This window comes from Sparus aurata, chromosome 23 (genome assembly GCF_900880675.1).
Source record: "Sparus aurata chromosome 23, fSpaAur1.1, whole genome shotgun sequence".
In the NCBI taxonomy this organism is placed as follows: domain Eukaryota; kingdom Metazoa; phylum Chordata; class Actinopteri; order Spariformes; family Sparidae; genus Sparus; species Sparus aurata.
The window spans coordinates 2607894-2896251 of NC_044209.1; the positions used below are offsets into that span (position 1 = coordinate 2607894).

The 288358-nt window shown below is 41.7% G+C and overlaps 9 protein-coding genes and 2 long non-coding RNA genes across 28 annotated transcripts; 10 read left to right on the forward strand and 1 right to left on the reverse strand.

The window, feature by feature from the left end:
• Positions 1-17302: 17302 nt before the first annotated feature.
• On the forward strand, positions 17303-31304 carry hoxb9a (homeobox B9a). The gene is made up of 2 exons (XM_030406487.1): positions 17303-18191; positions 28041-31304. The coding sequence occupies exons 1-2, from the start codon at positions 17579-17581 to the stop codon at positions 28274-28276; spliced, it is 849 nt and encodes a 282-aa protein (XP_030262347.1). The 5' UTR covers positions 17303-17578; the 3' UTR covers positions 28277-31304.
• A 9618-nt stretch (positions 31305-40922) lies between these two features.
• On the forward strand, positions 40923-48872 carry hoxb8a (homeobox B8a). Of its 3 annotated transcripts, XM_030406679.1 has the most exons (4): positions 40929-41920; positions 47545-47814; positions 48013-48027; positions 48248-48872. In XM_030406679.1, the coding sequence occupies exons 1-4, from the start codon at positions 41488-41490 to the stop codon at positions 48292-48294; spliced, it is 765 nt and encodes a 254-aa protein (XP_030262539.1). In that variant the 5' UTR covers positions 40929-41487; the 3' UTR covers positions 48295-48872. The 3 variants fall into 3 exon arrangements, with proteins under 3 accessions (XP_030262537.1, XP_030262538.1, XP_030262539.1); XM_030406677.1 differs by lacking the exons at positions 48013-48027; positions 48248-48872 and having other exon boundaries at positions 40923-41920; positions 47542-47962; XM_030406678.1 differs by lacking the exons at positions 48013-48027; positions 48248-48872 and having other exon boundaries at positions 40928-41920; positions 47545-47962.
• Positions 48873-51701: 2829 nt separating this feature from the next.
• Positions 51702-59117, forward strand: LOC115574965 (homeobox protein Hox-B7-B-like). Its single transcript, XM_030406680.1, has 2 exons — positions 51702-52324; positions 58586-59117. The coding sequence occupies exons 1-2, from the start codon at positions 51769-51771 to the stop codon at positions 58843-58845; spliced, it is 816 nt and encodes a 271-aa protein (XP_030262540.1). The 5' UTR covers positions 51702-51768; the 3' UTR covers positions 58846-59117.
• A 5647-nt stretch (positions 59118-64764) lies between these two features.
• On the forward strand, positions 64765-154731 carry hoxb3a (homeobox B3a). 15 transcript variants are annotated; one of them, XM_030406662.1, is made up of 6 exons: positions 64765-65438; positions 98850-99124; positions 112455-112894; positions 138199-138265; positions 145513-146225; positions 150830-154731. In XM_030406662.1, the coding sequence occupies exons 5-6, from the start codon at positions 145634-145636 to the stop codon at positions 151684-151686; spliced, it is 1449 nt and encodes a 482-aa protein (XP_030262522.1). In that variant the 5' UTR covers positions 64765-65438; positions 98850-99124; positions 112455-112894; positions 138199-138265; positions 145513-145633; the 3' UTR covers positions 151687-154731. The 15 variants fall into 15 exon arrangements, with proteins under 15 accessions (XP_030262522.1, XP_030262524.1, XP_030262525.1 ...); XM_030406660.1 differs by lacking the exon at positions 64765-65438 and adding an exon at positions 88995-89103; XM_030406661.1 differs by lacking the exon at positions 64765-65438 and adding an exon at positions 93082-93236.
• On the reverse strand, positions 69958-88639 carry LOC115574967 (uncharacterized). Of its 2 annotated transcripts, XR_003982600.1 has the most exons (3): positions 88496-88639; positions 73035-73170; positions 69958-71753 (listed from the first exon to the last, which is right to left on the reverse strand). It is a non-coding gene; the product is annotated as an uncharacterized LOC115574967 (long non-coding RNA). The 2 variants fall into 2 exon arrangements; XR_003982599.1 differs by lacking the exon at positions 88496-88639 and having other exon boundaries at positions 73035-73455.
• Positions 74957-79981, forward strand: hoxb6a (homeobox B6a). Its single transcript, XM_030406676.1, has 2 exons — positions 74957-76535; positions 78600-79981. Exons 1-2 carry the CDS (start codon positions 75977-75979, stop codon positions 78884-78886), a joined length of 846 nt encoding a protein of 281 aa, XP_030262536.1. The 5' UTR covers positions 74957-75976; the 3' UTR covers positions 78887-79981.
• Positions 84064-87704, forward strand: hoxb5a (homeobox B5a). The gene is made up of 2 exons (XM_030406675.1): positions 84064-84924; positions 86337-87704. Exons 1-2 carry the CDS (start codon positions 84228-84230, stop codon positions 86582-86584), a joined length of 945 nt encoding a protein of 314 aa, XP_030262535.1. The 5' UTR covers positions 84064-84227; the 3' UTR covers positions 86585-87704.
• Positions 104587-110430, forward strand: hoxb4a (homeobox B4a). The gene is made up of 2 exons (XM_030406681.1): positions 104587-106717; positions 108377-110430. Exons 1-2 carry the CDS (start codon positions 106258-106260, stop codon positions 108670-108672), a joined length of 756 nt encoding a protein of 251 aa, XP_030262541.1. The 5' UTR covers positions 104587-106257; the 3' UTR covers positions 108673-110430.
• A 4417-nt stretch (positions 154732-159148) lies between the features above and the next one.
• hoxb2a (homeobox B2a) lies at positions 159149-163718 on the forward strand. The gene is made up of 2 exons (XM_030406480.1): positions 159149-160625; positions 162145-163718. Exons 1-2 carry the CDS (start codon positions 160142-160144, stop codon positions 162984-162986), a joined length of 1326 nt encoding a protein of 441 aa, XP_030262340.1. The 5' UTR covers positions 159149-160141; the 3' UTR covers positions 162987-163718.
• A 20761-nt stretch (positions 163719-184479) lies between these two features.
• Positions 184480-189093, forward strand: hoxb1a (homeobox B1a). The gene is made up of 2 exons (XM_030408440.1): positions 184480-185364; positions 187138-189093. The coding sequence occupies exons 1-2, from the start codon at positions 184500-184502 to the stop codon at positions 187509-187511; spliced, it is 1239 nt and encodes a 412-aa protein (XP_030264300.1). The 5' UTR covers positions 184480-184499; the 3' UTR covers positions 187512-189093.
• Positions 189094-228893: 39800 nt separating this feature from the next.
• On the forward strand, positions 228894-231632 carry LOC115576189 (uncharacterized). Its single transcript, XR_003982788.1, has 3 exons — positions 228894-229553; positions 230691-230852; positions 231300-231632. It is a non-coding gene; the product is annotated as an uncharacterized LOC115576189 (long non-coding RNA).
• The last annotated feature ends 56726 nt before the right edge of the window (positions 231633-288358 follow it).

A 288358-nucleotide genomic window follows, 5' to 3' on the forward strand; every position in this document is an offset into this window, starting at 1 on the left:
GAGTGCCTTGGATTAAATGTTTATCTATCCCCGGAGATGCACCTCCGCATTCTAGTCCTATATAACCCGCCCACATTTGATAGTGGATTCTACGAAAAGTTAGAGAAACTGCTTAAAGCGATCTCTCACAAAGCAGAGCTGATGATATTCGGTGATTTCAACATTAACTGGGCAGATAAAAAAGCCAGAAGTAAACTGAAAAGTGCTATGTCTAAACATGATTTCAATCAAGTAATTAAAGGGCCAACGAGAATTACTAGATCAACTCAGTCCCAGATAGATCTAATATTCACAAACAGGACTGAACGCATAATAAAAACGTTTAACCTCATAACGGGCTTATCAGATCATAATATGATCTTGGCAGCTAGGAAATTAACCAAGAAATGCTTTGTCAATTATAGACTAGGCCTACCGAACGCAGATAAACTCATAATACCGAAGCAAGATCTACCAATTTTGGAACGCGAACTAAGCGAGGTAACATGGAACGATGTTCTGCAAAGTACTGACCCGAACACATGCTGCAGTGAACTAATGAATGCCATTAATAAAATTATCTTAAAGTTCCTCAAAACGGCAAAAAAATCTAAAAGGAAAAATTCCCCTCCGTGGGTTAATTCATCTATTAGACAACTAATGAAACAACGGGATTTTGCGCTCAAGGCTTGTCTAAAGAATCGTACAAACACAGCCCAAGCCCTATACAAGGGGCTCCGTAACAGAGTCACTAAAGAACTACGTGCAGCTAAAGCAACTTATTACATTACACTTTTAACGGAGGCTAAGGGCAACAGCTCATTTATTTGGAAACAAATTAAAAGCTTAATAAAACCGCAGAAAGCTCAAAGCATGGTGCAGGAACTCAAAACTGGAGATCAAACTCTCAAAGACAGTGGAACAATGGCGCAGACACTTAATGACTATTTTATTGGGTCAGTTGAGGACATAGCCAGAACTTTTAAGACAAGTGTCTGGTCAGGCCCAACCATAGCTGAAAAGAAAGGCCAAATGTTAGAGCTCAAACAAATATCCAAGAACCAAGTAGTAGAGATAATAAAAAAACTTAAAACCAATCATTCTAGAGATCTTTTCAATTTAGATATAGCCTTTGTAAAAACACATGCCAATGCACTGGCCGAACCGCTAACCCACTTGATAAACTTCTCTATGGTAAGTGGGACGTTTCCGGAAGCCTGGAAACAAGCAAGGGTTACTCCTATATTTAAATCTGGAGCGACGGACCCATTGAACAATTACCGGCCAATCAGTATCCTGCCTGCCGTATCTAAGATTTTGGAGAAGGCGGTTGCAACACAATTAATGGAACATCTAGAAAGCAACACACATTTCCATCCATTGCAATTTGGATTCAGGGCAAAATACTCAACAGAGAGCGCAAATTGTTTCCTCTTGAAACAAATTAAATCTTATATAGATAAAGGTAACTTGGTGGGGGCAGTGTTTTTAGATCTTAAAAAAGCATTCGACACTGTGAACCACAGCATACTAATATCGAAACTTGACAATTATAATTTTGCAGAAAAAACAGTGGCTTGGTTTAAATCATACCTTTCAAACCGTGAACAATGTGTTGCCATTAACAATGCAAAATCATAATTTTTAAAAACAAAAACTGGAATTCCACAGGGGTCGGTGTTAGGACCGATACTCTTCAGTATGTTTATCAATGACCTCCCTGATTCATGCCAAGGGGCTGATTTTCAAATGTATGCGGACGATGCTGTTATTTATGCCCATGGTAAAACAGCTGCTGCAGTCTCCCACAAGTTAAATGAACATCTGGAGGCTGTAGCTCTTTGGCTTGACAGGTCTTGTCTAGCGCTTAACGTTAATAAAGCAGTGTCAATTTGCTTTTCCTCTGGGAGGCGCCCCACACCAATTGCTTTAAATATTAACATCAATAATCAACCAATTACCAGGTCACAGAAGTTAAATATTTAGGTCTAATGTTGGATGCACATCTCAAATTTGATAAGCACATTAAGAAAATCAGCAAAATAAGTTAGACTGAACTTATTTACCTTAAGACTAATTAGAGATTGCTTAACATTTGAAGCAGCCAACATATATTTACACTCAATGATCTTCTCACACCTCGGCTATTGTGTAACTGCATGGTCGCAGGCCAGTCTTTTGGTAATCAAACCTCTGGAGGGACTCTATAATCGTGCACTAAAGATCTTAGGCAAGAGGCCGATGAGATCTCATCACTCTCACTCTCATGTTCTGCGGGACCTGAACATGCTCAGCTTTGATAATTATATAGCCTCATCCAACATTAACTTAATTTACAAATGCTTGCATGGTCAAGCCCCTCAGGTTCTCTGTGACCTGGTTCAACCGATGCAGGCTGTAGGGCGGTCAACGAGAAGAGCCGCTGCAGGGAACTGTAGGGTACCTCACCGTAAAACCTCCTTTGGCCAGTCATCATTCCTTATTAAGGGAGTAAATATATGGAATAGTCTGCCAACTGAGCTCAAGGCCATTCACAGTCATGGGCGGTTCAGGAGCAAAATGAAGGAATTCCTAAAAGACAATCAAGTATGTAGCCACATATAGGGAAATGTGGGTGTGTTTTAAGAGTGTGTGTGTGTGTGTGTGTGTGTGTGTGTGTGTGTGTGTACGTGCATGTACCTGCATCATGTTAGTTAATTTCTAGGCCAAGATTCAGGGAAAGATAGGCCAATATGTTATCATGTTATTTAATATATTCTATGGATGAATGGAGGGATGGATGAATGGAAAGGAAGATATTGTTTATGCATTGATGGATAGATGGTTGAGTGGAGGGTTGGATGAATGGATAAGATGTTTTTTAAAAAACAGGTTTTTTGTATGTTATTTTAAAGGCCCCTCTAGGGACGGGCATTGGAAATTAGCTAAGGCTATAAATGCTATGATGCTTTCTGTTGGATTGTTGTACAACCCACATGATCTGTATCTGTCCCTATCAAATAAACCATATACAATACAATACAATACAATAAACCAAAAGAATAAACTGAAGGCTTTGGACCAAACAGCCATCTTCACCACGCTCCAACTTGGCTGGAGCTAACGCGAATATTAAAAAATTATATAAATATATAACTAAAGACATGGCCGGAATGTCAACAACACAGAACTCAGATCAATCTAAGAAACCTGCACATAAGCATATTGACTTCCTTTTAGAACAGGGTAAGTTATATCAAAATCAACAGAACATATCTACAGTAATAGTATAATATTATTAATATAAACTATTTCGTAGACAGTGCTGATAAAAAAATAAAATAAATAAAAAAACATTTCAGCACCACTTTTCTTAAGTAACATAACTGCAGTGGCACATACACTCAGACCTGTTTCAACAAGTTTGCAGTAACTAACCCAAGTTTACTGGAGTGTTTTCACAAAAGCTGCAGCTTCGTCAGGTGATGTAAATTCCTTCGTGACATCCCCTCTGGTGATTCGGAGGCGGGCTGGGTATAGCAGTCCAAACCTTATGTCGGGAATGTCCCTGAGCTGGCGTTGGATGATGTTGAAGGCTGCGCGAGCTTTAGCCGTCCGCGCCGTGAGATCCGGGAAGATGGAGATAGTTGAATCCTTCACCTTGATCCCTCGCTGGGCTCTGGCACGTCGTAGGATATCAACACAGTCTGCATAATAGTGTAGACGTGCTATTGTGGGACGGGGACGTTCGCCGGGTTTCGGCCTGGGCTGTAGGGATCGATGCGCGCGGTCCACAACCGGCTCTTTTCCCAAGCCCAGAGCATCTTTCAGCAGGGTGGAAACTATGGTCGCGTTGACCGTGCCGTGTTCCTCGGGTAGTCCTATTATCCTGATATTATTACGGCGAGACCTCGCCTCCAGGTCTTCACATCTACTGTCAAGAGTAACAAGTTGTGCCGAAAGTTTGTCCCCTTTACTTTATGAGTGAAACCACATCATCAGTGCATGTCGACAGGGGGCCCTCCATGTCATTCACAGTAACCTTTAGCACCTCCACTTCCGACCAGATAGCCGCCATGTCAGCTTTTAGCTCAGTCTTCACACTCTGCAGCTCGGACTTTATCTGAGTGAAGTTGTTTGTCATTGCCGTCTCTAATTCCGTCTTAAAAATGACTACCATCTCTTCTCGAAGAGCAGCGAGCAGTTCAGCCTTAAAGTCCACAGAAGCGATGCTCGGGACGGCAACAGTTTTCTCTGAAGTGGGCGCCTTAGCAAAGTTCTGCACACCGCAGAGGGGCCGGATCACCCCCCGACGGGGATGCAGCTGGGGGGACAGGCCTCGTTTGTGTTGCCGCTGGGTTGCTTGTATTTTTTGGTTTTGAAGACATACCGGCATACAATGTAGATACAACGAGCCTGTGGAGTTGAAATGTACTAATAGAAAGTTCACTAAAAAGCCCTGGCGTTCAATTGAGAAAGTTTCGCGGGAGCTCCCGCAAGCACGTCTTACTCCATCAGTCGCTAAACGGGAAGTCCAGCACAGTCCTAAGTTTAATGAAATTAAAACAACCATGTAAACACATACCAAGGTCCATGCAAGTTTTGTGAAAAATACGAAAATGTAGCAAAGTGAGATAATTTTGCAGCTTGTGGGGAAGAACTGTTTTTATTACAAATCCACATAAATGTCTGATTTTGGGCTCTCACATTAAAAAGATGACATTAAAGGAATAGTTTGGAGAGATACAGTTATTTGCGGGTGAGATGAGACAATCACTATGACTCTCATGTCTCTGTGCCAAGCACAGAGCTGGAGTCAGGGTGTGGTTAGCCTCGCTTAGCATAAAGACCACAGGCTAGTTCTTATCCGCATGCTTCCACTCTTTATGATAAGATGGCTAACCACAACCTGACTCTAGCTCTGAATTCAACCTCTGGAACCCCTACTGGTGTGACTACTTAGTCCATTATAATAAATGAATGCTTTGCACTCAAACAATCTTAGAACCCGCAGAAATACATTTAGTGGAGATTCTACAGTTTCCAAAGACACCAAATAAATTAGGTATATGAATTTCTAAAACAATGCACCAGACATAAAGATCTTTGGAATTTGATAGGATGGGACTGTTATCCTTGACTTATCAAGTCTTGGATTTGAATATTTCACTCAGTGACACCACATAAAATCAATGAACAAGCTGTTATGAAATGTATGTGATACTGTCAGACAGAATCAGAAAAATCTTAAATCTAGTTAAAGGGACAATTTTGAAAACATGTAAGGTTATGGTCAAGCTGACAATGATCTTGTTGTGAGCAGTTACATGTAGAAACTATTTTCTTCTGACTGAACTCCATCCACCAACCTTATCACAGTGCAGATGGATGCGTGCAGCTACTCATGGACAAGACGCTAGCTAACTCCGCTAACTATCCTAGTTCATGTAATGGATCTTCTTGATAAAAATCATTTTGAAACTTCTAAATTCATGGCACCTTGCAAAAATCCTGTAGCTGTACTCCAAATACACTTTTTGAAGTTTGGCCTCAGAGCTACATTTCAGCATTTTAGTGATTTTTTGTTCGTGTATGTTAAAATGTTTCAGAAAAATAGCTTACACCAAGAAATCATAACAAATGAGAACATTTTACTCTCTATCAGTACCTGCAGATTAAAATCGTATGCTGCTGATTCTGGGGAGTTATTATGATCCATCATTTTAACCCATGACCTGATTTATATGTTACATAAATATTTGTCAAACTAGGGGCTGCTATCCGAGTTTCGTTTTTTTTTTTTAAACAATGACAATAAACATCTATTCTATCTATTCTATAAACTAAGGCAAAGTTACATCCTACAGTGCAAAACAACTGTTGTAGTTCATTATAAAATAATTGTATTCAGCAGAAACTGTGAAAATCAGAATGTAATATCATAGGAAGACTGATTAGGTAGCTTTCTAGAATATCTAAGTGTTACAAAAATATATCACTGCATCTTATTTACCAGAAATGTGATAATTTGTCTAAAATGACATGTTGAATACCATTTAAAATGTTTATTTCCCCCTTTTTATCCTCACCACTTCTCAACACAAAGTCATGCCATTGGTAGATGCACACTTCCTCCTGCACCATGATACGGTTGGCGGGTGTAGTTGGGTAGAAAGAAAACATTTCCAACATTATCAAAACAAAGTCTTTGGATTATCTTGATAAACCAGGTCATGATTTCTGAAAAGAGACATTACTGTCAAGTTTTTCAGATGTATTTTTTGGTGTTTTGATCTTAACATGCTGAGTGCCATCTAGTTCCATTAGATTCTATAAAGGCAGAGACCTCTAAGTTCGGTATCTCCAAAATTCAGCAAATCACACCAAAACAATCCTGATGGATAAAAAGCACTGCAGGTAAAAGGAAAATGTGTATTTTTGATTTTTGGTTAGAACTTGCAGTGGTAACAATATCAGGTGACCTTTGTCATCATAGTCTGGTGACCAAGGTTGTCATTGAAAAAACAATAAACAATTGGTTAACATTATAAAAAGGTGGCCTTTTGGTTAGGTTTATGCAAAAACACCACTTTGTTAGGTTTAGGAAAGATCATGGTTTGGACAAGTGAGTCACATAAGTCAAATACGTCATGTTAGTATGAATGTAGGTTAAAATAAGCCAACATTCATTGTGGTTAATTCATATAGAAATCTATCCACCTCCTTACATTAACATCATAGGTTGCTGTACTGCACCACGTGACATTTTGTTCCGCTGTGACAGTGTTGCTTAAATGACATGCCAAAAACTTAAGCATGGCCAGTATTAAAAGACACACATGAAGCAAAAAATGAGTTATGATAACACGTGAAATGACTTAAGACATCGCCATATTATGTAGGCAGCATTTTATGAGAGCAGGTTACTTCTTAGTATTTTGATATTGATTGCTGATGTCACCATAACATTGTCACGCATGGCACTGTCCAGAGATGCCTGTCTATTGCAATTTTGGGTCTGTTCTGATAATGGGGCACGGGGGCTTTTACACATGACATTATCATCAATTTTACAGGTGAGCTTGCACCAGTGGTAGAATATAACTACGTATATTTGCAGTACTGTAAGTATTGCACTGAAGCAATATCTTGAAAGACTTGATTATTTTCACATATTTTGTACTTAATTTGCCAACTGCTTCACAGATTCAGATTAGTTAACATGTCAATATATCATATTTTTAAACCATTAGAATGTGTAATTGATTCTATATAGTGCTCCATACAGTCCTTCTCTCAAATCTCTGCAAAGGAAAACAGGCTGCAAGTTCCTTTGTCCTATTAATGTTATAGCAGTTGTCTTTATCTTAGCAGAGGAGTAGATCCTCCTGGTCAGTAAACATCCAAAGTCAATAAGCAACGAATGCTGTTAAAGAACAACATAGTCTTCAACAGAGTACATTTTAAGTACAAAGAGTTCGACTCAAAAAGGATATGCTTTACTATTTACACTGTACATTCAGCAACATTCTTCCAGAATCCCTGTTACTTTGGACATAAACAGTCCATTATGTTATTAAGATTCACATTATTTTTATGAAATACAAGAAACAAATCAAGTCTAACCAACAGATTAAGCAGTTCTTCAGTCTCTCTGGCCAGCACTCATTGTACAATCGGAGCCAAACGCGGCTGTACATTTACTTGTGAAGGAGTCATCTTGCCTGTGTAAACATACTAAATTAAACTGTCTGGAAAACACAGCCTTCCTTAGGCTTCCATGTTCTTGCAGTGTTAAGTGTGTTTAAAATGTATTTGTTTCCTAAATAAAATTCTGGTCATCACAAAGACAGAAGGAATAATTGTGTGTGTGTGTGTGTGTGTGTGTGTGTGTGTCAGGGAAGGGTCAGATGGAATTGGCCTTCCCTGTTCCTCCACGTGCACACTCTGTATTGCTGTGATGATAAACTCTGGCCGTGTTCATTTTCAAACATAATGTTTTATGAAGTTCAGCATGCTGCCATGAAGTTGTAAATCTCTGGTCTCTCTTTCTCTATGGTGTCGGTGGCGGAGGGCTTCAGCATAATTTGCAGTGCGTTTAATAGCACATTAACATTTAGCAGCCACAGCTCAGTGTCTGGCGCCTGTACAGCAGCCTGTACAAGTTCCCCATTTACTTAACATTACATCAAACACAGGATTTCGTGGTCTGATATTGATTAGACATAAACTTATAGGGATACTCGACCAATCTTACACATACAATTCAGTTTACTTGAAGCCATCTCAGCCTGTCAACAGTTATATAATATCTTCTGTGGCTCTTGAGGAGCTTTGCTAAGTCAGAGGAATTAACCATGATGATACCAAAGTGATGTCATCTGGGCAATAACAGCTGAGGTTTGGAGAGGACAAATTTATCACAATTTGCAAAGATGGGCGTATCCAGGGAGAGATGCTATTGAGTTGCTTTCAAATCAACAAGTTCTCACTCCCAACTCATCAGATATGACAGCTTGGTCAGTGGCTTTAAGCTTCAAATTGTGACGCTCTACCTACCCCTCTTGTGTCAGTTGTGGATGCCAGAGGCTCTGCAGCGAAGTCAGACTTTAAAAATAAAGGCTCACCAGTCAAACTTGCAATAATACCAAATATACAATGTATGGTTAGAATGTCAAAATAAAGCTCTCTGACAAACACTTCCCATTTTATCACATATTATGACTTTTGACTGCTATTGATGTTTTGGTTTGGTTAGGTTTAGGCACAGAATTACTCTTTTAGGTTTAGGAAAGGATCATACTTTGAATTAAAATAACCAGTTTGGTAACATAAGTTATGTAAGTGGCACAACTACATCACTATCACAACATATGTGAGGTAAAAATTTGATAATTTTTTGTATGTCCACTTACTCTTATACTGACATAATTTAAAAACATCACTAATGACTCGTGACAAATGATACGTGACTCATACAGAGGGAAAGTTCAGTGTATGACCCAGCCAACCACCCTGGCTTTGCTGCAACTTGTACTTTTCTCGCTCTTTATACAACTGCACTTGAGGGGCTTTGGTGTATATGAACACATAGGATTGTATCTGCAACATGTTGGATGTATGCTTTGCATCATCAACTGTGACAAATGCTTCTGATACATTTGTAAACACGGCTTTACTAATTATCTTTCAGCTTTAAGCAGTATATCAGATATACTGCTAAAGTAATTTATTCTCTCTAGAGGCCATGTAAAAGTGATGTTTGGAGCTTTTGAGAGAATCCTATGTGGATAGATGTCTGAGAGGCCTGTATGCAAAAACAAAACTTCCCTCAATGCTTTAAATCAAAAAAGGCTTACCTTCATTGCATGTCAGCAGGTTTTGACAGTCATTGTTTAAAATTTGCAACCCCAAACTACTTAACTGGTCCTTTGTCAAAATCTATTTCCAGTAGCTTTGTTAAGTTAGTTTGTTTTGTCCTCAGATGATGCATATTCCTATACAGACTGTATCTTTTTGACAGAAAGCATAGGGGTAGGTTATGTTTTCTTGCACTGGAATATTGTTTGATTTCACTCACTCTGCACACAGAATGAAGTTGCCAGTCTGCTGTGTGCACCATGCATAATGGAACATTCACACTTACATACATACTCACACGATGCACAGAGAGTAGGAGGTGGGGGATCAGTAGAGGCTCAACAGCTACATATGGCCACTTGAGTCCCTGACTCTAATCCACCCATGGCTTTGATAAATACCCTTGATCTCTGTGGTGCTTGGAACAGATGAAGAGAGGATCAGTTAATATTCAATAATGTCATCATCATGTTATTTATTTTGAGAGGAAAAAGCATAATGAAGGGAATATGTCAAATAGGTACTGCCCTGACATTAAAGATTAAAGTTTAAAATCCATCTACAGTAATTCAGCAAAAGTAAATACAATATGTAATTATAGATAACAGCCATGGTGATACTTTATTAGAGACATGGAAATTGTTGCAATGTCCTTAATAAGCATTTAATCCACAGTAATACCACTTAATATAATCCAAGCATACCTTTGATTTTAAGATTTTATCAGTTCCTCAAGAAATGAGTCTTTAGAAAATAATCTCAATCATTGAAGTCAAACTGAGATGCAGATTTTGAATCAAAGTTAGTTTCTAGGCTATAGAGTAATATTTAACCAGAAAATTAAGTGCTAGATTTTAATTGCTTGTTTCATCTGCACTGTAGCACACTGAAGATGACTGAGGATGGATGTGCATTTCAAAACATGAATTGAATTTATGACCAAGCTTTTACAGCTGTAAATGAAAATGAATCAGAAGGAAAATATAACAAAATACCAAACAATAAATTAGCAAAAATCTGATTTGTTTTTTATTTTACAGTATCAAATTCAATACAGCACATCGTGTCAACAAATATCTGTGAAGATACACATCAAACAAAGGCTTTTAGTGACATAATAATGAGAGATATACAATAAACCACAACATACATTTTTTCACAATCAGATGGATTTCATGCTTGAATGATAATAATATTGAAGCATCACCACTGGTCTAAATGTTTCCTAAGGCTGCCTGTCGGCTACTGCTAGCCATTGGGTGCACTGTATCTTAGCCTTTAAGCTAAGTTTATATGATACATTCAATATAACTATAGGTAAGCTTTAGGATGCATAATTAAGAACAACTGCTGGGTAGTGACAAAATGAAGTACTCTTAGCTTGAAGTACTTTTTTATCCCTTACTTAAAACCAGTTAATCCCCTGAGATCAAGGATTTCTTTTACGAGGGAGACGATGATGATCGCAGCAACATAGAGTTGACTGCGAATTAGCAGGACAAACATATAGACTTGAGAGACACTAAAATTATCAGATAAAACATTTGCACACAGACAACCTGGACTCAATGGATTTCCCCATAGCTTCAGTCTGTAATCACTAAGCTCCACAGGTATTTTATCTATCAGAACTGACATATTTGTCCTACAAACTAGCTGTGTTATCATAATATGGAAATGAAGCCCTGACACAGACAGGATTGTCCACTGCAAGTATGGCAAAATACACCATTATGATCAATGGCAGACATGAAAGAGATTATACACTAATGGAAACGCTTTGAAACGTATATTCCACATCCTTCAGTAGATCATCCTAAATCCCCCTAAATCTCACACACTGCAACTTTGAGATAAAACATCAGTGATCAACTTCTGAAAATATACAATCTAATTTAAAGGGATGGCATTGGAGGTAACATTTAAGCAAAAACAGAATTTACACTATTTTATGCTTTCGCTTTTTGTTTGGTCATGCAGTTTTATATTCCCGTTATTCTCTGTAAGGAAACCACTAATTATTTAGTTATCACGTATTAATCAAAAATGTGTTTGTGCTTTTAAAAGTTCACCTCTCTCTCTGAAAACATAAATGTATTTAATTTGCATGAACACAATTAGTGGGTCTGTGGCACATGGTGCACGAAATGCAAGAGAGAATCTGTGAGAGGATTGGTTTTTCCACATGTGGAAATTCTAATTTACATGTGTAAAACAAGTGTATGTGGGCTATGGAATTATGTGGAGAAGCCCAGTTCAAATGTGACGTTATTTTCTTATCACATGTAAGAATTTGAATTCACATTCGAAAAATATCCAATAGCATGTGAAAATGTGTGGAAAAAGAATTCATATGCGGAGAGGTATCTTCCATGTGACTTCGTGTGCCATGTTTCGTTTCCACGTGTGAAAACAGACCATGTGCCATGTCCAAGTTCTTCACATGAGAAAATGCAAATTGTCCGATGTGAAATTAACATTTGCTCGTTAAAATGTCCTGTTCACATGTGCAATCATTTTATCTTCGCATGTAACAATCTTAGTTCACTTGTGGAAATAGGCAGTCACATGTGAGAATGTACACTTGGTATTTTTAGTTAGGGGGAAAACACGGAAGTGATGATGATTTAACCTCTAAATCACTTACATTAGACTTTTGCATGTCTGTTTTGGCGGGTTGTATTCTCTCATTACTCGTAAAGGGTTAAAATATTTTAGCCAGTAGGTATAGCTTCTATAGACGTCGAGCCCAGAGGGTTAATAAGTTGGTGGTTCTATATTCATTTTCTCAAGATGATGCAAAGGGTCTCTCTCTCTCTCTCTCTCTCTCTCTCTCTCTCTCTCTCACACACACACACACACACACACACACACACACACACACACACACAACACACACACACACACACACACACACACACAGAGAGCTCAGCAGCTGGACATTTTTGCAGTACGATGTGTCTCAGGACATTTCTTGTCGCTGCTGAGAGCCCGCCCCGCGTCATGATACATTTCTACTTGGCCCTGCTGTCGAGGTTAGTCAGTTAATAACTCTCCACTGACTTCATTTACAAAGGCAACTTTACCATCTGAGCTGTAAAGAGGCTCGGGGAGATGCTTGCAGCCTCGTCGAGCTTTTCAGCTGAGAAATATGATGCTGTATATGATCCACGAGGCCCGAGCATGGGCTGTTATTAAAATATATAGCTCATATCAATCAAACAGGTTATCATGCTCGATAGCCGTTATTGTTAGGTATCTACTGATGCGTGCTCATCAAGATAGAAAGCCTTAATCGGCTATTGCAAATGATGCTGTTGACTGCTTGTTTTTTCAGTTTTGTACATCGTATCAGAACAGTTAATGCGCGTTGTGGTAAATATTGGACTTGCATTCAAGGAGCGCATTGAAACGTGAACACCTGGGAGTGGTTTTAAGATTCACTATATGTTTTCTTTTTTTTACCACATTTATTAATCGATCGTGATCAGATAATCTTAGTAAACCATCTTGGCCGGTATCTGACACTATATGCAATGCACATTTTAAAGATATACACATTTACTTATTATCTCAAAGAATGTATTTGAATACACTGTATGAATATAAATCCTGTCCGTTAACTTCTTAAAATGTTTTAGCTCAACTCATAGGCTACATATTACAGGCCTATGTAAACTGTTGTGTTAAATTCTGAACTAAGTGTTGATTTATATTAACACTTGATATTTATTACAGGCCACCCACTTTTCAAGCAAACTTCTTTCTGCGTTGTGTTCTGTGTTTGATTGGCGTTAGAAGGAGTTAGACATCTGATTTACTGACCCGACCTCCGAGAAGTCTAGTGCCAAACATGCTACTGTAAAATATGTTTTGATGCAGCCTCGGAGCCTGCCTGTCTGCTGTCCTGCTTATTCCAGTGTTCAGTGTACCCTTCCAGCACTGAATCACTAAATAAAATCCATACATTAATATATATATATATATATATATATATATATATATATATATATATATATATATATATATAAATATATATATATATATTTATATATATATATATATATATATATATATATATATATATATATATATATATATATATATATATATATATATATATATAGCCTATATTAACCCTATAATAAAAAATAATTTTATATATATTAAATGTATTATTTTTTTATTTAGTGTTTATATGTTTATATATAAAAGCTGCTGTGAATCTACTAATGTCCTTGTTGTAAATAAACAGACCCATCTGCGCTTTTCTCAGTTTTGCCCGCTCATGAATTAAAGCAACAGCTAAGTGGACGAATTTATTACAATAAAACATCGGGTCCTGACGCACTCCAATTAAAAGACACATTGGCAAAAAATTATTATTTCGATTGTGTCCCTCAAATAATACGTATTTGAAATTCATACTCATATAGAACAACAACATTTTGACTAGTGTGTGAGACTTAGGAAATATGCTTTTAATGGCATGGTCCGAAATAACAGATGATTATAAATATCCCGGCTTCAAGACATTTTAAAGTTAATCAAAATTAATTGATTTAAGAAACTACATTAAAATAAATCAGTCCTTTTCAGTACTTGACGGGAGGGAAAGTCTCTACCCCTGCTTGACTGCGTGCGTAACTGACCCACTTTCTGACTCTAAAACAATGTGGTCAGATACAATAGTTTTTAAGTTTTGATTCAAGAACATTTGTCTATTGGCTCTGTACGTTCTGGAATATTTCACGAGCATTTACAGATGTGATGAGGTGACCATGTCCGTTTCAGACAAAATAAATTAAAAAAAAAAACGGTTAAACAGAAAATAACAATCTGTCAAAAGACGTAGAATCTGATTTATAAAATCAACTGTGATAAAGTCTCCACAGCCATATATGACTTTTCATAGATGATACTTTTTTCTTGTTCGTTTTTTATATCAAAATACCCCGTGCATTTGCCTAAAGTGTAATTAGAAAAACGGTCTAAATTTACGCCTTCTAAATCTGGATCCGTGGTGGAAGTGAAGGCCTTGGCTCCAGGAAAAGCAAATTACCGCCTGGAATTCACGTCAGTATTTCACATCGGCAGAGATGATCGCAGCCTCGGTTCAACCTCTCTGACTCGACTGCCTCGGTTGTTTCAAATCTGTTGGAAAAAAGAACAAAACTGTGGACTGTTGACATTTAAGCTCTTCCCCATGATGAGTTGCCTTTCGTTGCTTGAGTTTATTATACTGTATTTTAATGACCCCGCTGATTTTATGGTGGCCCAATTACTTGTTTAGGGGAATGAATATTAAATCCTACTCTGGAAAAGGAAATGAGATACTATAAATACAATTTACTGTTCTGTAAATAATTTTATTGGTAGCCTGTAAACCTAAAAAAAAAAAACCTTTAGTATATCGATTCAATCACAGCCTCAGTAAGTCTTAAAAAAACATTTTTATGAGAATCTTCAGAATCATATCAGCTGAGAGTGAATTTCCCAGCTGCTGACTGCCTCTAATTGGTAAATTTTTTAAAATCAACTTGTCATTCTGATGAAGTATAAAACAACTGCTCAGGGTGAACAGGCTGGAATCTGCTTGGCCTCTATGGTACTCATTACTGGCAGCAAAGCACCGTTTGGGGCCATACATAACCTCCCAGTGGCCCGATGTTTCAGCTTAAGCCTGTGTAGTGAGTGATGGAAAAATAACTTCATGATATTGCAGCGAGAAAACAAGACTCATATCTTATCGTTTGTGGCGCTTTTTCTAACCAGACCTGTGAATATGTTCATGTGGATTATTTGCCTGAGTCACTTGTGTCACAGCACTGAGGCAACGTGTAGAAAATGAAGGTGGTTTGTAGATAATGTCTTCAAGCTTTTTCTCCGCCAGTGTCTCCAATTAACGCGTTGTCTGGTTGGCAACTTGCAGGGCGGAGGCCCTCCGAAAATTAAAATTCCCACAGCCTGCGGTCTGTGGAGAGGCCATGTCGACTGAAAAATATCCCGAGCATCTATGACTGGAAAACAAAGTCGGTTTGCACACTAAACATGCCGGATAGAGCAGGTTTACGACTGCGATATTGAAAAACAAAATGCTTTACGATGCAAGCTGTGCTCCTACTCTGAACTAAGGCTGTACATTCCCCCTTAATACAAAACACTTGCTCTTATCACTTTTCATTTTGTAGCCATATCTAAAGTCCTGAAACTTTAGGTTGAAACCTACTTCATGCACACGCCTGATCGAATGAACATTTTTTAACTTCATACTTCTCAGTACGGCCCTTGTATCCAACGTAAGCTGTCCATATGAGCTGGACACTGGTCCTTTAAGGGCGGAGGAATGTGGTGTATTCAAGCTCAAAGGCCAAAGCTGGGCACCAGAGTCGCTGCTGATGTTTGAAGGACTCTTGGTTTGAGTTTTTCTTACCGCTGCTGGAAGGAAAGCGAACCAACCGCTCAGTCTGTCTCCGGCCCAGCTCATCATTTCTCCTCAGCAGATCTGAACCTGCGCTACCTTCATCCTCGTAAATAACGGCGTTACCCCCATAAGAAATGCGTAGTTCATATTTAATCGTCGTAAATAACGGTGTTAGCTGCATGTGCGACGCAGAGATCGAATTTATAGCTCTGACTAGCAGGCTTCCATCCCCAAAGAGTCCAAGACTCCATGTCTGTGATAATTGCAAAGAAATATAAAGACTTACAATCCCGGTGACTTTGATAAAGGTCAGCAGGAAGTCAAATGTCTGCACTCACTGTTAGTCCAGTCTGCTGCTGCTCTTCAGTCTCCTCATTAAAAGCCCAATGACGGATTTCAGCTCTCAAACGCTGCTGACTGGGAAGCTTTGGACTCCAGCACAGGCCAGCAGTCAGGTGACCGACTATTCCGTTACAGAAGAAAGCTCTATCCGGCGTCCAGCATCAGTCCACGGCGCCTCCACCGAGCTCAGGTCCGAGTTGTGTTTACTCCTGGCAGCCTGACCGCTGAGTGAGAAGCGCCCTTATGCCGACCGGGAGGAAGGCTGCAACAGCTTCAGTCGCGTTTACGGTCCGCACCACCACAGGCCATATATCAGCCCTATAAAACCAAAGCAGCCGCCCTGATGTAGGATTTTATTATGGTATTAAACGGACCCCAAAAAAAGTAGTTGAAGTAGTTTGCGCTGTAAAGACAAGGGGCATAACCACGCAGGGCCCGATTTAATGGCGCTCGTTAACAAAAATGACTGTTAATCTACCAATAAAACAGTGTCAGGCGGCTCTGCGGCGCACAGAAAAGCTTCAAGTAGACTGAGAAAGTGGGTGAATTATTAAACACACCTAGGTGTGAATTTTACTATCTATCTTGTCTTCAACAGAAAATATCGCCACTGTTGACTCGGCGCTGGTGCAAATGGTTTTTTAAAGGCAGACTCTCTGATGTTCAGATTGTTCTAAGTGATTACTTGCGCACAATTCAGGAGGAGTGGATGTGGTCCCGGTGGAGCGTCTCGTGCGCTTCAAGCTGGAATTCACGCGGCTATGTTTTGATTAGGTTATAAAAATATATAAAATAAATATATGAATATATATATATAAATAAATACATAAATAAATATATAATAAAATAATAATGGCGCCACTTGTTTGTCAGCCATTGTCTCCGCTCTGCATCTCTCCTGCATGCTGCCCAGACCAAACATAATTTAACGATTTTATATAATTCTGGTTTGACAGCAGCCGTAGATACACAGACTAGATATACGGACAGACTGTTCATTTTGCATATTGCATATAAACAAGACAATTTATTTAGAAGGGGCAATCTATTAGAGAGACAGAGAGAGAGAGAGAGAGAGAGAGAGAGAGAGAGAGAGAGAGAGAGAGAGAGAGAGAGAGAGAGAGAGAGAGGCCCGCGTGCAGGATTGATTTACGCTCCATTGACGCTTTATCAGGCTGGAAGAAACAGTCCGGCCAATCATTTTGCGCCTCGCGCACAGACCCGACTAACCCCCGCGCACAGTGCGAGGCAGTAGGCTGTAGCACTTTGTTTTGCTATAGTGAGCAAGTTGTTTGAAAGAGAGAGAGAGAGAGAGAGAGAGAGAGAGAGAGACAGACAGACAGACAGACAGAGAGAGCAAGGGAGGGGGCGAGCGAGCAAAGGGCAGAAGAGAAAAAGAGAAAGAGAGAGAGGGAAAGAGAAAAAATCTCGTAATGTCTCTCTTCTTGTTCTGCATTTAGTGAACTCGCGGCGTTTCGCAGATAATGTCCGAGAATGTCCATTTCTGGGACTTTGAGCAACTATTACGTGGACTCCATCATAAGTCACGAGAGCGATGAACTCCCAACCCCGGCTCGCTTTCCCAGCGTTCAGTATTCTGGCTCGAGCTCCGCTGCGGCCGCGGGGGGAAGGCAACCAAGCGGCGCGGTGCACGCGGAGCATCCTCATCCCGAGTCGTACCCATCCTGCAGCTTCCAGCCGAAGCCTCCGGTCTTCTCATCGTCCTGGAGCCCATTCAGCCCGCACCACGGGGCCAGTGGTCTTCCTACCGTCTACCACCCTTACATTCCTGCCCAGCACGTGCCCGCCGCGGACACTCGGTACCTACGCTCATGGCTGGACTGCGCGCCGCGCAGCTCCGAGTCTGTCCCGGGGCAGGGCCAGACGGGGCAGGTCAAGCTGGAGCCGCAGCTCGGCCATCTCGGCGGGGAGATCCCACCTAAAATCGGCGGACAGCACCAGCACGAAACCACCACTTACATCTTGGAGTCGACTTCCACGGCGGCACGCGAGCTAAGCCACCATCCGGCGGCCATCCCGGGAGCAGGGTTCGAGGAAAATAAGGACATTTGTGAAGGGAGCGAGGACAAAGACGGCCTGGATCAAAGTAAGTTATTAAAGCAGGAAATAGCGCGCGAGCGAGGGAGAGAGAGAGAGGAGTGAGAGAGATTGTAAACGCGTTTAATGCCGCCATAAAACAAGAACAAAGAGCTTCAGAGCCAAAGTGCCCCCACCGTCTGCTCTCTAAGTTTACTGTGATATTTATCCCGAACCATCCCCGTGGCTGCAGCTCCTCCACGCTAACAGATAGCGGAGACAGCCTTTATACTCATTTAAAAATCACTGCTGTCTGTGACGTTGCCGTACAATGACAACTGTGTTGCCCCGTGGTTTTCTAATGTGACACGCAGCCTGCTCCTTAATAGCTCGCAAGTGGTGGACGAAATAACACTAACAAATCTGCAATATAGTTGAAGCTAGTCCAGTATCAAGAATTAACATGAAAATTAACAGAGTTGATTAAAAGCAACAGTCTTGAGAGAAAGTGAAATTTGAATCTCACATTTCTTTATATTTGTTTGTATATATAATATTCAGGCTGCATTTCTTTGTATTAAAGTGATGTTATTATTCAATCCATATTACTGTTAGGATGCAATAGAAAGCACTCAGAATGGCCAGGTTAGATCACCTGACAAAAGCCCAATTCAACACAAACTAGTAGTCAATGAAATCTATAATCTGTGATATTAGTTGTTCTGTTCTGTGCACGCAGCATCTACTGCATGCGTGTCCGTCAGGGAGAGGGGTCCTTCCTCTGTGGCCCTAACTGAGCTTTCTTCGATCTTTTGTTCCTTGTGAAAAGGTTAAATATAATAAGGCAATATGGCAAATTTTTCCTCACTCTAATCTAGGGTCTGAGGACAGAGGGTGGTGTTGATTGTACAGATTGTAATGCCCACTGAGGCAATGTGACTGTGTGCTATATGAACTTCAATACAACTGATTTTATAGAATTGACCTAGAAGTAGTTACGCGATTGATCTAAAAGATGATATTTTTACACCAGATACTTGTGTGAAGAAAAAAGAATAGGTTGCTTTTGAAAACCTCTTAAATGAAAGCAGATTAAAGCGGAAATGATTAATCCAATCAACTGATAACCAAAAATGAAAGGCTAAGAGAAAAAAAACAACAACAAAGATAGTGACATAATCTGCTGCTCCTCTTCCTCAATTCACCAGCCTGATATCTGGGTTGAGGGTCTCGGCTGTTTTCCTGTCTAACAATCCAGGGCATGCGCACTTCTGTCCTGTTGGAAAAGGACCAAGTGGTTGGTGCTTCGGATCTGTGTTTCTTACTGCAGGTAGACTGTTCGTCTCTCTTCGTCCTTCTGTCTTTTCTTTTCCACACAAGGGCACGCGCACACGTCCTCGTGTCTGCGCTCCACTGGCTTTTTAAAGCTCCTCGTGTCTGTCATTCTGTAACAAGCCCGGTTTACCAGCCGGTCCAAACTGTGAAAACTCATCCGGAGCGAACTGCTACAACTTGTAATCTAAACCTGTCAGCCTCGTGCCTCCTGTGCAGAGCTTGAAGGCTCCAGTCAAGGAGGAATGGAGGGAAAGAGAGAGAGGAGGAATACTGCAGGCCGGATTATCTTTGATAGATTGGGCGACCAGTCATTGAATAAAATTACGCTCTATTTCCAGTCGGTCATGTTTGACATAAGGGGAGGTTTGTTAGACCTGCATCATCAGATTTCTGTCATATTTCATCATAACGCCAGTCTTGTAGAGCATGGAGTTGTAAACACAATAACAAAACAGCTGTCCGTCTATCAGATAAAATATCATAGCCTATATATGCCATGTGTATACACGGCCTGTCTTCTTAAAGAAATCATGAAAAAAAAATCAAAGGAGTCGCGTCGTCCATCATTGACCCGGCGGCTCGGAGCTGCAGAGCAGGCAAGATTAGTTCTCAATAGAGCAGAGGCCTCATAACTCAGCCTGCAGTGTAGACTAACTCTGCTGGTCGGGACTCAACCCCGCTCACACGTGACAGTCAGGACGAGCTCTCTGTGCTCTAAAAGCGCGTATAAATCCACAGCATCGTGTAGATATCACAGTAGTCTCTGGTGGAAGACAAAAAGAACTTTGTCCTTCCTTCATATCTCCTGTGAGTTTGTATCCAAAAAATGTGACTTATTTTCTGCGTAAATACTTGAATACACTCAAAGTTGTCAGCCCGGTGAAACCTTCAACGTTTAGACCGAGATCATTTATTTAAGCCCTCTAAAAGGTGATTGAAACTATAAAATACGTCGATGTTATTATAGGCTGTCGCCTGTCGGCCAAACAGTCGCATGTGAGTTGTTTCACTCAGCTGCTCACTTTGCAATATGAAAAGTATTTTGCCAGTCATGAAATCGCAATCGTGTTGATATAAAGCGAGGCTTGGCCCACCACAGCACGGGTTTGTTCTGATTCTCTATCATCACTCGCACTAACAACAACATTTAATCCATCATGCGCCGGCGGGGTTGGCTCAGTTTGAAGCTCCTTTCCAAAGCTGTTTGACTTATTTTGGGTGGGACCGAAAAACACTCCCTGAAAAGACATGCATTATTTTCTCATATATATATTTTATTTAATGTGATACATATGTATATTTTTTAACCGCGAGGCTGGATGTGAACGGGCTCTGTTCCCTCTGATCCCGCCGGATAAATCTAATTCCTGCCGGAGGAGACCGAGCTGTGAGTCTGAGCGCGTGGCTGTGTGATATGTGCAAGTACTTTGCATGTGCGTCACCTCCTTATTAGCATTAACAGAGGAACAAATGCAAATTGCAAATATTACACACTTTATTACTGTATTACTGCACTGGCAGGACACACACATAAACACACACACACACACACACACAGTTATATTTCTCTCTCTCTCTCTCTCTCTCTCTCTCTCTCTCTCTCACACACACACACACACACACACAGTTATATTTCTCTCTCTCTCTCTCTCTCACACACACACACACACACACACACGCACAGACATACGCACGCACAGGCACACACACACACACACACACACACACACACACGCACACACACACACACACTCAGCAACCTTATTACAGCTTCTGAGCATGCTATCCATCAGAGCAGTGAGCTGGTTAAGGGCTGGATGGAGCCCAGCAGCCTCCAGTTTGAATTATTAGACTTTCCACCAGTAACGCTGTGTGTCCCAGTCTGGCTTGTGGTGGGAAAAGTTCGCCTGTGACGGACTGTGTTCAAACGGACAAAACTTAAAGTCCTCTCCTTTAAAAAACAGAGTTTTCACTCTGAGCTGTTTCGGAGCATCAGCACTTCTTCTTGTGGTTTGTTTTCAGACGTGTCTGTACTGCAGTGGGTCAGTGTGGCAGGCAGTGGGAGCTGCACCAGGCAGCAGAAGGCAGTGGAGACTGTTTCTATTGTTCACATGGCAGCCATTTTGAACACCATGGGTGCAAAAATCTACATATTTCTCTACGCAAGCCAAACTCAATTATCCTTAGGAGCTGTACAATCGAAATCATGGCTCTTGTCAAATTACAAGTGATACAGATGTTTTTTTTTTTCATAACCCATCTAAAAACATATAACAACTGTCTGTTTGGAAAAGTGCATTCACAGCACTATGGTTAATTTTTGCGACTGTCTTTTTCTGAATTTATGAAATAGTTCAACGTATTGTAAAACGTGCTCTTAATGTTAAGTTGTTTCAAGATTTAAGATGAGAAGATTGGTCCCACTGTTGAGCAACCAGCAGTCAGTTAGATAGCTAGTTAGGAAATATGGAAGCAGCGAGTATAACTCTATTTGATATTCACAAAATGTGCTGATGTTTAGTCGTACATGTTGTTTGTTTAATCTGGCATCTGACATGAAGGTATTTCAAACTAGGATGGCCCCCAGTAGAGCACATACCTCCACCATGGCACAACAGTACCCTTTAACTCAATTAAACCTAATCCAGTATCAAATAAAACACATTTATATCTGCAAACTCTTTTATTTGGATCCACATGAAATGTACTCACTCATAGATACCAGCCTGTTTTTTTTTTCTTCATCAGCATCCATGTAGTAATTTTGCATATGCATACATTTTTCCTTTCCCAGTTTTTGTGTAATATTACTGACAAAGAACTAACAAACGAAGGGGGAGACAATATAACCTCCTTGACGGAGGAAAAAGTGTCTAACTATTCCTTTAGGGTATGCTAGCTTTACCTGGTCATGGTTTCATTGAGGTTTTGCTCTTGGTTTTTCTCAATCTAGATCAGAGAAAAAGTCCTGTGTTTACGTCTGAATATTTGAGCAACATTTTGTTTTCAGACATAACTACAGAGTCACTCATATCTGTGCATGTTTTACATGACAATTCAAATACATATTAAGAGGAAAAATAAAGATTAATATTAGTTATGGTTGTAGGATAGCAAACAGAACAGTGAGCTGTAGTGGCTTGACAATGCAGTATTCAGTAGTGGCAAAATTTCTCTGAGAGATTTGACTTCATGAGTTGTTTGCAGGCAAAATGTTACAGTATGGCAGGATTCTTGGAGGTCCTCTCCATTATTGATAATAATAAGAATTCTTGGACAGTTGGTTGCTGTTTTAGGAGTTTCAGGGGTAAATAGGTCCATGTGTTTTATGTGTTGCCAACAAGGAAAGCAAAGTAGAGTTTTTTCACATGAAAAATATGTAATACCTCTCACTTCCAAATATGTAAATGTAATGGGGACACTGTGAAGACCAGCGTGGATGCGTGTATGTACATTATTGACCTGCACTTTTTGAGTTTATGATGCACTTTCCAATGGAAGAATCTGAGAAATGGGTGATGTCTGCATCGTGGCATGTAACATCAAGACAAATCAAGGCTGAGTTATCCTCCCCAGGTATTCCAAATAGCTGCCGTGGAATCTTACCTTTCAAAACATCAAACTTAGTCAAAGCCAGCATCCAGCTACAGATTCTCTTTGTGTTAGTGGTGCTGGGCGGCCATCCAGAATAAACTACAAGATTACACTTCAGTCTTTGTGCTGCTGCTGCTGCTGCCGGGCAGAGCGAGAAAGTTATTACCCCTGAAGTTTATTAAGTTATAACGCCGGGTGAACAACCCCATTAATTGACGCGTTGCTGTTGGTGGCTGGGTGAGATAGGGTGTACGGGTTGGGTTGGGTGGGGGCATTGGGGAGGAACATAAAATACGACTTCGGGAAATGTAATAACATGCCTTTGGGATATATGAGAGGTCAATTTCTGGAACTATTAGGGTGAAATTGCAAAGGGAGGGAGAAAGAGAAGGGATGTGGTGTTAGTCTTGTAGGGTTTTGGTCACTGTTTCCATGCAAGCAGCATTCATCTTGGTGAACACATGCAGGCAAAAAGACACATTGGCCTGCACTTGAACACATAATGCTGTAGGGGCCAAATCTTTACGGGGATATCAATCCTTTCTTCCATGTATCTGTCAATGTGACATCCAAGCCACACATTGCCTCTGCAGATACATGGATGTAGCCGGAAGAGAAAACTTTAAGTCAGGATCATACAAGCTATACACCCATAACCCCAGACCCATATTGTTTCTTTCTATCCGTCATCATCTTTACTGTCATCGCACCCCTATACCATCTATACCGTCCACTACCACCACGAGCACCCCAGCTCACCACCCTCCTCCACTGCTCCCCACCCCTAGACCGGTTCGTCATTCTGGGTGACAGCCACGGCCGTGGCACAGCTCCGAGGGTAATGGATGGTCCTAGAAGTGATTACACACCCAGGGAATGCAAAGCACCCACTTTACTGTGTGACAAAAGCACCCCACCCACCCACCCACCCCACCCTCCAGCTTCTCTTCACCTCTTTACCAGGCATTATTTTGCTCTGAAATGAAATCGATCCTCTACATGCTGGCGATGTTGGAGAAAATTGATTCCAGAGGGTATTAGGGACATATTTACTGATGATCGCTGCTAACCAACTTGGCTGGTGGGAATAATTGGGGGAGGTTATATTCTATTAGATCCACACAGGGACAGAGGCTGGGGAATGTACTATACATCACTTGCAGCCAGCATGGCTTTGCAATCTGGTTCCAAACCCAAAGTCTCAGCATCTAAAATGTTGACACATTACACAAAGCAAACAGACATGTCCAGAACCATACCAGCAGACTTGTTCAGCATAGTATGTCATCCACATATCCTGCAAAGTCCCTACGGCCCTGTTGATGCATCAGTGCAAATTTGTAGCGTTGGCTAACAAGAACAAAACGTTAGCTAGCTTGTTTAAAGTTGTACTTCTTTAAGAGTGTGTATTTTTAAAATGGGTTTGTTCACTTTTATGAAGAACACCCCTTTGATTGACTCCACTGTCTTTTAGTCATATTTAAACAGCAAAGTCAGAATTTTTTAAGGCTGAAATGGATTTGTGTCCTTATTAATGTAATGAAATCAAATAGAACTTCATGTCCAAAGAAATGAAAGCAAATGTCTGGTGATTGCGCTATGTGGATTCATTTTTTCCCCCTGAATCTCTGAGATTGAGGAGACTTTTATATTTTGCTCATGTATTAGATCGTCAATTTCCACTATTAGAAAGCTTCCTCTATAGCTCAGTTCGAGTTCACGTGTTCGGTGCATTCAGGTACCAGTTTCCCTACACTCATGAATGATCCTTCAAAATAAAATGTCACAACAAAAATGAAATAAAACATAAATAAAAACAATGACAAAAGAAAAATACTCAAACCAAGTCAAAATTGTAACAAACAAGTTCCTGTTGATTCAGTATTCAATATTCCATTATTCTAACCACTTAACTATTTGTTTTCATTAATAACTTACAGCCTCTTTTTTTCTGGTGGAAATGTTATTCCATTTACAGAAGCTCAACTTAATTTGTAAGCACTTTACACACAGCATAGTTGATTGATCCAAAATGTTTTACAGCACACAGAGTAAAACAAAAGGATACAAACACAAGAGGGAAAAGTGAAATTACAGTGGCGGCAAATTAGTATTCAAAAGCTGCACATTTGAATGTAAACCATAGAGATGACATAAAGCTAACGTGCTTATGGTGCAACACAAAACACTTCTTTGTTCAAGACTAGAAGAGAAAAATCATTGTCCTGCATGTCACATGCAGTCGTGTGAACTGCCTCGCATTATAACAAGTATCATTGTCACGGTAGTAAAATATTACCAGTGAAATTGAAACCAGACGAGGCCTCCACCCAAAGTCAGTAAGGAAAAAGCCTGGCTCCTCAGGGAGGGACACACACACATTCTAATTCTCTCTGCTTGGCGTCAAAAGGCACTGAAGCTTGGGCTTTCCCTTTGACTTGTGAGTGATAAGATCATCCCCTCTGCCATTTTGAGCCAGAGGACTGAGGCTGCTTTTTTCATAGGAGCAAAAATCTCTTTTATTACCTCATTGCCCTGCGGATGTGATATGCTCCTTGTTGCAAAGGATAAATCTCATTTTTTTGCTTTTTAACAGCAACAATGAGAAGCTTTTTGGCCCTAACGTTGCCCAAACTGATTTAAATGGAGCTTATATTGCCAAATCCAGCCTGATGATTCAGCTGCATGTGTGCTGTGTTTCATTCAGTCTGACTTCACCACGGCTTTATTAAAACAAAAACAGTCAGTGACTCTACATAAACCTTTTTTAAACCAGTAAATCAAAAGTGGAGTCCCCTTTTTAATCATATTCAGGTTGTGCACCAGACTTGGAAATGCACTGCTGACTGAGATGGTGTCACTGACTGAATGTGATGAAGAACCAGCAGCTTTAAATAGAACAGTTCCAGTGTGGTTTTGCCTTACACACTGCTCAGAGATGCTCTCAAAGGTTTTGTTGGACATCTTATTTGACTTAGCTGTTCAGAATACATTTTGGAAATAATCTCACCCTATAAGAAGGATAGAATGTCAAGCTGTATCTGTTCACGTTGAATTTCTTTTCAGTCAGAGAAACGCAAGTGGTCTGACTGAGCTGTGACTGACTGGAGGAAGATCCTGGCCTAACCACAGGGAATAATTGCTCTTGGTTAAAAGTTTTATTTAGAAGATGCTGAAGCTGAATGTCTTTTTTTTTTTTTTTTTAGATGAAAACGTTTATTATCTGAAAGGTGAATGACAACACTAATTTACCCAATCATAAAATTCGCAGATAAGGCACTGGAGCTAAGGGGGTTGAAAAGCTCAAAATGAGAAAATTCCTTTTTTCATGTCGCCGTTGTTCCTTACAGCGCCTCGGTGCCGTGAGAGTACCAACAAGCGGCCTCATAGTTGAGATGCCTCGGTGCGTTGCAGAGGGGAAGAGCAGATAGCTTTCAGCCCTAAACCAGACCCATCCGTCCCAAACAAGAGGTCTCTGCTAATTACATCGGTCTGAAAGCTATAAAGAGGGGTTGGGTGGTGGAGCGTGGGGGTGGAGGAGCCAGGGTGGCCTGGCAAACAAGAGACATTGAATAAAGAAAGAAAAAAAGACTGGAAAAAAATCAAGACAATAATTCATTATTTTCTTCCCGCCTAAAAAGGAAGAACATCCAATTTAGGACGCTCTATTTTTACGCATTACAACGTTGTTATTTACTGTTTCAAACAAGTTTCCATAATGAGAGACGAGACTTCTATTATTTTTGTTGTTGTTTTTCTAAAGGAGTTCGTCGCAGCTCTGATGCGTTAAAATGGAGCTGAGTGTCTTTGCAAATCTTCTATATGATCACCTTCAACTTCACTCATAGTAACCACACGGCCGCGTGGACCGAAGTCATCATATAAAGACAAACGGGTTCAACACAATCTACTGTGTACAATGCGCAAAGAAAAATCATATAGGCTAGTATCTACATGGAATTAAGAGAGAGAAGCCGAAGAGAGAACTCAGGAATATTTTCCTCTAATCCCAGCAGGGCCATAAATTTCCCGCCGCTTATTACTTTAGGAGTATTCAGAAGAGAAGCAGTGACAGTGTGCTCAGCCGCGATGTGAAAATCATTGTCATGCAAAAAAAAGTCGAAAGTAAAAAAAAAAAAGTATTAGCACTGTAAAACATCCCTGATTTGTCTTTGAGTGTTTGCTGTCATCACAGGGGAAATGTCTGCTTCTGTTTTCGGTCGCGAAACGTGATTTGGAAACAGTTACTCGGATTGTTGCCTTGCTTTACTTCTGTTATTAATAATCCATTACCGGAAAAAAAAAACATGTCTGTGAAATCATCTTGTATTCTTGCGCTGAAGGTCACCTTCAACTAGGAGCCTTCAAAGACAAGTCACATATCTTTCTGCCCGCCATTATTTAACACTGATACATCTGATTAACTGCAACCTAAGTCAACGTGAAAACACGCTGGCTAATTTGAAATGAATTGTTGTATTTTTGTGCTTGCGCCTAAATTGTGAATTACATTTTCAGAAAGGTGTGAACCCGTTCTAGAAGCTAGTTCCATATATCAGGAAGCTCATGTTGCGTATTGTCAATTTTTCTCATTCTATTTCTTCTCCCCACTTTCGTAATTTGAATATATTATATTATATTCCAGCTGCAGTCTTCCTCCTTCTCGTTTATGTAAGCTGCAGGAGGGAGCAGGCCGTCTGTCTTCCACGTGGTGTCAAATAAAACAGCCATGGATCTACGTGTGTCAAATTTGCGCCCCATGTTGACACCATAAACCTGGTTTACGCACCAAAGTGCCAATTGAATCGTTAGTTGTTTCCGAGCAAAGCTTTTACGCTCAAGGTTTTCCAACTTTTCTTCACGGTGACATGCTCTTTTGGCCATCCGAGGGGTTGAGTCCGGTTTTTTTAATGAGCCAGAAAAAGTGTGCCTGCATTTATTTTATTTGTTTAATCAATCTCCCTCCTCTCCGTCTCTTCTCTTCCACCAGATGACCCCTCGGCCAACTGGCTGCACGCACGCTCCTCCAGGAAGAAGCGGTGCCCGTACACAAAATACCAGACGCTCGAGCTGGAGAAGGAGTTCCTCTTCAACATGTACCTCACGCGGGACCGGCGACATGAGGTAGCGCGCGCGCTCAACCTAACAGAGCGGCAGGTGAAGATCTGGTTCCAGAACCGGAGGATGAAAATGAAGAAACAGAGCAAGGACCAACCCAAGGACTAACGGGACTCTCACTCGCGCGCGCGCACTTACACATTCAGACACGCACATGCACGCACGTACGCTCACACCTTTTATCCAACACCAATAAACCCCCCTCTTTCTTATACACAAAAACACAAAAAATGGCCTTCCAAAAAAACTGCAAACACACACACACACACACACACACACACACACACACACACACACACACACACACACACGCACGCACACTCCTGTTGTTTGCATTTTTTAACCTTTAGGCGCTACCACGTGAGCTTCAGTCCAATCTTACCAATCTATACAACTGATCAATGCTGTATTGATCGCTAACAGACGCTCAGGACGCTTCGACTTTAACACTGAAGTCTTAATAAGGTTGGAGGAGCTCCGTCTGACGCTAGAAGACTTTGTGATCGTCTGAGTTTGTGGTCATGGGCAGAACCTCACAGACCAACAACAATTCCTCCCGGACCTGCTCTCCTTTAAATGGGTCGGACTCTATGAATCTGCAGATTGGACTGTTTGTTTGATGAACTGATGGTTTGTATTTCTCCTCCGTTTTTCTTGTTTTACATGCCGCAATTGTCTAGACGTTGACATTAGGCTACAGGAAAGAAGAAAAAAGCAGCAAACCGCCATTTATGCTAGAAAGACTAGTGGGTGGGGGTGCAGACAGAGAGAAAGAGGGAGAGAGGTTTTTTCTCTTTTCTCTCAAGCACTACTCTTCCTTTTATTAGTTATTTATTGTTCCGAGGCTGACAACGGAGGCGCGCGGAGGTGCTGAAACCGGGGTTTCACATGGCCATTAATAAGCACGAGGAGCAGAGGGGGATGCACACACACACACACACACACACACACACACACACACACACACACATATTGGCGTGGTGTGTTTATTCTCCAGTTTTCGTGTTTCTCTCATTGCCGGCAGAATTTGATTAGAAAGCGACCGATGGTCTGCGTTGATACAAGAAGCAAGCCGCCGTTTGTTTCCCGGTTGTCGTCCTAAGTAATGAGCAGATACCGGAGGGGGCGGAGGAGGGTGGAAAGTGATGGGGTGGCGGAGGTGTTAACCCGACTCAGCAGACGGGGTTCCGATTAAGCTGCTGTCGATATCGTGAATCCTCCGCCCTTCAGCTACCTCTCCGGATGCTTTATGCGCTGCAGCGGCGGCAGCAGCGGCTCATCTGCGGCCTTTATCGGCTCGATAGTCATTCCCACCGCGTCACATCAGCCTGGAGTTAGCAGCGTTTATCTGAGAGGAGAAACAGCCCAAAACACCAGATACAAAAAAATACAAAACAAAACAGATTTAGGCTTCAAGCAAGACTCAGTCTTATCCGGGTGATCACTTGGCTTTAGACGAAAACTATAGCTTCCGCTGCTTCCTCTCAAATTGTGACCCCGCCAGCCTTCCCATCACACTATCGGGCAGCTTAAAGAGCAGGCGACCCAAACGCTTATTTAGACCGCACCATGTCTGCTTATTCATCCAGGTAACCATGTAATTGCAGTGCGCATGAAGCCGATGAGTGCGCCACGCACATCCCAACACCTCCGTCCTCACGGCCCTCCATCTTTATTTAACGTGGTTCTTGCCTTGCGTTTAAAGAAATAATCATTTCTATTTTTATACATACTGTATGTTGTTTATCTGCTATGCAAGGCGGGTTTCTCTCTCGTTTCAGTCAAACAGCCTAGGCAAAGTGTGTAGGAAAAGGCGGTTTCTCAACACAAACTGGGATTGAACAAAGATCGGAACACTCCGACATGTTTACTGACAATTTGTACATTTGTTTTCAGGTTTGATTTTTGCTGGAAATGTAATTCCTAGAGGTTCTATTACGCGTTTATATCAATAACATAACACTTTAGATTTATTCCCACACGAAATGCTTTAGCAATAGTGTCTACTTTTACTAGCTCGGAGTGTTGGAGTTATGCAGAATTTTATTGATCTGAGTGTTAAAATATGAAGAGGCCATGTTGGAAGGCAGGCCTGCTACTATGGCGTTATTTGAAGTGTGGGGTAGTTAGATGGCGCCCGATGGCAGTTTTATGGACGGATCATAAACAACGCTTAGGCTTTACAACGTTTACAACATCGTGTGTGTGTGTGTGTGTGTGTGTGTGTGTGTGTATGCGCGCGCGCGCGTGTTGGATGTTGCAGCTCGCAGGCCACAAAGGCTGCTTGTAAAAATTAGACACATACACAGTATATATAGTTTACGCACGCTTGCGTGGAGTTTGCCCCCGGTTTAGTTGATATTATTCTCAGTTCTAATGTACACGCAGAAATAAGCTGAACGGGTCCACAAACCAGCCTTTTCTTTTGCGACGTCTTAACAGAGAGGTTCTCTAGCAGCATCCAATCCTCTATTAACGAGTAAAAATGTTTACATGGTTTGCGCATGCCTCGAGTCACTAGTCATTTTGAAGACGTTCTGTCGTCGTTTAGTTCTTGTGTGTTCGATCTGTCAGAGGGGAATGCTTACTGAACAATTAAAACAGACTAAATAGAAGTTTCTCGATAGGAAATATTTCTAATTTAATGTATATAAGTGAGTAACCTCGTGTTTCTTATTGGAATGAGTTCAATATGCTGAATATTGTTTTGTCTTATTGAAATATGGCATCTTACTGTAACGTAGATGATTTCTCTTTTTGTCTGTCATGTTTTTTAGCTTCTGTTTTCCATGTTGTTGTGCCGACTGTCTCAATGATCTGTTTTGATGTCAGTCCGATGTCTATGATTTGTTTAATGGTGAACAGTATTGAGTTGGAATCTGCTGTATTGGGACAGCGAGGACGAAAAAGGTTTGGTTTAAATGAACCAATGCTTCCATATAAATGATTATTTCTATTTGAATTCTGGACTCTGTTACTCTCCTGCCCTTTCTATGACTTCTTCCCGCTTCCTGTCCCAGTGTTTTTTTCTCTTCAGGAGGAACAAAGTTTCTGGAGTGTTTGCTGTTAATAAATATGGGCAAGTCATATTATTTTCCCTCCGCTTTCTTTCTTTTTTTTTTTTTTTTTTTAATGAGACAAATATAAGCCATGAGGCCACAGTAAAGGCTTTATTACCGAGCAGGCGACCTCAAGTCACTCTGATCCTCTCCTCCATGTGAAATGTTCCAGTCCCTTCTTGTATGTTTTCCTCTCTCCTGTGTGTCGTGTCTCTTGTTTCTTTGTGCGATTGCACTGCAGATGCTGGATTCCTATTAAAGAGACTTTACAGTACGACCATGCTTCATTTCACTGCATTGCATTGCTAATTAAATACAGGGTTATCAGGGAGGAATGGTGGGGGAGCCTTTATGATTTACGGCTGAAATCGACCATTTATATAATTTCCGCCATCTGAAGACCTCCGTCTCTGTTCTGCTGTCCTCTGGTGTTAATGAGGCTGCAGAGGGAAAGTTCAGAGGGAGCAACTCAGCTTTCTTTTCTTTTCGTATTGCTCCAGATTGAATTTGGTCTCTGTGGGAAGACAGAAAGAGACAGAGGGGGGCTGGGAAAGAAAGAAGCGGATGAGCCAGCATGTGTTTAAAATATGTGTGTCTTCAGTTGTACACTGAAGCTTTAAGGAAAGGGGCGTCTGTTTGGCTGAAACACCAAAAGACTGTCATAAACCCATAAACACCCCCTCTCTCTCTCTCTCACACACACACACACACACACACACACACACACACACACACACACACACACACACACACACACACACATGCACGCACACAAACAGATGATGAGTGCATTCATTAGAAGCGTCGTCATCCGTCCATTAGTAGCCTGTGAAGCCGCTGCGGTTCCTGTGTTTGTCTCCGCACCAAATGACTGATAGACACAGAGTCTGATGAGGGCTGCAGGATCTCTGTTTCCTCTCTCACAAGATGTAGAAACAGTTACAGTAGGGCTTGAAGTTATAGTAGCCCAGTGCATGTAGTAAAAGGTGCCATTTGTCGCTGAACGAGCAGGAGAAGGCTTTGACACGAAACAGCAAAGGTATAACAGAAGAACAACAGAGGCAGAGGAGCCTCCAGTTACCAGAGTCTACTAGTAACACTTACAATGGGCTACTTGTATCTAATAATTATTATAGCAGTTGCGATAGTATGATTTGCAATCAACGTACTTAAAGATAAGTAACTGCTGCTGCTGTTGCTATACACTTGCGGTTGCAGGCAGGATTTTGTATGCGAACGTCAAATTTCCTCAAGATTTGTCTTTATCTTAATTGTTTGTATGTTTGTTTTTCAGAAAGAAAAAATCTAATTCTAAAGGTACTGTATGTAATATCGGAATCAGCCTGAAACACTGCCATGTTTGTGAACTCCAAAAGGACATGGCCTCAGTGTCGTCACTGGCTGCTCCAGCCCTGGGTGCAGGACCACCTGAACTGTAATGGCAGTAGCTACGTGTGTAGCCAGCAGGCCTACAATTTCAATTCAGCATGTAGCTTGATTTGTAAAGCTCTGTGATTACAGCAATTGTCTTGGTAACACTTTCATCGGAAGCATTTAACACTTTACAGTGTTGAAAGTGTTAAACAGGCTCCCTTAAACAGACCATGATAAAGACCTCCAACAAGCATCGCTAACCTGTTAATAAACATGTAATGAATGCGTGATAACACAGTCCAACATGGTGAATGATTATGCAGCTGAATGTTTGCTAACAGTGTGTTGTGCAGTGTTAAAGGGGCGATGTGTAAGAATTCAGATTTAAAAACATTCAAAAACAAACTAAAACCTTCAGCAGAATCTGAAAAAATAAGAGCAGAGATGCTGCAGAGAAGAAAGCATGCTAACCCAGCTCCAGTGCAAGCGGTGTAAACACCAACACACAGCTGGTACCCAACCTCCCAGTCTGGACTGCTAGCTGCACAGCTAACTGAGCTAACTCGCCAGCAGCAGATGCAGTTAGTTGCAGTGCAGATGTGTTCTAACACATTTCTAAACAGTTTGAAATTCACGTGAAAGTCTGGTCAAGTTTCTCAGTCCACAAAACTACTTGTCCTTTAAGACTACATTGGTTTTGTATTATAATGATATAATATTATAATAATATATTATATTTAAATGATGGAGCTGCTATAGTTCCGTGAAAGCCGTGTCAACAACCCTTGCGATGGCGAACAAAGTCTCAGCACAGCCTGCACTGCACTGTTGGGTCCAGCCAATGAGGCCTCAGGATTTAAGCAGCTTTAGGCTCGGGCCCCAACAAAGCAATCCCATAAACCATCTGTGGACTCGGCGGCGGATGATTGTGATACTTCTCTGAGGTCTAGCAGGGTCGGAGCTTCATTAAATCCAGAAGCCCTGCGCTCTGCTGCAAGGCCTCCCTCCAGCCTCAGCCCGCGGTCCCACGGAGGGACAGAGAATGCAAGCTGCTTCACCCGCCCCGTGTGTGTGTGTGTGTGTGTGTGTGTGTGAGAGAGAGAGAGAGAGAGAGAGAGAGAGAGAGAGAGAGAGGGAGAGAGGGAGAGAGAGAGGTGGAGGGTTTGCTTTGACGCATGGCACAGTAAATCTCAGGCAGCGAGCCTTACACCACAACACACATTCACATCAGGTTAATTCAAGGATGACTTTCAGTTATGTAGGCAGAGAAACACCAGAGAGACATCTTGGTCACATGTGAAGGAGAGGGCAGAATCAGGAGCGGCACAACTGTTATTATGGGTAAAGCGAGAGGCAGTAATTCTCCAAACAAAAAGGATGTGCCCAGCAACGGACTGGTTGAAGTTAAGATGCAGGGAAAACAATGATTGTCTTTTATATGCATTCGTTTAAGTAAGACTGAGTAAAACCAACACTGGTGATTCATTAGCGTCATATGCATAGAAGTATGCCCAAGTGCTGCACCGACAGCAGCAAGGCGTCCCCTCTGTCTCCTCTGAAAGCAGGCTGGAGTTTGCTGTTTAGCACTGCGGTGGTGCCACTGCTAATACTGTCTGATGAACCACTCATCTGGATCAGGGCACCAACAGAAACCTGGATCAGCAGAGACTTCACCTCAGTCTGTTTCTCATAACATTCCTATAGTGAGCAACTCCTCGGTCTGGAGTCAGTTGTTGGAGGAGACCATGTTGCTGAAATTGCCACCCAAATATCAACACGCAACCCACTGCACCCCGACCCCCAACTCCCATCTCTCTTTCTCTGTAGTACATCCCAACTGTGAGCCAATGGAAAGATCCAGATTGGCTCATTGTGCAGTGATTTAGCTGTGCGGCTAAAGTAGGTGCAGGCCTCATCATTTCAGTGATATTTCCTGAAACTAAATGGGCTGCACAAGACAAACCACGTGCTGCTGCTGGCAAAATTCATATTTCAACCCGGGCGAACGTGGCCAATCCAATATGTCTTCACTTTATCCTCTCATATTAAAACAGAGTCTATAGATAATAAGCAGCTTCACTGACACACACTCGGGCTGGATGTTGGAGCGCAGCGGGCCCAGAGCAGCTCTCCACTGTCCCCCTGCACTGAATGAGCTGTTTTACACAGCACAGCTTCTATAATTCATCAAGCAGCAGAGAATATCATTCATATTCATAAATTCTCTCAAAGAGAGTTATGGGCCCGCTGATACAAACGGCTGTATGGATCAGATCACATCAGCCATTCTGGACTCATTAACAGTTAGACGGGAAGCCAAATGCTGCTGGCTGCTGCGCACATGTTACAGCTGCCTGTAACTGGGCACAGAAAATAATACTATTGTCAAATACAATGTCAGGGCAGTATGATTCTGCACATGTATGGAACACGGTAAAGCTACTCCTGACTGGGCAGAAATACCATTACAGCTATTACTACTGCTGCTGCTACTGATATCATCATTATTATTATTATTATTATTATTATTATTATTATTATTATTATTGGCAACACATATGTGGAAAAATACAACAATACATGTATACAGCACTTTCTATAATATAGTTATCATACACATGTCCATGTTTTCACTGCTCAAGAGACAAAACTGACAATACAACAAAACATGGAATATTAAGTTAACTCAAAGGTGCGCTAAATAAAGATACATATTTTTCTCCTTTTTTAACATCCTGTGAAACCTGTTTGAAAGTTAAGGAACCCTTTCGTATATACTGTCTTATTTTTTATTTTTTCAAATTGAATAAATGAAAAAATAAATAAATGAATAAATAAATAACTTTACAATGCGTGGACACGACATAATTAATGTGACTATAATTATTGATTATTTAATTGGCTACACTTGAAACATCACATTTAAATCAAGTATCACGACACCCAAATCTAAAAACAACAACAATAATAATAATGATAAGAAGAAGAAGAAGAAGAAGAAGAAGATGAAGAAGAAGAAGAAGAAGAATGATAACAACTACAACGTGCTTTTCTGCCCACAGGCGCTGCAAATTAAAAGATGAAAAGTAAACCAGAAAATACAAAATAAAAACTATGATTTCCCTCGTAAAGTTTAAACAGAAGATTTGCACTGAGGAGACAGTCTCACAGTATTTGTCTGCGGTCCGTGCAGTTGGCCCCTCTTGGCCCATTCCTTAGAAAACGGCACACACAGGCCGTCGCTCCGTGTCTTCCAAATGATTCACATCCATCTGCATTCTCACTAGCTGCGCTTTCGAAGCCACAAATCTCGGAGCAGTCTGATTTCTTGCAGTGAGTCGCCCGCTGGAGCTTCACGGGAAAGATGAGGCTCCCTCCATTTATTTCTACTGTAATTGTGAAACCATAAGTGGACTCCGCCGCTCAGAACAGGCCGCCAGGGTTTGTTTCATTTGTTTTATTTTACTTCACCTGAAAAAATACAAATACAAAAAGTAAAAGAGATAAATAAAAAAAATCACAATATTTCTCCCTTTGGGCCAATAAAGCTCCATCAGCTCCTCCTCCTCCTCCTCCTCCTCTTCGTCTTCTTTCTCACGTCAGTTGTAATGCACACTTCCTATTTTCAAACACGGAAACAAACAGCACGAGAGAAGCAGGATGTGCTGCACGCACCGGGGGTCTGGAGCTCACGGGTAAAAGAAAAAAAAAAGTAGGAGGGGGGTGATGAGGGATGCGGGAGCGGATACGTGCGGGTTGGAAGAAGCCGCCGCCGACTCTCGTAAAAAGAGCAAAGAGGAAGACGGAGAAGAAGAGGAGAGGAGAGAAAGAGGATTCAATGCGGAGCGGCGCAATAAAAGAATATGACGGCAATAAAAGTTTATAGCGTATAAATTTCTGAAGGTTAAGAACTAAACGGCTGTAAAGCAAACACGCCGAAAGAAAGAGAGGGGGGGTGGACGAGGAAAGACACACAGAGAGAGGAAATATTAGATGAAAAGTTTCAAATTCCCCTGTCTGCTCATTTATTTGGAGGTTAAAATGAGACTGATAGACCGAACAGCTGAGAAGGCTTCTCCTACATTCAGACCTTCTGGACCTGACAGAGGCAGAGGACTGAATATACAGCACAGCCATGTTCAGAGGCAGAAACACAGCACTGGAGGAATCCTCCGTGTTTGTTGTTGTGCTTCTTTTGTGTTGTATCTGCACGGAAGGGAGGATAAGTATCCTTCCTCCTCCTCCTCCTCCTCTTCTTTTCAGCTTTGGGAGTTTTATGGTTTTGCAGCCGTTTGGTTCTTCGGGTATACTGCTTGTGTGTGTGCGTGTGTGTGTCTGTGTATGTGTGTGTGTGTGTGTGTGTGTGTGTGTGTGTGTGTGTGTGTGTGTGTGTGTGTGTGTATTGTGTGTTGTCTCACGTCTGACCTCGCTTTGTCTCACTCAGTTGCATCCTTACAGCCGAAGTAGACACAAATACCCAACCTCCCCCCCAAAAAACACACACCCAGACAACAGACCCCAACAGTCAGGGTGTACTGTGGCCGACTCCCATGCATCTCTTCCGGCCTAGGGGGCACGGCGGGGCCGGGGAGAGGCAGAGAAATGTTTGCGTGATGTTGAACCTCCTGTGGAAACAGAGCAGTTTTTTGCCTCCAGATCGGCTTTCGGCAGGTTTTTAGTGGGCTAAAGCTGGATTACATCCTGTCGTTATTGATATTTTCCTATTTCTCTTTCACCGTGATGATGGCAGCCTGATAGGGTTCATGTTCCCACAGGGGGGACCTTAGGAATCCGGGCTGCAGTCTCTTCAGATAATGGGAACAACCGCTTTTACAGTCTGTTTACAGCCTGTAATTTAGCAACCTGCGCAAACACTAAAACGCACATACATGCGCGCGCGCACACACATACGCACACACACACACACACACACACACACACACACACACACACACACACACACACCAGGTCCCTCAAACATAAAAGCAAAGATCATCTGCGGGTAATAAAACGGGTGTGTCTGAACTGGACTTTAGTGACACCGCCGAGGAGATACACGCATCCTCATATGTGTGTGTGTGTGTGTGTGTGTGGTTTTATATATATATATATATATATATATATATATATATATATATATATATATATATATATATATATATATATAGACCACAGACAAGCATATTATATATGGTATAAAGAGGTTTTTTTGGTAGCAGTGTTGTCCCATTCATGTAGTGATCCTACAAAGGAAAGCGCAAACTGACTTTTGATCCTTGATGAGATAAAAAAGGCAGACGGAGGGTATCAGTACATTGTCCACCTTGTCTGTTACCTCAACGTTTGAGCATTCTGAAGATTAAAGTACTCTTCGTTTCAGTCCCGAGGATCCAACAATGGGAATAAAATATATACAAATGCTTATTAAAGGTATCAGGTTTATTGTTCCTTTGTATTTCCAGTCACACATTTCCATGCGACAGGTCTGTCCGTCTTCACTACTTTTTTCTCTGCGACAAATCCCGAATCAGCCATCACATCTGGCCTCCAATTACAGCACGCAGTTTGATTTTAGAGCGGCTTATGTAGCTTTATCTGCGTACTTAATACAACCATAAAGCCGCATTGCAAGCCGACTCCCCCCGTGTGGCCTCTCTGCAACCAGCCGCTTGATGGCGCTCTTGCTCCACCGATAAAACGCGCCTCGCTTGAGGCTTCGCCTGCCTTTATGGAAGCCACGCACATGCATGGGCTCCTTTACGGGGGTGAAACTTGCCATATTCTTCTTCTTAATGTGCTTTAAAGGGGGCATTTTCAAGAAGAAGTGAGGTGATTGGGCCACTTTTTGACTTTGCTTTAGAACATCCTGACATTTGAGGCAGTTTCAGGTCATTTCCACAGCCTACAGGGGATGAAGAGGAAGGGCTGAGGCCTTGGAAAAAAATAACCCATAGGCGCGCAGGATACGTATAGGCTGCCAGGATTTGTTTATTTTTTTTTTTAGTACAAAAATCTCACCACGGCCTCTCACAACTTCACCGCTTTCAGTTTAACATGCAGGCATGTACGGGTGCAGGGAATGTTTCCTTGCTGGGTACCTGACACATTTTTCCTTTGGTAAAATGTGGATAATATCTACAATGTGTGGATAAAAGGATACACGGACATATGCACTGCTGCTGCGGATCATGTAATTACTGCTGTGCTAACGTGTTTGAGTTAGTGTAGACGAGAGGCAGTGGACGACACGCATAAAAACGAGAGGAGTGAAATCCAGTTTTAGATGCTCTTCCTGCTCCAAACACTGCGGTGAGTGTAGACGTAATTGTGTGCGACGCCTCCAACGTTCAACGAGGCCACTTGTTGTTTTGTGTGTTTTCTGCAGCATTCACGGTCATTTCCTGGTCTGTCTTAAACGGCGGAGATGTGTGAACACACGGTTTAGGCATGTGGAAACGGAACATGTGTTTATTTTTCATCTTTTTTTTTGCGCATCACATCTCACATCAACATGCAGTCAACAGACCTTATAAGCAAACGCTTTATTGGAGGTGTAAAACACGGAGCGCTGAAGTTTCAATGAGATCATATTCTCGGTAATAAATTGGGAAAATACTGCGGCAATTACTCCTCAGAAAGACGGGCGTACAATCAGCTGATTTACCACAATTCAGTCTGTAATTCAGCCGGGTGCTGGCAACATTTAGGCCTCTTGTGTCAGAGTCATCTAAATAAATTAAATTCGGGTAATGACATATTTATTTGGGTGATGTGTGCGCGCAGTCAGACATAACACTTCCAAAACAAAATAATATAACCAGAATCAAATGAAGCTATGTGGGTCTATACAGGCTGATGTACCTGCAGAAACATCCATCCCCAACTGTTCATATCTGATTGATCGTGAACTTTCAATCAAATTAGAAATAACTCCACAGCTGAGTCTTTTCCGGCTAATCACTGCACTTAAGGCCATCTTACCTTTTACGAGCCCCGGCTGTTCTACAGGGCCGAGCTCAACCTTTCCACAACTTATCCCTCGTTAGAAAAACCCTCCTTCCCCCCTACCTTACGCTCAGACAGGAAGGACCGCGGCCGTATGGAAAACACGACAAAAATGACAATTAAATACCGGGCAAGGATGAGGCGTTTACGGCCTCCGGTCGCGCAAAGGGCGCCTCGTAAACCCCCCTTTTTGTTTCTCTGCTGCAAGGACGTAAACAAGCAAACACTGCCCCTCCGCTTTATGGCGCTTTATAGTTTGTTAAAGCGTTTACAGCCACTTTCTCTGAGTCTATTACCCTCCCCAGTCCTCCTCACATGTTTATGGAGATCATATTTATAAAAGTATACGATGATCAGAAAGCATGCGTGCAGGGGCCCGGAGCTCGTCTGTTTCCTGATCAGCAGCAGAGGCCACTGGAATGGGATGGACGACAAGAAAGGCTCCGACAACTGGTTTTAAAACCTCAATTACATTTATAGGCCAGTACTTGTTAAAACCAATACCAATTAGGAAGCACTACCCCTCCGCGCTCTCTCTCCCCAGTCTGTGGCAGCCTCTCTCACCCAGGCTCCCTGACGTTTTCGGGCCTCATTCACTTCGCTCCCATGCAGCCGCGCGCTCCCCTTTAAGTGTGTGTGTGTGTGTGTGTGTGTGTGTGTGTGTGTGTGGGTGTGTGGGTGGGGGGGAATGGGGATGGGGATGCACCCCCACCCATCCGACACCACCACCACCACAACCTCCACCCAACCTCAATCTCAGCTTCAGAGTAAAAAAAAAATAAATGAAAAAAAAAATCCATCTCTTCCTCTTTTGGTTGGTTGGTTGAAAGAGTAGTTGGTGTGTGTGTGTGTGTGTGTGTGTGTGTGTGTGTACGTGTGTGTACGTGTACTTATGTGATCAGATGCAAAGCGGCAGAATTCTCATTACCCCCCTCCTCCCCTCCTGTCTCGCTTGATGCTGCAGCTATACTCTTTCACCTCCTCTTCCTTTTCTTCTCCTCTTTTTTCATTCTCTCACTCCTTTTGCATTACCACAGACGCGCGGAGCTCCTGGAGCCGACGCTGGGAGACTATCATCTATAGGCTTACAGGCGCGTGCGGGTACAGGCGCAGAAAAAGAAAAAAGTGTAATTGAGCCTGTGTGCGTGTATGTGTGGCCGTGTGTCTGTGTGTGCGGGCGCGGGTGCTCGTGCGTGTGTTTCTATATGCGTGGAAAAGCCAATGGGATGAAGAGCTGATAATAGATGCAAATTATCCCTGAAACCGACACACACACACACACACACACACACACACCGGGGCCAGGAGGAGAGAGATAGGGAGGGAGAGAGTGCGCGTGCGAGAGAGAGCCAGAGAGAGAGAGAGAGAGAGAGAGAGAGGGAGGGAGAAAAAATATGAAACAACTCATTTGCAGAGGAGTAAATCACGGAAAACCCGTTTGAGAGCGCGACAGGGCTCCCGCTTACAGCGCTAACACCGGAATTGTGATGCGCACGAGCCCTTCTTCCTCTTCTTCTCCCTCTTTTTCTCCTTCCTCCTCTTTTTCTTCTTCTTCGCTGGAGATTGTATGGAATCGTTGTGATTGTTGTTATTGTTGTTGTGGTGGTTGTGGCTCTCACCGCTCTGGCTGGCTGCCGTTAACGTTACTCACACCGTTCGTCTGCTGTGGCCGTGAGGGGAAACACCACAACAACGGTCACCGACACCGGCGGCAGACCTGCCTCGCTCTCTCTCTCCCTCCCCTCCGTGTCTCTGTGTGTCGGTGTTTCTCTCTCTCAGCCCGCACGACAGAAGCAGAAAAAAAGAAAGCTTCCTCCAGTCCCACTGTGACTCTGCCGAGCCGAACACAAACTGAAACAACAGTAAACAACATCACAAAAGATGAGTTCATATTTCGTCAACTCGCTCTTCTCCAAATATAAAAGCGGGGACTCGTTACGTCCGAACTACTACGAGTGCGGTTTCGCGCAGGACCTGGCCGGCAGCCGGCCCACCGTGGTGTACGGCCCGGGCTCCGGCGCCACCTTTCAACACGCTCCGCAGATCCAGGACTTCTACCACCACAGCGCCTCCACGCTGCCCAGCAACCCTTACCAGCAGAGCCCCTGCGCGGTCACATGCCACGGCGAGCCGGGCAACTTCTACGGATACGACGCCCTGCAGCGGCAGACGCTTTTCGGGGCCCAGGACGCGGATCTGGTCCAGTACAGCGATTGTAAGCTGGGAGGCGCGCCGGGGCTCAGCGGCGAGGACGCGGAGGGAACCGAGCAGAGCCCCTCACCGACGCAGCTCTTCCCCTGGATGAGGCCGCAAGGTGAGGAAATGGAAGGACTGGCTGCCGTTTTCTTGTTTATCTTTTGCATTCTTCAAAGTATGTCGGGCTTGATCTTCCCTCCTAGAAGGTGAGTGTCCAAGTTAGAGTAAAGCAGCTGCTCCTCCAGGAGGAGAACACAGCAAATGTAGACACACGGGGAGGAGGAAACGGCGCAAGAAAGTTGGAAAAGTGGTTTTAAAAGCAACGCTTTGAGCAGAGCAATCAGGGTTTCCTGCGTTCAAAGCGGGAGACAAAAGCACGTTTATGGTTTTATTGGCGGCACGAAAACTTGTGAATGACTTTAGGGTTTAATTACCCCGGCCATATATCGGGAAAAGGGACGGAGAGAGCCGGGAGAGGAGCTCAGACAGAAAGGAAAGCAGTCAGAATAAAAGCAAGAGATGCTGGAGGGGGTCAGAGGAGAGAGAAGTGAACCTCAGAGACCTCTTCATAAGAAGCCCCTCTAAAAACTGAGAGTGCCCCTCTCCCAGTAGATGGGAAGGAGTTGCTGGAGGTAGTTGTTTCCAGTCACACAGACTCGTTTTAGACATGCAGCTTTGACCCGGGTTAAACTTTTACTTCTTCTTTTTTTTTTTTTTTTTTTTCTTTTTTGCGTTTACTGCCTTGACTGTGGTCTCCGGGATTATTTGGCTACACGGTGGCCAGTTCCCCACAGGGTTAACGCGGGGTGGGGGGAGCATGTGTGTGTGTGTGTGTGTGTGTGTGTGTGTGTGTGTGTGTGTGTGTAAAGACGGTAAAAGGAAGTACTTTTCCTCGGACATAGCGCCTACACTGCGTGTGTGATCTCTGGACGCGCAGGCCTGTCTGTTCCTCTGACTTAAACACCAAAATCATCCCACAAGGAACATCTGTGTGGTTCAATGTAAGGTGTGCGTGCGTGCGTTTGTGGGTGCGCGTGGGTGTTATTTCGTGGTCTTTGTGTGTTTGTGGCACACATAGACTGAATATGGATTACTGCCCGATTGGTTCAACACGGTCAGATTATAAATCTTTAAAGAGAGTGATTTTAAAAATTATTTGCATTATACGGAAGCCGAGTTTGTAATTGATGGCTCGAACCACAGCGAGGCTGATTACGTGAGGAGGTGTTTTTTTCATCAGAGAGACATAGACTTAGAGTTAGAGAGAGCGAGAGAGAGCGTGAATGGATTGACATGTATAGTAGCCTATTTTGTTTGAGCCCATATTTCTTCTGCTGTGCTCGTAGGTGTGTGCGTGTGTGTGTGGTGTGTGTGTGTGTGTGTGTGTGTGTGTGTGTGTGTGTGTGTGTGAGAGAGAGGAGAGGAGAGAGAGAGAGAGAGAGAGAGAGAGAGTTTATTGCTTATGTTCTCGGTTGTATTTTTTAAAGTGGGGCTTCAGACGGGTGATAGCCTGTACAGGACTTTTGTGGCTTCATGATTATGATCATAAAATTGAAAAATGATAAACAACAACAGGCTCGGTCTGTATTCACCTCGAGCTGCTTTCTCTTCATCTCTATAACACTAACATTACGACCACCTGCTACAGATAACAGCGATAATTGTGAACAGTTTACCTTTACGCACGTTTTCATAAAACCATGGACACTTCTGCCGCCGTGTTTCCTCTCCAGCGCCTCCCAGCAGCGTGTGTGTGTGTGTGTGTGTGTGTGTGTGTGTGTGTGTGTGTTATTCCTTGTGCATGCGGCCTGTAAATTGTCATAATTTACATCTTTAAAGCTTCTGTTATATTTTCATAGCACTTGTCTGCCCTCATTCCCCTGTGTGCGCACCGGCTTGTCAACCCATTCCCAGCTTTAACTACGAGCGGCCGCACTCAGGCGCGGGGCTGAGAATCACTCCTGAAGAGCGTTTAGTCTTTCTTTACCAACGATGGCCGTGATTAGCTGCGTGATATATATTTTTTCTAACAGTATACATGCTCTTAACGGGGTGCCTGCTCGGGTGCAGGCAGCTCTGATCAAACGGGGGCCGAAAAGTCGAGTCAAAACAGGAAACCAGGGAAGTCCGAGAATATTTTGTACGCACGCAGTTTCAGCCCCTACACGGTTTGATGGGATAGTATCGATGCTCTGTGTTAGGATATATAAGTTAAAATTGCAGACAGAGACGGACGGTCTTTTGTGTGTGGAATGGCAGGATGAAGCGCGGCGGCGGGGGAGGTAATCCTTCTCGTTTATACTTCAGAAACTCTCATCTAACGAGGGGCGCATTTCATAATTTGTCTTATAAAGAGGGATATGGCCTCTTCCACGCCTCCACACCTTTTATGTTATAACCACAGCGCCCAAGGAGGCTCCTTCTTCTTGAAAATGTCTTGAAATACTCCTCAGCCTCGGAGCTAGAGGTTTGATATTAGAGTTTGATTCCAAACTCGTGACTATGAGCCGTTTCACCACTTTAACCACTGAGGTTGGGAACCTTGATAAATGATTCTCTCCATACGACTCTCCAATGAAAAATAGGTTAAAATGTGATTAGGTCGAGGAAGAAATGTATGTCTGTAATGTTATTAGTGTCTTTTGCCTCAGCTCTCACTGTCATCTGCTTGCAAGTGGAAACCTCGTTTCTCCCTCTTCCAAAATGTCAACTGCCGACCGCCGTGCATTTGTTTAGTGCTTATTTAATTGGCTTCGTAAAGGTTTCATATGTAATAGGTCATCAAAATGTTTCATAATCCCAAGCCTTGTGTCATTTTCTCAGACTCTTTAAGAGCACGCAATCCTTCATCTGACGCTAAAACAGGAAAATGTCAAATAAACATTACACATTCTCAGGATTTATTCTTCAAATCAAGCTGTTTGATCCATATCAGCTGTGTGCGGATGTGTGCTGTGTCCACGCACACTTCGCGCAGTGCACTGACTCAGCCGGGGTTGGGGGTTAAATTCCCCATGCATGTTGCTCCGTCTTAAACTTGTCGGATCAAAGCACCCGTGCTGTCATTTTATCCAGGGAAGTGTTTCTCATTTCCCTTAATTCACGGCTGGTGACAGCGGTGAATGCGGAGCCCACTCCCCGTCAGCCCCTATAGCACGGACTCACGGCGCCAGCCCTGTGACAGATAACACACACACGACATTTACATCACTTACAAGTTCATGAATTTCCATAAAGACTCCCTTGTGTCCTTCTTCTTCTTTTGGCTGTTTGGCCATAAAAAGCAGCTCTGTGCCCGCAGACAGAAACTGGACAGTGTATGAGAATCCATGAGAACATGAGAGTCACAGCACTTTCTTAAAAGTGGAGAGCATCGTGCTGGTCTTTGCTTTGTGGTGGATATATAATGAATGTTGTAGATCGTTTTCAGGCGTAACCCGCAGGCCTTATATACTGTGGTCGCAGTAGATGCAGACTATTTAGGACTCATATGTGATTAGTAATGCGCTGCAGTCATGCAGTCCTCTTAATGTAATCCAGAAACGTTGCTGTCCTGGCAGGAGGGTGTGTGTGTGTGTGTGTGTGTGTGTGTGTGTGTGTGTGTGTGTGTGTGTGTGTGTGTGTGTGTGCGTGCTCAAACGCTTTATCTTGAAATAGGTAGAATAAGATTAGTTGGTAACCCTTTACAATAACCATCATTAATAAATGGTAAATGTACAGTTCATATAGCATTAGTTAATAGTTATTTCACTGTTAACAAACAATTAATGCTTTATAAACAATGTATTACACAATTCGTTATTGTAACGTTGCAACAGATGATTATGATACTCTAAAAGGGTCAGTGAATGGTTTGTGAAGTATTTCATCATTTGGTAAAAGTCAAATAACTGTCAACTAATACAAACTATTTTCTGTGAGTTTGTCAGTGGTGATTATCATAATGTGGTGCATTCTTCCGCTGCTCTGTGCTTCCAGAGTTATGAACACTAATGCTCAAGTTGCCAGTCATGTCAAATCTGAATTTCCCTTCAGATCAGCAGTTTGTGCTTCAAAACTTTATCATCACTGGCATGTTTTGTCCGTGGCGCAGAGCTCCTTTTACGGCACAATAGTTAAAAAGGAAGACAAACAGCGTTACGGAAATACAATCACCTACACTTACACAGTTGGTGTAAACGGTCGAAAGTTTGCTGCCAGGATTCCTCTCTTAAATGTGTCAGTTTTATTCTTTATTCAGTCTTTCTATAAATAATGACTTGTTTTAAGGTATATAACTTTTAAGCAATGCCACCAAGTTGAAAGATGTGGCTTTTTATCTATAATTATAGCATCACCCAGTCCGTTGGTACAAGCTTATGAAATATGCACAATAAAATATTTTGCAAGGGGCATCATCTGTTGGTCCTCTCTTGGAACATAATAGTCAGGTGGATAATACCGTCTCACAGGTTATTAATTTGAAAAAACGGCCCCATGCTTGTCCAGCCTGTGTGCAGAAATATCTGACCTTTATTAAATATTTATGAATTTTATATTGCGTCTCTACCAGGTTCTCCAGCCTGCGCTGCTTTCAAAACTGCGACAACAGAAACAAAGAAAGAGCAGAGTAAATGATTACCTGTTGGTGTGGAAATAACGTTTCTATCTTCACTTGTCATCGTTTGTACCATTTTTAATTAAAAGTCTTTGTTCGTCATTAGAGGCTGCTCTTTAATCTCTGTTCTCATCTCTGCTGTGCGGGATCCAGCTTCCTTTTAAAGTGTTTACGATGTATTTATAGCATCAAATATTCATGCGCACTTCTGTAAGTGCTCGGTGGATTAGTCTGTGTTATATAAGAAGCTCTCTTTCTGTTCTTTTCTTTTTGCTAATGACTTCAGTTGGCTGGTGTTGTGTTGTGATCGAGTTTGAAGACTTCAGTGTGTGTGTGTGTGTGTGTGTGTGTGTGTGTGTGTGAGAGAGAGAGAGAAGAGAGAGAGAGAGAGAGAGAGAGAGAGAGAGAGAGAGCATCCCCTTGATGGGACCCCTGGACATGAAAGTCACAGGAGGATCACATGATTTGACGAAGACAGCTCTTTTTAACACAAGGCACGTCAACAATTTTACAAAAGGAAAACTTTCAATGCATGTACACTTTGTATACGTATGCAGATCTGCACGGGCTCTGGGGATCAGCGTGTTCTGGCTGGTACCACTTCTGTAATCACCTGTCATAACATATGAAAATTGTGATTGTAAGACACAGTTTTTCTGTGTATTACTTTTAACTGCAGCCATGCTGTCAGTTCACGTATCATCTCCTCCCCCCATGCTGATGAGACGTCAGGTGAAAACATCTCTGGAGCTTCACAGTAACACAGGGTTACAGCATTCTCCTACACAACTGAAGTAGCTGGGTACAAAAACAATGAAAAAGACAAGATTTGACGTTCCTAACATCCTTCTGTAAGATGAAATCTTCACTGTTGTTGCTGAGCTAAAAGTGTTAGTGTGCGGAATGAGCTCAATGGCGCGAGGGTGTGAGCTACATAACATCCTTTCCAATCAGTTTGGAATCTCTGGGCTTTCTGAGACTTGCATAGCAACACCCTGATTGCATTATATAATTTTCCATTTTTGGGCGAATTTATCCTTTAAAGTGTGAGGTCAATAGGATAACGATATGCAAATATTTTGCCTCTAATAATGTCCCTCCTGTCCCGTGTCTCCCCTCTCTTCACCCCCACATCCCCCCAGTAGCTGCGGGCAGGAGGCGGGGCCGGCAGACCTACAGCCGCTACCAGACCCTAGAGCTGGAGAAGGAGTTCCTGTTCAACCCCTACCTGACCCGGAAACGCCGCATCGAGGTGTCGCACGCGCTTGCCCTGACTGAGCGGCAGGTGAAGATCTGGTTCCAGAACCGGAGGATGAAGTGGAAGAAGGAGAACAACAAGGACAAGTTCCCCAGCAGCAAGAGCGAGCAGGAGGCGGTGGAGAGGGAGAGGAGGGAGAAGGAGCTGCGGGATGGCGGTGGAAGCGGAGGCGGAGCGGGAGCAGGAGGTGGAGAGGGTGGCGGAGGAGCAAGCGGAGGAAGCTCGGTGGCGGCCACGGCGGGGTCACAGGCCCCCGTTAATGATGATTGCTACGACAAAACCCACAAGCAAATGTAGGGAGGAAAGTGTTGAAATTGGGAGGGGGGGGGGGGGGGGGGGGGTGTTAAAGAGGGAGAGGGGAAGAGCGGTGGTGGACGAGGAAGCTGTAAATGTTGGACAGGATAGGGTGAGGGTGGGTGAGGGTGGGTGGGGGGCTGTTTTCGTCTTAATCGAGGCCGTTGGACTGCCCCGCTGTCTCCACGATTCAATCGATGGAGAGGAACTTGTGTCTCCAAAATGGCGACTGGCGAGCTGGACGGACTGGAGGGGCCTCGCAGCCTCTGTCTGCTGACAGTACAAACCACGGGAAGAAAAAGAAAAAAAAGAGGAAAAAAGACGCAAAGAAACAAGAAAGTGAACTTTGAAAAAAAAAATACATTGATGAGGGCGGGGATGGATCAATCCAAGTCAAACAAACATAGTCTACTCTAGTGTTTAAAAGATACAAGAAAAAAAAAAGAAAGAAAAACGATAGCTTCCTTTCTTTGTGGAACAATTATTGTGGAAACATTTCTATATTGTTAGAAGTTTATCATTAACAATTTTATCTTTGGCAGCTGTATAGTTTTTAAGTTAAAAAATGATGATGGTGCACTTTTTACTGTACTTCTCACTTCTATGTTGTTGTTGTTGTTGTTATGGCAATGATTGATTATGATGATGATGAAGATGATGGTGACGGTGATGATGATGACGTAGCAATTAATGAAATTTCCAACAACATGAAACTGCCTATTTATGCCGTTTTAGTAGGTCGGGTCTCTTTTTTACACACTCTAATTGTCGTTTCTCGTTTTAGTTCGTTTTTTGATCGATGGTGTTTTGTTTTATGTTGTCTTCCTTTTCTCTTTTTTGGGGTAAAAAGCATGCGCACATTGCAGATTAAAAAAAGAGAACATTCATAAAAATAAAAACGAGGAAAAAATGAATTGAAAATGTTGCGTTCTGCATTTGATATGAAGCTGTGTACCGGGTCAGTGACGGCTTTTAGGGGCTAATTTCATTGTACTGTTGAACTCATTTTCACTCAATTATCAGTTAAGAAGCAGTTAGCCTACATATCAGCCTGTCACTTCTCGGTGATATTTGATGATCAAGAGGGGGAAAGAAACGACGATGAGTTCCTCCCCTTCCTTCATCCACACTTTCTCTCCATCCTTTCCTTCCCCCCTTTTTCTCCTTCACCTCTACCACTCCCTTCCACCGCCTCTCTCTCTCTCGTCTCTGTGCATCCTGTCAGCACCCAGACTGATAAAACCGTTCAGTTCACGAGGCCAAACATTTAAGCCTGGACTCGGAAATCTCCACTTAAAACAACTGTCGCCACCCCATCTCTAGCACACACACACACACACACACACACACAATTCACATCCTACCCAAACATCATGTTATTTATGGCCTGGTCCTCTACCTCCACTTACATTATTCCAGGCCTCTATATTCACCATTACACTGCCTTCCATCATCATCACGATGAGGACGGATTGTTTCCATATGGGGAGATCAAACACACTCGGCATTCATATTTACACATGCATGTATACACGACTTCTTCATACACTTGGTTCTCAGATGTGTGTGTGTGGAAGCTGCAGTCATATCAAAGCACCACATATCTGGCAAATAACAAGTTTCCAGGAGGCGTTTAATGGAAGAGCTTCGGGCTGGAAACGCTGCGATAGGAAGTGTGTGCAGTTTGGGTGTGAGGGTCATTCAGACACACGGCCAGGCTGCAGGCTTCACAAACTACCAGATCTGTCTCCACCATGCAAAAAAACGAAACAAAAAACAGACAGGCAGCAGATAAAAAGTACGCCTCTCACTGACTGAAGAGCCCTTTTGACGGTTTTCAAAATAAGAGTATTGCAGTAAGGCGTGATCTGCACTTTTACAACGCTGCTGCAGAGCTTTCTATCTTCTTGTTGCTGTATTTACGTTTTGACAAACGAGCTTGGAAAGAGAAGCATTCGTCTAGGCTTCATCTTTGACTGACCAGCTTTAGTCAAAGAGCTAATGCAACCTTCTCGTTTTTCCAATAGCTTTTTTGTCGGAATTTCCACCGTGTGATCAGAGTGTACGGAGTCAAAACCTTCATCTAAAAGACAAGGCGACACGCTGAGGCTAACTGTTCACTTGCTTGTGCTTTAGTGTTGCAAATTCTCACAAACTGTGTCAAATAACCGAGGGCTCATCGACACTAATGAACTTGGAGGTTGGTAATCCAACGTTGTATTTGCATCCACTGAGTCGACAAATTAAACCTACTGTTTTGAACTGCATATGGATCACTGTTTGTTAACTCCTTGATGTACACATATGAGTCTGTTCTATGTTAGAGACAAAACGATGGTCTTATTGTTTAATCCAATCTGCTCAGTGGGGCGTGGAAAAAAAGCTTTAAACCGTTGAGAGGGCATGTGACGCAAGCACGGTGAAGTCGACGCGCATTTGTTCCAATTGTATCACTTCACAACGGAGACATGACACTTGCTCTTTTGGAAATGTATATGACTTCATGGCGTCATGAGGACGAGAGGTTTTACGCATGACACATCCCAACGTTGCTCACTTTATATGTTTGGTGTCTACAAAAAAAAGCCACACATATTTAGGGCTCATACAATTTGTCCCGTCCTTCCTTCAAGTTCTTCCAATTAGAAAAACAAATCAGCGGGTTTTTACGCACGGATAATTCCTCTTTGGCCTGTTAAACATTACATTCACCTCGGAGGTTTTATCTCGACAGACTAGCTGACAAAAGGTCAACGTCACGGGTACATAAGTAAAGAAAGAGTCTAGCACCTGCACGCCAGGTGAGATTCCTCTGCCAGAGCAAGGACCTGAACTAATCAGACCTGAACTCAAAAACGTTGGTGATACGTCTCGAATGGGATGGAGAACGGAGACACTTCCGCCCTCAGCAGTTAAGATAAAATGTGTGGCGTCTGGTTCTTGTTATTTTCTTTTTAATAGACTCAGTAGTGCGTCTTCTCCCTTGAACACAGCTGTGATCCTTCACTGTGAGTGTTATGCATGAAGATTTTTTTTTTTTTTAAGTGACACGTGTGACTGCTTCCATAAATGTCCCTCACTTCTTGATTACACGTCTTCATCTTCCATGCAGCCTGCAGTGAGCGGTAAGCAGTAGCGGTACCATGCAGGCAAACAACTGCGTGTTTTGTTCTGCTGTGTGGGACCTTCTCCTCTGCATGTGTGGTCTCTGGTATGGGATAAGTTCAGACGTAGTCTAAGAGAAGCAGGGGAAATCCATCTCCTCTTTTAGCCCTTTTGGTATTATCTGGTACTTTACGCACATGTCGAGCGTCATTCCATTTCAAGTCCAATCAATATCACCTAATGGTGTTTTTTCGCTCTTTGCGAACGACTTAACCCGCTTCTGTCCAGTCGAGCAGGACAGTAAAGATTTAAGTCTGAGCGGGATGTTGTCAGCAGCCTCAGCCGTTTTGTTTTCGTGCGCTCGGTGATTAGTGGACAAGTTCCGAGCTGCCGCGCATTGACTGGAATGTATAGATTATATTGAATGTTGCATGGTGTGTGTGTGTGTGTCACTCCTTGCGGTTCTGCAGCTAATTTCTTCCATTATAATTTTGCATCCGGAGGGAAACCCCGGCGGCCATTGGGCAGCCTGACATCACATGGACCCTGGGTCATGTGGTCCGCGAAGCAAGGGGAGGGAGGGGAGGAGAACAGTGGGGTGGGGTGATTTTTGGTGTAAATCTAGACAGTAATACTGCGTCAATAATTCACGGTGCCTCATAAAAAGTCGACATTAAAGCGCCCCGGGCCTACAAATCACCGGCGCCAAATTATGAGTTCGCTCGACTTCGCCAATGCGCTGTTTTCTAAATATCAACATGCCGCGGCGAGTTGCTCCGCTCTGCTCTTTACAGACTCTACAACCTCTCCCTGCCCGTCCTTTCCTTCTGTTGCTCCCGTCGCGTCTTCTTCATGCGCCCTCGTTTCCAGCGGATATCACCTCCATGTCTCCGGTGGAAGAGGGAGCCGGGGGCTTCCATTACCTCCCTCCTCGTCTTTTTCATCTCCTTCCTCCTCCTCATTTCCCTCCACCTCTTCTTCATCAACGTTTAGTTTGTCTCCATCGGGATTGAACCGGAACAGCGGCAGTATTTCGCCTGGCACGCATCCCTTCAACCCCGCGGAAGTGCTCTCAGGAGGGGCGTGCAGCGCGTTGGGAGCTGGGTCGATGTGCTCCTCTCTGGAGCGGTTCACTGGTCGGCCTCAGCTAAACTCGCTGAGCGCCAGGCTCCCTGAGCCGGCCTGCAGGAGGCAGACTAACCCGGAGCAGCTGCAACTCCAGACACACGAGGAGGGGCTACGGATCTACCCCTGGATGAGAAGCTCAGGTGAGGAGTTATAAAATATGATGAGGTTATTAACGAGGCATACAGGTGAGAGGGAGGTTTGACAGCAGTTGGGAAGTAGCGGATGAGGACAGGGATCTTGCGTGTGTGTGTGTGTGTGTGTATGTGTGTGTGTGTGTGTGTGTGGTAATTACGTTAAACGCTCTTTAAACTGTTGGCCTGGTTGCGCAGCGGCCAATGCCGGTAGCTGAACTATGCCTGTCTTTCTTTTTCTATGTCACTTTTTACAACCCCCCCCCCCCCCCCCCCCCCCCCCCCCCCCCCCCCGTCTCCCGCTCTCATTCTATCTCTCTGTGTCTCTCTCTATCTCCGTCTTTCTCTTTGTAGATCTTTTATGGCACTGCGAGCTCAATAAAACAATAATTTAAGACTTGGTGAATATTCATTAGGTGGTATTGTGTTTAAGAAGGGGACAGTTGAGCGCAGGGACGTTGGAGTATATCCCAAACTGTTTGAAGAAAACCTCCAGAGAAAGTCTTCTTCCGTAACCTCTTATTCAGTTTTTGGCTCAGCTCAGCTCAGCCTCTCCTACCTGACAGTATAGTGTTTCTCTCAGTGCTAGCTGGCTCACTGAAAGCCCATTGTGCTATTGTACTGTCACCACAATCCGCTAATACTATAAACACTATAAATTAGCAGATGGGTTTTGATCTCTGAATGCCTGCCCTTTCCCCCGATTGTAAAAGCGGTATTGTGTGATAGAACCGGGCTTGATGCTGAATGGATGCGGGGCTTTGGAGCCTCGAAGCACAACAAACAGACACAACACAAAGACACATGTTTGCGTTAAAAGGTTGAATGGTTGCACGTATAAAAAATGGGGAAATATGGCAAGAGAGTTCGTGCGTAAAACTCGCGTAAAGGTGAGAGGGGACGGTGCTCTCAAAATGAGTAACGAGGAATCCGACAGGAGTGAAGAGATATTGTCCACCAGTGCTCTACTGAGACGAGACCGTGAACGCGCAAGTATGTTAGTTTGTTTGCGTAAATCTCAGCGCTTAATGTGGGAAACCGGTCAGAAATGATTAGGCAACTTCTTTCAAATTAAGGAGAACCCACCCAAACACCCACGTACAGAAGGGCAAACTCTGTGTTTTGAAGTAATCAGGTCCCTCCTCATTAGCAGCAACTGTACCTACAGCACTTTGTGCGTGATAAAGGGAGGGCAAAATAAGAATAGCATAATAACTATTTGCTTCAGGCATTAAGACTGTATTCTATTCTGACAGCCAGAGCAGAGAGGTAACATGTACCAAACAGTTAGTTCAGGAAAATAGAACATGTGTAAATAAAACAGAGGTAGAGCATGACGTACGTAATGTAAACATCTTTCTTGTGTGTGTGTGTGTGTGTGTGTTTATGAGAGAGAGAGAGGGAGAGAGGAGGCACGGGTTGTGTTGAGGTCGTAGCAGCCAGCCTGTGTAATGAATTCGTAGATTTTAATTTAGATCCGATTCCAGTCCAAGGCACGGGAGATGATTGGAAGGATATGTCCCGGATGTTCCCGTTAACAACCGGTAAACAAGACAAACACGTGAGGGCTTATTAAAGGAGGCGCTCGGGCTCTCACAGGGACACGATTTTGCACATATATGAAGTCACTAACTCACTACTTGTTTTATAAATGTGCTTTCATATAACATACTGCCCTGTGTGTGTGTGTGTGTGTGTGTGTGTGTGTGTGTGTGTGTGTGAGAGAGAGAGAGAGAGAGAGAGAGAGAGAGAGAGAGCACAATAGAGTCCCTTCTTGTTGTTGATTGCCTTAAAATTCCATCTCGCGCTTGAGCGCAAATAAATCACGGCCGACAGCGCGAGAGCAGAAAAATATTACCAATGGAAATGAATTCTTTCTCTCTCACAGACTTACACACACACACACACACACACATACACACATACACACATACACACACACACACACACACACACACACACAGTACCACCTCGCTCTCGCTGTGCGGCAGCGAGAAGTGACACACAGATAAACACACGCACACATACTTAGACATACTTAATCACACACACTTCCCTGCCGCTGACACTCAGTCACCCACACATACTGAATGCTGTCCTCAATGAACTGTAGCGCGCGCAGACGACGCGCACGCAAGTGGAGACATAGCCAAGCAGAAACATGATTGCGCGGACGGAAATGTAACTCAAGCTTTTAAAGCAGAGTCAATGAGCGTTATTGTTTTTTCATGTTTTTTATTTGTACATAGTTTCCAAAATGTGATCACGCCGGCCATTTTTTTTTAATTCTGCGACCAAATATAGTAGAATGTTAAACGCATGGTATGTTGAAGTTTGTATTTGTAGTATCAATAATAATAGTAAACAGAATAAACAAATTAATGTCAAGTTCATGTGACGTCATTCAGTGAAAGTGCCAACAAATCGGAGTCACTGGTAAAGGCTAACCTGGTTATAAACATTAATAAGACTTCCAGGTAAAACTTTATGATCACCATCACTAATATAGGTACATAAACAGTTAATTAAACTTTAGTCAATAGTTGTTTGACTGTCAACAACCAATGAAATTATGTATAAACCATTTGCTGAGCAAAATTATATAGCATTATAAATATCTGTTCTAACTAAACAGTTCTTTAATAAATCATTTATAAAGTATTGTTTGTTAACAGTCAAATACTATCAACTAACTATTATTACTTGTTATTATTATCGCCATTATCATCATCATTATCATTATTATCATTATTATTAGTAGTATCACTATTTACCATTGATTAATGAGGTTAATTATTAAGTGTAATAGACTTTCCTCTGATGTGTATTAGATATACATGGAGGGATTCGTGAAACAAAGTAAGAATAACAAGTCTCCAAGACTCTCTGCCTGTTATCAGATCATAAGATTTGATCAACTCTCTGTGTGTGTGTGGTGTGTGTGTGTGTGTGTGTGTGTGTGTGTGTGTGTGTGTGTGCCTGTGATGGCAGACAGAGTAACAGCAAACAGTAAGCAAACCCACAGCCATTTCAAATTGAAAGCTTTTTCATCATCCCCTCTCTGACATTGCTTGAAGCTTATTCCTGTAGCACAGCGATGACACACAAAGTCATCCAGAAACACAGACAGAAATACACTGAACAACACACTACACATTCATTATCAAAAGTTACGAACATTTAGAATCTTTGGCGCCAAAGGAACCATAGGCAGCCACCTTCCCCTCTATATTTTCATTGTTTATCTTATCAGTTACAGTGATAAAAAATATATTTTCTTTACATTTCAGTTCTTGACGAGTGGGTCTAAATGTTGTCTCAAGTCCTTGCCACGCTGCTGGGAAAACAAGAAATACCTTTTTAATACAAAGTGTAAAGATTTGACTTGTATAATGCAAGTTCCCCACAGTTTGCTAAAACTTCATATCTCCAATGGAATGCAGAGCACATGAGCACTTGTCCTGTATGTGTAGTAGTCCTATAGTGAGTGTAATACAGCTCTTACTTGCAGTTTACAATCACAGCTAGGACACTGTCTGTATAGAAAGCGTGTAGTCTTTGTAGCAGGCTTTAAAATCAATATCAAATCAAAGTAAATCCATTTTTGTCCTTCAGCTCATTTACAGCTGGAAAACAGACGGTCAGGGGACTGACGATTTATGTCAGTATGATAAAAAGATCAGAGTTTTATACCCCAGTCTGCCTCTAATCAGTGTTCAGCTGCAGTGGGCTGTAATTATTACAGAAGTCACAACATTTAGATTGAAGAATTGTTCTTCAGATGATACACAACTGAGAGAGAGAGAGAGAGAGAGAGAGAGAGAGAGAGAGAGAGAGAGAGAGAGAGAGAGAGAGAGAGATTATGGGCATGATGTAACACTGTATATTTTGCCAAATATCTAAACCAAAAGCAAGCATTTAAACATGTAAAAGTTAAATATGACTTACCATCCAGAAACAACACCACAACACATGGACATTCCATAGCAAATAACCATTTTAAAAGACAAAACAAATAACCTGTCCAACAATATAACAGCAGTAGTATAAGGTTTTAACCTTGTCTCTCCTCTCATCTCCTCATGATCCAGTCCTGCGAGAACAGAAAATCTTGCCTCACACATTCATGAGCTTTCACTAAACACCAGCTAATGCTGTTAAAGTCCACACAAACAGTCACAATGCCCGGGCTGATTCTTTACAGGCTGGTCATTGCATTTTATTGCCGCTCAGATGACCTGCAGTCTGGTTAGAGATTTCACCATGGAAGAGCAGAATTGCAGCACAAGCCCGAAACCTTACAGGTATAGTTCAACTGTTACAGAGAGTTCCTGATTATTAAAAAAAGAATCCTGAACTAAAATTATCAGTAATATTTTATACTAACCTTCATTAATAAATGGTAAATATGTTATTTCACTGTTAGCTAACAATGAAATGCTCTTTAAACTGTTCATCAAGCAACTGTAAAACTTAATACACATCAGTTGGCCATCCGAATAATGTTATTAGATGAACCACACAGTATTAATTAACCATTTACGGTAGTAAAGTATCAGTTGTAACTTTACAATGAACAATTGCTCAGTTTCATTGTTTGTAAACAGTCAAATAGCTATTAACCAAGGTTTAACTATAAGTTCACCATTTATTAATAGTGATTATAAAAAATGTATTTTAAAAATCACCAGAAGAAAGTTTAGGTGTCAGTGTGGCCGGCAGTCGACCTCTGAGCTGTGAAAATGTGACCCAGTTTCTCTTTTAACCTTCAGGCACTGAGTGACCTCATATAGACAGAAGGTCAACATGGTTTCTGTGCTCTTACTCAGCACAGTGCACATTTCACACAAGCTGACATGTTTTTGGCTAACATGATGGAAACTGCTTCAGCACGCATTTCCACAGCTCATCAGCAACCACAGTCAGTCACATATCACACTCTTTTCCACCACTTTAATTATGTAGTGTACATCTCCTTTAAGGCTAAACACAGTGAGGTAAATATTGAACTGAGGCCCAGACAGACAGCAGCTGAACCCACAGTTTAACCACATCATTTAGGATGTGCTTTATGGTGTTTACTCAGCCACAAGTCAAATGTGTTTGCCAGGAAGTGGAGGTGACAACAAGTGGCTACAAGGTCTGGACTGCAGCACCAACACACAAAGGTGGGATTTAGAGTATTTATACTTATTTTAGAACTCAATGCAAAATAAATGAAGAAAATAACTGAGACAGTAGAGATGCTTAATTCAACATTTGTTCAATGAAAACAAGGGTTAGGGTCTGAATTATAGGTCATGTTCAAACTAAAATAAATGTTTTTTTCTATTTGAACATTCAAGAAATATGAAAGGAAATAAATATTACTCTTATCTATGATGCCATTTTCACCTTCAACATTAGATTTATAAAATAAATAAGATCTCACATAATTCAGTCATTTGTGGCAGCCAACTTGATGTGCAAGAGCACTTCCATATTTCACAGTAACCTCTCCGCTCACTGTTGACATGCTGAAACAGTGCACGTTCTTCTTTTCAGAAGACACATGAGGAGGTCAACAAACAAACAAGGAAAAATTAGGAATGCCAAGACTAATAAGACTAATTTCAATCGAAATTAGTCTTATCAAAATTAAAATTAAAATGACTTTATAGCATTGAATAGTTCAGTCCCTTTTCTCCAACCAGTTGCAGACTTCTGGGAGAAGCACACAGAACACTTAGTTGTACAGTCTCATGGTTTGGTTCCACGAAGTCCAACTTATATCATCTCAGAATTTTGACTTTAGCATTTTACTCAGCATAAGTATTGTGCTTCTTTTTTCTCCTATTCTTTTTTCTCAACCCTCAACCCTTTACGAAACCTAAGTCTGAAAAATTATGACTTTAAACCCAAAGGTTAGTAAAAAGTGCAAGTAAAACTGTTGACATATTATCTCATAGACCAACTCTGACTCCAAAACACAAAATTCTACTTCATAATTTTGACAAAGAATATTATTATTATTTCATTAGTTAACAACTTTATGTTATATTATGTTTTACACATTCATTTAATAATAAAAAAAATCTATCTCTGTCTTTTGGACTTCCATAATATTTGATGCTAGAGATGGAAAATACATTTCACCTTAAACCCTGAGCCACAACTAAGATGTTGAAGACAGAAAAAAATTGTCACGACTTTCATGATCCGTCCTCAACTGATGACTCATAGTAACTTACATATAGCAACACCAGGAAATATGTGTGTTTGTGTGTGCAGGTGGCGACAGAAGGCGCGGGCGGCAGACCTACACCCGCTACCAGACTCTCGAGCTGGAGAAGGAGTTCCACTTCAACCGGTACCTCACGCGGCGGCGACGGATCGAGATCGCGCATGCGCTCTGCCTCACGGAGCGGCAGATCAAGATCTGGTTCCAGAACCGGAGGATGAAGTGGAAGAAGGACAACAAGCTGACCGGCAGCGGCTCCCCAACTAGACCGACTGCTGAAGAAGAGGAGGAGGAGGAGGAGGAGGAGTGACACTGATGACAGGACTGGACACTTCAAGACAACAAGCAGTGTTTTAGCTTTGACTTAAAGCCCGTTTTCAAAAGCGACCTTTGCCCTTCAGTCACGTTTCATCCTCCAGCAACAGCTGCCAGTATGAACACAACACATTCACAGCGACAAGCATTTAATTTTATCATCGAGCATTCTGTGCTGTCATCAGTTTACCGTTTGTTTTACCGTAGTCTAATTTGTTTTTTTATTATCACAATTATAATATGTTATGTTTATTCGCACTAAATTGTCCCGTTTTTTATATATTATTATCATTATTGTTATTATTATTATCATTATTATTATTATTATTATTATTATATAATATAATATTATATAATATAATATAATATAATGTAATGTAATGTAATGTAATGTAATGTAATATAATATAATGTAATGTAATGTAATATAATATAATTTAATATAATACAATACAAGCTATGCTAAAGACAAGGTAGTATAGTGTCCAAATAAAATAAGTTGGTTAAACCAACCTGCACCATGCAGATACAATTAGAAAATAGATATTTTTTAGCTCCTCTTCTCCTGCAGCCCAGTCCACAGTCGAATAAAATGTCAGCAGTTAAAATTTCGAGAAACCACAGATGCATTCACATTTGTGTCATTGACCACACACCATATAGGCATGTGTACAATACATGTCAGTTCATAGTATGTGTATGACCTGATTTCAGAGGGGTCAGTGCCGCCAAACCAGTGACCACGGTTCATGTCTGTGTCTCAACATTTGTAAGTGAAACCAGTTGATATCAGTATAAATGCTTTTTGGCCTACACCTTACCAGAACAAAAGCACAACGAGAGATGGTTGGAAAATTGAACTTAAATAAATGTAAGGATGCAACATAAAGAAATTAAGAGTTTTGTGTATTGTGTGGTTTGCAGAAACTTACTTTGCCAACATATTCACTTGAGATGGGGTTGTAACCTGACCTAAATGCGGAGGGGGAGAATATATTTTTAAAAGATATTTCAGAAACAAAACTGAAATCATACAGATGTTAATAAAATGCCAATTTCTGTTGTACTCCACAGGAAAAGCTTATTTTCTCGTTGAGGGCTTGGCATCTTCATAATGCCCGAAGCCTCACTTAAACATCAACACTTCTCCCATTGGATACAAAGCTTATTGTCTGTGTTTCTGCCTCTTACAGTGCAAAATAAGTCTAAAAAGGTAAAAAAAAAAAAATGATAATAATTTTTAAAAAAGCTTTGTGGTATGCTTTAGAAATATTGGACTTAAAGAGCATCTCCTCTGGCCTCCAATCACAGCTGTCATCAGTTGTTTAAATTACTGAGGTCCCCCTGCAGAACCCCACCCACGAAGAATGTGTGTTTTGCCTGCATGGTCACCAACTTAACTGTGCACTATTTTCTCAATATTTTAAGAAAAATATGGCAACATTTAACAGTTCATCAAATTAATCTTGCTTGTGGTCTAAACATTTTAAATCCATACAGGCATGTATTTGCAGTGGATACTGCAAGTTTCTTTTTTTGTCTGACAATTCTATTGTCTAATCAGAATCAGAAAAATTGATATATGCCCTAAAAAGCCAACAGGTTTAATATAAATGTGCATATGTTTTTGGTGTTATCCATGTGAGCATTACAGCCCTGACGGTCACCAAGAAAAATAACATTTGGGTTTGATTCTGTTACAAAACATTATTCTTCAGCTACAATTCTGCTAATTCAAACACACACATATACCAAAAGTACCTTAAGTTAGATGCTGTTATACCTAATAACCTAATAATTAATATTAAACTGACTGATAGAGTATGTTTTTGATTATGCAAATAGATACAAGCCAACTGGTTCAACAATAGCTATTTTTATTTTTTATTTATTTTTTATTCAACAATTCACTCTGGAATAATGTTTTTGGAGCTGAAAGGGATATCTGAAAGTGTGACAATGAGTCTCTGGATTACACGTTTAACAATAGTTTGTAGCCTGTATTTGGTGTTGTTTTCTGTATTTGCACCAATGATTTCATGTTGTGTGAGCTGAATTTGTTCAGCATGAAATGCACTTTTTTTGTATGTAAATAATAATAATGATAATAAAAACCTGCATAGAGCTCTTTGTCTTATCTCTCAGTCTATGTCACCTGGAAACATGTTAAGATGGCAGCTTTTTCACATTGTTAAATTATGTGTGGTTCAACCGGAATCCTGGTAAGTAAGGTAAGTAAATAAAAACAAGAACATGAGTCTGAGATTCTTATTGAGTAGTTCCCAAGATGTGGCACACAGTTCTATTTTCACATCATGCAATGTAAGAACAGTTTCTATCAGCCCCCTCCAACCAGAGGTCATTTAAAAGATAATATCACAGAGATAAACCATACGTGAAAATACAAAATTGGGAATTCAATTTGGGACCAGTATTTGGTTTTCATTTGAACATAACTGATCTATGGAGACATTTAGACCAACTTCCAAAATGTTTTGTTTCATATTATTTGAGTATTTGTGTGAAAGGCTGAAGCTCCTCCACACGTATTAGAGAAAACATTTAAATGTCTACGTTAGATTGCAATATTCACATTTGGACATTTTTGACTTTGTTCATGTGAGAGCATCGTTCACAGCTTCAGTTCTCAACTGATAAACATGTTTACATGTCAACATCTGTGGAGGAACTCTCTCAGGAGAAATGAGAGTTTTCAAGACAAAAATACAAACACACACAATATTTCCATTATACATCTCTTTCTCACTCTCTCTCTCACACATACACGAGCGTGCACACACTGCGTTATTAAGTTCCAACCATCCTTTATAGATTTCACTTTGACTTGAGAGTGTAATCACGACTTCCACAGATTATAAAGCACAGTAATGAGCGCCAATGCGCTCTTAAACATCCTCACCTTGTTTACAGGTTTAAATATATCAATGGGCTTTCACCCCCTATTGTTAAAGCTATTAGCTAAATGGCAGTGAAAGTCTTGGCATTTACACTTGTTTCTTTACTTAGCAGGAATGTTAAGATATAATACAAACTAAATTGTTAAAAAGGAGATGCCATCTGTGACTCTCGGATTTTAGTTTTCTCGTGTTTGCTCAAAATGTAGCTTCAATCACATGACCCGGCCACTACTCTTTAACCGAGTCGGATACGCGTAATCTTAATACTGTATGGATTATTTGTTGTACAATACAGCTGATAATGTTACCAGAGAAAATTATAAAATGAAACTTGAGTTAACTGGAGATTTGGTTCGTTTTTTTTCCTGACGCACATTGAACCCTTCCTGGCTTCCCGTCGCCGCTTCGATTATCCAAGCAGAAACATGTCTTTAATATATAATATGAAATGTCAAGAAAAACCTGACCGAGATAATTGTTACCAAAGGAAAAAGGGAACAAAGGTTTGCGTTAATGTCACAGGACCAGGTCCATTTTAAAACACAAACTAAAATCAAATCAAATCAAATTGTCTAAATTAAGGCTTACATCTCTCTTCACGTAAATTGAATATCAAATTATACACATATTCATATCTTTTTATGTATGTGTGGTTCAAAACACACTCCCATCTACCCGCACCAACTGCCAGGCTGACGGCAGCTTCTTCACCTTTCACCTGAATTATTTCGCAGTTTTATGCGCCCAAACCATCCATGTCTGCTCCATTCACGCCGGACAATGTTTCGCCGGATCCAAACGGTATTTCCAGGAGACAGTTTTTCCTCTGAAAGTCCTCTGCTGTCTGTAGAAACCACAAAGACAACGTAAACTGTTGGAAGGCAGTTGTGTGTGTGTGTGTGTGTGTGTACGTGGCGAGGGGGTATTATAGCAGGTCCTAATGCTTTTACTGCGTCCATGAAAAGGCCGGAAACCCTAATAAAAGCAAAAAGCACACAAAGAACGCAACAGATCGGGGATCGAGCGGCTGACTGTGCCTCCTGCTCTGTGTTGCTGCTTCGTTTTCTGTTAATTTTTAACGCAGGACATTTGCATAAAGGAAGCGGTGGATCCGCGTCTCCCGCTGACCAGACACCGTGCAGCTAGGAGAGGTCACATGTGGGTCACCGAGGGTTTTGAAATCAAGTCTTTGGGGTTTAAATTGAATACGAACTAAATCTGTGCTGGTGGCTAGTTTACTGGGACAATCCAGGCGTCGCAAGAAGTCCAAGCATTCTTTATTCAGTCTAGTTCGTGGCAGCTGGGATAGACTATTAACGCAGACACACACCCTGGCTTTCTTAGTAGAATCATAACTGTTAGATGGAATCTTCATGATGCAGAAAGAGACAATCAGTTAACCAGGTGAAGTGTGCTGTGCCTTTCGCTGCGGGTTGAAACGGCCCTCGTGGTTGTTTGGATGTGGCCAAACCATCATTCCAACTCGTCCGACGTGCTGGTTTTTGTATCCGAGAGTTTCGAGAACATTTGGAGCTATAATATCACACACGACATATTCTGTATGAGAACGGTGCAAACACGTAGCCTGTATGAGATTCGAAGGTGTCAGATTAACGCTCAGTGTGGGGTGGTGGAAACTTTGAACAAAATAAATTGTTGCATTTAAGAATTTTCCTTCTAAACATTAGGCGCTGAAATGCAGCCTCCCTCATGTGTGTTTTCGCATCTCCTGTGTGAGGAACAGTCCTTCCCTGACCGCATCGGACTGGTTTCAATTGTGTAAAGCAACATTTTGTGTAAAAGAAAAAAATCACTGCGGTGGACTTGCAGGGTCTCTGAGCATCCTGCGGCTCCGGGCCTGCAGGCCGTTAAAATGGTGACGCGTTGCCGCAATGCGAAACCGCCTTTACGCACGACTTTCCGGCCCGCACCAGCATTCAGGTGATGCTGTTGTTGTGCCTGCAAATCGCCAGCGGCCAGATTTTTACCTCCACTCAAAATACCGTGCAGCATGTCAGCCTCTGCAGCTTGGTAGATGCTAACATGGAGCCTTCTGGTCAAACCTACCGAGTCTATAAAACAGTGACAAAATAACAAGTCTTACCATTATATAAACACAGGTGGTTAGTGATGATGTCAATTTTCTTTTTCCATCCACAAAACTGAGATTTTGCTGAACAGATGTGATGATCGTTGTTTTGGTTTTCGGAAGTGTCTCCATTCATAGGCACATTTATCCTTTCTCTACGTCTGTTGGCTTGGCCGTCTTATGAGACACTGCGGAGGTTTAGTCACACCAGACACCGCTCCTCTTCCAAAAACACTGAATGTTGAATGGTGTAAATCATTCAGAGAGTACTCTCTTGTCGTCACATTGAGGCTATTTTCCTTTGAATGCATTTTATCATTCACATACAATGCGTCACTGAAACGGGATGTCAAATAGGTCTAAATATGACCAGAATAAAATGCATATAGTGCTTTGTTTGGACATTTCTTTCTGACTGACACACGTGAGTGTGTTTGTTGTTTGGGATTTTAGGGTTAATTAAAATGCATCTCCAACCTGGATAAATCTCTGATGAAGTTCACACGAGTCCAACATCTGCAAATAAATAAAGCAACCTATTTATACACAGCGAAAACTTCTTAACCGTCACAGGAGTCACACGAGAAAAGGAGAAGACGTGAAGGAAACAAAAGCAAAGTTGTTTTCTGTGTTTTGGGAGCTGCTGGCTTGTTGTCTTGAAGAACGGCAGAGAAGAAGAAAATGGCGGCGGGGAGAAAGAGAAGGAGCAGCTCCCCTCTAACAGCACTCCATGAAGAAATGCAATAAATTCCTTGTTGTTTTATGAAAATTTACAACTTTGTGATACAAGTTTATGAGTGGCCGCGCGCAGGGATTGGCCGATGGGCTGGTCATGTGGACGCGCTTAACGTGAACATGAACTTTTTATGATTTCCCAAGTGGCTATATTGCTGCTGCACTCCGCTCCGGCCCGAGCAGCCGCCGCTCCTCGCTCTGCCCGGGGCTCGCAGAGCGCCGCTCGGAGCCGGGCCACCGCGAGGAAATTAAGCCTGGCTCTAATTAAACGGCCTGGTTAATGAGAATACGGGTTGTGACTGTGGAAACCGGCATGAGGAAACGTTGACAACAACCCGCCCCCTCCTCCTCCTCCTCCTCCTGCTCTTCCTCCTCCGCTATGGCTCCGTGATCGGTCTGGTCTCGTGCTGCTGTCTATGCTAAATCGGCGGACCGAGATGGGGACAGTTCCGCTGTGATGAGGCGAAGATGGGGCGAGCCGCGAGTCAAAACCCGGGAATAGCATCCCGGGTTTGAGCTCATTAATTTTATTTTTAATTGCAACCATACAGTTTGTTCCATTTGTCACTTGTCACCGCGAGGATGAAGATGGTAGGGGCGGCGATGAAGAGATGGCGGTGTTTTGACGACTGGGTGACGACGGGGAACGTACCCCCCTTGAAATTCCTCCTCCTCCTCCTCCTCCTCCTCCTCCTCATGCTCACCTCCTCGCGCCGCCACCCCTCCATCCAATTATCATCCATCCGGTCCACGTACGGTAGGGCTGTCTCGTGCCAGTCCGGGGTGCTTCGGGACACCGAAGTGAGCTGCAGGTGTGTGGGGCTCGTGACGGATTATCAACAAACGGTAAGTGCCATTCATGCACGTTCCTCCTCTGGCAGCCCCGCGCGCGCCGCTGTATGCGCCTTGTTAAAGGGAAACTAGCCGAGCTGCGGCGCGTATGCGTGACTCTGCTGCTTTTCTACATTAAGGTTATAAATGAGGTATTACTTTTCCATCAGATTAAAGCGCTTCCTCGCTGGATTAGGCTCCATGATGAATTCTCCAGATGAATTGGCTCCCAGAGTGGTGGGATTAGCTGCGGAGGAGACATCCATCGCTTAAAAACTCGGCTGCCTGAGATCCGGAAGATTAGCTGACGTCTTTTTTTGCCTCAAGCCGTGCTCTTTGTGTGGAGGGAGGGGATGGATATGTTCATGAGTGAGGCTGGCTTTGATGTGGAGGCAGGTGTGCTGGATTTGTCAAATTCCCATTTTGAAATGGCTTATTTTATTTTACGTTGAAGGAAAGGATTTGTGTCTTTGTATCTTTCGCATCTGGTGTCAGCACCAGGCTGCAGGCAGAACTGAGCTCAGTCTCCTCTGTTGTTTCTTTCCCTTTCTGCTCTGTGTTTTTGTATTGTTTCACTTCCAGATCTCAGTGGAAGAGCTTCCAGGTTCTTTCAGCTGGCTGTCAGCCTGTGTGTGTGTGTGTGTGTGTGTGTGCGGACACAGGAATGTTTTTCTGTCTCGGTCTGTCCAGCCCACTTTTATGACTCTGCTTCCCTTCTCACTTCCTGCCTTTTTTCTTTTTTATTATTATTTTTTATCTTTACTTCTTTGTTTTTTCTTACAGTTAACCGCCCAACACCACCAGCCTACACCCTACACACATGCACATCTGCAGCTCTGTCTGTCTGTCTGTCTTCGCTTTGGTCTCCAATTTGTTGCTCTGTCTCAAATATCAAACAACTCCACTGGAGGGAATCCCTTCATCCCAACACACACACACACACACACACACACACACACACACACACACACACACACACACACACACACACACACACACACACACAGCCCCTTCCACTGAGATCTAGAAGTAAAACAAATACTCGTAAATATCCTCAGCTGCATGTTAGTTTATGTTGTAAACGCTTTCTCTGGTTCTCTGGTTCTCTGGGCTGTATTATACAGCACCCAGCTCCAACTGTATGAAGCTACTATTCTGTTATAATATTTGTTTTCGTATAACTAGTATGAGTATTATTATGATTACTGTGTTAAAATTTGCTGTAAGAGCAGTACTGTTTACTTCTACTAATACTCAGCCTATATTACCTGGTGTGAAGATTGTTGACAATGTGGATTCTGAAATGTAAAGCATTCTTCTGAACACGGACACGATCCATTGTTTTGTCCCAGGAAAACGAAACTGGTCATTTGTAATTTGGAAATACACAGTGAACACGATGACGTCTTCGTGTGCTTTATTTTAAAATGTTTATGTCATCCAAACGACATGGCAATATACTTTTCAACAAAATATATTTTTAATTTCAACGTTTGGCAAAGCTTTGGCTATGCGCTCGCCGACTTGTGCGCTCTGCTGACACGGACACCATGAGTGCTGTGCTGAGAACCTCGGTAACTGCTTGTGTGTTTTTTTCTGCTGAAACACAGCCCGTTTCCTTTCTTATCCAATAAATACATAATAAAACTGTCGTCAGTTATCAGAAATATAATCATATAGTCAACATGAACAGGCCTATAATCTAATAATGATAGATGCAGTCAGTGACCGACATCTTTAGCTTTAGCTCTGTCATCATCAACTAGTATTATAAGCATTAGTTGTCCCGCGCATTCCATAATCTATAAACATCTTATTTACTTTTTTCTATGTTTCATTTAGGTTTAGTAGCCTGCAGGCCGGCATGTGTACCGTAACCATATCACCCAGCAAGGACGTCAGAATCAGATTACATTCAGTAACATTATCTTCACATCCAGTGTAAACGTTTCTATATTTAGGAAAGAATTAATAGCCCATCTGCGTACAGCAATTATGGCTATGGGACACGATGCTGTCATTTTAAGCGGTTAGGCTTCAAGCAATCCTTCCTTCATGTCGTCGTATTACTGTAAGCAGACTACCTAAAGGCTTTCTGAACTTAATGTTCATACAAGGCGTCCTTGTTTCAATACAACAGCACGAACATTTCACCGTTAAACGAGCTCATGTTTAAATCATACACGTGTGCCGGAGAAATAGTGTGAAAACAAAGAAACTCCAGAGGTCGAACTTTTCATTTAAAAGCTTTATTTACAAAATTTGAAATAACCATAACTCTTATTTCACAGATAAGGTAAGATTGTGCCGCAGAATTAAGTCTCCGCTTATCTACTACCGTCAGTGACAAGGCCTCCGACGAGATGGGGTTGATTGTGTTGTTAATAAACATTATATTAGACCTTTATGATTGTTAATATTACTCATAGCTGATAAACGTATTCTTGTCCATCTAACAGTTGCTACAATTCTGTCTTATTTCAGCCTATTGTCAGCAGTAGACACAACATTCATGGGACTCAAGTCAAGTTTAAAAGTATAGACATTTATTGATGCAAACATACAATTGTATGTTAATTCTATACACGCATGTATCAATACAGCTGCATTACACGCATACCATGTATTCACATGGCATTTTGCACCGAATAGTATATATAGATTAATGCACAATCAAAACACTGAAATATACATTCCAGTTGTGTAGCCCATAGTTACTTAATAGCGGACAATTATCAGGTGTACATGCAATACCAACAGATGGGACACAGTGTGTAATCTCAGCCTTAGTGCAGGATCGTGGAGGACACCAGGCTCCCGCATGAAGAGCACGCTGTGCTGGGCAGCTGCAGGAGCGGTGGGCTCTCCGACTCACAGCCACGAGCACGCTGGCGGCACCGCTCACCAGTGAGGCAGCCAGCAGCTCCAACACACGCCTACACAACGCTCTGGTGCCATCTAGCGTCATGTTGGCAATAGTACCGAACATCCACACACACAAGAAAACACTGAGGCTTCATCTTATAATTCCCCTTTCGTCAAAGACTATTAAACATACACGCTTTGCTTCCGGGCGTCCCTGCTGAATGTGTCTCTGTCGTCGTTTCAAGGTGTGATGCGCTGCTGGCAGTGTGTGTGACAGTGTGTGTATGGTCTGTATTGTTTCAGCTGCTGACAAACTAATGATGTGCCCGCGACTTTGCTTTTTTTTTTTTTTGCTCCTTGGAATGAAACCAGATCAGACATGACATGACGAGAGGCAGAGAGCGCGTGCGTGTGCGCGCATGTGACCGTGTGGGTACGAGTGGAGTGCACAATTTGCCTTTTGTCTCCCTGGTTGCTGGCCTCTTCTGCCTTTCTTTGAAGTTAACGCAGAGAGAGAGAGAGAGAGAGAGACACACACACAGAGAGAGAGTTGTGGCATGGAGGGAAACAGAGCTGCTTCTCTTGCGCTCCCCCAGGTTAGGCCGGGCTGCTGTTGCACTGTGGTGAATGAGGCGTGGAGAAATGCGTGCACGCACAAAAACACACAAATGGGTTCTTGTGTGTGCCCAAGGAAACAGAAGCTTAGGATGTAAAATTTGTGCTGACTGGTCTGGGCCTCGCTGTTCCGTTAACAGAGGCAACCAGTGCGTGCGTTTATACGTGTGCGTGTATGTGTGTGTGTGTGTGTGTGTGTGTGTGTGTGTGTGTGTGTGTGTGTGTGTGTAAAAGTAATAAGTCTTCCATGCTCTGTGACTTCATCATTTTAACTAGTTTGCTAATCTGCAGATCTGTTGTACACACACATATTTGCATCCAGGTGTGTGTGTGTGTTTGTTTGCTCGTGTGATCATTTAAAAAGACCCTTGTGAGGAGAGTGTGGGGGGAGGCAGGGATCCACGGTGTTGGTTATGATTTATGACTCTAGTATCATCTGACTTTAATCCGGCATTCAAAATCAACTTCAGTGTATTAAAATGGAAAATCAATATTCTGCTTCCTCTCATCTATTTCTGTTCTGCTCGACAGCAGCAGCCTCAATTGGATTTTCTCTATATTGAGATGAGGACTGTGTAATGTCAGGGGGAGTTCCGAATGATTATTCAGATGCACATGAACGATACATGCGTGCACTACCGTAAATATATTATATTATATTATATTATATTATATTATATTATATTATATTATATTATTTATTGACCAAACACTTTGTTCTTGCGTCACGTAAAGCAGGCTAACAACCAAGTGTAAGTCTACCACTGCATGATAATAATAATAATGGTTATATTATTGTTATTATTATTATTATTATTATTACTACTACTACTACTACTATTGCTACTACTACTACTACTACTAATAATAATAATAATAATGATAATAATAATTTGAAATGTATTCATTTTTTACAATTATTGTATGAACAAAAATAATGATTAAATCTGTAAAAGATAAATACCTTGTCTATGTTTCCGCCGAGTTACACTGAAACGCACGTGCACCTAAATGGCGTTTGCCCTTTTTTTTTTCTCTCTCTTCTTTTTTTTTTGGATTTAGCAGAGACTCAGAGAAAAACAAGCGGCCCTCCCCGTGATGCTGCATTCATCTGACCGTTAATCTTTAACTCGTCCCGGGGCCCTTGTGCGGCCGGGTGCTCGCGCGCACCGGTAACAGTCCGATGAAGTGACCCAGAGCGCGAGCTCACGGTGGCGTGAAGGACGCGGCCGCAGCGCTGCATGGAAACAATTAATACATTAAAACTAAAAAGCACTAGTGAGGCACTTTCTTTCAGTTCGTCATTAACTCAGGGCGAAGAGGTCGGCTAGCGCGCGCACACCCACCCACACACACATACTGTTTCCTATTCTGCCTCAAAGGCATGAAGATTATATGTGAGTAATCGTGTTAAAGAAAACAGAGCTGGTTCGGGTAAAAACTCCAGCTTTACCTCTTTTCTGATACGAATGAATACACGTCTCGTTCTCATCTCGTTCACTTAAAGCTTGTTTTAATACCTTTACAGTTCTATAGTTACAGGCGCACAAACAACATGTGAAATGTGAGTAACTATTATTTTAGAAAATTCTACCACAGTGAGACAGCTGGGAATTCATCTTTCGTTATCCGTATTTCAAACGACTTTTCAATTTTAAGGTCTTAAAGTTTAATACATTATCTGACACACGCGTTTTAATTTGAAAATAAATAATACATAGATACATCACATTGGGTTGTGTTAATGTTTTATGACGTTTAAAAGCTTCTCTCTCTTTCTCTGCAATGTCTGAATTAAATATCTGATCTTAAAGAAAGCGCCAGTCAGTAAAATAAATATCAAAGGTTTAATTTTATAGTTCATTATTTCACAGTCATGTAATAAGTGAAATGAAGGAGATTTGAGTCTTGCCGGGGCCGAAATGAACCGCAGATGAACCGTGCAGTGCGTGTGTGCGCACGCGCGTTCCTTGTGTGCATCACCGCGCATTTGTTCGTCTGCTGTTTGCTGCGGGCCTGTTTTTCAGTTCGTCGCCATTCCTCGGACTTTACAAGGAGTCATAAACGGCCATAAAACCATAAAAGTCTCGAGCTCTCCCACACACACACGAAGAGAAAAAGAGCCATAAAGCCATAAAGCAGCAGTCCGACTCCTCCAGCTTTAATTGTCGATAATCTCTGAAGTTTCTCAGATTCCTGGAGTTCCTGCAGCAGCTTTGAACTGTTTACGCCGCAGCTCAATCCCTCTGATTCACTGCGGAGGAATATAGCGGGATAAACGCGCACATCTCCAATGAAAACCTCGCTTATTATAATAATTGTGAGCAACAGTAATGTCTTTGTTGCTTCGGATCACTGTTATTGGTGCTAATAGTGGTAAAAGTAAGATTATCGATCTATTTTAGTAATTGTAATACTCCTATTTCACTCCAAAATGTTAATCTGATCACTGTGAGGTCGATCGTATTGCTAAAAAACAATATGTAGGTCGCACTGCGTTATAGAAGCCGTCATAGTGCCGCTCGGCTGTAACTTAAACAAGGATATTTTGCATCCATACAGTATTTTCCAATAGGCTATAGAATCAGTAGTGTTCATATCTGCTGGACCACAGGATGAAATGAAGAACAGGAGAAATGAGAAATACACAAATTGGGCGCGTGTAGTTACGGTCTCCCTTTAAGGTATATCTCCTCTGATCGCTTTGTCTCTGTCCTTCACCCTCTCTGTCACATACACTGCCTCCCTCCAGCCGGACACACTCCCCGTGTCTTAGACAACTGACAGTTTCCAGTCTCAGTTTCCGGTCCTGGTTCTGCCGTTTGGTGCCGTTTGCGCCCCGCTTCACACCTGCGAACACAAACAACACGCCGCTCATTACGACGAGGCTACACGGACAGCTAGCACTTAGCAGGCTACTGTATGAATATTACGAGGCAGTCACATGATACTGTAGGAGAAAGGAGGTCACACTGCTGCCTTCAAGTTCTGCTGAATGTAGCCACGTTAGCCCTGAGGCCATGAATGGAGTATACTAGCCTATGGCTGATACGCTTAATGTTCACGTTTTCTGACCTTGTGTAGCTTTAGTTTTTGTGTTCATGGAGCACTATGTGGTTTTATTGAAGACATTAACAGAACATATTATTTTATCGTTAAAATCCTACATTTGGGATTGTAATATGTACAATATAAATTGAATGATAATACATTCCGCCCCCATAAGTGGATAAACAAGCTGTCCCCAGAGGAACGATGGTCCAAGAACACTGTACAAAGCTTGGAAGGTGGCAGGGTCTGCCAAGCACAAACCCATTCTCCTATACATTTCTTCCACCAATACTGCAGAGGGCTCCTTTAAAATACGTCATAATACAACTTCTAAATTATCAATGCGTCACCGACAAGATCCCACCTGGTGTTAAAGAGTTTACACTAACTGGATAACTCTCCTGTTATAGTTTAATGTAAGGTGATAAACTGCTAAAGGCCTGTCATTTTCATGTCATATTGCTGGATTATGTCAGTGGGATTGGAGCATGCTATGCAAACTGTACGGCTTCATTTTTGAATTCTTTTATAGAATTTCATCCTCAGCACCAAATGCTATTTGCTAACATCTGAAGCTGTTATCAGAGCCAATTCAATGTGTTATGGAGGATTTAATATCAGAAATATATAAACGTGTTAATCAAAATCAATTCAGTTGAAAGGCAGCTTGCATGTGAGGGGGGCAGGTTGGGCTAACATTATCCAAAACAGATCGCCTTCAGAGTTAACATACTTATGAAGAGTTACAAAACTTCATAATACCAGAAACACTTAAAGCTCACCTGCTGAGGCCTGTCATTAATTTACGCTGCGTGATACCGTTTAATTCAACACATGCTAAACACGTTTTAACAGCATATCAATCCAGTCTAGTTGTTTTACACACACTTCCCACTATGTCGACACACTCTCGTGTTGGCTCGAACTGCTCCAGTGGATAAATCTGAATATGTCAGAAAGTCATATTTACCCTGCAGGCAGCTGAGCAGGTACCACTGATATAATGCCAGAGCGACAATCAACACGAGACCTGACCAACTAATGCAAATGGGCTGAGCATGTATATAATAATAGCATTACCGTCCTGTGTGTCCCAGGCTGGAGACCATGCCTGTCCTGTCCTGTCCCCGCTGCTCATTAATGATTAAACCACAGTCAGCTCCAACACAATGCTGCTGCTTCCCGTTCCCACAAAGTAGAGAGGAAACTGAGCGTCCTGCCAGGGAGAGAGGAGAGGGAGCGAGAAGGGGAGAGACGGGTCAAAACACACGTTAGCAGGAGAGATCCCGTCGGTCTGTGTCATTCTGCACAGAAAGCGAGAGTCGAGGATTATCCTGAACCTTATTATCTGTCTGCCTGCTCCGAACACTCAATTTAAAAAGAGGGAAGACACGGAGGCATGGGAGAGGGCGGGAGGGCGAAGAAAAAGTAAAAATAGAGTCTTTGTCCCTATTTGTCAGGAAGACTGTCTGCAGTTCGGCCACGCAGACAAGTCAGAGCCTGTAGTACACCGAGGAAGACGCGGAGAGGGAGACTTATTTATCGCTGCCTGCGGTTATTTTACGACCTCAGCGACACATATTCCGTTTGTAAGTGCGAATGAAAAGCAGGCCGACTTAGATTTTCTTCAGTCTGTCTTTCTTCAGGAGGTGAAAAATTAGAGAGCGGAAAATTAGAAGCTGTGAATAGAGAGGACATGAAGGATTTCAGTTATCTTTCTTTTAAAACTTTATTTCCAAAGTACAAAACAGTAGCAGGCCCGTACAAGATTTCCTACTTTACTGTGTGTGTGTGTGTGTGTGTGTGTGTGTGTGTGTGTGTGTGTGTGTGTGTGTGTGTGTGTGCGTGCGTGTGTGTGTGTCCAGCCTGCTCCGGTGCTTTTTTACATTTTGGCTCCATAAAAAAAAAGAAAAACAACAATAATAATAATGATCATAAGTAGATATAACTAGAAAACTTCCATGCCAAAGGTATCAATAATCAGGTTTTAATCAGCCGTCGAGAAAACCCTTTTGCTCCAGTCCGAGTGTTTTTGGCCTAATACAGTTGAGTAAAACTTAAAGAACGTTTTTACCTATTAACACAAAATAGAATATAGCCTACATTGATTGTTTTATTTACTAATGTTAAAAAGAATAATATATAATAAACGATCAGGTGATACTTTCTTCAGTCTAAATGAGCTGTGTTTATTTACTGTCTAAACTTTAATTTTAACTTTCTTATTAATTGTAATTTTGGAATTATTGGTTGCTGTGCCTGATAACTTATAACATAGTTTTTTTCTCTGTCTCTTAAGGATTTAGCATGCATTTTTTAGACAAAGGTGACGTATTTGTGTAAATATATTTGACTTGAATAAATATGGCTCCGGTCAAAAGAATTTCGGGCGCCAATCAGTGTCAAGAAAACAGGCGAAAAATTGGGAAATTTTTGGGACTGTTTTCTTTCTTCTTCTCCTTTTACATTTCGACCTAATCAGTGTCACAGAACAAGAAAATAACTCACTGCACACATTGATCAAACCGGACCGAGTCCTGGATAACGCAACTGGAACTCCTCAGCTTTAAATGTGTACAGACAGCACCACAGCGGCCTGGCCGTTCTGACAGCAGAACCCGGGACAGAGCGGCAGATTATACTCAGAAAATCCCTTCCAAATTATCAATTACTCCTCCGATGGAGGAAATAACCTGCGGTACCGAAAAGCCTGCGGTAGGAGGAGAACACACACACACACACACACACACACACACACACACCACACACACACACACACATACTCACACACACACACGCACGCTCGCAAACACTGACCGGGTGGGGGGCATAAATCTACCCACCGAACCAAAAATACCAATTATAAATGTACAAACACTTCAATTATAGACGCGCATATCCCATATTATATTGTAGGCTAACTCTCTCTCTCTCTCTCTCTCTCTCTGTCTCTCTCTCTCTCTCTCTCTCTCTATCCCCCCCCCCCCTCCCTCTCTCTCACACACACACACACGGGACCACACATGACTCACGCGCGCTCCCGGCTGTGATTTACACTCGCCAAATTCATTTTAATGCGGTCGGTATTATCTGCAAAGCGCCGGGAATATGTTTTATTATTCGGTTGCCTCCGGTGGTGCAAGCAGCCCCCCACACACAAACACACACACACACACCACCGCGTCGGGGAGGGCGCGCGTGCGTGTGAGTGAGCTGCTGGGTTTTTATGGGTCCAACAACAGACGGAGGAAGACACACAGGGAGAGAAAAATCAATTTAACGCGCGGAGGATTCCGGTGTGATTGCGCAATCTCACCGGGAACCGGAGGAAGATTAGAAAGAGAGGTGAACTGAAAATTAGAAAGAGAGAAAGGGAGAGGGGGATTGAAGAAGGGAAATAGGAAAAAGGGAGAAGTGGAGGGGGAGAGAAGGGTCGCGGTAGTTCCCAGCCCCCCTCCTCTTCCTCCTCTTCCTCTCTTCAACGAAAGGAAAAGTGGGCCAGCGAATGCCAGGCACGGAAGCTTCCCATTGGTCAGTCTAAGGTCAGCTGGTCTCTGCCTCCCCCTTACACCCCTCCTCACCCCATCCCGTCTTCTACACACACACACACACACACACACACACACACACGCACAGAGACTTGTCCCCCCTCCTCTCTCTCTCTCTCTCTCTCTCCCACACTGGCACCCAGCCACCCAGATACCCCTTCCCCTCCTCTCACCCTCACCCTCCTCACCCCCTCCTCCCTATCTGCGATAAACTAAGTGATAGCAGCAGCCCGTCGGACTGTCGGCTATAAAACACAACAAATCATAAAGTGCAGGCAGGGGAAGGCAGAGGAAGGAGGACGGGAGGGAGAACCGTTAGCCGTTAGCCCGTTAGCCTCCTTCTACTCCTCCTTCTTCTTCAGCGCGTGAACGTTGTTATTGTGTTTGTTTCGTGCCCTCCTGTCCTCCCCTCTCCTTTTCCTCTCCTCTCCTCTCTTTTCCTCTCTTCTCATCCTTCTCCTACACTTTCTCCCGATGAGTTCGTATTTTGTCAACTCCTCTTTCCCGGTGACGCTACCGGGCACGGGTGGAGGCGGGCAGGCGGCGGCGGAGTCGTTCCTGGGTCAGATCCCGCTCTACTCGTCCGGATACGCCGCCGACCACCCGCTCAGGCACTACCCGGCAGCGGCCGTCACCGCTGCCGCGGCCGTAGCGTACGGCGCCAGCGGTGGCGGCGTGCACCAGGACAAACCGTACCCGTCCCCCTACTACCAGCAGGCTGCGAATGGAGCGTATGGCGGGCACCGTGCGGCGGCAGGAGTCGGTGTTGGGGGCGCAACCGGAGCCGGTGCCTGCGACTATGCCACGGCGGCAGCGGCAGCGGCAGCTGCAGCGGCGGCCACGAGCTTCTACCGGGACAAGGAGCACCCGTGCAGCCTGGAAGAGCACCAGCTCGCCCTGAGCCATGACGGCATGCACCGTAAAGCGGAGTGTGCGGGGCTGAGTGGCAAAGGGTTGTATGGAGAAACGATGGACGACAAACAGTCATCAACCCCCATTTATCCGTGGATGCAGCGGATGAACGCGTGCAACGGTGAGTGTCCTCTTCTTCCTTTTCTCTTCTTTCCTGTATATTTTATGACCCCCGTCATAAAAGTGACGTTAGTTTCCTCTGTCAGTCCCTCTGCTGTCTTTTCTTTCTCCCTTTCCTCCTCCTCCTCTCCCAGTAGCTGCTTTATGATCCCCGTTTGTTGGGCTGTCAGTCAGTCATGTGCTCGGTATTTTATTGTCCGTCATAAACTGGGTTTGTTTGGGCTGTAGCCCAGCTCCTGTTACTGTATGTGACCTGCTGACCGACGCTGCTACCGATCAGAGGGAAGAAAGTTGAGAGGAAAAGCCTGTCAGAGAGTGTTGTGGGTGAAAACAAGAAACAGAAAGATAGATAGACAGAGAGGTAGCAGTCTCCAGCAGACAGTTAGCCTCTCTTTATGTTTCTGCCTCATTCTTTTTATTTCTATTTAAAAATGTATTCTTCTTTGAGGGAACAGATAAAAAATGTGACATATGAAATAGAAAACTCTTAATAGCCCACTTTCATGAAAAATAAAAAAAAACGTGTTATTTTCTTTATACAAACCTACTATTTCCACACACCAATAAAGGGAGAACGGTATCACAGCTCCTGCTGCTATTTTTTATTCTCACAACTTCCCTTCAGTTATCTCATATGGAGCCCGTTAACTTCGTGTGCTTCCGCAGTCAGTGTTATACGACGGTATTAACCCAACAGATTAGATATTACAGTTGTAATCAGGCCTCGAAATGCTGCCAAGTTCGGAGTGAAAGTCAGATGTGCAAAGAGAATAATTTGATCTATCTGACTGTCCAAATAAACATACAGGTGTGTTGTTTTCCTACACCGATGTGTGAATAAACTACAGTAAAAAAAAAAAAACATAGTTTGAACCACTGCGCTGCCGAATGTCTTTGTTTTAACAGAGAAAAACGGCCTGTTGAGAGTCCAGTGATTAATGGTTTATGATGCAGGGCTACTGTTGTACAAAGCCCTGCAGGACACTCCGAGTTATGACAGATGAGGTGGAAACAGGCTCTGCCGCAAAGAAATATATAACGAATCAAACGCAACGCGGGCTATAAATGACAGTTGAAGATGTAAATGGCAGACGGAGGGAGAACAGAAGAGTCACAAAACCCATGAGTGCTCCTCCAAAGTCCGGTTCTCCTGACTTTTTCTCTTAATGGATATTTGGATTTAGATACGTTCCCTGAGCAGCGTGAGGTTCTCCATCCTTCCTCTGCATTTTCAGATCGATACAGAAACCGAAGCTGCTAAGCTGACAACATGGCCATTTGTTCACCACCGGGGGCCAAAATACAGTTAGTGAGGAGCAGAGGACACTAAAGCCCTGCAAGCTGATCCTCACTGAGGGGAATACCCACTGAAATCTGATCCTTACTTTACTTTGCACACTTCATTATATTATTATTATTATTATTATTATTATTATTATTATTATTATTATTATTATTATTATTATTACTATTATTATTATTATTATTGTTGTTATTATTATCAATTATAATGATGATAATAGTGTCGGCTAGAGCAACTAACTAGAACAACGCGTCTCTGTCCTCTTCACTGAATGCTGCTATTCAGCAGCAGGGTCATTAATATGTCATTACTAAAGTCAAATAGAAGGGTTGTTATTTTTAATGGCGTTCTGTTTTAGTTCCACATAAAATCAACTTTATAATTTCATCTTTCACATAATATAAAAAAATAAAATAACAAGTGTCTCTTTCTCGGGCTGGCTGGGCTAACATTTAACTGAAGAGATGCAAAAAAAAAAAAGGATTTCATAAATGGGCTCTTACTTGATCTGTCTGTAAAGCAGCTCCGTGTCAGAAACGCGCACTTTTAGAAGGAGAGGAGAGACAGTAATTGACTGGCGCACTGATTCACCGAGGGATTAAATTCTGACTTTATTGATCCACACTTGGCAGGTGGGAACAGAATAAATGATATTAAAAAAACGCGCATAAAGCAAGAGAAGGTGACTCAGTCTTCCTCTGTGTGTCACCAGGTTCAGTGTGTGTGTTATTGCTGTGGTTAAAGTGTAACTCTCTCTCTCAGGGACCTTCGGCAGCCCCGGGAGACGCGGGCGGCAGACCTACACCCGCTACCAGACTCTCGAGCTGGAGAAGGAGTTCCACTTCAACCGGTACCTCACGCGGCGGCGACGGATCGAGATCGCGCACGCGCTCTGCCTCACGGAGCGGCAGATCAAGATCTGGTTCCAGAACCGGAGGATGAAGTGGAAGAAGGAGAACAAGCTGATCAACTCCTCTTCTTCATCCTCCTCCTCTTCCTCTTCCTCCACGGTGAACGGCGCAGAGGAAGAGGAGAAACGGACGGAGTGAAAGCGGAGAAACAAACTGGTATAAGACACATGAAAGACGGTGAGGATGGATGGAAGGAAGAAAAGACATGCTGGTTAATCCCTTCACCTCCTGTCTCCAACTCCATCTAGACGTTTGTCTGATGTGAAAACTCTGGGAAAAAGTAGCCGACGTTTTGTTTGACTTTTTTTTTAAATCGGAGCAGGAGTGAAACATGTACTAGAGAAATAGAGGAAGAGGGTTATTCACTTTTTTAAACCCTCTTACATCGCCACCCACCAAAAAGAAAAAAATAGCCCCTGTTTCTGTACACTGAATTCGTCGCCCTTTGTTGTCTTAAAATTAGAAGATCATTTGACTCTTTAAAGGGACCATGTGACTGTGATAAGGACAGGTAATATTAACATAATGAATTTAAAAATGAACATAAAAAGAGGGGGAACGGTGGTGGACCAGTCTAAGGCGTCCAAAGTGTATTTAAAATACAATGAGTATCCCTACGCCCAACCGTGACAAACTGTTATAAGAGACAATTTCTTGTTGCATTCCAAGAAAATCACCCAACTTTTCTGGTTAGTTGTTATTTTTGTCAAATGTACTTCCTGTATTGCAGGCACTTGTTCTGAAGCTTTAGAACTCGACTTCGGGCTGTTTTACCCCGGTGATATATATATCTAAAAAAAATGTTCAGATTTTTTAAAATGTGTTGTGTATATTATCTTCAATTAAATGTGCGAACAAGTTCGTACACACGGCAATGTGGGACGAAAAGGCTCTTTGAGAGGTATATGTATGTCAAATGGTGTTCATATTTAAACTGTATAGAAATAAGCAAGGAAAAAAAATCACTCTGTCCGGTGGAGATAATGTAATTGCTGGTTTGGGTGGAGTAATTTAACATTTCCAGCTGTTTTACTCTACCGATATAGAGGGGTCGCGTGTCGGGAGGGGGGCGGGGGGTGTAAACCTACTGATGTTATTCTCCAAACTACCTAAAAAACGTTCAGGAAAGTGTATATTTTATGAATTTTTACATTGTTTGTTTATGTTAGTGTTTTGTCAAGTAATTACTTATACTACCTATGAGAAATGTTCAATAAAATGTAAAGCAGTGTACAGAGAGGCTGTTTTTGTGGGAAGAGCAGGTGACTCAGAACATGAGTTCAGTGTTAACAGTGAACACTGACAAGTAGAAACAGTTTTATGCTATGATTTAGTGGCCTACTTAGACCCGCGCATAAAGAATCGTAAACCTTTTACCCTCACTATTTGAAACATGCACGCACATATTTACGGCGTGGGCCAAGTAAGCGCACGCGGCGGGTCCGGAGGGGAAGTGACAAGGGGCGCGAGCTGCTGCCGATGGCTGGCTGAACTAATTGATGACCAGACCGAGGGGGAGAGAAAGTTGACCTGTCCTCGAGCCGGCCGGCCAGACACGTCACACATACACACACACACACTTCTCCCAGACAAAGTGGACAATGTCCTCGTGACCCTATGAACTCTACGTGTCCTCTGAGTGACCGGCGCGCGGGTCCCTCCTCTCGGCAGCAGCGGATTGGGTTTCAGCGATGCACGCGCTTATCTTTAGCAAATGATCAGCATTGTTACCGCATGCTGACATGAGCAGGCCCAGTACCGGTACACAACTCACAGCTAGTTAGCTCCCATGCAAGCGTTGTACTAATCAAGTCGACAGAAAAAATATGACCGTGTTTGTAACATGGCATATGTTAAATCAGTGTATATATTCTAAAGTGCTGAAGACACAATTATGATAACAATACCAACTGTACCAGCTTTTTAAAAACATTTTATTATCTTAGCATGTGCCCAACTTTTAGCACCGTTTATGTTATTCTAGTTGTTGTCCTGAGAATATACAGTAAAATCAGAGCAAGCAGGCCGATATTCAGTTTGCTGGAAATAAAAAGCACTCTCAGTTGTAGAGTGTACTGCCAGCGTAATAGGTGGCATAGTTTGTCATTTGTCAATCATTAATACCACAATGAGGAAATAAAATATTTTCAGCAGTGTGTGTGTGTGTGTGTGTGTGTGTGTGTGTGTGAGAGAGAGAGAGAGAGAGAGAGAGAGAGAGAGAGAGAGAGAGAGAGAGAGAGAGAGAGAGAGAGAGAGGGGCAGTGCGTTTAGAGATCAGATAATTTAATGCTCAGATCACTGATTGATTCAACTCCATGTACAGAAAAAGGTCGACTCATCATCGAATGATCTCCGCACATTATTACATGACAAAGTTAAAGCTCTCTATAACAGGGAGCTGACTTGATTTGGTCTGTTGTATCACACAGGCCTCTTTTTTTGGCTCTGATGACGCCAGGGTTGACGGTTCGATTCCCCGGCAATGAGAACGCCTGCAGTAAGGTGAACTGCTTGATGGCAGATGTTCTATGTTAAACACAGTGGAAGTGGTTTAACTGTGACCCAGAGGGCTCATTTTACAAACCAACACACACTCACTGCACACATATGGCAAAGAATGTTAAGGATCTTCGTTCGTCTGTCCTGTATGTCCTCCATTTACACTCCGTCCTCCAACTGTTCAGGAGTTTTAAAGAGCTGCTTTTAGACTCTGGCTCTGAGTGGATTCCGTCAGAGTGATGAAGCTGTTCCAGCAGACCTTAAGCAAGGCAAAATGTATAATAATTCAAGTTCAGCTTAAATATGAAAATATCCAAAACTTGAGCATTAACAGCATCTCAACATCTGTGCACAACTTGAAATAAGCATTTCAGTACTTCATAGATTGCAGTGAATTTTGCTTACATTTGTGAAGTGCCAGTATGGATATCTGCTGTTAAGTGGATGATTTTATCCTTAACCATGTGAGCAGAAGCAGATTTAGATTAGGTCGGCTCATTCAAACCCTGAATCCTGACCATCCTGAAACAAAACATCCCTATAACACGTAGAAAATGAGCACTGAGCAAAACGCTAAGCAGAATCTTGCTCCGGAGTGAAATACTCTGCTGTTTTTCGAATCTTGTATTCATTAAAATCAAACAACAACTGATGCTTCTTATCCGACCAAAAGACCCATTGAGCTGGTCCACTATACAGATTTTCAATGTGATGGTGAAAATCTAAATATAACGAGGGGAGTATGCTCAGAGGTGTGTGCCAACCGGGTCAGTGCCTCCTCCCCATCATCTCTGCAGCTTGCAGGCCATTCCTGGCACACTTTGGTTTCTCTGCTTTTGAACCCATCAGCCTGCTTTCAGGCCAAGTTGGCTGATGTTGATATCAAAACTTTGTGGTCAAATGATGAATCTGCTCGCCCCCTGTTGCTGCTGGTTGCAGTTGTTTTATTCTGCCTGGTTACTTTGGAATATTCAAGATGATTTCCATTCCAACTGCTGGTTTCCTTTGCCGACGCTCAGTGTGAGAGCAGCTGAGTGTCTGAAATGTGGCCTGAAACTGCACACACATCCCCCGCAGAGCGCATTCATTTGTATCATCTCACACACAAATCTGGAATTCTTCATCTGTCCCATGCTCTGGCACATGCACATGTGTGTGTCGGAATTACAAGGAAACATGCGCTCCCGAGTGCACGTTGAGGCCTATTACAATCTCAAGCATACACATACACGCGCGCGCGCGCACACACACACACACACACACACACACACAGGGCTGAAATGCATCCCAACCCGGGAATCAACAAATCATAAATCAGTAGATTTCCATCCAGTGTGGACGTCACAGATCAGGTTTAACATTCCTCCTCTGCAGCTGGAAGGACTAGAGGGGAGGCTGCAGGGAGAAAGAGAGATTGAGGGGAAGAAAGAAAGAAAGAAAGAAAGAAAGAAAGAAAGAAAGAAAGTGTGATGTGGATGGTGAAGTTATTCTATCTAAAAAGTGACAGTCAACTTCTGGTCACTGTATCAATGAATTGTCAGTGTACTGCCTTTAACTGAAGTCAGCATTTGCATCTGCAGTGTTTTTGTATAACAGGTCTTTCTGTGGTCGAGAAGATGCATGCGCACTGCAGTTGGCATGGTAGTGACAACAGTAAATACTGTAAAATATCATAAATACAGAAATAAATAACTAAATAGTATCGATGGCTGATGAGGGAGCTAAGGTGGACGCCTGGGGTAAATATTGATGATATTGTAAAATATATTTCAACGATAATCTTCTTACAGTTAACTGATTTGACTGTATTACTGTATCGCTGTTGTCGTACTGCAGCAGTGCACAGTGACGCAGTCATGCTCCTTTTCGACATTAATGGCGCACCTAATGGCGGGTTGTATCTGTGACACATCTTCTATGTTATTTTGTGAGTTTCAAGCTTTGTTTAATTATTATTGTTATTATTATTATTATTATTATTATTATTATTGTTGTTGTTGTTGTTGTTGTTATTAATAATAATAATTATCATTATTATCATGTTCTATTGATCTATGTAGACCTGATTGCAGATGGAAACTTTCAGTTGGCAGCCAGCATAGGTGGACTGTTATTACTACAGTCTACAACGTCTACCGTGTTGAATATTCCACTATTAACGGGTTATTTATTGCGGTGGACAGTCACTGGCTCCTAATTTCCAGCCTACGCGAAGGTCACTTAACAGGCCTGAGTGATGATGGAGAGACACATGCACTACACTGTCATACAGAGAGAGAGAGAGAGAGAGAGAGAGAGAGAGAGAGAGAGAGAGAGAGAGCATATTTTATAACAGCTCCATGAGACTATTTTTTGGAGTTTCTACTTTCTCCCTTCCTTTCCTCTTTCTGCCCTTTTTAATCAGTGCAATAAATTATGTCTGCAGTAGGTGGCGCTCTGAGCTCACCCGCGGCACCTCCAACACCAGAATAATGGGTGTGTGTGTGTGTGAGAGAGAGAGAGAGAGAGAGAGAGAGAGAGGGAGAAAGAGAAAGAGAGAGAGAGGGAGAGAGACTTACACAGAGAGAGAGAGAGTTTCCCCCGCCCATCCCTTCATCATTAGAAACCTCAGAGCATGAATTACCTCTCCAAAGTCATCGGCGAGAATTTACGACTGGTCAACAAAAGCACGTGACCGCCCCCCCTCCCTCTCTCTTTCTCTCTCTCTCTCCTCCCTCACCTCACCCCTCACCTCCCCCATCACACACACACACACACACACACACACACCCCTCAATCTAACACACTAACACACACCACCCCACCCCCATATTTGGACGGCGCATACATAGCTAAAAACGAAGTACAGTGCAACGCCATAATTCACTAATACATCATAAATCGTTGAAAGTACCCGCGTTATAACGACCAAGAGAAATCTAACAAATCAAGCGCCCCTTAGTACTCAACTGTAAGCCTGCAACTCTCTAAAACAACCTAAATGAGCTCTTACTTTGTAAACTCGTTCTCGGGGCGCTACCCAAATGGCCCCGACTATCAACTGCTAAATTATGGAGCCAGCAGCGGCGCAATGAACGGCGGGACGTACAGGGACTCTTCCTCAGCCACCATGCACCATGCGACGGGCTCTTACGGCTACAGCTACAATGGTATGGACCTGACCGTCTCCAACCGAGGAGGGGGGAGCGGCGGCGCCGCCAGTACCGGAGGACACTTCGGGGGCGGCTCGGTCGTAGGGGACTCCCTGGGCTTCGGCTCCCCCGCACCGGAGAGGAGCTTCAGACAGCCGCCCAGCTGCTCACTCGCTTCTGCGGCAGACTCCCTCCTGTCAACCGGTAATGGAGAAACCAAGCTGGGCACCCGGAGCTCGTCTCCCCGCTCGGAGCAACCAGGAAGCGGTAATCTCAGCTCTCCAAACCTGTCCTCCACGTCCTCCGGCGGCGGCGGCACGGCGCAGCGATTCACGGAGCTGGACGACGCGTCGCCAGAGACCGAGGACTTGCAGCACAACCGGGACAGCGGCCACGGAAACAACCCGCCGCCCAGGAGCGGGCACCAGCAAGTTGTGCAGAAGCAGGAGGGCGGCCCGGCGGGATCAGCCACCGGCAGCACGACGGGCAGCGAGGCTCAGCCACCCCAGATATTCCCCTGGATGAGAAAGCTGCACATTAGCCATGGTACATGCTGCTCTTGTGTTTACAGCTTATTAGCTCTGTATCATACAAGTTCCAGGGCAATCATATTCATAATGCTGGCGCAATACATTAAAGCCTATATGTTTGGACACATGGGAAGGTGACAGTTTAGTGCTTGTAGAAACTACACGGGGAGCTATGGTGCTCTGCGCCTCTTTGAATACACACTGAAGATTGTAGACTTATTGCTGCTATGATTTGAGTTGAGTAAATTGGCTACTTGAGAATATCTGAAAGACACATTCAGCCACCGCTCTTCGTAATTGTCCGCACTCTACCAAACCTTTTTCCACTGCGTCGATATAATATAATCGTATGACTGTCAAATATCAGCAAGCGTTGTGTTTAAACCTCTCCGTGATGCAACAGCTATCTGTTTTATTTTGCACACGTGCAGAATACGAAGACTTGCGAATATTTCAGTAGTTTTTACTTGTTTTTAGAAATCAGAGTTACTGAAGAGGACAGCTGGCCTCTCTCCGATTAACCAGCTGAACTTATGTATGTGCGTGTTTTCTCAGTGCATCAGGGTGCGATTCGTTTTGCATTTCCCTCCTGCTGAAGCAAAGGACGCCGGATAGTTGCCCCCTCACTATTTCCTCCCTCTTTTTTATTTTAGCGAATTCCACAAAAGCGTCATAAATCTGTCAGGGGAGAGGCAAGCCGAGCAGCAAAAGCCCAACAGGCTGAGGAGCGCAGACAGAGCCGGGTGGGAAAAGAAAAAAAAGAGGAAGAAAAAAGAAAAGAGAGGCCAGGAAGGCTTTGGAGGCTGTTGCTCCTTTGAAAAGTGAAGCTTTATTACGTGTGGGAACTTTATTAGGGAGGTGAGGGAGAGGACGGGACAATAAAACCCTGAAGGGGTGAAAAGGGGGAAATAAAGAGGGTGATGGTGAAGAGGGCTGGTTAAAAAAGAAAACAGGGCTGTGACAAATAAAAGCGAATGTTTTAGCGTATGCTGTGGAGTGGAAATGGCAGAAATAAAACGTGTGAAGAAAGAGTGCTGTCAGAACATGGGACGGTTTTAGACGCCGTTGTTGCGCCTTTGCGCACGATTATTCTCATATACCAGTGAGGTAAATCAACCCTCTGTGTCTGTGTATGTGTGTGGGGGTACAGAGGGGGGACACAATCATATTAACACCTGTAGCTGCAATAAACTCGAATTCAAAGCTGAAAACCCGCAGACAACACCATCTGTGGAGAATAATGTCCGTCTGAAGTATTGGTGGTTCTGGTATTCTATATTGTATAATAATGTATTCTAAAGTGTTAAAGGACTTTTTTTTCCTTCTCCCGCCAACAGTTTGTGCGCATTTCTAAATGGTCACCAGTTTATACATGTTGGTGCATCAAACGAGCCCTCTAACCGCCTTTTGTTCGCTCCAAACCCTCAGATATGACGGGCCCAGACGGGAAACGGGCGCGGACGGCGTACACCCGCTACCAGACTCTCGAGCTGGAGAAGGAGTTCCACTTCAACCGGTACCTCACGCGGCGGCGACGGATCGAGATCGCGCACGCGCTCTGCCTCACGGAGCGGCAGATAAAGATCTGGTTCCAGAACCGGAGGATGAAGTGGAAGAAGGACAACAAACTGAAAAGCATGAGCCTCGCCACCGCCGGCAGTGCCTTCCAACCCTAGAAATAAAAAGATATATATATCATCCATCAGTCCTCTTTGGAGAGGTTACTACCATGTGCAGGCTTCCCAGGACGAGATAAAATAAAGAAAACTTGAAGAAAAATAAAGAAGAAGCCAGCAGAAATAGAGCAAAAGGAGACAACAGTGATGAAGAAAGATATATAAGAAGCAGATTCCAAATCTAGATTTTACACTTCCTATCATCAGTTGAGTACTGTACAGCAGCGCAGCACTTTTATTTGTTCGGCATGTTGGTCCGTGGTGTTTTAGGGCAACGTAAAAAAAATAATGACTGTGGTACTTGCTCTTGTAAAAAAAAAAAAAAAGTTAGTGTTCCTGTATGTTGTCGTCGTTTTCGAATAGCTGTTCGTCGGAGATGAGTCGAGATAAGGAAAGGATGGATAATGCTACCTAACGAAGTTTCTACCTACATCCTTCCTTACAACCTTGCTACCTACTTGTTGTTTAATGTCTGAATATCGTTTTAATGTGTCAAGTGCGATGTTTTGTAATGGACAAGGTGCTCTCTCGAGAAGTTAGCATGTGAGCTCTTATTGTAAGTTATTTACAGCCAATAACGCGAGTATAGTCTTCTAGTTTGAGTCCCCCCACCCCCATTCTGATCTGCTCCTATTTTTATTGAGGAAGCAGAGAGGGTGTGTGCGTGTGTGTGTGTGTGTGTGTGTGTGTGTGTGTGTGTGTGTGTGTGTGTGTGTGTGCGTGTGTTCGTCCAAAATCACGTCTCTGTATCATCCACATAATGTTGTGTATAGCTTTATTAATCAAAAACGTGTAACTGTATATTATTGTTATTATTATTGTAATTATTGAATCCATGTTTCAGAAAGGATGTATATAGATATATATTGACATTTTTAAATGTGACCAGATGGCTATTTGTAGATGTAGTGTGTGTGTGTGTGTGTGTGTGTGTGAGAGAGAGAGAGCGAGAAAGAGAAAGAGAGAGAGTGCGTGTGTGTGTACGCATGTAAAAGACATGGCTACCGTCCTGTGAGGCCTGTAAGCTTTCTGCCAATGAGCTTTTTGTATTTGTTTGTAACTTGGAGTAAAAAAAAAAACAACAAAAAAACAATAAAGTGCCCCATACTCATCCGAACCAGACTGACTCAACCAGCTGCCGTTGGTGATGTACCAAACTGCCGCACAAATGGCTTAACTGGGGTTTAAATCATGACATTCACACGAGCCAAAAGTTTTATAAGTCCTCAGCCTGTGCTGCCGATGAAACCGGTGAAAACCAATCATTCGGGAATATTTGCGCTAGTTGCTGTTAAGAATTTATTGTGAATCATTTCATATGTCATTATGTGTCTCGGGACGACACCAGCTGCCCGCTGCCAAGTTCTGAGCTCCGTGTGTCGTTTCATAAAGACTATTCGGCTGAGAAATAACCCCGGGTAATGCGGTTTGATTCGGATTAAGCCACATGTGGTTCTGGTCTAAGTGTGTGACCAATCTCGAGTCAAATACTTGTACAAAATTCACTTTCTCCGATACTTCTGACCCAACTGCATCGTGCGTGAAGACGGATCAGATCCTATCCCTAACACCCGTCCACAGGCCTGCCGTCGGTTTTCCAGGCCTCACCATGACCCTGAATGCGACAAGGCTGCTGTTGGACCTCAACAGCATCACAGCACCGCGCTCACCAAGAACTAAACACCCTGAATAAAACACATACATGCACACACAGAGAACAGACACACAAAGGCCAATTTTCATCTCTGCTGACCAAGTCTGACAAGACAACAAACTACCCGCGGCGGACAAATTGCTCACTTTTCTCTAAACGGCCTCCCTTTCCGTCCTAACGGAGGCCACTCCCGGCCAAATTAGGTTACCCTCTCCCGGTCTCCAAGTGTAAACAACCAAGTGAACTTTTAAACTCACCGACTGATGCTGCTGTAGTGTCCCTGCTCATATACGTCTCTATTTCTGAGCTGATTTGGGGGGGGCGGGCACGAGGTCCTGGTCCGAGCCTCATCTGGACACAACCGCTATCTCCTGCTTCCTGTGTGTATGTGTGTTGAGATATTTTTTTTAAAGTGAAGCCCCCCTGCTTTGAGCCAAACTATAAAAAAAGAAGGCAGCTTTGACATTTACATGTCAAACGGATGAGGGTTTTTATCTCCAAGTTGGATCGTAAAGATCAGGCCTGGCCTCAGACCGATACCTCTCACTGGCTCTCCTCTGGTCACGTGGGGTCCATAAAGTTAGTTTTATGGTTTTGGGGAGTTGACAATGTACTATATATTTCACATTCTAGAAAGCAAGTGACGGTTTAACGGCTTCGCGGGGATCCTAAAGGGGTCAGTAAAGTAGAGACAGAGCTGTAGAGGGAGGGAATGTGTGTGTGTGTGTGTGTGTGTTGAGAGAGAGAGAGAGCAGGCCACGACTACCGGCCGCTGTTCCTCCTCGGTTCACACGCGGTGCCCGGCTAGTCTGCGGTGGTCTGTGCGCTGGGAAAACCCGGTGGAGAGAAAGAGCCAGGACCCACAGTAAGTAGCGTTCTTAGACTTGTCTGTGAGTGGAAGCTAAGGGGTGGGTGGGTGGGGGGGGGGGGGGGGTCTCTGTAATTGCCTTGTCACTCACTCATCGCTGTATTAACGCGCTCACTGGGTGCCGCGAAGCTCCGGTGTATTTGAGATATCTGAGAGTCGTTGTTATGGCTGGTCCGAACTGTGCGACGGTGATGGCGTCACAGACGGAGTCAGATGCTGCGTGCGTGCACGTGCGCAGTTGTGTGTACATGTGTACGGCCACCAGCACGAGCTTTAGTCAGTGCGTAATGACGACGCACAGGCACTCCGGAGAGTATGCTGATGTGGTTCCGAATGTGGAGAGGTGTCCAGCAGCAAACACTGTGTGGTTTACATCAGTACTGTGGTTTTAAACCCGGGTGTGTCTGCGTGCACGTTTATGACACACTAAAACTTGCAAAATAAAAAGTCATGTTAAAAGGGAAATAATCATCGGTGAGAATGATGCAGAGACTGTGTAAAAAGACTACTTTCAGGGTTTACGCACCTTCTACATAGGCTTGTTGGAGGGCTTGAATAATGCATTCAGTGAACAGACCCAAAGCAGAATTTGGTTGTTTCTTACATGATTTCTGAGTGTGGAACTGGAAGTGTGGTGATCTTCTGTCTCTTTGGATCAAAGGGACAATGTATGGCAAATAAAATGTGAGGTGAATCCATTTTTTTCCTTGGTGTTTCTAAAAGTACATCCTAAATGAAGCATATCATGTCATTGTGCGTTTGTTTTTTCTCTTTTACGCCGTGCCAGCGTGTGGTTGGAAAATGCCCGTGTGTGCTAACATTAACCAAAATGTAAATGGACAAGGACAAACACACACAGACACACACACACAGCTTGTAGTGATATGCGTCCTTGGGCACAAGAAAATCTTTGTCCGTCACCCGCCCTTGCATTTTCCAGGCAGGATGGGTGTGAGTGAAAAAGCGAGCGTCGTGGATACAAACGTTCCCAAGGCTCACCATCAGAGTCCTTGCAGGTTATTTCACACCAGAGCTTTGGCCTGTTCTTTGATTCTTAGCAAAGACATTCGCGCACACACGCACGCACGCACACACAAACACACACACACACACACACACACACACACTGCCTAAACCAGCTCTAAGGCAGAACTCACGGAGCAAATCTAAACTCTTTGTTGTCTTAACGTGCTTTGATATCAGGTGCTACCAGAACAGTTTTGTATCCACAAAGGCAAGAAAAAAAAATCTAAGCTGAATCAAATAGAAGTGAACGTGTTTATAACAGATAAAAAAAATACGCTGATGGAATGCAAACACTGGGCTGGAATCAATTCAATAATCGATAAGTTATCAATCAAGAATTCAAACACGTGACCTATCCATAGGCTCAGCCACTTTAACTTAAATCCCTTTAATAAAAGCGACACCCGAGTTCTTCACAGGGACTGTGTCAGACAGTCTTCAAGTCAGATTCAGCAGCCCAGCGCACGTCTGAAAACGAGGTGAATGAAATCAGCTCACACACATAACTATCAGTATTAAATATTAACGGAATTCTCTCTAGTGATCGGCTACTAATCAGGCCAAGCGACACTCAAACTGCTTATGGACTTCTGATGCAGCATTTAAACCATGTAACTCCAAAATACACCAGTCGAGTGTGAGAGTAATATAAAATGATCTGTGGGCTTCAACACATATCCATTTAAAATTACGAAGAAAATATGGAGCAACATATAATCTGACATTTAATTTATCCATTAAACCAAAAAGTTTGCGGTTAATTAAAACTGCCCATTATTATCACCAAGGAAAACAGCGGCTTCATACAAAACTATTCTGAAATCAGTGTGTTGGTGATAAAAGGAGAGAAGGTGGAGGTGTTAACAGGGCACTGTCTCACTGTTTCCTCTGACCCTGTAAATCTGTATTAGTCCTCCACACGATTTCCCTCTGATGTCTGAAGCGGGACTCTGGCTGTCAAACAGCCCGGCTACCAGTCACGCGGCGCCGTCCTCTCCTTGCGCACGCCCGCTCTTATTACTTAGATCCATCATGTAAATTGTTTAATGTCTCGTGTCACGGCGAACGCACACATTTCGTTTTATACCGACAGACTTTCAGAGTTTTGCCTTTTTTTTCTTCTTTTTCTTTTTTTTTTCAACATTCAGTCATGCAGCGTCACCGCTCCCGGTAGACTGCAGGGTTATCAGCCTATCTCCGTTGTCGATCAAAGCAGCGACGTCATAATTAGACCATCAAATGAATAGTTCTCCTTTTGTGTGAGGGCCAACAGGAACATGGCGCCCTGAGGAGGCCGACATGCAAAGTGTGGAAAGGATGATTAAATGCAGTGACATCCAACACAATCATACTATCACTAAGTATAACCAGACATCGCGTATATTTGAATACACTTTGAGCAATAGTGGAGCAAAAGATATTTCACAAAAAATATCCTATGTTACGATATATTAATGAGAGATTCCAACCGCTGAACTCGACGGAAACGCCTGGTGAAGCTCGAATAAAGCTCCCGTTTTCGTCTATACGCTGGTCCAGTTTGAGGGAGATGACCGTGTCAATTTGATCTTATTCTTGGTGTCACTTTTTTTTTTGAGGATATTTCGAAGTAAGTGTCGTTTATTTATTTATTTTCCATCCACATTATCAAACTGATTAACTGTAATGAAAAAAAAACAAAAAACATTTTTTGTTTGCTGTATTAGTGATCCTTTTCAAAAAAGTATTTCACGGTAGCCTACACTTCAACTAAACCTGCACAGTATGTATAAAGTACTTCACGCATGAGTGTATTTCTCCTCCGCCGCGACCACACAATTAATCCGGTGTCCTCTGCACTCCACTAATAAGAGAGGAGGATTCTACATTTCGGAAGTCGCTCTCCGCTGTCAAACTCTCATTTATTATGTTCGCTTTACATGAGAAGCCGGCCTGCCCCGATGCATTTTCAGTCTGGGGATTCCTGGCGCTGCCCTCCGCCATCGCAATGATTTTTCACAAGCTTCACGGGAATGTTATTTGGAGTCGTGCTCCTGATGCCATAAATTATTCGGAGACTAGCAGACCAAACGAAAAGAAAGAAGATCTTTTTCTCTACAGAAAACTGTGGATAAAAGGGTTACTATAAATACCACCTACAACTGGACTGTTTGAACTTAGATTCGTCCTTCTAATGAAACAAATAATGACGCTTACTGTTCATGGTGTTTTTTTAAAATAATAATGAGGTATTAACGTGTTATTATCTTAAATGTCAATCCGAAAAAAACAAACATATTTTACCAATAATATCAATTAGCAATCATTTCCTAAACCTCAACTCACTTACTTATGTGGCCTTCCGTCAAATGTAATTTTTCTTGTATATTTGTATCTTTTGAAATTTTACATACATAAGATATTATTATTCTGCGATTCGTTTTCTTGTCTCGCTGATAATGGCTAAAGTTATTGCCTATTACTTTCCGAAACACAACAAAAATAGAGTTGTTTTTGTGTTTGTACCCTGTTATGCAGCCAGCCCCTTTTCTTGCATGACATAAATACGTTGTGTGTTTCCGATGTGAGATAACGGTTCATACCCCCCACCCATATACACACTGTTGTGTGTGTGTGTGTCAGGAGCGGCCTGGGTCCTTGAGGAAGTTTCAGTTCAGTAAACAGGAAGGTAAAAAAACTCCCCATTTCATTTTTCATCAACTTCCTCCTTTTAATGATGATATCGGACCCCCCCCCCCCCCCCCAAACACACACACACACACACACACACACACACACACACACACACACACACACACACGGGACGGGACATGTCACCCGTGACACAAATGTAGTTCCTTTTCTTGTCGGGATAAGTGAGGGAGGCTGTGACAGGGGAAGGCACAGCAGCAGCTCTTGTATGGGCTCCTTTGTTTTTGCTGTGTGTCATCTGTTTCCCGTTTATGTACACAGGGCAGTTCCAGCCTGCAGAGCCGCTTCTCCTCTGCATTATGTTGTATTATGTGCATTATGTGTACGGGCTTGCTGCTCCTTTGAACCTGTCGAGGCTGTCAGATGCGCTGAGTTTGGCTTTACAGTCTGTGTGTTGGTGATGATGAGTGGGGGTGAGTAACGAATGCGACCGGCCCTTTTTTTTCCACTGCATTGCAAAGGTGTGTTTGTCTGTGTGTGAGAGAGTCACAGGCTCTGTGTGGGAGTAAGTGGGGTGTGTTTTGTTGTATTTGGTGGGTTTATTGGCAGGGCATGAGAGAGTTGAGGGAAAGAGAGGTGAGTGACCCGGGCATGGGAATACCCTGTGTGTTTATACACAAACCACCGGTGTGTAGAGCTCTACAGCCGAATCATTTGAGGCAAGTTCGTCAAATGTTGACTGCTGCTACTTATGTTCACACGGAGACCGTTTTGTAAGAACTGGAGACGGGGACATTGTGAAGCCTAGTCTATTTAAAAACGCAAATAACCTATTCTCTTTCCCCTGCAGTCACACGCAATGACACACACACACACACACACACACATTGCTGGCTCTGAACTATTTCCCCCTTTCTCCGTCGCTTCTCCTGTGATTGCTTTACGTTTAAATCGGCATTTGCGAAGCCCTTAATGTCTTCTGCATACTGATAGGGGTGAACCGCGCGGCCACGCCTCATGAATAATGCATGAGTACGAGTCACCGAGAGGTCAGCAGACAGGCGCGAGCATGCGCAGAAGAGGAAAGCAGGCTCAGCATCACACTTCCCCTGCGTGTGTGTTTGCTTCAACAGCATGGAAGAAAATATTTAACATGTGGGTGCTTTTATTGATCCGTCTGTGTTCTTCATTTCCGGGTCATGAAGGGAGGGATGTTTTCCTCAGACAAACTCACAACTTCCACTATCTCAATCAATGCTGGCTGGGTAAATAACTCGAACTTCAACCAAGTCAAGCACCAAAAAAGGAAGGGAGACGCGCACGCCTGTATGAATTCGACTAAAGCGCCCCCCCCCCCCCCCCCAAAAAAAAAAAGACTGTCGAGCTTTGATTGGGTTATCATTTTAAAAGTAATTGCAGTGAATAGTAAGTCTTTATCAGTGCCGCTTTCTGAGAGCGGGAATAAAGCCTGGATAAGACCAGAATAGGCTTTGTTTGCCTTGGCGATGGGTTATGACAAGCCGATAACCTTGCAAATATTTAAAGTTATCCAGGTCATGGGTGTGTAGGCCTACAGTGTTTATACAGTATTTCAGGTGATGCCGAGTTGACTTGTACGGTTGGATAATACACCCTCACTCACAACAGATCGAGTATATATGTACATATATATATATATATATATATATATATATATATATATATATATATATATATATATATATATATATATATATATATATATATATAAGAGAGAGAGAGAGAGAGAGAGAGAGAGATTCAGAGTCTCTTTTACAAAGGGGTTCTGGTCAAGACAGCAGCATGAAAAGTTTTACATAAACGAAGAAACAACAACTTCAATCAAACAACGACACATTTCTCACACAAAAACATAAACAAGCAATTGCCAAAATATATCAAGACAGTGTTTGCATGTATGTTCAGCTAGGACATGCGTATTCACTGGTCACATGGGCTTTCATTATATTTCCATACTTCAAATAAATCAAATAATCCACCATAGGTGTCGTGACAGTTATTCATTTGTAAGCTTACTACTATGGCGGTTGTGTCAGAAAAGGTATACAATAATAATACGTACTATTATTGGGTAGGTTTCATGATCTATTTTGTAATTGCAGTTGTAGTTGTAGTCACAGTAGAGTGGAAGGTAGGTTAGTGACTATAGAAGCAGCTGTAGGCTATGTATCATTTTTCTGTCCTGAAAGCCCCCCCCCCCAAAAAAAACCCCATCAATGAATGACTTTTAACCATATTCAGATTCTACTTTAATGCTGGTCCATGGCGTCAGTGTGTATCACAGGGTGTATTTCTCTCGCGCCGCCACCAGAGCCCGCTTCAGACCAGTCGGACAGCGAGAGCCCCCACGAGCCCCACTCTGCTCCTGCCTCCAGCCCAGCACGCGCCCCCCGTCCTTTTGAATCCTAACCGACGATAACCTGTGACAACCTCCCGTCTCTGTTAAAATATACACCTGTCAGAGCTGTCCCCGTGTTCTGCACTTGATGAATGATGAGTGTACGGAAACACACAAGTATCCTCCTCAGTTTGAGGCACGGACAGGAAGATAAAAAAGCCATTTTCAGGAGGCGCTGTCGATTCATTTTCTACCTTTTCCTCCTCGCGGTTCTTAGCCGGAGAAAGGTCAAGCTAACTCCCTAAACCAACCAGCTAAACAACAACAGGGCGCTCTCATTAACTGGACAGCACGTGAGTTCAAACCTAGCACACTGTCTCTGCTCCTCTCTTCCCTTTTTCCCTCTCGCTTCCTGCCCGAGGCGATGCAGGAGGAGCGAGAACCCAGGGGTTATTATCAAGAGAACAGCCTGGCTGGATGTCCAAGCTAACAGCCAGCCTGTAGCACAAGGTTCACGGAGTTGAAGGGTCAAAAGTTCACCGTCGTGCGTGAGTTCCGCCCTCGCCTCTCCTCACTCATTGGACTCCAGTCTAGCTGTATGTCAAAGACAAAAAGGAGGGAGTAAGAGGAGCAGAGGCCGGGAGGGGGTACAGATGAGAGAAATGATAGCAGAGGCAAAGGAGAGGTGAAGGCCTGACCTTCCCTTCCCTTCCTCGGTAACAAAAGCAAAGCTCCTCCTGCCGCCGCAATGTAGAGAGGCAGACAGAGAGAAAGATTAAGGGAGAAGAAAGACAGGAAAAATGGAGGGGGTGAAGGTGGTGGAGGCAGGGCGGAAGGTATTCGGTGACATGGTGGTGGGTGGGTGAGTGAGTGGGTGGATGTCTGGGGGGGTGCAGGTGTTGCACACTTTGTTAACACCGGCTAACATTTGTATTTCATATAGAGTCACTTTCTTTTCAGAGATGATTGTTATTGTAGTTTTTTTTATGTATGGGCAAAAAATACTTTACAAATTAAAAATTGCTACCCCCATTTTAAGTACATAAAGAAGCTGTTTTTAGAGGAAAATAAGAACTCTGAACACTGTTTGAAGCTAGAAATGTGGCAGGGTCCGCCACATATAAACACAGTAAAACGGTATTGTTAATTGTGTTGTCCTCTATGGTCAGTCGTGATAATACGTGTTGATCAAAAAACTAAAAACTAGTCCTTTTCGAACTTCCTTTCGAACATAATTATAAAAATGCATCTCATGTTCATATCAGAAGCAAACGTTCATAGTAAGTGACTAACCTGCCCTATGTGTGTGTGTGTGTGTGTGTGTGTGTGTGTGTGTGTGTGTGTGTGTGAGTGTGTGTGTGACCATAGATTAGTGGGTGTAAAGTGGTGGTTTCATGCTTGGGTCTAGCAGCTATTTATAAATCCCCAGACCATGTTGGAGAGGGAGTTTAGCAAAGCAGAGCTCTTCCTCTCCTCAGCCTTATCAACAAACCCTGTCAAAAAATAAACCCTTATCTGACTCCCCATCCATAAAATATTACTCTCCTTATCTGATTTTTCCACTGCAAGACGAATGTCTGGCCTCCTTTACTTTTCTAGCTGAGAGGAATGAGCCTCGAACCACTTTCCTGCTGCTATCCATTCCTCTGAATGCTTTCTTTCTTTCTTTCTTTCTTTCTTTCTTTCTTTCTTTCTTTTTCTTTGCCCTCTAAATATTTAACAGCAGTAGAAGATATTGCTATGAATTTGTAAAGAAATCGTAGGCTGTTTTTTTTCTCGAGATATAAATAATACTAAATAATAATGACCTATAATTTGTGGATTTAAAAAACTACCCCAATCTAAACCATAATACAGATTCGACTTGTTTCATCGTAATTGCTGTTGAACGATTTGAAAATTATGAATTTAAAATGTTCATGAAATAAGCGGTCTACAGAGAGAGCAGTTTAGAGCTCTCCGTATTGTAATAATCTCCAAACTCCTTAGCCTGTGTGTTGTGGCTTTGTTTTACCTCAAACATTCTGAACTCCAAATCGTTTACTCTCCCATTGAACAGCAGCGTTTGGACATATATTGTTGGAGCCGTGCTTTACGATTAAATAGGGAGGGGGCAGAGGAGAAAACATGAGTCGCAGCAGAGGAGCAAAATGATAATGCAGTATATAAATAACCCACTTATTGACGTAAACACGCTGGCCTGGATTGGCACGGCTCTGCCTGGCCCGTAGTCATCCCAATATCGCCAAAAAGGAATACGGTAATGGCTGAATAACGACGTTACAGAGTCCTTCTTTCGACAAAGGTTCATCCAGAGTTCACTAAATTAATTAAATTTAGGTTGGAGCGCGCGCGCCTGTCGGTCGTGAATTTTAATATTCTGCACAATTTGCGCATGCTTGGTCCAAAACGTCGCACATCAATATAGCTCTCTATATCGTCATGTATAGATGCAACATGTAGGGTTCTCACAAAAATCACGATGCAAAAAGAAATCACCTGTTTCTGTAGCTGACGTGTAAGTGATAAAATGTGAAATTCAATGGAAGTAATAGTAGTGAAATGATAGGGAGAAGTGTGGACATATGGCTGCAGTTAACTGGATAAAAATCCATCCAGAGAGTCGAATAACATCAATATAAATCCACCTGATACCTCTGTGCCTGATCTCCGCGCGGCTCCAAGCCTCTTAAGCAAAATCAGATCGTTTGTTTGTGCGGACTCACTGCAATACAACACATGTATGAGACTCTGAAGGGATGGTGCGGTTCTGCTGCGGGTTCGCATGTCAGCGTTCGCGGCGGTGTCATTTGTATTTATTCAACAAAAGGATAAGGAGAAATGATCCTGGAAGAAAGAAAAATCTGTGTGAGAGAGAAAGAAAAGGACCCCCCTCCCTCCTTCACATCTACTGACCATTTTTCTTCAAAGTAATGACTCCAACTCAATTTAGTATGACGGAAAAGGAGGGAAAGAGAGAGACACACACAGAGAGAGAGAGAGAGAGAGAGAGAGAGAGAGAGAAAGGCTGAAGAACAAAATGACAGAAAGAGGGAATGAGAGAGAGAGAGAGAGAGGGAGAGAGAGAGAGAGAGAGAGGTGGAAATGGCAGAAAGAAAGAGTGTGGGAAGGGGGAGGGGGTGAGGGAGGAAGAGAGAAAGAGAGAGAGAGAGAGGCTGTGCTCGGGGTGAAAGGGAGGTCAGCGCGTCTCACCAATATTAAAATGTGTACCGGGGACGCGGGGTGACACGCCTCGCCCGTTAAACAAAGAGTGTGCCAAACTGGTAGATTAATTTGAAAACTTGAGTCCATGCACACACACACAACACTTAATGCCTTAAAGAGCCCACAGTCTCCACAGCAGCCCTGCTCGGTCTCCCTCAGCCCCAAACCGCTCGCTCCAACACCGGGAAACACTGGGAACGGCCACCGGTGAAGGGGTTTTCCTCTGCCATGTGAAGCCGATTCGGTCGGGGTTTTACGCACGGAGCGCGCGATACTGGTGTCGCATCGTTACGGTGACGTGTTGATTTATTTTCGCTGGATTATCACCTTTAAAAATTGGCTCCAACTAACCCATGTCATTGCGTTTACTAATCACGAATTCTTCAACGGAGACCGGAGTGTGTGCGTCTCCGCGCGTGTGCCTGCGTGCGTGCATGTGAGCGGGGGTGTCCGCGGAAATGACAGCTTGACTTTTTTTTTGTAGATACACCGAAGAATCCCGAAGAGGTCAAAAACCTGTGGCGTCGGAGGAAAAGAGAGAGGGGGACTGAGGTGTATATGTTGAAGTAGGAAGGCTTGTCTTTATGGAGAAAAAAGGAAAAAGAGGGGAACGCAGCTGCCGATATGTTGGAGATGTAAAAAAGAAGAAGAACAGGATGAGAAGAAGCAAATATCATAATGATAAGAGGAGGAAGAATGGCTGAAATCGATCTGACGACGACGGCAGAAAGAAGAGGCGGATCCGCGAGCTAAAGAGGAGTGAGTACACAAAAAACAGAAATCGCCTTGTAGAAGACGGAGCTGCCTCATTTGCATATCATTGTGTGTGTGTGTGTGTGTGTGTGTGTGTGTGTGTGTGTGTGTGTCCGCTTTCTTGCTCGCACCTCGTGTGTATGTGGCAGGTGCTCTGCCCGTGCTGTGAGGAAGGGGATGCTCACGTGTTGCAGGAACTGCCGCAGAACCCCCTCCTCACAATCCTCCTCTTCCTCCCTTTCCCAAAACACTTTAGTTTACAAGACTTTATCAATTCTTATTGATGAATCGATGATCGATTAAAGGCTGCGCACGTCACACCACGTGTATTGGAACAGTGTGTTTCCCTATTGCAAGCCCAGTTTCCCTTCCTGTGCCTTCTCTATAACTGCTTCATTAGCTAGCCCGATTAACCCACTCGGGGCTGCGTGACGTCAGAGTGACGATGATTTAGGTTTAGCTGTTTTCCTCTTCTAGTCAACCAGACGTAGCTTATGGTTATATGTTCAAATGTTAGAGAGATACATGAATTCAGAGTTCTTCAATTGTTTTTCTAGTGGTGCGATTTTCCGCAGAAGGACGCATGTCATATCACTGTACGTTTGCTTTGTCTCCTTTACGCCCGTGCGCGAACAATATTTCATACTTAAACAAGAGTCGGAAAATGCCGGTGTCAGCTATCATTAACCAAGATGTAAATGGGCAAGGACACACACACACACACACACACACACACACACACACACACACACACACACACACTAATATGCCTAAATGGCGGAGGGTGAAGGCGAGGTCGTGGTCAGTGGAAGGTTATAGGTCACTCTGGACAACTTTCTCCCCAAATAGACTTACATTTAATTCAATACTTCTACACTATTCTCTATCTGATTGTCTTCAGTAGAGTAGATAGCACCATTTCAAAAGATTGCTTTGTCTAAAAATGCACACGTTGACTTTGTTTTGGCTCCAACAGTATCCGAAGTCCTCCGCTATTGTCTCACATGTGACACAGTTGTTCTGTTTTTGTATTGTGGTTTTTCTGAAATAATAAAGTGTGCGGACGAAGAGAGAATTCCTGCGATGGTTTTTACTCTTGCACAGCTTCGCTGAGGTCCTATCAGTTTGCATCCAGATGTGTGGTTTTCTGCTGTCGATCTCCAATCACAGTGTGTATGAAGCGTGTTTGCAACATGAGCCTGTATATAACAGCGGTGGTTTCGGCTGTTTATTTTCGCGTGCTGATTGCTAATGTGCTTTTTCTTTGATTAGAAGATGCCTGTGGAATCAAATGCTCCGATTCTACAGGGAGCGTTTGTTTCTTTTCATTGTCTGTGCTCCACCATCACAACGCTGCTAATGTTGTGCACACCCAGTGTGTGCTCAGCAGCCAGAATAGTCCAGATAAGCCACTTGCACATTTTAAGAAGCTGGTTTTCTGCCAAGTGTCGGCAATGAAAATGCACAGTTTTTCAACTGAAATGTTTGTAATTTAGGATTTCATATTCTTAGTCAAATGAAAGCCGGGATGTACACATACAACATACGTTCAGCAGGAAAACAGTCTGTGTTTGATGAGTGAGAGGATGTTTTGTGGATGTGAAGGGCAGAGCGGAGTGTTGGATCTCACTGCGCACAGATAACGTGAAGCAGTCGTTCTCTGTTATTTTGGACTCGTCTTTATTTTCTCCCTGCTGTTTATTTCTCTCAGTTTTACCTTCCACGCTGCGGGCTGCTGGTCTGCCTGCTGCACTGTGAAATTAATTTAGTCTTAGTCCGAGCCAAGCACCCAACTTCCAACACGTTTAGCAGACTACTCGCCACATGGAGGGGCAGGCCTCCGGAGCACTTCATTTTTTTCTCTCTCCGATACTTTGCATGACAATAACCAGGGAATGGGCCTCGAATTATTTTTCAAATTGCACAAAGGAGCAAAGACACATTTCTCTTTTTCTTCGTTGTCCCTACAGCTTTTTCAGCTTGGTAATATTTCAGAGCAGTGACAAGTCCGATCGCTGCAGAGAATGGGGCCGTTTAACCCTTCAATATGTTCACTTTAACTTTCTTATTGTGGCTGCATGCGAGTTCAGGCCTGCCATCGGCCCTCTGTTGATTTGTAATCCTTCAGGGTACAATTAAAAATGGATACCCTTAAAACTTAACGCGCTCTTTTTTATTAGAAGCTGGCTTAGAACGTTTATTCGGGTAGCATACGATATTTACTGCGTGAGTGGCCTGCAGGAGCTTCTAAGTCTTACCTTAATACTCGTGAAAAGGAATCCATTTTAGATCGAAATGTAATCCCAGTTTGTAGCAGAAGTAAAGGCAGAAACCGACCAGTCGGACGTTTTTGCAGCAGCAGCTCTGCCAACAACAAGTGAGTCTATGAGCTGCTGATGGGACAAACTTGTTAGAAAGGTCGTAAATTGTGTGGGGTACTTTAAAGTTATTTATTCACCCCGGCTCTCTTCCGCTCCTTGAATATTTTATTGCTTTTTATTTCACCTCCTCCCTTCAGAAACATTTCAACCTCCAGGAGGTTACTGTTTGAGCTTGTTGGTGTTTGAGCTTTAAACGGAATTGACCCGCAATAAAAGTCACATGTTTAAATCCAGATACGCTGACCTTTTCCACTCACTATATGTCATCCCCCCTCTCGCTATCTACCAGACCCTCTATCACATTCAGATATTACATCTAAACGTTCCAGCAGAGTTTTTATTTGTATCTTTCGAGCAGCTGACTTCAGTTTACACACCGTGATGATGTGTGTGGTTTTTCAGCTGGGCTGTCACAGCTAGTGAAGTGGCCCTTAGCTTTTTTGACAGGTTCGGATTTATAATATTTAAATAAACTAAACGCCAAGATGAAGGACTCAGTTTGTTTTGCGTATTTCCAAAGCACATTTTTAGCAAACGAGGCTGAGTGTAGGAACATTGAATACATGTGTTTAGTGTAATTTATTTTTGTTGATAAGACATCACACTATGTCTGTAATATGTGAGTCTAGTTTGTGTTTTCCGTTCCTTATCCTCTAAAAATCTCTGCGTTGGTGTGGGTCTTTGGTTGGCACATTGACCTCTACCTGTGGCCGGAAACAATAGGCTCCCGTTGAACTGAATGGCTGCTGCTGACAAACTTGACAGAGGGAGGGGAAGTGCTGCAGTCAGACTCAACACACCTTGATCGATACCTGAGATGACCCGCAGCAGAGCGGGAGGTCAAGGTGACAGAGATACGCCCATACCTGCGCAGATGAGAACAGAACAGAGACCACAGTGACGTTATAACACCGGAAAAAACTACTACTACTACTAATAATAATAATAATAATAATAATAATAATAATAAAAGAGCAGGAAATAAAAAAACAACAAACTGAAATAGATTATTATTATCCATAGATTACGTGCAGGTAGAAGGTGCCTCTCCCATCAGTCTGAAGAGCCTCCTCTCTGCTTTTGTTGTCCTGTGTGGTGATGTATGAGCAACTTTTGGAGGAAACAGAACAGCAATATTGCCTGCAGCAGGGCGGGAGTGTCCGTGTCACAAAATCAATGTGGGAACAGCGCACGGGCACAGGGGCAGAAAGAAATTAGGCCTACATGTAAAATATACCAGAAAACATGGTGCCATTCCCATATATTCGTTTTCATTTTTAATTGTTACTTGCTTTTCGCACAATTATCTTATTAAGGCTATGATTACGAAACGATAAAAAAAATTAATATAACGTGTTAAATGTAGACTAGATTAGAACAAAATACATTTTATTCAAAGCGGCTTAAATTAATGAGTGTTAATGTTTTTGGTTTTAATTTAATATTTATCTGTGATAGATAGATAGATAGATAGATAGATAGATAGATAGATAGATAGATAGATAGATAGATAGATAGATAGATAGATAGATAGGGATGGCAGGTCGTTGTGTGTGGGGGTTAGACGACTTTTTAATTCAGTTAAAGCAGAGTTTTGGAGACTGAATGCTATTCATTTACCAAAGTGAAGGGACATTTATTCATTTATTCATCGGTCCATCCATTCCTCAGTCAGATCACTGGGAACATTTTTGATAGAACCGTGGTTCCCGTGTGCCAAGCGATTTGTCTTTTCTTTCATTAAATTGTGTTCATTCTGTTAGAACGGTCCACGGCCGGAGCTGCCAAGATTTCTCCATTTCTTTTTCTTTAAGATAATTACAGCTGTACTCTTAGTTCAATTACGTGTGGGTATTACGTGGATTGAAAACTTTAGGAATATTGTGATTTTGAATGAATAAACAATCTGTCTTTATAAATAAGCCTGCATAAAAAGGAGAGCGGTCGGAGAGGCCTGAACTCTCTTTACAGTAAAATATTAATGTTGATTTATCCGAGATACATTTTAAAAATAACAATAATCTAATCAGAAATAATATTTTACAATTCCCGGGGCATATGTGATTTTTCCCCCTCTCCTTCGTCATTAAAAACGCTTAAAAATGGTGTACCGATAAGCAATCATTAACACAGTCCGTTAAAACAAAGAGAAAAGGCCTTTATTTTTATGGTCAAGAGTTATTTAATCCTTATTTAAAGCTGCAAATGGAAATATAATTTAAAAGTGTCTGTGGTGCAGCGCTTGTCCCTCGGCTCTCCATTTCCATCGGTTCTTTTATTTCACCTCCTTGTGTTATTTTCAAGTTAGCTCCTTAATCGTCGCCCTTGACTCACAGGAAGTGTTACAGCATTATAACTTCATTCCCCAGATCCTTACCAGCAGTGACGAGGTCAAGGGTCAGAGACTGTACAGATGGATGGAAATATTCCACTGTGGCTGCGACAGGGAGTTTATGAAAGCAATAATAGTGTATTGACGCGCCTCCAGAGAGCCACTGTCTTCTATATCTACCCTGTAGATCCGGATTTGTGTAAAAATCATTAAAACAATCACAAATTCGCTTCTAGGGGAGTATATAGTGGATTTATACACGACGGCAGCGATGGATCTAACACGGAGAGGAGAGGCCTTCAGCTGCTATTATTGAAGTTTATTCATCATAGATTTCTGCTTTATATCTGAATTCGTAAACGTGGAGCTGTGAAGATTCAAGAATGTGTCTCTTCTACGGATTTATTTTTCCTCTCAGCACAGACATGCGTCTGTTAATTAATTTTAGGACTTTATTGGTTGTTACTTGGTGTTTATTGTGTGGCTCAGGTCCCGCGTTGTGGGTCTAATCTCCTTCTAAGTGAAGAAAAGTCAAGCCAAGCTTTATGTTTTATTTTTTTCGATCAGTTTTAAAGGCTAACTCCGGGTTGAATTGGACTCTGTATTTATTATTTGTCTTGTTGAAAAATGATGCGATCGACTTTACTGTTCATCTACTAACTGGGGGGTTGGGTGTGTGCGTGTGTGTGTATGTGTGTGTGTGTGTGTGTGTGTGTGTCGGGGGGGGGGGGGGGGGGGATTTAGAGACAGTCAATTTTCTCGAAACAAAGGACTTGGATATCTCCATCATCTAGCCTGTGTGTCTTTGTTTACGTGCACACCTTTATACTCACTGATAACAGTACAGAAAGTGCACAACAGACTCAGTTTGATGGAGAAAACAGACACTCTTGTCACCGCAGGGTTGTGTGTGTTCCAGTATAATTTATGTTTTTTTTTTTTCATGTTATTTTTTTCTGGGTGTATTGTTTGATACTGATGAACGCACTCAGGATTAGTAGCAAGACAATTATACTGAAATTTAAAGGGGCTTCGCTGCAAAAATACTGTGCAGATGCTTGATTATGATCGTTGATACATTGCAGTGTACAACTTATTTCTGTGCGTCCTTACTCTGCGAAATGCAGATTTAAGTCCTTGTTTCGCTGTTTTCTGTCTGATTTACAGGCGGATTTAACCGTGAGACTGTGTCCTACTTGTTAGTGCGTTAGTACTGGACGTGGGCAATCAAGGCTGGGAAAACCTGCGGCACCTACAGTGAGCGTGTCGCGGGAGGAGAGAGGAATTCTCTCAAGGAGGAAAAACAAAGAGCTGTGTATCTGTTCAGTAATCATAGCTTAAGGGCAAAAGCAACCGCACAGTCGGGATCAGGCATATGGACTTACTATGCTAGTGATGTTAATATCGGAAACTGGAGGGAAATAAATCCTGCAAGGCAAAAGGCGGCCGTGGCTTAGGCTGAATTAGCATGCAAGGGGAGTTAAATGTGGAATGGGCGCCTGGTGGAGCAGTCCTGCTTAAAAAGAGGGAAACTACGCTACTAATGCAAAGGTCTGCTAGTGATTTAGGAGGCCGTGTAACCTGAATTAGTTGATGAATTTTCTATCGATCCTAAACAAGCCAGATTTATCTCTGACACGGTGCTGCTGCTGGGTGGCGGAGCAGCAGCCGGCCAGGCCAATCTCCCACTCCCAGTTATTAGCGATTTAAAGAGAACAGAAAAAAGAAAGAAAAGAAAGAAAGAAAGAAAAAAGCTTTGGCAAGCACGTCCCTACACACACACCCAAATATATACACAGAGGGTGGTGCAGGCGCCACTTTAAATCCCCCCCAGCGCTTTCTTTCTCCTGCTTCTTTTTTCTTTATTTTTCTATTTGAAGTTCGAGCCAGACGCGTAACAGGGGGAAAGGGTTCGTTTGCGCTGAGGGAGGACTTGTCATCTGTACTGTACTCTGTTGCTCGTGTGTGTCCATGCGCGCGCGCTCTTCGGCACGGCTTCAGATGGAGCGGAATGCATTTTGAGCGCGTCACACGCGCTTTGTTATTGTTGTGATTCTCTGCCTGCTTAGGATGGCATGCGTGCCGACATGTGGTGGAGAGATTCAGTGAGAGAAGTGGGCATGAGGAGAGAGACGGGAAGGGAGAGGGGAGAAGACTGTTAGATTGCGAATGCCCACAAACTGAGGCCATATGATGATGCGCGTGCGGGGGCCGTGTATATGCTTAATCCCATTTCCTTATCCGGGGTCCGTCCTGGAGGCGCGCCATTGGCCGGCTGCCGTCACGTGGCTTCTTAACTTTGTTCACTTGACAGAAAAGTAGGAGGGTTCAACGGAACAGGAATAACCGAAGAGTAAAGGGATGAGATATAAATTTTAGTTATATATTTTCCGAGTAGGTGCAATTCCACAAAAAGACTGAAATTAATGGCCATGAGCTCCTATTTGATCAACTCCAACTATGTGGACCCGAAGTTCCCACCGTGCGAGGAATACTCACAGAGCGACTATCTGCCCAGCCACTCTCCGGACTATTATAGCTCCCAGAGGCAAGAGCCTGCTGCTTTCCAACCGGACTCTCTCTACCACCACCATCAACACCACCCACAGCACCAGCAGCGAGCCGAGCCGCCCTACACGCCGTGCCAGCGTGCAGGGCAGCCCGCCTCGGTGGTGATGTCCCCTCGGGGTCATGTCCTTCCTCCGTCCGGACTGCAGACCACCCCCGTCCCGGAGCAGAGCCTCCGATGCGACTCGGTGACACCCAGCCCGCCTCCGCCTCAGTCTTGCGACCAAACGCCCCACAGCCAAAGCACTTCGTCTCCCGCAAGCACTCGTAAGGACCCCGTAGTGTACCCTTGGATGAAGAAAGTCCATGTAAACATCGGTAAGTGCTGCATGCAAACTTGTTTCTCTCTCTCCCCCTCTCTCTTTCGCTGCGCCTTTGTGCCTGCAGTTGAAACCATGCAGTCAGCTAGGTGTCCACCGTCACAATCTACGGCTTCCCCTCCCCGTGTTCTGTTAGAAGTAGAAGAGTAGCCCTTGGGTCAAGATTTACGATCGTCTGTTTGCAGGGCCAATATAATTACACCCTCCATAAATTTTTATTACACCTCTCCGCTGAGGTGCCTTTTGAAGTCTGATCTCCGGCTCGTCTGCTCTAATTCCTCGCCTTATGACAACTCCGACCGAGCCCATAAGTTAGCTTTTATGCTTTGGTAATTTGATTTTAAGTGGTCGGGTTGTATAAACGGTGTACTTTACTCTGTCGAGCCTTCCTTCCCCACACGTTGTTCCAGGGGAGCGAAAGTTTTATGGCAGCTGAAATATTCATGTTTATGGAGCCGGCCGTAAAACACTAATGCAAAAGCGAATAGCTCCAGTCTATCATGGCTCCTCTCTGGTGTTATAATAGACTTGCTGCCTATTGCGTATTGGAAGAACCGGAGCGCAAGTCCGCGCGGCGACCAAATGCCACTTTTGCAAAGTCACCGTAATGCCTCCGTTGCACCGGGCTGGTTACTCGGTAAGGAAAGTCTTTCTTGCGTTGTTTTCCTTTGCACGGTTATTCATGATGTCATGCCCCCATCACCGCGCTCCACCGCAGCATGTTTTGTGCTGTCCGGTTTTAATTTTGCGGAATTGTTGAATCATTACTCAGTCGGCCATTCAGTGCCGTCGTGTAGCTGCTGCACCGCTACCACCACCTTTATTCTCAACCTGTTTACGCAAGACAGACAATGCTGCCGTCCTTGTTCTCAGTCCGCGGCATCTGTGCAGTAGACCGTAGAAAGAAAAGCTGTTGCTTTTATGTATTTATGTTTTCTGCTAGTCGTTGTCGTGCGTATGCATACGTGCCAGAACCGCAGCAGTTCTTCAGCCTTTGAACGCGGCAGTAGCCCCGATTTGCTTTTAAATCACAACATTTGGACACCAGTGTCAGGCTGGCTGTGCTGGGAGGATTCGCACCGCCGCAGGGCCTAAAAAGACACCTGACAACGTGTGTTCACTGAAAATGCAAAGTGTAGTGTTAAACAAACACGCTCAGCTGCAGCGGCTCGCTTGAAAGATAAGAACGAGATTGGTTGTAGAATGAAAGAGGATTGCAATCACTACAGGCTCTGCCAAGGTTACAGCCATTTTGTTTTCTCTCGCAGGAGGTCCGACCGCGGAGCCATGGCTTATGTCTCTTCGATGCATTCCCATAATGTTTTTCTCCTGATGTCGTGTTTTCAGTTTTGCACGTTATCACTAAGCAAGATATGAAAAAAAAAAAAAACTCTGTATCATTTATATAAGCGACCATTGTAACGACACTTCACTGGTATAATCTCAAAGCCAGCTGAGGATTTGTAACAGCGTGCAATTACTATTATTATTATTATACTTCTTCTTCTTCTTCTTCTTCTTCTTCTTCTTATTATTATTATTATCATTATCGTTGTTGTTGTTGTTGTTGTGTTTATTTGCAGGAGATTTTGTTGTGATTGCTATATTTGCCACGTTAATGTTGTGATGATCATTTATCCCCGTTGTTCTCCCACAGTGAGTCCAAACTACACAGGGGGTGAGCCGAAGCGCTCTCGGACGGCCTACACCCGTCAGCAGGTCCTGGAGCTCGAGAAGGAGTTCCACTACAACCGGTACCTGACGCGCAGGCGCAGGGTGGAGATCGCGCACACGCTATGCCTGTCAGAGCGGCAGATTAAGATCTGGTTCCAGAACCGGAGGATGAAGTGGAAGAAGGACCACAAGCTGCCCAACACTAAGGTCCGCTCCGGGACAAACAACACAAACTCCCAGGCTATTACCGGCTCCCAAAACCGCTCCGGACCCCTATAGCCCGCTTCTTTGACTCTTCGTCTGATTTTGGCCCTTCCTTTCCTTCCCTGTCTCCCAACCTGAAAGCCGAAGAGGCAGCCCCGCTTCTAACCACCAGAGCCAGCACTTTGGACCGGAATAACGCCTTTGCTCTGGAGGGAAGGAGATTTGTCATTTGCGGCTTGTTTGGCCCTGATCTGTGCTGATGTTACACACCATGATATGACGTTATGACGTGGGAGGGGTGGAGGGGGAGTTTTCCCATTCATAAAAAATGTAATGATCAAAAGTAGGCAAAGGATGAGACTGAAGAACTGCGAAAATGATTCTGCCGCTTCTTTGCTATTATTCCTTCTTCTCTCTCTCTCTGTCTCCCTGCTTTTTATATTTCTGCCTTTTTATACTCCTCTCTCTCTTCCTCCACACGACAGAGCATAAGACGGTAGGCTGACGATAATGTGCCCGCGTGCGTGTGGTTTCTCTCCTCCTTTTTTTTTTATCCGACACTTTTTTGGTGAAGATGGATCCTCGTTTTCATCTTTAATCATGCCAAACTCGGGGCCCATTTGTCATGTTTACTCTGTGGGTACAAAGCAAAGGGGTGAACCGCGGCTCTGCCCATTACCCCCCTGCAACCCCCATCACCCGAACCACTACCCCCCCAGCCTCCCACCAAACTCTCTCTCTCTCACACACACACACACACACACGCGCGCGCGCGCGCGTCCATGCTCTGTCCGTCCTTATAGTACTCTAACATCAAATATAACCTCCAGTATGAGCCAACACGACACCAGGCAATTATAAATGTTGTTTTTTTTGTTTTGTTTAACGACAAAATATAGCTTTTTAAATTTTGATTATAGTTATTTTTGAATTCAGTGTTGATTGTAAAATGATTCTTTATGCTGTTATTGCTGAGAATGACATGGAGCGTTTATGTTGTCCGTTGATTGTTCATTTTGTGATGTTGTATACAGGGAAACAGACTGACAGGGTGATTCAAGTGAAAAGTTAAATTAAAGTATTTTCCACCAAACAGGGTTTATACAGCTGCCTAGACAAAGGACACTAACACCCAAACCAAAATCTGGTACTAATAGCTCATGAACACATTATAAACGCAGCACTATACAATGTACTACCTATTACCTCAGTTGTACTGATATATATATTTTTATTTTTTTGGTCATCTTATTTTTTATTGCTCGTTTAATGAAGTGACAGCTTTTCGAGCTTTTATATTTTTGAAATTGTGTGACGAGTTATTATAATTATTATTATTACTTGCAATACAAAAAAGCGCTATTCACTTCTTGTATGTGGAAAATTTAAAAAAAAGTGTAATTTAATAATAAGCAATTGTTCTGGCCAGGGACATTCAGAAAAATAAGGAGCCTTTTCTTGCATGTATGAATGGTGTTGATTTATGTTTCTATCGTTTCCTCTTTGTCTCTCTTTCCTCCGCACATTAAATGCGCGCACACTTTGCTTTCCCTCCTCTCTCTGTTCTGTCACCTTGTGCCACTCGTTTAGATATTTTATTCTTTATGTGTTTTTTAATTGATGTTATTTTATTTACATTCCAAAGATCCGTTTCTATCCGTTTCGTTACTGATGATGATGATGATGATGATGATAACAATGATGGTATTGTTGAACATGTGTTACCTCCTCCGATATGTAAGTTGCTCCTTTCTCTGCTTATGCTCCTTCAGTGTCTACCTTCCCATTATTTGTAAATAGCTCATAGAAATTTAAATAAATGGATAAACAAGTCATGTCTTCCACCCGTTTCTCTCTCTTCTCTTACACTTCGGATTTGTTCCTTTCTTCCAAAATGACATTACTAACCTACTAAAAAATGTCAGAGTCAAGAAGTTAGGAGTTATGTCAGCGTTCATGAAATCATCCAGTTTGAATTAATAATGAAAATGCAAAAAAAAAAAAAATCTAATATTTTTTTATTTTTCATTTTTTAGATTAGCTTTGAAATGTAGCATTTTGATGTGAAATAATTCCCTTTTTGTCTCCACAGCGTTTTTGAAAAGGGCAGAACTCTCCCTCCTCGCTCCTCTCGTCGAGGTTTCGCTGTGAAGGATGCATTTAAAGCGTCCATTCAGCCGCTCCCACATGCACACACAATAAATAATTTCATTTAATTTCAGTGTTGGTTTTGCCTACAAACGCACAACGACCTGTCTGGAGAAATCAGCAGGCTGCTATGATTAATCTCTCCCGGCCGTGAGTGATCTTGGTACATTACGTCCTGTAATCTCGTTTTAAATCACAAACCGTCTCTCCGTTTCACTCTCGTTCTCCCGTTAATTTAACGGCTGCTCAGACGCGCTTGCACCGGCCCGACACGGAGTATGGGAACCCCCTCCCTCCTTCCTCCTCTGGTTCTGAGAAAAAAAAAACATTAAATAGTTTCTCGCTTCGTGGTCTTTTAATGCTTTAATGAGTGTAATTTTTGCACAACAGTCCCCCCCCCCCCGCCCCCCCCCCCCCCCCCAATCTGTGTTTTCTGGACCGGTGCTGTGCGCGCTTGTGAGTTTTATTTTTTATATATTACAAAAAGGGAGCGGGCCGGCGCCATAGCTCAAACCCTGACAACCAAATAGATAATCAACAAGACGAATGGCTTCTTTTGTAAGGCGCGGCTCCCGTATTAATTTTCATTTTCTTTTCTTAGAGCAGGTATCGAAAAATATAGAGCAAGAGGGGGGAGACGGAGAAAATAGCATTCCTCTCGATGAACTTTAAACAAAAAAAGTGTGCCCCTCAAATTGGTCCGCTCGTATTCCTCGGCCCAGAGAAGATTCCCCATTACTTGTTGGTTGATTTCTCCCTGGGCCTGTTGCCACAGAGACTCCCTCTGCCCATTTATCTGTTTTCTTCCTGTTTATGAAAGGCTCCCCCAGCGCAAAAACCGCCCTGCTATCAACCTGTACACCTAGATGTGCTCAAGCACACGCACACACCCACAGACACGCTGCGCCAAGCATGTAAAGCCTCGAATATGACTTGTATCAGCGTGTAAGCCCGCATTTTCCAACATTTCAGTTTTATTACTGCAAAAAACAGCTTCATTGTTTTTTATGGGTCTTGTTTGTTTGTTTGTTTGTTTGCTATTAACCACTTTGCTTCAAAGAGACTGCAGCATGTTTCCTCCATTTTCAGTGTGCATTCATTTCCAGTTGTAGATAACGAGACACAAATATAGCCTATATCTTCTTCTTCTATGTTGAGCGCCATAAGGTTTAATACCCCTCCTCTACACACATACACAGCCCCCCAGGCCCCAGGCAGTGTACCTCTCCTCACATAAGATAATATTTGTGTCCGAATGCTGTTATTTTCACGACACACCAATTGTCCTTTATTGGAGCATCTAAACTAGACATCCCCCTCCCCATATATTCACACACATGCACACACATATGTGCTTCCACAATAACCCCTAATGCCCCAGAGCACTTGCAGTCCGAGTTGAAATAAATGAATTTGCGTTCTAGGTGACACCGCACACAATACAATCCGCCGAGGAATCCTTATTCTTTTTGCCCCCTTTATCAGCAGGGCCTTCTGCTGCTTCCGTGAATGGGAGCAGATTTTTGTAAGGGTGCCCACTCCCCCCACCCAGCTTTCTGAAAAAGTTCACCGCCATTATTTTCCGGACAGGACAGAGGGGACGGCACCTCAAGAAAAATGCGAGAATTATACAAGAAAAAATCATTAATCACTTGTTCTTCTTTAAACACTTCTTCTCCCTCTCCTTCTTCTCTATTGTCATCCGGCAGCCACACACAAGACCCCTTCTGCCAGGAGAGCGAGGGCAGCGAGCAGAGAGACAGATAGAGGAGGAGAGAAAGAAGACGTCTTGGAAGACACTTGGAAGACACCCCTCCTCCTCCCCCTTACACACACACACACACACACACACACACACACACACACACACACACACACACGCACACACAGGCACGCACGCACGCACACACACACACACACACACACACACACACACACACACACTATATACTCATACATACACCTCCCCTTTCCGACCCTCAGCGAACTATTTTTTTTACACCCCTCAAGTATCCTACCATAAGAAAAACTTTTTCTTCCTCATTGGAAAGAAGAAAATCCTCCAAAGATACTCCAAAAATACAGTGAGAGAGCCCTCACGGAGCAGAAGAAGATGGCCCAGAGGTCGCTGAAAGTGGCTGCTTCTAAGGTAAGAGGCCTGGGAACTTAATTTCGTCTCCCCCTTTTTCTGACTTTGCCTCTCCTACTCCTGAGTGTCTGATGGCTCGGTGGCGTTTTTATGGTTTTATTGCCCCCTGCGCATTTGGCGAGGTCAGGCGAAGGGGGCATTTATGGCCCTGGAGGCTTTGATTTTAGCACAGGGACTTTTGGAGCTGCTTGTTTGTGTTGAAAGGTGTGTGTGTCTGTGTGTTTGCTTGCAGCCTATGCAGCTATAGAATAAGGACTTGTGCTGTGGTGTTTTCGCTAGAGTTTGTGCAACTGTTTGCGTTCCTCTGGGCTGCGGTGGTGTCATTACTGCGCCTGTTTGTCAATCACGAGGCCTTCTTTAGCATCTGTTGTGCCTAAAATGAGCTACTGTGCGGTCTGTGACGCACTGGATAGCGATGGGTATTTATGATGAACCAGACTATTTTTTATGATTTCTCACATTCAGCTGAATGAGTATTTTCGATTGAAGGGGCATGTATGATGCAGTTGGAATGTACACTTAACGCAGTAACCTATACAAGCTCGTGATACTTGAGGAAAAATCTGAAATTCTCGAGCTAATGTATGACAGAGTGGCCCACGTGAATAATTCCTAGTTCACCCTGAGCTTATGAAGCATTTTGTCTTGGCTCTGTTTCTGTGGTAATAAAGTGTGGCTGTGGTTTAGGCCTATAGCTTTTAATGAGATACTGTTGCATGCATTCGTGTGTTTGTCAGCCAGGTGCAAACAGGGTATGGAGAGTGCAGCAGGAATATGAATAATACGGCTCTCAATTGGAGAGGGGGATGCAGGCTGAAAAAGAAAAATTAAAAGCAGTGAGGGGAGCGCTGGTTAATGGATACTCTCTCTGTTGCGCTCCAAAACAATTTACCTCGAAAACAAACGATCGGCGAGGCTTTCCAAATGAACTGCGAACGATCGCCGGTCGCCGTGCGCGCTCAGGCCTCCGGTATCTGCTGAGCCGAGCAGTCGCGGCCTCAGGAAGCCACTCACTCCTGTTTGACCCCTTCAGAAATCAATCTGTCCGGGATTAAAAATAAAAGCGCAGCGGTTCTGGTGGAGGGACTCTGGTCTCTCATGGGAAAGCATGCCATGGGGTGATGCGATGCGTGGAGAAGTAAGAGAAACAGATGAGAGAAATATAAGCGGCGGGTATCGAAGGAAGGGCAGAGAGAGAGAGAGAGAGAGGGAGAGGGAGAAAAAAAATCGATGGTCATGCAGGGGCAGCAGAATGGCCAAGCTGCGGCCACAGAGAGTTCAACCAGAGGACACGTTTTTCTGACCGATGAGGTCCACTGGCTCTGAAGCAAGAGGCTGACCTGTGGTTACCACCCACCCCACCCCGCCCAGCACACACACACACACACACACACACACACACACACACACACACACACACACACACACACACCACTCATACCTCCATCACTCTTGGTCCCCCTTGACCTCGCAAGGCTGCTGGACCCTCCGCTCCCTCGGACATTCCCAGACCTAGGGAGCCCCCGGGCCACTTAGTCATAACAGGCCGAGCAGGGCACTGTAACCCGGGCCACGGCGGCGATATCTCCGCTCCCACACCCAGACAGTCGGACAGACAGACAGACAGGCAGACAGGCAGACAGGCAAACAGTCAGACAAGTTACCCAACCACCTGGGCAGGGGTCAGTTACAGGCCACTGCAGACTGTTAGTCGGTGGGGTTGCGTTTGAAATATTTTACATATGATAATATAAATTTGCCCTGTCTAACACAAGCAAACTTACACTGGTTTCAAAGCAGCTGTCTCATTGACAGCTGCACTGGACACTAATAAAAGGTGCTGTGAGACATTCTTACTGTATGATTCGGTATAAAGGGCCCGCTGGGCCTGTTAACAAGCTGAAACAGAGGGAATGTGCAGCCTGATGCTGGACACTATTTGGACAGACCTCAGTGTAAACAGTCGCTACCCCTCTGATAGCTCTGATGAAAACTGCTGAGCAGCCTTTTTCACTTCCAGGCTTATTCCAGTCATGTTTGCACACTGTTTTCAGCAAGATCGTTTTACAGTAAAATATTTTTAGTTGGGTCAAATTCAAGAGGTTCAGGTCACCCATGTTGACAAACTGCTTAGCCAGTAAATAATATAAGATAGAATAGAATTCCTTTACTTTCAAAGTCATTGTGTGCAGCTGGTGTCACCATCACTACCGTTACCCATTTCCCACACAGTTTAGCTATGCCATGTCATACCCACACTGTCCTCACTGATGGGTCTATGTTTATACTCATTGCTGTGCAGCTACAGATTCATACAACATTTTCATAATTTCAGTCGTCACCTAAACATACCAGACTGAATACCGAGGAAAATCATTTCATAATGAAAATCACACATCATTCAAATGAATGCCAACGGATATTTTCACGCTGCAAGCAGGATGCTTCAGTGTTGTTTCAAAGTCTCATCATGCGACCTGTGGCTGGTCTGGATCAAACATGTGGCTGTTTGTTCACCTGACCGTCTTATTAAACTGTCACCCCTATATTTGAAATATTATTACAGTTATCATAACATCCCGACACACTGACATACATTGTGCATCATTAGAAAGCTTGACTTGTTTAAGCTGCTTTGATATGTTGCAGTTTTACACTGATATGTAAGTGTTTCACATAGCCTGACAAAAGACATATTCTGATATTAAGGTGGACATTACTGTTACTGACTCACTGCAGGAAAACTCTCAGCTGTAATGTTTCATAAAAGGCTGCAATGCATAAGTAAACAGGGAAGGATGCTGCAGGGTCGAAAGAAAAAGACATTTCTAAAACTGCATTTCAGAAAATTTATCAAAAATACATCCAATATAAATGTTGCAGTCAGGTGACCTAAAATAAATATCAGTAGTGACTAGTCGATTAATGGCCACGGCTGATTATCAGACCAATATTCGGTTCCATGTATTGGTATCTGTGATTACTTTTGTCAGATTTTCTTATAAACTAATTTTGGCTCTGATACAGCACCCCCTCACACAATATCCCACCCACAACATATATGATTGTAACATAATCACAATTATTATCTTATAAACACTGAATAATCGTAATCCGCGAAGTAACTAGCAGTAATTTGTACTGAGGTTTATTTCACCACTGGTTATCACTAAATAAAACACTAGTTTTTAGTCTCCTTGTTTTCTTATAGTCGCTGTCGGTATCGGCCCTGAAACCGGTCCACCCCTAATGAATATATGACATACTTTGGGAAATGACAACGTAACCCTAGCAGTGTTAATGCTGTTGTTGTTTTTTCACAAGGATGCTGTGGAGTAGTTTGTAAAGTTTCTCATCATAAAACCTTAAATGGAGTCAATCTAATTTCTGCCCTGAGCTCATGCAGGTTCATTAAAACCAGGCTTGTTAAATTAAAAGTCCTGCTGCTCTGCTGCTGCACAAGTGCCTGCTGAGCTCTTATTTAGTGAAACCAGACATTACTTTCTGCGCTTTTCAGCTTCTCTCTGCCCATGAATGTTGTTTTTGCTGCAGCTTTATCACTTGTCCTGATGTTTCTCGCCATATAAAAGGAGATTTGTTTTGTAATCTCAGTGGGATTAGCAGTTGAATAACTGTGAAGTGAAAGAATGAAACACCATGGCGTTAGGCAGGCAGATGTGAGGCAGCTCTCACTCTTGACCGGTATATTACGGAGAGGCGCTCACTGACATGTTTGGAGGCTTTGGACCAGCTGATGGGGCTGATGTTTCAACAGCAGCTTTACACGGGAAGCTGCAGACTTTCGGGCTTCGCAACACACACGTATTCACACATACACTGTGACATGAAGTCACAGGCACCAAATATGTCTTCACTGTACGTGTTTGTGAGCGTGCACGTGTTCATATGGGTCAGTGATCATCACGGGCTGGCACACACTCAACCAAGAAAAACAACAGTTACACAAACTTCTACCTCTGCCTGTCTCTGGCCCGGGGAGTCTCGCGGTGGTTTGCTAATTGCCAGACAAATCGCCCGCGCGCTTTTTTTCCTGCCTCGCGCTCGTTGCAGCCACGTTGCCCGAGAAATTTATTATTCTGGAGAGCGCGAGGAGCCGAGGAGGTCACGGTGCAGGCGCGCGGGCTGCAGGAGGAGGTCGTCACGAGAGATATATGGCTGCGAGCCTTTTACTACTGCACCGGCTGTGTGTATATGTGTGTTAGAGAGAGGAAGCGTGCGAGCCATTTAAAAGTAGACATGTATTAAGTATTAAAAAGACAGAGCCAAGGAAGGGTTGCCAAGTTGCAACATGCGCGCACACTGTTTCTTTTTATAGGCCAGGCTGTAGGATGATGCTGGTGCGATGTGGCTGTGGGGTGTAACGTTCGTCGCTAGGTATTTTACATTATTAACAGTTAAAATATTAACTTGGCCTAATTAAAAACTAGAATGAATATGATCAAATCCTTATCTTCAAGTAATGACGAATTAGAACAACTGAAACTATAAATCCCTCATTATACTCTGATGTTCTTTGTCATTCTTTGTATTCATCGATAGAAAAAGGTCTGAAGTCAGCCCAATGCCTAGAATTCATCAATTTCTTTTTTTTGCATTCTTTAGGTTCCATTTCTATTTTTTGATCTTGTCACAGTGCTGTGCTTCTGTCCTGCTTAGATTTAAGCACAAAGCCAATTGGCTAAGAGAAAGACATCGTGTTTTGTCCTAAAATGCCAGTTTGGTGCAACAAACACGGCGTCAAATACTGATACACAGACTCGAACTGTGGTCACTGGCTTAGCGACCTTGTCTCCACTGTCGTCCCTTCCTCCTCCCCATATAAAAGTCAGTTCATAGACATGCAATGTGAACAAACTTGGACGGATTTGTGTTTTGCAAAAGCGTTAACAGCCAACATGTTGTACTGGAGACTAGGCTGGGTGTGAAGACCCTTTGTGGATTCTTTGACTTCCCTCTTTCTAGAAAAAGATACTACAGCATCTGCCCCAGAACCATGAATGACTTCAAAAATGTTCTGACAACAGCTTTAAGTTTCTGTCTGTATCTTTTGACACCTGGAAAACAACTCATTTTGTGGGGTTGTGATATTTCTATTTTGTTTCCTTTACTGTTGTCTGATCCTGCTGTTTGGCACTGGTCGTGTAGGTAAAGAGAGACAAGTAGGCACATAGTGTGTTATAGCAGCGATCGTGTCTGTTAGGTGTGAGTGATAAATGCTCTTCTGTGGCCTGTATGACTAAAGGCGGAGCATTAGGCCAGCACAAGCATATTGATACTAAAGTATTAAACAGCCCCTCTGCCGCTCTGAACCTTTTACTTATCGATATCCAAGTGACACCGATGCGCTAACTATCATACACAATAACGTCCTGTGGAGAGCAGATCTGACACACACGAAGATGAACTTCTTGCATGTGTCAACGGTTTCTTACTAGTGGTTGTTCTCCACGCCACGAAGTATTTCAGAAACAAGAAATTAAAAACATTTATTTAAAAATCCAACTTCTTCCACTCAGGACAACCAAATGATTTGGACAACGGCCTTTTTTTAATTATTATTTTGTATTACCCATTATCATTTCGATTATAATTAAAAATATCCACAAAAGGAGAACACACGAAGAGCGGAACTCATTACAGTTGGCATGCAGTGTTGCATGTCACTTGTGCTTATATGGTTATATGTTGGGCCTACATCTCAAACCGTTCTGTCTGTACACTTTGATTGTGGTTGCAAAAGGAAGCTTTGGTGCAAAATGATTTCAGCACGTATGTTTTATAGCCAGCATTAAAGACAACGTATGAATTCCACGCTTTATATCGCCCGTTATCTGGAAGTGCTCCTCCGTTAGTATTAAGATCAAACGTTCAAGAGCATGTGGCCTAATTGTGAGTTGTGTTCGAACCCCATCCAGGAGGCTGCTGCCCAGAAACACACTTCTTTTGAATTGCAATTGTAAAAGTGTAAAACATATAAGGTGTAAAAAAGTCAACTGTAACTCAGCGGGCTCTCCTCCAGGCTTTACAACGTTATAACAAGGCAGTTTGAACATTGCTCAGAAGTCATTGATCCTGTCATGTCTGACAAGACAACAGTCTATTAAAGTGCACTGTACTCCCTATTTAATGTTCAGACGGATGGCTTTCGTGTACGAGTCGAATATCAATTATGGATCCGGTTTCTTCCATAATAATAATACGACAGTAAAGAGAGCGTTCATGCTTACAGGTGCATTTAAAAAAAACTGATAATAACCGACATGTTATTAGTTATTTATTGTGATTGGGCTCAAATATTTATGAAATAAGAAAGAAAACAATAGGAAAGCGGAGAGGTTACGGGTTGTACCGGCCGAACCACCGGCCGGCCGGGGATGTCTCTGGTGCAATCCCATACCAGGGGGGAGACCTCACGTCTTGCGGAGGATAAGAATATATTTCAAAAACCGGTTGTGCGCGTGCTGCCGCCTCAAGACAGATTTACGAGCCGCAGTAAAAGGCGAGATGTCGGGGCTTGGTAAATCAATCTCTCTCTCTCTCTCCCTCTCTCTCTCTCTCTCTCTCGCTCTCTTTTTTTTTTCTTTAACTGTCCCTGTCTTTATGCTGGCTAGGCTGTATAATAATAATAATAATAATAATAATAATAATAATAATAATAATGATAATAATAATGATAATAATAATAATAATAATTAAAGGTTTATCCTCTTGTCGTCTAAAACTCACTTAATCACGTCGTGGTCACTTTAATTTTACGGCCATTCTACATTTGAACAAAGAGACGTTTTCAGTTTCACTCTTTTTATTCAAAGCTAGTTAATCATTAACGAGGAGGGAGAATCTACCTGTCTCAATCCATCACGGACCAAGAGACCCCCGAGATCTCAAAGAACTCTAACATCACTTTACTTATTGGCTTTTAGTTTGATTTTGAGCCCGCTTGTTAAATGTTAGCAACCGTTTTAATAAGCCGAGGTTATGTCTGCTTGAAAAAAAGAAAAAAAGGTTGCCTAAATAATTAATTGGAAGGATACAGATACTTGATCAGGCTGTGTTTTTGAAAGCATAAAATTAGAATATAAAAATGCAGCTAGTTGCTATAAAGCAAAGCATGAAACAGTGACATTCCTCTCTGTTTGCTGTTGTCACATGGAGCTCTGGTGGAGGTCTCCCATCGCTCAGTGCCTGAGTAATATATGTGAGCTCTGTGTTACAGCTCTATAGTTGTGTGCATCTCCTCCTGGTTGAGTGTGTAACCCTCAGCCCATCATAACTCGGATGTTTGGACTGTAAAGGTTTGGTGTGTGTAATAGCTCTGCACGCGGCTTTGCCAAGTTTACAGAGCTGGTTTGTATTGTTATTGTCGGGCCGGCCCAGGTCTCTGCTGCTACTTATCTTAGCTGTTGTTTCACACTGTGATTGCTATAATTTATGGCCGTCATTACAGACGCCATCATCACCGCCGCAAATGTTTGATTTCCATCTTGTTGTGGGTAAAATCTCAGGGAAGCACCGCAGCGCTCGGAGTAAGTTTAAAGGACTCTGTCGCCTTTGTATTGCTTCAAAAACGAGTACTAAAATAATTACCACCAACTGTTTCACCGATAATAGCTTTGTTTCATTCTTGCTAATTATGTTGTCGCCTATGCAGTACTGGGGATTATATTTTTAGAAACTGGCCGATCTCTCTACAGGATACTTGTGGCTAATTGCATCTGTTATCACACATCTTTTATTCGTCACTCTTCTCTGAGAATTAGCTGAATAAAAAATAAAAGAGAATGGTTTTAGTTTTAATGGACACTCCCGATGAAGACAGTAGCACTTAACTGTGTAAACGAGCAGCTATTGTATTCTTTAGCATGCCGATACGTGAAGTGTAGAGGCAGCCGAGAGCTCTGTGCTCCTCAGAGGAGGCGCAGCGCGTCTTGAGGCGGCCGCGGCCCATTGTTTGACCTTGAAGTGTTCCTTGTTAGCTGCTCGGCAGCTAGGTTAGCCCTGCTCCAGCCTCCCAGGCTCAACTCTTTCTTAGAGTCTCGACCTCCATTGTTCTCCTCGAGGCTGCTCGAGCTGTGGAACCGGGACACCGCGCGCCCAAAGGATTCCAACGCGCTATTGTCGCTGCACTGCACGGCCTCGCGACGGGGGTTTTGTCTCTCCGTTGTTTCTTCCTCTGTCTGTCTGTCTGTCTGTCTGTCTGTCTGTCTCTCTCTCCTTCTTCCTTCTGCTCTGGTATCCTTCTCTCTGTGTTACGCTCTCTCTTTGTCTCCCTCTCTTTCTGGAGCAGCTCTGCTCTCAGCTCGGTTCGGCTGCTTCCTGTCCGTTTCCCTCCTTCTAAATAAATTGCTCCTTCTGCTAAATGAATTACAGCGCGTGCGGTAGCCACCCCACCAGGAAAACGTGTTAATGGGATAGAAGAAGGTGCGTGTTTCGACAATTCAGTCCAGATGAATTATTCGATTCTGATTCACATTATCACACAGATGTAGAAGAAGATTCTGGCCTCGTCCGTTCTCCAGATTAGATTTTTTTTCTTTTAGATTTCCAGCCGCTCACTCACATTTCGATGCGGAACATGAATTTGTAATAATTAAATAAGCAATTTGGAGTGATTTGTTTCCACTGACACAGTTTGCTTCAGTATTTTATGGCTGTTAAATATTTACTTTAGCTCCAGGACGCGCTAACGTGACATCGAACATGAGAAATAAACGCTGCTGTGATGCGCAATAGACGGATGAAATATGCCCGTGCTTTGCTCCGTCCTCATCGAATAATTCCAAATGCTGAAAAAGATACGTTGCAATAAAAGACGGGACAATATAAGGAATCCCCCTTGTTCTGCCGAGTAACGCCGAACTGAGAAAGAGATGACAGTGAGGAATAAGGAAGAAAGAGTCTGAGGCGTGCAGTCATTTTTTAAAACGAACATATTCGGTGACAATCATCTTTTATCGTTCTCTCGGTGCATCTGTCATAGGCCTACCCCTACTTTACCCTCACAGTTTAGAGCACACACACATTAACACACACCACTCAGTGACTCCCGCTGAAAGGTGAACACGAGTGCTCGTGTTATGTTTTTATGTTCATTTTTTTAACTGAGAGTCCTGCATCACACAGCACTGGTCCGGATGGGTCCCACGAACGGAGAGGCGTACTGACACCCCCCACCCCACCCCACCCCCTGCCCCCCTCCCCCCGACCAAGACGTCACGTGATTCATTAAATAATTAATGCAGAGGTTGCAGAATAGACATGTATTCGTCAGGAATATAACGGTAAGACATGGTGCCGCTCCAGTGTGTGTGTGTCTGACGTCGAAAATCCAACTGTCCTTTCAAAAAGAAAAAAAAAAAAAGAAAAGAAATACAAGCCCCCCTATAGCAGCGGAGAGAGGGGGGAGTGAGAGAGAAAAAAGAGAGAGAGGGAGAGAGGGGGAGAAGAGGAGACACTGAGAAACGCCAACGGAGAGAGAGAGGAAGAGAAAAGAGAGAAGGAGGCTGCAATAAAACAAATTTGGACGGGTGTGCGTCTTGCGGGTCGTTGTGGACACCGTGAGTATTGCGGAAGGAAGGGGACTGCATGGGGGGAACCACACTTCTTCTTCCTCATCTTCACCGCTGATGCGCCGCCTTCGCCCGCATCCCTCTCAGTGAATCATAGGCTATTTTAACATCGTGGTAAATATGCCCCAAAATACCCATCTTTCGCCGTGTTTTCTCATCGTGCATGTTGCTTTGGTGTTGTTTACACATCAGCCCCCACCCATCATCATCAGCCATTGTTTATAGGTTGGAGCGGTGCAGCCTGCAAGCCGGAGAGAGGGAGGGAGCGATGCAATGTTAGCCGATGGCTGTTTATATTTTAAGAAGCACTTGGATATTCTCCTCCATCTTTCTCCCATCACCTCCTGTCTGCCTCTACATCTCTCTCTATCTGCCTGACTCTCTGTCCATCCCTCTCTCCCTCTCTCTCTCTCTCTTCCCCCCTCTCTCTCTCTCTCTCTTCTTTTTCCCAGCCAGCTACTTCTCTTGATTTATAGTGAGGCAGGGTGTCAGCGTGCGGCCGGGGCTGCCATTGTGTGTTTGTGAGGGAGTGCTGTTGTTTATGGTGCTGCCCGCGATAAATCATGTTTCCTCCGCTGTGGAAGACGGTGGGGAAAAATGACGGTCGATGGCCCGATGATACACCGGAACGAGGAAGAAGAAGGACAGGAGCAGGAGATCTCGCCTCGGCCGCCGCGGGCTCCTCTCTCGGTTGTCCTCCTCTTTCTGTTCCGGCTCTGTTTTCGCTGCCTTGCTCTCTTTCTCCTCCTCTATATCTGACTGCATTTCCCCTCGTGCCCTCACCCACACCCTCCGCCTTTTTACACTTGATTATTACTAGGGGTGTTTTCTTTTTTCTCGCTCAGTATGAGAGTGGCTGGCTGTAGCTCCGGGTCTTGAATTACTGCGGCGACCAATTAACGAGAGATTTGTTTAAATTTGGCACACCGGGCACGCCTCGGCCGCCATGAAATCTCATAAAAAAGGACCTGCCAGCCAGGGAAAGCTCATCTATCTAGCCAGGAGGTGTGCGTGAATCCAAGTAGCTCAGCCAGAGGAAGCCGAGGAGCTATAGGACGTCGGTTCGAATCCGTGGCTTCTCAAGCACAATTATCCTAGGCCCTGGTTTTTACTGAAATACAATCGTTAAAACGCTCTCTGCACTGACAGAAACTATCCAGGGAGAATCATCCTGGCTTTGGAATTGATATCAACTTCATTCAAGTTAACTTAACTACCTGCATACTGCTATGGCATGTTGAAAATACCCTACCACATAAGAAATCTGCTGGAGGAGAGCAGAGGTGTTTAATAGTGCTATGCTTTATCCATGACTGTACACCGACTCCGAATTTATACTTAGAAGCTTTTTTTCCTTCTCTCCATGCATTTTTATTTTTTCAATGTGTTTTTATTGGATGTCTGCTGGACTGGAACAGGGAGCCATTATTCATGTCAGCACTCAGTGTCTCTGCCTTTGCTCAAATTCTTCACCGTGAATCAGACCTTCTTCTCTTCTTTAAACGTGGCGACGAAAATAACATGCAGGGATGGCAGGACTTTTTCCACCATTTTCTGCTGCTTGTTTTTTAGCCACGTGCTGTGTGTCCCATCTCAGTTCTCACTGGAACTCTTCGCAGGGCTATACGCAAAATCAAACGCAGTGACTCAGTGAGACATTGTGATTTGGTTGTGGTACCATATTTAGTCTTCCCCATGGCGAGTAGCGTGTAGGGCGGGTGAGGAGGGGTCGGGTGGAGTAACGTCATCTTCATCGGCTAGCCTCATAACTTACTAACGTAAATGACGCGTGTGCGCTGTTGTTTTGGTGTAAAGCGCGCTGGTAATATTTGCAAAGTACAATAAATACAGACGACAGTGAACGCAGCATCAAATCATTTTATTACATACATACAACAGTAGCTTACAAGACCAATGTTACAGTGTAAGATGTGTAATATGAGTCATTTCTTAATGATATTGTTAAACATATTATTAACCAATCGTAGCCTATATCAAAGTTATTTACAAATGAAGGGACGCATCTGATGCGGCTGCAATGGATGGATGGATGGACGGATGGATGGATGGATGGATGGATGGACGGATGGATGGATGGATGGATGGATGGATGGATGGACGGATGGATGGATGGATGGATGGATGGATGAATGAAATCACTTTACAATTACATTTCCAAGGCTGAGCTCTTTCCTCTACTCTCTCCCCCTCTCTCTGTCTGTCTCCCTCCTCGGCCATCACTACCAGTGTAAACCTTAGTGTAACCAAATTAGAGCGGCTCCGCGGCTTCCCATCACATAATAATGGCAGTAGCAGCAAGAGGCAGCTTTTCAAAATGTGTATTCCTGCTGTCCTCCGCCGTGTCAAAAACAATATCGCGCCTCATTTCTGCGGACGGAGAGAGAGAGAGAGAGAGAGAGAGAGAGAAGGGGGAGTGACAGGATTCCCTTCCTCCTTTTTTCATATATATTTAAATATTTTGAAGGCTATCTCGACCTCATATCTGATTTGGGTGACAGGGACGCGTTGGAAATACATTCACAAACGTCTTTGTGGGCGCCTGCTGCGGACAGACACACAGGAGGCAGGTTGTGAGCCTGGTCCTGCACCAAGCAGAGAGTTAAGAGGGAGTCAACGTTGACATTAAAATAAGTCAAATCACAGTTTACTTTAAAACAGCCCTACGTCACACAGCGAACGGTCCACGGCAGCAGAGAGGGTTGCTTTATCTTATCTCATTCCAGGCATGTGTCCACTGTTAAGTGTGTTTTGTCTGGCAAGATAGTTCCAGATCAAACCCAGCTGAAATAGTTCAAATATCTGAAACGGTGTTGAGAAATGATATCACTGCCTGTCTGACATCCATATCCAAGCGGCAGGAGGGGGACTCCGCTGAGGCCTCGCTGCTTTTCACAACTCTCTCCCTTAATCCTCCTCTGCCTGTATGCTACTGCTGCTGATGATCCCGATGCGAGAAGGCATGTTTGTTAGCCCGCTATGAAAAACACAGATAGATGGCGTTAACGTGTCTCTGCGCCCTGTATTCGCACAATCCGAAGCCTATTGTGACACCACACACATTAATGTTTACCCCGAAACCGGCTGTAGGACAAAGGCAGCATTATCAGCTCAGTGTGGCATCAGGAGGATGGAGGAGGGAACAGAAATAGTGCCTGCCTTTCATTTGTGTATGTTAATGTGTTAATTATTTTCCAAACTGTTAGTGAAGAAGGAGCAACGTGATTAAATGGAAGCGACTAGTGCGAAACCTTCGGTGAGCACTGCTGTTTATATAATGATGATTCATTGTCGTTAGATGACTGCCTCATTATTGTTTTTATCCAAACTTTTGATGAATGTAACTGCGGCACGAGAGAAGGTATTTCTATGTGAAAATGTGTTTAAAATCTTGGCTTAGGGAAAGAAAATTCAACAGCTCATTGGTCAGTCTGGTGGCGTCTTAATAAATGGACGGATCTGTTGGACCATTTTATTGCATATGGTCAGAGCCAAGGTCGGTGCAGACCCACGCGTCTGACAGACAGCATGTAAGCAAGTAGGCACGCGGACAAGATTTCGCACAAGGCGCATATTCCCACTCACTGCCAGGACAGGCAGCCATATTGTCTTCCTCTCTGTTCTTCTCCCACGCAAAACAGAACAAAACAAAATCTAAATGCGCAGAGCGACTACTCCGGGAAATGCAGGAAAGAGTCTTTCAACAGCCACTGTAGCACTCATCTAATGAAATCTAGTCCCTGCAAACGTCGCTCAATTTGAAAACATCGCAGTTGAGAAAAGACAAAAAAAATCCTATTGAATTTAAGCATGGCTGAAAATACGAGGCGGTTTTTCTCTTTTCTGAAACGGATCGAATTGCAGCATCAACGCAAAGTGGGGGAAAAAAAAAAAAAAAACAGCATACGCGTTTGTTTTACAGTGAAATATTCCATCGTACAAACCCGTGTTGACCTGTCGACACGAGGCTGAAGCAGGCTATAGAAACCAATGTGAAATTAATTCAAATAACCTCAGAAAAAATAATGTGTTTTTTGTTGCGTCCACCTTTAAAATGTTAAATATGTCTGCTTTTAGTCATGCAGTAAAGTGTTGTTAAAACTGCGATAATAAGTCCAACGAATGAAGTCCACACTATATAACAGCGGCGGTGAATATATATCCCATGCTGTCCGCGCTCAGCTATAAAATGTTGCGGAGCTAATTGAACTTTAAGGATCTAGATGCAGCCTACAACCCGACAAAACCGGGTGGATTCCTCTCGGAATCGCAGTTAAGATACAAAAAACAAAAACAAAAACGAAAAAACACTTGCGAAATGAAAGCAGGAGGATTAAAAACGCGAATGGAGCAGAGATTCTTCGAAAACAGTCAGACATAAATCAGAGGAGCTCTCGGTCTCATAAATCTGCTGCCGCCGGACGTTAACGAGCCAAAGATTTAAATGTGGGGAAAATAATGTTAACAAAACACGTGAACATGTGTTTAAATCAAGCCTAACAAGGCGCAGCCTTTACAAACCTGACGCTATGATTTATTCTACAGAAAGAAATGACTGGGTAATACAGCAACATGGCGTTATAATAATAATAATAATAATAATAATAATAATAATAATAATAATAATAATAATAGTTGGAGTAGTATTTAACACAAACGCTAAATTGTCTTATCTCTTTAAAAGCAGATATCCAGTCTCTTGCTCCACGCGCCAGGAACTTCATGGGATTTTCCTCGCGCGGAGGTGATTAGCACTTCGGAAATAAATCAATAAGAAGCCTTGCGCTAATTTATGATCTTCTGCACGAGGGCAGTGATTCAAAGCGCGTGAAAAATGAGCGGCTGAAACCGTATCCAGAGCCCGCGAGCTGCGCTTTTTTTCGCCCCTTCAACCGGGAGAGTTGGAGAGCAGCATGCACGAGAGCGATAAGAGATACCGAGCTGCTGAGCCGGAAACGTCTCCACGAGGAGCGGAACAGGCTCGAGCTTTTCCCCCGCTCCATCCTCTTTCTTTTATCGCAATGGGTACAAACTAAAAATAACGCCTCGGCTTTCTGTAATTCAACTTCTCTCTCTCTCTCTTTATTCACCATTTCCCTCACTTTACCCCCCCCCCCCCCCCCCCCTTTCATTCTGTGTGTGTGTGTGTGTGGCAGTGAAGGCATGTCTAAACGCGTGGGCAGATAACACAGATACACGCACACACACACACACACACACACACACACACACAGACACAGAGCGAATCAGAGGAAGAGCAGAGCCAAGTGCATCTGTTTGAGATTCATTTTGTAGCGTGCATAACGGCCAACACATCCAGGACAGATTTACAGTCCAGTAGCTCGTTCGAGGGGTTCAAAATTGCTCCAGAATCACACAACTCTGTGATAGGCAGATATCATGCAGTTCACTATTTTGTATCATTTCAACGCCACGCGCAGATCATTTTCTACAACTTTCTACAACAAGAGTTGTTTTCGCCCCCTGAGAATGTGCACAGGCCCAGCTGCCTCAGACATCCGTATCTGCTGCAGGTCTTCGTCATTCATCCCCTACATGAATATGAAATGAAAGTGAGATGAATTTGGTGACGTTTGCTTTCGTTTAAATTCATGTAAAGTTTTGACATTTTCTCACATAGTCTATCGTATGATTATTCGACGTTTCATGCATTTCGCCTGAATCGGACAGGCCGATCCGCTTTATATATATTTTACCACTGACTGGGTGAAAAAGCCAAACAGGCCGGAAACAGTTCGCCGTGTGCAGGTCAAATCACAGCGGAATATCTGCTCTTCCTCCCTTCTCGCAACCTCCTTCTCCCTCTTCCTCTCCTCTGATCGCTCTCAGTTTGACTCCATGTAATAACCAACATCTGGCCCTCGCGCAAGCAGGACGGACAGGCAGGTCAAGCTGAACCGCGCTAACCCCATGGCGCACCTCAACCAGACTCCCCTATTGGACAGGAACAAGAACCAGAACCCCCTCCTTCCCTCTGTCTAGCTGTCAGTCCGTAACCCGGTTCAGGAACAGTTCATGGTGTCAATCCGCCGATCCGACACCAGCAAAGCGAGAGCGAACGAAGAAGCCAGAGGTCCGAGCAGGGAGAGACACTGAGAGCGAGGGAGAGAAGGAGAACCAGGTTATCTGTGATAGTCTTCACTGTTACGCAGATAATCAAATAAGTAATTACAATGAGAACAAATCTAGAATATTTGGATCCGATGGATACAGGTCAGGCTAACGGCTACTAGTGACAGTAACAGTTAATGTTTTGGTGCGTTTAGACTAGCTTCAACCAAAAGATACCATCCGCCAGGAAGCATAGGAGGTGTGGAAGAAGAGTTTGAAGGGCGCAGGAGGATTCTGCTATTCTCTTTTGTTGAACTGGGGGAAAAAAGAGGAGAGAGGAAGAGAGGTAGAGACAGAGGAGGGAGCCAGGGGAATACGGCGTCACGCGCTATCCAGAGAAGCTCTCACAGAAGAAAGCGCTTATTTTGGAGGCTCGCTCAGCACACTGTGGGCCCAGGCGAGCTCCCGCCGTACCCTAACGTTTGCTCCTGTGCCGGAGGACAACGTAGGCTATGTGAGGCTTCTGCAAGAGAAAAGCGCGAGCCCTGACTGTGGCACTGGCCAGGCACGCACCGGCCCGATATACGGGGCATTCTGCAGCACAGGCAGAGGGGGGGTGAGCGCGCGCACGAGGTGTGTTTTTTAGGGTAAAGTAGCACCGCGAGCCCCAGACCGAGCAGTCCCCGCCAGCCTGTGCGCTGTAGGTAGGTTTGAATGTTGGAGATCCATGGCGGAGCCGGCTTAAGATTTATGCCTTTTTCCAAACCGGGCATGTAAACGTTCAGTTGTGTTTTAGAGGCGGTCTCAGTGATACACAGTTATAACAACAGCAAGCACCAGTGCTGTTTAAGCGGTGGTTTTGATTGGAATGAATGTTGCTTTAGTGCTATTTTTGATACTAATACACGTTAGGAAAGAGCCAAACTCATAAACCGACAGCGCGTAATTACGCACTCGCAATCAGTGAAAAATACGTCCAAGGTTTTCCGTGAAGGGATTCTCTGGTTTTCTTAACTCCAGCCACAACGTCCGCTCGGTGTCCAAAACAGACTGCATTATCCAGGAAAAAAAAACATCACAACAGGAGGGTTCCAAGAGGAGAGACACGCCGAGAGAGCGCAGGTAAGGTCTGCCGGGATGCTTCTCGCTCAGTGTCCCGGTGTGTGTTCCCGAGGCGTCCCCATCCCACAGTCTCCGCCGCTAGACATGTCATTAATTATCTGTTGTGTGACCGTGGTCTCTTTCCAACTCGCAGAGGCATCCGGGGTGTGCCCACGTCAAAGCTCTATTGCTAGCCCCAAACTTTTTTTTTTTTCTTTTCTGTGTGTGATGTGTTTGTGTGTATGTGAAGGCAGCTGAAGACAGATGCTTCAGAATAGGCAACATGTAAGGGGGCGAGTGGGGAACCACCATCTCTCTCTCTCTCTCTCTCTCTCTCTCTCTCTCTCTCTCTCTCTCTCAATCTCCCTCTCTCTCTCTCTCTAAATAAGTTTGGAAGAAGGTGCGTATCCGGTAAGTGTGTCTGTGTGCGTGACACACAGAGAATGAGTCGTAGTGAATAGGGACCTGACGGCGAGGTGTAAAGAAAGAAGATGCATGCAAGACACGCTGTGATTTATGGTGGTGTGAAAAGATTGCTCACTCGAGAAGCCGTCCCCCTCTCTCTCTCTTTCTCTCTCTGCTGTCCACAAGTAGTCGTGTCCTCCCTCAGTCACCAAGGCTCACATTCCCGGATCCTTTGTTGTTTGCAGACAAGATTTCAGAATTAAAAAAAAATCCTACATTTTATGAAAATGTGTGAACTGGACAGGATTCAGCTTAACCAGGTCATTTTCTATGACTTGAGGTGTAGTCCAACATATACCCTCAGATCCTTTTAGCTGTTCATATTGTTGAATAGTATCATTTTTAGATAATAATAATAATGATGATAATAATAATAATAATAATAATAATAATAATAATAATAATAATAATAATGATAATAATGATAAAAATAATAATAATACATGTCAAATAAAAGATCAAACGTAATTTTAATTACAAGTATGTGATTGTCTAATCACATTATTAATTATCACGTATTTGATCTTCCCATGATTACTGATGAAACATTTACCGCTTATCTGTTCCTGATGTGATGTCCATGATCACTTCTACCAGTTTTTAATGTTTTTAAAGTCTATTTTGTTTATCATTGTAAACTGGAACATTAAGATAAAAACAAGTCATTGTTAAAGTAGTTAGGCTACAAATGGTCGCTCTGTATCTGGAGTTCTTAACCTGGCGTTCCTGAGCTCTCACAGTGGATCTCAAGAGAGCTCTAAGGGTCACGCTATACGTGATGACTTGCTCAAAATTTTGTTTCATTGTTTTTGTGTTTTTCTTGTAAAGTGCTTGATATTTGAGTGTCTTTATTGAACCTGAAGTCATTCAAAAGAAGTAATCTGAGGTTTAAAAATGAAATGAAAAATCAAATAGTCAATCACCAGTCATCTAAAAGAAACTGAAACTCAAGAAGACTTTTCTTTATTTTAGTGTTCTTTATTTAGTGTCACAAGCCAAGCAGGTTGGGAGTCACTGCTCAATAGTTATACCAGGTAATATTTGGACAGCTCCTCTGGAAGCTTGCTTGACCTTGGTGGTTTTTACTTACTTCCGGGTACAGAGTCTTTAAAGTCATGAAAAACCCACAGCAAGTCCAGCACAGCCGTGATTTAATAGATTTTTTCATTCATCAATGACAAACTATGGGCAAAACACCAATCAGAATAAAATAGTGGGGGCAAGCACGCCTGACGCTGTCGTAGTGTATAAAGGCTGACAGCTCTGGCTGAGATCCATACAGATGCTTTCTCCTGCTCTAACAGGCTTAATAGCAGCTCTGTCTGCTGCTAGGCCAAGTGGCCTGATTATATTACAATCACTGGCTTCTTTTTCTGATCTATGTGTCATAAGAGGAGCATGTTGTTAGGAAATGGATACACGCCTGTTGTACTGGTGCAGGTTGTTCAACACTCAGCGTAATGAGGCCTTAAAGCTATATAATAACAACTTAGGAAAATCCATTTTTAGGGTGATGCCAAACCACAAACTAATACAGATACATATCATTTAGTGCTGGTGTCCCTGGGTCGACTGCAGGAAACCGTCTTCTTTTACCAACAGGCAACCACTGTGGCTGTCTGTCCTGAAATTCAACATCTAACATCGGTCAGACGACTGGATACACACTGACAAAAGAAATAAAAAAGAAGCTCAGTTACTCGGACTGAAGTTGCATCCAGGCAACAGTCACTAGCTACAACCATCCTGCTGTAATCCTCAGGAACATGCAGAAATTAGCGGGACTAACTAACTACTGACACGGTTAACTATTCTATACTTTCAATACCATCAGAGAGTGTAACATTGATGTAGCAAGGCAACTGAAGAGATGCTTTATTTGCACACTTCAAATGGCGCCATACTAAACCTCTATATCACTGCCAGTGCATTTTTGTCAATACTGATCAATCTATGCTTGTAATATAGAACATTCGAAACAGATATCCTCTTTGTTATTTGTTAAAATTTCAGAAACCCCATCAAACCTTTTCAAACTTGGCATCACACACTCAAAACCATGAAACATTTCAGCTGTTTTATGTCAGAGTTATGGAAATACTAAAAAAAAAAAAAAAAAAATTACATGCTGATCCTGCATAAGCTTTGACTGCAATATCGACATATAGTTTATCACATGTATTCCAACATCCGAGCCCAGCCTGAGATAAACTTGCCCAAACTAACCTGTTCTTTCCTGATTTCTATCTACCACTCTCAGCACACACACAAGCAGTCACATCCATCCCATTCCTCCAGTGCTTGACAGACTTGGTGAGCTTGGCACTTTTCATGGCCCAGGAGCAGAAAGGGCAATTTGGCCTTTACACCCTACCTTCCTCTAAACAACCCCAAACACATTCATCCCCTCTCTCTCTCTCTCTCTCTCTCTCTCTCTCTCTCTCTCTCTCTCTCTCTCTCTCTCTCTCTCTCTCTCTCTCTCTCTATCTATCTATCTGTGTGTGTGTGTGTGTGTGTGTCTATGTCAGGGCTTTCTTCGAGTTGGAGGTTAAAGATTAGCATCTCTGATAAAGATTAACTCTCTGTCAAAGGAAGGTGCTGATGACATGAGTTTCTGGTTAAAGACTGTTAGTGACACAGGGACGAGCTTTTCAGGGAGATGAGTGACCCTGCCTGAAGCAAGACAGGAGGTGGAAACTGAGCTAAAATGTTAGCTCAATGGATGGTAGATAAGGTGTCACTTAAGACAAGATGCAAAAGTGATTTTGGCTACAGTTAGGTCATACAGTTTTGTTGGCATGATTGACCCCACAAAACATGGGACTGCTTGTACATGTGCAAACAATAATAATAAAAAAAAAAAGCCCAGGTTTCTATTAAAGGATAAATTCACCCAAAAATGTAGATTCAGTCATTATCTACTCACCCCCATGATGATGGAAAGTCAGGTGAAGTTGCATAGTCCATGAAGCATTTCTGGAGCTTCACAGCAAAACAGCATTGCAGCATTCTCCTAAACAACTGAAGCAGTTGGGGACTTGTTTTAAAACATGAAGAACAGCTGCATAAAAAGCCAAAAGCAAACAAACAGCACAGTCAAAGTCTCCCAAATTGATTTGGAAAAACGTTATTTACACACTTTTCTGATCCAAAGTCACACAGCTGTATAGCTGCTAAGCTAAAAGCATCAGGGTGCATCCCGCCTAAAGTGAGTGCACAAGCTAGCTTGAGTTTGTATCAAGAGTGTAAATAACATCTTTTCAAATTCATTTGGAGTCTCAGGGCTTCTGGAGACTTTCATCATTTTAATTTCAAAGAGGGAGATGACCACAGATATTTTCAGCCTATTAGCAACCCTCAGTCAACCTCTTGTTAATAAGTTTTGAAATCTCAGTTCAGCTTTGATATTAGATAAATTTGCACATGATCCCTGCCAACTCTTTTGAGGCTATAATTGGGGAACATTTGGAAATGTGTCCTCTTCGGCTGAAGCCAGTGGCTTAAACAAGATTCAAATAGGTCTTTTGTACACAGGATGAGTGTCATGCATCAGTTATGTGCAGACAGCCGGGAGCAACAGACTTTATAAGTAGAAGATTTGTTCAGATTTCACAAGCCTGAATGTGTTCACAAAGTAAGGGGATATAATCATAATAGCAGACAATGGTATGTCCTTTAACATGCTTGTTGTTACACCATGGTGTACAACAGATGTAAGGCAGTTAGATGTAACTGAGAAATGGCAGCCTTTAGAAGCATGGTTGCATACACCCATGATCCGGTTATGTAATTTAGCCTGGTTGTGAAATGAATAGCCCAAAAATGTGTATTCAAAGTGTTCCTGGTGAATGCATGTTGGAATGCATGTTGGTTCATTCCACAAACCTGTATAATGAACAGGAATTAAGAATAAATAGATAGGATTTATGTTGTGAGTTTTGTGGCTGTTGCTTTGATTTTTCCTGGCATACCTTAATAACAACTGGGTATAGGTAGCTGGTTATAGGCAACACACCCTAAAACCTTCCTCTTAGATTAAACAGACTGGGGGAACTGTGTCTCTCTGTGTCATTAGTGCCTGTCAAGCCCCAGAAAAAGAGTGTTGAAACCTACGAGTCATTTGGCCGAAGTAGGAGGGGAGGAGACAAAATGTGTTGTGGTATAGGTTTGTTGTTGCCTGCCCATTTGATGTGGCTGTGTTGCCGTGTCAGTGATTCTGCTGCATGACCGGTGAACCTCTTTACACTTCAACGAAAGCTTCAAATGGTTTTGATGCAAAATGTCCTTTTACCAAAAGAACTATGGATATTGACTGATCTATGCGGAAGTGAATGTTGAGGGCAGTGGGTACTGTGGTGGCCAGAAGTATTCAAAATGTATAAAACTCACATGCATTCTATTTTTAAATATATATATGATAACATATTCAAAGAAATGCATATGTGAAATTGGAAGCTTGCGTACTATCCAAGCATAAGTGGTCCTTTCAGTGTAAATAATGAAAAAACAAACTCATAGCAAAATATGTACTAGCAGAGAAAAACATGTAAATGCCTCACCTGAAATGTAAAACTGTCATGTGGTGTCAGACTGCTAAAGTGTAATTGTTTGACATGTAGACTAGCACATACGCTACAAACAGATTTTCTTACTTGACTTTTCCTTTTGCCATTGAAGTGGGACCAAAACAGCACACACATTTCTGCCTATGAGAAAAGAGGTAAGAAGAATTACCAAACCAAATTAAATTCGAACTGGAGAGCAGAATGTAGGAGGCCAGAAGCCCTCTGACGTTGTGCAGTGACTGACCTCGAATCTTGAAATTGGATACACATGGGGGGATGTGTTTAACAGATAGGTTGTTTGAGGCCAGAGGCTTTTAAAGTTTTGGTTTCTTTTGATTCAGAAGCTACTGCAACAAGCTAGTCTAATAATTATTCTTTGTTGGCTAAATAAGGCTGAACAAAATTTTAAAAGTTTTTGCTGTTTGTATTTTCTTTTTTTTAATTGGGGGCCACATACTTCCGTGATCTACATTGGAATACAGATCAAGTTCAACTGACTGTATGATTGAAATGTAAATTCATTGAACTAGGTTGAAAAAAGTGCTGTAAATTAAAACAAACATCATTATCAACATCATTAAAAAAATAAATAAATAGAAAACCTGCTATCGATGATCAAAGAAACCTTGATAATCTAAGATAGTTGAATACAAGCATATTTTGGATGAAAACCCTACACTTAATGTCAGTGCTTTTGTGTTGGAGTTGGTAGAGATTACTTTTAGGACCTGCAGTGTATTCCCTGTCTGTCCTGCTACTGACTGGCTGCAGTTTCACATCAACAGCATCAGAAAGAAGGTGAACACTTTCAATTGAAACTGATCATTTATTTCCTGTATTTTCTGTCTCAGTTAAAAGGATGCTGGTTTAAGGGCGAAATCATAAATGCATGGAAATGGGATTATGGGGCATATACTTTCCAGTAGCCTGATCATTAAATACATGAGCTATTGCTCCAGCAGGTCAAATGTCACTTTTGGAGAGCTGTGCACCAATATATCACTGTGTAAATGCTCAGTGGGGGGTGTTCAACTGCAATGTTAGTACCACAAGTTCTTTTTTTTACTATGTCTGTAAAGTAACAGCACTGACACTAAAATTTCTGAACTTGTGTAGTACTTGTACTTGTAGTGTTGTTTGCATGTTGTACTTTTATGTTGTGTTTCAAAGGAATGTAATGACAAAGTCACCATAGAACTTTAGATCAAGCCTAGCAGAAAGACTTCAATACACAAAACAATATACATGAAGAATAGTTCTGTTCTGAAAAACAGCATATGGCTTGGTGTGTGTGTGTGTGTGTGTGTGTGTGTGGGCTGCAGGCCGGTGACGGCTCCACCAGACCAGTCAGAGATAAGAGCAGAGCGTAGTGATAAAGTTTCAGATCATGCAAGACTTCAAAATAAGGCTGCAGGCAGCAGAAAGCAAGAAAATCAATCATTCCATCCATCAACATTGCATGGATGCTTTAAAGTCGAACAGCGCATCATATTTTAAGAGGTTGAGACATAGATGAACATCCTGTACAGTAACCAATAAGTTCAAATAAAATGAGAATATTAAATAATCAGCTTGAACTTGTGTCACATAATTGCTTAACTTCAGTAAATGCACGTCAACACTTGAAGTTTTTGGTCCGTGCATCCGTTCACCTCCCAGGAGTGTAAACCTACTGTTCATTAACTTATATACATATGCATTATTAAATCAAGCACGCGCAGTTTTTTAGGCTTACGCCTATGCTGCTGCTGATATTGTCTTTGCTCAATCCGTGATTTAGAACTTTCACTTCATCCAACCGGAGAAAACCCCTCGTCTACATTGTATTATTTGGATATTCAGAATCAGGAGCACTGATTTCATCCAAAGTCCCCCTCTCTCCATTTGCCTCCTTCCACTGAGATTTTGGCTCATCAGCTGTTCTGGGGCACTGGAGGCGGCCTCCTCCCTTTGTCTCGACCTATAGGCTAGCTGGCTAAGCTAGTCGGCCCCTGCATCACTTTCTGGGCAACTTTGGACTAGTCCAGTCCTGCTCCGTGGCTCCAAGTTTCCTACTAACCCGCGGGGCCGAGGGGGGACACCGTGAGGAAACCCCGGCTGGTGCTGCGATGGGGATGGACGGCATTCAGAGCTGTGCGTGAGTGCATGGTGGGAAACAATAACTTTATAGTAGTAGGAGTAGTGGTGGAGGTGGTGGTGGTGGTGATGGTGGTGGTGTAGGCTGGTGCGGGGAGGTCGGGGGATCCTTGCTTTTGATTTATGTGTTTGGGGGAAGCTGTCAGGAGCAGAAACAAGAAGCAGCGCCAGGCACAGATTTTATTCCAGCAACTAGTTCATCCTGTTGACGTGGATGCTCTTATACAATTATACAATTCATTTCTAAACAGTGTTTAGCACCGCATACAGCACTCGATGGATGTTTTATCTGCCGCTGTATCATCGGCCGGGATGAGTCCTCCTGCTCTTGGTGCTGAGGACAGCCGAGCAGTAACTCTAATGCGGCCCGGGATGTGTGTTTTTCTCTCGGATTGATGCTGATGTTATTTATGGGCTACGTGGATGTGAAACCGCTGGGAAACAGCTGTTCGCCTCATGGACCTGCTTCCGATTTTCCTTCACTTCTCTCTCTTTTTTTTTTTTTTTTTTTTTCTTTTTGCCTTGACGGGCCGTTTGGTGTTTAACAACATTTCGGACTGTTGAACCCATTCCTATTACGGATTTGTTCCGTTCGAATGCAAATCATGTATACGTGTTAACGTTGAGGTTTTCGCACGAGGCACAGCACTTTGGTTTTAGGATATTCCCGTCGAGATTAATAGGACCAGGATTTGGACGCACCCCGTTCAAATTGTTCATTGTAATTTCTCTTTGTTTTGATAGGTAGATTTGTGTCATAGCTCCCTGTGTTCAGTGTGTTATTCATGCACTCATTCATTTCCTAATTTTTTTAATCTACTTTTGTAATATTACACTCTTGTTTCACTTTTGTTGCTCAATAATCTGGTTCCAAAATATTCTTTCAAATTATCAATTGATAATATTATAACATCTTCCATTATTTCTATCTGTGCACTCTGACTTTTTACCTGCATTGCTGATGGCAAGGAGCGCCATTTTTCGTCGTTAAAGGTTAAAGACAGAAGGCATCGCAGATCAGACATTCCCAAACAGAAGGAAACATGGTAAATTTGACAGGATGTGTAATACGATAAGCAGAATCAATAACGCCTCAGATCACTCCCACTGTGCCTTCATCCTTCTCTCTGCTCTTATTACTTTTATTCCGGGATTTCACCGGAATAATTTAAGGTCAGCAATACCTGTCAGCGGTTGCTCCTGTCCCAACCGTTCGATTAGACTACAAGAGGTCTGTGCACTGTATCGGATTTTACCAAGACCTTTTGATTACATATCCCTATCTCTTTCTTTCCTATGTTCCCCCCCTCCCCCTATCTTCCCTCTCTCTCTCCCTTTACCCCCTTTTATTCTGCAGGTCTTAGGAGCTTTCTGGAGGCCGTTTTCTTCCATCAAAACACCAGGAAATAAGAGGAAATCTTCCGGTGAGTCCTGCTGTTTTACTATATTCCTTGTGATGGTGCACTGTTCGAACGAGGTTTAAAGTCTGTGTATTTGTAGTGTGATCCATCGGCGCCTTATTAGACCGTGAAGAAGGTGGCGATTTCGTTTTAAAACCTCGTTATTGCGCATAAAGCGATTTATGGTTTGTTGTGGTCGCCCTGTAATGTATTCACGCGTGTCAACTGTTATCAACTGATATTATTATTATTATTATTATTATTATTATTGTTATTATTATTATTATTGTTATTGTTATTGTTATTGTTATTATTGTTATTATTTTTTATGATTATTATTGTTTTACATAGCGTTACGTAAATGATGTCAAAACTGGACAGAAACAGGGCAGACGTGATGTTCACGCAGTTCATATGATGTGAAAACTGTGACGGAAGCGTTGGTGGCTTTGTAACATTAACAGACGATTTGGATAAATCATTTGTTTTATTTAAAAATTGACTGAACATTGTAGAAGGCTGCAGTCAAATGCATGTGAAATATTTGTCCTTCATGCATGATGTGTGTGCGTGGTGTAATATGATGTAATGACACGTGGTAATGTAATATAAACCAGAGGTGTGAAGGGCGGTGTGATGGCCGCGGGTTAGAGCCGCAGCAGGGTCAGTCATCATTTGAGAAGACAGTTATTAAAACAGCACGCTGTAACTGCGCTAATGTCACTATAATGCGAACACTACCAGTGATATTATATATAGAGGCAACAGCACTGAAACTAGCGCTAACAGCAGCATACAATAGGTCACAGCTGTAGAAATGCTTCAAGTTATTTTCATTCAGAACACATCAAGGCCCGCACATGACAAACAATTCCTCATTTGTGAACACTGTTTTAGCCTGGACATTCACAGCGGCACAAAACACAGTGAAGCTGAGCGTCAAATATTATTTTAGATCCCGTGGAAGGCGGAAATTCCTTGGTGTCATCCTCAGTGGCCTACATGTCAAAGTCCTGAGGGGGAAAAAGAAAAAAAATGGAGGGAGGATTTCCACCGTTCTGCAAGGCACAGAGTTTCAGTTGTGAAACCCAATATCCGTGACTCGATCCGAAACACGGAGCCGTCGATGCGCGTCTGCCATCCAAGGAAAATACAGAATAAGTGCCATCCTTTACAAGCACCGGCGTGCTTTTACAAGTCAGTACATACACGTAATCCGCTCTGCTTAGCTCTCCACATCTCTTCCCACACTGTTGCTCAGTGGAAAGAAAAGGAAAGAGAGAGACAAAAAAATCGCTGATTAGTGTTTTGGTTAATGAGTAATGAGGATTTTCAGCAGCAGTTAAATCATTCACAAAGGCTGGTTTGAAGGAAAAGTTGCAGACGGACACTTTTCAGACTCCCACCTTCCACCTACACGGAGCTCATCCTCTCATTTCAGCAGCCCACAGCGAATGCTATCTGTTTTAAAGTTGGGCTGTTTACACACACACACACAGACACACACACACACACACACACACACACACGCTCTGGGTGCGAGAAAACTCATAAATCTTACGTAGCCATAAACGACAGGGGTAGCGTCCTGAATAATAAAAATAGAGCGAAGTGGGGGGGGAGAGAGAGAGAGAGAGAGAGAGAGTTAGAGTTAATGTGTGTGTGTGTGTGTGTGTGTGTGTGTGTGTGTGTGTGTGTGTGTGTGTGTGTGTGTGTGTGTGTGTGTAGGTGTGTGAGTGGCGGTGGTGATGGTGGTGGGGGGGTTATGAAAACATTGTAAGACACCTTCATATTTTCATTTCCATTCTGGTCTCACCTCTCTGTGCCTCTTTCCTTCTGGGCTTTCTTGTCACTCTTGGTAGCTTTTTTTAGCCAGCTTCACCTCTTTCTTCAGATGTTACTGCACTTGCTCCTGTCTTCCTCCCATGTGTTTCACAGCCAAAACACAGGGAAGTTCTCTCTTCTTATGCTTTCTTTCTTTAAAGATACCAGTTAATGTAAAGCTCTAAGATTACCTCCACTCAGTCAGTCCTTCTTTTTCAGCCTATTCTTGATTTGTTTCATTATCACTGCTGTCTGCACCTTTGCTGTCACTTACCTCCCTTCCACTGTGGCTTCTTTTTTTTTCTTTTTCTCTACCCTTTTCTGTGCATAAGCAGGAGGAGGGGGAAACGACGTGTTGAAATCTTAACAATACAGACGAAGTCTAGTTTCCACAGGGAGACATGGAATGAGCTACAGGAGGGGCTCTGTCAAAACAATGATAAAATAATTAAAACAATAATAATAATAAAATAAATACATAAAGATAGAGCAAAATAAAAGACATGTTGGCTGTAAAATATCACAAAATATTCATACATTCATTCAGCAAACTGACATAAAAAGTGAGTGATTAGCAAACTGCAGACAGAATAAAAGGGATTTGTCCCAAAAGACATACATTTCCCCACTCATAGATCTGGCTGCTCGACTAATTAATACACTTGTCAAATAAATGCCGCTTATATTTTTAGTGACAGTCTTACTGGACATGAAGGTAGATAGTTACAAACATGAAAAATATAGATATTATAAGACATTTGATATAAAAGCTTAAATGTTGCCATGTAACAGAGAGATGTCAGTATACAGAAAAGAGATTATGAAATAACCACAGAATGACGCTTACGTCCATCCGTCCAAAACCTGTTCAGTTGTGTTGTTGCACAATACTAATACAGCTTCTGAGATGGGTATAACATATTGAATTCATTAGACTGTTATTTTATATGTAGCTTATATCTTTTGTTAAATTGTAAGCCTTCTTCGACATTATTACCTCGAATTCAATTTACTGAACTATCTACAGCAAGAAAAAAGTAACAACAGGAACTGCTAACCTTTTATGTGAAACTGAAATTATGAATGATAGACTTAAACGATATCATAGCCGAACTAGGCTACTACAGTTCTCCTTGTTGAAGTCTGATGTAAGATTTATTTTGCCAGCCTCCAAATTAGGAAAGGAGGAGAACCCAGGGTAAAGATGGACTCCAACCTACACAAGAGGACCGTGCTGTTTAAAATCAGAGTATTTAAGAGGGAGAGAGATCATAAGGGCCAAATAAAAGTTAGACAAATGAACAAAATGACATGTTTTTTATTGCGTAAAAGTTAGGCCAAAAGTCCCCTGGTGTAAGAGTCAACCCAAGTGCTATATAAGAAAGACCCATTTAAAAGACGTATACAAGTAACCTCTCTGCTGTTTGTAGAGCTAACATATCTGCCTGCGTGTTTGTCATCCAGCCAGTGACATTAGCATAATTTGTGAGTGACGCTGAGCTGTTTGATGGGGGAATCAACGCGTCCGCAAGTCAAGCCCCGTTATTTCCTCCGTTACACCCCCGTTGTTGTCAACAACAGAATGAGAATACCTACTGTGATAGCCACTGCCACCACCACAACTATTACTGTCGGCTACTGCTGCTGCTAGCCGTGTGGAATAAGCCCGCCGCCCGAAGCTTTCCAGAGACCGTGGCGAGGCGGGAGCACAGACCCAAGACGGAGAGGAAGACGCGGAGGGAGAGAGGCAGGAGACCCCGGGACACGGACAGAAGGGAGAAGGAGAAGGAGATTAAAAAGAAGGACGAACAACCGCCCCAAAATGCAATGGGGTGATATTTCGCGGAGGACCTGCTCCTCAGAGGCTGACTGACTCCCTGGCCGGCAGTGTGAGCGACTGAGGCTAAAAAAGACAGACTTTTGAGGCCATTGTTATCAGCCAGCAGCGGTGCAGGCAGCGCTGGTGCTGGGGCGGAGGGTGGAGGGGGGGGGGGGGGGCGGGGGCGCGAGCAGGCAGCAGGCAGGCTCCCGGTAAGCTCGTTCAGCTCGTGCGCTAGCTAGCCTGCCTGTAGCCTACACCAAGCCTGTCCGTTAACTCTGCCCGCGTATCGAGCCCCCCACCGACATCTCGTGTCCGTCCAGCTCTCTCAGCCGCCAGCCGTTCATGCCACACGGTGTCTGGTTCGCCGCCCTCGCGCAGCCCGGTGTGCCGCCGCCGCCGCCGCCGCTGGCTCCAGGAGGTGTTGTTGTGGCGGTGAGCTGCCGTGCTAGTCTCAGACAGCACCGGAGGAGCAGGGGGTTTGCGGACAGAAGAAGAGAGGAGGAGGAGGAGGAGGAGGAGGAGGAGGAGGAGAGGAAAACGGGAGAGGAAGCGCGCGGATTCGTTATTTATTAAATGATTTATTATTGTTATTGATTGCCTGGCGACGTGTGTGAGGACTGAACTGTGATGCGGTGTTGCCGGGTGCGTGCCGGACTGGACCGGGACCACCGGGGCTAAGGAAGGTAAGGAGCATTACCGGCAGGCAGGCAGGCCAGTCGGTAATGCACGAGCTCAACAACAAACCAGAAATACAGAGTGTTTGTTCGCTGTGCAGTTTGTGAACGGCGGAGTGGCTGGCTCAGTGATTTATGGCCCGTATGGCTTCAATCCCGGTTCAAGAAGAGTTCACAATGCTTTAAGCTGCCGTAGCTACCCGCCGCAAGCAGCCCCCCTTCTTCTTTCGGCCTACCTTCTCTGTCCTTTTTCTTTCTTCTGTTTTTCTTCTCATTTCTTTTCCTCCTCTGTCCCTGCCTCGTCCTCACTTACATGCTATTTATTTACAAAGCAATGGCCGACCATTTTTCCATCTTCTGGATGATCCACATCCCCCTGCTGTTTCATCCCCACGGGCCTCCGCTTGATCATTCTGATCATATCTGACATTTTTTTTAATTCTTGCTAAGACGTTTAGATGTTATCATTTTATTCACACATGGAGGCTACACTGGTAACTTCAGCCTACACGGAGGCCATGGAAATAGCAACAAAAGCTCTGATCAGGCCAATCCTTTATTGTTTATGGGCTCGGCTCCATATAATTGGCCCCTCTCTGTGTGTGTGCCTGTTAATGGGATAAGGAATATGTGGATTGTCCAAGTTAATGCATCCTCTGTCTGTCTCCCTGCCTGCATAGCTCTTCATGGCAGGCGCCATTTGTAATTTTATATCCCAGGATAAAACACAGACACTGGACACCAAGGCCGACCTCTCCCTCCCGTCTCTCTGTTGTTTTTGTTTGGGTGGCTGTTTCTCTGTCACTATAAGTGGATTATTCAGGGAGGCGTCTAGTAAAGTTGGTGATTGTATTAAGCTGTAGCCCTACAAGCCAGGGGCAGAGACATTACGTGTCCCGTTTAATGGTGAAACAGCGATATGATTTAATAACATATTCCTCCTACACTCACTGCCACGGCCTCTCTCTCTCTCTTTCTCTCTCTCTCCCCCTTCCTCCCTCTCCCTCTCTCTTTGGACTATTCCTCAGAGTAAATAATTAGGATTCCAGCTTGTCTACTAGAAAGATAAATGGCTGACATGTGTGACGTGCTGAGAGCTGAAGTCAAGCTGCTCTGTGTGATAAAAAAAAAGAGTAATGTTTTTTAAAGAAATCACAGTTTTACCCCGTTATAAAAATATTGTTTTTTGGATATCATATTTTTTTAGCCATTTATTTATGTAGGGAAAGTAATCTAGGCCTAGCACGCACATGAATTAAAAAAAAAATATTCAGCATATAACTTTCATCACATTTCGTGTAGCCACACGGACAGACGTCATTATTTGAATCTTTTTTTCAGCTCAGCTTCTTTTTTTTGTGGCGCAGGCCTGTAAATATCTAACAGTGGTGTTATCGCCCTGCGCACTTTAGCTAATTCCCTTTTTGTTTTCTAAAGGTACCCCCAAAATGTCAGATCTTATGGTGCAGGTAAATAGAATTGAAGGCTACATTATATCTGTGTGGGCCGTCGTTCGATATGAATCCTGGCAATTAATTACTGGTAAATGAAGATGGTGCGCTTCAGGAGTTAGCTGCAGCTCTAGCACACACAGGCTCGGCTTGTGTCTGGTGACGGAGGCAGCAGAGCCGCTTCAACTCCACTTCTCCTGTTAAACATTTTATCTCCAGAGGAGAAATGAATGCCAGGTGCTCTCTCGCGCCTGACAAGCCGGCCTCTCGCGGCCACAGGCCCACCCCAGCGGTGAGCGCGAGATAGGAGTCTACGGGGTCTAACACTGCTCTGTTTTTTCTTCCTCTCTTTTTCCCTTAAGGGGCCCATGATAGAGCACTCTGGCTACTCGACCCTAATGAATCACTGAGTCGTGAAGCTTCTTTCTTGCTTTCTTTCTTTCTTTCGACCCACAATATGAACCAAATAGTACCGTCTGGAAATTATTTAGCCTACATCCTTTATATCGAACCCGATTTTCCAAAAGTGCATATGAGAAATATTACCGATAGATACATTTAGAGATTTATTTCATGCATCTGAGGTTGACAGTTTAATGACATTTGAGGTATCATTAACGCGTAATTTCTTTGTTATTCCGTTTATAAAATATAAAACAAAAACAAAAACCGCGCAGTAATAGGCCTATACACCGCTGCCATGTTTCCTCTGACCTGTTTAAATAAATCTACCTTGCTGCAAGAATAGCGTGTTATTCAGCAGCAATGATCGCTTCCGGAGATAGCCTCGTATGAGTGAGGATGAGTGAGGTAACGACGAGCAGACGGAATACAGTAAATCATGTGTGTGAGGCAGTGGTTGACAGAAATAGGCTACCTACATCAGTCACAAAGGGAAATATACAGAGGCCACATTCACTGCCGCCATTAAACAACAAAATGTCTCGTTCGGAATGAATAACAGACATGATGGGGTAGCACTTTAATTACAGACGTAAGGCTCTAAATGAAATTTACTAATACGGAGAAAAATGTGACCAACAGTGAAGTTTAAAACCATGCTGAAAATAGATTTTCTATCATTTCAGAGATTCAAAAGTGAAACATTGTCATCATCCAACTGCTGAAAAATAAGCAACCAGAACAGCTACCATTATTAATATTATGAAAAAATAGCCTATGTTATTATTACCACTAATAATAATTATTTAAAAAAATGATATAAATCCTATTGTCTAATTACTGTGTGACTTAAAGTAACATTTAATGGAAATGCATCTTTCCGTGTGTGTGTGTGTGTGTGTGTGTGTACAGAGAGGGATCACAGTTTGCCTCGTGCCCCCTCCACCAGAGCATCTGCAGGCTGTGCAGAGGGCTGAGAAGGGAGGGGGAGGAGAGAAAAGAAAAGCAGTGGTTTCTATTCATGTCATGTTGCCTTTCATTGGAGGAAGATGGATTTATCTGTCTTATTTCTTTATTCTGCCTCTCCTAACCTTTTAGGTCAGATTGCAGGGGACCGTTGGAGAGACACCGTCACGTGACCCCCGGTACCAAATGGTCTTCCGGCAGTGGCTCTCAACAAGGACCGGAGCACAAGAAGACGCCGCCACTTCTCTCAGAAATGCAGAAGACAACATACTACGACAACTCCTCGACGCTTTTCGGTGGCTACTCGTCCTACCAGGTGCAGGGGGCGGCAGCGGCAGCAGCAGCAGCCGCCAACGGCTTTGGGGGCTACGATGCCCCGGTCCCAGTGTCCCACCACCAGCCGGCTTTCCAGTCGGCAACCCATCTGGATGTGGATTCGTACCAGCGCTCTGCCTGCTCTTTACAGTCACTGGGCAGTAGCAGCAGCCACCAGCAGCAGCAGCAGTTAGCTAAAACCAAGGAGCTGAATGGCAGCTGCATGCGGCCCAGCCTGCCGCCTGAGCACCTCCCCGGCTCCCAGGTGTCCCCTCCACTGCCCCCCAACCCCAGCAATGGTAATAACGGGGCTCAGCAGCCGGGTGGCAGTGCTGGGGCCTCCTCAGTCTCTAAATCAGGCCCAAATAAGTCATCTAATTCTTCCTCCTCCATATCGTCCTCCACATCGTCCTCCTCTTCCTCACTGCCCCCCAACCCGACCTTGGCCAAGCATATCTTTCCCTGGATGAAAGAGTGTCGGCAGACAACCAAGCAGAAAAACTGTTCCCCCAGCAACAACTCTGGCAATGGTGATTACACCTGTCTCTGTCTCTCTGTCTGTTTTGTCTCTGACCCACCCCCTCAAACACCATGGCTTAGCAGAATTATTATTCCTCCCATACCAGTCTCTCTCTCTGTTTTTGTTGTCTTCATTACTCTTTTCCTCAGCTCCTACTGTGCTCCTTCTGTTTATTCCTGCCTCCAATTTACTTTCTCATTTGCGTCTTTGTTCCTATTATCCTGTCTTCTCCTTCCCATCTCAACGTCCCTCTTTCCTCACCTCTCTTATCACCATCCTCTTTCAAGCTCCAGATCCCTGGAGGATTTAAAGAGTTTGTCACTATAACCACAGAACAGGTTTCCACAGGCACTGCTTCAGACAGGGAAATGGCCACAGGCGACTAATCAAACTAGTTGTTATTATTATCAAACTGTAGAATACCTGTGCATATGTGGCAACCAACACTAGACGCCCTGCGCAGAAGTTCTGGGAGGAGGCATACAGTGTTGTTCAACACATGGGGAAAAAGTGTATGTGTCTTTTCCAATAATAATGTAACACTTTTTATGAAGCCCAGTCCATAATGAAGTCTGTAATGCATCCTAATCAATTATGAACATACTTATGATACGCCATATTTAATAATAATAATACATTTAATTTATATAGCACCTTTCAGGTTACCCAAGTCTGCTTACAGAGTGGAACATTTCTCCTATAGTACTGTACTGTAAAATTTATAAGCACTCCTGGACAATCATCATCAGTCATTATCCCATAGTGCATTATAAACGTTACTACCATTTATGTTACTGCCTGTAAAAACGTGAATTTTAAAACATATTATGTGCTGTTCTTGGATTGATCAAACTTTTTTTCACTTAAAGGGGCACTATGCAGTTTTGGAGCAGAAATTCAAACTCCAAATTGTAATATGTACAATAACAATCAGGTAATAATATGAACTCAGAAATATGTGTTTTTCCATAAGTGAATAAACGAGCTGTTCTCAGAGGAAAATAAGGTCCCAGAACACAGTTGGAAGCTAGAAAGGTGGCAGGATACGCTACATATAAACAAAGTAAGAGTTGTTCTTAAAAGCAAAGAAAAAAAGGCCATGTACAGTACCTTACAATTACATTATGATGTGCTAAAAATATTATTATAACGTGTTCTAAAATAATATAATGTATTACAGCTATGAGAATTTTGATGCATTATGATCCTTAAAATAGTGAGTAACCAGCAATTATAGAATATTGATACTTGGCATTAAAATCCATCATAAAATGCCCCATCATGTGTGATGATTAAATAAACAACATTATGAATATTTGTGATTGATTATAAGTATAGGCACCATATAACTCAGTTTAATAGGCACTAACATACATTATCCTCTGTTTCATTTCATTATAGACATTGGCATCACAATGAGACAATATAAGTTTGATATACAGCACTATAGGTGCATTACAACACCTGCATTATAGACATGGACTTCATAGAAACTATAACCAAAAGGGATATTTTGAGTATTGTTCATGATCATTTGAGATCTAGCAGAGTACAAATTTGAATATTTAGCACTCAGTCTGAATTAAGTGTCAGATTTTAAGCAAAAGGACCATAAAAGAGTTGGACTCTCTGAAGAAACCTCCATAGCAGTTAGAAGACTTTAAGTGGACTTTGTCCTCAATAACAGCAGAGCAGTCATGGGTTCATTACAGAAACAGCACAGTCAGTTACAGGACAGTCTGGCTAACCTCCTGCCACAAACCTGCAGCCAGTAGCCAGCACACATCCCTTCATTCATTGATGTACTTTCTCCTCCTTCTCCAGGAGGGAGATATGAAGATGAATTTAATGTACGATAACAGATGAATAGATTTTCGGAGAGAGGGAGAATGACAAGCAGATATTTGAAAGAAATACAACAGGATGATAAATTTGAATATCATATGACTGTGTGATAACAGACAGACAGATATATTATTTGAATTGGTAATTATCAATGAGAGACTTTGTCCTCTGCCATAATGAATATGAGTCTCATACTCACATTCATAAAGCTTTTAGTTGACTGGGCATAGAGTTGAGAAGATTAGACTGTTTATTGATGGGAATTTGAAACAATCATTTTGAGAATGTCAGCGCTTTGTAAAACAGATGATGTGATGGTTACTTCTCCTGCCTCTTGTCCCCGTCCCTAGAAATAAACACTAGACTCAACTGTTTATACTGTTGAGCAAGATACAATTATGGAGAGATAGGATCTAAGTGCTGGCTTTGAACTGTACTGCATCAGCAATTATTTGTGTGAACACGGCACATGCATACACATACAGTAGATACATCGGAACATTTCCATAACAGGCGTATTAGTTACACAAAGAGAGATGGAAGAGGCACTGGAGTTCAGCACTACTGTTTAGTCTGGAATAAACATCAAGATGGAAAAAACACCAGCACAGAGCTAACAAAGTATCATCTGTTGCTGGTAAAGTTAGCCCACTTCAGCAGCCATTTACTTTAGCAGCAAACTAACCATCATGTAAGTAAGTTGTTTTGACACACGGAACCTTCAGAATGGCTGTGTTCAAATGATGCTCACACCAGGCATGACCACTCTGTAAAGACAAAAGTAAAACTAGATTATGTTTTTATAACTCATTATAATAAACACTGTATACACAAAACTCAATTCTGGGATCTGGAAAAGCAGAAAGAAACACCAGGGTTCAGACAGTCTGACGGGTAGAAATAACCTCCAAAGTCAATCAGATTTTATAAGAAAAGGAAAGTGAAGGCTAACCCTTGACTGTTATCAGATCACAGTTTTAAAAAGGACTTTCTGCTTCAGTCGTGACTGTAGTTGTCCAGTCTCACACACGTTACTTTGATCTTCTGTACAACTGAAGCATTAATGTAACATCACTCACTCTGGGTTTGATCTTCATATGTACACTCAGTTACCAGTTTATTAGGTTCACTCAGCTAAAAATAAGACATCTTACCACCATGAAGGCTCTAATGCTCTAAGTGTTGTAGAATCTGTTTCAAGGAGGTGTTGGTTCAAGTGTTGGTTAGAGAAAGATTATGTTTTGGCTTGCCTGGTTCTGTTGCCACAGACACAGTTGGAAAATGTTGTGGTGTCTAATGTGGAAACACTGTCAGTGTCGCTCGCTTGGTGGCCATTACCATCGCTTCCACCTCAGAACACATACATGTAATCTAAACATGATAGGACGCATTGTTGAAATGTTGATAGAATACATAGGAAACCTAAACATGTAACCTATCTGTGATTCGCAGAAATATACCATGTTAATGCTTTATTCTAACAACTGGGCTGTCCTTTTGGAGAGGATGTAGTTTGTCAATCATTATGTTATTGGATTATACAGACAGGTGTTTCTAGTATTTACTGTAGCCTCATTGATATACATTAGTTGGACATAATAATAAAACACCCCTCAGCATGATGAAATAAGTTTTCCAGCACCCATCAAAATACTATATAAAATGGTCTAAAATAATAATAATTTAACACCTCTGAACATTAGAACATTCATCAAGGTGAGGATTTACTGCAGGGCTGTCATATTGGACTATCAGTTTGACGTAACTGTACCTGCTGGAAACACTGTGTATCTGTCACCTTGTTTCCAACCTGGCTGATCCCATGACCACTCGTAACTGTTCCCTTGTAGGATCTATTTTCACAGATTTTCCAAAATCTTGGCAATGACTTTGGTGACCAAAATGTTATCATAACCACAAATATTGATAATATACACCCATGTGTTAGTTAATTGTGGCTGCTCGTTTGAGACATAAAACATAAAAACATAAAAATCTGTTGTGTCATCTCATGTATTGTAAAGCAGTGACAACAGCTGGCCGATTTGAGGTTTATCAGTCTTAAGACAAACTGATTAGCTTCCTGCTGAGAGTAACATTACCATTTTGAAAAAAAAAATATTTACACTTGTCCTTACTTAGAACAGTGCATCAGGTAGTTTTCCACTGGTGTGGCACCGGTCACTGAAAACCATCACATAAATGTGGTGAGAAGTTTGACTTTTCTTGGCAAGCTGATTGAAGTGAGTGCAGATCAGCCTCAGTTCCTGCTGTAGTCATTGTGCTACAGCTGCTGTTGCTGTGGGGGGTTTGTCTATCCAGTCAAGATGCAATTTAGCTGCCCTCGGCCAGCGCCGGGGCCTCCGTCTCTTAATAACTGCCACTGTTATGAAGTGTTGACAACTAATATCAAGGGATAATTCCGCCGGCATGCCTGGACCCCCATCTGCTTTATTAAGAACCTGAATGCTCTCAGTTTCCACCAGCATGCAGCTTGATTGTGTTTTATTCTCTCTTCCTCTCTGGCTCTTTCAATATTTATAATCTTTGACCTTTTTTATTATACCTGGATTTCATCTGCATTGTTTTCATTTGTACTGTTTTCTTCTTTTTTGTACATTTTTTTCACTTTTACTATCTCCATTTTCTAGGGATTTTTTTGAGACCACCATGTTTCTTTTAAGAGTTTTTCTTCTCCATTTTTCCATTTGTCTCTCCATTTGTCTCACTTGCTCTTTCTCTTCATAATGTTTCCCCTTCTCTCCTCAGCTTCAGGTGGAGCAGAGAGTGGTAGCAGCGGGGAGAAGAGCCCTACTAGTGGCTCATCAGCGTCATCGAAGCGGGCTCGTACAGCGTACACCAGCGCACAGCTGGTTGAGCTTGAGAAGGAATTCCACTTCAATCGGTACCTGTGCCGACCACGCCGTGTGGAAATGGCCAATTTGCTTAACCTGTCTGAACGCCAGATTAAGATCTGGTTCCAGAACCGACGCATGAAGTACAAAAAGGACCAGAAGTCCAAGGGCCTGAGCTCCAGCTCTGGAGGGCCCTCGCCGACTGGCTCCCCACCCCTGACCATGCAGTCCTCCGCCAGCTTTCTCAACTCAATGCACCCCATGGGAGGGGGATCAGGCTACGATGTCCCATCTCCGCCATCCTTCGGCAAGCCCCACCAGGGAGTTTCTTACTCCATGTCCACTGCCTACTCCAATGTCCCAGTGAAGGGCTGTCCTCCCCAGCAGAAGTATGGCGCCCCAGACCCAGACTATGGCGACCCCCATCCCCACCACAGCCTAGTGCAGGCCAACAGCACTGGCTATGGGACTCCCACCAATATGCAGGCCAGTCCAGTCTACGTGGGGGGTGGCAGCTATGTGGAACCCATGCCTGGCTCGGGGCCTTCCATGTACGGGCTAAACCACCTCGGCCCCACGCCACCTCACCACCAAACCATGGACTACAATGGTGCAGGGCCCATGTCAGCCGCCAACCAGCACCACGTGGGCGGAGGGGGCCCCCCTGGTCCCTGTGACCCGCCCACACACCCTACGTACACCGAGCTGTCGGCGCACCACACCTCGACTCAGGGCAGAATCCAGGAAGCACCCAAGCTCACTCACCTGTAGCAGGTTTGGAACAAAATGACAACGTAGGAAATAGTGAAGACGAAACAGAAAAAGTAACTCGACGTGACTCACTAACAGACTAACTATCACGTGGGGACTCAACTGCTGCAATGGGATGGCAGCAGAGACAGAACGAGACAGAGAGGAACTATCCAGTGGTTTGTCCAGTGCTCTGTCGCCACAAAGGGGCACAATCAGTGTTTGGTTTTGTCCAGCTCCACCCTGTTTCCACTGCCTTCATCAGTACCTCCTTCAGGTTTGATTAGGGCTCGAGCTTTCACTTTTACCTTTACAGTGGAGTTAATCTATTTTTTGAGAGGCCAAGGCTGTGCCTATGATAAAGTAACAGTGATGGACTGAAACCATTCATGTTGCCAAAAGAGTCCATAAAAGGTCCACCTCTGTCCTGTAAAAGTACTGATATCAATGGTGGTTGCCAAAACATTTCCATGTTTTTTTAAAGCTGGGGCAAAACTTATTAACTGACTCTCTACTACTAAAACATGACATCTCCAAACCTTGTCTACCATTTAACAGTACATTATTAGTTTAACTTTCAATTTTTTAAAAAAGAGAAAAGTTACTTAACTTACACATTCAAAACTGCTTAATGTCCTTAAATACATTATCAGTGATTTAAAATCATTTTAGTGTTCTTTTGGCACACCTACACGCTCAACATGAATCCTCTTAGGGAAATTTGCATTCTTCTCAAAGTGTATTTCTTGGTCCCAGGGCAGTCAAGCATATTGTAGGCGTGGGAGATGAGGTGTACAGTCAATTGTCTCCCACGTCCCCCCAGGGACAAGGAATGTCAGGAAGCCCGTCGTGTGGCACTGGTGTAGAGACATATCGGCAGCTGTTTGGCATAACAAGATGTGTGGTGAGCACCATTGTTTGGTCAGTAGTCATTAGTCTGATAATCTACTGCACAGCAGCCTCAACACTGCACTAAGTACTTCTGTATTCAAACAAAGGAGATGTCAGTTTTTTAAATCTCTCTGCATAATTTTCTATATTTTAAATAATTTAAAAGATGCAGAAGTATTATTCAGCAGTCACAGAAGTCATCCTCCCTGGATTTCTAATGCATTATTGAATCAGCTTTTGTGTGGGCAGCAGCTCAGCTAGCATGTTATAAAAATAATGGCTGTGTTAGAGCTAGTATGTGCTTTAAAATTGTACTTTGATAATAAAATTCCCCCCAAGACACACACACATATACAAACAGCTCTCCCGCCTGGTAAATGAAATAGTTGAGATTTTAATGGGCAGTTAACGAGGTGGTTAGATTTATGACGCTGAGCTCTCTCCCCCTCCAGGCAACACATGTTGTTGTCAGCCAAGCTGAGCTATGTGGAAGGCTCTGCCTCTCCATCAGCTGGAGAGAGAGAGAGAGACAACAGAAATATATGGCTGGAGCTGGCATCACTTGTCTTCCTCACTTCCCCTCGTTCAATGAAGCACATAAAAACCACTGGACAGTCTACCATCCACTGTCTCTTTGTGCCTCGTGTCGTACCCGTCTCTCTCCGTCCAGACTGAATCACTACTAACCCTCTGTCTCCTGTCTGTGGCAGCAGCACATGGCTTCTGAAGAAGGCAAAAATTCTCAAATCCGCCACAGACCCCCCCAACACACACAAACACACACACACACACACACACACACAGGCCCATCACCACACATGCACTCACCACCCTCCCATCATTCGAACAGGGTTTAAGAAGCTACAAGCTCAAAGGCTAAACTAGCTCCCATAGACACACATCTGTGCTAAGCTACGTTAGCCAATTACTCCTCCATATACAAACAGCAATGCTAAGCTAGCTTCCTTTCGTTGACACACTTCCACAGCCAGGTTACACCAGCTGTTGACAACTTCATACAAACACATGAGAGGACATGGAAGAGACATTTTACTGTTCTTATTTTAGCACATCATCGACACAGGGTAAATAATAAGAGTGGAGAACACTATTTATTTATGTTTGGGTAAGTCATTGCCCTCTGTCTCTCTCTCTCTCTCTCTCTCTCTCTCTCTCTCTCTCTCTCTTTCTTTCTCTGTCTCACTATGGAAGAGTTCACTTACATTAGCAGACACTAATGTGTGAAAGTCCACATTTTATATTGTTTTGTTCTGTTCTCTCATATCTTGACTTTTAACGTGGATACAGGGTATATATTTGAACAAAAATGCATGTCCCAGAAATCTAGGCTGATGTGAATGTCACACATTTTGAAAACAGCTGGGTTTATTTGTTTGAACTGTCGGTGAGGAGAGTTTGGGTCAACACACACGAGACCCTTCCAGTCTGGTTGTGAAGACTGTAGCTCTATGTGTGTGTGTGTGTGTTTGACCCTCACTTCACCCTCTGCTCTTCTGGAAATAAACCTGTTGTACGGTTTTTAAAAGTGCAGATTTACACAAATGCCTTTTCACGTCTGGGCATCATTGTTGCACTTAGAGTTTACATTTTGATGGTTAAAGGTAAAAAATAATAATGATGAAATCTTATTTTGAAGACGGAAGGCCCTCCAATCAAAGCGTCTTTCGCCAATGTGTGTTCAAGTGAACATTCATATATAAATATTTATTTGTTATAGCCGGTTTAAAAAGACTTTCTGTTTTGTATTATTATTATTTATCCTTCATGTATTTATATCGAGAAAAAATACTGTACTTTTTTAGTATTTACCTGTTATGAAAGAAAAAAAAAACAACATTGTGTTTCTTCTTGTCCATTGTACTGAAGTTACATTTTTTAGTTCTTGTATTTTAGAAGAAAATAAGTAGTTTTTATGTTCCTATAATGACCCTTGTACATAAATGTCTTGGCTTGTACAAGGAAAAAGGCATGGATGGGGATTGGTGACCTGTCCATGCATAGTCGGAAATTTAGACAAAATATTAGCTGGAAAAAAGAACAAGTCTTTTTGGAGAAAAACAACTTCTTTCTTTGTCCTTTGTAGCTCCTTTTTCTTTCATTGTTGGGAGAGTTGTCTGTCGAACAATTCTTTAATAAAATGTTACGTTATTCACAGCTATTGTCAGTTTTTTATGATTCTCAGGAGTAAAGAATTTTTTCGAAATTATTTTTTAAAACATCACCTTCCCATATGATGGGGCAGTAACACTGTCAGGCTGTCAGGTGGAAAGTGTACTGAATCTCATGGCAACATGCAAACAACAGTTTGCTCTGCTGGACTGCTCTTGGCTGTGAGCTGGGAAAAATTTGTAAACTAGAAAATATGCAAATGATTTTACATCAGGCCTAGACTCGACACAAGTTAATCAATATCTGTGGTGGTGTACATTTACACTGATATCGAGATTGAATGGAAGCAGTTAGGGAATCATTTCCTCTAAATCCTTTCAAATCAGCTGCCCTCAGTGACAGAAAGTGATGAAGAACAAAAAATGACAGTTTTTTGTAGATACTGAAAACCTTTTAGAGAAACAACCCATCGCTGTTATTTAACCCAAAACCTTTCAAAGTACAAATAACTGTTGCAATCTTACACGGTTATTGCACATATGTCAACCGATGTTTACAGTGAGAAGATGGTCTGTGATCTAGTACCCGAAGACAGAAAATGTTTATGAATTCTAGATCTGGTGTTAGGCTGACTTCTTTCAAACAGCATGTCATGAGGGATGACCTGACACTATTGAGTATCAGGTCAATACCTCAGGCTAAATCTTAGCAACATTGTCAGTAAACCTTCCTAATAATTAAATGTAGCGTAGAACAATCATGAAGCCAGGAGCCATATGTAACATGTCAGAAGTGAAAGGAAACATTTCAACCTGAAGGAAAACTTCTTCTTTATACTTTACAGTCTAGACAGGGAAGGAGGTGGTTACTTATTTTGCTGGTTTCTCAGAGAGCTTTCTCTATTGTTTCTGTCTGACATCTCCAACTGTTGTCAAAGTTTGTGTTCACTGACAGTAAGAGCTCAAACTCCCTCAGAGCTAGTCATGATATGTAAGTGTCCAGTGTTTATATCAACATACACTTATATTTATTTGATGAATCCCACTGATGATGATGTCATATCTATGCAAAAATGATATGCAATTTTGGGGAAATTAATAGAGGCCATCACTGAAACGTTTCCTGGTTAAGTTACTTGTTATTGGAGCTGCAAAGTTGCAGGAGGGCTGCTTGGGCACAGCCCCCAGACCACACGACCTACACTGTTTGAGTGTCCTACTTGGACATTTCACATGAGAGACATCTGTTCCACATTGCTAATTGTATTTCATCAACAGTGATCTGGGGCGAGTTCCATGGATAATATGTAAACTGACTTGTACAGTAGCTCAGCTTGTAATAAAGTGGGGGGACCTTAAAGTGCTAGTTGTAAGAAAAGTCGATTTTTGAGTCTCATTCCCAACTGTCAAATAATGATGCTCTGGTTTCCCAACCTGTCAAAAACTGACACTTTTGCAGGCCGCCATACCATAGCGTCACAATTTGACGAGCTGGGAATGAGACTCAAAAATTAACTTTTCTTACAAATAGAAACTTGAAAATAATTTCACAAGTCAGGTTTTTCTTTTCCATGAACCATTTCTTGAAACAGTGTTGGAAAGCTGAAGCAGCTGGGACCAAAAAAAAATCAACGGAAACAAAATAAAATGGCTCCATGCAGCTCATCTGGCTCCATTAGCCCTGAGATCAAAATTTGATTTAAAACGTGTTATTGACACCCCTTTTAAAGCCAAAACCTTGGTGAGCAATAAGCAAAAAGTATTAGCACACACCCTGTCTGGGTGCTTTAGTCGACTGCTTGCAGAAGGTTTAAATAATATCTTTTGAAACCAATTTGTGAACTTAATACTTCTAGTCTAGGATTATGCCAACTCAGTACCCAGCTACTTCAGTTGTTTAGGAGAATGCTGCAACGCTGTTTTGCTGTGAAACTCTAGGAATGTTTTGTGGACTTAGGAACTCCAAAGCACTGGGATGCGCAGATAAGGACTAAAGTTTAATTTCTGGTTGAACTATTCCTTTAAGAATTTAAATTATCTCCTTGTGGCCAATCACTCAGAGTAACTCTGAGTGTGCTGCCTTTCCTTTCACAGATGTCTTGTATGGCTTTGGCTGTCAATGCAGACTCTCTCCTGTTTGACAGTTTAAAAATGTCACCGTTTGAATTTGTGTTTATAATAACGGATTGTTACGCACTGTGTGTGTGTGTGTGTGTGTGTGTGTGTGTGTGTGTGTGTGTGTGTGTGTGTGTCTCTTGGGGAGCTAAATGGTTCCACCTTTTTTCACAGAGCTACTCGAGATAAGTCACATGTGACCCACACTGCGGTGACTGAATCAGAGTAGACACTGGGTTGCCAAAAGCAGAGATCACAGCTCAGACATTCCAGCTCTACATTTCTCTTTTCAGCTTTCTTTTGCTCTCTTTTTCACACACAAACACAGGCTGGTCCTCCTGCTCGGTCTGTCCCGTGTAGATGTTTATGACTAAGAAAAGCCCTGAGGCCTGGTCACATGGTCTGTAACCCCCACCCTACTACTACTACTACTACTACTACTCTCTCTCTCTCTCTCTCTCTCTCTCTCTCTCCAGCACGCGCTTATGCTCAGAGGCCTGAGAGCAGCATAAAAACTTGGGACATAAATCAGACTCCCATAAATAATGGCCGCACTTCCCTTTACATCTCCGTTGGACTAACAGACAATAAAAACACCAATAAGCAGAGATTGGATCTAATTTATTGCCTCATAAAAACAGACGGAAAGCTCGGCTCTGCTTCAGGAACGCAGTCACGGCAAAAAACAGTACAGTTCTACAGTAGGACACGCTGCAGCCCGCACATAGACTGCAGCTCAAAAATTACCACGGCAATGATTTAATAGATAGATATATTAGGCAGGGCAGATGTGCACAGACGTCTTGTCTTATGGTGCACTAGCTATTACTTTGAACAACAACAACAATGACAACAATATTATTATCATCATTATTATTATTATTATTATTATTATAATAATAATAATAATAATAATAATAATAATTCTTGTAGCAGAAAAATCCTGGCCATTTTTGTTGAGCAGATTTAACACATCGATGGATAACAATTCATGAACTAGATATGATTATTATTTAAAAGTGTAAACAGGTCTTGGACCAATCAAAATTTTCAAATAATGATAACTTGTAATGACATTTTGAATTGTAGCGAAAGCTATTTACTGAGTAGGGCAGGTCTTTACCTTACCATTATCACCCAACGTCAAAACAAAAGAACAGACAGTTCAATTGATAAGTTGAAATGTTTTAAAATACAATTAAAATCAAGCTAGATACAATAAATGAAAATAAAAGTTACAAATCCTCTTTTTTCCGTCCACGCTTCCCAACGACGAGCATTAAGAAAACAACTCCCGCTCGCCACCGAAACTCCCAGTAAATTGTCAGAATTTTACAAAAAATATAGTTCCAGTGAATTTTGAAAGAGTAAAAATGATAGGAAGAATAGACAGCAGCTTATTGTGATGTTGGAGCTCAGTCAGCAGTTTGTGTCTTCTGTGTTTGCACTTGGTGTGTGTGGTTTGTGTTCATGCAGCCTCGGCCTACTCACTGCCTGGGCTTTCTACTGCGCTCAATGGCCCTCACTCCCACGCACATTTCTGCCTCTTTTTTCAGAGCCAGGGGCAAAGCCAAATGGCATGGGAAAGAGAGGGAGACGGGGGCTGCTAGCCAAATAGTTTATATCCATTGAGCCCTGGTATTTGAGCCGTTTTGATCAAATAATTCTGCGTAATTTGGCGCGTAGTTGCTGCACGTAAAAGCAAGGTGCACATAAAAATAAAAGCAATAGTGGGGCTAGAAGGACAGTGCGAGTTAGACTGGAAGTTTTCTTGTTATTTAGGGAGAGAGAGGGGCGGCTGTCAGGCCCTTTGCAGGGAGGGAAAGATTGATCACCGCACTGCTTTTTTTCCACTCGGGGCTCCTCGGGCCCTCCCCAAAATATCCTCTGCTAAACTCCTTCCTGATCTTTATAAAAATCTACATGTGCGCCCTGTTGAGTCTGACGGCCACTCAGCACACTCTCACTTACCATTAGCAGTCACATTACTGCTGCTGTAATATTATTTTTAGTATTAGCAGGAACAGGACTCCTGCGATCTCCCCTCCTTTTTCTAGTTTTACTGAGCGACCTCGCTGTGAACTCTCTCTCTCTCTCTCTCTCTCTCTCTCTCTCTCCCTCTGCGTAAACACACCAAACATTTTAAGACACACACACACACACACACACACATCATCCTGGAGAGACAGAGTGAGCGAGCCATGGCAGCTTTGCTAGAAGAATTTTTGGAGCCTGTGTGAGGAGACTATTTTAGTGAGATTATTTTTAGACAATAGCTATATAAGCCTCTATCTATCTCGCAAACACATACACACACACACACACACACACACACACACAGGACAGGGCAGGACAGGACAGCTATTTAGAAAAACAGCAGAATCCCAATTACATGAAGAAGTTGAATTAAAAAAAGTGTACACTTACACACCAACAGGCTCCCTCTCTGCCTCTCCTCACAGTTAAATCTAAGTTTCTGTCTCTGTGCTCAGTCAGAAGCCAGTGTGCTTCATCTTCACTACAGCTGAGTAGAAATCTTCATCATCCTCTCATCCTGAGCTGCTGTGCCATCTAAAACCCTCTCCAAGTCTGCCGTGTCTAAGTTCACGATTTTCAGCCTCTGTCACACTTTATAAGATTAATGAGCTGAGTGCTGTAAACACTGTTTTGTTTTTTTTGTTTGTTTTTTGTTTTGGAGGAGCCATATTGTAAACGGCGCTGGCCAGCTCCGTTCACCCAATGTTAACCGTCATTACATCACCCAGAGGACCGAAAAAATGCCCGAGATGCTCTATTGTTCGTGCGTAACACCGGGCCGAGACGCGCAGACCCGCCGCCCACACGGCGCACATGGTGACCGGCCGCCTTCCCGTTTTTTTCCCCGCTGAATTTACCCCCCGTTAGGACAAAACAATAGCAGCTATCCTGTGATATAGCCCCTCTTTGCCACAGCATTTGGTGGACAAATAATAATGCTGCTTCCCACAGCCATCGCCGTCGCCAGGCCCGCCCCCTCGATTGGCTGTTTTGGGTCACATGACCAGGAATTGGCTGCAATTTCGCCCCATAGTTCTTCAGTTTAGCCTACCCAGGTCCCCATACGCTAGTAATATCACCAATATACACAATTATTATACCGCACCGCATTCACGCCATTGCGGTCGGGAGCCTACATGCCCGTGCGTTTTTTTCCTTTCGTTTTATTTTTTTAAGAAGCCATATTGTGTTGTGTGCGTGTGCGGACGTGCGCGTGTGTGTGCATGTGTTTTGTTTTTTTTATTTTGGGAAGGGATTGTTCGGGGGGTCTCGCCGTTTGAGGCTGAAACCGGTGTGAGGGAGCTATGAATTTTGAATTTGAGAGGGAGATCGGTTTTATAAACAGCCAGCCGTCCCTAGCAGAGTGCCTGACGTCCTTCCCCGCCGTCCTGGAGTCATTTCAAACTTCATCAATCAAGGAGTCGACAGTAATTCCGCCTCCCTTCGAGCACACCATCCCCAGCCTCAGCCCCTGCACAGCCAGCCAGCCGAGACCGACTGCTAGGAGCCAGCAGAACCGGAGAACCTCCGCCACTAATGGCCTCCAGACGCACCACCGAGCCGCCCAGCAGCCTTGTCCGCCCGGACAGGCCCCTGCCCCGGCCACGGCAACCCCGGCCGGTCCGCTGGCCCACGAATTCCCCTGGATGAAGGAGAAGAAGTCATCAAAGAAGTGCCCCAAGCCTGGGAGCAGCTCCAGCGGTGGTGGATCCATCATCCCCCCTGCCTCGTCCTCCCCGTCGCCGACCGCCTCCGGGTACGCTTCGACGGGCATCGAGTCGCCCACAGGTCGGTATGCTGGGATGCTGGGAGCCGGTGTGTGGAAGTGTGTGTGGTGGGAGTGTAAGGGGGGCACAGCTGTGCTTTCATTTCTCTATCTGCATCTCCATTTCATTTCAGAATTAACCCGCACACAGCATGGATGTGGTTAGATGACATTGTCTTTTTCTCCCATAGTGTATGTATGTGTGTGTGTGTGTGTGTGTGTGTGTGTGTGTGTGTGTGTGTGTGTGTATTGTGCAGTGCTGTGATGCTGTGTCAACAGGGAAGCCATATCCAGACCACTGCATTATGCTGCAGTGCCATGCACACTCTCTCATCATCATGCATTTAAATTTGAACCCGTCACCATTTCACACACATCGCCTCTGTCACTAAACAATCATACATACAGTCAATATGTAGAAAATAATCCGAACACCGAGTGCAAAGCTTTCGCCCCGGCATCCTCTGTATCATCTGTAGCTTACATTTTCAAAATGTATCCTGTCCACAACCCAGAGTCATGTATCTCTAAAGAGCGCAAGGCTTTTTTTAGTCTTTACCCGCCCTGCAGGTGGTTGATGCTGCAGCCTTGTGTTCATTGGGTGCTGTGATTTGATAGCAGCAGCAGCACCACCACCACCATCACTCTGATATTATAAATTCACAACACAACTGAGATGGTAGCCATATTGGATGGAGGCAGGAAATATAATGGCGAGGCAAAGCGACCGAGCAAAATATGTCAGGGTGGGGGTTGTGGTGTGTAAGCTACATCCACGCAGCACCCGCACTGCACACAAAATCTCATTCTCCCGGGTTTCTGTCTTCACACTGACCTCCATAACAGTCACTGCATTGTTATTTCTCTTTCTCTATTTTTAATGGAAATTCTTGTTTTCTCGTCTTCCCCTCTCGCCCAGTTCCCCTGCCTTTTCTGGTGTCGTTCACAGAGCCATCCAGAGGTTAGGTTATGTTTCTGACAGATACCGCCATGTTCGCTTCACACCGACATTCCCACATTTCTCTGTACATTTCCTCCCTCTCCCGTGATATATTTATTTTTCTTTCTTTGCATCTCTGATCGCACGCTGCAACCTCACAGCGGGCTCGCTGCACTGCAGGCTTACAGAAGAGACACTGTGATCATCTGTCTTTATCTGCGTTTTCTTTTTTCATTATTATTATTTTTACCACCACCAAATTGCTCCGCTCTCATGGTTATGGCTTTAGCTGCTACTGTAATTGGAAGGAGTATTTTTTATGAGACTTTTTGTGTTTTATTACTGTTTTATTACAGACAGAAGAGCCGAGGGGATTTCTGCTCGATGCAGAAGCAGCTTTTTCCTTGGCTTGAAATCGTGCGCGCAATAAAACTGCAGAGGTTTTACAGGGCACCCATGAAGTAGATTATAATTTTAAGTTTAAACGAAATATAAAATTGCAATAAAAATGAGAATAGTTTGAAAAAGGATTTTTTGCACAATAAATCCTTCACATAATTTATCTCTGTCTCCTTCTTTTATGTGTCTTTGTGTCCCCGAAGACCCGAGTCAGGCGAGTCTGGACGGTGGAGGAGCCGGGTCCCGTCGGCTGCGCACCGCCTACACCAACACACAGCTGCTGGAGCTGGAGAAGGAGTTCCACTTCAACAAGTACCTATGCCGGCCGAGGAGGGTAGAGATCGCCGCCCTGTTGGATCTGACCGAGCGGCAGGTCAAAGTCTGGTTCCAGAACCGGCGGATGAAACACAAGCGCCAGACGACGCACCACCGAGACGGAGGTGGTGGAGGCGGCCATGAATCAAGCGACCCGGGCGGGTTCGAGCCGCTCGAAGGCGCCGATGCCTCATCCCCGTATTCAAGCCAGCCACTGGAAGCATCTGGTACGGGGGATGCTACGTCGGAGAGCGAGTCGGGGAGCGGCAATCCGTCTTCGGCCACCTACGCGAATGACAGCGGGGACAATGCACAGCCCACGCCGGAGGAGGGAGGCCGTTTGAGCCGCCCTGAACGCCCACCGCTGCCAGGCGGATCTGGCTCCTCTGACGCTTCGGCGACTCACCACTCTCCGCCGGCGTTCACCGCCACGAACTCTGCTGACAACCCGGGCCTGATGCAGCTCGAGGCCGGGCCTGTCGTAGCAGCGCCCGATCCGTCATTCTCTGAGCAGCGGGACTCCTCCATCACCTCCACCTCCTCATCGGCTCCTCCAGCCACCCCTATAGCATCATCCACGCTCCCCGATCTGACCTTCTTTGCCGGGGATGCCTGCCTGTCACCGAGCCTGCAGAGCTCCTTGGACAGTCCGGTGGATTTCTCCGAGGAGGACTTCGACCTTTTCACAAGCACACTGTGCACCATAGACCTGCAGCACCTCAACTTCTGAGGACCACGGCCACGAATAAATACGAAAAGTGAGACCAAGTGAAGGAGCGGACGGACGGACGGATGGACGGACGGACGGCCTGCGTGTGGAGGAACAATCGAGCGGAGGAGACGGCACTCGGCACTCGGCGACGACTCCGAAAAGCTTCTCGGCAACATTCCTGAAACATTTCTGAATGAAAATTATGTTCGTTTTTAAATATATTTTTTTCGTCTTCTTGCTGGTTTTTCTTTGCGGCTATGATGTAGTTTTATGGATATGCAGTTAATTTAACTTTTTCAAATTTTAAACACGGAATGGATTTTTCTTTTCTCCACGATCGAAACGTTGTGGATTTGTTTCTCTCTTCTTTTTTTTTCCTCCAAATTTCAGGTATTTATTGCCTTTCTTGTTTTTGAATTTTTTTTTATTTTTTTTTTGTTAAAAATATGAACCCTACGCCTGGATTTGTTTCCTTATTCTGGTGCAGCTTCATGGATCCTTAAATAACTTCTCAGGAACTGTTCACAGAGTCTAGGTGCAGAAAGCTGGACTGCTCTTAGAAAATCTAAAGTGAAGGATGAATTAATCCTCTCTTTGAACGAGACCAGGCGAGAGAGAAGCCCTGCTGATGACCCGAGTTTTAGACCCTAGTTTATTTATTGAGATTCTTTAATAGTGAAAATCCAAATTATTTATTGTACATATATTTTCATAGTGGAATAATAATAATAAAAAACAGACAAACATTTACGATGTGGCCCCTGTCGTTTTGTTTTGCAGCCTATATGAATTAAGTGTTGAATAGGCCTACCTATTTAACAATGACGTTAAAACATATGTATGCTGCACTAATAATACAGTGCAATTTTAAATATCTTCCGAAAAGCATTTTCATGGACCTATTATAATTTGTATAATTATCTCCTGCTCCCTGTAATAATGATATTTTGAATTAATTTATTTTACAATATCATCACATTACATACACTTACATATCACCATTCTGCATTTTACAATTGCCACAGAGCCTACTTTAATTTCCAGGTTTTTGGTTTTATTATAACTAAAACAGAATTTGCCATTATTATAAAATATTTGTCATTTTACAATATTTTCATCTTCTAATATTTATTCAGTTCTTCCAGTTTCCAGTTTATTTGCACAGCTCCATCTGTTTTCCCACACTTGACAACTTAAACTAGCGCATATAGCCTGAAATAGCCTGGAATGGTCCAGTGTAGTTGAACTCCTGTGTTTACACAGAGATAACCTCTGAAGAAATGAGTTTGAGAACGACTGAGATATTTTCCAGAGCAGATAAAATGAGGAGGCCAAGGCAGGATGTTGTTTCACACGTTAGCTTAGCATGCGTAGCCCTCTGCCTCTGAGTAGGAGCTAATGGTTAGCATAGACAGGCCCTCCACCAGCAGTGCCTTCCACCATGTGAGAATCAGCAGAGTAACAATGCAGCCTTTTACTGAAAGTGTGAGACCTGGAGCTCACCACAGTGCAGCTGAGCTCATCCTCCTTCTAGTTTGATGGTAGGAAAGTTGACTGTAGTCTGGTATAGTCATTTTTCCTCCTTTTATGTGAAGAAAACTAGCATGGCTAGCTGCCTGCCATTAGAGTGTGTGGATATGATGCTAACTGCTCCTCCTCCCGCAGAGTCAAAATGGCGCTGAAGACAAAGCAGGATGTGAACAATGAGCAGTGGCAGCCATTACAGGATGACTGGCTCACTGTGACAGGCATAGTGCGTGTGCGTGTGTGTGTGTGTGTGTGTGTGTGTGTGTGTGTGTGTGTGTGTGCAAGAGAGAGGGAGGGAGTGAGGGAAATGTGTGTGTGCCTGTAATAGTCAAACAAATGACTTGTTTTGTAGTCTACAGATTCAAGGCAGGTTTGCTTTATTTCTTCATTATGATGATGATGATGATGATTGTTATTGTTGTTATTATTATTATTATTATTATTATTATTATTATTATTATTATTATTATTATTAATATTATTATTATACCAATAATAATTATACTACTACTACTACCACTGCTAAGAATAATGATAATAATAATGATAACAACAACAATAATGACTGTAATAATAATACTTTTATAGACATTTATCATTTTGCATTTTTAGACTAATCGTCAAAACGGATATTTAAAAACTCACTGATTCAGAGAAAATCTTAATATTGACAACCAAAAATAGGAGGGTGTACAAATATTTCACTAAATATATTAAAGTTTCATGGTAAATATGGCCCACGATTGAATGATATTTGTAGTGAATCAAGTTCAGAAAATAATTTTTCATGACAGAAAGCCATTTTAGGATCCCCGACCCATAATTCATAAACCTTTCTGACTGTCCAAGAAGGAAGAAATAAACGAGGACAAAGCTATTCAAACATTACCAATCTCGTTTTACTCCAAGCCACACATTAGAAGTGAAACACATGACATGCACTTCATATTTTGTGTTAAGAAGCTGGATGTGTAACTTAAGTTGAAAACAAAACAGCCTTAAGAGTAGGACTGAACTCCCAACGGTGCTCTCTGATTTTCTTTTTAACCACAAACAGGGCAGTCCTCTTCATCTGGGCCTCATTGTAACATAACATGGCTTTGACTGTCTATTGGATTTTTAAAGTGTGAATGCTTAAACTGCAGATGTCTTTAATGTTTAATCACGGTGAAGCCAGCCGGCAATGTTACTCCTGTGGTAAAAAAAACAACAACAAAAAAACATGCTAAACTGCCGTGAGAGAATCCAACTGAGGCCCATTCATGTGAGCACAAGTTTTAAGCTGTGGATGTCGTTCCTATGGGAACCAGAAGGCACAATACAGGACAACAACGTGTTTTTTTAACCACAAGAAAATACATCTCATACACCTCTGTGCATGACGTCCTCTATTGTTTCATTTAATCTGAATAAGGCACTGGTCACATTATCCAAACTGTTCATGGAATTCATTTTTAATCACAACATTTCATCTTTATTTAATCTATTTGACAGGGACAAGTGCAAGATATCGTAGCTGTAGCAGAGTTAGCCAAAGTCTCATTTATGTCACAGTATAAAAACACTCACAGGACCACACATAGTCACTGTGCAAAAACATCAACATCATCATCAACAACATCGTCATCAACAACAACAACAACAACAACAACAACAACAGCAGCAGCAACATGATTTGAAAACATTAAAACATGACAACAATAACAACCAGAGATCATGAGATTAAGTGTTTTCATCTATGTCATCCATGTGATTGCTCTGGATTTTCAGACCACAAAACGGCTGGAGCCCAAAAGGTATTTGGAAGCTGGTCCTAGTCATCCTTTAAAAATGTTAGCCAGTAAAATGCTAAACTGTAAGTAAAACTAGCATGAAGATTTCCCTCATTCTGGATCACTCTCATGATAGGCTTTTGTTCTGATGTCTATCGTTGTGGTAAGATGACAAGATGTTACAAATGTATAATTTAGCAGTTTACAGATTCCCAATATGAGGATAAATTATGAGGTTTTTGAATCGGTTTTTGAGTCTTATTTCTTGGTCATGTGGTGGGTCACTGAAGGATGAATAATGAGTATCAAAACACACATTTATATCTGCATGAAAAAGAAAATCAGTTGTGTCTCAGCTTTTCTATGAACCAGAGGCAACCTGCAGACATAAAACAGTAGTGGTCCCAGTATAGAACCATGGGGAACTCCGCTGCCCTGAGCCACTGCTGATGAACTTGAATCCTCATTAAGAACAAAATTATATTTTATAGAATGAATTCAATAATGACCCTAGAATTCCAACGCTTCCACTGTCTCTGAGGATTGACCAGTACCAGCAAGTCACTTCAAAGACTATCCAGAGTATGTTTTTTATGTGTGTGGTTCTAGAATTGTGTGAGACATATAAACATACCATCCAGTCTTCATGCTAATCTGAGCTAAACTAAACCAAGATAAGATAAAATAGCCAGCTGCAACATATTTACTATACATACATGTGAGAAGTGTTGATGTATCCCATCTAATTCTTAATAAGAAGGCAAATTAATGTATTTCCCCCAAATGTTGAACAATTCCATTAACACTCTGACACTGTTAGTGTCAAATATTAGCTGTTCTGGAATAAAATACAACATTTAGGTAAGACACAGGGCACAAGGTGGATCAATTTTATTTATACAGGCAGTATTTAAGTATTTGGGCAATTTTTATGTAATCTGTATTCTACCTTATAAAAAGACATGTCTGATACAGGTGTGAGTGCCTGCAGTGTGACATTGGATGGGCCTGACCAATGAAGTTATTCTGTATTGCAATGTAATCGGCTCTTAGTCAGGTTGAAATGACTTCCGCAAAAGTTGGCCATATATATATATATATATATATATATATATACATATATTTTTGAAACAATTATTGTCTAAAAACTGGCAGAAACTAATATCCTAATATCAGCAACAAACCTTTAACCATCCCTTGGGACAAAGATAATTCAAGAGATGCTTGATTTGCTCAGATGTGATTTTCAGACTTGGGTTTGGAACATTGCACAGAATTGTACAAATGCAAGGTGACTGTTAAAACTATCCTATAAACGGAAAGTAACCTTAAAACCCTAAACAGACATATTAACTATTTCTTAAGCCCATAGCCTATAAACAGTGTTTCCAATGTGACACTGGGTTTACCAGACTAAAGACTGTACGACATACACTCTCTCTCTGTGTCCTGTAACCATCCATCCAAGTGTATCTTGTAGACAAAGAGATTACAGCAGAGTACATCTCTATGCTGGGAGACATATCTCACCCTCTGAGTGCCTGTGTGTGTGTGTGTGTGTGTGTGTGTGTGTGTGTGTGTGTGTGTGTGTGTGTGTGTGTTCCAGTAATCTCTCTCTCTCCTGGCTGTCACCGCCTGTCGACCTGCTGCCATGCTGTAATACGCGGACTGCTCCTTTATCTCTTGCATCACCGTCACCATCACTGTTATGATTTCTGTGTGTGTATGTGTGTGTGTATGTGATATTGCATAACTTAGGCGTGATAGATAACCCACTCAGCAGCAGTAGTGAAATATGTGAGCAGTGGATTTTTATCATCCCGACGTCAAGAGGAAACTTTACGCTCAGACAATTAGACAGTCCTGCTGCTGACACAGGTTGCAGCCTGCAAATCAAAGTGGCAGGATTAAAAAGAAAATTAAGTGTCACTTCATGTTAGGTCCTTTGCAGCTGTATCAACCTACATAGTTTACAAAAGACAACAAAAATACACTTCTTTCTAATAAAGAACCTTTTACGAGAGACTGATTACTGATTAGTAATAAATCATAAAGAGAGCAGCTGTTGTATTGTAAAAACTCTCCATGACTATAAAATCCATTAAAGGTAGTTGCTTAGCAAAGAGCATTAGCACACACCCTGTCTGAATTGAGTGCACAAGCTCAACTGATTTGGTCATGGCAACCTCACCAGACAGATTTTGGGTCATTACGCAAGAGTTCATGCGTTTATCACTACGACATTTTCAAACAAAATGTTTAATAGGATAATAACATTTTATATCCAAAAGGTTAAAGGCAATTCTAGCTTTCTGCTGTTTATGTAGATTTTGTCCCAAACACCTTCAGTTGTTCAGGAGAATACTTACTGCATGACCTTTGGATATCTAAGAACCATTGATAAAGCCATTATTAACAACATATAAACCCTTATAGATAGCTTCTTATTAATTGTGCCAGCTTTGTGTTTAGATTTTACAGAAAGAGGATGCACAGCTCTGTCTCATCACACAGATAAACTTGGGAAACCACAGACCTTCATAGATTCTAACTAGGCCTCTGTTTATCTGGAAACTTACACATATTGCTAGATCATCTGATGGTGTCTCAATTAGCAGGTGCCAGGATTTGAACTTATTTCAAGCTCTCTTTACTCATTCTTTACTCAACTGTCACTTTTTTGTGTACACCCACATGCAAAACTTAGAAAGCAGCAGAGGAGAGAGAACGTGTGCATGGTTATCCCTATTTGAATGATTCTTTATGTCTTTAAGGCTACAGAAAAGCAGAAGGCAGAGTTCATGAAGGGAGACTGTGGATGCAGTGTGATGCATGCTTTTCAGCCCACCTTTGAGAGTGAACATCTGGAACAGGTATAAACACTGGGCCTATGACGAGATATGACGCAGTTTGTATCAAGCACTAGTGCAGTGCCCGTAAGAAAAATGTATTCCTATAGAAAAGTGGGAGGTTAAGTAGCTTTTTCATGGATGGCCAAATGAGGCTGTGTTTGAAGGTGGGACGACAGGGATATTTAGGTTTGTTGCGAAATCCGATATTCCAGGGTATAATTGGCCGTTTTTGACTATTTTTGATTTTGCCATTATATTTCACCTTAAAAACTATTTACTTGGTGTCATTATTATTTTTGTGTGACTGTACAGTTATTTTTTTATTTTGACATACCGTATTAACAAAATGGACCTAAAATCACAAAAAAACATAAAATCTGAGTTAAAAAAGATTTTTTTACTCTGAAAACCACAAATATGTTTAACAAACCATTTTTTATTAATTATAATGCAAATATAAATGGTTGTTTGCTAAATATGTGCATAAATTTAAAACATTTACAAAGTTATACGTAACTTTTTACATTTAAATGCAGGCAATGCTCATTCAGCAGTCTCCTCATTGTTTTGACTCATTAAACAAAAAACCGACTCCACTACACACTAAACACACTACACCAAACACTACATAACACACTAATTATCCAAACAAGCTAAATGTCACAAATCTCTCAACTCTCATCGCTGTCTCTACACCGACCGTCGTTGCCTGTCATTCATCCGCCTCCGTCCCTCCCACAACTTCCTGTTCCTCAACAACCAAACTTGCCGCTTGGACACTTTCGTGACAAAAGCCCGTTTTTACCATTTCTTCCTGCACCAGACACAAAGTAAACGTGACGGCAATGTTCGCGAAAAAGCGTGGCGGACATTATTTACCCCAAGTCCGGTTTTGGACGTGCCGGTGCGTCCGGTCCGTCGCCTCGGTAGGTGGGCCATGTAGGTGGGCTAGCGGCTAGCAGCTAGCTACACACAAACATTCACAGATTCCAATTCCACTTTGTTGTCCGCGCATCTCCAGATCAACTCAGACCCGAACAGACTCGGTCAGGACTCTTTTAGTCTCATTAATACACAACAGTCAGTTTAGATGCACCGAACAGAACGGGACCGAACCGCCAGCAAAATCCCGGTCCAGCTCGCGCCGCTACAGGTACAAATCTGCTTGTTTCTTAAGGTGGGGGGTCGCGGTGGGCTCTGCAGTGATTGGCTCTGGTGCACACGTGACTGTGGTGGCTCTGGTGGACAATGCTCGCTGAATTGGCAAAGCATTTCTGAAATAATTTATTCACGGTATCATTGCAGTCCAAACAAATGCTTAGTTGCACACCCTTGAACCAAGCAGCAGCCATGTTGAAACTCTCAGGTCAGTCTGATCCTGATCTGCAGAGATATTTGAGGAACACACACACACACACAGACAGACAGACAGACAGAGATTCCTTGCTTTTATAGAGAGATAATGGACCACACATACAGACACTGGCAGCTGACATGCTTCAAACAATTCATGTCAATGTGTAGCCTGTTAGTAGCTCCCATTTGAAATAAAAATGTACTTCTTAGCGTGCAACTTTGGCATTACACTCCTGCTTGATGTTAGAAAGTAGCACTGTGTCCTGTTGTTGAATTCCATCATGTAATGCTACTATGGCCAGTCAATCACAGTACACCTGTAAACAAAGCAGGTTGTTGTTCCTCAAATTCAAGTGGACTTTAGTGATGACTGAGGACTGAACCCTTGAAGTTGTGGTTTTAAATGCATTACCGTCAACAACATCTGCACAACCCCTGATCCACAGCTGCCCCTTTACTGTTCTCTATTCCAAATCTAACAGTGTAATTTTTGAAAATATAAAATATCATGCACACGTGCAATTCTGATGAAAAATTAAATATAACTAGCAACTTGACTAACTACACCTATTGTGCCCATCTGGTGTTCCTATGGGCCTGAATATTGGACAACATTTACATATTCACAACATCAGACATGGTGATAGCACCAGAGTAATACTTTCCCCTTACTGAATGTCATGATGATGAACAGAATTGATGATGTAAAAAAATGTTCATTATACCAGAGTCATTATGAGATTGACAGATTAGCTACACAAATGTGGTATTCATGTGGAGATGAGGAAGGAGAGAAATTTCCCAGACTCAATTTTGTGAGTTGTTGAGTTAGACTAGACATGATACATTTCGTAAAACCCTGTCTCTGGGAAATTCATCAATATTTGGCCCTTCATCAATAATTCTTCACGTTTTGCATTAAGTACTCCATTGAAAAGGAAGTTTTTAATCTCAATGGGACTTTCCTGATTAAATAAAGGTTTAAAAATTCTTTTTTAATTCTTTCTATTTTGTGTTCAGAACATTGTGTCCGTTTGTCCCAGTGATGTTCATTTGTATTTACATACACAAATACAGTGGTTCTCAAACTAATTTGGTCACAGAAAAAACCCTCCCATTTTGCTGAAAATTTCTCTAAACAACTTCTGTGGGTAAATTCTTCTTCTAAATTCTCTTAGTGTAATTTCATTCATGTGTTTTCAAACCTGAACTGAGCCAAAATGGCTGCCGACTGTGAGAGAGATCAGGTTTAAAGAGTATACGAAAGACCAGGGCAGGGCTGCATAAACAGTCAACCATGGTTCACCCGTTTATGTGCTCTGTGCGTGTGTGTGTGTGTGTGTGTGAGACACATACATGAAGAGAGGGGCTATGTCCATGCCTCTGTTTATTTTATGTGTGTGAGTGGTGTGTTTATTAGCATCCAGTTAGCCAAGTTACCACCGTTCTTTAGGTGAGAAGGAGGCAGATGATCAATGCTTCAGCCTCTGAGGACCCCATCAATACACAGCTTTGGTGTGTGTGTTTTCAGCCTTCTCTCTCTTGCACACTACTGTATATTGAGTTGTCAGGAAGGAGCCTTGGAGAATACACAGCAAACACAAATCACTCTGTGCATGTGTGTGTTGATGCACCAATGTCCCCCCTGTTGTCTCTCTCTAATAGGTCAATAAAGAGCCATTCCACAGGATTTACTGGTATTTACCAAGGGACCAACACAGACAATTGTCAGTCAATCCACCTACACCAATTAACAGCCAGTACATAGAATGCTGAGTAGTCAGCTTAGACCTCGAAGCAGCAGCCATGGTTTTAAGATAACTACTGATAAAACTTAAATGTTGCAAAGACAACCACAGAAGTTGCACTATAGGGATCAATTCCACAAAGCACAACACTCCCAGTGTGTCAAACACAGCAACCTGCAGTGGCCCTACACTTGTAAGTATGACACTGTTTGTCTACCAAATATCAAAATACGGGTGTGGGGATGGCAGGTGGAACACAGTCTAAGTCATTTCTGGTAGCATCCCTCTAGTGCACTGGTTGAAATAACGAGAAAAGTCCATGCCAGGGTGTGGATGTGGTGGTTGGCTGGGTCATACACAGAATTCTCGCTAAACCTGACTAAATTGTGACCATCTGGCAAATTTGAAAACAATCTGTAAAAGTCACAAAAGTCTGAATATGTCATGGTAAGTGAACTGCTTGTAAGCAAATCTAACTGGACATTGCATATATCTGACTAGCAGCTTTAACTTATTCAAATTTAGATATTTAAATGAAAAACTACATTTCCAGATGTTTTCTACTGAATGGATGAGGTGAAACCACTGGAATACTTTTTCTTGCATATCAATGCTAATATGTATGTTACATTTAACAAATAAATACATAAAAACACAAATATTAAGAATTCATGTTAAAGATTATTTCATTTAGGCAGTGCTTTGCTCCTCTGTTGGTGCCCCCAAGTGACAAAGAGGCCCAAGTCATGTGTCTAGAATTGGACCGAGCGCACTGATTTTTAGTTAAGATCCAGGCATCACCAACCAGTGTGTCTTGAGCTGCAGTTCTTTATATCCACCACTGGATGTCAGCTCAAAGGAACTCTACATGTGTTGAAGTGAATTGGAAATACTTTTCACTAGAAATAAAAAGTCAATACCAAAATAAAGTAGTTTCAGTGTATACTTTCACAAGCTAAAAATCAATAAATTTCCTTTGGAAATGAATTAATTTCTCATATAATTTTGCAGAAACTGGGAATCAGTGTTGCTGTTTCTGTCATTCTCTAAGTAAATGTCTCTGTATATATATATATATATATATATATATATATATATATATATATATATATATATAAATTTTATTTTTTTTCACTTTATTCTTTCAAGGCTTCATGCTGAGACTGAATAACACTAGTCGATACAATTCCACTAAAGGACAGTAAAACACATGAAGAATAGGTTGACAAATTCTATATTTTTCATTTAAAGACTCAATACTACTTTTTTATCCTGTCTGTGGTTCTCCACTCCAAGCTCAATGTTCTCTATTCGTTTAGGACAGAGTGAAGAGGATTTACTTTCATACTTTTTTTCAAAAGTTTCAGTAATTTCTTAAAACAGCTTTTAATCAAACGTTTCTCAAACAGAAGGAAATAGAGCACCACTCGGGGACTATTTTCAGTAGTGAATTAATCAACATTTGCTGTTCCAGTGAGTGTTTAGAGAAGCAGGACATGTGTGTGGGACTGGGTCAATATAAACTACAGAGTTTGTGTAATGGAGGAACATGACCCAGTACAACAGTGTGCCTCACCGATGATCATATTGTGTTTTAGTGAGGTTTATTTATCGCTGCTTTGGAACTTTTCATGAGATCTGTCAATAAGAAGAAAATGATACCAGACATATTATTAAAGCTCTTGGTTAGGAAAATGATTAACACCTGTACATCGAAGAAGTATTGAATAAGTAACTTCAGTTCTCACAATATTTCTCCTCTGAATTATAAAATAGCCATTGCTCCATGCACGAACAGTCCTTCGTGACCCTTCTCCTCTGCCGTAGCCAGGGTGTAAATGTGTTGTGTAGATAAGAGGGTCCGAGCTGACAGCCTGTTATCAGAGACGGCAGATAGCAGCGAGGCCAGCAGGAAAATCCCCTCGAGCTCCGAATTTGTCTCCTCTACTCTCCACTGTTCTCTCATATCATCCGTCTGTATACACCCGGGTATTACATAGCTGCTTTGACCTCCAACCTTAGACAGCAATTTGAGCATTTTATGTTTATTTAACAAATAATAATTATTCTTCAAAGCAGTGACTACTGCAGTTCTTCCAATGGCAATGGCTGCCTTAAAAGTGTATGGAAATTACGAAAAAAATCAAAATGAGAAAAGGTCCATCTAAATACCTGCTAAAGTGCTCAGCTAGCAATGAGGCTCACACACATACATTTATGTGGCTTAGCTAAGCTCCGATGCTTCAATGGTTTAATTTAATTTCAATATTTGATTATCTATTTAAATCAATGGAAAAAATGAAAAAAAACAACAAAAAAAAACAATATCTATGGGTTATCTAGAGGCATGGAAGTCTAATGTAGGTAATAGAGACAATATTTTTCATTTCTGATTCAATATTTTAGGAAAGTATGTGCACATTTTTACATTGTCACATATGTGTTACTCCTCCAATCAGTCTCATCAGATTTGACTTCTGAGTATTTCAATAATAACTGTCTTTGGGGTTTCTACCAACCAGGCAGAATAGATATTAGAAATGTTCATTTCACAAAACCACAGATATGTAAATTTTTATATAGCAATTTTCTAGTCAACTGACCAGTCAAAGCGCTTTACAACACTTGCCACATTCACCTATTCACACATACATTTATACACTGATGGCAGAGGCTGCCATGCAAGGTGCCAACTGCTCATCAGGAGCAATTTGGGGTGTAGTATCTTGCTCAAGGACACTTCAACATGCTAACTCAAACTTAACATTTCTTTATATTGCAGCCTTACCGTATCTTTAGGTCCAATTTTCTGACAATGCTGTGTTTGTGATCTGGTTAGATTTATGCCCAAAAATCAAAATAAACTTTGTTTTGGTCACCACAAACTGCTGGAAATTTTCCCAACGTCTCAGTAAAAATATAGGGTGGTTTTGCTCTTGCATGTGTTGAGATGCATTTCTGAACTGCAGTCACTGGCTTGGCAGCCATTTCTGCTGTAACTCCTGAGGTATCTGGATGGCAACACATTCTGATTTTTGAGTTCACTTAGTTTAGATTGAATGATGACTAATTGTTTCTCCTCATGTGATTTAAAGAGTGCAGACAGAGTGAGGCTCATTTTGGGGACAAGACCTACAGTTGACCGCAGCCAGGTCAGACGAGTTATGGGAGAAGAGCAGAGAGACAGGTCAACTCCTCTTTTAGTCTATTGGATAATATACCAAAATAACCAATTAGAAGAAGTGGGTGTGTACTGGAACAAGGGTCTCTAAAGGCCTGTGCAGAGAGAGAAGAGGGGGGTGGCACTTGGTAAACCTCCTAAGAGCAAAGGCTGAGGTTTTGATGGAGCAGAGGGCAAAGCATTTTGGCATTGTTTTGTCCACAGATTTGATCATATCAGAACGCGGCCGCTTCTGATCCGGACTCAAGGCGCTAGATTCTGTTTTAATAAAGATTGCTCTATCATTCCACCCAGCCTTGCCTCCGCAGAATTATTTTGTCATCAAACTACATGCCGACACCTTTAGGAGGAAAGCCCAGAAACTACACTCCACCATATGCCCTCCACCTCCTGCTATGACATACATGTCATTTGAACTTGATGTGACACATTTTCTAGAAATGTCAATATGGAATGCATCCTGTGAAATGTATAAATGAACATATGAACATGTCTGTGGTTTGCACAAAGTGCCAACATTTTATATTGGTGACTGGGGTGTTTCTGTTTAGTGTGTGGACATTAATAATAGTTGTCAGGCTTAATCCAGCATGTCATAAATGCTTACTTCCTCATGCCTATTGATTATTGTCCATCCTTAAACCAGCTCATAGGCGCATCGCTGCCAACAGCTGGACTGGTGTGGCATAGCAGTCAATGAATTGTGGGATACACTGAATTCTGAATACCGATCTGAATACCGAGCTTTCTATAGCCTTGGGTTTGATGACATATAGATAGACGCTCACAAAAAATACAGGTAATAACCATCATTAATAAACTGTAAATGTATAGACAATTAAAACTCAGTATGTTATTTCACTCTTAACAATGACATTTGTTAAAGTTCGAATATGGAATATGAGCTGAATGCCGCCATCTAGTGTCTCAAGATCGTAGTCGCAACAACAAAAAGGTAATTCCAGCGGTCGGGTTGACGTTAGCTAAGTTAGCAAGTGAGTTAGCTTACCGATCCAGGAGAAAGTTTGCCATTTCCGCGCGTGTTTTGATGCTGTGGAAATCCTTTACCTGAGTCCATCGAGCGTATGCTTTACCGATATTTACTCTGGTTTTTGCTCTTCTCCTGTCACTCAGCTGCTGGGACAGATAACGCACCGTTCGCTGGGGCTCTGAAGAGCTTGCAGACTCCGCCATTTTACCCAGTGTCAGCCTAGCTGTGCCGAGCATTGCCGAGCATTGCCGAGGTTGCGAAATTGGCAACCCGTAATGCCAGCCGCTATTTGGCTGGTACGATGTAAACAGGAAGTCATTGTCGAACCTGTCAAAATTTCTTAAATTATTTATTTCAGACTTAATATAATTTTTCAAGGAAACGCATTACTTTTAATCTGCGCCCCTCTAAACGCCCCATGGATGTATTATTTTTGAAAAAATATAGCTTTTAATAAGCATATTACATATTTAACCTTTAATTGTAAAGTTGGAACTGTTGTTTATACATTTTGAAATTGTTTAATAAATGGCTTATAAAGCATGTTGTTTTTGTTCACAGTGAAATAACTATTAATTAAAGTTTAGTTATCTATATATTCACCATTTATTAATAATGGTTATCAGAAAGTGGTACAAAAAAGCAGAGACAAACTCAAAATGTGGGTCTCATCCTGTGCCAATAGAGTTGATTGAACTGCTGTCCCAACAAACTCCACATAATTAAGCTCAAAACACAAAGGCTTATGGGTTGTAGGATACGGATGTGGAGAGGTGGATTACCAGCACTTCCGAAAACAGGCCTGCATTAAAACAATGCTAGGACTGTATTTGTGGAACCATGTTGCTTCAGGTACCAGTGAAACAATGTAATCTGATCCAGGAAGTCCAGTTGGAGTAACACATGAATGTATTGAAAGGCTTATCAAACACTTAAACACTGCACAGCACTTACTAATACTAAGCCAAAGGATTTTACAACCCTGTAGAAGTATGTCGGTGATAACTGTGTTATATTTTACCATGTTGGTCACAAGATACATTGATAGAAATACCTCAGTTGCATTACAAATAAATCTACATGGAATGAGCATTCGCACACAAATAGCCAACAGATTGCCTTGCTATATGGTGTTACCTTGTGGAGTCCTCTGTTTTGGCAGCCCAGGAACCAGGATACAATTTTGGAACTTAACATTTCTGCAAACCACTGACTGTTCACATATGTGTCATAGGCTGTGTACCATATTAACAAAATGTATACCATGTGTCATGTCACATTAACATTACATGTTGATAACCAGTCTGTTACATCAGGTGTATAAGCCAAGACAGGATCTTACAAAACAAATGGTAAAGGCTATAACAGTAAAAGCCTTGTCATACTGGGTGTAGCTTTGTATTACATCCAGTGTACAATTATCCTGAACAGAGCTGTAGTTCTCACAGGTCCAGTTGGATGATGCCTTCCCAAAAAGAACTTTTACGAATCCCAACCAAATGACAGGAGTAGAAATGTAATACAGTACAAAGTAGAAAATATTAGAACATGAAAATATTATCAGTCACAAATAGAATTCATGCAAAATCAAATAAATTAACTTGTGATTCTAGTGAAGCTAAATCAAATAAACTTGTCATCACATCCTGTCTCAGAGCTGGTTAAATGTCTCCAAAAACGTGGATCAATATGGAAGACCACTCTGACTTAATTTCATCTTTAGATTCACTAATTTGAGTTGACAGTATCAAAAATTCCATGACAGAAATAGAAAGAAGTTAAGCCTGTGCTTACATTTTCTCCTTCTCCCTCTCTCTTTCTCCATCAGTGTGTGTGTGTGTGTGTGTGTGTGAATGTTATTAATAACGGTTAATAAAGGCTGTTATGTGTCTGCATCAGTGGTTCAGGTTTCAGAGCTAATGTACGACGTCAGCTGTCTGGATCCACAACTCCTCTCTTTCACTTTCTCTGCCATATCATCTTTCACCATTTCCAAAAGGCCCGTCATATATCACACACACAAACACACACGTGCGCACATCCCCACACTTTTCCAGGAATACTGCAGCATAACTTCCTGGTTCTGGAGTCATTTACTCTGTCTGATGGGACTGCTGGGGGAGACGGACAGAGAAAATGAAGAGATGGAGAACTACTTGTCCAATCAGATTGTTGTGTTTCTATGAAGTGATGATGAAGTTGCACTACTCTTTCTCTGCTTTTTGACCACACTCCTAAGCAACCCCTGGTCTAGGACTGTGGTACATCTTGGATAGGCATCCCAAACATGCAGACCAAACAGTCCGAAACAGTAACAGATAGGCTGAGGTGTAGCTGATTCTTAAATTCCGCTGCTGACCTGAGACAAGACAGAAACCAGGCTGAGCTGGCATGTAGGTCAAGACCCCACAGAAAGTATAAAGTCAACCTTTCAAGAATCGTCATTTAATATTTGAAATTTCAGCTTGAGGCCCTAGAATCTGGAAGGGTACCAACAGAGGAAAATACAAGTAGGAGGGTTTTCTTGTTCAGCAGGTTGTTTACTTTGAGGTAAAAACAGCATCGCAAGCAACAGCTTTCTGCACCAACATACAAAGCACCTTCATCCCCTAAATCCAAGACTTGTGAGCAGAAGACCCTGAGGCAACACTTCATGTTAAGTACATTGGTCCACCAGGGTGGAATAAAGGTGAAACACTGCCGTCTTGAACAGGTTGCGTGAAAGGGGCTTGTGATGCTGCTTTGTCGAGTCACCCGGAGGCCTTCTATTGGCTGATTTGGTGCTCGAGGGAGTGCATTGTGGGTCAACTGGGAGTCAGTCCAGTCAGTGCTAAAGATTAACATGATTAATTTTAGCTTTTTTACACAAAGTCTTAAAAAATTGTGGACCATTTGACTATTTAAATGGGCCCTAACTCACCAGACTGACCATTGGTCGCCAGCAATGTCAGAGATGTTGGTGAGCCAAGTGAGCCTGTGGCCTAGTGGTTGCAGTGTGTCCCTCACCATTGGCACTGGTCAGCCCTTGTCGGCGATTGTTTGGTTGACTGAGCATGATTTGTTGTTCGGCTAAGTGAATCATTGCATGAGAAGAATAATGGAAAAGAAAGGTTAGCCCCTTGAGCCCATTACTGTAGTATCCATGATTTCACCCATTAGCTCACTCTCTCCTTATTTTACACCTCAACCTATTCAACAGTGCCATCTGACAACTTTAACTTGATCATGATTAATAATAGTAGAGTCAAACATTTGTTTGAGAGTTTTCCAGTTTTCCCTCATGAATGACCAATACAGACAACTGCCACTTGGTGGTATGGAGAGGTACACCTCCTATCATACAGGTGCAGAACATACCAACCACTGTAGTTGGTCATCAGCTGTAGTCTTTGCGGTGTGTTCAAGCGAAGCTTTCTGGCCAAGACACGGGGGACGTGAGGTGACATCAGCGGTTGACCTTCATTGCTGCTGGTTCTTTGATGCCGGTTTGTGTGTCTAAGTAGATATAGATATAAGTAGATCTGAAACAATAAATCATCAACTAAACAAAAACATAATCAGACAGTTGAGTCTGTTTTAGGAGAGAAAAAAAAAGTCAATCGTTCAGTTTGCCTGTTTACTGGGGAAAAGCACTTTGGTGACACCTTGAGCTTTAAGAAATTGTGATCTTAATGTTCCTCTATCCTCTGACTTTTTTTGATTAATTGAGAACAATAACAGACAGATTCATTGGTAATGGAAAAACTTCCGTTTCCACCTACTTGATTTGTGTATTCTGATGTTAATGCAGGCAAAATGAACATAACAGAATGCATACCACCGGGATGACATTATCCAGGTAAGCTACCCATATACAGATCACATGGTCCTGAATAAACACACAGGGTTTTATGAAAAATAATTTTTACAGTACACATTTTGGAGCTGTGACCATTTGACCTCTCTCTCTCTCTCTCTCTCTCTCTTCCTTGCTCTCCTGTAGTCACTTCACCACCCAGACAGCAGTGTGGGCGTCATTTAATCTTCGTCTTGTCCCTGGCTTGTTCCTGCAGACTTCCTGCCCACTCGCTCTCTCTCTCTCTCTCTCTCTCCTTTCAGCCCCTCACTGATCATTAACCTCCCTCTCCTTGTCGCACACCCACGCCACTCGTCCTGATTTCATCCTGGTGTCGGGACGGCGGTGCGTCTGCTGTCAGGCCCCTTCACAGAGGCTCTGGAGGGAAGAAATGGATGACGGGTCCACTGGAGGCAGTTAAGACAGGGAAGGATGGGTGGAGTTAATCAGTAATGAGAATCTCTCCAAACTACGAAACTGATACTTCATGAACAAATATTTGATACAGACATGAAGAGATGTTTGTGTTTGCTCTGTAAACAGTACAAGAAGAGAGAAACATGTCTGTTTGTTTTTTAATAAATGTACATTCATATTGGAACAATTTAAAGATTAAAAAAACTAAGTATTTAACAAAAACCCAATGTAAGAAGTCATGCACATGCCTTTGTTAGACAGCACATTGTGTTGTCGTCAGAGATATCCCTGCTTCCTGTCCTGCTGGTTTGGCCCACCAGAAGGCCTCCTGTCTGCCTTAACCTCATTTCTGTAACAGATCAGCTCACTCATTCAATTAGCAAACACACACACTCTCACACATGCACTCCACATGCACATTCAGCCATCAGAAATCTATGGCTCCCAAATCCAATTGTTGAAAAGTAAAGTGATTCCCAAAAGTCTGCATGATCGGGCTCTCTGATCAATATAAACCTTTTGATCCATTAAAAGATTTCCTCTGTCCTGTAAGGAAAATGTGCAAAGAAGAGATACAGTCAAATCAATAATCTTTAGAGTAAAGATCGGTGTGAGTTAACAGGACTGAAGAAACAGAACATACAGAAAAGCATTTTTAAACATGGAGAAAACATGACACTCCACAATCCCATGTAGACACGGTGTCAGTGCTGTATGGAGGTCAGTGAGTCACTCCATCACCCACTCTGACAGATTAACAGCTGGCACTCAGCACAGCATAAGACCCACTGTAGCAACAAGATGTTCGCAGCAGATTTACAGTCAGAGTTAATGAATAATTTATTTTAAACAGTAGCAGCAGTGTTGGTCTGAAGGGTTTTTTTAATCCATATAATCACAGAAAAGGTGGAGGGACATAGAGCGGGGTTCAGTCAACCCTTGGCTGAGCTTCAAGTGTGAACAAAATGTCTATCCTGTGAGCAAAGTATACTGAGATTGTCCTCTGAAAGGATAATTCCAGTTTAGAGCTCAGTTTTATTTTGTAGGTTTTGCTGTATCTAATGGTAATGTAATGTAAACAAACTCAGAAACATCAAGAAAATTAAGGTGAGCTGTTGAAACTGTGTGCTGTTCACAGCCATCACAGTCTACACATCCTCGTCTTGTAATTTTTTCCTGATGTCCTCGCTCAGTTTTCCCATGTGATGAGGACTTATATTTTATAGTTTTACCTTAAAAAAAGTGGTAATCAGGTTAAATTGTCCTTTTTTTCGAGATGGGACCACTAACCAAAAATCCTTCTGTGATCTTCGTTAGTGTCTGTGTAGTTTCATTGGGGACCCCAGATCACAAATCAAAAAATCTTTGACCTTTAAAGCTGATGGTGCTTCATCTATCCACATTCTATATGCATATTCATGTGTGGTGCAAAAGAATAATATACAGCAACTCTGTGCCTCAACGATTCTGTGATTACAGTGTTCCCTAATGAGATTTATGCATTTCCTTTGGTGAATTAGATATTATAATAACTGACATAAATTATGTCCAAGGTTATTTAAATGACATCAAGGTTGTAATAAACTGGAATTGTCTCATTAATTTTGTGTTTTGTTGACATTTGTTTTATACTTCCTCACCATTTGGAGTGCCACAGACAACACTGCTGTGTGTATGGATAATCTAACTATCACAATAATGATAAAATCAACCTAATTGTTTTTTTATACAATATTTTTCTTTTCTTCTCACCTCATTAAAATCCTGTATATTAAAAAGTACTATAGTAACTCTTCATATTGGACATTAGACACATTTGTGAAGGTGACAAAATACAGAAATGACCAATAATCACTATAAATACAGCAAATAAGAAAATGTGTCATGTTTTATAAGTTATATAACATAAACATAAACAAGAACATATTTCTTTTGCTAAAAAGTCATTCACAGGTAGAACTGTACAGCATGTTATCCAACACAGTGATGTTACTTATGATTGGAGTCAGATTGACCTCAGAGAGATTGGACTCCAGGTCATCCAACTCGTATGAACTAAATATTTCTAGCAAAGCAAAAAATATAATAATTGTAAGAATATGTATATGAATGCTGTGTTATTTTTATGAGGTGAAAGCTTTATTCCAATCCATAGGATATGTATTATGTGTTTAAAATATGAGCATTGTGGGCAGAATGACACTGTGCAGAGGTCAGTCACTTAGGGGAACTTGAAGTTCTAGTACTACGGAGGAGAGGCAACTGGGGAAAAAAATAAAGAACGACTGATTATCGTTATTATTTTTTGGATTTGTTTGTATTTTTCCTTCAGTCAAACAATGAAACGACAGATCACAAGAATGCAATACATAAGGTGCTTGGTTGGGGCCATTAAACTTCAGTTTTGGCCTTCCAAGGCAAAAAAAAATAAAAAATACATTGGCACCTCTGCATGCTTTCAAAGGCTGATCCTTCCAAGTTGACTCATTCCATGTTAATGTTACTTGCCTTGTCTTGATGAGCGAACTTATCTTCATTTGCGCTGTTTTTTAAAAAAATGGAAGGGTGTAAAACATGCAGCTGGAAGGCCTTCACAGGAGTAGTGTGACATTCACTGAAACATGTCATCAGTTCAAAATTGTAAGTCATTACTTTGAACCAGGATGTCATGAAGCAGCAAGTCGAAAAAACAAATGGTACGTTGTGGTTGGAAAACATGAGGGTTTGCTGACTCTGTTCCATTGTAGTCCTGCTACCGAGACACCAACAGCACAGTGAAGTGGAGCCACAGCATCTGGAGACATGTTAGGTGAACACGCTTGACTTTCAGCTTGCAGTAGTAGCACCGGTAGAGCAGTGGCATTAGAGGCACAGTAGCAGTGTTCTGGAGGTTTGGTTTTTGGTGTTTCTCAGAGAGGAGGTGTGGAGGGAGCAGGCCGCCTCACAGCTCCTCTTTCTTCTCTGCCTCTCTCTTTGCTCTGACAGATCCGTGCTGATATCAGATTGATGGGCCGGTTTGATTGAAGTCTCTTTGTCGTGCTAATGTCACGGCGAGTGATGGATGAGGCGCGTGCGTCAGCGCAATCGCGCGCGCGCAAACTCCTCTTCTGAACCGAGCGTACTTCCCCCTCTCTACATGTACACACACACACACACACACACACACACACACACTGGTTCTCCCGCCTGTGTAACCGGCTGACAAACTTCTGGCCCCCGGTCACCAGGCGACGTGACGACAACCACGTGACCCACGGCAGAGGTAAGAAAAGAAGTGACATGGAAAAGAGAGAGAGAAAGAAGGAGAGAGAGAAAGAGTGAAAGAGTCACGGAAAACGGGAGAAAGCAGAGAAATTGAGATATTCCAGAGAGTGCAGGGGGACGGAGTGTAACCTGTGTGGGGGTGATGAGGTGACTCGACTCTTTTTCTCTTCTCGCGGTGTTTTCCTCCGTCACTGATGAGCGTTTGAGAAACTCAGGTTAAGATGATCCGCTGACAGCGTCGGGCCTTCCGTTTACGCGCACTAACACACACAAACACAGAACAGAGCACATTATTCGTGTGTATTTCGGGGTTTTGGATTTGGACTTTTCTCCTCCACATTGGACCGCTGGCGTTTTTACTTTTCTCACATTTTGCTGAACAATTATTTCTTTTTAGAAAAGACTTTATTTTGATTTGGAAATCGTTAATTAAAGGGTTAAGGGTTTTTTTCTTTTCTTTTTATTTTCTTCAATGGAATTGTTGGATTTTTGATGTTTTCAACAACTGCGTCGTGGTGAAACCATCTGCGGGCTCCTGTTTCTTGCTGATTTTAATTTGCTCTCGGCTTCATCGTGCCTCCGGTCTGCATGGACAACATGAACTCGTTTGTGGAATACTCAATTTGTAACCGACCGGGGACCGGCGCTTATTCTGCGCCTAAATCTGGATACCACCATCACCACCACCATCATCCGCACCACCACCCCCATCCTCTGGATCAGCATCAGGGGTTCCCGGTCACCCCCGGTTCCTTCCACACGGGACCGAGCAGCTCTCCAGCTCCCGTTAACGGGGCGAGAAGTGACAGCAGCAGTTACATTGGGGATGGGCGACTGTACGGGGGCACTGGAGGTGAAGCAGTGCACGGAACCACAGGAGCGAGTCAGCATCATCAGCAACACCATCATCATCATCATGAGCAACAACAGCATCAGCAGACGCACAACGGCTACCATCATCATCCACACATCCACCAAACCCAGAGCTTACAAAACGGAACATTGTCTCCTTATAATAACGGGAGCAGCGGCAGCAGCAGCAGCAGCAACAGCGGGGCATATGCGGGTCAGGCATGCGCCAGAAACTCGGATTATGGTGCTGCGACGGGCCCTCCCAACACCGTTCACTCCCAGTACTTCATGGAAGAGCCTGTGGCCTCCACCTACTATCATCAATCAACCTTCCCCAGCTCGGCCCCCACCATCGGCCCCAGCTACGGGGCCTTGGCCGGGGCCTACTGCGGGCCTCAGGGCGCCTTGGCCGGGTCACAGTACCCGCAGCAGCTTGGCGGGGGTCTGGACGCAGCGGCCTACCTGAGCCTTCCACACGGGGGAGGGTACGGGGAGCTACCGGTGTCCCAGGACCGAGAGAGGGGGGATGAGGAGAGCCAGCAGGCCGGGCAGGGGCAGACCTTCGACTGGATGAAGGTTAAGAGGAACCCGCCTAAAACAGGTAAGAGAGGGCGATAACTGGTCTGTTTAAGGTTGGATTTAAAGCATTATTAATAGGCCAGGCCTACAGCTGGTCAGACGTTGAGATTACAGTGAGATGGAAGGTTTTCACGGGCCTCTTCTGCATTCATCACAGTGGAAATATTACACAAAAGAAAAGACTACTTAAAGACAGCTCCATATGAAACGAAAGGTCTATAGAAGACAATAAGAAAAAATAAGATCGACAACAGTTTTGATGGAGACGCTTTGTCTGAAGGGCCCTCTCCCTCTGATGAGTAACCAAATGAATATGGAGCTATGGAGAAAAGGGTTTCTTGTTTCCCCGCAGGCCTCGTTTTCAATTCTCTCTGCACACAGATGTCAGGCCTTTCCGATGTTAATTGTAGACTTCTTTCCGTCTGTTCTTTCCTTCTCGTTTCACTTGCTTCATCACTCGAGTCCGAATTAGTTTCACTGTAAAGCGACGGAGAGAACAACAAAAGTCTTTTAAATTGTGGCCTGGACGTGTTTTTGTCCAACATCGAGACAGCTCAGATATAAAAAGAGAGCTGATTTATTATCAGCCATGAATGAATTCTACCGATATTTCAACAACAATAAAACATTTGCTGTGATGACGGAAACCGTTTTTAAGGAATGCCTCCGTATTAAATGTGACGCATTTTAGTTTCATTTTTTCTTTGAACATACAATTTCAGCTTAGGCTCACTCTGCTCACGAAGATAGAAAACTAATTCATATGTTTTCTATTTTTGATTATTTTTAAATGATGTGGGACTGCACACTGACGGCTGCACTCCAGTGGAGAAAACAGATGATCATTTTGACAGTTTGAAACAACTGAACAGGGAAATTTCAAATCAAAATATGAGCATAGTTTTGTAAGTGATGTTGGTTTGTGTATCATTCTTTGGCAGGCCCGTTTGCTGTCGGATAAAAACTTTCATTTAATTGTAACTTTATCATTAAGCTGTGCCGTAACTACACAACATTTTGTAAAAAAAAAACAAAACAACAACAACAACAAAAAAAACACACAAAAAAAAACGGACGGTGTTCACGTGATTTCAGGACTTATTCAGTGTATGCAGTCATTGAGGCCATATCTGGAGACTGATAGCAGGTCTGGTCTGGACCCACTGTTGCCCCAGACGGCTCTTGTTTTTTCCCCTCTCCCTCTCTCTCTCTCTCTCTCTTAATGGATATAACAGACGGGTTATTTCACCCTGGGATGTCTGTCCTGCTCTGTTATCTTTCAAGCCCCCCCCCCCCCCCACACACACACACACCTCCAAACCCTCCCTCAACTCAAAGCCCTGCCTCTCTATTTCTCTATCCTCTCAGCAGCCTGTTTCAACCCTTTATTTGTATTCCCCCTCTCTTTACTGATAGAAAACGTGTTGTTTTGCTCTACAATCTGTAGCTCTGCCTCGCGTTCAGTTTGTATGAATCACATTGATAAGCCTTAATCAAGTTACCTCAATAACATGAACACCTATTAATCATTAAAGGCAGGAAGACTAAATGATGCAACACATACGGAACAGAAGATAAAAATGGGGCCTTCAGAACAGAGGACCAGTCTTCTTCCTGATTCACGCATGAATAACACCGAACGCTCCAACCAGAGACACGTTTCATTCACACAGATCTGTTCTGTGTATTAACATATAAACAGATGTCATATGCAAGCTTTTTATTTTTCAATCATATCATTAAATAATTTCCGAACACATCCATAACAGCTTCTCTATCTCCCTTTTCCATCCAGTCAAAGTGTCAGACTTCGGCCTCGCAGGCGCACACAACAACGCCATTCGCACCAATTTCAGCACGCGGCAGTTGACGGAGCTGGAGAAGGAGTTCCACTTCAGCAAGTACCTGACGCGTGCGCGGCGCGTGGAGATCGCCGCCACGCTCGAGCTCAACGAGACGCAGGTGAAGATCTGGTTCCAGAACAGACGCATGAAGCAGAAGAAGCGCGAGAGGGAGGGAGCGTCCACTACAACGCGCTCCTCCTCCTCCTCCTCCTCCTCTTCCGGTACCGACTTCAACAAGGAGCTGGAGGACACCGACCATTCCTCAGCGTCCACATCTCCGGGTGCGTCCCCGAACTCGGAGACGTCGTCAGAGCAAGCCACGTGATTGGTTTGGTACCTGCCAATCAAACATTGTAGCGCTGTGGAAAACACTGTCCTACTCAATGATACAATATTTAAAGCATTGCTTATTACATCTTAAAGGAAATTGTCCTTTCATTCATCAGTCTGCTTCCTCTGCTTTGGGCATTCAGTCAGTTGTAGGCAGAGAGATGATCTAGGAAAACTGTCCAACCCTAATCAAACCTTTCTTTTTCTTCTTCTTCTTCTTCTTCTTCTTCTTCTTCTTCTTCTTCGGTCACTTGTTTTTGATAGATACAAAAATGTGCTTTCCTTCAAATATATGAACCACAGCGACCTATCAGGATATCAAAAGCACCACAGCCGAATGCCACACATTTAACAAACCATAGTTGACATTTTGACGGGAAGCACTGCCTGGATGTCTGAGTAATAAAGGGGATACCATGAGGCAACCGACGTGAGCAAAAATATGACATGGTTGGTGATGGCTGCTGATACAAAGGCAAAACTGGAGAAAAGTCATAGAAGTAACAGTAATGAAACCACCCCCCATCACTTATCTGGGATGATGTGTTGGTGGGTATCATCGTCCATTCAAATGCTGCAGATTTGGACAAAACCTACTGAGAGTCCTGAAGTTTACCTGTCACGTTAATGTGATGGGATGCACTTGGTCATCTTTATTCATTTCCAGGGAATTGCTGTCATTGGGTTATCTGAGGTGAATAATTCAGAATGTTTCCCTTTATTTTCAAGGTAAAATCAAAGCCTGAGATTTATATCAGTATGGGACAGTTCAATGCCACTAACAGCCTTCGTGATTGATACCAGTTGAATCATTGTTGGCCTGAAGAACAAAAACTTTAAATGTATGATGTAATATACTCTATGACAAACTTAGGTCCATTCTTTACCCTAATACCAGTCTGAGCCCAGTGTAACTAAATGAGCCTTATCCAGAGGTCCAGATCCAGAATACAGGGAGCCTCTCAGGGCAAAAACACACTGTTGTCTCATCTGCTTGTAGCTCTTTTTGTTCCATTTTTAAAACCTTTTTTTGTTTTATCTTTCGTTGTTTAAGGTGTTGCTCTCTGTATGTTTCCCCATGCAGCTCTGGCCTTTGCACTATGTGACTACAGGGTAACATTTTCAGACGAAGTGCTCAAAAACAAACACCTGATGTACAGGATTATGTGTTGAATATGTTAAATAGACTCAGGGGTCCTTTTTGGATGTGTGCGTGTGTGTGTGTGTGCGTACGTGCGTGCGTGCGTGTGTGTGCTGGGTGTAAGCAGGGGGGGACATGATTAAACTACTGAAAATATGCCTGTGAGACACATGTCTCTTTGCTGATAGGATAAAGTGGGGAAATGATATTTACTGCCTGTGTAATACAATAAATTATTGGAATCATTTCATGTTATTAATTATAGATTATGGGGGAAGTGTGTATGTGAAGGCGTGTTTGCCCTGGGGACGTCTAACTTTGATACTGCCTTGAATCCTGTTTACATTACCATTATGTGAATAGTTCCACTCCTTCTTATGACAGACCTTTTCTAATTAAATATATTACCAAGTTAAGCATGTTAGCTGAGGTTCCTTATGGCAAACATCACTCCTGAGTAAATCTCTTCATAAGTGTAATGTTTTCAGGTTGAAGGTTGACCTCTACTGTGAACTGTTTATATATATATATATATCTATATATATATATATATATATATATATATATATATATATATATATATATATATATATATAAAAAATGATGTCTGTTGTTGATAAATGAGAGCAGACTGAGTTTTATTAGTTCTGCAGCCTAGAAACACTTCAAATCATGTTCTTGTCTGTCTTTTTTTACTATGAACTACCTCAATTAAAGATTCCTCTGTAAATCCACTGCAGACGTGATCATTGTGTACCCTTTGCAATGACCAAAAACTGATTTGATATTTATTCACCGATTCACAGATTGCAGAGATATGCTGCAGCATTCGGCATTTCCCATATTGAAAGCTGTGTTACTTTATAAACATGTAGAACATTTGGCTTGTTCCAGGGGAACAGTGAGGTCAAGGTTATGAGAATATTTAAATATACAGTATGTAAGAATTAGCTACCTGTTGAATTTATATCCCAAACAAATAAAGGGCAGCACACCACCAGAGTAAATGCTAACTACGCCAAATGAGGCTGCTATTGGCTTGTTAGCTTTTTAAGCCGTGCAGCTAGCAGTCCGCACTTTGAGTTCAAAGCACATGAGAGTGTGGACTTGGAGCTGAGCACTGTATTGAGTATTGAGTGGCTGGTATCAGTTTGATGTGCTGTCTGCAAGTAAAACATGGTCAATGTTCCAAAAAATGATGAAATTGCTTGAAAGGTGACACACCACAGTACACAGGTTTAGCGGAACAGTGATATGTATCAAGTAGGTCAAATGTTTGTGCAGGTATTTGCAATGCAGTCCTGCACATAGTTGAAACAGGATCTTTCTCCTTATGGATTAAAAAAAAAACAACGTTTGACACAACACAACATAAGGAGAGCTTCATACATTTCAAAGAAGTCAGGCCTCCCAGTCACATGGCTGCATGACCTCTGGTTGACCCACACATATACACACAAACACACACACACAAACACACACACACACACACACACACACACACACACACATAGGGATACAGTGAGGAATGTAGAGGGGCTTTCCGGGTGGCTCGCTGACCTGTTGACCTCTGGAGAGCCTCTGGGATATCTAAACATGTAAACACACTCCTCCTCCTCATCTTCATCGCCCTCTCCCCTCTTCTGGTCTGAAGATGGCTCTCCTGGCGCCTGGGTGGCAAGCTCAGTCATCACCTCATCACACACACAGAGGCACACACTGGACACAAACCTCCCTCAGATCCTCTTCCGCTCTCTCAGCACATTACAGCAGTTGTTTTCTGATGCTACTTTTAAACAGCCTCTTCTTACTGCAGTTAGAGAGTTACTACGTTCCAACATCCAAGAACCAATAACCCATTTTCAGCTTTGATTTGGACTCACTCCTCCAAACTTACTACTAACAAACTGTATTGACCCTGGATGTGTGCACTGGGTATCGATTGTGACGTGTGAAACTGGAGACTGGGCAGGGATTTTTAATTTGCTTAAGTGTCATTCCATGCCAGCTCATCCAAAATCCAGATCTTTTACCATTTCTAATAACAAATTTCATGAGACCTTGCAAAATCCTATTGCTGTATTTTTTTTAAATACTTTTGAATTTTGAAGTTTAGCCCTCACAGCAGATTCCTTATATGTGTATTCACAGGCTCACCAATTGCGTAATTTTTCAAGTTGAAACTTGTCCTGAATATCCAAGAGAGCCGCACTTAGCAACATGTATTAATTTAAATAGTTGCTGCTGTATGTTTACAGTTTTCAAATTGATAACAGGAAGCAATTTGATTTGACCACATTAAAGAATCTGTAATTTTCAAAAATCCATCTCTCTACCAGTTTTCACTTTTTCTTTGCAAGCAAATCTTGGTTCTGTGTAGTATTAAGATAGCTCTATCACATCTAGAAGTTATCTGGTCCTGCATAAATATCTGAGTGCCATAGATCTTGTTAAATACAGCTTCAGAGCTGAAATTTCCAGCTAATTCTGAGCTAATTTCTACAACTCAGCCAAACTCAATAAATATAAAAACAAATCATAAATAAGGCTCCATAGGCTGTCTTGTGACAGTTGGCTTCCACCTCTAAGGTTTTCCAAGTGAGCAGGGCTCCAGGATCTCACTATCCCATCAGACTGCTTAATGATGAAATGCATTATCACATTTCAACTAATTAAATGTAATTTGAATGTAACGTTACAGCCAGTGAAGAGTACAAAAACTTGCTAAATTCAAGAATCATAAACAAGGAAGGAATAATATAACATTTTTCATTTTTCTATATATACAGCAACACGTCCACACATGGAAGTTAATATGATCAATATTGGGTAAATCTACAGTCAAAATAACCCCAAATACACATAGGAATCAATAAATTGCTGAAATTGAGCTCTGAGGGCCAAACTTCACAAATTCATATCTTAAAAAGTAAAAAGCTGTAGGATTTTGCAAGGTCCCATTAAAAAAAAAATCCATGGTATGAACTTGGAGGCTCCTAGGTGAGTTGGCATGCAATGACCTTAAACATGTTAAAGGTTGGTCTCTGTGCTAACACTGATGCTTAAAGGGGCACTGTGCTGATTTTACCCACTTACAAGCACACTGTACTGGCAACAGCACTACTGCAGACAGAAATATATTGTTTGTTGGAAAAGCTTTGTCAAATTGGAGATTAAAACCATGATGATGTCATTAAATGACCCTGGTCATGAGGGTTTTCTCAGATAGGTCTTGTTGACCACAAATGTTGACTGAGTAACAAACTTAGTGTGTGCAGTTTAAGAGCAATGTCCATTTATGAGTCAGGAAAGAGATTAAATTAAATATGATTTACTGCATTGCATCAAGGGAATGGTAGGATCCAGTACTTTACTAACAAAGTCAGGATATGTCAGCTACTGTTCCTTCAATTTTGACCATTCTTTCAAATCTTTCTCTCGCAGGGGGTAGGGTCTCCGGTTTTGAAAGTGCAATACTAATTTGCTGGAGCACTTCAACATCCAGCCTGACACAAATCTCCTAATTGTCAATGAATGTCCAATGGTGACATTTCTGTCAGATGGGTTGATTTTAACAAAGATAGAACAGTCATGTGACAACACACGTGTTCACATTCACACACATCCACTGAAAAATCAAAGAGAAAAATGATTTAGCTTTGACGAGATAAAAATACAAAAAAATAGTGTTTGGTGTGGGGACAAAGGAGGAGGAGGGAACGATAGAGCCATGTAATGCTGTAGACGGTTACATCGATGAAACAGAAAACAATGGTGCTTAGTGAGGATGAGAGGGCAGAGAGAGAGACCTTGCGAACAGTGGAGATTCTTTCTGGGTGACCTCATACCGTCTGACCCCCAACTTCTGTTTTCCTTTCCATAACTCATCTCAAGTTCAACACAGGGCTGGCTGCCTGTGTGTGTGTGTGTGTGTGTGTGTGTGTATTAATGCCCCCACAATGAGCAGCAAAAGATAAAGTGGTGCGGCTGCAGTTCAACAGTTCAGAGTCTCAATCAAATAGATGAGTGCACACACACACATGCACACACACACACACACACACACACACACACACACACACACACACACACACACATATGCACAGGTCTAAAGTTTTAATAGTGTCTACATTTCTATTCTCTTAGAATTCTAAGCTGAGATCAGTTCAAAGCGGTGTGTGTGTGTGTGTGTGTGTGTGTGTGTGTGTGTGTGTGTGTGTGTGTGTGTGTGTGTGTGTTTGTGTGTGTGTTTAACAGAGAGAGAGACTGACTGGAGCCAGATCGGTGCAGTGTGTATTTATATCAGACAGGAACACACATAATGCTTTATATTTTTCAAATGATTAATCAAACAGTCCCTCTTTATGTAAAGCATCCTGATAATCAGTCATATTACAGGCATGTTCTCTTTTTCTTTTTCAAATAACCTATTATAATGTTTATAAAAGTAGTTATATTATATCAATAATCAAGTAGTAAACTGAATCAGACACTTTTCTTTACCTTAATCTTATCAAAAGTTTCAAAAGCAATGTTCAAGTTTTCATTTTGTATCAATTTCAGCCAATTCTTCATGATTTAATCCCAATACATACATCTCTATATGTTGTAAGTATATTAGAAGCTCAGCGCTCAGAAGCTGACTTTGCAAAAAATATCAAAATACATTATGTGATTGAAGTGCCTCCATGCCATGACATTATCACTACATGTTTGAAATATATTGATGCACTTTTAGTTTTTCTGTATGTTTTACTGTAAATATTTAATAATATTCTCTTTCATTTTGAGCTTATATGAACTGAATCAAAATAATAGTTAAGAATAATTTTACATCCCAAAATTATTATAGAGGTTGAAGTGATGTCATGCTTTCATTTTCATGTTTTTGTTTCTTATCATCAGCAGGATGTGTCACATCTACCCCAAATATGTTATGTTATGTATAGAAATGAGTTCATACAAACCTTTCCCATTTCATCCAGCCTCATCACTTAATTAACACTTATTTTATGTCTAAACTCTCGGCTGAAACATCGACTTCTAATTTGACCTAATTAAGTAAAAGTAAAATAAAAAAAATAAATAATAATAATAATAATAATAATAATAATAATAATAATAATAATAATGATAATAATAATTCTTTAATTGGATTTAAAAAATTTTAAATTATTGAAATATATATATATATCTGTTTTATGGTACATTTTATGAAACAATGCAGAAACTTCAATGTTATTAATTTCAACAATGGTAATAGTTCTGATTTAAAGGAAACCATCACCAGATTGATAATAATAATAAAAAAAGGAGTAACTTGTTGATAAAATGTAAATAATTGAGGGTATTTCTTGGATGTAGGTGTGTGTGTGTGTGTGTGTGTGTGTGTGTGTGTGTGTGTATCTGTGTCCGTGTGGTGTGTGCGTGTGTGTGTGGGAGCACTGTTTTTTTTTTCTGTGGGGTCACCCAGAGTTCAGCAGCTCTCTTCTGCTCTGCCTACAGAGGAGCTCTGCAGCCTGCCTGAACAGCCACCACACCTGGCTGACCCAGGCCTGCTGCTCTGCAGGAAGCATGGGCCTTGTTTCCCAAAAGCATCTGAAGGCTAACACGATCCTGAAATCCATATTAGGGACCTTCTCAAGACAATCATGATTTAAGACTTTTAGAAATGATTTTGGATTCATGAATATGTCCTTGGTTGGAGGCTCAAAGATCTTAAGAGAGTATATGGAAGAACATGAAAATTACAGAAATGCCAACACTCTCATGCTCATATAAAACATTCTTAATGATTGATTGTTATGGGAAATTCGGTTTTGTAAGATGATTGACAGTGGACAGTGACCAGCATCAGGAAAAATGAAACAATACACAAAAGCCACACTCCACCACTGAATGTGTATGAATTACAATATAATGATAATAATATTTCCCAAATTTCTACTATTTTCCTTTACTTCTGATCTAATAGAAGAACATATAGAGATGTCAGAAACTCAACTGTACAGTGAATGGAAGTCATAAGATACTGAGATGACCATACCACAGAAATTCATATTTAAATGTGATTTGTTTTCATATGGCTATATAGGAACTAATATATATTCCCTTTGTGTGTTAATACTCATTCACAGGCAGTTATTCTGCAGAGAGACTTTACTCAAACATACTACAAGGAGTCTTTAACTGGATATGACAGATTCCTCTATGATCTACTTAAAGCCCCTGTACAGACTTTTCATTTAGTGTTGATTTTGGCGGCCCCGCTGGACGAAAGCGGTAGTGTTTTGCCGGAATGAAGACTGCATTTCCCATGAGCTCTAGCGCCCACTGTCGTGAAGACGTTTGTCTGGCCGGCGCGTGTAGATTTGTTTTGGAAACGTCAGAAAGACGACGGGACTTGCTTTGAAAACTTTTTTTATTTTTTAGTTTTTAGTTTTTTTGCAGCTATCTGCAGCGTGCATATGGACGAGGTAATGTATCTATTTGTATTTCTACTTAATATAATATGCCGCCGGTGAAACAAAGTAATGCTGCTGTTGCACTGCAATTTCCCAGCTATAATTATTACCCACGGTGCTACAGAGCTAGCGGTACAGCAAAGTCACAGTGATTGTGATGGATGTTTTGTTCTAAGTAAGAAACTGAATCATTTATAATGACAGAGGATATTACCGATGCATCGTTGCAGGTCGGCTGGGCTGATCACACAGCTGAAATGGATGCGTGATCTAAGACGTTTGTTGTCGTTTTCACGAGTGTAGTATCTAGAGCTAATCTGGTGGTAACGTTAGCCAGCTTTGTTGTAACAGCATAAATTCATGTATTGCTGTAAACTACGTCCCGCATTACATTTCATAAATGAAATAAAATTTACAAACCTGTCTAGGAGGAATCGGGCAAATTCTGGATCCGACTTGAATCCCTTCAAGCCCCGCAACTCTCTCCATCTCTGGAAGGAATCGCCAGTGTTTATCCGTGTTTTAGCCCTAGCTCGATCGGATTCCCTCTTGGCCTTTCGTTGGTCTTCAGTTCGAATTCTTTTTCTTTTCTTTGTCTCATTATCAGCCATGACAAAAGTTTTAGCTCGGTTAGCACTGGCTAGTGTAGCAACAAAACAGCTATGCCGTATCCTGAATGTCGTCAGTTCCGGTCTGACTGCCATAAATCGTTTCGTCAGTGGTCCGACCCGACCAAGGCCTTTCAGAGGCATAGAATTAGACTACTTAGAAATAGCGTATCTTCACGCTGATGGGCTCATTTGCTGTTGTAGGTAACAGAGACACATCAGCAGAAACCAGAGACTTTTGCATATCCAGTCAAAAACTCCGTACAGGGGCTTTAAGCAAACGTGGACATCAGTAAGAAGATGGGCTATTTCTGTATAGTTACTATAGTTATTCTAACTGCTTGTCATTGGGTCAGTGTCCCATTTATCCAAAACGGATAAGTGATAAATTCAAAAACAATTATTTCAATTGAAGTGCTGAGGATGAATTAAGGCGTCTGACAGGCTCAGGATGGGAGCTGTTTTCTATAGTCTGGTGGTAAGGCAGTTAAAAAGCTTTATTTGGTTTCTGCAAGAATTAACAAGAAATCTGAGTTCTTTGCAGTAGCTCTAACTCTGTAATCAATAAGATCACAGAGAGGCTGAACTCTCCATTTTTATTAACAAGCTGTCATTAGGGGTAGTGTAGACTTTCCAAACTTTCCGTTTCATCACTTGTCATGATAAGACCAGTGATCAGCAAGTACTCCGGTGCTGAAGCTAGTGGGCTGTGCTACGTCCTTTAGAGTCTGTACCTATTTAAACAACGCTTTGTATAAATAAATCCAAATAATGCACTGGACTTATTGAAAAATTCTGCAGGATTTTCTAAATTACCCTAAAGTCACATTTCTTTTTCACATTCATTCTTTTAAATAGAACAACACAAATATATTACTGCTACTACTACTACTACTACTATTACTTCTAATAATAATAATAATAATAATAATAATAATAATAATAATAATAACAATAATAATAGTGATACATTAAATGTTGTTGATCGTAGATCTATATTGAGTCCCTCTGTAATCTGAACATGTTTGCTATTACATGATGGTACAAAATCATTGCATTTATTTTAGAACATCTTTAGGATTAATGGGATCTTCAGTATAAATAGGATCATTTATTTTAGGACATTTTGACATTTTTCCTCATCGCTCCTTCCTTGGATCAACATGAAATGGGATTTTGGAGTTTCTAACTCCACTGATATGAAGTTGGGACTTTGAGGGAACATGGGGGGCCTTGGAAAGGGTTGTGACTTACAGAGACTTGAAATTCCAGCAGAAAGGGAGAGGTCGCACCGTCCAGACGGCCTATCCCTCTCAATCTCTACTACATCTTAGTACTTCATCCAGCCTCAGCTCTTTGAAATTATATTTTATCATATAGTGATTTATGATTTTTATCAATAGGAGTTTTTGATTATGACTGAGAATAACTTTGAGCTGTATGCTTTGCCCTTGCTAAAACTTTTCACAAACCTTCAAACTGCAGTCAAAGCAGAAGTTGTGGACAACGATTTTATGTTTCTTTGATGGAGGTAAACGTTAGGTGGTAATTGTGCCAAATTTCTCAAAGGTTCTTAAAGGTTACTCTAGCCAAGTACATTAACAGAAAACTAAGGGCTTTCTAAAAGCTCCTAAAAGCCATCCTAGCACCAGATTAAAAGTGAGTCTCCTCGCTGCCAGTGTAAACAGTTCCTAGTTAAATCCATACTAAAGCAAGACCTTGTAGGTTTATGGACCTGACTGCCTGTTCGTCTGTCTCTGTTGAGTGGCAGATTCTTAATAGGTGTTTTAAAATCAATAAATAGTAACTGTGACCAGAAAGTTACATTAATCTGTTTTGCCACATCAGCATAAACCCAGAACAAAGTGATTTCTCTGTGATCTGATGCAATTAATGGATCATAAGGATGCTGTAATAACAACATCCTAATGGCACCTTGTAAAAAGTCCAAATTAATGCCTCATCAGGTCTATTGGATAAGAGGACAAGCAAACAACTTTTAAAATGCTTGTTTTCTGAACGGAGTTTGTATCGATCAGAGCTATGCTGAGACATATTTTCAAAACTTATCAGGAAGAGGGCCCAGGGTTGCTAGGACTGCTCCTGGTTCACACTCATTCTTGAAGGATCCCTGAAATCATATCAACTACTGTATATTCCTGGTGGTCATTGAACCCTACTTAATTCATGACTGATGGAGAAAGTAGAGCATCACCGCCCCCTTTTATAGAGTCGTGTAGTTTGGAAATATGCCTGAAATAAGGTCTGTCTTTCACAAGAAGAAGGATGACAAAAGGTCATGAACCAAAGGTTGCCTGCTCAGGAACTTTAAAAGTATTTTTTTAAGTGTGTGTGTCAGCAGGCTGTACTGTTAGGGTGAGAGGTCAGAGGGAGAACAGGGAGCAGGAGGTTATCAGGCCAGACATTCCTGTCAGTCCAGTGCTGAGAAAGGCCAGGAAAAAATCAGAGGCATTCCAGCATTTATACTTAACAATCCCTTGACATTTTAATGGATATTTTTTTTATTTCAATTTCAAGGACATTGTTATTCAAAAAAAAAAAGATTAGACAGAAAACGTCTAAAGTGCTAAAATCTTATACATTTGTCCCTAAAACTGGTCTCATTAGTTTCCTTTAATTTGATATCCTAATGGGTTTTTTCCACAGGTTTGTGTTCTCTTTTGTGTGTTTATGTGGCAGACAGGCCTGAACACCTATGACTGTTTGCTCTAGCTAACACTGTGTACCCTGTGACCCTGTGTCCTTAACACACATGCACACACACTAGAGTCATCATGCTGTGTTAGCCTGAGATAAACAAGCTATTGTGCCATGTTCTGTCAGCACCCTCTATTTGTGTGTGTGTGTTTGTGTGTGTGTGTGCGTGCGTGCGTGCGTACGTGTGTGTGTGTGTGTGTGCTTGTGTGTGTGTTAAAGAAAGAGACAGCTATCCCCAATGATGAGGGCAAAAGCAAGGGCACATCTATCACACAATGATAACACAACACACACACTACAGAATGACAATGGGCCAAATAATATTTAATGAACAAACATGTCTGACATGAAATCAATCAGTAATGGGGTAATAATAAGTATCTAAGGCAATGTCTGCTGTTGACCAAGAACCTGAGCAAGCAGCACCGAGGCTAAATACACATAAATACACACACACACACACTCTGAAGCCTGGGTGGAGCTGAGGCAGGGCAAGTAAGCAATATTTACTCTGACTAATCGTGAAAACCCTGCAGAATATTAATAGAGCTGTATATCCAACACAATTAACCCTAATACCAGACTCCCTTTTAAAATCACTGAGTTTTGTGAGTTGTTGTGTTAAGAGATGCCTAGACACCTTTGCCATAAACAACTTAAATGCTGTCTATGGCAAAACCCTGATTTTTTTTGCCTCTTGCACCATTGCTGATCAGCTGCGCAGACTTCATAGCCTCAAGTTTGACTTTACACCTGCTTCTGATTTGGCGTAAGACTTATAACATTACAACTAAGTCTTAGCGAGAAGAAGGCATGAGTCTTCCAACGTAACTGTCAGGTCGGCCTTAGAATGCCACGTTATCGCTTACATAGCTAAAAACCTCTTAGTGCAACCAGCTTCAGGAGGCTCCGATGCCCTGCCAAAAATTAATTGAGCACATGTCGTTATCACACTTTGGTTTTTATATGCCTTATTAAAATGAGATACAGTGTATTAATCAGTAAGTTTGAGAGGTGCTAGTAGGTGGAATTTATGGGGTCTATGATAACCAAATGTTATTTTGAAACATTTTATTTACTATTGCTGTTGTAAAATGTAGCCTGTCTCATGATGAAGAAAAATGTGTTGTTTTTTTGTACAAAAAGTGCGCTGTGGGCAGCTGGCCACAACCTGAGAAATGTAAGGATCTAAACTAACTACTCGCTAATGGTGGTGTGAATTTCCTTGTTATGCCAGGACCTGCACATAAGTCAAGGTGCCAGAAAAGAAAATAGAAGACACATTGGGAGCTGGCAAGGGCTATAGACCAAAATAACAATGTAATGGCAAACTTGGCAAAAGTCAGCTCAGACAGCTGCTCTCAGGCACTTACCAGGAGGCAACCCATAAGGCCAGGGTTGTGTATTTTCAGACCACATGAAAAGGTAGGTCACAGGCAAGTGTCACACGAGCCTAAATAACAACATGAAAGGCAAACTCACAATAGTTAATTTGAACAGAACAAAACCATGCATTAGACTCCACACTCACTAAAAAAAAGGGGAGCTGTATATTTTGTGGGGCCTTATTTGTGTAAATAGTCCACAGTCGAAGACTTCCATTAAAATTTCATTAAAAATGAATCAGAAGCAAAACCCTGAGGAGGACTGATTTGCAAACAGTGCAAATTATGATTTGTTATTGTCATATTATTAGGCTGAAACTTCATCAAAAAAAAATTGAAGAAAAAAATCTACGTAAAATATTCACAGCACATACAAATCACATCTGCATTAGTGCTGTTCACCTGTGATTGGGTCTCCAAGGTTGCATTTAGTGCCACTGTGTGAAAGATTGCATGTTTGTCTCCGGTCTGCCCTGTTTCCTGCAGGCCAGACGATGAGGTCATGACCACAAGCTACCATTGATCAGCAGCACTTCGACCACACAAACACCTCAGAGACTCGCCTGGGGAAACGCACACTATTATCAGACCTGAGGTTGCCAGGTGAGAAGACTTCTTCTCCTTTAATGGCTCCAGTGCAGCCATGATTGAGATCTTTCCTTGTGCCTACTTCTTTATTGTTGTTGGGTGAGTTGTAGGGTTGCCAGGTTTGGAGATGTTCGTTTCCCTTTTATGGCTCCAATTGACACATGACTGATTTTGTCATCTTTACGTGTATCCTTATCATTTCCAGGTCAATTTTAGGGTTGCCCGATTACAGTCACCCTCATCACCACTCTGTGACTCACCACTGAGCTCCTCCTTTTGTCTTGTGATCCTGTCAGCTCCTGTCTTAATGTTACCAGTGTTAATCCCACTATTTGTCGCCACTTACTGCACAACTTCCCGTTTGTCTCCATGTAGCTGCTGGGTCAGTGGTTAATTGCCAGGTTTGCAGTTGTCCATCCTCCCTTTATGGCTCTCTGTGACTTGTGACTGAACTCTGTCCTTACTTAGTTTCTCTGCTCTCTGTAAGTATACTGACATGGTTGACATTTACATCACTGTTTCTTAAAGTATGGCTTGGGGACGGTAGCAGGGTCACATGTTGATGATTTAGCCTGGTCTCCTTTGCTTTACTCAGAGCTCTGAGGAGGGCAGCAGTGATCCAGGTCCAACACATGTTAGCTTCTAGAAAGGGAAGATATAACCTCTCACTATTCCGTCAGTTTGTCTCGAACATAAATTGGATTAAGAACAATGGCGATCCCTGTGTTCCCTAAGCTCTTAGATCTTATCTAAGCATTTGCAAAAACTACACTCAACAAAATATAAATGCAACTCTAAACTTTTTGCTCTATTTTAAAGTAAAAGATTAAGTAAAAGTTAAAGTAAAAGTTGTCAGACTTTATGTTCACAAAAGAATGATTTCTGTCAGAGCAGTGGACAGAAATCTGTGTTAGTGAGAACTTCTCCTTTGCCCAGTTAATCATCCACTTGGCAGTTGTAGCATATCAAGATGCTGATTAAACAAGATGATTATTTCACAGGTTTGCCTGGGGCTGCTCACAATAAAAGCACACACTAAAAAGAGCAGCATTATCACACAACACAATGCCACAGATGTACATTTCGAGGATTGTGTGTGTTACTGATGGTAATTTGATGCATAGAGATGATTGTGGCGAGATCCTGTGGCCCAGCCTTGTGCGTTTTCATCTTGCGGCATCACTTCATGATGCAGCATGATAGTACACGACACTATGTTTCAAGGACCTGTAGACGAAGCTGGAAACATCCCAGTTCTTGCATGGCCTCCATACTCACCAGACATGTGAGCCACTGAGCATGATTGGGATGCTCTTGCACAAGTACACTTGTAATGACAAAGATACACTGAACAGTTTTACCAGTAACCAGACTGCCACCAAAGCTGCCAGTAAAAAAGCTACATCATCAATCTTGATATGCCACACCTGTCACAGGTAGATGAAAAAATAAAAATGCTCAGATATAAATGTTCAGTCACAACAGTTTCAAACACGTGGACACAGGCTTTTCTCTGTTTGTAGGTCCTCTCACAGGTTGACCTGACACTATGTCCTGACAGGATCACAACCACTGTGTGTGTGTGTGTGTGTGTGTGTGTGTGTGTGTGTGTGTGTGTGTGTGTGTGTGTGTGTGTACAGAGACAGCCGAGCTCCTCAGAGTCAGGTTTCGTTGACCTCTGTTGATCTATGTCGGGGTTACAGTGAGGTTGGGCCAAGAGAGGCTTGACATTTCTCTCTTCAACACCTGACCCAGCACATAGCCAGCAGTCTGTGTGTGTGTGTGTGTGTGTGAATGTAGGTCCAGCAGTGCCACAAGTCTTTATTTCTGCCTGTGAGTTATGGGTGTTATGCAGGTTATCAGCCCGACTATGTTACAGTGTGCTGACAGCAGAGACAGTTTTATATATATATGACTCCACATCATGACAGGATGACAAATGCACTTGATACTGTGGATTTTAATTCAGTTAATTCATGTTAATCTACAGACACTTTATAAACTTTATTAAGACTTTAACAGCAACCTGTCAGTGTTCGTATTTCAACATAAATATGAAAACAAAATCTTTACATGATGATGAATTATTATTATTGGTAAGTAGTAGAGTAGAGTAAGTATCTTATCTGTTTTAACTGCAGATTGTTATGAGTGTTTAATTCATCTGTTAATGTTACTACAGAACATTTTGATAAGGGGAAAAATGTGACCTCCACCTTCCCGTTCAAATATTCAAGATATCCCAATTAACCTAATTCTGAAAGCCTCACATTTAAAAAAGAAAAATGCTTCGACACGCAGTGTCATAAATGGCAAGGGATATTTTTAGAATATAAATCCAATTCCAAAAAACAGTGGGACACAACTGTTCTTCTCACTGTGCACACCGCAGTATCAAATTAATGACTATGTATTAACAAAAACAATCATCAGTTGAACATTAATACTTTTGACCGTTTAACATATTCAATTTAAATGAGTCAAAAACAAATTGGTGCATTCTGTTATAATTTGTGTTTAACCAGAGATGTTATAAGAGCGGAACATTCAGATTAATCTCAAAATTCTTGATTCTATAATATTACTTTCTCACCAAAATGTATAGCTATGTAGGCTGGTGTGAGGTAGAAAGAGACACACACACACCACTGGGAGTGAGTGGGAGGCTGGTGTAGTGTGTGTGTGTGTGTGTGTGTGTGTGTGTGTGTGTGTGTGTGTGTGTGTGTGTGCGTGCGTGTGTGTCTGTGTGTAGGGGTCAGAGTGTTAGAGGCTGCAGGGAGGACATGCGGAGGTGACGTGTCCACAGCACAGCATGGTGGGAAATCGGAGAAGAGAATAGGAGAGAGAGAGAGGTCAGGTTGTCATCACCATCATGTGGGTTATCTGAGATGGGATGAGGAGGAGGTGGAGGAGGGGGGGTGTCAGTGAAGATGGTGGCAAGAAAGAGAGAGTATGATAGTCAGATGAGTGTTATAGTAATAGCATTTAATATTTTCTCTGTCTGTGTCTCCCATAACACTGTAGTTGTGTTTTGTTTGTTCGTTTTTTTGTATTTTTTACTATTTAACATTAAAGGATTCACAGAGATCTCATAGAGGTCCCAAAGGTCAGATATGTCATGAAAAATACGAATAGTTTTAAATTTGTTGTTGAAGAGTTATCTTATATCAATATCTTATGAGCCGAGCCTGATTACTCAAAAGCAGGGACAGAAGCATGACGTGATGGGAAAACAAGCCAGGATGCCAGGATTATTAATAAATTCCTTATCTTTTATTTCCACCCATGAAAACATGAACAAAATTTCACAGTTTAACACATGGAAATATATATATGTTTATACCAAAAATGTTTGTTTTTTTTTGGTTTTTTTACTTCGTTTCACACCTGATTTTTTTCCCCCACATTTTCACAGATTGAAAAATACAAATAAAATGATTTAGTTTAGACACTCTCACTCAGGGCTTCCACTCTTGAGATTTGTCTTGCCCTATAGTGTTCTATGAGCAGAAAAAGGATGAAAATCACTGATTTATGAAATAAGCATCTAAATATTTGTACTCAAATATGATGACAAATCTACCAAGAAGTTTGAAAATTTGAGTCTAGAATAGTATTGTTTCATCCAAACAATGAATGCAGCATTATGTGTGTTTCCAAGTTGTAACATAAACATTTTTTTTTCTCTGAGCAATTTTTTTATTTTCTTTTTATAATGTAAACAAATTCAGATTTTTTTTAAGGGAATCATAGATGTTTGTTTAATTTATCTTATAGTAATTACTCGCATTTATCAAACTAAAGTACAAAAACTGGGCAGTCAGGTTTCATCTTATAGATTCAGCTTGAAGGTTGAAAAGCTGCGCAGTGGCTGCTAGAGCAGAATAACACAGACAAATATGAGCCTGCTGTTTTTCACAGTGATCCATTCAGCACTACATGCTGGATGCCAGAGGAAACATTAGCTTTCTGTTGTGCTGCAGCATCCGTCCTTCTTGTTAAAGCCAAGCAGCCCTGGCAGTGGGACACAAACCTCACGCAGGAGTTTGAATTTGCCCAGAGGCAGGTGAGCCCTGCGGTGCAGGTGAGCCCTACGGTGCAGCTCGTCCACAGGGCTCGGCAGCATCGGCTTCATTCATCACCGGGCTGACACATTCCTGCTGTCTGCCTGAGGCTCACACTCTCTCTCACACACACAGCAGGCTGTTGTACTCCCACACAGTGCCATGCGGTCAAACTGACAACCCTGCTCACCCCAAACACAGAGTCCATTCTGTTTGTTTGCTGGAGGTGAAGAGCACTGGGATTCAGTGTCAGCTGTTTTTAAGGAGATAGATGGTTTAACAATTATGAATTTAAAAGAGTCTTCTACTGAAGCCGAAACTGAAAAATTAGCTACATGGTAAATTAAACAGGAGCAGACCAGTGCTCAAAGTTGGCATGTACTCAACCGTACATAGTAGTGGCTCTTTTACATTTTATTCTTTGGCGTGACTTTTTCTTGCGTACTGGCACTTCTCACAAGTTGCCGTAGGGTAGGGTTGGGCACTGTTCACATTTGAACCCAGCCCAATTCTGATACAGGTACCCATGGCCTCTGCACCTTCATGTATGTATGTATGCATGTGTGACTAATAATGGCTGGAGCAATGAAGCAATTTCCTGTCAAGGATTAATAAAGTACCCAACCAACCAACCAGCCAGCTATGAAGTCACTGAGGTCTAGACCTAAGAAATTATTTGTTAATGGTCCCACATTATACTGTTTTTCATCAATTTCACACTGTCAGAGGTCCAACAACACTGTATTTGAAATGTATTGCCCCAAACCCATCCGTGGTCCTAAATTTCAGCTGTCTAAAAGTCACTCAAGTGAGCTCCACTGAGAGCAGGCTGTTTCTGTGTCTGCACCTTTAAATGCTAATAAGTTCAATCTGTCAACACCTGCCTTGCCTGCTAAACGCCCCTCTCAGGGAGACGATGCTGCTTAGCATGCACTAATGTTATATATATATATACATATATATATATATATATATATATATATATATATATATATATATATATATATATATGTATATATATATATATATATATATGTATATATATATATATATTTTTTTTTTTTTTACACAATGCATTAAATAGAATATTTTTTGCAAACTCATTCATAGTATTAAGCATATGTAGAGAAAAATTTTTCCGAAGTGCCCTCTCATCGCAATCTTCAGTGTAACCTGCAAGGCAACACGTTTATATGCTGCCATTTGATTGGCTGAAGGGTTATCACGTTCTCAGCACGTGAAGGTATCAAAGCCAGTGTTGCCAACTTGGCGACTTTCTCGCTAGATTTAGCAACTTTTCAGTCCCTTTTAGCGACTTTATTTCTAAAAAGCGACTAGTGACAAATGTTGCGATTTATTCAGATCATCAGGGGAAAGGCGAGAAATATATTATATTGTAATTCACATGCTGCTCAGAGTCATCGCAGTCCACGGCTCCTCTGCAGCAGCGCCAGGGTCTCTGCCCTCTCACCCGGCTGCACATGCGGCAGGCCAGTGTGTGAGGGCTGGTTGGGGCAGGCAGGAGCGGACGCCGCGGCCACTCGCTCTGTGGATTTGAGACCGGATAGCTGCCGTTTACTCTGTTTTGATCTGTTAATTCTCTGACTTCTTAGTCTTGCACAGTTCAACTGGTACTTTACCAGTGATAACCTTAAACTGCTGAGTCTAGATCACGTTTGATCTTCTCTCTCACTCTTTCTCTAGATTAGGATGTTCCTCTATCTTGTAAAAATTTACATAGTTCGTTTGATCTTCTCCCTCCCTTTACTGTTTTTACTTCAATTATATTTGTCCCTGTAGAGAGTTTGTCATTATTTGGTAAAGATTTCTCTATCAACCTTTTGTATATATGGCTTTAAATAATCTGCTCCTCACTGCAACAGACACAACAAGGAAGCACCCTACCAAGTGTCCCTACCAAAGCTGAGACCAAACTTACGCCCTTGGTGGGACCCCATGATCTGACTGGAATTATTTTAAGCCAGATGGTCTTCATCAGGTAAAGAAGTTAACAGACAATAACAAATCATCATCTCTTGATTAGGTGTGCCACATTTACACCAGGACAATACTGCCAGTCTGAATCTCACGTAGGTATCTATTTAATGTAGGTGAAATGGGGTAGGAGTTAGTAAGTTTAACACTTCTTCCTTTTTTCTGTTTTTCAATTTCAGGATTATTATTATTATTTGGGGTATTGGGGTGGTGGTGCCAATTGATGATGACAATGATGATTAACATGATTGCTATTATTATAATATCACATTTTTGTATTATTGCTGTCTGGTTGTTGTTGTTGTCGTTATCTTCATGGCCATTACATGTCATTATACGTATCATGACTACTATAATAATGTCTAATAATTGGGATGATGAATAAGAATAGAGGAATAATGTTTTTGTTTTGTTTTGTTTTGTTTTGTTTTGTTTTGTTTTATTCTGCTTGCTTTCCTTTCATTCCTTTATTTCTCTTTGACTGGTACATGTCTTCTAATTTTGTCTGACAATGGTTTTTAAAAATTACAAAAGTTACAAAAGTTACAAAATAAACTAGATTAAACAAAAAACTTAAGTATGATCACAAAATATTGCATTATTGTACACTTTTATTGAATAAAGCTTCTTGTTACATTATTTGCTTCTTGTGTACTGTTTTGTGTAATAATTAAGCAAATAAGTCAGCAGATCTTTCGTGTAACAGACCATGTCTGATCAAGATCAAGAAAGTAAATATAAAGCGTGTCCACATGTTACAGTGTCTGTCCAATCACATGAATACAGTTAGACAGACGTGGTTCAAAGGATTGTTCAGGTGAATTACGAGATAATGCTGTGTCTGTGATGTGTCATCATTGTATATGAAATACAGGTGTTCACTCCTTTATGGAGACCTGAAAAAGACCACCTGTGGTTCAACATTATTAAGTAATGTCCACATTCATGTGCATCATTTGGTCTCTACTGTTCTGTCTCTTTTCATCAGGCTACAGCAATAAGCAAGATGCATGGCACTGGGCTCTCATATAGAGTTAGCTTAAACTAGTGCAGTGCCCGTAAGAAAAATGTATTCCTATAGAAAAGTGGGAGGTTAAGCAGCTTTTTCATGGATGGCCAAATGAGGCTGTGTTTGAAGGTGGGACGTCAGGGATATTTAGGTTTGTTGTGAAATCCGATATTCCAGGGTATAATTGACTGTTTTTGACTATTCTTGATTTTGCCATTATATTTCCCCTTAAAAACTATTTACTTGGTGTCATTATTTTTTTTTAGCACAACCTCACATGTGACTGTACAGTTACTTTTTTATTTTGACATACTGTATTAACACAATGGACCTAAAATCACAAAAAAAAACATAAAATCAGAGTAGAAAAAGTTAGATTTTTTTACTGTGAAAACCACAAATATGTTTAACAAACCATTTTTTATTACTTATAATGCAAATATAAATTGTTATTTGAAAAATACGTGCATACACCTTAAAAATTTACAAAGTTACATGTAACTATTTACATTTAAATGCAGGCAATGCTCATTCAGCAGTCTCCTAATTATTTTGACTCATTAAACAAAAAACCGACTCCACTACTCACTAAACACACTACACCAAACACTAACTATACACTCCAAACACGCCAAATGTCACAAATCTCTCAACTCTCAGTATCGCTGTCTGTCATTCATCTGCCTACGTCCCTCCTACAACTTCCTGTTCCTCAACAACCAAACTTGCTGCTTGGACACTTTCGTGACAAAAGCCCGTTTTTACCGTTTCTTCCTGCACCAGACACAAAGCCAACATGATGGCAATGTTCGCGAAAAAGCGTGGCGGACATTATTTACCCTAGGTCCGGTTTTTGACGTGCCGGTGAGTCCGGTCCGTTGCCTCGATCAGGAGGTGGGCCTTGTAGCTAGCGGCTAGCGGATGTGGATGTTCCGATACACACGAACATCCACAGATTCCGATTCCACTTTGTTGTCCGCGCGCCTCCGGATCTCCTCAGACCCGAACAGACTAGGTCCGGACTCGTTTAATCTCATTAATACACAACAGTCAGTTTAGATGCAACGAACAGAACGGGACCAAACTGCCGGCAAAATCCAGGTCCAGCTCGCGCCGCAGCAGGTATAAATCTGCTTGTTTCTTAAGGTGGGGGGTCGCGGTGGGCTCTGCAGTGATTGGCTCTGGTGCGCACGTGACTGTAGTGGCTCCGGTGGACAATGCTCATGGAATTTGTAAAGCATTTATGAAATAATTTATTAACGGTATCATTGCAGTCCAAACAAATGCGAAATTGCACACCCTTGAACCACGCAGCAGCCATGTTGAAACTCTCAGGTCAGAGATATATATCCTGCAGAAAGCAGGAACAATAGCAGCAGTTTTGAAGCATGATATACTGTGTTTATTTAATCAAGCTTATTACTACAACAGACACACTGGCAGCTCTCTGTCAGCGATGGGTCCTACTGAAAAACAAATGTTTAAGTAAACTAGAGAAAGCAAGTTCTGGAGAAGTTGCAGTTATGAATGCTGGCTGTTGAAAAGCTTCCACCAAATGTACATAGCTGGCTGTTAAAACCATGACTAATAACACGTATATGAAAATTGGGAACATTTTAAGGTTTGTTGAAAGGTTAATGTCAAACTGAATGTGTGGCTTTAACATATTTGAATTAGCATCTGAAAAATTTGAAGACCCATAACAGATGTGTAAGAATGAAGAACTCAATACTATGAGCTGAGTCAAACTGCAATGCTGGCTTGAGTCTGTATCGAGAAGCAGCAGATTGAGTATGAAGATATGTCATGGTCAGTCTGAATGGGACTGAGAAATTGGACAATAATCTCATGATGGGAAAACACAGGGAACATTAATGTTTAAATCTATCACATTGCTAATTGCATCATGATGTGTGTGAAATTTAAATGGCAAGGAAGAGGATGAGGACAGAGGGGGAAGAGGTGAGAACATGAAGAAGTGGAGGAGGAAGAGATGGGAGAGTATGAGAAGGACAAAGACAAAAGTCACCTTTAAGAAGCCAGAACTGCTGCTATGACTACTGCTACTGTCGATTTTGTTTTTGTAGAGTCAAAAATAAGGAAATGACAGTGAGTCAAAAAACTGCTACTGTCTGCTATCTTGAAGGAATTTAAGCTCACAATTAACATTGGGGCTAATGAAACTGCTGTTTGTGATTGTCTTTTTTGTGTTTTGTGATTGGTTTTGTCTGTCCTTTCAGGATTAGGTTGTGTTATTTTTTTATTTTTTTTGCGTGGGCCAAATAAAAAAAGTTGCATTGGGGTGATGCATGAAGGTGTGATGTACATCACCTTCAGTGCCAAGTTAGTTTACTTCTTACTAACTCATTATCATAATTTTTGGCAATTCTATGTCTGTAAGCTGACTGACCAATTCATCAAGTTGTTGTTTCAGGTCTAAAAATTATGCACACAAACATAATGAAGTTGAACTCTAAAGTCTGTTCCACATAATGGATGGGGTGGCAGAGGGTGTGCTGTCACACACAGATAACTTCTGGTTCAGTGCAGGTACATTTGCTATCTCACATTGCAGGCCTGGTTTTAGTGTTCACATTGTGTGCAACAATGCCAGGAAATAAATTTGTCACACAGTGACAGAAATTCCACTATTCCACTACCTTGATCCTTGACGTCATAATTTGATTTATTCTATTAGCCTTGGACAGCAGGATTAATCCACTGTGCTATAGGACTAAAATTGTCTTGGCTAATTTAACTATTCAAACTGTGAAAAGTTTTATGGGGTAAAGAAATCTTACTAAATTGTCAGCTCCATAATGGTTCAGAAGTTTGGCATACATTAACAAATTCCACTCTGCTGACCAATCGGCAGTGAGGAAACTAAGCGTTACTTCCTGGTTTCAGGCTTTTGGCTTGTACACAAAGAGAAAGGCAGATGCTCTGGCACATGTTCCACCAGCAGCACGTAGAAACACTGCATGTGTCTGTGTGTGAAAGAAACTTGACTCAGTGTGTTAGGGGTGTGTGTGACAGCAGTGTGTGTGTGAGCACAGTAGAAGACGGATGAGTGTGTGAATTCATGTGACTTCCTGTGTACCAGTCAGCTGGACGCTATTGACTTGATTAAAGCCTTTGTGTGTTTGTGTGTGTGTGTGTGTGTGTGTGTGTGTGTGTGTTTCTGTGAGAGAGAGCGAAAGACAATGACAGACAGCATAGAAAGAGCAACTTGGAGAGACACATGTTGTGTGTGTCTGTAGGCATGATTGTGTATCATTAACATACACAACCTTCAGTATCATAATGGCATAATGGGCATATGCATGATGTGTGTATGAGTGTGGGTCTGAGTTCCAAACCAGATGTCACTTGCTGGGAGAGACAAGACTGTCTGGCACAAATACATTAACAACACCTGGACAAGAAAGAGAGAGAGAGACAGTGTCACAAATATGTTTCACACAATCACAACATCCTAAAATACTAAAACATGGACCCTGATAAAAGTTGTAACTTTCAAGGCAAAGGTGCAATAACAGTAACAAATCTAAATCTTGGTCTCAGTATTAATGTACAATCAAAGTCAATTTAAAAATGTTAAAGTGTTGTCCAATGTATTCTGTATTATTTCATTTCATAGTGCTGCTAGAGCACACCAGAACGATGCTCCACCACCGAATATTCATAGTTTCAGTTCGTGTTGGTATTCATGACCATTTTTAGGTGCTTAATGATCCAGTCATCACTGAAGCATATGCCATGCAAGAGAGCCAATGAAAACAAATTAAATTGTCCAAGTTGTCAAATTGTGTTGTAGTTAGTACGCATTTGTATTGTTTGATCACAATGTCAGCCTATGCAGAGTAACATGCAAGAAAGCAGTCAGCCTTTAAAGTTCCCGGTAGCTGCTGGTGGCCTTTGAGCAGGACAGCGAAACATATACACACACACAAACACATATGTGTGTGATTTTACCTCTCATGTCTTCTTTACAATCTGTACAGTGAACGACATCCTCAGTCCTCAGATCCTCGATTCGAGTTAGGAAAAACGTAGAAACTGAGAGGAAAAAATAACTTTTTAACAGGCGAAAAACGGAAGAAACCTCAGGAAAAGCCCCGGTAGAGTGTGCCTTATTGTATAGTGTTCGGGGGACTCTACTCTGCTTCCATTGGCTTGCAGACCATAAGTCCCTTGACATCATGTGTGCAGGTGGACTTGCTTGAGCTGGACAGATTAGGGCTTACAGCAGAAAATAAACAAGGAAATCCAGAATGTGTGAAAACAAATATTATGCACATGATAGTTACAAGTCGAAAAGTTGACTTTTGAGTTAATTAGTTCAGCTGTTGAGTGCAGCTTCACCCTGCTAAGATTTACTGTCACTAACAAATATTCCAAGAAAAAACGTGCTGGCCCTATGTGTGTGTGTGTGTGTGTGTGTGTGTGTGTGCATCCGTGCGTGTAAAGGAGAGGAGGAGTCTCTGCATCCCTTAGGTCTATTGCTGTGCTGTCTCATCAATAACCTTCATATTGACAGGTGAGGGGACACACAGACACAGGGCAGGGACTCCCCACCCCCCACAGAGTGACGACACTCGCTGTAAGAGAGACAGACTGTTTGTGTGTGTGTGCCAGACTTTCTAAAGCAGCCCTGTGAAGTTTTCAGGTTTAGGAAACATTTCTATGTGTCTTCAGCTCTGCACTGAGCAGGTGGTAAGTCCAGTTCCCCTCTGTCACACGCACACACACACACACACACACACACACACACACACACACACACAGACACACAGGACAGGACAGCTGTGTGCAGTCAGTAAAGTGTGCACAGAGGCAAGTCAGTCTCTCATTTGCTCTCTCCCTCTCTTTTGTGTGTGTGTGCGTGTGCGCGTGTGTGTGTGTGTGTGTGGCAGTTTTATAAGAGTGAATGAAGAAACAGAGAAAATCACTGTGGAAACTCAGACATTTATAGATAGTTTTATTTAGTAGTTTATTTAACAGTGTGTGTGTGTGTGTGTGTGTGTGTGTGTGTGTGTGTGTGTGTGTGTGTGTGTGTGTGTGTGTATGTGTGTAATTGCTGCGGATAATTAAATGCCAATAGGGGAGAGAATCTCATTTGCGGTGAATGTCTTTATAGCAGAGTTCCCATGTCAATCACAGACACACAAACACAAACACACACACACAGGTTAACAAGCAAATTATGAGTAAAAAGTGAAGAGCAATGATTTGTAGGGGGGAACGGGGGGGGGGGGGGGAGAGAGAGATTGGAGACAGCACAATGTAATGTCATGGGAGAGGACAAAGAATGGTGTGAGAGTGTAAACAGCAAGAGGAGGAGAGACAGGAAGAAGAGCATGCCAGAGAGGAGGTAGCAGGAGAAGAGGTCAGGGATGAGGTGTGCAGCAGCTAGTCCTGCTGAATAATCTAAAGTGACAGTTAATTTAACTTCTGACAGCCTGTGACTCTACTTTCACACCCTGGGTATGATACAGGATACTGAACACACATTCAACCTTTATAACCTCAGGAAGCATTGATATGAGACCACTGACCATCTTCACCAGTCACAGGCACACGGTATTCCTGGAAGACTTGGAGCTGTGGTTCCTGTAAATATTACTAAATTGTTAAACAATGGGACACTTTATTTTTGTGTGTTTGTAGCTTACACTGAATGAACCAATTGGCTGATGAGGTCACTGTAGAAGAGGTTTCAAAGGTCCTAAATAATGAACGTTATCTAAAGTTCGAACCAAATGTGCATAAATTCTGTGCAGACTCATCCCAGGAGTACAGTCAACTCTGATTAGAATAGACTCAAAAACTGTTCCAAAATGCCTGGACAGTCGACCACAACGGATCTACTATACATTAACAATTAACAAGTAGCTGTGATCAAAAAGAGCAGTGTGACTAAATATGAAGTCAAAGATACTTTTCACAAAACATTCTGGTCAAGTGCTTCACAGACTAACTCACAAAGTAGTTGAAAGCCCAGATTTTAAAGCTGCACCAACATTTAAATATTCTGCAGCCAACTGGTGGAAAAACAAAGACAACCATTTACTGACCAATGTAATATTGATTTATTACATTCAAAAGAAAAATATCACTCTGTCCAAATGACTCTTTGCCACACTTCCTGGTGAATGGTGGGGACTATGTGTAGTGATTTAGAGAAAAACACTTTAACTCACATATCTATTTTGCTGTCCACTGTTGTGTTGTTGTAGTTACTTTCACTTTCAACTTGAATAGAAAATGAAATCACCAAATTTAATGGTGAAAAATCACTGTAACGGACAGCCTCCAAACCAAGCGTTCAGTAAACTCTCTCCCAGAAAACAGCAAACTCCATCTGCATGTGAGAAAGACAGAGTCCTCTATATACTGATTTACTGATTCACTGATGTGATGTAATTTACAGCTATAAACTTCTCCTTCTCACCTTCCACTGTGCATGGTGGGTCAGGATCTTAATGACAATGAAACTCAGGTAAAGACGGATGAAAAAGGACAAAGGGAACAAATTAAAGCAAAACATGACACAACTTGCTCAAAATAAAACAGACAATACCTACACCACAAACTCAAACCATATTACCTGCACGTTTGATTGTCATGTTTTCAGATGAAACCACCATGTTGGGCCTTCTGGATACACACACTGATATATCTGGCTACACTTTGGAGGTTAAAAAATCTGCAAAATGATGTGATTCCCAGCATCTCATTGTAAACACCAAGAAAGCAGAAAAAAAATATTTTTGATCCAGGACATCTGGAGATTATTATCCACTAATGGTTGTATTAACCAGGTTCATTCTTACAAATAGTTGGGGGTACATATTGACTGTACTCTGTCTTGGAATGTCCATGTGAAATCTGTATGGACAGGGGGTCAAGCAGCAACTCTATGCACAGACTCAGGGTCTTTGATGATTGATAATGTATTACATTATGGAATCTCAGTTTTGTTTGGTAACATGTCATCGCGAAGGCGAAGACTATAGTTAAACAGGCTATAAAACATTAAAGTTGACCCCTTTCAGGGTTCATCCCTGATGAAAGATTATCTGTCAGTGGGTTTATATGGCACTCAAGAAAACAGAATTACTGTGTTAGTCCGGCATGTATACACCTTAGTCTGACTAAAATCGGACCGGATCGGATTTCTCATAGCCGGATTAAAACACCTAGATTATTCGACTGATAGTCACATTACTCCTGCATGTATCGATCCATCAGATCGGATCGGATTTTGCATTCTGCGCAGGCTCGAGATGTTTTTCCCGGGCTGTGAGCCAGAAGTAGAAGGACAGCGGCGGAGGTGCCTTTCCTCAAAAATAACCGCAAGCAAGAGCGCCATTGTGCATCTAGTTTGTGTAATTACACCATATACGAAATGTACAAAGATGTAGCTTTGTCTCGCTCTTCGTACGCCATCTTTCTCGAATGCCGCGGCAGAGTTTGTTGTTGCTGGTGACGTAAAGAGGTCAGCCGGAGGTGGCTCTATTACCACTAGTTGAAATGGGTGCAGCACCACCTATCATACCAGGGTATGACATGCTTCGGCTAATAATTCGATTTTCTCACTGGCATGTGTACTCGGACAATTGCAGTTGTCCGATTGAGTGGCATAGTCGAACTATGGCTGTAATCTGACAAAGCTGTGCATGTAAATGTACTGAGTGAGTCTCCTAAACTCAGGACATATGGCGGGTAAGAAATGAGGGCAGGTGTTGACGATATTGCACTCGTGTCTGCACTTGTCTGCATAATTATGCTGTGCACTATGTACTATACACTGCCCAGCCAAACAAAAAGTGACACACTTAATGCTGACATTTCGTTGGACTGCATAGCTTTGATTACAGCACATATTCATTGTGGCAACGTTTTGATATGCTTATACAATGTCTGAACCAGGGCCATAGCTACCATTGAGGACACTCAGGTCATGTCCTCCGTATTTCTTGTAGGTCTTTGATATCTTAATATTGGTCATATCATTAAAATAAACATATCAATAATAAATAAAAAATGGCAAATATATAGTTAATCAAACTGGAGTTAATAGTTATTTCACTGTTGAGAACAACAACTTTATACACTATTCATTAGCAATTCTTTATTGGAAAGTTACAACTGATGTTCATAATACTTTGTAAATGCTTAGTAAACAGTGCGTTGTAAAAATAACATAAACATTATGTGGATGGCCGTTTGAGAGTTGCAACTGATGTTTTTAATCTTTACAACTGCTTAATAAATGTTTTATAAACCATTTCATTGTTTATTAATGATGGTTATCATAAAGTGACACCCATGTCAGTAATTTCTTTAGCAAAAAAATAAGTTAATTAATGTAAGTAAAAATTGGCCATTTTTCTTACTTATATTCGTATTCTTCTTTCAGAGTTTGAGTCCAATTTCATCTATTTGCTGTAATGATATGTCCTAAGTGATTATTGGTCATGTCAAAATGCGCAGACTTATACAAAATTTTCTCAGTGGATGGGTGGGGTGGGGGCATGACCTCAGTATTCTAAAATCCTGGCTACGGCCCTGGTCACACCATGTATTTCCATCCAGAGTTGCATTGATTTTTTCATTTAGTATATTCAGGTAGTCATGCTGGAGCACCTGCCCCTTTGCCCCTTGATGCCCAAAGTGCCCTTTTGTCAAAGTTATTTTTTTATTTTGAGTGTGTGTGAGTGTGAGAGTGTGTAAAAGTCTGTCTGTGTGGCCCAAAATAATAATAAATAAAACAAAATAATAATGATTTAGATCTACCTTGGTCGGTCACATGATCCACAACGTGCCCTCACTCTGCCGTCACTGCCCTGACGTGCCCAGACGTGCCCTGCTGCTAATTGCTAAGCTGCTGGAGACGGCCTGCTAGTCTCGCGAGACCGAAGAAGACCCGACGGAGTAAACAACTGGTCCGGTGAGTAGGTTTTGCAGCGGTATTCGTTCGTGCACGGTGTATTCTTGCAAGATGACTGACGAAGTGAAGTGAGCAATGAGCATCCTCTGTGTTGTCCAACTCTGCACACAGTCCTCTCACAAGTTATAGCCGCTAGTTAACCACACACAGCGTGCTGTGGGGGATAAGTATGTCAGGCTTTTTATTTTTATTTCTGTATGTTTCTTTTGTCATGGGCAAAGTGCATTAGAGAGATATCATCTGTTATTTTACTGTCAAGCTGTTTTTTCCTATGTTTCTCGAGGCAATGAGGCATAGACTGTGTTATTTCACTAAAACTATGCAATATGCATATTCACATAATTTTGGACTATTACAGTATAAATACAACAATAATAGCAGAATTTGAATTTTGATTTTCTCAACCTCTCATTTAAACGTATCAGTACTTGTTTGTTTATAACATTTACACACAAATTAAATATAATATGCATACAAATTATATAACTTATAGAACCTTGTTGTCTTGTGCGAAGTCGAAATTCAAACTGAATAAAAGCACAAAAATATTTAAATACATGATTTCTATATCATTTAATAATTTTTTACTTGTTTTGACACAAACATGACTTCAACATGAAATGTTTCACCCTGTATTTAACAGACATGTATTCATGTTGTATAACTAAATGTAACTGTAACTGAAAGTGGCACATTAATAATGGGAGAAAGAGAATAGAGGAGGAATGGGTGTGTCTCTCTGTGTTTTTTACACATCACAGTGGCATTTATCTTTGTTGCAGGTGTAACTGTAACTTCCTGTTGCTGTTAAATGTGTTTGCATCTTGTCATGATCACATAACACTTGTTTAATCAGTTACTATCTCTCCCATGCTCTTTTTAGTGTCTACACTCTCAGATCAATACAGCCCACCTCCAGCAATATCAGCAGCAGCAGCCTCCTCAACAACCCCCTCAACAGAAGCTGTTCAATGTACCCCATTAGGTAAAACAGAGACTAATTTTGCTTTGCACTGGTCTCTAACAAATACACTCTTAAAACTGCTGGGTTAAAACTAACCCAAATTGGGTGAAATTGCTAACCCAGTGCTGGGTCCAAAAGGGACCGAGTCAATGCTGGGTTATTTATACCCAGCGCATTGGGTTGAGGATTTGACCCAGCGCATTGGGTTGAGGATTTGACCCAATGCGCTGGGTCTAAATAACCCAGCGCTGGGTCCAAAAGGGACCGAGCCAATGCTGGGTTATTTATACCCAGCACATTGAGTTGAGGATTTGACCTAGCATGCTGGGTCAAGATTTTGACTCAACAATGGGTAAAAACTACTCATGCTGATGAGTTAAAGCTACCAAGAAATGGGTTACCAGGTTATCAGTATAGCTGTGGTTAAAAACAATATCAATTTTATTACCAACATTTTCTAAGAATGTTTCATTTAATTTACTTTAACTTCAGTAGATGTAAAATCGATATAAATTACTATTAAATGATCAAACAACAAAATACTCTTCAAAACATTATTTTATTGGTCATCAAATGTAATTTAACTGTCACTATGAGGTGTGGACAATTATATGGTATGTTGTGATTCCATGTTACATTCTTTATGAATATGGGTTGCTGCCATTCAACTGGTTATATTGCAAGGTATGTTTCTGTATGGTGTTTAAAATTTGGGCTCCATGTGCCCCCTTGTAACTTTGAGCACCTGCCCCTCCAAAGGTCTCTGCACGGCCCTGCTGGAAAATAACAACCTGAAATGCATAAAACTAAAATAAATTGCTCTACACTGCTGAAAAACCCTGATGTAATAGTAGTAGATGTAGTAGTACAAGAAGTACAAGTAGTAGTTGTAGAAGTAGTGCAAGTAGCAGTAGTAGTAGTAGTAGCAGTAGGTGAAGTATTGCACAACTACTTACTGAATGTATGCTGAGCAGTAGCAGACCGGAAGTTGTCAAAAAAAAACAACAGCAGACTACGGTTTGTCTAGCTACATTTTGGTTATAGTGTAACTGCTGGGGCCTGTGCCAGAGATCTGTCAAATAAATAACGGTCAAGCAGCAAGTGTCAACTACCTGTAAATAAATAAATAATGATCTACTAATGTTCGTGTGTGCTTGCTAGACATGCTTATTACATTTGTGTGTTCTCAGGTGTATGAAGATATTTTGTATCAGTGGTGTCACAGTGCAGAAGAAACATGTAACATGGCTTTACTTCAGCAAGGTATGCCCTATGAAATTGGAAAGAAAAGTCTGGTAAGTTCTTTTAGGATCTCTGAGTTGGGTGTATGAAACATTTTTCAATCTGTTTCGCCCATCTTCAGTCATTTTCAGGTCATGACACGGATATCACATTGTTGTAGCCTATCAAATGTTGCAGTCGAAACTGAGTTAATAACACCTGCATTTGCGCTACTATGAGGTGTGATGCCTTTGCTTCTCCATAAGAAAACGAAGCTAGTAGGTTTGTGTGGTAACGTTTTCTCCAGGAAAATTGATGGTTGATTTCACCTATAACATTGTGACTGAGGATAACGTGGACATATGTGTTGTCTTAAAATAAAACCTCCTTTCTCTTACAGCAGGGTTAGGGGCAGAGCCGGCCCTGGGCATAGGCAGTATAGGCAAATGCTAGGGGCGCCGTCATCCGCGGGGGGCGCCGAAAAGGGGACAGAAAAAAATAGAGGTGAGCTGGCTGAATCTGACCGGAACGAGACCCCAAGACCCAGAGAGAGATTAATGCTGTAGCGCAATTACAAGGTCCAAAAGACTGAAACCATCCGGCGCCCAGTGAAGGAAAAGACGGAAAGAAGAGGAAGAAAAACGTGAAGAAGATAGAGGTACAGTAACGTCAATGTGAAGTGAATTAAATTAATAGTTTAATGATCGTAGTTACCGCAGTTGGAGCAGTGTTAACTTGCTAGCTTACTTCGGACGACAGCAGCATTGTTAAATAATCAATAAATAGCTGGGCCGACGTGTGTTAATGTTACTCCATTTTAAATTCATCAGGGACGTTTGGAAAGTTAAAGGAGAACTTCGGTCGATTTAAACATGCAGCTTCATTGCTCAAGCTACCCTTGACTTGCCAGTATCGAAGACGCGAACACATTTGGTCAAACCATTACAGAGCTCTGTGAACGCAGATTTAGCATTGAACGCTAACAGCATGGGGTCAGAACTTTACACTGTGTTTTAAGCGTCTTAACATGCTCCACATCTCACACCAAAAGTTATGCAACATCAGCAGACACCTTAGCCCACAGCACTGTAGCGTGTATGACTCAAAATGAATAAAGAAGTAGTTAAAACAGTGTGTTTGTGCAAGCAGCTACTCACCTGTTTGTTGACATCCGCGTCTTCCGGTAGCTAGACCAAACTAGTCAATCCGTCGAGCGTGCGCTTACTCCCTCACTGGCGGAGACGGAAACGTATTCCAGCATTTTCGTGTTTCTGTTCATAATGTACATGTCCATGTTATAACCTGTCATGAGCCATGAGCCTTACAATAGCCTGTTAAGCCTGTTAAGTGCACACTCGGTGGATATACTAGTTTGGTCTAGCTACCGGAAGACGCGGATGTCAACAAACAGGTAAGTAGCTGCTTGCACAAACACACTGTTTTAACTACCTTTTTATTCATTTTGAGTCATACACGCTACAGTGCTGTGTGCTAAGGTGTCTGCTGATGTTGCATAACTTTTGGTGTGAGATGTGGAGCATGTTAAGACGCTTAAAACACAGTGTAAAGTTCTGACCCCATGCTGTTAGCGTTCAATGCTAAGTCTCCGTTCAAGGAGCTCTGTAATGGCTGGACCAAATGTTTTCGCGTCTTTGGTACTGGCAAGTCGAGGGTAGCTTGAGCAATGAAGCTGCATGTTTAAATCGACCAAAGTTCTCCTTTAACATTAGACCTGTTCAGGTGTTATTACAGATGTCTTTACTGCTTGTATGTTAAATTTAAATTAGTTTTCCATCCCCTTTGTAACAGGGTAGATGTAAGCCTTTGGTTTATTGTGTCACAGTTTATGTTTGTTAAAGTTTACATCAGTGTTAAAGTGCAGTTAAAGTGTATTACTGTTAATACCCCACACCTTAGCTGTCCCATATCATTCATAGGCGAAATATACACACTGCACTTGTACTCTGGTTAGACTGAATTGCTTTTCAATGACAAAGTTGAATGAATCTCGTCACATTTTCATTATTAGTCTATATTAGTCTCATGTATGGCACACATCAAGCATCTGTTTGTTTGTTTTTTTATTGAAATGTAACATGCAGTGGTCACATATACTTGTCTTCTCTCTTCAGATGCACTTTAACATATTTCACCACCACCAGCCCAGTGACACAGCATCAGGTGCTCCTGTCCCTCTACCTCAGCACAGCAGAGTGACACAGCATCAGGACTAAAGGCACCAACAGACCTGCTGACTGGCCATCTCTTCTGACTAGTTCACAGAGGACCAGTTCAAATAAAAAAGCAGTTACACATTTCCCAAAAACAAAGATGGGAGAGTGTCAACATGACTTTTGTAACAGTCTTGCTGAAAAAAATCAAAAGAAGCTGGCTGATGTACTCAAACAGAAATGATAGCTTGCACTGCTTCTGCTGCTAAATGTTTTCTCCAAAAGAATACAGACTTAATAAGGAAGGACTAAAGGACTGGACAAATGCAAGCCACTTGCTGAAGGTTCATGAGGATAGCCAGGAGCACAATACCCACATGGCAACATGGAAGGAGTCGGAGGTCGTTTTGCAAAGCGGCTGACATTATATAAGCGAGAGACTGCACTCTGAGGCTGAGAGATAATATGTTCGTACAATGCCTTATTTATGTTGTATTTTTATCACTTATTTCTTTCCTCAGTTTTTATTAAGTGTGATATTTTTGACTTAAAAGAAATAGAATCTTGAATATGTACATGCAGTTTCTTAGTGAGTGTATGAAAATTGATTGTGAAATTGACTGCGATGCAAGGGGGCACCACCTAAGATTTTGCCTAGGGCACCAAATTACTCAGGGCTGGCACTGGTTAGGGGATATAGAGTAGAGAAGGAAAATGGTAGAAGATGGTCTAATGTTCATTAATTAGTTTACATTCATACACACAATTAACACTGAGCCTGAGAGGCCATCACACGTTTGTTTCTGTGTGTGTGTGTGTGTGTGTGTGCACCTGTGGATTGATGTGTGGTCAAATTAAAGAGGAAGGCTGGTGGATCGCGCTTGAATGGAGCTTAATTTACATGCTAATGTGTGTGTGTGCGTGTGTGTGTGTGAGTGTGTGTGTGTGTATTATAGAGCTGTGGATGATTATTTTCGTCTGGATCAATGGTGAGATGAGCTTGACACTGTCTCAAAGTGATGTCACTCACAGACACACGGCTGACAGGTTTGGAAAAAAAATGTTGACCATTTAAGTCTGTCAGTTCCTGCTCCCTGTTTATACCTCATGGCTTACTGAGACATAAATGGAAAAGAGTCACGACGTGTTGGAAATCCCCTTCCAACGTACTACTCATACAAACTTTGATGTCAAGTTGAGAGATGTGATGCATTTCAGCTGCTTACTGCACAAACTTAGCTGCAGGGGTAGCTAGTTAGGCAGCCGGCTGACTGACTTGCTGGTCGGCTTATAGACCTCTCTTTCCCCTGGTCACACAATCCACTGCAACTGACACATTGGACAGCTTCAGCACCATTTCTGTTAACTGCATTCTGTTTATTTAACATTTGGGGGTTAAGCGTTTGAGGTTAAGCGCTACTTTTGGTAAACTATGAGAAAATATAGAGTCAGAGATACAAATCTTCAACAACTCCCGTTACCATGTCTCTTTACCTTTATCTCTAGTTTTACCTAAAATAACACTGGAAAAAAATGTGGTGGACATAATATTCAAATTTGTGATAAACCATTTTTATTCAAGGGTCTCTGGTACATGGATGTATGGAGGAGAAGGTCATGTGTTCGATTTAGTCATGTGATGCAGAGAAGATGTGTTTAATCATTATACTTCACAACTTAAACATCCACTTAGTAGGCAGAATATACTGGTTGGGTACATACATTCAAAGTTATTCTGAGCTGGGTTTGAGTGTGTAGGATGCTCACACTGGGAGGGCAACCCTGTGTACTGGAAATACTCACCAGAAACCTCCATGCTGTTTGGGGCAGTGAAAAGCACTTTAGCCAGGGTTAGGTGAGAGATTTTGGTTTTGTTAAATGTGAATAACTGTGAATAGATGCCATGTTTCATACTTTAATTCACTGTTGACTTCCTCAGTTTTAAAACCAACACCATCTCTCCCTAACCTTAAAATATACCAGTTTCACACCTGACAAACAACTCATTAAACACCCAGTAACATAAGGCTTTTGTCTTTCATTTGAATGTCAATTACAATTAGCATTTTCTCCTGTGTCAGTTTACTCTGCATTAAAACACAGGTGAAATCGTTAATTTTACCTGTGTTTTAATCGCGTTTTAATCGCAGGTGAAATTAGCGATTTCGCCTGTGTTTTAATCGCAGCTGATCGGGGCCATAGCCAACAAACACAGGTGAAATCGCTGATTTTTGCCTCTTGTCAGTTGCAGTGCTATAATGCATGTTGAAGTTTAGGATGCTAGTTTGTTAACACTTTAACAATATTTGCTAAAAATATTTTATGCCCTTTTTGTATGACTCATGAATACCAATGAGAAGATTTGTTTGTTTTGGGTTTTTTATTTTTGGCCTTTTTTGTGCATTTCTTAATCAGTGGACTACCACTTTAATTCCTACATGCTTTAAATGCAACTTCAGGTGACCAAACTGAGCTGTGTGTGTGTGTGTGTGTGTGTGTGTGTGTGTGTGTGTGTGTGTAAGTGTGTGTTTACAAAGACAGTTGTTCTTAGCAGGAGCAGTACTGCTCTCCTCTACTGTCATGGACCCACCTGATCATCTACGTTTTCATGAATTTATCAATCAGTCCATCAATCAGACAGTGTTTCCTCTCTGTGTTTGCACACATAAACTGCTACATGTCTACTATAACCATGTTAAAATCAAACAGCTCCTGAGATTGATGAATTGTGTATCAATATAACCAGCAAACTGTCTTTCTGTTGTAATATTACACAGCGACAGTTTCCTTCAGTCTTTGCTTTTTTTAAAGAACAAAAGAGGAGGAGATGATGATGATGGTTTAACAGAAGACAGAGAGAGAAACACTGAGGAGGGGTGGCATTGGATACACTGTTACCATGGCAACCAAAAACCCATCACCCAGTCCCATCAACGCTCCCCAACCCTCATTTACAGTCAGATCCTCTCAGGTCCCGACCCCTGCCGACACTGTAACTATGGTAACCAGGAGGATGCAGAGAAACACCAAAGAGTTGCAAATGGTGAGGAGATAGATAGATAGATTGCTAAGTTTTGGACATTCTGGCCTTAGAGACGCCTGCATTGTATGCAATGTAATGGAATTAGATGACACTTGAGCAGTTCCATGTCAGAACTATTTTCTTTCTACCAAACTATAATGAAGAGCTATAACAAAATCATTACATATCCTGTTGTGTAGAAAGCTTATAAGTGTCACTGTAGGAACAGTCTTTTAAAGACAGTATTGTATTCAGATCGTGATGCAAAGGTTGTGTGGACACATTTTTTTTTCTTAATGTAGACAGCAAAAAATGCACCTGTAGACAAGATGCAACCCTCTGTGGATGATTCATGGTGTTCACAGTGCATAAAAAACATGTAACATGGCTTTACATAAGCAAAGATATGCCCTGTGAATTTAGAAAGATAAAACAGTCTGGTAAGTTTAGTCAGGACTTCTGTTTTTAAGTTGGCAGCGAGGAAAACTCAGAACTTTTTAAAAAAGCTCAAATAGCAAATAATTAACGGGGAAAAATGACATGACTCATGAATACCTACATTTACCAAACAATAACTCAGTGGTGGTGGACACATTTCAAACAATAACCAACCCTAACGACAGCAATGGATGATTCTGAAAACCCACGAGTACATTGACGGCATATATGTTGACATCCAATGAGAAGATTTAAAATTCTCACTTTCTCCAACATCTGTGTAACTACATTGTACAGTCAGGGAAAAGAACAGAAGATCATGGTTGGGAGAGGATTGTGGATACAGTTAATAAACCTTAACTAAACATCTGTGACAGAAACAGGATAACATCTAACATGAAACTGCCTCTTTGTAAATCAGTCAAGTCATCATAGCTGCGCCTTACTGTCAGGATTTAACGTGTGTTATTTGTTCCTGTTTTGTTTAGGACAGGCCTAGTTACAGTTTAGTTGAGCTCACCTAAGAACTTGATATTCTTATGTGCAACAGCTTGTGAAGACCCTCCAGTGTGGAAATGGTTTGGTGAATAATTGACCTGTTTCCCAATTGGTAACTTTTTTTCTAGGCCTGTACTTTGTTGTGTTTTCTCATTACCCCAAACTCAAGATATATTAGTGAGATCCAATTTGGTTCCACAGATTGAGTTCTTGCAATGTCTGTTACACTAATGGCAACTGCAGATGTAATGAATTTACTCTATACAACAGCCCTTACATATGCATTTATTGTAGGCAGCCCATCTCCAAAAGAAGCCATTACCGGAAGTTATTCTGGTTGTTCAAAGTTAGTCTGCAGGACTTACTTAAAGGTACAGTTCACCCAAAACTGAAAATTCACTCATTATCTCTGAATTATGCTCAGAATAACTTTATGAAAGATTATGTCTTATAAAAAGGGTGTAGACGGATAGATCAGCAGTTTCTACAGCATCCTTCTCTCCACAACCACCTTGAGGAGCCAGCCTTCTTAATGACTTTGTGAAGTATCTCGGTGTCTCTGGCCCTGATGCTGCTCCCCCAACAGATAGCTGCAAAGAAAATTGTATTGGCAACCAAAGACTTATAAAAGATGTGCAACATCTTGATGCACACCTGAAAAGATCTGAGCTTCCTCAGAAAGTAGAGTCTGCTCTGTCTTGACAGCCTCAGTGTTGAATCTCCAGTCCAGTCTGTTGTCAAGATGAACATTGTACTTCCACCTCAACCAGGGTAGCAACAGAGCTCAGGGTAGTCTGGGCCTTCCTAAAGTCCACATCCATCTCTTTTGTTTTGCCACATTTAGAAGAAGGTGGTTTTCTCCACACCATGAAACAAATCGGTAAAAAGTCCTCTGTACTCCTTCTCCTCCCACCACTAAATAACATACTTTCAAATTAAGTTCGCATCTGCAGGCTTCTGGAGACATGGTGACAAGCTGTATGTAGCCATTTCATGCTTATTTTTATTGCCTGACATCTCTTTTCCTTGTGTATACATGGATGTCACTAAGACAAAAACAGAGTTAAAGGTATAGCTAATACATCCTATAGTTGTAATGGGGAATTAAACTTGTTCTATTGATGAGGCAAGAGGCATCTGGATCAACAGGTTAAAGTTTTAATGCAGAATTTGACCATAATATAAATAATATATAAACAATTAATTATCCTCTGGGACTATCTGTGTTGTCTTGTTTTTTTTTTTTTTTTCATATAAGTAAGACAACACACATATATATATATTGAATTGAATGAGTCAGAAAGATAAAAAAGATGAAAACACTCATACCCAGAGATTTACAGTACAAATAGGAGAGGCAGTGGATCGAGGTATATGGTAAAATTTTATAACAACCATTATTATGAAATGGTGTTGATAAACATTAGTTAATAGTCATTTTAAAATGAGCAAACAGTGATTTGCTTTGTAAACCATTTATTAAGCAATTGTAAAGGTTTATAAACATCAGTTGCAACTTTATAATGGCCATCCAGATAATGGATGATACAAAGTATTCATCACCCATTTCCATCAGGTGAAACTTTACAATAAACAGTTTTATTAATGGCTAATGAAACATTCTTGTTTGTTAAGAGTTAAAAAACAAACAAACAAACAAAAACATTAGCTAATATTTAATCAACTATTAGTTCACCAAGTTTTCTTTATTTGCTTTGAGTCACATGTACAATCATTTTAATTCTGTGACAGAAGCTGACAAACAGCCTGCCAATGTCTTCATGACCAGATAATGTACGTGAATCTAATTACAACACTATAGATACTAACATAAAAAAAAAAAAATAACATACATATAGGGCCAGCCTCCAATTCAGACACAGTACAGATTGCCCCCTAGTGTTGTTGACTGTGTACTGCAAGAGGGGGCTGGGACCAGGACCGGAATGGTGTGTGTGTGTGTGTGTGTGTGTGTGTGTGTGTGTGTGTGTGTGTGTGTCTGTGCAAGGTGTTAAGCCTCCTACTCACTGACAGCACTCAGAAATGTCAAGAGGCTATCTCCTTTTCACTGTCACACACATTCGCACACACACACACACACACAGAGAGAGAGAGAGAGAGAGAGAGAGAGAGAGAGAGAGAGAGAGAGAGAGACCCCCTGACTCTTAGCTCATGTGGTTACACACTCAGAGCCTACAGCTATAGGGCCTTAAAACAGAACGGATTAAAAATGTCAATTGATAAAACATGAATATGAATGTGTTTTATTTCCAGTACCATTGTAGAAACTATATAAACAAAGTTTTATACACAGCACCACATACTTTATCAAACAGATCATAATCCTTGTAACGTTAGGTTACTTGGTTGAAAAGAAAGAAAGAAAGAAAGAAAGAAAGAAAGATCAGCGTTATCATCCACATTCTCCAATTCTTCACACAACTTCACTGCACAGTCGTACCCTGGGGCCCGTTGCCATGGCAACACAGTGATGGAGAGAGTGCAGGGCTGATGTCAGGGTCACCCAGAGTGTGAAGAGAGGGAGGAGGAGCGTTAATGTGTGTGTGTGTGTGTGTGTGTGTGTGTGTGTGTGTGTGTGTGTGTGTGTGTTTGCGCACACAGGGCTGTGAACAGGGGAGGTTTTGCTGAGCAGATCTGTCAGTACCTCTTTGGAGTCTTGCCAAACACACGCTGCTCACTATCCCAAGCTGTGTGTGTGTGTGTGTGTGTGTGTGCGTGTGTGTGTGTTTGTGGTGCACCAGTCACTGTTAGCCCCTGCCATCAGTTTTCAATTAGTGGGTTAGTCAAACTGAGCAAACCTTCATTTCCCTCCATAAAGTACACCACAGAAGCATTATTACACAAAATATTGCATATTACTGCTGTGTTACTGCAGTAAATGAAGAAATGAATGTAACCATTTTTTTTTATGTTAGCTGTACTTGGATCAGTAGGGGTGTGTGTCCGTCAGCAGCACGTCTCTCTCTCTCTCTCTCTCTCCCTCTCTCTCTCACACACACACGTTCACAAAAACAAACAATATGAAAACCTTATACCCTGCACCGCCCCCCACTGGCTGATTAGGGTGATAGCATCCACTCTGTTATTCCTCTCTTTGTATCTAGTGTCCACTTAACTGCTGATAGCACTGAATTGCTCTACTTACATGCAGTTTTGTCAGCAATTGTTAGGAAGATAGACACATAATGACAGATAAAAAAAGGACAACATATAGCATTTGAGTATTAGAATCAGAATCCGAAAAATTCCTTTATATATATATATATATATATATATATATATATATATATATATATATATATATATATATATATATATATAAGATCAGCCTTCAGCACTACATTAGTCAAACCATGTAATGTTATATTGTTTCACAGAGTTAACTTTAGCATCAGATTTTGCTTTAGACTTAGTCTTCTGCTGTGCACGAAATCACATACCAACATATTGTCTACCAAACTCAATCAGTATATTCTGCATACTGCCAACTAAATTAACATTTAATTATTGTATTACCAGCGGACAGTTCACACTGAAGTATACTCATGTAATACGTCTTCTCGCCGTTACACAACTGTACCGATCACAACATTACCAGTCTCCTCAATACATCCATATGCCAGCGTTACTTTCTATAATAAATAAACAGAACAAATGTGATACAGCAGACAGCTGAGTGACACTCACTTCATACTCAGTCTAACATTAAAAGTACACTGTAAATAATTTCTGTAAATTTACGGCAGAATTTCAACAGTATTAAGGTGTTTTTTCAATGTACAGTGCTTTACTGTTAATATTACAGAAAATCAGTGAAATTACAGTTCATTTACTGTTTTTTTTAACGGAACTCTAATGTATTCCTATAATACAGCACTTTACCATTAAAATGTCTTAGATAACAGTATCATGCATTATTTTTGGCATTCTGGGAAAAGCATTGCCTGAGCTGCACATGTAAAGCTAGTTACCTGCCATACCTGATCCATCTCCATCTTACTAATTATTTGGTGAGTAGCAACTTTATTCGATTGTTTTATATTACATATTATATTATCGTTTGATTTGATTTGATTTGATTAGTTTTGTTTGCATTGATGATTACATCAAACAACACAAGGAGCACATTTTAATTTCTACAAAGTTAACATTTGTTGACACCTGCATTTTGTCAGTGAATTTGTCATCTGATACTACTTGGTATGTTTACACCACTGGATATGCAAGCAACAAAATGTTCTATTAAAGGTACCATCCCAAGACAATATTGCTTACTAAATTGGTGAGTGCAACTGGAAATATCTGTGCAAATGGGATCTTCATATGGTGTTACACTTATTGCTGACTCTGTGATCAAGGCAGGATTGTCATCAAAAGCACCTCCAACTGTACCATGGTTGTATGAACATCAAAAACCACAACTGTTCTTTTTGCTACAAATCCAACAAGATGCACAATAACTACTCTGTAACAAGAAAACAAAACTTAACATCTCTCCATGTCACTGTGCTGTTATTGCTTTAAGATTAAGATACAGATGGGCAGAATATTCATGATGGATTAAATTCTAAATGTCAGGTGACATGGCAGGAAATCAGCGCTGGATGGTCAGCCTTGAGGGACACATCCCGTGTGAGGGGATTCAGCCCACGTTCTTGACGGGGCTTGCTGCCTTGTTTTCCACGTTCTACACCTTTAATCTTCAGTACCAAGAAGAGGCAGCATGCACCCTCGAGTTCATCCAGAGCAGTGGCGTCAATTCAGCCAAAGCTAGGTATGGCAAGGTTACCAGTCACATGAATTAACTACAGTATCAATCAATATACATGCCCAGCAAATAATCATAACAAAAGTGACAAGTCTGCTATGTAGCTTATCTGTGTGTTTAGGAAAATTTGAACTTTTTCAAATGCAGCCTCACTCACATCCCGCTAACATAACTATGGACACAAACACTTAACTACGCACGTCAATCAATCAATTCAGTCAAATGCGCCGTTACCCATCCGTTTTTAGCACCATGGATAGCAAGCGGCAGGGTAAGAGAACAGTAATAGCCTTTCTGACAAACACAATTTCACTCACTCTGTTCACTTCATTCACTATGTAATTGCAACAATATCACGTGAACATACCAGGTCAACTTAAAACTGTTAAAGTCCAAATGCAAAGAGGAGAGGGAGGGAAAAGAAAAGAGAAAAATAAATCATATTTTTTTAAACAGATTAATAAGATGTTCGGGTAATGTATCTTACCTTATGAACTTTCATAATTAATCCATCAGTGGATAACGCCGAGTCATTGACAAGTTCATCTGGGTCCAGTGATTTTATGACAACAGGCTCAACAGCCATTAACATAAGGTGTGTGCTGCTGGGGCAACATTGGACCCATCACCTGCCTTTTTTATTTATTTATTTTTTGATAAAAAAAGATTCTAAAGTTCTCTGCTTCCTTTTCATTTTAGTTAATTAGCTTGGCAAAAAACAAACAAAAAAAACAAAAAACGAAAACAACAATGACCCAGCTCTGACCTCCGTCATCTCGTCAGGGGGGGCTGGGAGATACCACATTTCAAGATATGGAGGGGGGATACAAGTGTTGGGAAAGATAATATCTAGAGAAATCGATTGTGTCGTTCTGATTTTCATTTGTAATGAATTTGTAATTCCATAAATGTATTTTAAAAAAACGAACATTTACATTTTCCCCTGGAGCCAAGGTGTGGCAGCTGCCATACCATACCCAATTGACGCCCCTGATCCAGAGGTTAGATACTTTAAGTAGAACCTGAATTTTTCTTGTGTTTTCAATCCTACATCTATAGATTTTCTGCCTTGTATTGTGTTATTTATCAGATTGAGTTCAACAACTTGATTTTACACACTGAAGAAACACTATCATTTTTCAGACGTTTCATTGGAATAAACCCCGAGAGAGGCAGCAAGAATGGGCGAGGCAAAGTCGTATCCAAGAAAACGGGCAAAGTCACAACCAAAGAGAGTAGTCAACCCACATGTGTCCACTCTGCTAAAGAGACTAATGGATTTTGAGTGGGACTTCATTTGAGATGGTGAGATTAGCTACTCAATCCCGTTAATCTATTTGTCAAAACACCAATTTGTCTCAATCTTCTAATTCTCTCTCCCTCTCATTGTTACCCACTTTCTTCCTTCATCTCTCTCCCTGTCTGAACCCCTCTTTTCTTCTCTCTCTCTGATATTTTCTATTCTCTCAGTCATTCTTTTACTCATGACATCTCTATCTTACACCTTGTATTTGTTCTGTCATTCTTTATGTGTTATTGTGTTCTGTTTCTGAAACTATTTGAACTATTTGAATGTTTCAGGTTGGAATGTTATGGTTGGCTGAGGTGTTAGTTCATGGCTTGGGACATTTTTTTATTAGGATAGGGGGGAATGAGGGGTAGAAATGTTAATTTTGTATGCAAGAAGTTGCAAATATACTAATGCTAATATAAGTCTCGCTTTCTCTCTCTCTCACACACACACACACACAGGCACACACACACACACAGACACACACACACGGCTACCTATAGGCTGGATTGAGAAACCTGGTGTCTTCGAGTGAGCCGTAACTCTCCTGCCGATGTTCTTGGACTTCCACACTAATAACAGTAACTACAGTTGTGTAACATGAACTGTATAGTGATGTTCATTATACTTTTTTTTAACATGCAATTTGTTCAGCATATGAAGTTTTTACATGTCATCTTTACATTCAAATAAAAAGTAAAGTGCAATAAGAAGCTGCTTTTTCTCTTCCATTGTAATCACAGGATTGAAAAATCAGTAGGTTCATTTTATAATGGTTTGCCTTCTGTGCTTGTGGCCAGGTTCAAACAGAGATTTTATGAAACCTAAAATCAGTGACATGTAACATGTTTTTCTTAACAAAAGTGCCTTTAACTGTGTGCAATCGTATTTTTTAAATAGATTATTAAAATGTATACATAATACAAACTAAATAGTCATTTAATTGTACAATAAAGTGAAAGTAATTTCAAATATCAGTTCACACTGTATTTTTCATTTACAGAACAAAACTGTAAATTGAGTAACAGTAAAAATATGTTAATTTTACAGAAACATAATGGCAACCCAGCTGCCAGTTCTTTACTGTTTTTTACAGGAAAATTTCTAACAGTGTAGGCTAGTATAGTATGTTAATACATGATTCTAAACACAGCCTTTGTCTTCTTGAATCGTGGTTCGTGAGTCAGTTGATTTCCTTTATTTTTAATTAGATTTAGTCAATACAAAAACAAGATCTTTTTTTTGGTACAGTTACCATGGTTACGGTTGCCGTTTACCTATTCATACTCAAATGGAACAGTTCTCTCACACAGTGTTCACCTCACCAGACTGACTCTCTGCAGTAAATCCAGTTGTTTAACTTAACATTAAACTGAGTCGCTCATTCTCTGCTGTTCTGGGTCACTTCACATAACCACAAGCTACCTGTATTCATTCATCTGTTCATCCCTGAATAGTACATGTCATGTAATCTACATCATGCCTACCACAATACAATCACACACTATTTTGCAAGCACTGCACCAGCAATCACTTCTCACATGTCTACTGTAAAGGTGTAAGGTGCATCTTTGCCTGAACAAGTACAAAACAGTTTTTGTGCCAACCACAAAGTGAAAGAAAAAGGCTGTGAAAAGATTTATGTATAAAAAAACAATGAGAGAAACTGCCTGAAATGTTCTATATTTTCAAAATGTTGTTTGCATAATTAGTTTTGTATCTAAAATCAACATTGTTGTGAACAAAAAGTTGGCAAAAATGCCCAATGTATCAAATGTGATACAAAAAATATATCATAAACAAAATGATATGGCAACATTTTTGGGACTGATTTTGTTAAAAGGTTTTATAAACATCTCATTTCCAAAAAATGTTAATTTTCTGACAATGTTTTGATGTGTCAGGCTTTACAGGGTTAAAGCTGCAAAAAAGTGGACTTAGCCAGAATATTTAAATGATACAGCTCCCAGGTCCCTCCTGCTTCCTCTCAGCCCTGCCTTCAAAGCCCCTCCCACAGAGGAGCCTGCTGTGCACGAGCAGGCTTGTAACCATGGTAACAGAGGATGCCAGATAACCAGGATGGTGTATTCAAAATAACGTAAGCCCCAATTGTTGTTTTTCTGACCAGTACAACTAAATCACAATGACGAGTGCATCTTGCCAATTACTGTATATATCCTGAGTAACAAACAATATTTCTCACAACTCGGTAGATGTTTTTGCCATGCTGCCTTTCTGAAGCATGAGTGACGTTATTTCTCTAAACCAATTCAACCACTTCAGAGCATACTGAACACAAACTAATGTTATAACTGCCCAGTCACTTGAAAGACACTTTTGCTAATCTGTCAAAGACAGAGCTAAACACCAGAGTTAGCATACAAGCTAACAAGCTAGATTTAGCAACAAGCTACGTAGCTCGACTACAACATTGTGCGTCTATATGCACTGCTATTGTAAGTATTTCTTTAACCGCCACCACCATAACCTTGTGGTTAAAACATAGAATGAAACATATATCAACCAGGGGTCCTTGGTAGTCCAGCAGAAAAGCCACTAACTCTGCGGCGCTCTTGAGTCCTTACTGGGTGGAGCCAAAGACAATGGACTTTTACACAGCTGACCTGTATCTTATTCTACTGTCAAATCATAATGACAATTTTAGCAAATATCCACCTTATTCCTGACATGAGTTTACCCATGGTTCATAGCGGTATTTGGTTATACTCTTCCGGTTGAACTGGCTGACCTCGGTGTTTACGCTAACGTAGCTGTCATGCTCGCTCTAAAAACCGGCTTTTAACACAAAGAAAGCGACAGATTGGATAAAAATCGGAGGTGGATACACAGCACAGATGTTTTAATAAGTCGTGAGGACAGTTCTCACAGTGCCTCACCCGTCACTTCTCACAGAGTGGGCAGATGACATGAAGCATTAGCCCGACGTTAGCTACATCGACAGTTAATTATCTTATATTTTCTGAAGTTGTTAACGGCGGAGAATTACGCAGTTACAAAAGCACAGAAGCATACAACTACCTGCACAGTAACAAAATAGGGAAAGTACTGTTGAAGAAACACAGCAAGTTTATATTTCTGAAGGCAGCAGTAGCGCCCAGCCAGAGTGTCAATCAAGCTAAACATACAGCATGGATAATGCTGAAGGAAAGTGGAGTCGTGGAGACAGGCGGCTGCTCGGACATTGTCGGGTGGGGAAGTGATGCAGTCATGCAGCAGCTATCCGATTGATCGGCTGGCCGATTTTAGCGTTTTTTACGTGAATCGGCATCGGCCGATGCGGGATGCTGCGTTCGCCGATCTGGCATTATTTACAGACAGGCTCCACCAGGGACGGAATGGCCATTGGGCAATGTGGGCAAATGCCACTGCGGCATTTGCCCACATTGCCGCAGTGGCGCGCATCACAAATAAATAAATAAATAAATATAAAGCGGAGCGGCTGCATCAATATGCGGCCGCAAATGAATAAATAGGCTAAATAAATAAATAAATATAGCGGGGTGGCTGCGTCAAAAGGCGGCCGCAAATGAATAAGTGAATGAATAAATGGCCAGTGACTCTCATGGGCCATTCAGGCCAGCCGACAAATCACAGAACGGTCTCAAACTCGTTTCTCCCGGCTGTTTCAAGCGTCAATAACGTTTTTAAGCCAAAGGGAAACTAAATGTTTGTATCCCAATACACTAACTAGTAGATGATCTAATCACTATTTATATGCCACATACGAGTCTCTATATCACAGTGATGGTTACCTTCTACAGTCACAAACTTTTATATCACTCTGCATTGTTTTGTAGCGAAATGTCTTATTCAGATGTTCAAAAACGTGCATGGTTTGAAATAAAACAAATGTACCTGCATTTTTTTATTTGAATAGTTGTTTGCAAAAGTTAAATTGAACAATGCCTTCTGGGAATTTCAAGACTGAATCGAGTGGACCGTCTGAGTGTGGTTGCTGGAAGTTGGAGGTTGGAAGCTGGAAGTTGACTGAGTTTAAGCTAGCAAAAAATGAATCGAGGTATCATGGACACAAGGTGGGAGCGGAGAAAAAGAGAGAAATCTCAGAGAGCACTGTTGGTTGACGGTGAAAAATGCTGCAAACCGACTGATTTGTTTTTAAAATCAAGTGCAGCTTCAGCTAGCACTAGTGCTAATACTGCTGGTAACAGCACACCAGGGAGAAAGACAGTGAGGAATATGAGCAAGAGGAGGATGAAGAGTCAGACATGGATGACTGCGTGACGGTAAGACACGTTTGTATTATGGAGTGGCTGGCTCTGATGATTTATTAATGTGTTTTATGTATTGGGGTGTAGTTGTTTATAGCTTGGGAATTTACGTTTACTATCACCGGTGCTATCAAAAGTGCCTGTTCTTTACGTGCGTTAAAAATTGCGCGTGGGCACGCGCACCCTCCTTCCGTGGGCCGCTGGTGGGTGAAAATGCCAGGGCCGTTTTTTGTTCCCAGTCCGTCACTGGGCTCCACAGGCAGCTCTGTGTTGCTGGAGACGCTGCAGTGCACGTGCAGACCATGCGTAGCCCCTCCCCCACTAGGAGAGTGCTGGAAGCCTGCTCGTCAACACAACGGTAAGTTTTAAACTTTCAAAGCATCTTTTAACTGTTTAACTTAGCTGAAATATTGCCATACACATTGAAAGTGGAAACACGAATGCCAAATGCATGCTCTATGTGTTTTGCTTGAAACTATAGCTAAGCAAGTTTGTGGGTCCAAATGGTAAACAGGAATACAAAATGCCTTGTCTATAAACAGGGTTCGTACGGGTGCTTGAAATCCGTGAAAGTGCTTGAATTTCAATGTTGTGTTTTCAAGGTCTGAAAAGTGCTTGGATTTTAGTTTAAGTGCTTGAAAGTGCTTGACATTATGTCTATGCTAATGTCATATACTCTATGTCTTTCACAAAATTGTGAGACTCAGACTGGATAGTTTGCTTATAACAAGGAGAAATAAAATCAGTAAGAGAACCGTATGTGGAGATGTTTCCTCCTGGGCTCAGCTGAGCCTCTCTGCTCCTCTCCGACCCCCTTTCGAAGAGAGACAGCAGGAGATGACAAAATGCCGGGAGGCTGTTGTTTTAACAAGCGTTGGCTTGAAAATGATAACTACAAACTATGGTTAAGATAAGGACCGAATCAAAGAGTGGCGTCATGCAAGGTCTGCAAAAAAGATTTGCAGATTTGTGCAATGGGAGAGCTTGCGCTCTCCAGTCACAAGAAATGTAAGTTAAGACTTTTTGAGTAACTTAGGCCAACACTGCACGTTAACACTTTATGTTAACCGCTAACGTTAGCTAAACCATAACACGCTAAATAATAATTAACACACCATTAATCACGTTAAGTGACCTCGTTAAGTTAGCGCCTGATTGTCCGTGTGTCGTTACACATGCAGACTGGTAGCAATAGAGAAGGATGGCTGAAGAAAAGGTCGAATTTGATGCACCAGAGCTGAAAGTGCCAGAGTCAGAAACTGACTGTTCAGTTTGTCTCTGTAACGTCACACCAGGCACTAACATACGTAAGAGCTTTAAGTGTGAAAAGGAAATGTTCCCTTTTCTCCCATTTTCATGACTTACTTCTAATAAAGTAAGATTAGCCTACATTGTAAGGCCCTTTAGCTAATGTTTATGAAGTTTTTGTATGTTTTATCTGGATACAGACTGATGTGAAACAGATTGACGTTATGTCGCTGTTCTATTGGCTGATATATTATAGTCAGTAGCCCAGCAGCACTAACCTGTTGAGGCAATGATAGCTTACCTTGTTATTGCTAGCCTGGACGGGGATCTTGCTCACAATTTTTCTAAAGACGGAGAATCCACTGTTGAAAGTGGCAGCATATCTTCGACAACACACTCTGCCACAGTCTCCTCACTCCTTGAGGTTCAAGCATCGCAGAACGGGAGAATGTTTTTGCTGCTTAGTTTTTTCTCCGCTCTCATCCTCAGTTTGCTTTCTTTTGGTTACTAGCTTAATTTTAGTGTGGCACCGCTCTAGATGTTTCGTTAAATGACTTGTGTTGTTTCGCGAGGTAGAGAGATCTTTTGGTTTTGCACACAAAGTGCACGTAGCTATAATGTTCTTCACATCCTTGTCTCTGAGGAACTGAAAATAATGAGCGCATGTCCATCTTGCGAGTGTAGAGTCCAACTTGTCTGCTGCTGCAGTCGTCTTCTCCTCAATCAGTAGTTCTCCAGCACTAACAGGAAGTTGTTGGCGAATTTGTATAAAAACAACACACTAGGTGTGGTGAAAAAAATCGATTATTGATTAATCGCGATTATAATATTGACGATTATGATTCGATTATTAAATTTCCAAAAATCGATTAAAAAAATAAAAAAATAATATATATATATTTTTTTTAAATGGTAGGCTAATACAAACTGGAGTCCTCCTCTTACTGGCTTCCGCTACATGGTCCAAAGTCTGGAACCAAGATATGTTATTCCATCCCGGAGCTTTTTCACACTTAAATTGATTCCAAATTTTTACAAGGAGACAAACCTTTCTGTGCAAGTGTACCTCAACTCTGCTCACAGGGTAGCAATAACCTGCGATGCCTGGACATCCAGAGCTACAGTCTCATATGTGACCGTTACAGCTCATTATGTCAGCAGTTAATGGAAGCTTATGTCCTACGTACTTCAGACGAAAGCTATGGATGATAGCCACACAAGCGCAAATATGTGTGAGTTTCTCAAAGCAATGGCAGACGAGTGGGGAATAGAGAAACACGCCCTGGTTCTCGTCACCAACAATGCTTCTAACATGAGTCTGAGCTTGGCAGCTTTCTTTTAACAGTGAAACACTACATTTAAAACAAATTAAAAAATAATAATTTTGATATTACAGTTACACTATACAATATTGAAGGTGCTGTGAGGTGTTACTCAAAAGATAAGTAAAATAATTCAGCAGCTGACTGATGTTAAATGGAAGATCAATAATCGTTAATAATTGAAAATCGAATCGATAATCGCTAATAATCGATTTGTAATCGAATTGAGACTTCAATAATCGGTATCGAATCGAATTGGGAAATTGGACTGATTAACCACCCCTACAACACACCACTTAATTTCGGGTTTAAAATGCATCGTAACACACGTTACTGGGATTTGTACCAAGTAAAATATTTTTTTTGTAATGCCTTACATTACTGCGTTACAGCAAAAAGTAATGCATTACAGTAATTGCATTACTTTTGTAATGCGTTACTCCCAACACTGCATTTTGAAACATACAAATTTATGTCAAAAAAGAAAATTACAGGGTGCTCTCAGGTCTCTCAGGTCTCTCCGTCTCGGTGCGAGTGTGTCTGAAGAACGCCAAGTGGCTTCCATTTTTTTGGATAAACTTTGTGTTCTCCTTTAATTTCTAAACTATTTGCTATTATGAAACATCATTTTAGAAGTTCACAGCATAACACAATGTACATAATTGTGATAAAAAGTGAAAAAAAAATAAAAATGAGTGTATATATTCCTGTAGATCATGTATTTTACCCCAGCGATATGGTGCTGGAAAAAATGACCCTTAAAAGTGCTTGAAAAGTGCTTGAATTTGACCTTGAAAAATGTGTACGAACCCTGTATAAAACTGCTTGCCATTGTGGCTATATGTGTTCATACGGTAGCTGTTAGGAACACTGGTCATAGGATTAAGTAATGCCGACATTGTTCCGTGCTTCCGTGGTGTTGTAGCAGTCTTATTTAGCAACCACCTGGCTGGAGGTTTGAAGGCGTGTGTGTGTTTCTCTCTCCCTACTTGGAGCGAGGCGGAGTTCCCTTGTCATCGCATAGCGCAACCCCCCCCAAGAAGAGCTTCATTGATGAGAGATATGTTTTATACGTAGTTGAAAATTTATCTGTGTTAACGTTTATCATGTACCAGACAAGTGCACCGTGTAGGCCTTACTAGTGTTTAGAGCCGTGTGCACACGTTAGCATTAGCAATCCAGTTCAATGGTGGTAAAGTTTTTCAGTCAGCATCAGCTACCAAACAGAAGTTCGTGTGTGTGTGTGCGTCTCACTCAGTGGGACACACACGCATCACAGCGATATATGAGAGTGCTGCGCAGACTGAAGGAGAGCTTTTAAAACTTTGAGAAACAGTTTTCTACTTTATAACGTTGATGAAATTTAGAAGAGATACTTGACCAGTTTGTTGCTTAATGCGCATCTGACATCACGTTATTTTCTTTTGCTAATTTATGTTCTGGGGTTGCCATTCTGGCAGCTTCTTTTACATTTTGGTTTAGACCTACTAGTGTGTTGTCTTTGCATAGTAGGTGGCATAGTAGCCTAAGACATGCTCATTTTATTTTATGTAGAACAGTTGAAACCATGGCAGTCTTAAATTACAAATCAAGCACTTTATTTCAATGGCTACTTATTTATCCTATTGTTTATTGTTTGCTTAAATTATTTAAATGTGTTGACAAAATACATTTTGTGATGACCTGATTATATCAGCAAACAATGCATCATCAAGTCTGTGTTGTAGATGTGGAAGCCTTTTACCCTTGCACAGTTAACCATATGCACCAATCCATATGATGCACCCACATAATGTGGGTGATATGAATGTAAGATGATTGCACAAGATTGACACTGATCTGTGTTTTTGTTTATTCTTTTTAAAGAAATGGCAGAGCAGAAAACCAATCCAGTGTGGCAGCATTTCACAGAGCCTACTCCCGGAAAGGCTCGCTCTACCTCACCTGTTTTTAATATTTGTTAAATACTGTTTACTTGTTCTTGTTCTACCTCACCTTTTTTAATTTCAATAAATTTTCCCTTTTTTAAAAATTGAGACTTGTAACATTTGTTATCATCTTTGTGTAATTTTTATGATGTAAATTGAGGGAGCAAAAGTAGTGTCGGCTCCAAATATCAGCTCAAGAAAATCGGCAGTCCGTATCGGTCATCGGCTAAGGCTGATGAAAAAAAATCGATATCGGCATCGGCCCTAAAAAATCCATATCGGTCGATCCCTAATGGCAGCCCCCATAGCCTTCCGAGGAAACAGGTGGATAACCAAAAAATAGTTATAGACTACAGCTTTAATGCTAGCATTTTGTCATACTATAGTTACATTTTATTTACCAGGATTTGTAGTCATGTTTTGGTATATATACATACCTATATATATATATATATATATATATAGGTATGTATATATACCAAAACATGACTACATATATATATATATATATATATATATATATATATATATATATATATATATATATATATATGTATTAGGGGTGGTTAATCAGCCCAATTTCCCGATTCGATTCCGATTATTGAAGTCTCGATTCGATTAAAAATCGATTTTTGATTATTAACGATTATTGATTCGATTTTCAATTATTAACAATTATTGATTCGATTTTCAATTATTAACGATTATTGATCTTCCATTTAACATCAGTCAGCTGCTGAATTATTTCACTTATCTTTTGAGTAACACCTCACAGCACCTTGTTTGTCTCCTTGTAAAGTTTTGGAATCGGTTTAAGTGTGAAAAAGCTCCGGGATGGAATAACATATCTTGGCTCCAGACTGTGGACCGTGTAGCGGAAGCCAGTAAGAGGAGGACTCCAGTTTGTATTATTATTTCAAAAAAAAAAAAAAATATATATATATATATATATATATATTTTTTTTTTAATCGATTTTTGGAAATTTAATAATCGAATCATAATCGTCAATATTATAATCGCTATTAATCAATAATCGATTTTTTTCACCACCCCTGATACATATATATATATATATATATATATATATATATATACATATATATATATATATATATATATATATATATATATATATATATATGTATCAGGGGTATATATATATATATATATATACACTTTTGTCCCAATATATATATATATATATATATATATATATATATATACATAGATATATAGTTGTTGTGGCTAAGTGGCTGGAAAAAGTATTTCAAGTGAAACTCTCGCCAAAAAGCAACCAAGGCTATAATTGTGATTGAATATGAGTCAAACCTTCGTGTAAATGCATACTTACAAAGAAAGAGGCACTTTTAAGATTTACCGTAGTTTCTTTTTTGGGCAAGCTCATTTTCAATGGGGTGTAGGGGCACTCTGACGCTAGCATCAAAATCACTATCTTTAAAACACTAAGAAGGCTCGACACAACATGAAACTTTGCTCGTAGTATCACCAGGGTTTCTACACATGAACACGAGCATTGAAAACATTGTTTGTGTACACAGAGACCCTGGTGATAACGAGCAAAGTTTCATGTTGTTTGGAGAGAGTTTCACTTTAATAGCCACGTAGTTGTCTTGCATGTTCTTGCCTGTGCTAGCTGTAACATTACTAACGTTAGCATCCACAGACTCCTCGTAGCCCGCGTAGTTTTCTTCATGCCAATTTCAGATTTGTTATGCTACCACTGTACTTAATATTTGTTCTACAGACCTTACATATGGCCAGACTTTTGTCCAAATTTCCCTCCTTTTTATAAAATCCAAATCTCTTCCAAACTCTAGAGAGAGAGAGAGAGAGAGACGGTTGTTATCGCCGACAGCGGGGGTGACGAGCGTCCGTTCGTCCGTCCGTCCCCGGGCTCCTCGCCGTCAGCCGGGGGGCCCACAAACACCCGCTATAAAGCAGCTAACATTGAAAATGAGCTCGCTGTATAGCGGCGCAGCGCCGCTGTTCACGGGAGGTCCAGCTATCGGTGAAGAGAGCAAGGTAGGGTGCTTGCCTCAGTTCGTTTTCAATATCCCCCCGGCATACTTCATAAAGTTCTGGGATCACTTTACTACTAAAATGGGTGTGGGAGGGTGAGCCTAAACAATGTGCTGCTCTCATGCCTCTGCTCCTGAGGGGATCACACAGCATGCGCGGCTGCACAGAGTTTTGGAAAAAGTTTTGTGACGGGGAAACGTACCAAAAATGCCGTTGTTTGCCGTTGTGTATTGAACTGAACAGGGCGTATTGAACGGTTCGGTAAAATACAGAATATTGTTGCATCCCTACTCAGCACAGTCACGACTCTTCTTTGTTCTGGCACCTCAGGGGTGGAATGAACTTCCGACCAATGTCAGGACGGCAGGGTCACTCGCCATCTTTATCCCTGAAAAACACTCAAGACTCACTTGTTAAGACTTCAACTGGAACCCACATAGCACTTCCATCCACCTCCCCAAAAAAATTTAAATAAAATGTATATGCACTTGTATGTACTTACCCATAGCACTTATATACTCAAGGTATCCTTGGTAAATACCAGCTACTATGCTGAAGAGGACTTGAAAATGTTTTAATTCTGACTTTATCGACAGTGATGAGTTGTGGTTTCTTTCTTGTGATAAATGTATTTATTGTAAGTCGCTTTGGACAAAAGCATCTGCTAATTGCTATAAATGTAAATGTAACTGTGAGATAGCGAAGCCATTTGCATACTATAGAGCCTACATCCTACACCAGGGTGTGCGAGTATATAAGTATGTGGACATTTTTATGAAAGAAAATGGATAATTTTATAACTCAACCATAAAAAACTCCACAAGCACAAGAGAGAAGCACCACTTGAGAAACCACCGGTGAAAATGCAAGTATCGAAGCATCACCAGCTGCTGATGTAGCAGCTGATAAGGGTGGGCACAAATGAGAGAAGACCTGAACATATAGAGATCATTATTGGAAGTTTGGATTTACCTTCAAGGAGACAGATGGCATTGAATTAATTAAAAAAAGAACAAAAAAAACAAAAACAAAACAGGAATTTGTCCTTTATTTTAATAGCTCAGTATTGTAAGATGACAGGTATGTTTATGCATGGCAGTGGCACTAACCCATCACCCATTTTTGTTTCAACATTTATGTTTGAAATAAAAACTTAAATTTGAGTCGTATGTTTGCATGATTATCATGCAATTGACAGACAATGTTGATATTGGCATTGGTTGACAAGGTATGTTTATAAATGGCAGTGGCACGGCGACCTTACTCACTGTACCTTGCACATGTTTAAAATCAAAACATGAATATATGAGCCTGTGTATTATTTGAACAGCTTAGTATGGAATGCACAATAACAAGGTACGTTAATACATGGCACTAGGCCCAGTTTAATATAAAACATAATTTAGTAGGCCTACTATATATATATATATATATATATATCATATACTATACCACTACTATATATATTGTACATATTATATATAGTAGGGGGTTCCTGCTCTGTATTTCCAACAGTTTTAGGGTCCTTGGCCTGAAAAATGTTGAAGACCCCCTGCCCCACACTGAATTCCACGTACAAGCACCAAACTTAACCAATAAAAAGACTCAAAACTAGATTTTGGCACGCCACTTCACCATATCAAGGTTGCTGTCCAGGAGATAGAACAGCTTGGGAAAACGTTTCGAAGCAGAAATGACAGGGAGTGGGCTCAAACCACTTTCCTCATCAGACCATATTAGTGGACTGTGAAAGCAGGTTATTATGACCCATAATGATGTTTGCTGTCAGACATCAACTCCTAGTTGCTGTAGTAATTATTATGGCATAAAAAAAGGAATTCAGCCTAAGTAGTATAAAGAGCCCCAAAGTCTGCTTAAGGAAGAGGTAGGGGTGGACGGATGCTTACAATAAAAAGGCGGATTTTTACCCAGGAGACGACTGTGCTTATGTCTAGTGTGAAACCAAAAGTCACTGGTGAATTATTCAAACTTATAGCAGTTATGTTACTCCGCATACATCAAAATGTGAAATAACAGATGCGAATTCAGTTACATTCAGCAACTGCAAGTACACCAGCGTGCCTTTCACTGATATGCCATACTTGTCATCCTGTTTTGGGAATGGTAATATATGTATATCATTTTGGGAGTCACTGGCAATAGACCTATTCAATTTTTTAGGTATGAGGATCTGTTGGAGGGAGTTGGAGGACATTTGTCAATTGACCTAGTCAAGGGCGAGAGGCTTAAAAGTACGATAGTATAACCTTATAGTACTAACTATAATGGAAAACTATATTCACCATTAATGTTACATTCACATTTTGTCATGTTCAACAACACCAGCCATTTACTGCTTAAATGCAGACAATTTGGTAACATAGAACCCTCATGCTACCGGTAGCCCTATACAGAACATCAAAATTGTTATGTGAACCGGCTGCTCAACCAACTGACTAGACAGCCAACAGGTGTGTGTGAAAGCAGCAGAGAGAGGACATTGTTGCGATAGCTTAGCACCAGGTAACCAGATGGCCTGAAAAATTATGGAAAACAATACGTTCGCAATCAGGCATTACTTAAATCAGCAGTTGTGTATCGGACCCTTCAGGGTGACTAAAACTTTCATTTGATTTGTCCTCATTCCATATTTTTGTCACTAACAACCCTCTGCAGGTCTGACGAAACTGTAAAACCAGCACAGCAGGTAGAACACACGCACACGCACGCACACACACACACACACACACACACACACACACACACAAACACACAGTAGATAGACCATAACTAGAAAAAGAGACTGGGTGTGCTAGTGAAGACAGAGAAAAGAAATCTGCTCTCCCTCACACTCACACACACACACACACACACACACACATAAACAAAGTAGGAAGGTTTATTTAACTGCCACTTGAAAAGAAAAGCAAATGATCACACCCATTTTCTGTCTTTTATTCTCCAACTTTTTATTCTCTCCCTCTGTCTGTCATCAGTGTGATAACAAAGTTGTAAGAGCTCGTTAACCTCACACACACACTACAACTTAACCTGAAACCACAATGGCTGCGAGTGTCTTTCTCTCTCTCTCTCTTTCTGCTCTGTCTGTCATCACCTGATTTGAAAATACTTAGGATGAAGTAATATTTGCCTCCAACCATTTGTGTGTATTTGTGTAAGAGCGAGAGGGAGAGTTAATTCCACATTAGTGTTTATCTAAGACTTACACACCGGTGTGTGTGTGTGTGTCTGTGTGTGTGTGGTGTGTGCGCGTGTGTGTGTGTGTGTCATTGTGTGTCTGTGTGTCATTGTGTGTCAGTGTCTCTGAGTGTGTTTTCACTGGCAGGGCACAATGTCAGAATGTTGGCGACCAGGTGTAAAAAGTTGCTTCCTTGGCAACGCTATAACCAGGTACAGATAAACACTGAGGACAGCCAATCAGAAAGAGGAAATACTGGCAACTGTATTATAGACTGGGTGCAATAGCAATATCACATGCTCACACACTGTGACCTGTCATGCATGTGAAGTCATGTTATCCTCTTGGCATAGCGTACACTGTCAGCCTTGTAGAGTGCTTTTAAATGCTGTCAAGCATCTTTGGTGGCCATATTGCAGTTCCACTCGGTGTTATAGCTGATCCAGTTTCAGGTATACAGTATAACATACCTGGATTTGTTACAGAAAAAAACAATGATATAGAATAGAAAAAATAGAAAGAAATAACATACAAATAGATAAATAACATTTCAAAACAATAGCTTTCCAAGGGACTATTAATTTCTTGAAAACTACTGCCAATAAAATCAATTTGCAATGATTGTTGGTAAAAGATGCCTTCTAGTAACAGCAAGTAACTGTTCAATGTATTAGATATCATTAATCAATGTTGTGAGTACTGCAAAGGCAGATATTTCAGACAAGGATGTCTCAAAATGTGACAAAATAAAAGCCCAAACAAGATAAAGTCAGAAAATATTTGGCTAAAGCAACACTATTTGTACATTTTCCAGTGTTTCTCTCTGATGGCGACACAGGTGCAGGATGTGGAACCATCTGAACTGTTTCTACTGTCAACTGACGAGTTAGGTCGGTTTACAACTAATGTCTATCGGCCTTGATGACACCCCCTCAGCTGGCTGCAGATTACTCAAATAAAGACTGATTTTCTCTTGTAAAGTTGTTACATTTGATTCAAAGTTCAGGCCTATAGGCTGGAAACTGTACAGTAATTCACAAGGATAATACAGAAAATGACACTGACATGATTATACTTTAGTAGAGCAGAAATATGATTCTTTCCTCTACAATAGATCATCTTACAACTGCCAAAAGGTCCTCATCCTCAGGTTGAAATCACAGATAACACTGGACCACACTGCCCCTAGTGGCTGTGTGTGTGTGTGTGTGTGTGTGTGTGTGTGTGTGTGTGTGTGTGTGTGTGTGTGTGCGCGCGCGCACTCGTGTGTGTGTGTGTGTATCATAAATTGTATCTTGATCTGTTCTCTCTCACTCTTGAGACAGAAAAATGAGATGGATCGATTCCTCCAAAAATCCCACCAGTGGCAATAGAAGATTTATGTCTAGTTCACACACACGCACGCACACACACACACACACACACACACACACACACACCCACACCTACACACACACACACACACACACACACTCTGTCACACTGCAGTGCCCCCCTCGGTTCAACCAGTGGAACTTCTATCCAATACATCGCAGCCTGTTCTCAGCAGCTCACACCTGATTGGTCAGTTTTCTTCCAGGCAGCAAATCAGGAGTCAGAAAAGAAAGCTGGGATAGACAATTGAGATGTGTTGTGTGCAGTCACACACATCTATTCATATGCTGTGGTTCTGACCTGCCATTTGTTGCAGGTTTGTTTTGGTACTGGATTTGGATCGTCGTTATGAACCTATTGCTGTGTCATGCTTCAGTCTGAAAGGCTGCTGCCGTGGATTCACTAGTTTTACAGACCATAGTTGAGCTGAGAGCGGCCTAGTTATTCCAAGGTGGACTTGGTTGTGTGTGACTCACAGCTTTGGAATTGGGTGGGGTGCTGTTAACTTAACCATGAAGTAGAGCGTGTTTGTGAACGTGTGTGTGTGTGTGTGATTGGCAGGTGAATAGGACAATGAGTTTACCTACTGCTCCTCTCCTTCATTTTCCAACTCCTATTATACCTGACCTGTCAGCTGTCACCTGTTTCTCTTCCACTCCCTTATTTCTCTGCTCTCTCTCTCTCTCTCTCTCTCTCTCTCTCTCTCTCACTCTCTCACTCTGTCTTTACTTCACACACTAGTTTTGTTTCTATTAAATCCTTGTGTTTTGTGTTGGGGGGGTTTCTAATATTTGAGCAAAATAAATATCATGTGGTGCTTTTACCGGCATCCAGATGGTTTCATGGAGAAAAGTAAAACTTAAGTGACTTAAATTTTGTTCTCATATCTATTCTCATATAGTTCTTAAAATGTTATTTTTGAACTAATACGGTCAGTTAATCACAAAACAGCAGAAAAAATTATACTTTTAAACCTTAAATACTTTTTAATACCTTCGGCTAAAATAAACTTTAACTTTAATAAACTAAACCTTATAGGAAGTTGTATTCAAAGAAGTTAAAAAGAAGAATTTATATCTAGATTATTTACTGTAATTGCAATAAGAGTGTTAATTATAAGAAAACTTATATAAGAGGTACTTGTGTTAGCAATACAAATTAATACCAATATTGTATAAGAAGAAATTAATACATATATTTGGCTTTGGGATTGGCGACATTTTGGCACAGTGACTTTGAAGATACAGACAGGCAAATTAGAAAACTAGAATTGGTATGACATTTATGACATTGGCTGCAATGTTTCTGGATTAAAGTAAAGTGGGACCTTAAAGAGACTTAACCGTTTTGTTTTACAACCCTATGCCAATATTTTGATAAACCACACCTCCTCCAATATCAATGCATGATGGTTAATATTAGGAAAACATTATAGTAGTGGAAAATGATGGTACTGTTTAGCTAAAACCATGAACATGAAAGGTTATTGCATTTCATACATTGTAAGATGGGTCTAATGAATGCTCAGTGTTTCAGACTGTTCAGTATTAATTAATCAGATGCAATGAATGCAGTATGTAGTTTAAAAAAGTAACAAAGTAGGCACACAATCAGGATGCATCATCCATCTGTGCAGATCTTTGGCCATAGTGCTTCATTTTTTTGTTTCACCTCCATTGTAATTCTTTTGCAAAATGTTCCACAGTAAAATCCAGTGATTTTATCACGTTTCATTCATGACTGTCAACTTTAGAACATTGCAGAGTGTTAAGGAGCCTGTAGGAAAAGATCAGGGTCAGGGTTAGTGAATACGTGACAGTTAATTGCAAGGTTTTGACAGATAGTGAATCCCGGTCTTCCGCATGAAGTCCACTGCAAGCCCAATAACCACCCTGACCTCCACACTCATATCTTTCCACTTGCTACCCAAAGAATACATTATACAGCTGCTTTAGCACTGAATGTTGGCATGCAATTCTGTGTACATACCATAAACTTTACTCACGTAAAGTGTGAATATACATGCATATGCATCTGGGTCGATCCATGTCTGATGTTTAGCCTCAACCTAACTTAATTGCAAAGAAAGCCTTGCGGACAAAATCATGAGCTTCAATAAAAATAAGCATGTAGGGGCAAAAGTATCCTGAAAATTCAACCCCAATCAAGTTGTCCTCTTCTCCTTCTTTATTCTGTTTATCTACTTTTTTAAAAAATCTACCCCTGCTTTCTTTCTCTCTCTCCTCTCTTCTCTTTTTCTTTTTTTCTCTCTCACTCATTCTGCTTATAAAAACAGAGCATATTTCATTCTTGCATAGAGAACTCCATTCATAGAAACTTGGCAGCCCTCTCCCATCACACCAGCCTTTCCTCTAAACCACTAGCTTTTCAAATTGTAGCCCTCTTTTCATTCCTCACGCACTCCTAACTGTCCATTCTTTTCTCTTATCCTTCTCTTAGCCCTTTTTTCTTCCATCATTGCCCCTCGATCACTCATTAATTCCCTCACTTTTTGCTGTCATCATCATCTTTCTCCCTGTCTCTCTATGACCTCAGTAGCTTAAACCTCAGAGTGTGTTTGCTCTTTAAACAAGCTGCATCCTAAAGGGGTGGTGCTACAGTACTAAACCACCTGATTGCTATTAACACACATCATACCCACAGTTTTCAACAGTTGCCGTGAACAACGGCACCATTTACTGTTGACACCACTGAGTAGTGTTAATGTAGATTCAAACACACATACACACATACTGTTTTAATGTGTAAGCTGACAGGCTAATGTTGTGTTGGCAATATGGAGGTGTTAACGTTTAGCCAAATACTGCCTCACTGTCTCTGCTGCAGTAGCATGTAGCAAGTCAAATACTGCTCCAGAAATTACACCAGTCTATATTGGGCAGTAAAGCACGTGTTGCGTGTGTACATTAGAGTATGTAGTGTGTTTCTCAGCCTCTTAATTTGAAGCACTAGCCTCTTCCATTCCTACTGTTTCCTTCTGGTGTACGATTGGCTGACACCTCACTGTGACCTTTCCATAGCCCTGTCCCAACCCCTAAGCAACCTCATCATGACCTCTTCATAAAACTCCCACCCACCCATCCTAGTCCCCACCTTCTGCTAACCCTCCCGCGGGAATGATGAGGAGAAACTTATAACTAATCAGGCTGCTACCACCATCAGTGGCTCCACACAAAATAGTATAGAAAAGAATGCACAGAGTCCACCTCTTCCTTTCCTCTGTTTGATCATCAATGTTAAATCTGGGATCACTGGGGTGTTTGCTGTGATCAGTGACCCTGGCTTATTTGGTGCCCTAGACAAGATTTTAGCCGGCGCCCCCTTGCATCGCAGTCAATTTCAAATTCAATTTTTATACACTCACACAGAAACTGCATCTATGTATTCAAGATTGTATTTCTTTTAAGTCAAAAATATCACACCAAATGAAAACTGAAGAAAGAAAAACATTATTAAAATGACAATATTGCACAAACATATTAAAGAGTATGCTATTTACATACAAAATAAAACATGCTGTGTCACTCTGCTGTGCTGAGGTAGGGGGACAGGAGCACCTGATACTGTGTCACTGGGCTGATGGTGAAATATTTTAAAAGTGCATCTGAAGAGAGAAGAGAAATATATGTGACCACTGCATGTTACATCTCTCTATAAAAGCAAGGAATCTCTGTCTGTCTGTCTGTCTGTGTGTGTGTGTGTTTGTCAAATATCTCTGCGGATCAGGATTAGACTGACCTGAGACTAACAACATGGCTGCTGCGTGTTTCAATGGTGTGCAATTTCGCATTTGTTTGGACTGCAATGATACTGTTAATAAATTATTTCATAAATGCTTTACAAATTCGCGAGCATTGTCCACCGGAGCCACCACAGTCACGTGCGCACCAGAGCCAATCACTGCAGAGCTTGGCCACATGCGCACCAGAGCCAATCACTGCAGAGCTCAAGCCCAAGAACATACCTGAAGAAACAAGCGGATTTATACCTGCAGTGGCGCGAGCTGGAGCGGGATTTTGCCAGCGGTTCGGTCCCGTTCTGTTCTGTCCTGTGCATCTAAAGTGACTGTTGTGGATTAATGAGATTAAACGAGTCCGGACCGAGTCTGTTCAGGTCTGAGGAGATCCGGAGACGCGCGGACAACAAAGTGGAATCGGAATCTGTAGATGTTCGTGTGTATCTAGCCGCTAGCTACACGGCCCATCTCCCGAGGTGACGGACCGGACGCAACGGCACGTCCAAAACCGGACCTAGGGTAAATAATGTCCGCCACGCTTTTTCGCAAACATTGCCATCACGTTTGCTTTGTGTCTGGTGCAGGAAGAAACGGTAAAAACGGGCTTTTGTCACGAAAGTGTCCAAGCAGCAAGTTTGGTTGTTGAGGAACAGGAAGTTGTGGGAGGGACGGAGGCGGATGATTAACAGGCAACGACGGTCGGACAGCGATATTGAGAGTTGAGAGATTTGTGACATTTAGCGTGTTTGGAGTGTGTAGTTAGTGTGTTATGTAGTGTTTGGTGTAGTGTGTTTAGTGAGTAGTGGAGTCGTTTGTTTTGTTTAATGAGTCAGAACAATGAGGAGAAGCTGAATGTGGAGCAGGCAGTGCAGCTCTTTATTCAGCTGGAAGGAGCTCAGGCAGACCTGAGCATTGCCTGCATTTAAATGTAAATAGTTACATATAACTTTGTAAATGTTTAAAATGTATGCACAAATTTAGCAAACAACAATTTTTATTTGCATTATAAGTACAAAAAAAAAAGGTTTGTTAAACATATTTGTGGTTTTCACAGTAAAAAAATTCTAACTTTTTCTACTCGGATTTTATGTTTTTTTTGTGATTTTAGGTCCATTGTCTTAATACAGTTTGTCAAAATAAAAAAAATAACTGTACAGTCACACATGTGAGGTTGTGCTGAAAATAATGACACCAAGTAAATAGTTTTTAAGGTGAAATATAATGGCAAAATCAAAAATAGTCAAAAACAGCCAATTATACCCTGGAATATCGGATTTCACAACAAACCTAAATATCCCTGATGCCCCACCTTCAAACACAGCCTCATTTGGCCATCCATGAAAAAGCTACTTAACCTCCCACTTTTTTATAGGAATACACTTTTCTTACGGGCACTGCACTAGTTTTAATGAAAAAGACAGATGCTTGATGTGTGCTATACATAAGATTAATATAGACTAATAATGAAAATAAGATGAGTATCATTTAACTTTATTGTCATTGCAGTGCAATTCAGCTATCCAGAGTGCAAAAAGCAGTGAAGTGCAGTGCAATTTATATATAGGTGGAGTAACATTAACTTACGTTGACTCGAGCTGTGTACTGATTATTTAACAATGCTGCCATAGTCTGAAGTAACCTAGCAAGCTAACACTGTGCTCCAACAACGGTAACATTAAATTATTCATTTCATTCACTTCATCACATTGCCGTCACTGTACCTCTATCTTTTTCTGGTTTTCTTCCTCTTCTCTCCTTCTTTTCTTTCACTGGGCGCAGTATGGTTTCAGCCTTTAGGATATTGTGATTCCGCTACAGTATCAATAAATCTACCCCTTGGCCTTGGGGTCTGGGTCCGGTCAGATTTAGGCCACTCGCCCCTGAACCGCCCTCCACACACACAGAGGGCAGGTACAGTACTGCTAGCCAGGAACCTAGAAAAAAGGCCTCACCATTATTGAACAGGCTTTGCTATGAAGTTATGTGGCTGTGGGCTTATATAACATTTCAAAATAATAGTTTTGAGCACTTGCAGTAACAGCACTGGTAAAAAATGTTTGTTTTTTTCTTACCCCATTTGCGCAGTCATCCGCCATGGATGACTGCGCCCTTAGCATTCACCTATACAGCCTATGCCTATGGCCGGCTCTGGCTGTGACCTTTGACATCTTACCTTTTAAAAAGTAGAGAAAATCCTATAAATGATTTCTCCAGGTCTAAATCTCAGTGGACCTTATAATCAGTCTGATGAAAGCTCAAGAAAAGTCTGAGCATCTTAATATAAAACCATAGAAGACTTAACACTGGGGTAAAGAAAATGGAAAATGTCAGATTTGTTTTCTATTCTGCTCAGAATGCATCTTGAGTTCACATCCGAATAATGTTTTCATATTTGGGACATCAACAGTTAACAACAATCACTTAAAATCATTCTATGGGTCGTTCTAATTCTAATGCCATTCTATGGGCCAGTTTGCATACACACTCTGCAAATTGCTTTGCTAGCAAGTAGTCTGAGGTTAGAAAAAGAATTATGCTAGGATAAACGAAGTGTAGTATAGCCAGAAAGAAAAAAAATCTAATGTAAACTGTGAGATGCTAGTCTTGAGTTTACTAGTAGTTGTAAAACTATGCAGTACTACATAAAAAAACTAACAACCAGCATCTATGGATATGCTAGAATTAAAGCGAGGCAGGGACAAGCTAGCTCTGACAACCAACTGCTTGACAGCTTTTGCAAGTAAAAGCAACTTCACAATCTGTAACATCATCAGAAACTTGAATTCAGACAGTGTATGGTTGTATTTGTCTGTTGAGTTCAAAAAAAAAAAAAACCTTTCTTGATATTTTGCGAGTAAATTTGTTTCATTTATTAGACTAAGCAGCAAAGACGCATTTCTCAGCTGTAACTAACAGGGTTACTGGACTATTGCTTGCTGCAGTGCAACATGGTAACACTAGACAAGTTGGGCAGGGACTTACTTCAGTAGACATATCTGCAACACAGTACTTAGATATAATATTCACACTCTCGTTTCTTCACATTCATCAATAGCGTTTATTGAATGTTTTAAACTAAAATTGTGGCCATATCAACATGAACCCTATTTAAATGTACTGGTTAGCTAGCAATTGCCATTAATGATTGTAATGGCGGTATGTATTCGTCAGGTAGTCTCGTTTGTTACGACATATCTCTGCTTGGTTAATGTAATGCCCTGTTCAGACCAAATGCGAAGAAAATATTTGCATTGTGGTACTTGCGCGATAATAATAACCGCAAACCACATTTGAATGAACCCAGAACGAAGAGACTTTTCTGTGATCTGACTGCAACAAATGTGATGCCAAAAATGACAACATCATAATGCCATAATGTCTGAATTCATTCTTCCTCAGGTCTGTCAGCGAGACAACAAGCAAACAATTTTGCACTGCTCTGGGTGTCCACAACAGCCAGAATGAGTGATTATCATCTCCTCTATTGTTGCTCAGGAATGTCCAAATATCAGCAACGTTAAGGCCATGATGTTAGTGTGAATGCAAAAGACAATATGCTGAAAATTTCACTTGAGTTCATCATTTTCAACTCACGCAATTGTAATTTGACTTGATTTTTCACATCGTTTCAAGCGATTTGCGTCATTCATCCCATGTGCAAATTTGCGTCTAACCTTGTCTAATCATTGACTTTGAATGTAATCTACTCACGCTAATAATTCACATTGCGTTTGGTCTGCACACTCTAAGCATCAGTGTCATCAGCATCAAACATTTGGCCTGCTTCACATTCATCTCACAATGCTAAATTATTCAGTCATTACATAAAACAAATACTTGCCTTGTTTGTATATGAACGTCATGATAACACTATGTGTGTGCACGCTACAAATTGTCCAGGTGCTGCACTGCCCTCGCAGTTCAGTTAAAGTATTGACATCTGTGAATCATTTCTGAAATGCTGGAGATGACCAGCTAGAGATCTAGATTCTTAAGTGAAGTGATTATTTTTTTTACCCATCCCTAATTCAAAGCAAAAATTAAGGGGACTGAATTCCCTAATTTATAATTGTTTATCGGGTTGATTTCATTTCCAAACCCCTCCCCATTTGGGTGAAAGGCATCCTGGAAACTATTGTAACAACTGACTGTTTTTAACCAAAGAAACAAAATGACAACACTATACCAAAATAACTGTGACCTCAATGTGAACTCCCCATGACATCACAGTGAGATAAAAAATCATCAAGAACTTAGTGTCCAATAGGAGTTCAGGGGCAGTCTTTAATGAGCAGTATGATCAGGCCGTCAGCGTGTGAGCAGGCATTCTTTGATCCGAGCCCACATCCTCTCTGCCTTTCCTCCCTGGTCGCCATTGGAACGGCCTACCTTGACCTGTGACCTCCACACCTGGCCTGTGAGCTCACCGCTTCCTCGGGCCTTTGATCATGTTCTGATGAGTCATGTGACCACACGCTTGCCTCGGAGGCATGAGTAGAGCGCCAGCCAGGTGTCCCAAAGACCAACACACATACAAGGACTGAGGGTGTGTGTGTTTGTTAGGTGGATCAATGAGGGGATGGGAGTTGCTGACACTTTGACCTTTTACACTGTGATCAGTTTGCCTCAGGTTGTTGTCATGGCGATGATGCCAGTGCTAAGAAAAAAGTAGCCTCTCATTTTCATGTATTTCATGTATCTTCTTATCTGCGTGGAACTGGGAGCCGACTAGTACAAAAGCGTTCGACTACTGGTCACACACTTATACACAAACAAACAGTACCTGTACACTCATGAACAGGCTCCCCCCATCGCTTTCCTTCAGTATACTGATGAACAAACTCGCCGCTCACTCATTCTCTCTCTTTCTCACTCTCTCTCTCACACACAACACACAAAAGCTTAGTCTGTGCATGTGTATGACTGCGTTTCTGTGTGGTCTGCTACGGTTGAGTGTAATTGTATAGGTCTACATACATAAATGTGGCATGAGTTCGTGTGTGTGTGTCTGTGTGTGTTTGTTAACCCAAAGGGCGGTGTCTGTGAGATTAGGTGTCACCATGGCATCGCTATGTGTGGATGTGTGTGCGTCATGACGACATCATAACGCGATGCCCATCCCCTCGCCAACCTGTCGCCACGTGAACGCAAAATGAGCGGACCAATGGGATCCTCCGTATATTTTCCTTTCATTTTTTTTTTAAATTCTAATCTCCCATTTACGTCATTCTCTAAGGGGGGGGGGGGTTGCAGGCTCCTCCCAGCAGCCCCCCCACCCTCCCGTCTCCCTTAGTGCCCTCTAGCTCGTCCCAACACTGCCCCCTGGTGTCCGGTCTGCATGACAAACACTTCCTCTATCCTTTGTTCCTCTCTTTGCATTGCTCACCCTGAGTAAATAAGGTCTGTGGGTGAATGATTGGAGTTTACCTGTTTTCTTTCCTGTTGTCCTCCTCAGGACCACTGTTCTCCCCCCATTCGCATCCTCCTCCTTTAAATCCACCAGTTCTCCTTTTGTTATCATCATTCTGTTCTTTATCTTCTCCCTCTCCTTGTTCCCCTTTCTTGACTGTTTCTCCTCCATTCTCTTTGTCTATCATCCCTTCACTTCTTCTTCTGCTATTTCCTCTCCTCTCCTCTGCTCTCCTCTCGAAGGTCACATCAAGGTCAGAGTTCGCAGGGAGTTCACCGTCTCTTCCCCACAGCCAATGACTGATCACTTCCTATTTAGACCAGAGAGAGAAATGAATGGCATGTGTGTGTGTGTGCGTGCATGTATGAGAGTGTTTGCATGGGTGTGTTCGAAAGAGCAGGCAGGTGTGTGTGTGAGAGACAGTGAAAGAGAGGAGGTCGAAGAATGGAAAAGCAGGAAAAGAGGAAATCTGGGAAATGAAGAAGAATAGAATGGAATAGAATAGAACAAAGGTTGTAGATCATTATTATATTTATCAATGCACAATAAACACATAACTTTTCCCAAAGAAATAGTTAAAAGATGTGAAATAAAATAACACATTTGATGTGTATTTTAAGGATAGATATAGGAATTTCTGTATAGGATCAACTGACTAAGTAAAGGTTACAAAGAAACAAGCAAACCTGTTTAAAAAAGAAATAAAGCAATGGAAGCAAGCTCTGGAAAAAATTACAAGGAAACACATGTCACGCAATCATAAGTGAACAATGTATTATTTTATTGCATCAAAGCAACTTTAAGAGAGTATGAAGGATCAAATCAAGCATGACATCTAAAAAGGAAACTGAAAAAATAAGCAACACACATCAATGTCCTGTCAAACCATGTATCTCTGAAATGTAAACTCTTCGTGAGCTCAAAAAAGCAGCCATGTTTTCAGCTTTGTGATATTACAGTGGATCAAGTGGCTCTATGAATGCTTTATTTAGCTTAAGAAGCCTGAATTGTCTCAACATCAGTTTCACTGCAAATTTCACCATCCCAAAATGTGCATATATGTGATTTTTACTTGACTACTGTTTCGTCCAATGCAACAGCCGTGAAGTAAGTCATAAAACTGTGGAGGATAAGGTTCAGCATCTACTGATGATGTCTGGTCTGAGTGTAATTGAGAATGTATTAAGTAATGGTGTTGTATTATATTGCATTCTTTTGAAAGGTATTTCTCTTCCAGACCTCCTCAGTCCACGGTCAGTTATTGTTTTTTCTTTTTCACACTGCATGATTCATTCTATACATTTTCTCCCAATATAATGGTCTACACACTGGGGAGAATGGTTATTTAAAAAAAAATCTGTTCTGGAAAAATACCAGAATAAGCTTAAAAAACACCATCTGCTTTTTTTAGAAGGTAAACCCCCAAAATTCTCAGAAACAATACCGAAGATATGACCTTGGTGTCTTCCTCCTATCATGGAAATTATTTGGGAGAGAAATTTCACTCATACATGGACAGGGGTGTCTTAATAACAATGGTGTGTTTCACATGAGTGTTTCATGAACGGACACACACAGCAATACACAATCACATAATGCGGAGAAAACAATCACATGAATTTGTGTGTATTTGTCTTTTACCCTTACACACACGAGCACACAGACCCCTGCTGCCCTCTTGATGACCCAGTTGCCAGTTCAAGTTCAGTTCAGGGGTTCACAGTATGTTCACTATGTGTCTGTGTATGTGTGCGTGTGTGTGTGTGTGCATGTGTTCAAATGCTCAATGATAGGCGATGCAGTGTTACGGTGCGGTGTTGATATGATGCTGCTGCACAGGAGGTTTCATCAGCAAAGTGCATAAAATAATTCAGAGACGTTTTCAGTGATTTGGAGACTCAGTTTTGTCCCACAAAATATTCTGAGACAAAGAACATTTTTCTTAATTGTGTAAGCCTCAGACTGAGAAAACAAACCTTGTACGTTAAACACAGTGTACAGGCAGTGCACATGCATACAGCTTATAGAAAATTTTAATGGTTTTGTAAAATGAGATGAATCAAATAAAAAGACAAATGAGTTAATATGATATTGTTATCCGATACCAAATAATGCATATTTAGAGGGAAATGATGGCCTTCATAGAAATATCAAAAACACTAATAAAATAACAGTACTAGCAATTTTAATCACAAAAGAATTATGAATGAGAAAGAAAACAAATAAAATGACAAATGTTTGCAGTACTATGATTTCAAAACAATTTTGTACAATAATGGTCGAATGTGTTAGAATGCTAGTATTTCAATAAAAGCACCAGTTTAGAAATAAGATTGTTTGAATTAAAACAATATAGATACAGCATACAAAACTTCAAATTGTTATTTTATTTTACTATTCATTCATATTGCTTAAATACTTACTGTTTATGTTGGATTGTTTCAAATGAAGGCATCGAGTCATTTTTGTCTAAAAATGTAGGCCATTTTGTGTTCTGAAAATGTCCCATAAAAAACAGAATTTTTACATTCGTGGGAATTATGTTATTTGCAACTATATATTTTGTTTTACCAGGAGTTTGAGAGCTGATAGAGTCTGCAGCTCTAATAAATCCAGAATGAAAATGATCATTAATTCAGTGAGAATGAAATGATCATACAAATGAAACATGAACATTTTTTATTGGATGCTGTAAAACTGCACCAGTTACAGTCCCTCTTAAAAGAATGTCTTCCAGTTTCTGTAAATGCATTTATTCAAGTACTATGTAATTGAAATTATGATTTGTGTATTATTATTATTGTTATTATTATTATTATTATTATTATTATTGTTGTTGTTATTGTTACATGTATGATTTCATAACACTTGTTACATTTGGTATTTTCACAAACATTTTTGTCAAAGAGCAATTTCCATCAGTATAATAACTATTAATTACTGTTGTCGTCAGAGCCTATGTATATATACATATATGTATATATACATGTGCACATATATATATATAAATATATATAGAGAGAGAAAGTGTGTGTTTTTAAGTCACACATATTATTTTATCTATTTAAATCAGCTGATAAATCAATATCAGCATTTTTTAATTCCTTATATCTGTATCAGCATTAGCCCCCAAAATCAGTAAACAGTCTAGCTGTAGTTTTCATATTTCATTATTCAATGTTGCATTAACTTTAAATAAAATGATCTGATACTGGTATTGTTGACCCTAATTTAATGGAGGTTGTTTATTTTCTATTTAAATGTAATTGCTCACATTTCCTTGATTCTACATCCGTGTTTCATGGAATTTAACTTGCTGAAACCAAGTTGTGTCAGAAGAGAACTCTAATGATCAATCAATACATAATTTGAATGTGACAATAATGACATTCTGTGACCGAAAGTGTTCTATAAATATGTCAATTTCAACATCTAATATTCAGTTTCTTCCCAAATTCCTTGCAGCTATCACAAATCTGTGTGTGTGGCAGAGATAGAGAGATGGTGTGTGAGAGAGCGAGGCAGAGTGGTAACACCTCTGTTTTGAAATAACCTTGTACACGCATAGCAGTGTACCCACTAAATGTAGCTGTGATCTCAAAGCACCTGAAAGCAGTTTATGTCCTGCTGAGTGTGTGTGTGTGTGTGTGTGTGTGTGTGTGTGTGTGTGTGTGTGTGTGTGTGTGTGTGTGCGTATGTGTGTGCGTATGTGTGAGAGAGAGAGAGATAGAGAGGGGGAGAGAGAGCAAGGAAAGGAGGAAGAGGAAAACAAATGAAGGTGTCAGAAACAGGAAGACAGAAAGAGGAAGGAGGAAAGCAGCAATAAAGGCCAGATGAAGGATGGACAGAACAACTGAGAGAGAGAGAGGGTTAAACACAGTTCAAGGGTTCAATTTTTGTTCACACACACACATTTGGTCACTCTCTAGTCTGTTATCAGGTAGTTAACTGATGGGAAACCTGTGTGTGTGTGTGTGTGTGTGTATACATAACATATAAGAATGGAAGGCCTTGGTTGAGATTGTTTTTGATGTGTGTGCGTGTGTGTGTGTGTTCGTATATACACTTTAACCCCAGGAGGTTGCCAGTCTTGGTGCTTGCGTACTTTATTTTCATAATGAGTCCCACGCATGCATTTGTGTGTGTGTGTGTGTGTGTGTGTGTGTTTGTGTGTATGCTGCTGCCACAATAGGAGCTCCATCTGTTGGCGTCGCCTGGTTACAAATTTGGTGTCACCCGCCCCAGTGGAGACGAGACACATGCCCCCCTCTTAAACACACACACACACACACACACACACACACTGAACTGTATGGTAATGTGAACTTAGTTTCACCCGAAAAGGCAGCGTTTGACCTGAGCGTGTACTCCCCTTCACACCTCCTCCTCCCTCTCCTCTGTCTTCATCTTCTCCTTTTCCTCACCCCCCTCCTGTCCATTCTTTCTGTGTCTCCTTCTTCTCATCCTCCATCCAGCATGACACGAAAAAAACACTGTCTGGTTGACAAGAAACTCCATTATGTTTCACCTCTCCTCTGTTTCCTTGTTTTGATGAGAAAGAGAACAGAAATAAGCAAAGAATGGATGCTGGATACCTACAATGATAGGGTCTGGGGCAGGTCAAGTTTACCCTCTGTCACCATGGTGACAGGATCCAGTCAGAGGCCAGACAGGTCACAGTTGTCTTGCAGTTCCTCTTCAGTGTTTTCATGTGCTCACATGCTTTCTGAATCAACTCTTTCTCTTTAACGTGACTTCTGGATGCTGTTTTCGGGTCAATTGGGAACAAAAGGTGAAAATAAAACAGAGCAGTCTTGGTGGTCAGAAAGGCTGAGCGTGAATGCATTCACCAGCCATTTCAACGCATATGATCATTTAGAGAGTGCAGAGAACACTTGTAAACTTTCCCACTGAGCAAAGACACGTCCAAAGGATGACAAATAAGTGTCTTTGTCAAATGTTTTTGCAACTTCTTTTCAACCTTCACCACTGACATCCAAGTGACACCCTTACAGAGTTTTCAACATCTATCACATACTTCAAAAGGATGGCTTCTTGATGTTCAAAATGTCTTCGACTCCATCCTCATGGATCTTTACTCCTTTCAGCCTCTTAGTAAGAGACAATGTGTCACAGGTGTGAATTGAACCGCTGGCTGCAGAGGATTAGATGTTCTATCAAGTGAGCTATCTGGTCGTTCAGCTGCAATGTTTCAGTAAAACTAATGACTGAATTCAACAGTCCTAAATGCCTGACCCAATGCTAGTCTTCATTAACTATCAACTTCATTGAATAATGCTCATCAGGCTTTTCTCAGGAAGGCCACTGTTTCAAGACCAAAATATGGCATTCAATATGACTGATTCTAGTAAAGAAGTTTGCTCGCTTTTGAGCCAAATTATTACATTCTATTTTGTTGGTGTTTTATACAGCATCCCAACTTTTTCTTTTTAAAATCAGGCTTGTAAAGCTACTATTTGAATTGAATTTATGCAAAAATACATGATTTTATGGAAAACTTGCCCCTATGCAGCCCTCATGTGAATGTAAACAACTACATGATTATGAAGCCAAAACAATGCAGTAAAAAAATCTGTTAAGTTGGTTACAGGTGTACGGAAAGCTGCTGGGAAGTAGCTCTAGCCGTTTTTAGACAGGACAGCAAGCCGCCAATTTGCCCGTCCTTTTGGCGGCTCGGTCCGCGGTTTAAGACAGAGGCCGGCAAATTGGGGGTCTGTTTTGGTCCGCCGATTTGCTGCCTCAGAGGGTACACTTATTTCCACCTCGCCTGATATCTAAAAACGAGGCGGCAATGTGCCGGCCCCTGTGTGAGATGGGCGGAGGTGTCAATGACCTGCACTGTTGTGCGACCCACAGCCAGGGATTTTTAAAACCAGGACACAGCTGATTTCAACATTCAGTCCATCACTTCATCCGCGGACATTAAGATGAGCAACTGGACAGCCGCTGAGATCCAGGGGATGCTAGTGTCTCCTCAGTCTCTGTAGCTGTTTGGTTGTGTTAGCTTGTTGTTGTGTCGGCAAGCTAAGAACGGTCGCTCCTTTCAAATTAAAAGCCCCCCGCTAAGAACCCAGTTCTAAAATGGGGTGGAATGTAAAGCTCTTATTTTGAAGTCAAATTTGTTTTCATTGTTTACAGCCCAACTTCAAGCTTCACTTCACCTCATGTCACATGTTTACGCCTACTTTAGAGGCGGCTTTTGGAAAATACGCCTCCATTTTAGAAAGACAGGCCTGCACATTGCCGTCCTTACCTTGGAGCAAATGTGCCGCCTTTTCTATCTAAAAGGGGCTACAGTCTCATTTCTGAGAAATAAATGATGTTGTTTCCCATGCGATTGTGTGCTTGTGATTATGTGTGCTATGTCCTGCACAGGTGATTGTTGTGAGTTAAAATTATTCAGGGTTAACCTTAATCCTAAAGTAGGTTACATAGTCAACACAAACAGAGAGACGGAGCACTAACACTGTAGGAGAGTGCTATGGCACCAGCAGGGAACCAATAAGTTAATCAAACTGTTGCCCAAGTTCAGTGCTGCTCTTTGCTTTACTTTCAAAATAATTGTTGTTTTCAAACTAACAATTGCTTTTCTCACTGGTCATCAAATCTAAACCACACCTGCAGCTTTCAGTAATTCCTTATAGAACAGTGATCAAGATTAAGGTCAAGAGCACAGCATGAAGCCGTGCAGGACTGATTCATGGGATCACATTATCACGCAAATCCAGACCTCAACATTATAAACATCTCTATATGAATGTGAATATATGTAAAGTATGCATTCGTGGATGTATATTCCCTTTCCATACCTCTGTGTGTGTGTATCTGAATTTCTGTCTTTATACATGTGACTGTTTTCTTTAACTAGGGCAGGAGGGCCTGTGTCCTCCACACACAAACACACACATACACACACAGTCTCTGTTGGTGCAGAACACTGTGACTGTTTGCTGAGTGCCATGCAAACTGCACAATAGGTGCCAGATGCAAACGTGCAGCCTGCTGATTTGACTCTTCAGTCCAAACAGCCAGTGAGCTTTGAACTGCTGATGAAACACTTATTTGAATGGAGATGAGTCTTTGGCTTCTGGTGCAGCTGTAGGCCACACTCTCACAGAAACAGGGTCAGTCTGCACAAGGTACTGAGTGACAAACTGTGGGAATGTGAGGTACCGACATTTGTATGATCCGCATTACTGTTGTGGGAAAGGAACAAAGCCTTTCTTTTTTTTGATACCACCGTCTATGCAGAGGAGACTGACTAAACAGAACACTCATTCACATTTTCCACACATCTCTTCTGGTGGCCACTGAAAGGGTCAAAGCCATGTGACTGACCGGCAGATGTTGTGATATTCAGCTAAATTATTTGTAACAATTATATCTCCTATTCCCTTTGTGTTACATAAATGAACATACTACTATAATACGACTTGCACTCCTTGATGTTGGAAGTGTCAAAGCTCTCTTGGTGACTTGAAACTGCTTCAAAGTGCCTCAAGTGGCCAAAATCTCCATAGTGTTCCTTTAGATGTTAGAAATGCAATTGACATTTTTTTGTTTTATCATATCATTTGAAGTAAATGTCGCACAATGTAAAGGCTATAATGGAATAATGACACAATTAGTGTTTAGACTGGTTTCCTATAGACATCACTTTCTTTTGCAACAGTGGCATCAAGGGATGAACTTGAAAGTGCGTGCACAGGGTAATGTTTAATTATTTTGTTAAAGATACTTAAATAATAGATGTTTATTATGTGACATTTCTTTTGGTATGTTCAACTCACTTCATTGATATTTATTAAGGTAGTTATTTATGGAGCTGCTGAATATTTTTAGTGTGTGAACGTCAGATTATATGTTTCAGAAAGTTGCAAAATAGATTGTCATTCGCAGAACATTCAACCATTCAACAAGCATTTGTTGCAGCATACTGACTCCTGTGATACTAGCAGCTCTGTGTGGCTGTATAGGCACAGCTGTGCTCTACATACATCAGCATTCTAATATCCTCACAATGATTTCAACATGCTAATGTTGTTTAGTAGCTAATGAAAGCATATCTTCACCATTTTGCAGTATTTGACTTGATTGCATTTTATTTAGCCTGGAGGAAAGGTCAGCGGTTCACCCTACCACTGTATCAAAGCTTGTGCTAATCCACTGAGTAAAGGTGATACAGTATTTCAATGTATTTGAAAAGTTTGAGCTTGTGACCTCGTGATCACTAACTGAAAATGCAGTGACTACTAGAAAGCAGGCAGACTCTGCTACGGTGGTTGACCAACAATACTGACAGCAAGTTTCAACTTATCTGAAACCCGAAGCTTTAGAATAAATCAGACACTGAAACTAACACAGATGGTTCTCCCATCTCAAGTTTCAGCTTATTGTTTCGTCAGTGTGAGCCAGTGGACCCCAACAATAACAGTAGTTTGCATTTACAGTTTATATTGAGTTGGTGGCATGATGCCCAGAGAGTGTTGGTACATTTGAGTCTTGCTTTGAATAGGGCTGTGTTTACGGGTCAACTGATGGACCCTGACATGCAAACAAGGGTTTTGAATATCAACAGCATGTTAGCATGACGTGTGATTGCTAATATCAAAAGCGTGTTGGCGTTACAAGTGAGTTTAATAGTGCATAACAGTTTATCCAAAAAGACTTCACAGATTTTAATGTACTGTACATAACCAGACACACCTTTACTATTTGTATCATGTATATAATGTTTCAGTCATGTAATATTGGTGCACGATGAATATGCCTTCATGCCAGGTTCACAATTTGCAATCCTTTTTGACCAATTGAATACAGTAAAGAGAAAAGATATTTTATGTTTAAACTGGAAACCTTTATTGTTTTTTGTAAAGATAAACTCCCTGTGAATTTTTAATGCGTTTGAAAAACATCCGAGGAGCACTAAAAAACAGTTTGGAACAGGTAAAAAGATTAACTGGTACCAGGTGATAGCATCACGACTGGGTAAGAATCAGAATCATGTACTTTTTCTCTCACACACACATATGAAACCAAACTCATCCACATACTGCACAGAAAACCACATACACAAAAGGTGAACTGAAGAACATCAGATGTAAAGTTCCACATTTCGAATGTGATGGTAAGGAATAAAGTGATGTTGTGTTGCCCACAAAACACCAGCGCATCACAAGCAGCAACTTTCCACTCTATTCTATTTCATCCAGCACACTGTCTATATTTCACAACAGAGGCTTGTCCACTAAAGTGAAAAGAAGGCGAGCGAGCTCATTGTGATATCAGGGTAAACTTTGACCTCTTGACTGGGTCAGTGTGTGTGAGAGAGAAAGGATATTAAGAGGGACAGAAAAGGTAAAGTAGATACAGAGCCAGAGAAAGACTGAAAAGAGAGGAAGAGAAAGAGGAAGAGAGAGACAGAGATCAGTCTACTGACCTTTGGTTGACCTCTGTCCGACTGACCCTGTTGGTCGCTGGGGTGATAGTCGGCGGAGAGAGGTTAGAGAAGTGGATATCCACACACACATATCCTCTCTCTCACACACTTTCCTTTTTATTGTTTTAGTCTGTGCAGATACTGATAGACATGCTGCAGCTTGTTCCGGTGTCTGTGTGTGGTCTATATTGAGTGTGGTAATGATGGACAAACTGCAGGCTGAGAGCTGGCAGAGAAAGAGAGAGGCCACACACACTTTCTGTCTCTTTCTTTTGTCATTGATAGCAAGGAATCGCTCCAGAAGTACACAGCTTCAATCAGTAACTTGACATATATGGTCACCTTCTGACAGCAGACACCTGCAGCAAAGAAAATGGAATAGTGCAGTGTCGTGTTGCTGCTGTTGTATTTTTTTTTGTATTTTATTTTTTTTTATTTTTGTATTTCTTTTTTTATCTGCCATCACAAAATTTTAAAAAAACAAAGGGGCTGACACAACACAACAGTAATAATACATTCTTTAGAGGTAGGTCTGTGTGATTTAAGGGAACTTGTATAATAAATGAGGTGTAACATTTATTTTACAGAGATTTTTGTTAGTTTATTTTGTTTGTTTATTTATTCAACTAAAAAGAGAGAGCTTAGAGAGGTTGTGGAACGTAGCAAACTCACCGCTCACATACATCTGCCAGCTGAAACTGCAGGAGGGAGGCCTGAACTATATCATCAGACTATTGCCTTTAAGGGTACAAAGTTGGGCTTAGAGACAGGATGGCTTCAGTTATGTTACCAGACATAGCCTTGGAGGCGGAGCCCTATTCATTTCCTATGATAGCATGAAGCCAAAAAAGTTTGATTTCCCAGTTATGAAAATACCTGGATCTGCCTTGATATTCGGCCCATAGAGCGTGTGCACTAGAGACTTCTGCTTACCGAGTCATTTAACTTTCAGTTTAGCACCCGGCTAACTTGAATGGAGATAAATTAATTTAACCGTGTCGCTCTTCTAGACTTTTAAAATTGTATAGTCATGACAGTGAAACTAGTCCTTTTGCAGAGGTTGAGACCAGTGCCGGCCCAAGCCTTTTTGGGGCCCTAAGCAGAATTTGATTTGGGGCCCCCCTCCCACCACCGCAGAGTCACCTGTGCTTGACATTTATTGACATAAATGTCACACTATAATGTTACATTATAAATTGTATTAATGCAGTGACAGATTTTGAACTACTGTCCCCCTGGGCACAGATGTGGATCTGGGGGTCCTCTCCCAGAAAATGTTGAAGTTGGTAGTCATGATTTCCTGTATTCTGGTGCCTTTTTGGGATGGCCAGCTGGAGATTCATTCGGATTCATAGCCTTTTGCTTTTTGACTTGTTGAGGTAGTGACTTCATGCCGCGACTTGGGCTTCAGGGCCCCTTCATGTCTTGGGTCATTCAGGTTCATTCAGAGGAACTCCATCCAAAATCCATCCTTGCTTTGTCTATGCATGCGAGGTGTGTAGTTTATGCGCATGACTCAAATGCTGGCAGACACAGCAGCTGTAGGCAGGTATATTGATCATGAAATCAGAATCATCTTGTCTTGAATTATTCATTAATTCATGTTACTTGTTTTATGTATTTAATATGTAAACAAATAAATAATACTAGTAATAATAATGATAATGGCCCTGGTGGCCAAGGGGCCCCAAGGGGCCCCAAGTGGCCGCTTAGTTCGCTTAGTTCGCTTATGCCTTGGGCCGGCTCTGGTTGAGACACTCAATTCATGTTGGACTGGAGCAGATCGAGGGATTGGTAAGCAAACCAGAGCGCAAAAATTCATCACGTTTTTTTTAAGATTAGCCCTAGTTCGTGCCAGACACGGAAGTCATACGCCTCAGCTGTAATCAGCAGACAGCCTGCCGAAGTTTCAGACCCATCACAGCTATTTTCACCACAAGGTGGTCTATTTAAACATGGCTCCCTTCTCACCCATAACCTCTCCTGCTTAAAAGCTGCCACACAGTGCTGCTGCTGGAAAGCTTAATATCAAGGTAGGAAAGCTATAGGCTATAGCTATAGGGAAGCTATATCTTCTGCTCAGTTCATGTTAATGTTTGATGACTGTTACAAATCTTGCCATGTTGATGTTGATTGTTAAGCTACACACAAATATGTCGTACACAAAAGCACATTCAAACATTCACTCACTGACACAAAGTTTAAACTTTATTGCAAAATTAACTTCATGGTGGCTCAATATACCCTAGCCCCATGTTCATTTTACCCCTATCTTGGGGTATGTTGTGCCATATGACAACTTTTTTTTGATTGGATATTGTTCTGGAAACAACTAGAGAACTTATTTAAATGTCCATAGGCAGACAACAACCTGACATATAAACAGTAACTTTATATAGTTATTTTGCAGTTAAGTAATCAAATGTTCTCTCTATGACATTTGAGCTTCCCACCCTGAGCATGAAAATGTGCTCTATGGTGATCGCAGTGTGCAACAACAATCTGCCCTGTGTGGTGGTAGAGACCATCATCTTGTTTCCAAAATACCAAATAATAATCCTGTAGACCTCCTGTGCCTGCTATGGTGCTTGTTACAAGGACTGGGGCAAAATACAGTCACTATCAACACATGGGATTTTCATATTCAGTGCTTGGTGTGCTAGGATTGGAGCGAGGCATTGACAGTGGTGGTGGTGGCTTTGATGGTGGCAGTACAGGATACATGCTTAGAGAGGGAGGAAGAGGAACTGAGGCACCTGGAGTTTCTGCACTGGGAGAAACTGCTCCTTCTTGTACACACGATGAAAACACCCTCTATACAGTCTGTGGTAGCATTTCCTCAAAGTGGCTCCTTAACTCCCCTCCTAACTCGTCAGTTATCCAGAATCCCTTTTCATTCCGACCCTGGTCTTTTTTTTTTCAGAACAGACCATTAATAAGCATTGAAAATATTAGTTTGCAATTCTGAATATTGCAGTGGCATCCCTCATACCAGAAGACACCTCTGAATGGAGTTTTGGTTTAACCACAACCTACATAGGGGTGCTAAGTTGACTCAACCTCATCCTCAGGCCTCTGGAGCCCTCGTATCTACACTTCTCAGTGGAGATTTACTGATGGACTGTGCACAGCTCTCCCCTACAGTGCTGAGTCTGTTACTGATTCACGTTAAGTATCCTTCTCATACCAGTGAATTGTGGTTAAAAATCTCTGAGACAGAAGGATTCACAAACAAGAGTTGTTTTTCTCTTCATACTTGCTAGCACAACAACCTTCAACTATGTTTAAGGCTGAATAGTGCTTTTCTGCTCTTTCACCTGGCACTTACTGTGATACTGTGATGAGGGAACCGCAACTCATCAATCTCTTGTCAAACAGTCTGCAGCTGCACCTTTGATTCATAGCACCCTGCCTTTGTTTATGTACACTGAAACATCTTATCTTTGATACACTTCACAACACCCTCCCATGCGCATGAGACGTCCTATAGTGTATTAACGCATTATTAAAATACTGTAGGGAGCTCCTTTGTCTTTAAAGGGACAAGAGAGAGATCAAATTGTTAAAAAAAATAAAATAAAATAAAATATTGGTTGAAATAAACCATTACAACATCTGAGCATTATTTATAAAATACTTTTTTTTTTTACTTTTTCTTTTGAAAAAACATCATCACTTTTTTTACATCCTAAACTGTTATTGGCCAAAACATGTAAAATGCTGCTACAATGGAGGATGGCCTCCCTCCCCAATCAAAACTCAGTATAAAGGATTGACATGGCATTTATTCAATGACAGGCCTTCTTTCCAAATTCCATCTTTAGTTCTTGTGATTGATGGGTTCATACAGTAGCATATTACAAAGACAATAATCATGTTCAATATTGGCAACTACATTTAAACTCAAGACTACAACATTGGAGGCCCTCGCAACACAGTTCAAATATCCTTTTGTCAGATTTAACACTTGATAGCTAGACAACACAACAGTTAAGCCAACAGTAAGAATGGATTTGGATGGGGGGTGCTACAAGGCTCAAAGTAATTTATTTGCCATCACACAACATAGGGTTGTGTAACACAATTAAACTTTTTAAACTCCGACACAAATTACAGAGCATGCTATATACAGTTATTTATATGCAAATATAGAAAAACCCATCTGTTGAATCTGCATGGCTCCTACAACAACTCTTGGGTTGGATTCTTAAAAACCTCCTGCTTTTAATCCAAAACACCGTGTTCTTGATGATGACAGTTTTTCTGCCATGTGCCACAGTCAAAGCTAAAAACAACAAAACCATGAATCATAGTTTCATTTAAATGTGCTTGTGTATGGCTGTAAACTTAAACTCTAATCAATTATAAGTGGCCAGTGCTTAAGTAGGTGCATAAACTTTAAGAGACATGTTGGAACACTGTGGTGCTGACAGCTATGGATTTGTTTTGTAGTCTTGTATAAATCCACTACCATATATGTACAGTAACTTAGCCATCAAAATGGATCAAAATGGAGTCACATAACCAGAAGAAATGTAGAAACTAGGTTCTTTATTTTGTAACATAAGCTCAGAAGTAATCAGATGATGAACCTCATGCTCCATCTCTTCATTGCTGCTGATCTTCACCTGCAACTTTCCGGACATCATTACTGCTTCGGTACCAACTGTGGGAGCTGTAGCAATTACACAACACTATTACTACCATAAACATCAATTAGTCTTCTTTGATGTCAGGAGGGGATGTCCTGCTGACACACACACACACACACACACACAAAGTTATTACTATCCAGTGCACACTAGGTTGGAGAAACAGTTCTGCGGAGTTAATTGGATTTAATGGATGATACTCTCAACACAGAAAGAGAGCAACATGCATTCACACACTGATGGATAGGGATGTGTGAAATATTGGCAGTAACAAACTCCTGTGCTAACTCCATCAATATATAATACACTGATTCTGTGTGTGTGTGTGCGCGCGTGTGTGTGTGTGTGTGTGTGTGTGTGTGTGAGAGAGAGAGAGAGAGAGAGAGAGAGGATATAAAATAAGAGAGAGAAACCATGAATATTAACATTGAGAATATTTAACGCGTTTCTCACTGTTTTTCTAATAATTTTAATGCCTGACATTCTTTTCAATAATTGTGTGTGCATGTGTGTGTGTCTGTGTACATAAAGGGCAGATGTTGAACAAAAAGGAAATGAAAGAAATAAATACAATGAAGCGGAGAGAAAGGGGAAGAAAGTCGATATGTATATGGTCTCACAGGGTGTTTTCACTCATTTCGATGCCAAATGTACTTTTATTTTTATGGCATATGTAATTATATTATCATGTGTACATTGTGTAGTTTCTGGGTGTATGTGTTGTGGTGTGGTACAGACTACAAAAACACAAGCAGTAAAATGTGAGCTCCAATCCAATCCAACACAAATATTAGAGAACACCAAACTCAGTTATAAAAATAATATGAAACACAGTGTGAAGCTGTTTATTTGTCTCTGTAAATTATTGGACAGTTATGATATTGAACATATCCAGTGATGAAGTTACATGAAACTTGTTTGATATTATACAGCTATAATATTACCATATAGGATGCTGTAAAGTAGAATAGGAAAATAATTAGAGTGAACCAAAACACACACACACTCACACAGAGTAGGCTGTAAATTACAAAGCCCTATGCACAGATGGTGTGTCTGTTCATGTGTGTGTGTGTGTGTGTGTGTGTGTGCGTGTGTGTGTGTGTGTGTGTTACTGATTTACAGCCTCTGACATGTCAGGATGAGAAGGAAATTGAAGTCTAAAACCAGAAACCATCAATCCATACACTGACACGTGCACGCACACACACAAACACACACACTCACACATGCAGCAGCTGTTGCTCTAATTAGCTCTGCGATGGTGAACACACTAATCACCATTACCTCGCTCTGTCTGCTAATTCAAAGATCAATTTAATTTTATGGATTCTTTATTGGAATTATAAGTCACATCATATCCCGCCTCTCAGCCCTGATTGACAGATTTAACCACCTGTTAGTGGATTGCAAATTTCGACAGAGTCAATCATGTAATTGTCATTTATGGTTAGTCAGTTTTTTTGTGAGGGAGGAACCGTTACTTTTTTAATCAAATTTCACGTTTTGAACGTCAAATTTGTTTAGTTTGTTTTCATAAAGGTTTGAATTAAAAGTTGGTCACAACAAAATTTGTCTACAGTACCCAATTACCCTTTCACACCACTACAACAGCAAAACAAAAAAAGATGGAGTAAAAAATAACTAAAAAACTAAACAATAAAAGATTGTGGACATGTACTGCACTACGTGCAGAACTACAGGCAGTTACATTTTATCTGGAGAGATTATTATTGATCTAAAACAAAACTGACAGAACAGAAAGATCACAAATCGGTCCAGTTAGAAAACATTTCCTCAAGCAAAGGTACAGAACACCATCAATTCCGACATACATGATTTCATTCATTAAAAAAAGCATTGTACTTCATGTGCCCTCTGTTCAGATTTGAGTGGGTATATACTGTAGTAGTAGTTCTTTACCTTGCAGCCTTTAACAATTGCCATGGTCTCAGATATGACTTATACTGATTTTGATTACAAAATCACAATACACTGATTTAATTAGCTGAAGGGCTATAAGACGTTATATGCTAAGTCTAGTGAGACTTTCAAAATAAAGCATGCTGACAAATAGTTCATATATTATGACAAATGATGTTACCCACAAGCAGCCTTTAAGAAAAAACAACTATCAGAATCCAGATGTGGCAGGTTTTGTTACTTGCTGATCTACTGTAGTCAAAAGAATGCCATTTTTTTACGGTCTCAAGTCCAAGTAGTAATGGGAAACACATTTCAACAGTGGGACAGACACAGGAGCGTTCTCCATCAGGTGAATGGCAGCCAGTTCACTCTTGTTTTACCTCAGTTTCTATCACTCTCTCTCCTCACCTTCTTTGCCACATCCATCAGCAGGTTCTTTTTCACTTACAGTGTAGATTGTCCAGAGTTATTCCAGTTGTCCTACTGTTACCCGGGGATAGTGACTGGGTAAAAGGATGCCTCTTCCTGTTTTGGTTGTGCAGTGGCAGATGCACTTCATTTATGCCATGATTCGACCTTCATTTTGGAGACATCAGTGTTTACTTCAGAGTAAAAGAGTGGTATATGCCAGTTAAAGTACGTCACATGTGTTATGCAAGTTAAGTCTTACATCACCATAAGTGAAGTCCTGTGTATAACCAATCCAACCGCACCAAACAGCCTCCCTATAAGTTCTTTGTTTAGTCTCTGTGTGACTGAAATGAGCCGTCCTCAAATCCTCTGAGTTCACACTGGCATTTAAAAAAAGATTTTTATCTTGTCATGTCATTATAGACTACATTATAGAAGGTATAAGGTCTGTTGTGTTTCATATGACTGAGCCTGCAATTAAAAATATCTATTCCTATCTCATAATATATCAGACTGTGATCCTTTGTCTGCCTGCTCATTAGCAGACTAATCTAACTCCCAGTCCTGTTGCACAGCACTCTCCGAGAAGAAGGAGAATCAGCCGATGAGAAGACGGATCACAGCAGGAGGGCAGGCGGAGAATCACAGCAGCCACCGGGCTTGATGCGAGGACGGCACACCAGCAGACTTCCGCAAAACAGCACAATAATCCACGCAATCGCACACACAATCATCAGGCAGTTAAACAAACCCCAAGAAATAACAGGAGCGACAGAACAAATTGAACAGATTGCCATAGCACCCTAGCAGTTGTCTCTGGTGGGGATAGCCCAGGCATAGCGGGTGAACATATCAGTCATCACTAGGATGTTTTGGTAGGAGTCATTTGGCCTTCCTAAGGTTAGGAAGTCCAGCTCGATAACCTCAAGGGGGTAGGACACAGTAAAAGGCTTCAGGGGTGCTTTAGGGGCAGAGTCAACTTTTTGTACCTGTCAACAGGGACACAGGGAGTGGTATTGCTGGACCTGGGTCTGCATGCCTGGCCAGAAGAAGTGTCGTCGTAGACAGCTTAAGGTCCTCTCCACCCCCAAGTGTCCGACAGCATTGTGATGTTTCTCCCATACCTCTTTGCGTTGTTGAGTAGGGCAGACAACCTGGAGGCGGGCTTCATGGGTGTTATAGTCAATGACTCGACGACACAAAACCCCCTCCCACATCACCAGTCTGGCCCTCTGCTGTAGCAGTTGTTTCACCCCGGGCGGAGCAGCTCGCCACTCTTCTCCAATGGGGAACTTCCCACTTTCCACATACCTTCGCACTAGGTCCAGGTCCTTATCCTCATGCTGCTTAGCCCGCCAATCTTCCATTGTCTGGCCTTCTATGGATTGTCCATCTACCACGGCTGTCACAGGAGTCACAACAGCACCTAGAGGGGCTTCAACAGGAAATCTGGACAGGGCATCCGCGTTAGCATTTTCTCTGCCAGAACGGAACTTCACATGGTAGTCAAATGCAGCTAGTTGGGTTACCCACCTTTGCTCAGTAGCTCCCAGGTGGGCAGTCTGCAGGTGGGCTACAGGATTGTTGTCAGTGTAAATGATCACTTTGGCCCCCATCATAAATTTTTCAGCTATGGCCCACTTTAAAGCTAGCAGTTCCAATTTAAAGGAGCTATAGTTGGCATTGTTCTTCTCACTAGGATGCAGGCTCCTGTTTGCGTAGGCCACAACTCGCTCATGCCCATCCTGTAGCTGGGCTAAGACAGCTCCCAGACCAGCATTACTTGCGTTGGTGTACAACACAAAGGGTTCAGCGTAGTTGGCATAGGCTAAGACAGGGGCCTGAGTTAAAGCAGCTTTTAGGTGGTCAAAGGCTTGTTGACAGTCGTCAGACCAAGAGATCAGACGAGATCCTGTTTTCTTATCTGCAGGGGCTCCAACTAAGAGGGCATTCAGTGGGCGTGCTATCTTTGCAAAATTGGCAATAAAGCGGCGATAGTAACCCGCCAAGCCCAGAAAAGCACGTACCTCTTTTATTGTGGTCGGAGCTGGCCATCCAGTCACAGCAGTGATCTTGGTAGGATCTGGTTTCACTCCTTCCCCAGTGACCACATGGCCCAGGAACTTTACTTCCCTCTGTAGCAGCTGGCACTTATCTACCCTCAGCTTGAGCCCATGGTGTTGCAGTCGCTCGAAGACAGTTTCCAGATGACGCAGATGGGAAGAAAAATCTGGGGAATAGACAATAATGTCATCCAAATAAACAAGTACAGAGTCAGCTAATTGGCCATGCAAGCATTGTTGCATAAGCCATTGGAAAGTGGCCAGCGCATTGCAGAGGCCAAATGGCATCCTCTGAAGCTCGTTTAGACCTAGTGGGGTGGTGAAGGCAGTCTTGGGTCGGTCTTGGGGGTCAGCGTCAACCTGCCAGTAACCACTGGCTAGGTCAAGCGTGGTAAACCAGGAGGCTTGAGTCAGGGAGGTCAGGGTCTCCTCTATCTGAGGGAGCGGGAAGGCATCTTTATGAGTCAGGGAGTTCAATTTACGGTAGTCGACACAAAAGCACCAACTACCATCTTTCTTGCACACCATAACGATGGGTGCAGCCCAAGGGCTAGAGCTTGGCTGAATAACCTTCTTCTCCAACATATCCGCTAGCAATGTCCGCATTTCCTTGTACATCATAGGCGGTAGGGGGCGGTATTTCTCCCTTACTGGGGGTGCATTGCTGGTGTGGATTTGGTGTTGCAGCACATCAGAATGCCCAAAGTCCTTCTCATGGAGGGCGAACACCCTGACCCACCGCTGTAGGAGAGCTTTAAAGTCTTGCTTCTGTTGTTCAGTCAAATCATCTCTGCCTTGTAAATCTCTTAACACCTCAACAGGTGGTTCCAATTTTTCTCCCTTCCCAGCTTCCACAATATCCACTGTGACAGTTCCATCATCCTGCACGGTGAGGCTTAGATCTGTTGTGCCATAAACGTCAGCATGGTCGACACGGAACACCTTTGCCAACTTCTGGTAACGGCCTACAAAGACAGGACAAGAGGTCACATTCTGTATACGAATCGGAATTCGTCCACGCTCAACAAATGCGACCGTTTTTGCCACAGAGAAAGACCCTGAGTGGGGCAATGCTTCGATCAGGCCACAGTAGCCCTGCCCCCTCTTGCCCATCCGCACCCGCCCCCAGACCACCACCTCACTTCTGGCTGGAACGGTCAGGCCCCTACGGCTTGCTGGACGCACAAACCCCATGTATCCATCATCCCCCTCTATTACAGCTGTCCGTTGGCATACAGCAAATGCACCAGTCCAGGCCTTCCTTGTCCCTTGATCCAGGAAAACAGTCTTCGGGCCATCTGGGTGATTAAATAAGTCATGCCAGCAGGTGGTGATAACATTCATGCCAATCAGTAGTGGGGCAGTTAGACAATGGTCTGCTACAATAACAACCCCCTGCCCTGAGATACTGGCACCTCCTACTTCAAAATCCATTACTGCATAGCCTTGATAGGGAATGGATAACCCATTGGCTGCTCTAAGCGTCAATTTGTTGGGGGCTGTAGCATGTGATAGGGTGTCTGCTGGATAATGCTGGTCGAATACACTCTGTTGCATCAATGTCACTTGCGAACCAGTGTCTATTAGTCCGATCAGGGGCACAACGTTCACTTTAACCTCAACTTTGGGGCAATTACCTACAAATATGGTCCCTCGTCCTGCTTCCCCCAAACTCCCTGCTACTTGGACATCAGTAGCAGGACATGCTAGTTTAAATTAGCATTAGACCCGGATGGGGGCCTACAGAACCTGGCAATATGCCCTGTGTGCCCACACCGGCGGCATATAGGCTTACCGTCTGCAGCCCAGGTGTTAGGTGTGTACGTCTGGAGCCTCCTCCTGTGTGGCGGCTGGTTGGGGTGTTGGGGGTATGGCGTAGGCTGGCCTGCCATTGGTTGTAACTGCCAGGTCATTTCCTGCCTTAATGCAGTCATCTGCCCCCTCACTTCCTGGAGGAGCTCCTTCCGGAAGGTCTCAGCCCAGGCATCTTTCCCTGTTACTGGTTGGGAAACAGAGGACTCACCCACAGCTTGAGCTACGATTTCATGTCCAGCCCCCGGCTGCTGTTCACGTTCCAGCTCAAATGTTTCTTCCAACACTGTGTTAAAGGTGGCGTCCGGGTTACGGTGTGCATAAGCCCTTATTGTGCTCCTCAGTTCAGCATTACGGATTCCCATCAATAGCTGGTCTAACAGGTGACTTTCATCAAGGGGGCCATTTGGGTTTTGTTTCTTTAATCTACGGAACAATTCCTGCAGCCTGAGGACATATGATCTCAAACTCTCACTAGAAGTCTGAGAACAGCTAAAAAATTGCGACCTTAAAATTGCCACAGGGACTTGGTATCCATACAGAGTATCTAGACGGTTCAAAATTTTTGCTACAGTATCACGGTCTGTGTCCCTTAAAACACAAACATCTGCATATTGTAACTTGTCCGACACTGCTTTTTATAGTACTGTAGAAGAGGGGTGTTTCAAAAGGGGATGCTACAGTGGTAACTAGAACTTCAAACTTAAAGTCCCCTAGTTTCCATCTGAGCCATCACAGCATGTTTTTTTTTTTTTTTTTTTTTTCTCGAAACACCTGTGCCATCTCAGGACCTACAGCACAACAAATGGGTAAGGCCACTGACCAGAACAGGCTGCTACCATAGGCTAAATATTAGGTTGCATCCAGGAGCCAGCTAGCTGAGTTTAGCACAAAGACAGGAAACAGGGAGACAGCTATCCTGACTCCATACACAGGTATCAAGACATGATTACTACCAGCACCTCTAAAGCCTGTTTATTAACATGTTGTATCTTGCTACTTTAATCCAACAACTAAAGGATACAACGTGGTTTCTTTGGGTTATTTTTCTGATGGCATGGTGCAGTAACCTCCTGCTGTCTGGTCTTACCATGAGAGACTCCAGGATTCTATTAACTTTAGAGCAAGGTAAGCTGTTTCAAATCCATTCATTCATGGATCCATTATGGATGCTAGGTTCTACTTCTCAAATCTTTAGACTCGACTGATTGATCAAGGTGGAAGATGGTTGAGGTCAGGTAAGAGAGACTCCAGGCTCCAGAAACCTGTGGGTGAGGTTAAAGGCACTGAGACCATCCCTTATGGTCTGAACTGGCTCTCTATATATTCCACATTTGAACAGGGCTAAGCACAGAGAAAGTGAGAGAGGAAAAGAGTGAGTTGAATAGTTCAGCTCGCTCCCTGCGGGCAATAAACGGCTGGTACTGACACATATTCTTCATCATGTATTCGTCTGCTCTTTCTCTCTGTTTTCAATTTGTTCTGAGCTGCCCTCATTTAGCCTTAGCCTGAAATTTCATTTCATTTCATTTCATTTCATTTCATTTTATTTCATTTCATTTCTTCCTTCCTTTCTTTCTTTCTTTCTTTTGTTGTGGCATCCACACCCTCCATTTCTTCCATCTGTGCAGCAGGCAGCAGATTAAAAAGAACTGGATCCCATTAAACACACTTCACCTTCACACTGCTGTGTGTGCGTGTGTGTGTGTGTGTGTGTGTGTGTGTGTGTGTCATCATGTTCATACATACTGTATGCTTTATTGCACGTGCGCTTTCACACACGTATGCATATAAGTGTGTGTGTGTTGCAAAGGGATGATGGCGCGCAGCAATTGGAGGTTGGTTCATCAGGAGGTCAGACACACTCACACACACTGAGTGGCTGGGGAGAGAGATGGATGGCAGTCTGAGGCTCCCTGCTGCTTTGGTAGGGAAATATATGGGGCTGAGGTAGCCATGGTAACACACACAACACACACATGCAGCAATACACGTTCACGCATACACACAGCCACACGAATGCTGCTTTTCATAACAAGTGTAATGATTCATTTAAAACGGTTTAAGACTTTGTATAAACACGCACACACTCTCATGTGCACTCAAACACACGCACATACAAACCTTCACTCACAGATGAGTTTCCTTCAATACTTTACTACTGACAAACTGAACAAATATGAATCACTTTTATGACTCAACTTAACATAATATGATAATATTGCCTTTAACGCCCTTTCTTTTCTGTTGTTATACTTTCTGATCAGCAGCGTGCAGCTTCAACATTAATATTAATGTTCATTTGAAAGTGTTTGGAGCTGTGGAGCTCCGCTACCCAGGCTCAAGGCTGTGTGTTTCAGCAGACTCTACATTAGGCACTAAAAAAAAGAACTAAAGCGATTACCTATGATTACCTTTTTTTTGTATGTATTAGAGTAAGACAGGAAAAGCTGGTAGTGATAAAGATAACTAGAGTTATAACCAACTCTATGAAACAAATGTTAGTGATTGAATCAGTAATGAATTAAACTTGCTTTGAAATACATCCAGCCAGATACAGTTTGAGTTGTTGCATATGTTTGTGCTTGTGTATGTATGTATGTGTGTGTGTGTGTGTGTGTGTGTGTGTGTGTGTGAGAGAGAGAGAGAGAGAGAGAGAGAGAGAGACTACACAGTCCTCACATCTGCTTAGAAGATTACAATGTGTTCTAGGCCATTTATTCATTTTTACACCATTTATTAAGGCTAAATGAGGGGGGTGAAAGAAACGTTTTTTTGTTAAACAATAATCAGCCAGCAAGAAAATGTTAAAAACAGTACAGGAAAATTGTTTTTTCTGCACTCCACAGTTGTGTCTTCTCTGCAGTTCTTTCTTATCTTTTCCTTGTTCTCCCTTTTTCATAGAAATATATTTCAATCCACTCAGGTGTGTCAGTGTGTGTTTGTGCTTCATGGAAAACCATATGTTCAGGAGTGATGAGAGAAAAGGAGAGAGAGGGATGGGTTTCTCCATATGGTGGACGTATGTGTATACACTCTCTCTCCCTCTCTCTCTCTCTCTCTCTCTCTCTCTCTCTCATCATAAAAATATGAGAGAGAATAAAAAAATATGTTTGTGAGACAAAGGCCAATCGTTGTTTCCATTCCTGGTGGGGTACAAGGTGAGTAGCCAATAGGGCTCTGTGTTGAGTGGTGACCTGGTGCCACAATCACACATGCATACCTTGATGTAGATATGTAAAAAAGTGGAGAAAAATGAGAGATGGAAGAAAGGAAGAGGAAAGTAGAGGGTGGATAGAGGAGGAATGGGAACAGGAGAAGAAGAAGAGCAATGGGAAAAGAAAAAGGAGGCGTGGTAGGAGATTGTGAGAAGAAAAGAGGTGCAGAGAGCAGATGGAAAATCGAAAAATAGAGAGATAATACTCACTTAACAAAATGAAGTGGAAGAGGAAAAGGAGGATGAGAGATGAGTTTGGGATAAAAGAGGGGAGGAGTGTGAAAACACGATGATGAATTGACTTCAGAGGAGAGCATTAGAAGAGAGGGATGAGAGGAGAGGAGATGAGAAAAGTGATGACATATCATCCTGACTAAAAAGATTAGGAGAAGAGGAGAAAGAGGAGGTAACAATGACAAATAGACGGGACAATATCAGCAGGAAGACAGTTTCCACTGTAGGCAGCTATCAGAGGCACCCCTACTCAGAAAGTGAATCTCTACTGAAACAGCTGAAGTGCCTGTTGCAGTGTGACAGTAAATCTATGATACTGTCAGGCAAAGAGAACAGTTGGACAAATGATGCACACTGCATCTTGTAAACTGTTGTAGGTACAGTCTGTCAGACAGGTTTGGTGGAGAAGGAAGTCTAAGTCTTTTTTTTTTCTTACAATTTTATTTTATTAATTTCTGTGGGTCGTCATAGTTAGGTACCAGAAAGTACATCAAAGCAACATCAGAGTGGGAAAAAAAAGGGTGAGGGTACTACGGACATGCTCTAGAGGGCATTATAAATCTGACTCCATTGGCTATCAAATTGTTTCTTTTTATTTTTGTCCTCTGACATTGATCTTTCAATACACAGGTAGTACTTCATCAAGGCCTTCCAATTCTCTATTGAAGGTGCTTCCTTATTCTTCCAGTTTTGCAATATTAGTTTCTTAAGGATAAGAGAAGAAAAAAGTAATTGCCAACTAGTCGGATATCTCCACCCCTCAATATCTTGAAAGATACAACTTCTTGAAAAGAATACAATTGTTCTGTTGGTATATTTACATAGCCAACTCTCTATGCTCTCCCAAATCTTCTTAATACTTTTGCAGTACCATCTCTTTGCGTGCACGAGAAAAGGAAGTCTAAGTCAATGAAGGTTCTTAGTTATCCAGGTCATGGTGATTAAGAACTATATCGTAGGCAACTGGACAACTGAAACAAGTCCAGTTGGCTACGATATAGCACTTAAAGTTAAAGTTTTTACTGATGTTGAAAATATCAAAATTGACTGTATACAGTCTTCTTCTGTCTTGCTTCCACTGGTGTATAGCTGTATTGTACATCAGCAGCAGAAATGTGCATTGCATTGCCCACAAGGTTGTGCACAATACAAACAAAAAGGGGACCCACTCAAAAATGTTGCTCCATAATGCAACTGTCTGTCAAAAGGTCAACACAGGATATCACTCAGTGTGTTTACATGACACACAAGAAAATCCAATTACTGCGTTAGTCTGACTATGATCGGATCTTTAAGATGCATGTATACACCTTAGTCTGACTAAAATCAGACCGGATCGGATTTCTCATAGTCGAATTAAAACACCTAGATTATTCGATTGATAGTCGCATTACTCCTGCATGTATACCTTCCATCAGATCGGATCGGATTTTGCATTCTGCGCAGGCGCGAGATTTTTTCCTCGGGGCCATGAGCCGGAAGTAGACGGACGGCGGCGGCGGCGGCGTCTTTCCTCCGAAATCACCGCAACGAAATGTACAAAGATGTAGCTTCATCTCGCTCTTCGTACGCCATCTTTCTTGAATGCCGAGGCAGCTGGTGGCGTAAAGAGGTCAGCCGGAGGTGTCTCTGTTACCACTAGTTGAAATGGGTACAGCGCCACCTAGCGTACCGGGGTATGACATGCTCCGGCCCAATATTCCGATTTTCTCACCAGCATGTATACTCGGATAATTGCAGTTGTCTGGTTGAGTAGCATAGTCGAACTATAGCTGTAATCGGACTAAGCTGTGCATGTAAACGCACTGAGTAAGCCATGGCCAGAAAAATGTGTTTAAGGTGCAGACACACCAGACAGACCTCAAACTACTGGTGGTGAAGAAGGCTGACTGTTGTGTTGCTCTTTAATACACAACAGGGCAGCAGACCTCAACTTTGTCTGACAGCGGACTGTTGTCTTGCTGTGTCAGGGCCCTTAGGGTGCAGACTTTTGGACAATCTCATGATGTAGGTATTCATGATATTGCACTTGGTCGTTTACATGCTAAGTGACAGCAGGAGGAACACAAAGAGTTTACAAAAGTTTACATCCTGGAAGGTTCTGCAGACCTGGACAAGCAGACTGTAAACTAGCCAATATTGTCAGAATGCAGAGAGTTACACCAATTGTCGTAAGCCCACCACTTCTGAAATCAGTCAAATGGCATGCACCAGAGCCTGAATGGACACTGCAGGACAACTTGAAAACTGTGGATATAGTATGGGGGGGATACAGCGGATACAATCAGGACTGCGACTTTGGGGATGAGAAGACACACCAGGCCGGGGCAGGAAGAGCAGACAGCAGGAATATGTTCACATCTTACTGATTTCTGTGAATTGAGGACTCATTTTGACCAAACCAGAGGTGATCGTAGGAAAACACTTTTTAGGTGAGTTTTATCTAGTTTATGTTGACCTTCAAGTGTGTTTTATGATGAGTTAACAGGGGAAAAAAACTTGTCTTCTGTCAGTAAAAGAGAGATTTTAATTCAGATGGTGTACAGTTGTATTTTTCTGTTTAGTAAAGATAGATGCAAAAGTATTTAAGTTTTCCAAATCTAATTTGTTCATGTTTTACACTAAAAGCTGGCATATAGCTCCATGCCATCAGACTGTCACCACCTGACATACAGAGTGGTGTTATGTGACAGGATGTGCTGGGGGATTGCTGGTTAGCATGCTAACTTCAGTAGATATCGCTGCAACACAGTACATAGACATCTTTGACTTTACATCAACACTGTTGTTTCTTCACACTCTGTTTATGATTTTAGTTCATTTCTTTATGTTTTAAACTTAAATTCTGAACATATCTATAAATTGTTCCTTTAAGTAAGATCACAATCACAACACCAGTCCGTGACCTCTTGCTGACCCTTGGCCTATGTGTGACTGCAGACAGCAGAGTGGTCTGAGGTTGATTTTTGACCTCTGACTCCTCTTGTCTCGTATCTATGCTCAACCTGGTGTGTGTACACATACATAAAGTAAGACTGCCGAGCTCTACTGGGCCGACCGTGTGTTTCGTGTGTCAGATGTGTTTGTGTCCCTGAACACAGCTCGTTTCCTGTCCAACATCTGCACCACATAAACACCCCTACAAGTGTGCATGAGTGTGTGTCTCATGCCTTTGATTGTATGTGTGTGTATACACAGGTCTCACTGTGGATTACTCCTCATACATCATCCTGTGTGTGAGTGTGTGCATGTGTGTGTTTCTCCTGCTGTAGCAAGTGAATATGACACTTTTGCTTTCCATACTCCTATCTATAACCTCTCATGCACAGAGGGTGATGGCAGGAATATCTCAGCTTCTCTTCTTATGCTATTTTAAAATTATTTTTCTCACACCCTATTCCACAAAATGTGTGTGTGTGTGTGTGTGTACCTTTGTCTCTCTCTCTCTGTGTATGGTATGTCTCCTTTGTGTTTGTGTGTGTAGCACAGTCGTTCACTCATCCTCTGCTTTAACATTCCTGCTGAGCAGAGCAGAGGTCACTACCAGGACAAGTCATCGTGGGTGTGTGTGTGTTGTGTGTGTGTGTGTGTGTGTGTGTGTGTGTGTGTGTGTGTGTGTGTGTGTGTGTGTGTGTTGGCCACGCACGCATGTGCTGGGCCTCCTCTGTCCATGATGAAGGATGGAGGGAGGGAGGTGAAAGAGAGGTGAGAGGGTGACAGGGAGGAGGTCAACCCACGGTCAAATACAAACGCCTCCTCCCGCCGTCTGCTTCTCTTCTTCCCACTTCCACTCCTCTCGCTCCTCTTTGCATCCATTTTGTTTTAACTGCTCCACTTCCTACCATCTTTTTTGTTCCTGAATCTCCCTCCCTACACACACACACTAACGCAGGGTCTACCAGCTATTTTTAGTCAGGGAAAGAAGAGAGGAGATGGAGAGACACTTCATATATATGCGTCTTGAATGGATCTAATCTGGTTATCTGGTTGAGGCATGTTACATGCACAGGCACACACACACACACACACGTTACATGCACAGTCACACACACACATATACACACACACATATACAGCCGTGACCCAGAATGTGACCCTAAGCAGTAATGGATAAAAAATGAGAGTGACCTTTGACCCCCTCCTTCCCTCCTTCCTCCCCTCTCGTCTTTTTCTCCCTCCCTCTTTCCTCTACAGTGTCCTCTTTCTCTTCACTGCCAGCTTTCCTCCACTCTTTGCATATTTCTTTCTTTCTTTCTTTCTTAAAAAAGGCAATTCCTCTCCCCCTCCTCCCACTCCTCAAGATATTTTTGGTATTCATGGTATTTATTTTGTGTGTGTGTGTGTGTGTGTGTGTGTGTTCTTTTTCATATGATTTTTTTTTTAATATATATAGTTATTATTTAGATATGTCATATTTCAGTAGGATTCATTTATACTCTCTTGAAGTTTTAATTTTTCTTTCTGTCCAGAAAAATGGTAGAAGACAGATGTCCACGTTTGTTACGTGGATCCACAAATTGTGCAATTATAGGCTGGTTGCACCACACGCAAAAGTATTATCCTGAAATAACTCAGGTTTTATTTTTGAATAAAGGTATTTCTATAAATTCTGCTTATTCTCCTGAAGATCTACAGTAAGTTTTTCCATATTTTAAGACTCAAATTTAAATCCTGATCATTTTTTTGATATTCATAGTCAATCACCTCAGAGCAGAATAAATCAAAACCACTTGTATGATTTCACCATCATCTTACCACCAACCATCCAATTTTCTTTTACAGAAAAAGCTATTTTATTGCGAGGAAGGCTCACAGTGAAGAAACAAAACTAATACTTCTATTACTACTAATCATGAAAAATTACAAGTTAATTAGATGGAAAGATACAAGGAAAGTAAAAAAAAAAAGTGAGTATGCAATGCACACACAAATACATAGTATCGTAACATCATAGTAACATCTAAACACTACTACAGCATTTCATGCATCAATTATTAAATTACAGAATAATGTTTTTACTCCTCAACAACGGCAATAGCTCAGTCCGTAGGGACTTGGCTTGTGGACTTGAAGGTCGCCGGTTCAAGTCCCACCCGGACCAAAAAGAATGATGTGGACTGGCAGTTGGAGAGTGCTGGTTCACATCCTGGGCATTGCCGAGGTGCCCCTGAGCAAGGCACCGCCCCCTAACACTGCTCATTGGGCACCGTAGCATGTGTGGCTGCCCCTTCGCTCATCTCCTCTACACTGCGTGTGTGTTTGTGTGTGCGCACCTGTGTGTAATGTGAGTGGAAAAAAGAATTTCCCAATTTGGGATTATAATAGTACATAAAAAAAAAAAACTGAAAAAATCATTCCAATGGGTTATTCTAGAGAAGTTGCACAAATGTTCACTACGGTGTACACCATCCATCAATGGTATAAAAAGTGATTTAGCATAAAAAGTTTAATTCCTCCACTTTCAGAAAAACCCACCAGGCAGAAACAGAACTCCCAAATATATATGATGCCAGAAGAACCTCTACTCAGACATCAACAGCATTCATCCTATATATTGACTCTCTGTGACTGAATTTGGTTAACTCCTCACAGAACCACTGAACATGACTTTAACTTCTACTTGTGTCTGTTATTTTATTTTATTGAACGATATATATATATATATATACATACATATAACCTGTATACTAAATGTTTGACACTGTGAATACTTCATATTCTTTTTTAGAGATGGTAACTATTTCAGATGAGTTTTCTGATTTTAAAACATTTTAAATATGCAAACACCAGCTCATGAGCTGTCTGAAATAAATTGTATTTATTTATTTTATGTGTATGTAATTACAGTGATTAGTCGGTTATGGGTCTGTAACGGATAAAACTGGTATTGAACTTGAGTTAAAACCGAAAACTGCATGTAACATAGGTGTCCTGGTGGTTTGTTTCAGGCGTTTGTGTGTCACCCTGTCCCCTTTAATGCTTTGTGTTTGTCTCTTTTATCAAGGGGCCTTAGAAAATGAAAAAAATCTGCTCAAATTTTAACACCAAGTTGAATCAATATGACAAAAAAACAAAATCTAAATTTACTTAAATTTAAATTTAAATGTACTTCCCACTATACACTATGGACCACATTTCATAAATCCTCACAAAGAGGCTCCAACACTGTTAGCAAACATACAGAAAAAGTTAATTATTTTTAATCATTTTTTTAACCCATTTTATTTTCATTCATTTTGTGTAATCAATTTTATTTTTAGTGAGATACTTCCATCAAAATCCTATTTCCATTCCCCCCCAAAAAGGTTATTTAAGCCTCCCCAGGAGGACTGCAACGAGCTGTAATGACTCTCATATCATTTCATTTGCTTTAAACCTTTAAAAATAAATCACATGACGGAGATGATTACAGTTTTGTGGTTTAAAAACTGTTCACATCAGAACTGAAATAATTTATTAATACGATGGGGTATTAAAATGATTTCACTTTATCAATCAATTAATTTTACTAATCATCTGTAAATCATCTGGATTCATTCGAAAATAAGTAATTTGAAGGTTGATTCATTTTTGGAGACTGGGTTTGACGGTCTAGCTGGGGTGATGAACAGTGTTTATCCAGGAAGAGCAGAATGTGTGCCTGGTATTTTAATATCTGGGTTTTTAAATGAGTGTTCGTAATCAGCTCAACATGGTTATAAAATGACATCTGAATCAGTGATATTTCCATCCAACAGTAACTGGGTTAAATTCTTTGCTTGGGGGCGGCTTAAGGGAAGAACACATTTTTGGAATATATCTCCCAGCAATAATTACACTTGACCGTGTGATGCACCATCTCCTCTAGGTTCTTTCCAGGCCTTTTTGCTGTGCGCCACCTGCTGGTTGAGAGCAGTAAAAAAAAATCTTTATGTTTCCACGCTGCAGTGAGTCAGCTGACTCCCTGACCCAGAGACACTTCAACGGTAAACAAGCACAAGTATGAGAGGTCAGAGGTCAGAGGTGAGGTGTTCAGAGAGGAGCTCCTCCCATTGTCATTGATTTTTAACACACACGCCTTTTAGCCCGAGGAGGTGAACTCACTGCAGTACTGAAGGGTGACATTCAGATTTCTCCTTCACAAACATCTCAGCCGACCATTTTTAATCGAATACACAGCCAGAAATGACGGGACTTTATTTCTAATTTGCTTAACATGGAATCTTCCTCACTGACCCGCAGAACGTGACTTTAATCTCTGTTTCTGTTTTTATTGTAATTTTTTTTCATTTCACATCCAATACTGTATATTTTTACATTATGAAAACGTTTTTGATATCATTTAGAATATTAAGAACATGCCATTTTTATCTGAAAATTGGTAATAAAATTGTTATTATTAGTAGTAGTAGTAGTAATAGTAATAGTAGTAGTAGTAGTAGTAGTAATAGTAATAGTAGTAGTAGTAGTAGTAGTAGTAGTAGTAGTAGTAGTAGTAGTAATAGTAGTAGTAGTAGTAGTAGTAGTAGTAGTAGTAGTAAGAGTAGTTGTAGTGGTACACAATAATGATCATAAATCATGTTAATGATAATAAAATAAAATATATATTATAATAAAGCAATGTGTAATAAAAGCACCAGGATTTAAAACAAAAAGAAAAACAATTTCTATTCACTTGAGGGTTGTATTTATGTATCATCTTTTTTATCTTTAAGTGAAACTTTTTTGAAGTTATTTATTTATTTATTTTGCTGTATTCGTGTCACTCTGTATAATTACATTCGATTGCTTTTCGGGCAAACATTCACTAGGATTCAGTGTATGTCGAACGGAATTTGTTCCTTCCTTTTTTTAAGGATCAAAAAAGCATTTATTCCTTTAACTTAAGATACAAAATTGCAATTAAGAATAAATATGATATTGTAAAGAAATTGGTAATTACCAGACAATTATTTTGCAGGGTTTTTGGCCTTGACATCATTTTATAAGATGGGACTGTTCAGATGACTTCAGTGTGTCTAAAATCCTGGCTCTGGTCCTGCCTGTTTGTTGATTGATGATAATATGACTGTCTTAGTTATACATTCCAATGTTGTATACTGTAACTGTAAATGAATTGAGTGTGTGAAAAAGGTGTTGACTTGTGAACATGGATGGATTATGCAACAATGTGCCTTTGGACCCCGACACAGAAACGGCTCCCCATTGTACCCACTAGATCACCTTCTGTCAAACATTCAGCTGCTTTACTATTTTTAACTTTAGCTTTCTGAAGCCTCAGTGTGCATTATGGGGGAACATGAGCAAAAATGTTACAGTCTGTTTTACAAATTTACAGGGGTAAATAGGTGATCAATCTTTGTAGTGTTTAGTACTGTATCCCATTCAAGTATTTGCATCACTTATTTAATTCCAGAGGTTGTGTGATGTGTATATAACAGGAGGAGACTTTGATCTCTATGATCAAAAGTGGGACACAATAGCTGATACGTTCATATAGTCTCAACAAAGCAGAGAAAGAGAGAGAGAGAGAGAGAGAGAGAGAGGGAGAGAGAGAGAGAGAGAGAGAGAGAGGGAGAGAGATCATATTTGCATCATGTGAGAAGGTCTCTGAATTCAGCTCATTAGTTGCAGTGTATTGCAGAGTTGTTCAAGGTGCCAAAAAACCCATTATCATGAGGTAAAAATTTCAGTTGAGCGGCAGCCTTTACCCTGCACTGCATGACAAGTCTGATGAGACCCTTTTTCTTTAACTTTTGATAAAATGGCCATGTATTACTACAACACAAACAAACAAACAAACAAACAAACAAAGTAACATCAAATGCAGTTTGTATTTGTTCAGAGTGCAAGAGAAAGATCTTCATTTGACTAAACAACCAAAATAATCAAACTCTCTGACCCTGCCACCTTTCTAGCTTCAAACAGTGTTCTGGGACCTTATTTTCCTCAAAGAGAAGCTTGTTTATGGAGTTCTGGCAAATATTTCTGAGTTTGTATTATATCCACATTAATATTGTTAATATCAAAATTATCCAACGTCTGCCCCTTTAACTGAATGTAACTTTGACTGAATACTGAAAGTAATATAGAAGTACAGCAGAAATGATTGGCTGAGGCATAATTGAAATGCAAGATCCTGCCTGTTGGTATGAGATGTATTAATATGGCAATTATCCTCTGGGTAATTATCTCATGAAAACAAGATACTTTGGTGAACAAATTTTGCATTTTGAC

Bases quoted from the DNA above. Each gene is read 5' to 3' on its own strand.
- hoxb9a (XM_030406487.1), top strand. From the start codon at position 17,579: ATGTCCATTTCTGGGACTTTGAGCAACTATTACGTGGACTCCATCATA. The intron at 18,192-28,040 runs GTAAGTTATTAA...CTCTTCCACCAG, and splicing joins CAAAGACGGCCTGGATCAAA to ATGACCCCTCGGCCAACTGG.
- hoxb8a (XM_030406677.1), top strand. From the start codon at position 41,488: ATGAGTTCATATTTCGTCAACTCGCTCTTCTCCAAATATAAAAGCGGG. The intron at 41,921-47,541 runs GTGAGGAAATGG...ACATCCCCCCAG, and splicing joins CCCCTGGATGAGGCCGCAAG to TAGCTGCGGGCAGGAGGCGG.
- LOC115574965 (XM_030406680.1), top strand. From the start codon at position 51,769: ATGAGTTCGCTCGACTTCGCCAATGCGCTGTTTTCTAAATATCAACAT. The intron at 52,325-58,585 runs GTGAGGAGTTAT...TTGTGTGTGCAG, and splicing joins CCCCTGGATGAGAAGCTCAG to GTGGCGACAGAAGGCGCGGG.
- hoxb6a (XM_030406676.1), top strand. From the start codon at position 75,977: ATGAGTTCGTATTTTGTCAACTCCTCTTTCCCGGTGACGCTACCGGGC. The intron at 76,536-78,599 runs GTGAGTGTCCTC...TCTCTCTCTCAG, and splicing joins GCGGATGAACGCGTGCAACG to GGACCTTCGGCAGCCCCGGG.
- hoxb5a (XM_030406675.1), top strand. From the start codon at position 84,228: ATGAGCTCTTACTTTGTAAACTCGTTCTCGGGGCGCTACCCAAATGGC. The intron at 84,925-86,336 runs GTACATGCTGCT...CCAAACCCTCAG, and splicing joins AAAGCTGCACATTAGCCATG to ATATGACGGGCCCAGACGGG.
- hoxb4a (XM_030406681.1), top strand. From the start codon at position 106,258: ATGGCCATGAGCTCCTATTTGATCAACTCCAACTATGTGGACCCGAAG. The intron at 106,718-108,376 runs GTAAGTGCTGCA...GTTCTCCCACAG, and splicing joins GAAAGTCCATGTAAACATCG to TGAGTCCAAACTACACAGGG.
- hoxb3a (XM_030406662.1), top strand. From the start codon at position 145,634: ATGCAGAAGACAACATACTACGACAACTCCTCGACGCTTTTCGGTGGC. The intron at 146,226-150,829 runs GTGATTACACCT...TTCTCTCCTCAG, and splicing joins CAGCAACAACTCTGGCAATG to CTTCAGGTGGAGCAGAGAGT.
- hoxb2a (XM_030406480.1), top strand. From the start codon at position 160,142: ATGAATTTTGAATTTGAGAGGGAGATCGGTTTTATAAACAGCCAGCCG. The intron at 160,626-162,144 runs GTCGGTATGCTG...GTGTCCCCGAAG, and splicing joins GGGCATCGAGTCGCCCACAG to ACCCGAGTCAGGCGAGTCTG.
- hoxb1a (XM_030408440.1), top strand. From the start codon at position 184,500: ATGGACAACATGAACTCGTTTGTGGAATACTCAATTTGTAACCGACCG. The intron at 185,365-187,137 runs GTAAGAGAGGGC...TTTTCCATCCAG, and splicing joins GAGGAACCCGCCTAAAACAG to TCAAAGTGTCAGACTTCGGC.